Source organism: Crinia signifera, chromosome 4 (genome assembly GCF_055691185.1).
Source record: "Crinia signifera chromosome 4, ASM5569118v1, whole genome shotgun sequence".
Lineage (NCBI taxonomy): Eukaryota > Metazoa > Chordata > Amphibia > Anura > Myobatrachidae > Crinia > Crinia signifera.
Window position 1 is genome coordinate 232,849,575 of NC_139220.1, and position 287,703 is coordinate 233,137,277.

Below are 287,703 nucleotides of genomic sequence, written 5' to 3' on the forward strand. Positions count from 1 at the left end.
GCGAGCCCCGCGAGGGGACGCGGATACCTTCACAGCTATACGCGTCCCCTCGCGGGCTTCACAGGTGTCCGTGGCGACGCGGACACCTGTGAAGCCCGCGAGGGGACGCGTTTACCTGTGAAGGTATCCGCGTCCCCTCGCGGGGCTCGCTGCGCTCGCCACGCTTCGGGCTCGGTGGCTCGCTGCGCTCGCCACACTATTCTATTCTCAACTCCACGCTGACGTGGATAGTGGGGGTATGAAAAGGTCGGAGGACGCGTACCGCCGCCCCTCGCGGGCTCGCTGCGCTCGCCACGCTTCGGGTTCACGTTGATCGTGGGGTGGCGTAAACAATTAGGGGGGCCATTTCAGAGTTCAGGGTAAGTATTTGGGCTCTAAGGCCCATTTAACATTGTTTGCTATGGTAAAATCGGGTCCATTGAGCCATTTACCATGAAAATCGTGTCCATCGGGCCTTTTAACATATATTCCTATGGCAAATCGTGGGCATCGCTTCGTGGCCATCGTGTGCACATTTATGGCCGGCCGCGACCGACGCGATTTCCATGTTTAACATGGGTTTCAATGGGAAATCGCGGTCATCGCGTCGGTCGCGTCGCGGGCAGACATAAATGTACCCGCGATGGGCGCCGTGCTAGGTAAAGAGTACCAACATATTAAATGATGAACTATAGGGAATTGAGGGGAGGGGGGGGGGGTGTGAGGGGGGAGGAAGATTCACGGACAGGCCTTTTCTACTAGACATTCTTTCCTATGAAGTTCTAGTCTCTTGGGATACTTAGTTTTCATAAATAGCACATCCTATATAATTTTATTGTCTCATGACCTTCTACATTGCTTTATAGCTTCCAGTATTTTACCCTATTACAGTATATTCATCAGCAATTCTCGTTTTAATTGTTTCCAGCTGCTTGTCTCAACAAAGACCACGTTGTGTTTTCAAACAGTTTATAAATGTGTTCTTTGGTAGAGGTGTCTACCGACTCAAGATACATTCCCCACTTTTTATGAAATTTTTCTATACCATTTTCTATATCGGGCAAGGTGGCCTGTCGCTCAAAGTACACAGTTTTCATTAGCATATTCGACACTTCCTGCAGTCTTGGGGCTGACCTCTTTATCCAATGTCTCATAATACATTTCTGTGCAACAGTTATGATGACTGTCAGTGTGGGTATTATTTCTTTTGCCCTAGTTCCCAGCTCCCAGACCGACAGGTTTGCGAACAGGCATGCCATGGGATGTTTCCTCACAGAGATGTGAAAAGTATTATTTATAAAATTAACAACCTTATTTTAAAATACTGCTATCTTTCTGCATTGCCATATATTGTGATAGAAGGTGGCCTCTCTAGCTAAGCACTTGGGGCATGCCCCAGATTCTTCAGGTACCATGTGTTTCCTTTGTGCTTGTGATATGTAAGCTCTGTTAATTATCTTGAAGTGTGTTTCCTGCAGGGAAGCCAAGTGCAGGTATTTGCATATTTTGTGGTTGTGTTTTAATAATATCTGTTCGTCTTTCACCTCAGGGATGTCTTTCTGCCACGCCCTAGTTGTATTACTCCATACTTTTGCTGTGTTAGATTGGGTCACCATTAAGTAATAATGTCTTAAGGGCCCCATACATCAGCAATTAATTGTGACAATTTTCAGATATGGAGATGATTGCCACAATTAATTTTAGATGTGTGGGCTCCCCCTTTTGGCAATCCCAATCACAATCGCCAATCGATTGCTTAATCAGGTTTTTAAACATGTTTAATAATCTGGTATTATCTGCAGATCTTTTTTAGATGTGTGGGCATTCCCAATTCGTTTTCTTCATCTATTTACATTATGAACAGCTGAAATGACAATCGATTGGGGCAATTTCCAGATATGAAGATGCAATCTTTAGATGGAAAAATCTGCCGATCACTGAAAAAAACTGTAATGTGTGGGCAAAGTCGGATAGATCTGAAAATCCATTTATCTGGCCAAAATATCCCAATATCTGAAAATCCATAAATTGTGATTGCTGATGTATGGGGCCCATTAGTCTGTAAACACAGGTCCCCGTCATAATCAGCAGGGAGTGAATTGGGTCATTTGTAGCTGTTGCTGGCATCGCCTTAGGCATTGTTTGGATAAAATGTCTTGTCTGTAAGAACATGTAAAACTGATCATTAGTAATTGGGTATTTTTCTTTCAGGGCCGAGAAGGACAGCACCCCCCCTCCCGGGTCAAAGACATCTCTGATGGAGCAGATGCCCGCCTCCCTCCACCCGTTAAATCTGGGGTTTTGCAATCCCGGGATGAACAGCGGATTGCCCCACAAAGTGGTGAAGTGGGATGATGAAGGGTCCCTTCCCAATTTTTTGTTTGTATGTTTCCATGCTATGTATGTGCTTGTCAATAAAATATTATTTAAGGCCTGAGAAGGTATTTTTTTCTTTGGGGAGTGCAGTGAAGCGATTGGTGAATAAGGGGAGAATAGTTCCATTTCTAAATCATAATTTATGAATACCGAACGTTTCCATGTCCAATCAGACACATACCTAAAATGCGTGGCTCTATTTGTTGTGGCTAGGTCAGGCACCGCCAGTCCCCCCTCCAGTTTGGGTAATTGCAGCTTTGCAAAGGCTATTCTCGGTTTTTTACCTGCCCATAGAAATCTTTTAAATTCTTTTTCTACCTTTGAAATGTCAGCTCTTGATATAATTATAGGCAACATATGCATCACATAAGCTAGTTTCAGGAAAATAATTGATTTCAGCACCGCTACTCTTCTCATTAGCGATAGGTAATCCCTCCAATTTGTCATGGTTTGTACCACCCTAGATATTACTGGTTTTACATTTAGTTCATAGAGTGACATTAGATTCCTCGGTATGTGTATCCCCAAGTACTTTATTGACTCTTTTGCTATAGGAAATTGGGCCAAGGTTGGATGAGATTTGAATTCTTCTGTTTTCCCACTCAGTGAGAGAATTTCTGATTTTGTGTAGTTAACCTTGTACCCGGCAAAGGATCCAAAGTTCTCTATGACCTTTACTATTGCTGGGACTGATGTCAACGAGTTGGATACGAACAATAGCATATCGTCCGCGAATAATGCTATCTTGCATTGGTTTTTGCCCACTGTGATACCCTTAAATGAAGTGAGGTTTCTCAAAGCCACCGCCAGGGGCTCCAGTGCCAATGCGAACAATAGCTGGGACAATGGGCATCCCTGGCGGGTGCCCCTCTATATATTGAATGAGGATAACAGGTGGGAGTTTCCTATGACCTGTGTTCTGGGGGTGGTGTACAGATTGTGTAGTAGGTGTGTAAACTCTTGGGATGTCCCAAATTTTTCTAGTGTCGTGAACAGATGGTCCCAGGTCACCAAGTCAAAAGCTTTTTCAGCGTCTAGTGATAAAATAATATTAGTCTCTTCTGTTTTCTTCAATTCTACCCATTGTTGTATGGCCAGTACTTTGCGTATATTTGTGATTGATTGTCTCCCCCAGATGAATCCGGTTTGATCCGGGTGTATTAGGCTGGGCATGATAATTTTTAGTCTATTGGAAATTATTTTGGTGAGTACTTTGTAGTCCGCATTTAATAGCGAGATTGGGCGGTAGGATTCTGGCATTTCTAGGTTCCTGCCCGGTTTTGGGAGTACTTTGATTAATGCTGCATTAAAGTGATGTGGTATTGGCTTTCCTGACATTATTTCATTAAACATGTTTTTCATTGGGTCTGCTATTCTGGAGGATAATATTTTGTAGAATTCGTTAGAAAAGCCATCTGGGCCTGGTGCTTTTCCACCTTTTAGACTAGTTATAGCTGATTGCAGTTCCTCGGTTGTTATGGGGAATGTTAACGAGGTGACCTGGGATTGCGTCATCTGGGGTAATGATATGTCTGACCAGAACTGGTGTTTTTTTTCTATGTCTACTCTCTGACTGGAATATAGCTCAGTATAAAACTTTTTAAGCAGGTCTGTGATTTGTGCGTTTGTCTTTACCATCTCCCCCTGGCGATTCCTCAGAGAGGATATCACTGTGGCTGGGTGTCTGCCTTTTATTAAATGTGATAATAATCTGCTGGATTTGTTGCCAAATCTATAGAATGCGGTTTCTCTATGAAAGGTGTACCTATTTTCCATTTTGGACAGTATGTTGTCAAATTGCGTTTTCAGATAATAATAGTTTTGTTTAGTTGTTGGGTTGGGATTTAGCGTAAATGCCTGGTATGCTGCTGTGAGTTTGGATTGGGTGTCTAGGTATTCTGCATTGTTTTGTTTATTTAGGGACTTCATGTATGATTGAATGACTCCCGCTATTACAGGTTTTGCTGCCTGCCAGAACAAAATGGGGTCCCTACTTTCACACTCTGCATTGTTAATCTTGTAGTCCATCCACGCAGCATCAAGCATATTTCTAAATTTAATAGAGTTGGCCATTTGTGAGGGGCCTTTATCTGCGCTGATGGACATTTTAAACCAACACAGAGCGTGGTCTGAGATATGTATAGCTTCCATTTTAGCATCGACAATTCTGGGGAACATCCGAGCAGACATCAGTATATAATCCAGTCTGGAGAGCGTGCCTTGGGCCGCCGAGAGGCACAAGTAATCCCTCTCCAACGGGTGGCACGCCCTCCAGACATCCACCACCTGTAATTCCTTCATCAACTCAGGGATCCCCAGGTTAATTTTCCTAGCTCTTGAGGCACGGGGTGTGTTCTGGTCCATTGTTTCGGACGCTACTAAATTAAAATCCCTACCCACTATCAGGGGTGTGCCTACATAATTGGATAATTTTGTCAGGATCTTTTGGAAGAATTCCTGTGAGTATGCGTTGAGAGCATATATGTTACCAAGCACCACTCTCATGGAGCGTATTGTGGTGTCGGTTATAGCAAATCTCCCTTCTGGATCTACTTCAGATGAGTGTATGGTTATCGGTATATTTTGTTTAACTAATATAGCTACTCCCCGTGCCTTGGAGATATAGGAGGCATGTGATGCCACCATCCAGCCCATCATGTTCAATTTGTTAACCTCGGGGGTAAGTAGGTGTGTTTCCTGAAGGAGGACCACATCCAATGCCATTTTATTTAGGTATGTTTGAACTTTCTTCCGATTTATTGGAGAGTTGAACCCTCCCACATTCCATGTGCCAACCTTTAAATCATTCATAAGTAACCCTATGTATTGGGTATGAATCTAGCAGTGAGATTACCCATAACTTTAACATGTAGGAGTCCTGCCCTGTGAAACCTGGGGGGGGCATGATGGGACAAGGCGGGGGAGGGGGGTACATGAGGGAAAAACTGATCTCTATAACAGACTTACATTTACATATGTATAACCACATGAACAACATTTGCATGACCTGGGGGAGAACGTTTCCCCAATGGTCTACCTTTCTAAATTGAACTTCCATATTATTTCTATCTTATATATAATTAACTGTATACCACCTGAGTGCGCTCCTTGCTCACCCTGGCTTCTATGTTTAGTCAGAACTTTAACTGTGCCAATAGGTGGTATCTCAGGCCCATTCTCCTGTTTAAGAGCCCTTTATTGTCACTGTCCGACCTCCAGCAGCGGCCGTTTACTGCAAAGGCTTAGTATGTCATGGTGAGAAATATGTATTTCGGCCACCCCCAGGGGTTACAATTAGCAATTGTTCATGGCTGTGAGCGGCTTATATAAACCTTTCCGTTCAGTGTCAGTTCCCATGCCACTTCAGGACTAGTGAACACATGTCCAGGGACAGGTACAAGGTTTTTAACTAATGCTCAGTCATTATGTGCTGGGAATATTTGCTATTCAGCATTGGGGCTGTGTGTTGTGTCTCCACTAGTTGCTCCTTTCAAGTACTGTTCTGCGTCAGCTGCGGTGGAGAATTCTTTAAACGTGTCCCCCTCAAATATACGTAACCTGGCGGGGTATAGGAGGGCAAATTTCTTTGACTCCTTGAATAAGCTTGTGCAGATCGGTGAAAACGCCTTTCTTGCCCTGGTCACCTCTGCTGAATAATCTTGGAATAGTCTGATCCTGACACCATCCTGACACCATCTGTGAGTTAGCCGGGTGAGGCAGCGGAGCTCTCCTAGTCTGCTGCCAGCAGCATAGGAGCCGGAACCGGAAGTCCGGTGTATTCTTTTTAATGGGGTGATAGCTGGCTGGAGATGTATGTTTCCTGGGGGGGGGACGACACTGGGGATGCTGAATGGGTGGCTGGCTGTGGGGATATATGTGTACTCGGTGGTGTGGTGGGGATGGCTGGCTGGGCTTGAGTGAGGATATACAGTATGTTTTCTGGGGGAGTGGCTGGTGGGAGGGTGGCTGGTGCAAACTGCCGGGGGCCGCCCGGTGCAGTTTATGCGTGTACTGCCTGATGCAAACTGCCGCAGGCCACCCGGTGCAGTTTATGCGTGCAGTGTCTGGTGCAAACTGCCGCGGCCCGCCCGGTGCAGTTAATGCATGCAGTGCCTGGTGCAAACTGCCACGGGCTGCCCGGCACAGTTTATGCGTGCAGTGCCTGGCGCAAACTGCTGAGGGCCGCACGGTGCAGTTTATGCGTACAAAAGAGTATTCAAAACTGGCTATTTATTGTTTAACCAGTTTGTGTTAGCTGTGTGGATTTTAAAAGGTCTGTGTGTCTATTTTTTCTTTTGTATTATTTCACAGACATGTCTTCGGAAATAGCCGTACAGGACCACACGACTGGATTCCTTTAGCTGTACCAGTCCCATGAGTGCCTCTGGAAAATAACCTCAAAAGACTATGCCAATAAGGAGAAAAAAGCAAAGACATACCAGCAGCTCATTGACTACTGCCAGGTCAGAAAAAGTCAAGCTGACTTGCGCTGGATCAAAAAGAAGATCCAAAATTCCTGAAGGAACACAAGAGAGTGAAGGAGTCACAGCATTCGGGAGCAGTGGCTGATGAAGTCCAAAGGCCCACGCTGTGGTACTACAGCCTGTTCCTGTTCACCCTTGAAGAAGAGCCCATGACGTAGTCTATGTGCTCGATGATGGGGGAGTTGCCTGAGGAAGTTGTGGAGGAGCCAGTGGGCAGTGAAGAGCTGGTAAGTACATATACATACAACAAACACACCCTACACCAGTGATGGCTAACCTTAACACTCCAGCTGTTGTTTAACTGCACATGCCAGCATGCTCTGTTACAGTTTTGCTATTTGGCCATGCTAAAACTTCTGTAAGGCATGCTGGGATGTGTAGTTCAACAACTGCTGGAGTGTCAAGGTTACCATAACTGTCCTACACCATATATGTGGTCTGTATAATCGGTTCTTTCAGAAGCCCCCGGATGAACACAAAAATTTTGGAATGAACATTGCCGCTGAACTGCAGGCGATGGATCCGTTTCAACATTTGCGGTTAAAAAGCATAGTCTACGATGCGCTAATATGTGCTTATAATGGCAAATTGCCTGAGAGCCCCATATTGCCATTGCAGACTTTGCATTGGCCACCAACAAATTACCCGCATTATCTGTCGTTTCCACCATCACCAAATACTCCTCCCCTAAATAAATAAACTACTACTACTACTCCCCAACACCCAATCCTTCAGTCTGTTTCGCGGGCCCCCTCCCCACCTTCCACTGTTCCCTATACTGTTCCTTTGTACAACGCTGTGAAACGCTTGTGACGCCTTATAAATAACATTATAATAATAATAATAATAATAATAATAATAATCCTCAAGTGGTAGCTGCTCAGCTTGGCTGAGTGCTCAGGCCACTCTACAAGGTGATGAACAAGAATTTGTGAATTTTTATTTGCGTTTTTTAGGTTGTTTTTACAAATTGTTTTGCACATGCTGTTGCACTTTCTTCCTAGATGTACAGGAGTGGTGCATATTACCACAGTAATGGCTTTGGACTTCATGTCAGTAGCGCATGCAGGGGGGGTTTCTGAGTACCCAGAAACCCCCCCCAGGAGTCTAAGGACCCTAGTCTGAAAGCTGAGGGTCCCCTCTTTCCATGGGTATAAGAAGTTTAAAAATCGGCCCATGGGAACCAGAGATATCTGACTTTTAAAGCAGTGGTCCCCATCCAAGCCTGTTAATTGCTCTTCCCATTCAGATATTTCAGGTTCTGTCTGACTTAGTGGTTTTCTGAGGATATATTCCAAAAGCTGAGACTCTCCCCCTTTGATGGATACTAGAAGCTTGTCTCTACTGTTCCCAGAACCAGAGATATCAGCCTTCCAGCAGCTGGTTACTGCTCCAGCTCCACACACCTGGTATGTAGTTTTATATCCTCGTTGGCAGATTTTACTGCCTCATTGGCAGATTTCACTGCCTCCCGAACTCTGATCCCCTAGTCCCCAGTATCATTTGATAGGTGGGATTCTCTAGTTTTTAAAATCTAAGAAATCTAGTTCCGGGAACTGGAGATATCTGCAGTCAAGCAAGCTGTCCTATCACCAGAAAATTATGAATAATAAGCCCACTCCACTATACACCCCTCCTCTGCATTTAAACATCCTCTACCACCCTGGCAGTTATGTATCAGGGCCCCTTCATTCAGCTCAATGCCCCCTTCTCCCACCATCTGTGCGGTTGATATAATACCCCCTATTACCCGCGGGACATCAAAGCCTCTGCTCATAGCACCCCCCACCCCTACCGCTGGAGGATCGGTAGGGGCCCCAATACATTGCTATGCCCAGGGGTCTACACTGCTGTATATGTGTATGTGTGTGTGTATATATATATATATATATATATATATATATATATATATATATATATATAGATTTTTTTTTTAATTGTTATTATTATTTATATACATTTGGTCTATCTATAATACTTTAACTGACCCGACATATACTGGGTCACCTAAGTGTCCATCTCTGTGCTTTGCTCCGCCCCTCTGGAAACCCCCTTCTGAAAATTCTGCGTTTGCCCCTGCATGTGGTCCTTGTTACTGAACATTGCAAGTTTTTATCTATTGGGTTCTTTCTTGTCTACTATTTGGAAATGTTGCTTTCCTCTTCTTGAAATAGGTTGTCTTCTTATTGCCATAGTCTTTGTTCTAAGGGCACTGAGAGGACTGGTATACACAAGGAATCCAGTTCAAAAATGTTTGTTAAAAAATTTCTAAAATTTATATAAAATGTACAAAAAAAGGTTTATTTCGGGTTCACGTTTATAGTGGAGGGGTGGCGTGGGGGTGCATTTAACATTGTAAGCACCCATTACGGTGCTTAAAAGCACCCTTTAGGGTGCTTATACAATCTTTCATCGTATAGGGGGCAAAAATCGCGTTGCATCGCATGCCATCGGGTGCATGGCATGCGATGTGATTAAAACATTGCGCGATGGGAATCGGGGGCGCCGCTATAATACACAAGTACCTGGGTTAGATTAGTATTAGTGTAGTATAGTATATTATAGTATTCAATGTAGTTGGGTGGGAGGGTAGGATGGAGGGGGGGGGGGTTAGGTTTTTGGTACAGATTAGCTACCATATAGCTAAAGACCACTAACTTACTTCTTCTATAGTCCATAGTAGGTAGGAATGGGTAGAGGGGTAGTATGCATGCAGGGCTCCATATACACCTAAGTTGGGGGTTGGTAGTACAGGGTGGGGGGTTATGTGGGAGGTTTGCTTTGGGTCCTTTGGGAGGTTTTAGTTTTTTTCTATTAATGTTAGTTGGATTATTTAAGTTTAGACAGTGGGGTTTTTCGATAGTTGATTATTTTGCAGATCAATGGTGCCTACTGATTTGTTATGCACTGAGGTTCGTACGAGTGTGCCTCCTTCTACCTCTCCGTTCCCGGGAACCTGGATGGCGCCTCCAGGTACTTGACTTAATGTAAATTTTTATCCTGTGGGGAATGTACTCATCTTATGTATAGATCGTATATGTTCAGTGCGCAAACGCATATAGATACCTTTATATACTCTTGTGTATATATACTATGTGCGCTGCTACATACCTCCTGCATGCACCTACTGATCTTTTTGATACACTGCTATCTGTAATGTAATTTTTTAGTTGTTTGTTTCATTTTGCAAAAATCAATAAAAATACTCAATAAAATGTATACGGGAGTACGCTACTGGGAGAGCAACAGCAGTTGCAGCATCAACGCTGTTGCTGTTTACCCGGCAACGTCAATTCGCTGCTGCTGCTCACCAGTACCCGGTGTGGGACAAGGTCAGCAGCAGCAATGGCAGTCAAAATCTACAGATGGATTATATTTTTATATATCATTATACAGTATATGGCACTTTTTACTTTTATTCCAATGTATATGAACACAAAAAAAAATAATTTCAAAATGATTTCAACAAAAGGACAAAAACAAACAATAATATTTGAAAAATGGTTGCATGGTTAAACTGCTAAAGGTGTAGTTTTTTTCATCTTTTGACATAGCATCACACTAGATCATCCTGCCAATGCACTGCCCCCTCCCCATTATAGTATGCAGTATACTGCTCACAAACTCTTTTGGCCTTAGCAGTGGATACTTCTGTAGCCCCTGTACGACGTAGTGTTGTAAAGCCCTCTGTAAGTCTTTGGCTTGGTGGTTGAAGGTGTTCGGGAGGTTCTGTCTGAAATGGGGGGTGGTGGGCAATTGTCTTTGTCCGCAGGAGGTTGTGCAGGGCACAGCACACCAACACCACCCAGTTTATCTTGTCAGTCGTGTGGAAGACCCTGAAACAATTACTGAGAATCCCAAATGCGTTTTCCACTGTCCTGCATGCTTGCGATAGTTGGTAATTAGTAATCCTTCTTTCATGCGTAAGCCCCCTTTTTGCATATGGCTTCATGACGTGCGCTTGTAAGGCAAAGGCCTCGTCAGCCACAAACACAAAGTTCATGCCATTTGTACACTGTGAGGGTGTTGGCAGATGGAGGCTATTAGAGATGAGCCTCTCATAAAATAAGGTGTCCTTAAAGTACCCTCCATCAGAGGCACGGCCATTCTTTACCACGTCCACATAGTGCTAACCTGTAGTTGGCATCCATGATGGCCTTTATCACAATACTGAAGTATCCCTTATAGTTGTAGAATAAGGACCCAGAATTGAGCGGTGGAATAACCTCTACCTGCTTCCTGTCAATCGCACTGCCAGTTAGGGAAATTCCACCTGTCCCAAAACTCGGCAGCAACCTTGAGCCACTCTGCCTCTGAGGAGAGTAACTGCAATAGAAGATGAATTTATTAGAAGGGGAAAAAAATTTGCATGAGGTAAAGGTCTCAAAAACTGCACCGCGGCGTACTAAAAAGTTTGCACCAGGTAAATGCACTAGAAACTGCACCAGGTAGCCTAAATACAATTACACCAGGTTAATGCAGTAGAAACTGCACCAGGTAGCCTAAATACATTCCCAGCAGGTTAACACACTAGAAACAGCACCAGGTAGCCTAAATACAATTACACCAGGTAAATGCACTAGAAACAGCACCAGGTAGCCTAAATACAATTACACCAGGTAAATGCACTAGAAACTGCACCAGGTAGCCTAACTACAATTACACAGGTAAATGCACTAGAAACTGCACCAGGTAGCCTAACTACAATTGCACCAGGTAAACACACCAGGAGTTGCACCAGGTAGCCTAAATACAATTACACCAGGTAAATGCACTAGAAACTGCACCAGGTATCCTAAATACAATTGCACCAGATTAAATTAGTTAGGCAAAAACCATCTACAGAAATAAAAACATAACAAGGGGTGAAGCAAATCATCTTTGTTGGTGGTGTCAAAAACCAAATACATAGGGGCACAGTGAGGCGCAATTGGGGGATATACTAATAAATCACTGTGGCTTTAACCAGATGCAGGGAAAACACTGTTCACATTTGGAGGGAAAACAGACACAGTGCTGCAGCAGTGATCCATAAGGGATGCAGTCATTTAAAAACAGGGAGTTAACAATGGTGTACATCAGCTAAAATATAAAAGGGGTGCAGCATATCACATTTAGGAATAAAACATACAATAAGTAATTTGTTCTTACCTGGAAGTTCTGCTGCCGGAGGACAGTGTAAATAGCATTGAAGATCTCTGGGATAATGAGCCCCAAAGCCTGCAGTGAAATGACCGCCCCAAACTTCATATCCAGGAATCGCAGGGTGGCGATCAGCCTCTCCTCAGCAGGAATTGCCTTGGGCATCCTGCTTCTGGATGTGAGGCCTCACCAGTCCCAACAACGTGAACGTGACATCATCCATGCGGAGAAATTTACGGAAGTCATCAGGATAGTCCTTGTGGATCTTAGAAAGCAGCACCATGTGAGAGAGCGAATCCCTTTTCTGGAGCCACTTATTCGACCAGCACGAACAAAGTCTTCTCCATCTCTGTGACCTCTCCTTGTCTGCTAACAAGGCGACTCCAACGTACGCTGTCATCACTTTGAAACGATAGGGAACCATTGCAGAAAAAAAGGTTGAAGTAGTAGTCACACTTTGTTAAAGGGAAGCCAGAATCAAAGCACAACAAGATAGCACTGCGGGCGTTCGACAGGAATAAATCCTCACAGAACTAGCACAGAGCATCAAATGCAGAGATGTCAAAATGGTTGAGCCTATTTATCCCCTCTATAGATCCAGCCCACTTTCCATTGTTAAGCCAGCCCATTGTTTTTTGCCTTTCCTGTGATTGACAGCTCACTGTTCCCTTGACAATAGGTCTTCAACGACAACAGATCATTCATCGCCGCTCATCGTCCATCGTCCAGCATAGTTCGTCATTGTTATTTGTAATTAGAGTGGTCGCTCACTTTCCCCTTGAAGGGAGAAAGTAAATGACGGTCGTTAACGATGTGTCGTTAGTGACACATTGTTGTGTGTGTATAGGCCTTAACTGTTAATGCCAGTAATATGAAGAAAAATAACACAACAAATATATCACAAATTACTGGCATAGTCTGATAAACAACATCTACATTGGATGATGATATGACACACCACAATCCATCATAAAAAAACAATTATATGTAACAATGTTGGAGTGGGGTGCTGGAGGTTGAAACACAGTACCAGCACCAGAATCCTACCGTCATTGGAGATGCCAAGGCCAAAAGCCAGCACCAGATCATAATCGTGCCATGGTCTCTTCCCCTTAGACACCTTGAAAAAGACAGAGTAGCCGAAATGCATTAGAAAAAGGAGGCAGTGGACCCTTTTTGGACTTCAGAGGTGGATTTCCATTCCTGCAAGGTACCTATTTTATGTCCTTAAGCTGCAATTGGTGTGCAGGATCCTATGGACGTTCAGTGAAGTAAATGGCTGAGGAGTCCCTGGCAAGTATCAGAGCAAGATTTTCACACAATACAGATAGAGCGGGTCCTGGTGATTCTATCGCCAATCGACAGGACCACCATGAGACGCATGTCCCCATCAGATAGAGTGCCTCTCTGCCAGTTCTTGCCAGCGGAGGGGATTTGGCAAGAGCTGGCGCTGAACAAGAGGCGCTCCATCTGTATATGAGTCCAGGGGTACATGTTGGCATAATACACATTTAATAATAATAATAATAATAATAATAATATTTATTGTCATCAAATGTCCACATAGAATATGAACAATTAACAAAATTCCAATGTCAACAGAGCAAAATAAATAAAACGACATCAGGATATAGAACTATAATTCATTACCACCAGTAATACCACTAATTATTTAGTAGCAAACTGCTACTGGGAAGAAACGAAACCGTCTGGTTTTACACAAAATTGAACGGTATCTCCTGCTCGATGGCAGTAGGGAGAACAGCCCTCCACTAGGGTGAGTGGGGTCCCCCAAAATATTTTTACAGCAGTATATACTGCTGGAGAATCCAGTATGAAATAATACATTTACAGCAGTATATACTGCTGGAGAATCACTAAGAGGATGTGCAGGAAAAGGTAGCCAGGTGAGGCACTTAATCACCTGCCATAGACTTTTTACTCCAGAGTTTTGACTATAAAAAATAATTAGAATAATAAAAATAAGATTTTTTTTATATACAGTATTCTTTGTATTTTTGACATACTTTATAAACTCAAAACTTCGCTGTATAAGTAAGTAAGTAAGGTTTATTTATATAGCGCACTTTCTCCAACAGGACTCAAGGCGCTTTACAGACATTAAAAATAACAGTGCACATACTGCAGTAGAAAGGGTTATCAGTACAAGGAACAGGCAACAATGGCAGTAGGGATGTACATCACACATACAGATATGCACAAGATGCATTCTAATAAGGGACACGAACATGGGGAACATATTTACCGAGCTGTGCCATACCCAGGCAGCCATTCAGCGGCGCCACATGGTGATTGCACAGCCTGCTAGGTAGCCAGTAACAGCACTGATATCTATACTAGATGTACTCTAATGAGGGACACAGACATGGGGAACATATCATTACTGAGCTGTGCAGCACCCAGGCAGCCAATCAGTGGCGCCACATGGTGATTGCACAGCCAGCTAGGTAGCCAGTAACAGTACAGATATATACATACTAGATGTACTCTAATGAGGGGCACAGACATGGGAAACATATAATTAGTGAGCTATGCAGCACCCAGGCAGCCAATCAGCGGCGCCACATGGTGATTGCACCAGCCAGCTAGGTAGCCAGTAACAGTACTGATATATATATATATAGATATATATCTATATATAGATATATATATATATATATATATATATATATATATATATATATATATACTAGATGTACTCTAATGAGGGACACAGACATGGGGAACATATCATTACTGAGCTGTGCAGCACCCAGGCAGCCAATCAGCGGTGCCACATGGTGATTGCACCAGCTAGTACTGTACATATAGAACACAAAATAACTGTACAGGGTACACAGAACTAGACATAACACAATTAAAGAACAATTCTTAGTACACAATACAGCCGAGATATAAGGAAGTGAATGAGAATAGATGCAGGTATAGATTGTAGAAGAGTAAGAGCTGTAGTTGAAATACAAGAAGGGCGCTGTGAGAACAAGAGGGAGAAGGGCCCTGCTCTAAGGAGCTTACAATCTAGAGGTAGGGGGAGACAGACAGGTGACATGAGGTGCAGGAGGTAAGGAGACCTGAGGCAAGAAGCAGGGCCGTTTCTACAGGCGGACAAGCCGTGCAGCAGCCCGGGGCGCCGCACGGCTTGTCCACCTGTTACACAGCCGGGGCGCCCGTCTGTATCAGTGACGCTGTCCCGTGCGGCGCGCACCCACCCCTCATCAGCGGCAAGGTTCACCAATCAGGAAGCCAGTTCCTGATGATCATCACTACACTACCTCTCATCTAACTGATGCTGCCAGGGCTAGACGTCACATTCCAGCTAGTGACTAGCCCCGGCGCGAAAGTCGCTATCCCTGTGCTGCTGGTGTTTGGGAGTCTGAGCTGCATGCAAAAGACCATCTCCGGGAGCCAGGCTGCCGCTGCTGTGACTCACTCAGAGGAACAGTCGGAGAGGAGCCTGTCAACCAGAGATGGTCTTTTGCACACAGCTCGGTCTCCCACATAGTGACAGCATTAATGGCCAGCGGCACAACATGAGAGGAGCAGTTGGAGACCCGGCACTGATGAGGTGGACCTCCCCATATGCTGGAGGTACTGTACATAATTATATCTGCCCTGCTCTCTGTCTCCTTTCCTCCCTCCCCAGACCCTTTCTCACTCCTCCCTCCACCTTCTCTCTTTTTCTCCCCCACCTCACCATGTATCTTCTCTCTGACTGTCTCTCTCCTGCTCCCTTCCCACCTGCCTCTCACCTCACCTTTTTCTATCTCCATCCCTCTTTCTCTCCTGCTCTTCCCCTCCACACACACTTCCATCCCCTTCCCCTGCGTCTAATCACTCTCTTTCTCCTGTCTGAGGGGTATTGTAGTGACGATTGGGAAGGGGGGGGGGGCAGTTAAGATTTTGCTATGGGGCCCAGAAGTTGCTAGTTACGCCCCTGGATAGTGAGTTGTGCTGCTGGCACTTTGGGGGAATGTGTGGCACTGTGGGGGCATATTTGGCACTGTGGGGGCATATCTGTGGCACTGGGGGCATATTTGGCACTGTGGGGGCATATATATGTGGCATTGTGGGGGCATATCTGGCACTGTATGGGCATATGTGTGTCACTATGGGGGCATATGTGTGTCACTGGGGGCATATGTGTGTCACTGTGGGGGCATATCTGGCACTGGGGACATATCTGTGGCACTGTGGGGGCATAGCTGTCACTGTGGGGGCATATGTGTGGCACTGTGGTGGCACTATGGGGGCATATATATATGTGGCACTGTGGGGGCATATATATGTGGCACTGTGGGGGCATATATATGTGGCACTGTGGGGGCATAGCTGTCACTGTGGGGGCATATATGTGTGGCACTGTGGGGGCATATGTGTGGCACTGTGGGGGCATATTAGTAAACGGCATGAGTTGTGCGGCAGCGGCGTGTGGGGCATAATGTGTAATAGGCATTACGGTGTGTAGAGTATTGTGTAATTGTCATCACGGTGTGCGACATAATGTGTAATTGTCATAACGGTGTGCGACATAATGTGTAATTATAATCACGGTGTGCGACAATGTGTAATTGTCATCACTGTGTGCGGCATCATGTGTAATTGGCATCACGGATAAATAGTGTATAATGATTTAAGTAGCCTGTCATTGTTTGGCCTTGATCTGTGAGGCGTACTAGGTCACTGTGTGGCCTTTATATTTTTATGTCACTGTGTGGCCTTCAGCCGGCCAACTAAAGTGCGGGAGGACAATGACAATTCCTGCGGTAACCAATGTCTGGACATGCAGGTTGCAAAGGTGAGATGTAAGGTAATTGTTTTCCTGCTAGACCACGCCCTTGTATTAAGCCACACCCCTTCTAAAAATAAACCACGCCCCTATTTCGGCGCACGCGCCTCCGGCGCGTGCAATTTATTCTATGTCATGTTAACTTTTTTTTTGGGGGGGGGGGGGGGGCGCAATTTTATTCCTTTGCCCTGGGAGCTAAATTGTCTAGAAACGGCCCTGGCAAGAAGTGAGCATTGCAGGGATGGTCAGGACACGAGGCAGCAGGTAAAGAGAATGGACAAAGTAGTCCTCTCCTCCTATCCTCCTCTTCCCCCTCCACCTGCACCCTTGACCCCTAACAGCTTTGCACCATGGACCATGCCACAACACACCCTGCTAGGGGCAGAAAGCATGTAGAGTGAATAGGGAATGCACAGGATTGAAGAACCATGGCTCTGGTACAGAGATTGGTACAGTATGGAGTTCATTGTCCTGGCTGTGCAGACTGTAGGTGATGCTGGGTCAGGTAACTCACTGCAGAATTGTGGATTTTCAGTGGATGAGGTTTACTTTTATGTCCTGTGTTCCTCCGGTATTTCTTTATGTAGTTGTTCAATATTTGTTCAACTGTTTCTTTAACTGTTCAGATGGCACCCTGTTAGATGACAAGAATAAGTCAGTATGACAAGAAAGGCTCGGCCTCACCCCACCGCACGCCACAGCATGATACACCTTTTATGTGGTACACTGCTTCATATGATTTTATCAAATTTTCTTGAATAAATAAAGTGTTTCACTATTGAGAAATATTTATTTTCTCCTTCAATAATGCATATTTTGGTGGATGACTGATCACAGTGGAGGGGTAGACATTGTTGGATCTATAAAGAATCTGGGTGAAAAATATATCTGGATTATCGAATTGGAACTACTGTAGTTGGGCGATTGTGACTGTATGGACTGGAACCATGTTGGCATTATAGGAACACTATAGAGAACTTTGTATAAGGCTAATGATTTTGCCCCGATCGGATAGTCTTACTGTTTACCATATCTTGTATTGTCTGTAAGCTATCACAGGTGTCTTCAGGTTAACACCAGGTATTTAAACTGCACCTTGTTTTTGGTTCATAGAAACCACCAGTTTTAAGGCTGCCTGGGGAGGGGGGGGGGGGGGATTAGGTACTTAAAAGGGGGTGACAGGGAGGGCACGTACTGTATACTTCTGCTCATCGGGATTCCACTGTTGGTCTTTTGATCACCGACATCCCAACCACTGGTCTTGTGTATGTAAACATCTACTGTGGGGGGAAAAATGCTGCAACATAGACATATAGGAGGTTATTCTGGTTTTTCATCTGCGCATGCGTATTTCTGTGCATGCGCCGGGTCAAGCGGCCACGGCGCCATTAGCAAACAATCATATTCATTTTTCTTTTGCATCCTAGAAAATGATAGACAAACTTGTTATTTGAGACATGGGGCCAAGGAGGTAATTCAGGTTCATATGCAAAGCTGCGCTTTAAACGCTGCCTGAACGAATGCCGCCCCCTCCCACACAGAGTTTCCCTGCATGCATGTGAATGGATGTTTATCATAAACATCCATTAGCAGCTTGCTTGTGGAGAGGAATTCATTCGATGGTCACCGACTAATCTCTAAGGTGCATGCAAATCTTAGACACTCTCTGGTGTCTTAGATTTGTGGCTACCTTGTATGGGAAGAGGGCGGCACCCGCGTCACTGTCAAATCACCATGGGAACACCCAGCGTTTACACGGGGATGCCCCCGCCCACACTGCTAGGTGTGAACGAGTTGGCGAATAAGCAATTTGCCATTCCCTCTCGCACCAAGTGGCTGCACATGCGCATAAATGCTTATGCACAGAAGCTAAACAACGCTCCCCGTGCAAGCGCGTGGGGGAGCGATCAAATTAGAGTGACCTTCCAAATTTAGTACGGTGTGAGAATCAGAAAATTAAAGATTTTGGTAGAGTTTTCCCAATTTTTTAAAGCGCCAATCAATTACATGGCAAAATCAACCTAGCTTTGCACTTTAAATGATTGCCGCTTTAAAAAAAAGGGGAAAACGCTCTCACGTTCTGATTCTCACACCTGATTACATTTGGCCCTAAGAGTTAGATATGCCATTTTCTACACTGTACAATAAGATTTGAAGGCAGGGAGGGACCTGGGGCTGTTGAAAGACTGTTCTAAAAATACTAATCTATTTTATTCAAATGCTGCCTGATCTCTAGCATTTAAAAAAGTTACATGAGTGTTCCAAAATATCTATACAGATCAATGACCACTGATCTCCCTGAGTAAATATCACACAATACCCTTCATAGAGGACTGCATTTATCTTACATAAAAGATATTTGTCAACGGCATACAATGGATTAGATAATCACATATTCCATAATGTCAGTGTCCCTTCCCTATAATTAAACAAGCATAATGGCCTTACTAAATATACAACCCTATAAACATGGGCAAGAGGAAGGAATTATTTTTTTCTGGGACAATAATTTCCTTATTAAAGGTATTTTGCATAAATGTGCCCTAGAAAAAGAAGTTTCTTTCCTCCTGCCCTTGTTTATATGCTTTACAAACTCTAAGGGAGCACCGCCAGAGCGTATATATTAGGGCGGAGTGAAAAAACTGAAATTGAGAAATTTAAAATCGGCTAGTGTGGGAAAGTTGTAACTTGACCTGAATAAGAAACGTGCAAAAGCATTTTGATCTGAGTCAACATCTTCTGTTCTGGCAAGAGGCCTAAAGTTTCACTTTTTAGGTGAAAATAACGAAACCTATGAAGATGCTCCAATCTAGTTCTAATTATGTCAGGATGTCTTAGAGTGGTTCATAAATATACTTTAGCATTGTAAAAAACAGTATGAGCTTGTCCTAGTGCAAAGTGACTGACTGGCTGGAGAAAAAATCCCTAATAATTGACCCATTTTCATGGTCACAATTGTGAATATTGTGTGTTTTCTCCTGAACGTGTTTATAATAGAAGAAGCACAAATACTCTAAATGGAATTTCAGTGACACTGTGTGAAATATAACACTGCATAATGGCCCTTAATCAGACCTGATCGCAGTACAAATTTGTTTTCAAAATGGGCAAAACAAATGCTGCATTGCAGGTGGGGCAAATGTAACGTGCGGAGAGAGTTAAATTTGGGTGGGGTGTGTTGAAACTGAAATCTAAATTGCAGTGTAAAAATAATGCAGCAGGTATTTACCCTGCACAGAAACAAAATAACTCAACACAAATCTAAAGGTGGCCATACATCTACAGATCGATTGTCAGATCTGGCTGGTTGGAACAAATACCTGGTAATATCTGAATGACAGTTTTTGGCAGTTTTCCAGCATTTCAAAGCAAAGTATCAGCATTTCAAAGCATCCATTACCAGTATTTTGTTCCAAACAGACAGATCGGACAATAAATCTGTAGATGTATGGCCACATTAACTCCCTCTGCACATGTTACATCTGCCCCACCTGCAGCTGCATTACAGCATATAATTATGCCAAAGATAAGAAAATATATTAACAGTTAAATACATTAAAGTGCATTATGCTGTAATAAGTATTGCTGATCAATCCTGCCTAGCAGGGCCGTCTTTTTGTATGGGCTTAATGGGCACTTGCCCAGGGGCCCCAGGCGTATAAGGGCTCTATGTTGATAGCTGAGGATCCCCTTTTTCCAGGGATACCAGAATTTTGAAAATCGGCCCTGGGGAACTGCAGATATCCAACTTCAAAGCAGCAGTCCACATCCGACCTGTTAATTACAATTTCCAGTCATATTTCTCAGGTTCTCTCTGACACTAGCAGCTTGTTTCTATCATGCCCAGAACCAGAGATATCAGCCTTCAAGCAGCCGGTCCCTGCTCCAGCTCCAAACGTCTGGTGTAGTTTTATATTTTTGTCAATGGATTGCTCTGGCTCCTGATCTCTGATACCCAAGTTCCCAGCACCTCCTGAAAGTTGGGACTCTAGGTTTTTATACTAGGCTAAGAAATCTATTTCCAGATAATGGCGATATCTGCAGTCAAACAAGCTGCCCTTCCACCGGAAAATGACGAATATTAAGCCCACTCCATTATCCAACCGTCCCCTGTGTATAAAACACCCCCTACCTCCCTGGAAGTCATTTACAAGGGACCCTTCATACAGCTCAGTGCCCCCTTCCACACGTTAGTGTTCACCCTCCCACCACCTGTGCAGTAAAGGAGTAATTAGCAGAAGTTACTGCTCCAGGTCCTACATGTTGAATGGAAGATAGAGCACCCCCTGCCACCCGTGGGACATCAAAGCTGCTGCTGATACCACCCCCCACCCCTAGGAGGGGAGAATGGGTAAGGGCCCCAGTGCATTGCTTTGCCCAGGGGTCCACACTGCTGTTAAGACGGCCCTGCTGCCTAGAAATGAACACAGTGATTGGCATATATGTACTGCTGGACACCACTCATAGAATGATTAACCTGTTATTTTTTGAATCAATGTATTTGTTTATTTATTTACAGTTTCTTATATAGCTCAGCAGATTCTGTTGCGCTTTACAATAGTAGACAGTGATAAAACAAACTGGGTAATGACAGACAGACTTGGGGGTTAGAGGGCCCTGCTGCAAGCTTACAATTTATTACATCATAATACACTTCAACGTATTTAACAGTTAATATATTGGCTTATCTTTGGCATAATTATATGCTGTAATGCAGCCCAATCATGTTACCAGTTTAGGGGATGCAACACTGTTTTTCTGTCAATAAACAGAAGTGATATGTAAAATGATACATTAGACAGTTTACACTGTTACTTGTAAAACTTATTGTAACAGTTACTGTTTTTCAATAAGACTGCAACAGTTATTTCTTATTTATATACACAGGATTGTCTATCTTTGTATATGCACTGCAAAGAGAGCAGCATAAATCCAATTTCATGTAGTTCAGTGACACTGTGTGAAATATAACACCGCATAATGGCCCTTAATCAGACCTGATCGCAGTACAAATTTGTTCTCAAAATGGGCAAAAAAATGCTGGACTGCAGGTGGGGCAGATGTAACATGTACAGAGAGATTTAAGGTGGCCTTACATCTACAGATTTATTGTCCGATCTGTCTGGTTGGAACAAAATCCTGGTAAAAGATGAGAGCAAATGACAGTTGACCATTTGCTTTGAAATGCTGAAAAACTGTCATTCAGATATTACCAGCTGTTTGTTCCAACCGGCCCAATCTGACAATCGATCTGTAGATGTATGGCCACCTTTAGATTTGTGTGAGTTATTTTGTTTCTGTGCAAGGTAAATACCGGCTGCATTATTTTTACACTGTAATTTAGATTTCAGTTTCAACACACCCCACCCAAATTTAACTCTCTCAGCACGTTACATCTGCCCCACCTGCAATGCAGCATTTGTTTTGCCCATTTTGAGAACAAATTTGTACTGGGATCAGCTCTGATTAAGGGCTATTATGAAGTGTTATATTTCACACAGTGTCACCGAAATTCCATTTAGAGTATTTGTGCTTCTTCTATTATAAACACGTTCAGGAGAAAACACACAATATTCACAATTGTGACCATGAAAATGGGTCAATTATTAGGGATTTTTTCTCCCACCAAAGTCATTCACTTTGCACTAGGACAATCTCGTACTCTCTTTTACTATGCTAAAGTATATTAATGAACCACTAAAGTATATTAATGAACCACTCTAAGACATCCTGACATAATTTTAACTAGATCGGAGCATCTTCATAGTTCATAGTCATACTTCATAGTCAACTTCAGGCCTCTTGCCAGAACAGAAAAAAACACATATAACGCGCTGGAAACAATGTATATATGAAATAATGCAAATATTTAATAAGCTAAGAAAAAATTATTTAAATACACGTATAATATGTAACACTGGCCAGTGATAAAAAACAATTTCATAAAAGCACAATCATTTGCAGACAAATGTGGTTAGTTCAACACTAATGGGATATGGATTTTCTATTTATCCCATATATAGGTGGGGAGTGTTGGTAGCTCCCTTATATATTTGATTTTGCCTGGCCAGACACACTAAAAAGTATGAAGAGAAAAAAATATAAAAATAAAAATAGAAAATGAAAAATAAAAATAAGTAAAATTTATATTTATATGATATAAAAGTCCAAAGGGAGAGATCTCCCTGTACCTGCTATTTATGCACCGGTGCAGTTTTGTTTGGTGGGGCTGTGTTGCAGCAAAAAAATCACTGGAAGTCCAGATTCCGGGTTCAGGTGGCAGGTGGTGTGGTTACCACAACCCAGGGGATTTAATGCAGGTAGCAGGGCTCTTATCTCTCTGGCACTCCGGAGATGAGAAAGCTCAGTCGAAATTAGCGGTATGACGCGTTTCCCCACCTCCTTAGGGGTTCGGCGGCTTCTTCAGATAGTGAGCTAGTGAGAAAGTTGTATGGATACTCCATACTTGCCAGAACAGAAGATGTTGACTCAGACCAAAATGCTTTTGCACGTTTCTTATTCAAGTCAAGTCACAACTTTTCCACACTAGCCGATTTTGCATTTCTCAATTTCAGTTTTTTCACTCCGCCCTAGTATATATGTTTCTTATAGAATTTCATTGTGGGTGTATAAACAGATGTGATTACCCTGATATACTTTAATTTGGTCTTTTTTTATTGGTACTTATGTATTAGATGGGCGCCCCGGCTACGCTACGCTGACAGCGTAGGCATTACGTTGGCAGTGTAGCCATTGCCGAGCGCCTGGCTAATATGTGACGAGTGGGGGGAGATTGTGCTCCGGCCGGGCGGAGGTGGACGGGGTTAACTTACTAGCGGGCGGGATGAAGGACAGTTGGCGGGGCGGGTGGGGTGGATTCCACGGCACTCACCGTCGGGTGGCCAGAGGTGCTACATTCAGGCGGCGGGGCAGCAATAGCCGCCATTTAGCTTAGTCACCGCTGGGGGAGCATCACGTGGTTTCCCTGCTCCCCCAGTGGCTGTACGCTAATAGCGTACATTGCTAACGCCGGGGAGGAGTGTAATGGCGGCCGTGATGCGGGGATCTGAGGGCCGGAGGCGATGGGGACCTCATGGATAGTAAGTATAGTGCACACTACACACACTACAAACACACACTGCACACACACACACACACACAACACACCCAGTAACACAATCATATCCCCACTATCCACGTCATACCCCCATTGTCCACGTGGGCGTGGAGTTAATTTTAGAAAGATGAATATATAGAAAAGTAATAATAATAAGCATAAATATAATGATAATCAACAATATTGTTTATCTTGTAACATCCGCATAGCGCTGTATTAACAGCGCTATGCGTTCCATATGCGTTCCAGCCACAAACAGGAAGTGCTCAGCCGGAAGTACCAGAACTCCGGAGCACTATAAACTTAAAAGTGTTTATTCTGAACAAAATAACGCTCGTTTTTGCTTTGTATAATGTATTCTTGTTTGGGTTTGTCTCCTGCTCATTATGAGGAATGTTATTAACTGTTTTTATATTGTGCTAAATTGATTGTTTTGCACACAGGTGCACATGATTCACCTGAGTACTTCAGGTATAAATACCCCTACCCTTGCCTGTTTCAAACCACCTTGAAAAAGCTGCTCTGTGCAGTGAAACGCGTTGGCCCAGGCTCCTAACTGCCCACCACAAAACGCTGCCCTCCACTGCCACCCATTTCCACTGAGAACCGTTTGGAGATTTCTACTTGTTCACCACCACCGGCCATACCAACCTGGAGTGAGGCACTCACCTCTTGAAGGCAAGCCGCCTATCTAATACCCACCCAGGGTCTTACAGCGGACACTCAACCACTATTTCCTATCCAAGTTGGGAGGATCGCTACCCCCTACTACAATTGGAAGAAAAACCACATTTGAGTACCGCCGCGGCCAGTTTTGGATAAATCCATCTGCTCCTTAATTTAAACGGTATCCATTGGACTGTGGACTCAAACCAGGTGATATCACTTTAACAAGTGGACGCAGCTATTTTCATACATCCTTGCCATTCCCCCTTCCCCTTCTTTTATATTGTGTACCTTATTATTGTGTACCTTGCATTTTATATGTTTATTATAGCATGCTATTTGTATAATTAAAATATTATTTTTTAATTCCTCACTCTGTCATCAATGAGCGCAGTCTACCATCCTTTTCTAGCATTTTCTATAGGGATTGACACCCCCCTTTTTTGACAGCTGCTAGCGAAAGCCACTCATACAGGCGCCCCTACAGTTACCTTGGTAACTGACCCCCAATTCTTTTCTCTGGTTTAAATGTATAAATTAATTGTAATTTTCTTTTTAATTCAAAAACGGTCTACCTTGAATGATGTTAATGTTCTTATTTTAAAGTGGCTCATCACTGGCTCTGCTACTAGCGCTAGGGCTGTTGAGTCTGACTAGACGTTAGACCTGTAAGTTATGCTTCATTCATGACATACTGTAATTAATTTTTAGAAATTCGACTGAGAAAAAGAAAAACGGGTGAAATATGTTATCATGGATTCCTCGGTATCTCTTAAGCCCAATGCAATTTGACTTGGTTTAGCTTACACAGGTGAACTAAGTAAAACTAAACATATAATTCACATTAAGATGGGATGAAGGAAATGGAAATAGTAAATGCCTGTGTGAAACCAGAAATATCAGCTAGTAGTATGAATATACAGGTCGAGTATCCCGTATCCGAATATCCGTTATCCGAATTATTCCGAAATACGGACATTCCAGAAAGTGAAAATTTTTTTTTTTTTTGCTAAAAACTCACTGGGGACATATGTAACAGCACTACTGAGGACATGATATGTAACTGGCACTATATATGTGCAAGAAAATGATTGCTTGGCATTCAAATTCAGTGCTGAGATAGTACACAAATTTTGTTTCACGTTTTGAAACCTTGTTTTTTGAACAATTAAAATATATTTGTGTGTATTTTATGTGGTAATAAAATATATTTGTGTGTATATTATGTGTTTATACAGCATAAATGCAAGATACTTCAAAATACATCATTGAAATATTAAAATATTCCGAAATACGGAATAATCCGTTATCCAAAATTCTCCTGGTCCCGAGCATTTTGGATAAGGGATACTCAACCTGTATATACCTCCACAGATTTTGAATATCTGCAATATTTAATACATTTCTTAGTTTAATGTAATTTACCTAAATCAAAGGTAAAGGGGAGAAGTGAGCAACTACAATACTGAAGACTGTATTTTATGCCAAAAGACTATTTCTTTGGTACATACTGAATTCCGCATACCTCATGCTGTATGCTGCATTTTACTTTGAGTATACTACAGTAGTGTTTTGAGCTATAGGCCCTTATTCAGATCTGAGCTCAGTACAAATTTGTTCTCAAAATGGGCAAAACCACGTGCACTGCAGGTGGGGCAGATGTAACATGTATAGAGAGAGTTAGATTTGTGTGAGTTATTTTGTTTCTGTGCAGGGTAAATACTGGCTGCATTATTTTTACTCTGCAATTTAGATTTCAGTTTCAACACACCCCACCCAAATTTAACTCTCTCTGCACATGTTACATCTGCCCCATCTGCAGTGTACATGGTTTTGCCCATTTTGAGAACACATTTGTACTGCAATCAGCTCTGAATAAGGGCCATAGTATAGTTAGAAGAGCTATTTAGAAGAGTAGAAACAACATTGGTGATATGTACAGTGTTCAAAAATGAATGAAGGCTCAATGAAGGTTCATTTGGGTAATAACAGCGAAGAAAAGTAGTGATCTAGATATGGATTAAGATTCATTGAGTTTTTAATTGGTAAAATGGCTCATGAAATATATTAAAGGGGCTTGGAGAGAGATACAGTACTAACCAACCAGCTCTTAAATGTCATTTTTCAAACATCCCTTACCATGACAGTTAGCTGATTTGCTGGTACTTTATCTCTTCCCAATGGTTAGTACATCTCAGGGGCGTAACTCCCAGAGGCAATGGAGGCTCCAGGCTCCGTGCCCTGAATGGGCACATGCATATATAACAGCACCAGTGTTGCTCAGAGCGGGGTCTAACTTTGACCACTCTTCCAATAGAGCTCTGTGATGCACCTGTAATTAATTGACTCTATACAAGGAGCCCTGCTAAAGGTGTGTACACACGGCAGTGATATTGGCTGAAATCGCTGGATATATATTCGCTAAGCGACCATATTGCCAGTGATTTGGAGTGCTGCTGGTGATAAATCGCCAGCTGCACGCTCCCGTGTGAACCTTCTAATGGTCGCTGGTCACAGGAGCATGCTCCTGCGACTAGCATCTTCTCCTGGCGCTGTGCAGGAGGTCAGTGCCGGGGAGATCAGCTGCAGAAGGGCTCCCTCCCTCCTCCCTTTGTGTCCCTTTGCCCTTCCAAGTGACAGCAGTTGCTCCCTCACTCCTCCCTTTGGGTCTCTCCCCCCCCCCCTCCCCCGCCCCGTGACTGTAGCAGTGTCTCCTTTTCATCGCTGATATATATCACCAGCAATCATATCGCTCCTTGTGTACACACCTTTACACCTGCAATAGGGAACAGGAAGGCTCCCCTGCCTGGTACCACTCTGCCTACGCTGCAGCAAGCAATGCTGCTGGACTCGGAGATGGTACCCACACGGGAATGTTGACACACACTGTATTTGGGGTGGGGCACCAACCACCAACTTGCCTCTGGGCGACTTAGCTGTAAACGTAAGCTGTATACACACGGCAGCAATAGGGGCTGATATCGCTGGGAATATGGTCACTGGTGACCATATTGCCAGTGATGAGGGCATTGAGCGATATATCGCTCGCTGATATATCGCTCGCTGATATATCGCCCGGCAATATATCGCCGGGCGATATATTGCCCGTGTGTACGCACCCTTAAAATAGCTCAGCAAGATATTGCTCAGTGTACTTGCAATATCTCTCAGCAATATATTGCTCAGTGTACTGTTTTCATCAGCGATCAGCAGGGGCAGATTGCCCATTATATTTACAGGGAAGATTCCCGGGAGGCTGCCGCCAGTGAGGCCGAAAAATGCGCATGTGCTCACAATTGCACCAACACAGTTACATACATACCTTATATAGGTCGCCTCAGCGGAAGGCGTCACTGTCAGCCCATGTCCCCGGGCCCGAATGGCCCCGCCTCCTCCAACTGCACTGGCTGCACGGAGATTAATTCCTGGAGTGGCCCCGCCTCCTCCCACCCGCTGTCCTCCTCTCTCGGCGCGGCTCTGCTGGCTGCAGACATGCCTCCTCCCGCCCCGCCTCCTCCTTGAGTCCTGTACATAAAGTAAAATAAAAAAGTCTTTAGCCATCCCCGATCAGCAGCACGCAGCAGCGCAGCACATGAGCACAGAGTGCCACGCTGGCGCTGCTGGATGCGGCACTGCCTCCTCCACCCCGCTGTCTGCCTCTCTCCCTGTGGCACTGCTGGCTGCTGCCCTGCCTCCCCACTTCCTGGAGTCCTCTACATACATAGATAAAGTAAACTATATCAATTATCGCTGTCAATGATTAGTGGTAGCACCGCACAGTGCCCCACTCATGGATGCGGCACGTCTCATTATTTCTGCCCGCTGTCCTTCTCTCATATACTGTACATACAGTAAAAGATCACTCCTCGGCTGTCCCCAATCAGTGCTTATTCTAAAGTTCTGATAAATACACTTTAATATTAATGTTATTATAATAATAATAAAAATGGGGCAGTACGAATGGTGTAATGACCTCACAATACTGAGGTCATGGGTTTGATTCCCACAATGTTCCTAACTGTGCAGAGTTTGTATATTCTCCCCGTGCTTGTGTGGGTTTACTCCGGGTACTCCGGTTTCCTCCCACAATCCAAAAATATACTGGTAGGCTAATTGGCTCCCAACAAAATTAGCTCTAGAATGTGTGTGTGTGTGTGTACATGTGGTCAAGAATATAGATTTTAGGGGGGGCGTGGCTTGGACGGAAAGCCGACCAGAAGCCTTGGGAAGCTGCTCCTATCAAATTCTGTCCCAAGTTTGGGATTGTGCCCTTCACAGTGACCCCACAAAGAAGCCACGGTGCCCCAGAGAGCCTGCATCTCCCCCCGACTGCGGCGGTACTTGCCTCGGAGCCGGGCGTCCATTCTCCCGGACGCTGCGGGTTGAGGCCTGCTGCTGCTGAAAGCCGGGGACTGGAGTTGACTCGCGGGCTGCCTGCCGGGCTCCACACGTCCGGACGCCGCCGCATCCCCCCGGGACCTGTCTGTGTGCTGCCTGTTCGCGGGGACCTCCGCCCGCCGCCGCCGCATCAGACGCTGCCCCGGACTCCTGCTCAGTTACAGGGGATCGGCTCCCTGACGAGCGGGTGCCGGGAGAGGACCGGGTGTGCGCCTCTGCTGCTGCAGCCCTCTGCGAGGCGGGGAAGCTGTCGGCGCTGTGCGCCTTCTACATATCGGACCCTGCCCAGCACCTTAAAGCAGGTATTTAACACCTGGGGGCACACAACTGCGCACAAGTGAGGGGTGTCTTTAGGGTCACTCACTCAATTCTCTGGTGTCTGCTCCCTGTGCTGTGCCTCTCCCTGGGGAAGCTGCAGTCCCAGGCTGCTTTACACATCTCCCTCAGCACATATATGGTGGCCCTGCTCTCCCCCTCCTTGGGTGTGAGAGGGGCAGCCATTATAATACAGTTAGCAACACATGTGAAGAGTGCTGAGGTGAGGCTTCTATCTGCCCAGCCATAATGTGCAGCTGCTATATGCACTCCCCACCCTGCAGTCTGTGGGATGTCAATGTTCATTTGAGCCTGGTATCTATTGATGGGCAGTGAATGGTAGTGTCTACCTAATATCTAATATTGGCCCTTCACGCCCGCAGTATAACATACTCCAGTGTTAATTACAGTATTTCACCCACGCCTTTATGCCTTCACGGAGGAGCAAAGTTTCCAAAACAGTGTCACAGGTGACTTTCTTCAAACCGTCACCCCAATCCTCTGCCACTAGACATACCCAGTCGACCTCCTCAAGCACGGCCCTTCCCCCTCCGACTAGTGTGTCTCCCCCTGCTCCGTCCACCCAGCCGGGGTCCCCAATTCACACTGTTGCATACGATGAGGCCCTAACGGTAGGCACACTGAAAATGTTGCTGACACAGGTTAAGGAGGAAGTCACTGCAGAGATTCGCACTTCGCTTCAGTCATGCCAACGTTCAATAGATGAGCTGGGCGAACGCACAGATGCTCTGGAATCTAAAATGGGGGAAGTGGTTGGATCCCATAATGTTCTGGTGGAGTCGCATGCCACACTGGAGGGTGAGGTTGCAATCCTACGGGATAAACTGGCGGACCTGGAGGATCGGTCACGAAGAAACAACCTCAAAATGCGGGGCATTCCAGAGAACGTTTCTAATAGCAGCCTTCACGATTTCGTCATAGACATACTTAAAAATCTCCTGCCCTCAGCCTCTTCCTCAGATCTGCTCTTGGACCGGATACACAGGCTTCCGAAAGCTAGGAATGCTCCTGAAGGGGTACCCAGAGATGTCCTTATGAGGGTGCATTTCTTCCACATTAAGGAAGCGTTATTGAAGGCCGCCAGACCTTCATCTGAGACTGCTGCTGCACTGGAATCATACCAGCTGTTTGGAGACCTATCCCAGGCGACTCTTGCCAAACGGCGCTCCCTTCATCCGGTAACATCTGCTCTTAGAAAGGCGAATATCCTTTACCGCTGGGGCTTCCCGACCCGCCTGTTAATTACGCATCTCATCTGTAGACGAGGGAATGAAACTTTTGCAAAGATGGAATGTATCTGGGTCCCATTCGGATGCTTCTCCTTCCCGCCGACTTCAGCAGGACTGGTCGACGGTGGAGTAGTGACCCATTAGCAAGGGGATACCTTTACCTCAGGATGTTTCGGAATGTCATTTATGTTATACCTGTTTTATTTTACTTATACTATACATACTATTGTGCACCCGATTGTTAGCTCCTAGGGGATTTCTAGGGCACGCTTAACTAGTTATTTAGACATTTGATATGTAAGTTCGATACCGATAACATTTCTGCAATCGGATGCCTCTGGGCACATGCTAAGGCGCCAGTGATGTGCGGTGAGGTCATTGCCTGGGGAGGCACTGATCTCCCCGCACGGGACGCCCCCCCCCCTCGCCCGCCCGCATACCATGCTATATGGTATATGCAGCAGCCGAGCACAGGCAGCAGGGCGTACATGCGCCCCCCTCCCCCGGCAGACTCACCTCTCCTCGGCGATGACAGCGGCGCCGGACTCCTCCTGTCACAAGCTCCTGTCACGGCGCCCCCCCCCCTTCATATTTTCATGCGTGGTGCCAGTGTGTGTATATATAAATACATACTTAGGGGGAAGTTGAGTATACTTACCTGACCCCTGTCTGTATTCCCTCCTTTGGGAAGGATTATGAGCCACGTCTTCCCACCACAGATCATTGCTCTGTATTATATATATGTTATATATATATATATATATATATATATATATATATATATATAAAAAATACAGAGCAATGATCTGTGGTGGGAAGACGTGGCTCATAATCCTTCCCAAAGGAGGGAATACAGACAGGGGTCAGGTAAGTATACTCAACTTCCCCCTAAGCAGCCTAACCCTAACCCTCCCCCTGCAAGCTATCCCTCCCTAACTGCTAGTACTTAACCCTAATGCCCCACTGTCTAATCCCTAGCCCCCCTCTTTTAGGTTCCTAAACCTCCTCTCCCCACAGCCTAGATCCAAGATCATATTAGTTTCTAAACATTAAAGGGTCATTGTTTTTTGCATAAATCACTTTTTAATATTATCAGGTGCACAACATAATTTATTTATACATACCCAACACACAGCATACATAGATACATATATACACACATACACACATACACACACAAAACAAATACATACATACATACACACATGCATAAGACATATACACACATACACAACACACCAGACATACACACAAGACACACAGCATGATGCATACATAACACACATCATACATACACACAACATACATACATACACACACACACACACACACACACACACAGCACACATATATGATACACACAGCATATATACACACATAGCTTACAAATAAGTATACACAAACAACATAAACAAAGCACATACCACCAGCATATGAGGACAGGATGAGATCTGGAGTCTCTGTAGCTGCTGCTCAGTAGCTCTCTCCCTGCTGTGTCACCCGGAAATGAACTTTGCAGAGAGGAGCAGCAGTCAGCTGTTCTCTCAAAGTGAGTATGTGCCGTCCCCAGCCTGTCTCGGTCTCTGGGGGGGGGGGGGGGGGGTCTGGGGGGGGGGGGGGGGGTGTGAGTCAGGGGGGCTTGGGGTGAGTACCCCCTGGGCTCCCCCTTAATTCATGTCTGAGGGCAGCCAGTCAGTGTTATGCTAGGTACACACCAGGACGACTAGGGCACGATTCTGTCAATTTAGATCCGATTCCGACCGGTTGTATGCAGATTGTGTGTACTATCGTGTGTTTTTGCCATTTATTTGATCCGATTCCGATCCAATGCGCGTTCACGCCGCTCGTTTGGTCGCATCTTTGGTCCTACGTGCTGCAGGTAGGATCCGTCAATCCCAGGCCGACCGACCGTCAATCGTATGCAGATCGTGAGTGTTTTTTGCCGCCTCCGTCGTCCGTCCGTCGGTGCGTCCGTCGTTTGATCCAGCCTATTTGAGTGGCATTTCCTAAACACTCCCCCGGCGCCATGTTTTTCCACATAGCAAACAGCGCTGGCGCAGCAGTTGGACTCTCCTTCTTGTCTCATCTCCCAGAACAACAACCTGGTATGTTTGCACTCCCAATGCTCTTCTATGCATGCCCACTGTTGCCACCAATGTATATAGTGTGTATAAAGCACTGGTTTGGCAACCGTGCACCCGACCATGTCACTGTTTTTTTTGGGTGGGCCCCATGTGTGTGTGTATACATATAACCAGTGTCCACCATTGCAGTATTCCAAGCACTCCTCTCTGCTAGGCCCCATTCACCTGTGTGTGTGTGTGTGTTTGTGTATATATAGATATATATACATAAACCATTGTCCACCATTGCAGTATTCCATGCACTCCTCTCTGCTAGGCCCCATTCACCTGTGTGTGTGTGTTTGTGTATATATAGATATATATACATAAACCATTGTCCACCATTGCAGTATTCCATGCACTCCTCTCTGCTAGGCCCCATTCACCTGTGTGTGTGTGTGTGTTTGTGTATATATAGATATATATACATAAACCATTGTCCACCATTGCAGTATTCCATGCACTCCTCTCTGCTAGGCCCCATTCACCTGTGTGTGTGTGTTTGTGTATATATAGATATATATACATAAACCATTGTCCACCATTGCAGTATTCCATGCACTCCTCTCTGCTAGGCCCCATTCACCTGTGTGTGTGTGTGTTTGTGTATATATAGATATATATACATAAACCATTGTCCACCATTGCAGTATTCCATGCACTCCTCTCTGCTAGGCCCCATTCACCTGTGTGTGTGAATAGCAATCTGCACAATAAAATGTATAGTGGTTTTCATAAAAGTTTATTAACATTTTAAATACTTAAAACATAAGAACTAGGTAAACTGGTAACTATAACTATAAAAATTTAAATATGAAACAAAACATGGGTATAACTATAACAACTAAAATGGTTTTATCTTTTTACAGTCCCAATGTCCAACGCAAAGGAACAAGAGTTTTTGGAAGGGTTTATTGAAAAATATCGTACACACGAATGCCTGTGGAGAACAAAATCCAAGGAGTATTCAAACAAAATGAAAAGAAACCAAGCCTTGGAGGAGTTGGCACGCTACAGTCTTCCATTTCATCCAGAGGCCAATGTTGAATGGGTGAGGAAACGCATCCAGAATATGCGCACGGTGTTCTTAAAGGAACACAAGAAGATGGAGGCTGCAAAGAAGTCTGGTGCTGGAGTCGACGAGATGTATCAAACATCGCTCTGGTACTATGACCGGTTGACATTCACCCTCAGCCAGGAGTCGATGAGGACAGGAGTAGTCCTTATGGTAGAACATGAAAACCAAGAAGTCACGGCGCAGGAGGAGGAGGAGAATTCGCAGTCTGCATCGGTGAGTCTATTTTTTTGGCTATCTAATTGATTCCTCCTGCCAATCCACAGCGCCCTCCCCATTAAAGTAGGCCATGTACTCTTCCCTCACCTGTTTGGCTCGTGCACTCCCTGTGTAGCGTTGTGTTGGGGTTTGCAAGGAGGATATCTGCACTACCTCCTCTGGCAGTTCTTGGTCTTCTTGGAGTGCTGTGCCTGTAGCCCTTTGCTGTGTGGCTTTTCTGCGGAGCAAATTGTGCAGGACACAGCACGCCGTGACAACCCAGTCAATTTTGTCCACCCTCAGGTTAATGGCAGTGTGGAAAATGCGAAACCGGCTTGCCAGGATGCCAAAAGCATTTTCCACAACACGCCGTGCCCTGGATAGCCTGTAGTTAAAGATCCTTTTGTCATGGTTCAACCCCCTTTGCGCATATGGCTTCATGACATGCTCGTGCAGGCCAAAAGCCTCGTCAGCCACAAAAACAAAGTTAAGCCCCTGTTTAGTTTCCTGGACAGACGGCAAGTGAAGGGTGTTCGCTATGAGCCTTTCGTAGAACTTTGTGTCCTTGAAAGTGCCACCATCCGATGCACGGCCATTCCTTCCTACATCCAGGAAGATAAACTCATAGTTCGCATTAACAACAGCCATTAGTACAATGCTAAAATAGCCCTTGTAATTAAAATAGTAGGAACCACTATTGATAGGCTGGGCTATGCGGACATGTTTGCCATCAATGGCTCCACCGCAATTTGGGAAGTTCCATCGCTGTTCAAACTCCTCTGCGATGACTTTCCATTCATTCACGCTGGTAGGGAACTGAAATTAGAAGTAAATAGAATTGATTAGTAAACATGTTCAATTTTTTTACAGCTTGGTGACTACCCACCTGCAACCCCAGACCTATCTGTCCTATCTGAGAATGCATGCACATCGAACGAAGTTCCTACTCCGGCACGCACTCCGCCACCCACCCTGGAACCCACTCCACCACTCCCCCGTGCCAAAAAAATGCGTGGCAAAGGAAAAAAAGGAGAAGCAGCGGCACATGAAGAATTTATGATGCGGGCACATCAAGTCCTGCAAAGAAACCCGGACAAACATGACAACTACTTCACTTATGTGGCAGAGTGTGTTCGCAACATGGCTCCTGACCAGCAACTTACTTTTGAAAAGTTATGCATGGAGTTGGTGTATAATGGCAGTTTAGGGTATCTCAACAGTGGCACTAAAATAGTTGGCATTGGTAGTGCACCAGACACACCACTGTCATTAGAATCACCAGTGCCTACTCCGCCTGCCACCGTAGCAGGCCAGTCGAGCACAATTCCAACACATACCCAGTCAACACCTACACAGCCTTCTCAACCCCCCAAGTACCGTCAATTCTACAGTTCTTTACTGATAGAAGATCCAGAGTGTCCTGTTTTTGAGGATCTGTCTTAAAAAATAGGCTACTTTATCATTTACCATCGACATGGTCTCAGCTGCAGGTATGTGATGGCCACTGCTCACATGGCGTATGGCGCACATCAATGGGGCCGGGACCATTGCATCTGCGCCATGCGCCATGTGGGCCGCAGCCTTTACATATCTGCAGCAGACATCCTCTGCCACACAAGGGCCACAGTGTGTATTTTTGTTTATTTATATGCTGCTACCTGTACCTGCATTACCAGAGGGAGAACAGGATTCTCCTCAATCTGGATAGCAAACTCCATTTATTGCCCTTTTGTCTTTGCCAATAGTATGGGGTACTGTGCGGCAGACATGGTCTCAGCTGCAGGTATGTGATGGCCACTGCTCACATGGCGTATGGCGCACATCAATGGGGCCGGGACCATTGCATCTGCGCCATGCGCCATGTGGGCCGCAGCCTTTACATATCTGCAGCAGACATCCTCTGCCGCACAGTACCTATCCCTACTGTTGTAAGGGCATGTTCCAGAAGTTACCAGAGTGTGTTTTTTTTGTTTATTTATATGCTGCTACCTGTACCTGCATTACCAGAGGGAGAACAGAATTCTCCTCAATCTGGATAGCAAACTCCATTTATTGCCCTTTTGTCTTTGCCAATAGTATGGGGTACTGTGCGGCAGACATGGTCTCAGCTGCAGGTATGTGATGGCCACTGCTCACATGGCGTATGGCGCACATCAATGGGGCCGGGACCATTGCATCTGCGCCATGCGCCATGTGGGCCGCAGCCTTTACATATCTGCAGCAGACATCCTCTGCCACACAGTACCTTATCCCTACTGTTGTAAGGGCCTGTTTCAGAAGTTACCAGAGTGTCTTTTTTTTCTTTTTATATGCTGCTACCTGTACCTGCATTACCAGAGGGAGAACAGGATTCTCCTCAATCTGGAGAGCAAACTCCATTTATTACCCTTTTGTCTTTGCAAATAGTATGGGGTACTGTGCGGCAGACATGGTCTCAGCTGCAGGTATGTGATGGCCACTGCTCACATGGCGTATGGCGCACATCAATGGGGCCGGGACCATTGCATCTGCGCCATGCGCTATGTGGGCCGCAGCCTTACTTATCTGCGGCAGACATCCTCTGCCACACAGTAGCCCGTACTTATTGGGAAAGTTTAAACTGGGTCATACATACTTAAATCTTTATATATAGTGTGTGTTTTTGTACAATATCTTTTATATATGGTATTATAATATATTTGTGTTGACACAATCTATTTACTATTTTACATGTTTTAACCATGAAAGGCCTAAAAAACCTGTTTCTGTCCTAGGCCTAAATTATAAATAAAAATATTTTGTTTGCACAATAAAGTGTACAGTGTATATTTCATCCTTACCTTGCAATACTGGTACTGCAGCACCTTCACAATGGCTTTGCAGGTCTCCGGGATGATGAGGCCCAAAGCTTGCGGGGAGATGAGGGATCCAAACTTTAGGTCAGCAAGAGACCGTCCTGTCGCCAGAAACCTCAGGGTCACCACCAGCCGTTCCTCAGCAGGGATAGCCATGCGATACTTGGTATCCTGCTTCTCGATGTGGGGAGTCACCAGACGCAGCAATTCCTGGAATGTGGCATCATCCATCCTCAAGAAGTTACGAAAATCGTCTGGGTTATTCTCCCTGATGTCCCTGAGCAGTGGCATGTGCGAACGAGTCTGACGCTGAAGTAGCCACTGCTTTGTCCAGCATGATCTTTCTCTCCTGCGCTGGGCTCTCTGACGCCTGAGCTTCAAAACTGCATAATAGAGCAGGTACTGTTGCTGGTGACTACCCATCACTGCATTCTCCATAGTGCAGGGTTAAAAGACACTTTGTAATGGCAGGCAAAACAAAGTAATGTGTAAATAGCTATGTCCAGCAGGTATAAACCAAGCCTCACTAGTAACAAAGCAGAAATACACTGGTTTAAAATGGCTGCTGCTATTCCTATCCCCCTCTGCTAGTCCTCCCCCCTCTGCTAGTCCAGCCCCGTCATTCAAATTTCAAAGGCCCATCTGACGACGGTCGCATGTGTTCTTGCAAAAAAAACAAAAACCAGCGATCCGACCGTCTTAACGACCATCGCGGGCGCATCGGGATCGGATCTAGATCGTTCCGCAAAAAAACACAATTTTTGCTAATCGTTTGCTGGGGACTGCCTGGGAGCTCCCGGGAAGTCCAAGGGAAATCGTTCCATGGTCGTCTATCGGTCGTGAACGACGGTGGTCGTCCTGGTGTGTACCCTACATTATAGACACTGAGATAGCGCTGGTTTTTATCTCAGCTCACCAACAGGGGAAGTCAACTAAGCTCAGCCCGGCTACTGACTGTCACTGCTCCGCATCAGGTGGTTTGCTAAACGAAGCTACCTGACGCGGAAGCGCTGAGTGACAGCCGTACAGTCAGGCAGTAGCCGGGCTGAGCTTTTATGACTTCCACTGTGGGTAAGGTAAGATGCAGCTGCGATGAAAGCCAGCGCTAGCTCAGTGTCTAGTATAACACTGAGTGGCTGCACTGGGTTTAAGGGACAGAATGGGGCTGTCAGGGGGCTGCAGGCATCCCCAACATCAATTGAAATCAGCTGTGTGCACCAATGCGAGGTGCTGCCGCCCGGAGCACAAGCTCTGCCGGCTCCACCGTAGCTACGCCTCTGGTGATTGGACAGCAGATCCATCACTGGATCCGCTGACCCAATCACATCTGGGGGCGTGCATTCATACTGGTGCCCCTGTCATTGCGGCACCAGTATGAGTGCCGCTTCCCCATTCATTTTCAATGGGCTTTTACAGCCCATTGCTGCACCCTGCCCCCTGCCCTCCCCTACCCGCCCCCCGCTGCCCGGTGTTTTAATGTTAACAGCGGGAGGCACCTCTCCCGCTGCCTCCCACCCTCACATGCAGCAGTGTAAGATGGTAGGAGGCAGGGGGAGAGGTAGAAAGGATGAAAATAATAAAAGAAGATATATAAATATCTTCTTTTTATTATTCACATCATTATGACAGGGGAGGCACTGCCTCCCCTGACTGCACGTCCCTGTAAGGCGCCCCTTTTAGTTGGCCTTTAGTACTTATTATTCTATGCTTCTTTAATTAATGTACACAATGACAAATGCTCACTATTGGCGTCATGGGGTGTGCCCAGTTGGTTCTGCATAATTGGCGATTTTCAAATTAAGATATTTCTGCTATTTTTTTTTCTTTCCCGTCTCCCTTTCTCCTCTGAATAAGCCTTATGGGGAGCAACTCTGAGTATACTTCGGATTTGTCCGGATTTAGCCATTGTTAGTAGCCTTATGCTTTAAAGACTACCTTTTTTAGCATGACCTGTGCTCTATTCTATTTTATTTCTGTTACCTAGAGGACTGCAGGGTGGTTTGCCACTACCCCCCACTTGGTTATGGGTGAGACGCCTCTAGGGCGCCTCACTACGACTCTTCCTAGAGTCGCTGTCTTTCTATTCCCCCCCCTTTCTTTTCCCTCTCTGTGTCTCATTTGTCTTTCCCGCTCCATTCCCTTTGCCTCAGTGTGTATGTCCTATGTGATTGGTATAATGTTTCAAGATGTTAAGCATCACTTTTCCATTCTGAATAATGGTTAACATTCTCTCATTAAATGTGAAAGGATTGAATTCCCCACAGAAACGTAAAGTGGCCCTGGCCTCCTTTCACAAACTAAAAGCCCAGATAGTAGCCGTCCAAGAAACACACTTCAAGAAATCGCCCCCCCCCCCCAAATTTTCTGATAATAGATATCCACAGTGTTACACTGCCAATGGCCCTCTCAAAAAGGCAGGAGTGGCCATATTGGTTTCTGCTAACTGCCCCTTTACAGTTACTTCTCAACACTGTGACCCAGAGGGGAGATACATTATATTAGTGGGTTTGCTTGACCACACGGAAATTACCCTGATCTCCTGTTATGCCCCTAACACAAGACAGATGTCCTTTTGCAGAAAGCTCTGCGCTCTGGTGCAGAAACACGCTAAGGGGGCTCTCTTAATCCTTGGGGACTTCAATATGGTTCTAGATCCCACTGTTGATAGATCTCGTCCTAGTAGGCCAGGAGTCCCCCAAGTGGCGGTAGAACACTCCACTGGCTTCCGTCAGCTCATAGGTGAATTCGATCTGTATGATGCCTGGCGAGCCAAACACCCTGCGGTTCGGGACTATACCTTCTTCTCCCACCCTCATCAGTCGTATTCGAGGATAGACTTAGCATTAACTGACAAATGGACGTTGCCTTCCCTTAACAGGGTCGATATATTACCTATGAACTGGTCTGACCACTCCCCCTTATTGATTTCATGGGATCAGAACTCCTATAGAATCCCCCCGGGCCCATGGAGATTGGGGAAATATGCGTTATCCCACTTGGAATCTCGTCAAGCTATCCATGATTCTCTCTCCATGTACATCTCCAGTAATCAACCAGAGGACACTAGCGTGTTTAATCATTGGTGTTCCCTTAAGGCAGTTATCCGTGGCTCTGCTATACAAGCAGCAGCTAGATTGAAGAGGGCCCACGCTAGGGATCTCCTACTAGCCGAGACGGAACTGTCCAGATTGGAGTCTGAACATAAGGCGGATCCCCTTAACAGATCCCTGTATAGGCTTCTTCTGTTGGCAAGAGATAGGGTGAACACATTCTACCTTCAGGAAGTTCAGAGGAATATAGATAAACTAAATCAGCGTTTCTACTCCTTTGGGAATAAAGCAGGCCGTCTCTTAGCTAGAAAATTAAGAGTCCACAGAGCTAGAGCAAGAATAAATCTCCTGTATGATTCACGGGGAGCTAGAGTGGTTGACCCTTTCCACATAGCAAACACCTTTGCGGATTACTATTCCCAGCTCTATAACCTCAATGCAGATGCCCATACCCCTCAACCTATCCCAGCCGACATTGAAGCGTTTTTGAATCACATCAATCTCCCGAAACTTGACTCTGGGACCTGTCTGTCCCTGTGCTCCCTCTGGTCCAAAGCTGAAGTAGAAGCGGCCATTGATGCCTTGCCACGTGATAAAGCCCCTGGCCCTGATGGATACCCTTCTAATTTCTATAAATGCTTCAAGACAGACCTAGCTCCTATACTGCTTAGAGTTTTTAATGAAGCCTCCGAATCCAAAAGCTTCCCAAAAGAAATGCTTGAAGCCCGGATCGTCGCAATCCCTAAAATGGGTAAACCCCCCACAGCAGTACAGAACTTTCGCCCCATAGCATTACTGAACACCGACCTCAAACTGTACGCAAAATTCATAGCAAACCGTTTATCCCCTTTGCTTCCCTCGCTCGTGGCGGCCGACCAGGTGGGATTTGTTCCAGGCAGACAGGCCCCGGACAATACACGTAGGGTGTTTAATATTTTAGAGCGCTGCGATTTGAACCAGGAACCCCTATTGCTGCTTTCTCTAGACGCAGAGAAAGCGTTCGATAGACTGCACTGGGGTTACCTCAAGTCGGTACTACTACGTTTTGGTTTTGGGGGCAGGTTCCTGGACTCAATTTTCGCTTTATATTCATGCCCATCCGCAAGGGTGTTTGTAAATGGCTGCCTCTCCTCTACCTTTAACATATCTAACGGTACTAGGCAAGGGTGCCCCTTGTCCCCACTCATATTCGCATTAGCCATAGAACCTTTAGCGGAAAAGATCAGAACAACTAGTGGGATTAGCGGACCAGTCATTGGAGGGATACCCCATAAAATATGCCTGTTTGCGGATGACATTCTCCTGTGTCTATTGAACCCCGAGAACTCCCTTACCGCGCTACATAGGGTATTAGAGGAGTATACTAACATCTCCTTCTATAAACTGAACACATCCAAGACAGAGGCCCTCCCTTTAAACATCCCCCCGGAGGTTGTGGCCCTACTAAAAGACAAATACTGGTACGCCTGGCAACCAAGGTCTATTAAATATTTGGGGGTGCATGTGACTAGGGACAGCAACATATATGACTGTAACCTCAAGCCATTACTTAACTCCTTTGAAAAACTTATTTCTGAGTGGTCTCTCCATGAGATCTCCTAGATGGGTCGGATTACGGCCTCTAAGATGGTCCTTTTGCCCAAGCTCATGTACATCTTCCGGGCCATCCCAAGGAACCCTCCCAAAAGCCTGATCTCTAAATTCAACACCCTGTTTTCTAAATATATTTGGAAGGGTTCTAGGCCTCGAATAGCTAGGAAGACCCTTACACTTCCCAAGCGTTCTGGAGGCGTTGCCTACCCAGATATCGATACCTACCAAATGGCATGTTTACTTAGCCAGGCCAGAGACTGGTTCGATTCTCATTCTCCTAAGCCTTGGGTGATTATAGAATGCTCTTTCTTACCTAAGGTCCATCTTACCGATCTTTTTTCGATCCCATCACATGCATCCCCAACTTGGTCTGGCCCAGGAGCAGCTATTAGAGCTACAATCTCTGTCTGGCATAAAACTATCTTAGATGTTGAGGCTGTCTCCCTACCAGGTCCTGATTTACCACTAAAATCCATCGCCAAGCTAATTCCTAACCTACAGTTGGACTCCTGGGCTGCCGTGGGCCTTACATCCCTGAAACAGCTATTTCCCAAGGGCATTCTCTTACAATTCTCCACTCTTCAGACACAGTATGGGGTCCCTAAGCAAGATTTCTACAAATTTCTTCAGATCCGTCACTGGTTATCCGGAGCTTTTAAATCTCCACACGGGGTCCCGTCCCTCCCTAGAATTTTGTTTACTAAGACTGTCTTCACCATTGCATAAAGGAGGGATCTACAGATGGTACGAGTATCAATTGACAAAATTAAAAAAAGGGAAACTACCAGCCCATATCAAATGGGAATTAGACTTATCTACCACTTTCACTGAGGAGGAATGGGATGCCATCTCCTTTTCCGGTTTTAAAATGTCAAAATGTCTCCAACATACGGAAATGTTCTATAAGTTATGCCAGAGGGCATACTTCACCCCTAAGCGGCTACATGGCATTTGGCCCTCCGTCCCCGAATTGTGCTGGAGGAACTGTGGAGGTGTTGGCACCATTTACCATATTTTCTGGGAGTGCCCGGTATTGCGCCCGCTGTGGGATGAAGTGTTCTCCCTCCTAGGTGCCATCTTGAGAACTTCCATTTCACCAGACCCAGTAGTGGCGTTGTTTCACCATGCTACACAGCTCTCTGTGGGAGATCTTTATCTCCTCGGACAGGTCTTAATTTCGACCAAGGCGGCCATAGGTCAACACTGGAAATCATCTTTAATCCCATCTATCCAGCACATAGTAAACAAGATTAATAAACACTTTTTGCTCGAGACAGCCAACATCAAATATTCACCCTCTGCATCTTCGATCCATATTAAATGGTTTAAGTGGAGCGAATACAGAGAAAAACAGGGACTCTCTGTACTCCACAGTGATCCCTCAGACCTGGCAGTACTCTCCTCCCCGCCGCACGCCACTGAACATTAACGTCCTCCTAACACTCTGTTCCCCCCTGTGTACCCATGATTGTACAGTATACACGTTGAGGCTCCCCCGTAAGGATCCCCATCCCATCTCTTCCCTCTCATGCCCCCTATCTCTTCATCTTCTGTTTCTAACCCCCACACTTCTTATGTTAAAAATAAGCCTTGCCTACTCGGTTGGGATGAAGCTGATTCTATTACAGAATAAGTGTTGATTTAAATGTTGTTACTCTCTTAATGCTCTTTATTGTTCATTAAGTTTCATTACAATACGGTTTCTCATCTGTATTTTGTATCTCTGCAAGACTTAATAAAAATCTATTTAAAAAAAAAAAGAATATAGATTTTAAGCTCCACTGGGGCAGGGACTGATGTGAATGTTCAAATATTCTCTGTAACGCGCTGCAGAATATGTGTTCTCTATATAAGAAACTGTGGTACTTGTGTATTATCACGGTGCCCGCGAAATCGGCCACAAATCACATGCAAAAATCGGATGCGATTATGCGGACGATTTTATGTCGATTTGCATGCCGTGAGGGGACGAGGTACGCGTCCTCCCGACCTTTTCATACCCCCACTATCCACGTCGTCGTGGAGTTGATTTTATAAAGCATGGCGAGCGCAATGAGCCACCGAGCCCGAAGCGTGGCGAGCGAATGCGGAAAACGACCCCGAAGCGTGGTGAGCGCAGTGAGCCCCACAAGGGGACATGGATTACTTGACGTGTTTTCCGCATCCCCTCGCGGGGCTCGGTGGCTCGCTGCACTCGCAACGCATTATAAAATCAACTCCATGCCGACGTGGATAGTGGGGGTATGAACAGGTCAGGAGGATGCGTACCGCGTCCGCTCGCCACGCTTCGGGCTGACTTGGATAATGGGGGTGTGCAAGGATGGAATAGCATGCAAATCAGCAGGAAATCGTGGAAAATCAGCCGCTAAATCGCATCGCGGATCAAATCGGGCGCTAAATCGTATGCGATATCGTATGTGATTTAGATGAAATCGGGCGCCGTGAAAATACACAAGTACCGAAACTGTTAATAAATAAATAATAATGATGTTACGTGAATGTAATATTCTTTTTCCAAAATAAAAGAAATGCATGTTTGTCATCTGAAATTTTTGAAAGAATTTCCGAATAACTTGCATTGCCAATTAATTACCAGTATGGATTCGGCATGAAAAGCCGGCGGTCGGGATCCCGGCGTTCAGTTCAAAATCCCGACGCCGGAATCCCGAATGCCGAAATCCCGACAAGGAGGGGACGTGGATCGCTGCGCTCGCCACGCAGCGGGCCCAGTGCCTCGCAACGCTCGGCACACTAATTTATTCTCCCTCCGAGGGTGTCATGGACACCCACGGGGGGAGAAAGTGTCGGGATTCCGGCGTCGGGATTTTGAACGCCGGGATTTAAACTGCATCCCACCAGTATAGCTAAATGTTCATGCAATATGAAATGATTTTGTATGTTCATACTATATATTATTTAGTTCACCACAAGCTGTTATTTTGTACTGAAGACATGTTTACCCCAACAGGCAATTATCTGCCAATATAATAACATATAGTTTCAAAAAGTTGTGTATTAATTTTAGGTTGTGTGCTATGTATTCCTGATTTGTTATTAGACAGTGCTGTAGTGTGAGTCACTCATTCATAATAGGAATTCACTCAATACCATATGCTGTAAGTAATTGCTTTACAATATGTTGCCAATGTTCGCTTTCATCTCAGACCTGTTTGGTTGGTTCCTGATAATTTGGTGCTAACAGATTACAGGTCAGCTTGTCCTGCAGCACTGTTCCTACATGGTAGAATGGAACATTCTTGAAATTCTATTAATGAACTATAAGCGGAATTAAGGTAAAGTTCAAACAGCTATATCCCCTTTTGGGCTTGTCTGTCTGGAGTCTCACATTGTTGGAGTAAGATAAAGATTGGAAACCTGCAAGACACACTTTACAAAAGTGTCATCCTGGAGCAATGCAAAAGGTATGTTGGGACTATATAGCTGTATTGTTATGGATTTAAAGCAAGTTGTGTTTATATACTTTGATAGACTTTATAACATTTGGCATTTTGTGTGTCCTTAATTATTAGCCTGCTATTGTCACAAGCACTACTCTTGGTAAATATCAACTGTGGATGAAGAATGTTTGCTAATAAAATCGCCTCCCTGTAGTTATTGGGGAACTATGAGACTGCTTTTCCCTTGGAGTTTGGTACCTACTTTTTAACAATAGTTATAATAGAATAACCCTCACCCACCTTGGAATTGTATCTGTTCTTCCCCCCAAAAATTATATAATTTGTATCTTAAAATGATTCAGAGTTAAGTGATTATTCAAACCAACTGGTACATACTTTTTGACCTTGCTCAGGTCCAGAAGAATTTTGGATAACGGATTATTCAGTATCTCAGAATATTTTTATATTTCAATGATGTATCTTGAGGTACCTTGCATTTATGTACAAACACATCAAACACATGATATACACACAGATATATTTTATTTGTGCAAAAAAAAAGGTTTCAAAACATGAAACAAAGTTTGTGTACTATCTCAGGCTCTGAATTTAAATGCCAAGCAATCATTTTCTTGCACATATTTAGTGCCAGTTACAGATCATGTCCTCAGTAGTGCTGTTACAGATGTCCCCAGTAGTGCCAGTTACGTATAATGTCCTCAGTAGTGCTGTAACAGATGTCCCCAGTAGTGCCAGTTACATATCATATCGCCAGTAGTGATGTTACAGATGTTCCCAGTAGTGACCGTTACATATCATGTCACCAGTAGTGCTGGTACAGATGTTCCCAGTAGTGACAGTTACATATCATATCCTCAGTAGTGCTGGTACAGATGTCCCCAGTAGTGCCAGTTACATATAATGTCACCAGTAGTGCTGGTACAGATGTTCCCAGTAGTGACAGTTACATATCATATCCTCAGTAGTCAGGGGCGAATTTAGGGGTCAGGCCGCCCCTAGGCACAACATTTTGGGCCGCCCCCCCCCTCCATATATATGTATGTATATGTGCACCTGTGTGTGTGTGTGTGTGTGTGTGTGTGTGTATGTGTATATATATACACTGTATATGCCATAATAAAAAAAAAAAAACACCAGCACTTAGTCACCAATAACATACTTTATTAGCACTTACTGTTAGACACAGGATGCAAACAGTTAAGTGCTCCAGACACTTTCTGCTCCGTGCAGCATGAAGAGAGGAGAGGAGGGAGGGGGGCTCGTAACCTGAGTGCAGGCAGTAGCAGACGGACGGACTCCGGAGGTTCACATTGTCAGCGTGTGAGCAGGGCACATGCCCTGCTCGGAAGAAGGGAGGGACGGGTATCTGTAGCTTCAGGCTGCAGTGCGGGCAGAGTTGGACAGGTACATCGGCAGCCAAAGAACGGCAGCAGCAGCGCTGCTGACCACACTGGCATAGCTGTGAGGACGGAGGCAGAAAGGATAGAGACCTCCTCCTTGCACTGAGGAGCGGTGGCAGGCTGCCGCTCTGTAAAGGAGTGTCGGACTGACAAACTGCGCGACAGCAGGTGCCTGCCAGCTGCCGCCCATAACAGGTGCCGCCCCTAGGCCCGTGCCTCACGGGCCTAGTGACAAATCCGGCCCTGTCAGTAGTGCTGGTACAGATGTCCCAAGTAATGCTTTTAGCATGAATAATTTTTTTTTCACTTTCTGAAATGTATGGTTTTCAGAATAATTTGGATAACGGATATTTTATATTGTATAGAAAATAACCGTTTGGTAACTTGGAGTCATCTGCCGCCGGGCTCCTGCTCCCAAGGGGGCACCTCTCCACCACTGCCAGTTTAAAACCATTAATTGAAAGCCATTAAAATCGCTTCTGTGGCTGAGTCCTGAAATATATAAGTGTTCTTTCTCTCTCTCTCTCTCTCTCTCTCTCTGTATATACTGTACATACAGTATATAATATATATTTTCTAACAGACTATATATATTTTAATAATGTGTATGTGTGTGGGGGGGGGGGGGACCAATATTAATTTAGCCTGGTAAAGTAAGATAGAAACCATGGATTGTATTTTGGGATGCACTTTACCTGTATTGTTTGATTGGGTAGAATTAAAAATGAGTTTGAGGTAAATTAAGTATAAACTAATGAACTATGTTTAATTTTACCAAAGTGCAACTGTTATAAACAATAGTCCTGTAATCACTACAACAACACAGAGGATTATTGTGTACCGTGATTAGTGAACCAAAAGAACAGAATATTATCTGTAAAGTGCTTTGTAATATGCATAAATAATATACAAGTTAATAACTAAAGTTCCTCATCTCATCATTGCTTACATCTCTTAAGAGGTGTACTCTTGTGTATGCTGGCATACTAGAGGATGACTACCACTAATACCTACAGTAGCTAGCTACTTCTGAGTCACAGCTTTGCATATTAAGTTCTTAACGTGCGTACACACTGGCTGATATATCGGCCATTTAATTGAGAGTGTACCATCAATATATCTGTGAACAGTGTTGTTCACAGATATATCGCGTTGGCTGTGCAATACAGCCGATGCCCGATATATCTAAAGATATATTGGCACATCGTGCTGTGTGTATGGGTGATCCACCTACCGCCCGTACAGCACACACACACACACTGCCCAATTCATCAGGTCTGACATCCCAAACTGAGCTGTCAATCACTGGCAGCTCCCGGGACGGCTGTACGGGCGGTCGGCGAATCACCCGTACACCATACATCCCAACATGACCCATGCCAGGAGGGACACAATGCTCTGCTTCTGGACTTTCCTCTTAATGTATGATTACCATCACCTGTTTAACAGGTTAACTAATATGAAAGGGGCTTCACCACAGGTGATGGCAATCCTAAATAATAGGAAAGTCCAGAAGCAGAGCATTGTGTCCCTCCTGGAGAGGGTCATGTTGGTAGGTATGCGTACACACAGCATGATGCGCTGATATATCTTTATATATATCAGGTATTGGCTGTGTTGCACAGCTGGGGCGATATATCTGTGAACAACGCCGTTCACAGATATAGCATGGTACACACTGGCCGATGGTGCATCGATAGATCAGCCATTCAATCGAAGGGCCAATATATTGGCCATTGTGTAGGCATTCTGGGCCAGATGCACTAAGCTTCAAAAGTGATAAAATGGAGAGTGATAACCAACCAATCAGCTCCTGTCTGACATTTTTCAAACATAGTCTGAGACATGGCAGGTAGGAGCTGATTGGCTGGCTGTTTATCACTCTCCATTTTATCACTTTTGAAGCTTAGTGCATCTGGACACTTAAGTCTCCACCTGACACTACATACTTTATTTGACATGCGGCTAAATTACCAATCTGTTAACATAATTTGTCATTCCCATTTGGGTGACTACAGGAAGATTTCCTTTATAAAGGGTTAACAACAGATGTGAGTATGTGTGAGCACACGTTATGTAGAAATAGTTACAGTAAAGACAGCATTTTCTCTCATGTATGACCCTTTATTGCAATAATATGTTTTGTATAAATTGGGTAATGTTACTTTGGCATTTACTTGTATATAGTGATGAGCCATGGAATCCGAACAGCTCAGAACATCCACGCTTGTGAGTTTCTGGCTTTGCTCGGAAACCAAGCGTGGCCGAATGCCGTAATCTTGCGTTGGTGTCTCAAGAATTTGCTGCCATTTCTCCCCACTTTCCCCAAGCAGTGCACAGCTCTGCAGTTTGTGTGTGTGTGTGTGGGGGGGGGGGCTGTTGTTTTGTAAAGACCTACTACGTACTACTACTTGTGCAAGGTTGTGCAGGGGGTGACTTGTGCATGGGGTTTGTTGCATGCAGGCGGTTTGTGAAGGAGAGTTGGTTTGTGCACGGGGGTTACTTTGTGCAGGGGGTTTGCTGCATGCAGGGGGTTTGTGAAGGAGAGTTGGTTTGTGAAGGAGAGTTGGTTTGTGCACGGGGTTTGTGCAGGGGGTTACTTTGTGCAGGGGGTTTGGTTTGTGCAGGGGGTTTGTGCAGGCTATGTCAGGGTACTGGTCGTGTTAAGCAGGCTGTGTCAGTCAGTGTGTCAGTGCGCAGAGGGCAGTGACTGTCAGTCAGTGTAGTGGGGTACAGTACACAAGCAGGCTGTCAGCTTTTTTTTTTTTTTACATTGTGGTGTGCTGCACTGCACCCCAATACACCATACTGATACTGTCAGAAGTTTTGTGTGTGATTGTTCTGCCTCCATGCAGTCTTGGAGAAGCTGCACATAAACAATAAATAAATAAAGGCAAAAATTATTTTGCTCTTCTTTATTGTTTGTGCGTACTGCACCCCAATACACCATACTGATACGGTCAGAAGTTCTGTGTGTTAATAACCAGCCAGCTTGCTGCAGACCTTGGCCTAAATTGAATGAAAACAACATTGTAAGGTGTAAAGTGGTAACAATTGTCTGGAAAGGGCTGGAAATTATTGTTATTGAGGTTAGTATTACTCTAGGAACCATTTTCGAAAAAAATCCAAATCCTTTCACCGCTGCTTGACAAATCCAAATCCCGGCGACGAATCCAAATCTTCGGCCCCAGTGCCCATCTCTACTTCTATAGCTGTTAAACCCCATCTGTAATGCTGGGTACACACCACAATGACATGTCACCTAGCTGCCCAAGCATGCCCCCCCCCCCCCCCTCACACCACCACCACCACCTAGCTTGCCTGCAGCAAGTGTACAGCCTCTAGTGTTACGGTCCCCAAACACATATGCAAGGTATCTCATCTTGCCTCACATGGGAGGTAAAGGTCGACATGAGTTTTTCACGTGTCTTGGTGTCTATGTCGACTTGCACACCGTATAAGTGTACCATGTCCCCCTGCGTGAATGGTAAAGTATGAATAAACTCAGTTAAAAAACCATCATGAAAAACTCATGTCAACCAATAGTAGTCGACCTTTTTACTGTGGACCTAGTGACGTCATACCTAAATCAGTATAAATAATACAAATACAAAGCAAAAAGGCACCTACTGCAGCTACAGCTGTGAATCTGCAATCAGCCATTTAGAAGCTGTTAGCTAGTGCTGATGGCCATCATCATCATCACCTGTGTGAATTTGGCACCTGTAAATGATATATGTATCTGTCACTGACCTGGCGGACAGAGCTTCAGAAAGCATAACCCGAGGGCTCTGTGTGGAGATGTGAGATATCTGTTACTGCTGAGGCTTGCTCTGGCTGTGAATACACAGGGGGGGGGGGGGGGGAGTACAGGGGCAGATTTATGGGGGTGATGGGGAGAAAAATACATTGATTATTATCTATTGAGGAGGTGAGGGGATGCCCAGCAATACTTGCAGCCTGGATGTAGAAGTATCTGATTTGCAGAAGAATACCAGACTGCAGCCCTGGCCCCATGGCAAGATCCAGATATGGGTAGAAAAACGGAACTGGACAGGACCCTGGATTGCCAGACCAGACAGGCTCCATTCATCAATCTCTGTCATTCTGGAGGTTATAGTGTCCAGTGGGTGTCTCATCCAGAGAGGTGCCTGTCCCAGTGCCTCCTACCATTGTCACTGTAATGCCCCTTTGGGGGGGAAGAAGAAAGAGTAAGGCGAGTATGTGACAAAGGAGAGAGAGAGACAGAGAGATGGTGAAGGAGAGAGTTTCATGGAAAAATAGGGAATGAGAGAATAAAAAAGAGGAGTGAGAGAGAGGGGTCCTAACAGGAGGGAGATAGAGAATGTCAGGGAGAGAAAAAGAGGGGAGCAAGAGAGAATCAGCCAGATGTACCAAGCTTCAAAAAGTAATAAAATGGAGAGTGATAAACAGCCAGCCAATCAGCTCCTCACTGCCATGCTAAAAGCTGGGTTTGAAAAATGAAAGGTAGGAGATGATTGGCTGGTTGTTTATCCCTCTCCACTTTATCACTTTTTTAAGCTTGATACATCTGGCCAAGAAAGTTGTAGAGACAGGGAGAAAAAGAGGTTGTCTGGGAGAGAGAGAGAGAGACAGTGGCAGGTAAAGAGAGAGAGAGGGGGTGGTGAAGAGGAGACAGCATGGGAGAGAGAAAAAGACAGGGAGGGTTGAGATGCTTACTGCGGAGGGTGAGAGGGAGGGCGGGGGAGCTTGAGAAACAGGGAAGGGGAGACAAGAAGGTAAGATGGGGCCCTGGGCAGACAGGGAGTGTATTGAGGGTCGGGAGAGGCTGTGGAGACAGGGTGGGAAAGATGGGGCTGGCCTTGTAAAGCACCTCCTAATTGACCCCCCCCCCTTCCTGGGTACCTGGCTCAGTACCCAGCCCCCCTTCAATAATAGCGGTGCAGATGTGAACCTCCCCCTGTCCCACGCTGGTACCTCCAGCTGCAGCGATCACTGTCACCGTGTCCCCTGCAGACAGGAGCTGGCAGCTGCACTTTTTCCATTTCCCAGCACCGGAAACTCCAGCTATATTGATCCCCGATGTTAGGTCTCCCACTGACAGGCACCATCAGGTGAGTAGGACAGGGGAGGTGCCCACAGCAGCCACAGATGGGGCTCAAGGGATGGCAGCATCACTGTCACTGTTTAACCCGCACACCAGTTTTAAAAATACATTTAAAAAACTTCAAGACGGTGCAGGGGAGGTCTGCTCTGGTTTGGTGTGCCCCCGGGCCCCATAGCAGTAGCATCCCCTAAACCCTCTGTAGTTACGCGACTGACTGTGATATTGGGTCAGTTGTCTGGATATTAGGGGTGACATTTAAAAGGATGCGATTTTTGATTTTTTTGGTGATAATTAGGCAACAAAATGGAGTTATCGCATTTTTTGCAGAAATCGCCAATTTTACTAGGGTGCGCTAAGTCCCGTAAATCGCACATTTTGTGCGATAACTCGCACTTTCTCACTTGCCGGTAAAAATTTGCAGTTTTAACGCATCCAGATGTTTTCGCATAGAAAAGTATACAAATCGCTGATTTAATGGAATGCGCAAACGAAAATCGCATTTTTGAGGTGTCTAAAAATCACACATTATTCAGACCAGGTTCTGATGGGCGAATTTGTCAGAGACATGCACAGATCATTGCGATCTGTGCATGGTTCTGGTGTAAAAAAAGAGTTAAAACAAAAAAAAAACGGCGTGGGGTCCCCCCTCCATAACCAGCCCTGGGCTCAAAGAGACGATCCTGGTTTCATAAAATCACAGGGCAAAACAAATAGGGTCCCCAGGATTTTATAAAACCAGCACCAGGCTCAAGGGCCAGTCCTGGTTCCTAAAATACAGGGAACAAAATGAGTAGGGGTCCCCCGTATTTCAAGAACCAGCACCGGGCCCAACCAGCCAGCAGGGTAATGCCACAGCCGGGGGGAAACTTTTTATACAAGTCCCCCCAGCCAAAGCATTCATCCCCCTGACCGGTCAGCATAGGCAGGTGTCCTGGGGAAGTGGGGACCCGGGGCTGTCCTCAATAGCCTTGGGCGGTGGTAATCAAGTTGTTTATTGTGTAAAAAAAAATTGAAAAACTATTGTGTATTGCTGTGGAACTATGAGTTCCAGCGAGCCTGCACCGCATTGGAGAACCACAAGTCCCAGCATGCGGGGCAATAAACTTGTAGTCCCACAGTAGAACAAATAGTTACACTTACACACTGACATTAAAACTTTATTACACACGGAGCCCATTCATCCAATACTCACCTATGTGCCACCAGGGTCGCTGGAACGTTTTTAGGTTGGGGGGGGCAAGATATAATCTCATTTTGGCGCCCCCTAAATTGCTATATGTTACCCCCGGGCACTATACACACTGGCAGCGGCATATACACATGGGCATTATACACAGGGCAGCGGCATATATGCATGGGCATAATACACAGGGCAGCGGCATATATGCGTGGGCATTATACACAAGGCAGCGGCATATATGCGTGGGCATTATACACAAGGCAGCGGCATTTACGCATGGGCATTATACACAGGGCAGCGGCATATACACGTGGGCATTATACACCGGGCAGCGGCATATACATGTTCTACCCTCTTGGTACCAGGGAACTTTTAGCATTAATTGCCCCATGGGCAGACTCACGATTAGGTAGGTCACACTGGATCGCGGCAGATGGTCGGCTGCTTCTGCTGCAGGGCAGTGGCTGGTTACACTGGAGATGGGCTGTGGGTCTGGCACCCCTGCTGGGACAGCTGGCTTCTTTCCTTTACTCTCTCTCTTCCTTTAAACAAGGCCAGTCACGCCGAGGCCCTCAGCTCGGTCTCCCTCTGACACTGATGTGCAGTGCATTCTCCCCTCGCTTCAGTGGGTGGCTGTTAGGTAGCGGGGTCATCGCCCTCCCGCTCTTTGGATGCGGCTGGTGGAACTGGGCACTGAGGGTTCTCTCCTCCCTAGCCGCCTCTCAGTGCGTGGCCAGCGGTGCTAATACTCGGGGAGGTCAGCGGGGGTCACAGACCTCTCCGCGCTCCCTCTGAGGGTTCTCCCCTCCCTAGCCGCCTCTCAGTGCTTGGCCGGCGGTGCTAATACTCGGGGAGGTCAGCGGGGGTCACAGACCTCTCCGCGCTCCCTCTGAGGGTTCTCTCCTCCCTAGCCGCCTGTCAGTGCGTGGCCGGCGGTGCTAATACTCGGGGAGGTCAGCGGGGGTCACAGACCTCTCCGCGCTCCCTCTGTCGCCTGGCTGCGGCAGTCCCCGGCGCCGCGTCTCCTCACGCTGCTGGAGGTCGGCGGGGGTCACGCTGACGTCTCCGCTCTGCCGCTCAGCCTCCCTCTCTCCGTCCCCGCTCTGCCATTAACCCCTTCTCTCCTGGGGCTTACATAGGCGGACGGGCGGGAGGCTGGATCAAGCTTAATCAGCCCACCGCCCGCCCGCCTATATTACTGTTTAATCAGCCGCCCGCCCGCACAGCTGCTTTAGCGCCTCAGTAATTTTGGGGGGGGGGGGCAAGCTGCCCCCTCGCCCCCCCCCGTTCCGGCGCCACTGTGTGCCACGAAGCATCAGTCTCCTTGTCCAGTAGTGAAAATAGGAACAAATAGGAAGGCCCTTCACCAATCATATAGCGCTAAAGTGAGTATTACTTTCCTGATCAGGAAAGTAATACTCACTTTAGCGCTATATGATTGGTGAAGGGCCTTCCTATTTGTTCCTATTTTCACTACTAGAGGGGTGGTGTTTCCCTCTTCGCCTTCTTTACCATACATTTCAGCGGCTTGCGCTGTAGGAACCCCATCTATCTTTCAAAACCTTTTCCTTGTCCAGTAGTATCCACTTGGGTACCTGTGGAGAAAAAATATACTTACCGGACGTTTTCAGGGCTTCTCCGGGACCCCTGCACCACTGTAACCACGCTCCGGTCTTCTGTTTACTTCTGCCCCCCGCTCAGGCCCCACACCGTTTTTTTTCCCACTTTATTTTTTACACAAATCGCACATGTCTGAAAATGTGCCAATTTTCATGACTGAAAATCGCACATTTTCAGGACTAAAAATCGCACTATATCGCGATTTTTTGCAGCGAATTCGCATCTCATTAAATATGCGTTCTTGAAGCAAAAAATGCAAATTCAAAAAATGCGATGTGCGGCGATACGGCGAAAAAATCGCATCCTATTAAATGTCACCCTAGGGGTGACATTTAATAGGATGAGAGATTTAGAAAATGAGAGATTTTGTGAGAAATCTCCATTTTTTTTAAAGTGGCAATCATTTACACTGCAAAATCAAACTGATTTTGCAGTGTAAATGATTGCCGCTTTAAAAAAAACTGGAGATTTTTACAAAATCTCTCATTTTCTGAATCTCTTATCCTATTAAATCTCACCCCTGGGTGTCTAACTATCTAATTTGTTGTAATGTGTTGCAATGCTCTAATAATTCCAGTATTAACTCAAAGCCTTGGAGAGAGATACATTTGAGAGATTAAGTACCAGAATCATTCAGCTCATTACTGCCATGTTATAGGTTATGTTTGATAGTTGAGAACTAGTAGAGATTGTGGGTGGGTCAAATCGCACAGGACAGTAATCTCAGTATTTACACAAATAAGAGATAGAGAGAGACCCCTCGTTAGCTCTGTATACAAATTTAATGTGTAACGCTTGGGGGTGTGCTACCACTGGGACAAAAATTGAGGTAATTGGAAGAGGAAAGAGCAGTTTGTCACGATAGTGGTGCACCACAGTAAAAAAGAACGACTTAAAAAGTAACTTTTATTAATTCAACATATAAAAGAGAGGATGCTGCGAAATATGACAGACTACATATAACATATAACAAAGACAAGTGAACAAATAGTGCTAATTAAAAACTAGGGCTCATGCGGCGTCCCTTAGCACTTAATTCCTATTTATCATAAGTTCAAAGCGTTTCTTCCCTAAGTGTCGGCTGAATCGCCTGTTGACACCAGGGGGACGTGCTGACTGAGTATGTGTGATCCTGTCTGTCAATAAGTCTGTTATGTCACCATGTTGCCATGTGCAGATGTTATGTTTTTGTGCCACAATATTTAATAAATGAAAAAGCCGTTTGTTTGAGGTGCAGCGTGAATCACAAGTCTACTGAGCCAGTTATAGGTAGGAGTGGAGACTAGAAAATGATATAAGATAGATGATAATAGCTGAAAATCGAGTGACTGTGATTTAATGTAGAAACCCTGATATGACCAAGCGCCAAGGATTAACTGAGTTTTAAATCAAGCCGTATGGAACTCTAATTAATGCACTCCGCAGTGAAATTGCGGTTGGTTCTCTAGCCGGCTGATAACGGTGATGTGAGATAATAAATAATGGATATAAGCGTGCCACTAAACCCTTTAATGGCTGTAACCGACCTAACGGGTTGAACCCTGTGGTTTTAGGTGCGGTCCTCCTGAGGGTAGCTGGCTACGTTAAATTGTTAAAGCTGGAGATGGTAGGACCTGTATATAGGTTGGAGTTGGGCAGCGGGCAAAAATCGCCTGGTGTGTGCTACTTGTAATCAAGCAAGATCTGTCAGCTAGTTGGCTATTCAAACCGTAGCTACCACTATTAGAGTAAAGTTCTCAGTATTGGCGATGCTCAGGTATCGGGGAGTTTTCAATTATTGCCGTATGGAACTCCACAGCCTGCACTGAGCATCAGGGCTGTGGGGAGTTCTCTAGCCGGCTACTCAGATTGGCTCGTGTCACGCTGAGACACCTAACATATACATATATTCATATGCGAGATGCACGAAAATGAGCGTGCCGCTAAGCCCTCTTCTGTGCTATCACCGACCATACGGGTTAGACCCTGTGGTTTAGGTACGGTTCTCACGGGGCAGCTGGCTGCGCTCTAGGACATAGGCTGCGTTACGGCTGTGGACAAACAGACAGAAATATTTTTAAGCTAGACATTAGAGTCCTTAAAAGGACTAATAATACAGACAGGAACAAGGAGGCTAAGGGAGCGTCCGCACGGCTAAGGTGGCCGGCGTACGCTTCGCAGTTTCTTCTTTAATTAGCACTATTTGTTCACTTGTCTTTGTTATATGTTATATGTAGTCTGTCATATTTCGCAGCATCCTCTCTTTTATATGTTGAATTAATAAAAGTTACTTTTTAAGTCGTTCTTTTTTACTGTGGTGCACCACTATCGTGACAAACTGCTCTTTCCTCTTCCAATAGTTGAGAACTATTTGGCTTTTACTTTATCTCTCTCTGCTTTGTCATTTTCCAAAGCTTTTTACATCTGCCCCAACATAAGAGAAAGTGGTCAATACACAAAGCGGTAGACACAAATAATACAACAGTTAAGACACAGTAGAGTGTTACATGCTGTATACTATTGCTTTTTTGTATTTCTATTCTGCTAGTTTCTGTAGCTCACAAATATCCATACTAATAACAATCTATTGAAATAATTACAGTACATGCATATTTAAATAAGATAAATTACTTCTTAAAAAGGTGTTTCCTGCAATTTGCATATTCCTAGAAGATGCATGTTTCTTCTAGCATGAAGTAATAATGAACCAGTTTCTATCATCTGCTGAGCTCCATGGGTGTTGCACGCTCTCCCCATTCCCATACTTTTCTCCCTTTGGACCAGATGCACTAAGATTCAAAAATGATAAAATAGAGAGTGATAAACAACCAACCAATCAGCTCTATCCTGACATTTTTCAAACACAGTCTGTGACATGGCAGGTAAGAGCTGATTGGCTGGCTGGCATCTGGCCCTTTGTCTTACTTTATGAAGGAGCTGACACATGCTGCTTCCTATAGACATGAAATGTTGTACCAGTCATTAATCTCATAACTCCTTTTTACATTGTATCATGGATATGAATCTGCCAGCTATTGCAACTTTATGTGAGCGGCCAATGCTCAGTGTGGGCAAACTATGTGCAAACTGTTGGGAACATCTTCTAGTACTGTATATTCATATCACGATAGTGCCAAATAATTGTCCAACAGTCACAACCCCAGCAGGCCACCAGAAAATGATATGCGCACTGCTTTTTTATTGGACTCATTACAAATAATACTTAAACCATAACATATGCAAATGGAAACATGCATTATGTAATTATCCAACAGATATATAACAAGCAGCACTCATGTATTCCCATTGGTTGACTGCAGCTCTGGCTGGACTTGGGAAAGGGTAAATTGTGAATAGATGCAGGTTGCTTTAATTTCAGCTTTATTCTATTTTTTCCCAAAGGATTTTGCTCAGTTTCACCTTATTTATGTCATAAATAAATCACAATTAATAGATTAGTTGTGATGTTAATTAAGACAAATGTTACCATGCTTAATGATTTTATTATAGTTTTAGAATACATTTTTTCTGATAAATTGGCAGAACTAAGATGGGGGTACCCCAATCCTGAGATGCGATATGGAGATGGTAGCATACTCGTGCTTGTTAAAGTAGGCTTCACCATGCTTTGTTTATTGTTGCAGCAGCCTTCCAGTAGTTGAAAGTGGAGTGTGCTACTGCTTTGACTCCATATTGCTACTTCTCAAGGACAGCTTCATTCCCTGTACCAAGATGGCCACCAAGGCTACTACTGAGCATGTGCCGAGCCATCTTCAGTCTGTAAGTTTGTCCCAGTGGGAGTCAGTAGTCCTAAAGTGCCCTCAGTTAAGGTGCCCGAATTAGACACTCACCCGGCAGTTTGCTGCATGGAGGGGGGGTATGTAGGAGGTGGCATCAGGGAAACATCCGGCGTTTTATGGGCGTCCCCATAAAAACGCATGTGGTTCCCATGGGAATGCAGGCAGCTCTATGCCTCTTTTTAGCGGACTCCGACAGAAATAAAATTCCATTTTAAACTGACTTTTATTTCCGAAGGGGAGAAAAATCATTCAATCCATGGCGACTATCACTAATCTCATAATCCCTACCTATATTATCATATGCAACTCCATGTGAGCGGCCAATGCTCAGTATGGACATGCCTGAGAAAAATCCTTGGTACTTATATGTTAGTTGGGCGCCCACTAAGCTATTTGCTTAGTTTTCCTGAACCGCTACTCAATACCCACATACACTCACCGGCTGGAGACCTGTATGACCCTGTTCTATTATATCTCTTAGTGTGTATTGCTGTAACTATTTCAGCTTGATTAACCTCTTCATTGGTTAAGCAAATGGGCTGTTTGTAGTTTAATGCATTTGTTAGTGTTGATTTAAACTCTGCTACATCATCTAACCTGTACACACATTTCCAACACTAGTACCTGCTAGTGACATGCTTCTTAAAAAAGTAACTGCCAGTGCTGTATTTGCCACTAGGCCCATGAGGCACGGGCCTAGGGGCGGCACATATTAAGGGCGGCAGTCAGCAGCACCTTGGCATCTCAGCAATTGTCCCAATGTGTGCACCTGCAGCTGTACCCATGGGCTGCGGCGTTGCTTGCTCCTGGGGTGTCAGTACTGACGGGTACTATGTAAAAACTGCACTCTGGACCGCCGGACAGGACATCAAAATCTGCAGTCCGGAGCTTGTAGGGTCCGGGGGGTGTCCTGTCCGGGGGGGGGGGGGGTCTTGTCCGGGGGGGTGGGTAGGGGGGGGGGGGCCTGTGATAGCTATCACCAGGGACATGGGGGAGGGGAGATTACAGCCTTTCCGGACCGTCCGGTTTTTGCTACATGCCCGGACCATACAGGAAAGCTTTATTTTACCCCTCCTCCTCTAGCTGGTGACAGGTGTGGCAGGCAGTCCCTCGGACAGGACACCCCCCGGACCGGACGCTACAAGCTCCAAAATGCAGAGTTTGATGTCTGGTCCGGCGGTCCGGGGGTTTTGTCCTGGTCCGGTTTTCACCCATACCCGTACTGACGGGGTCTCTGGGCTATGCAGAGTTCCACGATTGTCCACCTGGGTGCACTATGGGCTGGAGCTTCCTCCCTCAGCTCTGTCTGTATGTGTGACTAGTCTCCAAGCTCCCGGCACCACCGCTAGTGCCGCTGCTGCCCGGGTGTCTCAGCCTTCTCCCTGCCTGCCGGTGACTGCTGCTGTGAAGAAGGAGGAGCGCAGTGTCCAGGTTGCCGGTGCAAAATAAGAAGAGGAGAGGTAACTCAGGGAAGCAGCCCTCTGGATCTCCCTCAATTTGCCTGGACCTATTTTAAAAATCCCAAAAGGGTCCTCCCACCCTCCAGGCCCAGGGAGGTAGCCAAAGATAATGTGTCTAGGGGCAGTGTCACCTAAATCTGGCCCTGATAACTGCACCCATTTGTGTGCATTTTTGGAGCACATATAAATATTTTATGCAAAAAATAAATGAAACAAGAAAAAAACCATTGGTGCACATCCTACTAATTACAGATTTAGGCCCCCATTTACCATTGATCGCATTTACAATGCGATCTGGGCGGAATATTACCGCCCAGGATCGCATTGTAAAATGCGATCATTTCACCCCAATGTATTATCTGCCGGGCGCAGGGACAGGGCTCCGAAGTGAGCCCGTCCCGGTGATGCCTGGTTCCGGAAGCCGGGTGGTCTGCGCATCCGCGGTTATGCGCGACCCCGCTGACCGCACTGCCGCTCGGGCAGTGCGACGTGTAGCCATAGGCTACAATGGGCTATCGCCATACCAGAATGGCGATAGCCCAGGGATGCGATGCCGGGCTGCCCGATGTTAATACATCGGCCAGCTTCGCATCCCCCATAGAAACCTATGGGGGATGCGGCCGGCGGCGCTGCAGGGGGGGATCGCAGCAAGGATCGGAGATTCCTGCTGTGGTCCCCTGTGATACATTTCAGTGATACTTAATATTTGCGGTTAACCCCCGAAAAGTTGTGTTTTCGAGGATTTAGCCGCAAAATTAGTTGATAAATGGGCCCCACAGTCTATTGTGTCATGCAATTGAATGTGCTTGTCTGATGATTATTATTATTAATAATAACGGGAGTACTGTAGACAGGTGCCAGACAGGTGCTAACAGTGTATATGCAAGCACAGTCCTCTTTCCTCTGTATAATGATATTCAGTCTTGTTTTGCTACTATATTACTGCAGACAATGCTGCTGCAATATAAATAAATGTTTATGCAAACATAAGAGACACGCCTAATTTCCTGACAGTTCCACCCAATGTGTCGTCATATTTGATTGATTGGGAAAAAATGTACTTTCTTATGAATCTTTTCATCTGGTGATATTGCAGAGGGTTGTTGCTTTCAGTTGGCAATGTAAGATAAAATAGGCAGACCTGTATTTACATATCATTAAATTCTACATATGACTGGTTACCAACTGCTCCCTAATTTACAGGATGTTGACAGTTTGCATACCTCCCAACTTCTGTGTTGGGGAAATAGGGACACCCGGAAAAAGGGGGCGGGCGTATGCAAATTAGGGTGCGGCTTATGCTAATTAGCCGCAAACTCATTTTCATACAAGAATAGACGCTGTGCGCATGCGCACAGCGTCTATTCTATTAGATTGGGGGGTCTCCCAACTGCCACCCCCCGCAGCGGGACAATGCCTGCCGCGGGTGGGACAGCGGGACAGGACCCGAAAATCGGGACTGTCCCGCTGTAATCGTGACAGTTGGGAGGTATGAGTTTGTACAGTTAAATCCATTGGAGGCTTCGTTTGTCCTGTCATTATGTAGAAACCAGTATTTTGGTGTCCTCGTTTGGCGGGTAATTACCAGGTGCTGCCCGTACCACCCTCAACCACTTGACTGCAGATGCCTATTGGGAAATTCACCACTGGTTTCAACTTCAGATCTTAGATGTTATCTACAATATTAAGAATCAGCATAAATCATACTTGCCTACTTTTGAAAACCAGTTTCAGGGAGACTATTGGTAGTAGAATTTTGCAAAGTGCCCCATTGAGGGGGCGTGCCATGCTCCACCCAATGGGCGTGTCTTGTTCCATATAGGGAGAGTTTGTGAAAAGAGATTGTGAACCTAGAAGTATGGGTGTGTGCTGCTCCATCTGAGAGGAATCTTTTAAAATTACTTATATACAAATGTTGATGAGTCCCAAAGCAGTTTGTAAGATCTACTATACTTGGTAAACTGCTGGAAAATGGTGATGCTGATTCAGTGTAAATGCATCTATCTCTCATTCCTTTTTCCCCCAAAAATGTAACAGTGTAATGTGGGCTAGGTGAAATGAGGAAGATTGCTAGACTAATGAGGGAGAGAGGGAGATTGCTGCTATTTCAGGGTGTCTCCTGCAGAATGCAGGAGGGTAGGCAACTACTGTATGCTATAAATTCATTTTGCAGATATTGGCTGTAACACAAGGTGATTTGAGTCACAGAAAATACAAGAAAGCCTCAAAAACAGTCCTAAACTTGGAAGCAATATACAAGAGCTTTCTACCCGCCATGCTCTGTTCTGTGTGTAAAACATTTTGCTTGTCACTGTGGAGTTTTCCTGGTAGTAGCGGCTAAATTAGCAGAAACATATATATAAATCCAGCAGCACAGCTGGCTACAGCAATAATAACCAATACAAAGTGCCGGTGTGACAAATCCCTTCAGACACTGCCTGATTTAGAATCCAAATTGAAAGAACTAGAATCCAAAAACATAACCAAACCCTCCAGATTTCTTAAGAAAGAACTATGGGTCACGAGAGTAATTCAACAATCCAAACCTTCGAAGGCCCCTGGTCCGGATGGCCTGTCTGCGGAATTTTACAAAATACTCTTACCCCGGCTTGGTGACGATTTAGTTAAATTCTATAATCATATCATTACTACCCAATCCATTCCGCTATATTTCAACTCTGCTGCTATTAGACTACTCCCCAAGCCGGGCAGAGATCCAGCTCTGCCGGGATCTTATAGACCCATTTCATTACTTAATTTTGACTATAACGTTTTTACGAAAATTTTGGCAGACCGATTAAAATTTCACTTAACGCGAATTATCCATCCGGATCAGACAGGGTTCATAGTGGGTAGACACTCTGTAATAAATGTCAGAAAGTTGCTAGGATCTATTCATCATATGTCAAACACGCCCCTTTCATCTCCTAAGCTAATTGTTTCTTTCGACGCCGAGAAGGCATTCGATTTAGTTAAATGGGAGTATCTTTTTACGACAATGCGCCTTTTTGGCTTCACACCTAGTTTCATCAATATCTTATGTACCCTATACAGTTCTCCAGTATCCCAAATATCCTGTAATGGCTCTATCTCTTCATCGTTTGCGATTTCAAGGGGCACTAGAAAGGGCTGCCCATTATCTCCCCTTTTATTTGCCATCGCTATAGAGCCATTGGCGATCGTGATACGCAACTCTTCCCTGATTTAGGGTATTTCTATTCAAAATCATGTGCTTAAGGTGTCCTTGTATGCGGATGACATGATATTATTCCTCTCTAATCCATCCACATCTCTCCCCGCAGTGCTCGATCTGATATCCGCTTTCGGCGGTATTTCTGGGTATAAGGTTAACTTGAGCAAATCAGAGGTCCTCCCGATCCAAGGTGCGCCACTATACTTTCAAACATTGCCTATACTTCAACCTTTTCACATCTCCTTCACTTCTATTAAATATTTAGGCATCGCTATCCCCTCGGACCTTGCCGACCTATATAAAATAAACTTCACCCCAATTATTGACAAAATTAAGAGTTACCTGGATAGTTGGATGTCCTTGCCCATTTCCCTTCTAGGACGAATGGCTGCAATCAGGGCCGGTGCAAGGCTTCTCAGCACCCTAGGCAAAACTTCAAGCTACTCCCCCCCCCCCATTTTTTTAAGATCATGTGGTCATTCAATCCCCATGACCCCGCCCCCCAGAAGGTAGACAAGTCCCCAGCTTTTCCTCTGCACCCTCCCCTTTACCACCCACATTAGAGTACAAGGAGGAGGGGGCAGAAATGTAGGAAGTATGACTCAAGGGAAAGTATGGAGGTGAGGTCTTAGAAGTTCCACAGCCCTTATCTGCATTAAGTACAACAAGGATCCTCATAGACATCCTTGATTTTTTGATTTGCAGACTTGGTGGCGCCCCCCAGATCCTGGCGCCCTAGGCAGCTGCCTAAAGCTGCCTAGTGGTAGAGCCGGCCCTGGCTGCAATCAAGAGTGTGCTGTTCCCCAAATTTTTTTATATAATGCAAATGTTACCTATAAAACTTCAACCCAAAGATTTAAAATCCCTAAATTCTCTTTTCTCTCGCTTCTTATGGCAAGGGAAATGACCTCGAATAGCCTTCGCCAAATTGCGACTACCCCGTAAAAAAGGACTGAGCTTTCCAGATCTGACACAATACTCCAATGCCATATTCTTCAGATATATCAGTGACTGGCTGCTTGACAATAGTTCATACACCGATACCCAACTAGACTCGGCACTGTTTGCCCCGTTCTCTCCAAATGGTTTGCTCCATACTAAATGGTCAGATCTCCCAGCCTTTATTAAAGAGCATCCTTTATTTACAGATACGTACAGAGCTTGGATATCCATCACTAAGAAATTTCATAGCAGCCCCTTATACTCCCCATACATTTCATTATGGGGCAATCAAGCTTTTCCTCCGTCGCTAACAAATTCCACCTTCTCCCAATGGAAAATGAAAGGCCTGGCCTCTATCACTACAGTGTTTGATCCCGGAGAAGAATTACTCTCTTTTGCAGTTCTCCAATCGTAATATCAGCTCCCCTCTCAAAATTTTTATATGTACCTCCAAATTAGACATTACATCCAATCACTACCTAAGCCTAATAACTCTGATAACACGAAATGTCTTTTCCAATCTCTCCTCAAGCTCATTTTCTCTGTCCCATATAGAATCAGCTCCCTATATATATATACCACTAACGTCTCTAACAGCTTCATCCAGCTGGACAGCAACTCTACATAAATGGTCTACGGATACCCCCAGTATCTCCCTGTTACCTGACCTCCTGTCTCAATACGACTCTACTCTTAAATACCTACACTCCTCTTATTTACAGGAAGTTCATATTAGAATGATTCCCAGAGCATATATCTCGCCTGCTCAGAGGAAACACATGACAGATTCAGAAACAGGTGCCTGTGTCAAATGCACGTTATCACATGCAGATTTCTTCCACTGTATATGGGGGTGTGGGAAGATACGGAAGTTCTGGCACAAAATAACTCAATTCATTAACTCCATGCTCTCCCTACATCTGACTCCTGACCCATTGGCATGTATCTGTGAAGATTTAAAAAACTGGAACCTAGGCCCTGACAAACTGAATAAACAATATAAAATTTGCTTATTGGCCACGATAGTCACGGTTGCCAAGAAAACCATCCTTATACATTGGACTAGTCGGTCTGCTCCCTCACTTATGGAGGTAAAACAGAAATTGATCCAAATTTTGTATTGTGGCAGGCGCTCTACGATCCCTGATGTTGAGACTGGTGTGGAGAAATTTTATAAAAAATTGGAGTATTTCATTAATACCCTTGATGCCCAGTCTCAAGATCACATTTTAAGATGATTTGAAAACACCTCCTGGAGCTTGCTGCGTCGGATAGCGGCTGGTAATTGAGATTCTTGACCAATCAATCAGTTTACGCAATATTCTTACTTTACTCCAGTGACACCACATCTACTGTCCTTGATATTTCACTTTATCCCCCTATATTGTCTCCCTTATGTTTGCCCCCCCCCCCCCCCCCCTGTCTGTCTTGTCTTTTCCTTGTACAGCTTCTTTATTATGAAGTTTATTTTTTGTATTTGATACTATCGTGCCTTCCAGGTTTTTTACTGATGTCTGGTAATGTTATTTGTGTATGGCGCTGTCGAATATGACTGTTGCATTCACCGTATCTGTACCATGATGCTGTCATGTTCTGCTCACGTTTTCATCGGTCATCTGTTTTAATTTTTCTTATTCTGTATTGAAAACTCAATAAAATATCTTTAAAAAAAAAGAGTAAGGAAGGATAAATAAAGTCTGAGATGTCATATCTGTATGATAACTGGAGAAGAAACATATGATAGAATGTACAATTATTGCTGCTATTCCATTAAAGACACAGAAGCTAAAAAAAAAAGAAAGAACTATGGAGTGTTTGTAGTTAGATACAGTAGGTCCTTTAGAATGGAACAATTTTTTTTTTGTTGGTAGGTAATAGATTAGGTAGAATGCTAGCTTCCAAACTATGTGCCCAGCAGGCCAGAAATAGGATTAAGCATGTCCATTCCCTTACTTTATAGAAGATCCTAAACCCCAAAGACATCACAAATTATTTTGCACTTTATATTTTATCCTCTGACTACCACTATTTTGTCCTTTCTAGATGGTCTTTCACTACCCAATCTCACCCCTGACCAGTTGACAACCCTTAATGCCCCTTGGTGTCCTGTGGAGATCCTTGCTGCCATTAAGTCACTGCCCCACGATAAAGTGCCGGGCCCTGATGGGTTTATTACCGACTTCTACATTTAATTTTGCTATCTCTTGGCATCCATCTAATTTCTTTAATGAAGTCTCTTCTCTTGTCACTCTCCCTGCTGAGTTGATAGAAGCATGTTTTGTGACCATCCCTAAGCCCGGGAAAGACCCTGCCTATTGTCAAAACTATCACCCTATAGCGTTATTGAATTGCGATATTAAGTTATATGCTAAACTGATTGCTATGTGTATCAATCAGTATCCTCCCTTGCTGGTACACCAGGATTAGTTAGGATTAGTCCCAGAGAGACAGCCCTCTGATAACAGGCAACGAGTCTTTAATGTGATTGATTCTCTTTCTAAAGATCAAGGCCTTCACCTGCTATCTCTTGATGTTGAGACGGCATTTGATAGATTGAATTACTTAGATAGAGAGTGCTCAGATTAAAAGGCAAATATTCTAAATGTATTAATAGAATAGAAATAACACAACATCAGGGGTTAAATTGAGGGGGAACGGGGTGGAACTGAGGGCCTTATTCTGGTTGAGTTGGTCCGTTTCGAATTCTTTCGGATGGCGACTTTTAGCTAACTGCGCATGCAGTTACCACACCTGGATCATATTTTAAAGTTTTGTGCCCCATTATTTGTTTATTTGATAGATAGAATTGGTCCTATATGCATGCAGTCCTCACCCAATTCAGCTTTACCGACCGTATTCTAACATCTATTTTTGCACTATATAGCTATGGAGTTCAGCAACAGATTTCTGTCTGACCCGTTCTCTGTTACGAATGGCACGCGACAGGGATGCCCTTTATCCCCTTACATTTTTGTCTTCTCTATTAAACCTCTTGCGGTTTCCATGCGTAATGCTATAGGCTTCCCTGGCCTCCAAATTGGTTTGACCTCTTATAAACTTAGTCTCTTCGCAGACGATGTTCTCCTTTTGTATCTGATCCCCCTACTTCCCTTACCTTTCTCCACTCTATATTGGATGAGTATAGAGCCGCCTCATTAAACTTCTTGATGCCCTCCCCATTAAACTTCTCTAACTCTCTAACCCACCTTCATTCGCCCTACAGTACCAGTATAATTGCCAAAAGGACACAATGAAATATTTAGGTGTATATGTCCCTACACACCCCTCCACTGTTTTCTCTGCTAATCCCTGTCTAGGTTCTCGTTGAAGGATCAGGGCGTATACGCCCACAGCTACCTGGAGACTGGGCGCAAGGGGGACGTCATCCTGCATTGCTGAATGTGACCATGGACGCGGCCTGGGATGCCAGTTGGGATCCCGCTGATCTTGCTACCGACACAAGCAATCAGTGGCTGACGGCGGGGTCCCCGCAGTGTCCTGGGTCACACTGGGGTGCAGTCATCTTTGTTTCACTTAGGAAACAGGCAGAATATCTGCCATGCCCTTTACACAGGCTGTTCACTTCCGGGTCACATGACCCCGCAATCTAAATGGAATGTTTGTCACTTTATTTTATATTGCAAATCCCCTCTTTTGCCTTGTTCAAAACAAATGTACTATTTAATATACTGCCTCCTATATTAATAAGGTTCATAACCTCTATATTTTCCAGACGGTTCTCATATTTTTAATGTTTTAAACATGTAATTGTTACTCAGGTGAATCATTTAGACAATTAGTCCTCTGGTATAAATATGAGCACTGAGCTCACAGTTGGATACTTGCTCCTGAGGAAGCCAGAGGTACATTATTCGAGGTAACGCGTTGAGCTGTTCAAAAACCCGTTTGCTGACACCATCCCTGGAATTGCTGTGACCTGTCCAATCCACCCACAGACGTCCCTCACAAATATCTGGACCTAATCTTTTGGGATAACTGCATGATCCCTAATTCATCCAGTATTCAAGAGGAAGATCGCATAAAGTGGGAAGCATGAGCCCTTGAAATCATAGGGCATTTTCTAGGACTGCTGTGTCACCCAGGTCTTGATACAAACATCAACCAGACCAACCAGGATGGTAATATGAATCCACATTGTCAGTTTTTCCATGGGAAATTTCCATCATAAATAACAAGCAAAAATATCTGGGTGACCACACTGTCTTAGCCTGCTCCCATCTACTAAAGCATCGCTGCTTCTCTGGGACAAATTATTTTGCCACCATGCCTTCTCCAGCTTGCACCATATCATACGTCTCTATACTATCCCTGGCAAGACTGATCCCTAACTTAAACCTTCATAAATGGAGCTCATTGGGTATTACTCTTCTGACAGACATTCTAGATGGCCAATGTTTACTGCTTTTTTCCGCCCTCCAACAGCAATTTTCCCTCCCCCTGGGAACACCTCCACTATTTTCAAATAGTGCATCGGTGAAAGTCTCTCCCCACCTCCATCCAATGCAAAAAAGAACTGGGAACTGGACCTAGGTATAGCACTCACACCTGTTGATGTAACATTTTCTTATCCTCTTACTCCATGTCTAGATGTCTCAATCACACCAAAATGCACATTAATTAGTAGATTCATGGACTGTACTTGACCCTTGACCATCTCCATACCTTTTGGCCTTCTTGCTCTAACATGTGCTGGAGGCTATGTGGTAATGTTGGCCACATATTTCATATATTTTGGTCCTACCCGGTAATTTTGCAATATTGGAATAAAGTATTCTCCTTATATAACAAGGTACTCAGCATGAATATCCCTCCAGATCCTACCCTGACATTACTGCCAATGTCTTCATTGCTAATTGATATGTTTTAGGTCATATTTTGATTGCTGCTCGAGCTAATGTGGCCAGGATGTGGAAACAATCTCCTCCCCTGATGATGCTGAAAGGTATCCACAAAGGAACTTCCATCTTCTTATAGAAACTGAATTCCTACCATTCTCCTATTCGGCATCCTCGCCTTTAGTACATCGGTCTACCTGGCACACTTACAGTATGTGACTGATGGCAAAGGAGCTCAATATTTCCCTAATGCTTCCAGTAGTGATCCCCCTCCAATTTAGCTTAAATGAGTTGCCCGCTATTTAGATTTTACATCTAAACCCCTGTGGGTTTCTTTTATTCTTATATTATGAGCTCCTGTGTCTTTATATTGTTTTGTTATGTATGCTTTTAAGTATGACTTTAACTACCTTTAGTTGTATGTCTCCATTTCATCTCTAATTGATGCGATTTACAGTACTTCTAATCTGCTGTGTATTATTGTGACCTACACTGATTGGGATACGGTCGTATTGTCGATACCACTTAGGTCGACAGTCATTAGGTCAACACCATTGGATCGACAGGTGGCAAGGTCGATAGGTGCCTAGGTTGATATGGGTGAAGGTCGACAGGTGTCAATGTCGACATGGGACCATGTCGACATGGGTTTTAGTCGACACAACGTTAGGTCGCCATGGGTTAGGTCGACAGGTCCGAAGGTCGACATGTTTTTTTTTTAATGTTGTTTGAGCTGACATGTGCAGACAGGCAGTATTTCATGCCCTACCATCCAAAAGGGCGTGGCGGGAGACTAAAATAGTGTGCCGAGCGCAGCGAGGCACTGTGCCCGCAGCATCGCGAGCGTAGCGAGTGATGCGAGGGGCTGCGGTTGACTTCCAACTGTGTCCATGTCGACATTCAGGTAAAAAAACATTAAAAAAAAAAATGTCTAGCTTCCGACCAGTTGACCTAACCCATGTCCACCTAACGCTGTGTTGACCAAAACCCATGTCGACCTTGTCCCATGTTGACCTAGACACCTGTCGACCTTGCCACCTGTCGACCCAACGGTGTCAACCTAATGATTGTCGACCTAAGTGGTGTCGACAATACGATACACACCCCACTGATTTTTGGATGTACCTTTGTTCCCCATTCTTCCCTTTCCCACTTCCATGCCCCATTGTTTCCCTTTTTCATAAAATTTTTACATTCAATTCAAATTATTGATTTAAAAAAACTAAACTAAATGGTACTAGTAAAATAAAAAAATATAACTGCAAAATGCAAGTAGCATTGCGCTAAAAACCCTGGGCGACACTACAAAAGGATTGCTACACATTTATATTCCAAAGTTCCTATCAAATCAGTATTGCACAATTTATGCACAATTCATGAAATGAAAAATGTCACATTATTTCGGGCCTTCAGAAAAACAATCTGAAGATGCAATTTAAGCACAATCATGGCTTCAGACAGACTGATGGTGAACATATTTGCATCATCATAGCATTGAAGGCAATTACTGATTGCTAAAGGTTATATTGATTTATCTTTGTCCCCATATGGCATACGGCATAGAATGATTATGTCATAAAAAGCAATCCAAGAAATAAGTTATTCTATAGTGTGGGAACATAATTGCTACTGTGCTTGATGAATGGACCTCAAATGTTACTGTAGAAAAACAAACATGAAGATCACCTTACATTGCCACAACAAATTCTGGTTGTGTCTGGTTAGAGTTCATAGATAGGTGCCTTTGAAAAATTGTGTTGAAATTTTAAAAACCGGTTAAATGAGTTTAATGTGTCACTTAAAAATGAAATAGTAGCAATTATCATAATTGGTCCAAAAGCATAAGCTGGAAAACTTGTAGCCACTGAACAGTTTGTAGTGTTCTCTATGAAAAGGGTGCAACTGTATAGTCCCAAACTGCACAGCTTACTTCATCCATGCCAATGGCTGACCAGTCCTCTTTTTGAGTTGATAACATGGCACATTATCATGTATTTCTGCCTAATACAGATGAAAGAAACATAGAATGTCATGGCAGATAAGAAGGATTTGGTCCATCTTGTTTGCCCCTTTTAACCATATTGTTACCTCATACAGTATTTGATTCTTATTTCTTTGAGCTCATGCACACTGGTCAATTTTGAGCTGTAAGCCGCTCACACTTAGTGTTTTGAGCGACTTTTAGCTCAAAGCCACCCAATGTGTATGGCCCAGCGATGAGCAGTGAGCGGTGACGCGCGCTCCCGCATCATCGCCAGGAAAGCCGCTCATCTGCTTGTATTACCAATAGATGAGTGTCTTTCTGGACGCTTTGCATAGCGCTGCACTATGCAAAGCCGTCTGCCCCCTGCTGACAGCACCGGGCAGGCGGAAAACGGCTCAGTGTGTATGCACTGAGCGGCTTTCCCCCCATCGGTTACAGTGGTCCCCACTGTATCGCTGGCAATATGGGTGCTCAGTGGCCATATTGCCAGTGACATATGCTGAAATTGCCCCCGTGTGTACACAGCTTAAATGTTTTTGTTTGTGATAATTGCCATATCCGAGACACATCAGAAAATAAAACAAAGAAAATGTTTGTGTAATCAATACAATGTAATGCTAACAAAGTACTATAAAGAAAAATTGCATTGACCTGTGATTTTGCTTTTCAGAACGACTTACCTTGGATGGAAAATACATTTTATAAACGGGATTGTGTTTCTATAATACCAAGTTCAAGAGAACCTCACAAGTAAGTGGCTCACATTAATATTAATGCTCATAAAAATACAATATATACTTATGGTCGCCAAATATTTTCACGATCACACAGAGCAACCGCAAATCACCTGTAACCTGACACAAAATATCTACTACATACTACAATGTGTACTGTATGTAGTCAGGATGTCTACAGTTACTGTTGGGTGTGACTATTACATACATACAGCTGGAGCAGATACACATTTTAGAAAAAGGGGGGTCCACTGTTTCAAATGATAGTACTAAGTACTTATTGTCTGTGATCACGGGTAGGGTATGGGGCTCCGACAGTGGGGATCCAGACAGTCAGTATCCAGACAGTCAGTATCCCAACTGCCAGTGCTCCGACAGGGGGGCGAGCGCAAAGAAGCTCCTTGTGGCCTCACTGCGCTCGCCACGCTGCGGGCCCGGTGCCTCACTATGCTCGCCACAGGTTCTATTGGGGATGGTGGGACCCCACAAGGGAGAATAGCCACTGGGAGTCGGGATCATCCCTGTTGGAGCACCAGCAGTCGGGATCCCTACATCGGGATACTGACTGTTGGGATCCCCATTGTTGGAGCTTCATCTGGCACCCGGTGATGAGTATGGTATGGGGGCGTGATCACATATGGTCACCAGACAATGTTACCCTGTAAGTGGGAGTGGAAACTATATAACACACCCAAAATGACCCTGGGAGTGGACACTATATAACACACCCAAAATGACACCGGTAACCTTATGGGCACCCATATTAGAAAGAAAATCTAAGTACTGAGACATGTGGCAGTATGTAATACAGTCCAAGTTCCTCTGGAACTTGGACTGTGATACTGAGTACATCTTCCTGAACCTAATCCCCCCCCTTCTCCGGCCTAATGCTGCAAGACGCGGCATACTACGGTCTTGATGCTGTTTATCTGGATTCCATCATCGTCCTTCTAATCCAAGTCAGAGTTCCGGTGCCGGTATTCTGGCAGCATTTGGGATTCCAGCGCTAGGATTCCATCAGCCTGCATCCCGAGTGCCCGGATTTTAACTGCATCTTGCATATTCTGTTGCCTTCAGCTACCATCAAAGTGGATTGGGCTAATGGTCTTCTACAGTACCTCAAGTTGTTTAGGCCACGTCTGCATGAAATCATTTACAGATTTTTTTTCTGAGACTCTTGATATTCCCCAAACCACTACTCACCCCTGCTCTTGTTTCATTAGATGTATCCCAGGATGTCAGATTTGTCAGCAGCTTATCCGGTAAGTTATGAAGCCTCATGATTCTATTATCTGTGAAGATCAGGATGGCTATGAGCATGATCGTTAACACTATCAATATCTGATTATCATGCCATTTGTAGAGCGTGGGCTGGTACTGTATGTAACTATATACACTGTGCAAATTGTATTTATGTACAGTATAAATTATACCTAAAATGACTTCTTTGATATACTGTCATACACAACATCAGTGGTGTAACAATAGCCCGGCAGACCCTGCCAGGGAGGCACTGAGTAAGTGTGGGCACCAAGGGCTATCGCTGTGCTGACCTGCTTTACCCCTCTGCTTGCTGGCTTTGCCACTGGGTCTGTGGCCGCAACCCGCAGATCTACTTGTCTGCGGTCCCGGCGCCCCGGCCGGCTCCTGCTGCTATTGATAAATGTCCATCACAAAATGTCCACCCCCTTACAGCAGACCGTTTTTGAAGATGCTAGAGGAGGCTGCGGCCTTCTCTAGCATCCTTAAAAACGGTCTGCTGTCAGGGGCAGCCATTTTGTGAGGGTAATTTTCATTAGCAGCAGGAGCCAGGAGGAGTGCCTGGACCGCAGACCCGGTAGCGGCGGCAGCAAGCGGAGGGGCAAGGCAGGGTTTGGGGGGTTTAATTTTACTAGGGGGAATGGTGGGAGGGGTGCAAATTTTTTAGTTACGCCACTGCACAACATCATGTAAATGTTAATGCATTTTAGGTGCTACTGTGGTCGGCTAATCAAAGATCACAGTCCTCATGCTGGAAGTGCTGACGTAAGTCTCTCAGATTTTCAGCCAACATCAGATGTTTGGACAGTGGAGAAGTGCACAGTGAAGAGTTCTACAGATGCCTATGGCATTATAGACTTTCAAGGAGGATCAAATGTATGCAAAGCTAAGGCAAGTAATTTATTTACATTATGTCATTCCTCTATCAGCTGTTTATTGTCACAACCCTGCCTATGAAGAACATGTTGTAAATAGCCAAGTGCAGCAATTACCCTATACAATGTGATCTGATAGACTAGTTTGTATAGTATATAGTAAAGAATCACCTAATGTCTGTTTCACGTAGCTCCACCCACAAACATGGAGTCACACAGGCTCAGTCTGTTCTTCCTCCACCTATGTGATTGAGTACATGTGTGTAATCATGGAAATGTCCAATGTCCCTGTTGTCTCACATTCATTTAATGTATTGGGAATTGCTATGGTTGCCGAGAATTTGTATGGGCCTGATAAAAATGTGATAAAAATTAATATTTTCGCAGCATTGTGCACATTGGGTGTCATGGGCTGCGACCACAGCAGTCACTGTTATTCATGTTCTGTGTGGGTTTCTATGTACTCATCGCATCAGCACTCCAGGTTTTGGCTGATCCACTTTGCCTTGTTTCCATGCATACCTTAGTCTTTGGGTGTGGCTGCCTCCCAAGCCACTTGGACTACTTCGGCCTTTTTGGGTAGTGGACTTTAAAAAGAAGGCTGTTGATGTTCCTCCACTAACAACTGCTGACAGTGTGGTGTCTTTCGTGGACTCCTTCAAGTTCCTAGGAACCACAATCTCCCGAGACCTTAAATGGGGGCCCAACACTGATACTATTGTTGGAAAAGCTCAGCAGAGGCTATTATACCGTAGGCAACTGAGGAAGTTCAACATCCCACAGAAGCTTCTGCTCCTCTCCTACTCTGCAATTGTGGAGTCTTTATTGTGCTCGTCAAAACTGGTCTGGTGCGGCTCCGCCAGCGAGAGAGACAAATGCAGACTTCAAAAGGTAGTCAGAACTGCGGAGAAGATAATCGGGACGGACCTTCCCCTGAAGATAGTCAAGGACAAACTACATCCTGGCCATGGCTTGTTTAACCTGCTGCTATCAGGCAGACGCTACAGGGCTATTCCCACCAGGTCCACCAGAAGTCTAAAAAGTTTTTTCCCCCAAGCGGTTCACCTGTTGACACATGAACTCATGTTCTCCTCACTGTCTAGTCGCGCCATAACCTTTTGCACATAATCTAACACAGTGTCCCCTCGGAATAACTTTATATATATGACTGTACATGTTCCCCCACCTGTTTATATTGTTTATGGTTTATACTGGATGCTGTTTACTTGTTACCCACCTGGCTGCTGCACAGCAAACCGAAAACAAATTCCTAGTATACGCAAGTATACCTGGCCAATAAAGCTGATTCTGATTCTGACTTGGTATATAGGTATGCGTTCAGCATTCAGAACCTGCCGGTTATATTCCTGTGATGCTTTTAGTATATTCCTTGTTATTGGTGATTTCTATATTCCCAGAGATTCTCAGTGTCCTAGCAAACTCCTGTCTGAGACTACTTCTGAGTTCAGGGTATACCAGTCAGTGTTTCTCAGTCATCAGTGCAGCAGCTGTGTCCTAGATTGCTTCCAGTCTGAGAGATCCTGCCTATGTCAGAGAACCATTGCCTCCAGTCTGTCAGATCCTGCCTGTGTCAGAGAACCATTGTGTCTGGTCTGTGTCCAGCTTCTCTGAGTACCTGCAGCTTCTCCACACAGTCGCACCCTTCATTACAATCTGCCGTTGGTCAGTGCCGAATTTCCCATTAGGCACGTGAGGCACGTGCCTAGGGGCGGCACATGTTTGGGGGCGGCACTTGGATGCATGTGATAGTACTGTCAGCCTGAAATGTACCAGTAACTGCAAAATGTTTCCACTGTACTGCACCAGGTTCCATCTTGATTAGTGTAGTGTAGAGTGTAAATGGATAGGACATGCATATACTGCCCCTGTAAGTTGTCCTACTTAGTAAATATGGAGACATAATAAAAAAAATGTTAGTTGTTGGCTTTTTTATTATTATATTAAATTGGCAATCATCAAATGAGGACTTATAACTAATCAATAAATATAATACAATTAGGCAGGGGGGCGGCCATTATTGTTGTGCCTACGGGCGCCCTCACCCCTAAATCCGCCCCTGCCGTTGGTATTCTCACAGCGCCAGCTGGAGCCATAGCTCTTGTTCTGAGACAGAGTCATGGAGACGGTTGGGGTGCAGGCCTAATCGCATGCCGACCTGTCTAGTGTATGGTTCTTGTTTGTTTATCTCACGGCAGATGCCAGAGGCATTGGTCTAGACTGGTGATGGTGTTGCTTAGGTGGTGGTTAGGTTGTAAACATATCCGCAATACCTTGGTTATACTGTAGTTTTGTTAATTGCGACGGATTTGCATTATTGGGCTAAAGTCCACAAAATCTGCGTTCAGGCGGCTATTAGTGGCGAAGTCTAAGGCCAGCGCAAGTGCCAGCTGACTCAGGGTATAGTGAGAGAGTCAGAGTCAGGCTCAGGTGCTGCTGCGGCTTCACCAACTTGGTCACAGGAGCACAGTTCAGGCTGTACTCACCTTCTTGAAGACCTGCCAGTCACAGCAAGGGTTAACCCCGAGTACACCCCAGGTTATCATAACATGGGAAGCCTTGATCACAGTATCACAGGTTATGCCCCATGCACTCCTGAGCCTCTACATACCCCCTGGAAATGGGTGCATCTATAATGGGTGTAGAGTATGCTGTGCATATGGGCCCCTGCACCCATTCCAATACTTTCCTTTCCGTTGATGCCACACGTATAACTTGGAACTTGGTACAGTAGACTCTTCCACAGAGACGAAGGGCCCGACATGGAGGCTGCCCTTGTTGAATGCAAGGCGATTAGTAGATGCATGAGCAGTAATAAGCGTGGAGTAGTAAGTCAGTGTAGAAGTTGCCCATGGCAACCAACCAGCTGCTTAATGTGATTTTATATTATGCAAATTATAGGTGTTATTTTAGTGCTGATTGGTTGCCATGGGCAACTTCTCCACTGACTCACTTCTCCTCCCTTATCACTGCTTCATACATCTGTGCTTTAAACTGGTTGGGATCAGTGGGTCTACAGCAAGTTGGTTGACAATCGTTAGGTCGCCATGGGTCTAGGTCGACATGGGGTTAGGTCGATAGGTCAATAGGTCGACAACAGTGTCCAGGTCAACAGTCAAAAGGTCGACATTGGGTTTTTCACTGTTTTTTCACCCAAATGTCGACACAGTTTCCAGTGCACCGCATCCCCTCGCATCGCTCACTTCACTCATAATGCGTCGGGCACGGTGCCTCGCTGTGTTCGGTACACTATTTTATTCTCCCACCATGCCCTAGTGGATGGTAGGGCATGAAATACCGCCTGTCGGCACATGTCGGCTCAAAAAAAGGAGAAAAACCCCATGTCGACCTTTTGACTGTCGACCTAATGCTTGTGTAGATGTAACATATAAGCCTGTATATATGTTAGATTATGAGGAGGTACATTATAAACTGCTTTGCTGTAAAAAACTTATGCTGTGTGATGGACTCTTGTAAGAATATGGTAACATTTGCTGAGCAACCAAAGTGCACAAGTTGCCAGAAAATGTTCAAAACAATGTGGTATGGACTCTTATATGTACCAATAACATTGCTGATAGAAAACTTTATCATATATATGCATTGTTACTGATTTATTAAGCAAACATTGGTGGCAGTGAAAGTGCTGTTTTCACATAGACTTTAGGTAATGCAGCATTTATACGTATGCTGCTGCCCTCTGAGTGAACCCACAGTTAGCTGTCACTCAGGCAAGCCTCCAGAGAGGCCTCGAGGACACTATTTGTGCGGGAAAACAGCTGTTCTCGTGGACTGAGCGGGAAAACAGCTGTCCCCGTGCCGCATCAGCTGACCCCCCAGCAGGGAATATAAAAGAGCTGTCAGTACAGCTAGGGAGACAGACAGCTGATTGCTCCCTTCCAGAGCCCTCCAACGGAGTCAGTCAGCGCGGCTGTAAACATTGAGCTGTAACTAGCGCTGGCTGAGCTCCTTGGAGAGGAGTCGGGGAAGAAGTCCCAGGCAAGCGGCACCTAACATTTAGGAGTGCCAGCGCTGCTAAGCCGGAGCTCAAGTATCTCACCGCCGGCAGGTAGAACTTTGTGCGACCTGAAGGGACACCGACAGCACATCGCCCGCTGAAGAAATCACGCTGCTACAGTGACAGCGCACCACACACACACTAGCTGCCCAGCCGGTTTTACCACTGCTCAAGCCGGAAGAAAAGTGCCGCGCCTCCCCGCTGCCCGTCAGCTGTTATCACCACCCATCGCTACACTTCAACTGCAGCAGAGAGAAGAACCAGCACCCCTCCACACCCTGGGATCGCTTCAGCAATTGGCGATACCCAGCGGGAGACGGGAGGGGAGCAGAGGGGCCACCAGCGGTACTCACTGTGAAGTAAGAAGCGCAGACAGCACCTCACCGCCGGAGAAGTCAGGAAGCGTCTGACGGAGGAAGGTATCCTGTTGCGCCATGCTGACACCGCCCACATCCGAAGAGGAGAAGACGCCGCCGGGTTAGAGCCAGAGGTCGCCGCCCAGCACAACCAGTAAGCTGCCGCTGTCACGTCCCTCTACACCCTGGTGCCGCCCTCACTATAGGCGGCCACCAGCGGGAGACGGGAGGAGGCGTGAACAGCGAGGAAGGGAGCCGCCTACCACCACCAGCCCCCACACAAGCCGGGGAAAGGTAGAAGTAAGAGACGCCCATCTCAGCATAAAGCCGCCGCCCAGCCCTGCCGAAAGCCACCGCCCAGCCCTGCCGAAAGCCACCGCCCAGCCCAGCTGAAAGCCACCATCCAGTCCAGCATAGAGCCGCCCCTGTCGCGCCCCTCTACACCCTGGTGCCGTTCATATCACTGACGGCCACCAGCGGGAGACGGGAGGAGGCGCCGACAAAAGAAAGGGGGGGCCCCGCTGTCACCCACATTGGACACTGTCAATAACTACCAAGCCAGAGATAGCGCTCCTGACCCACCTGCAGGAGCACTCTGTCATTCCCCTCCGCACCCAGGGTCTGCCTGTGTTTACAGCAGTGCCTTGCGGGAGATGGGAGGTGGGGGACAAGGTGACAGGTGCCACGTTAGGCTGGGTATGCAAGAATAAAGGCAGGTAGATCAAAGACATTAAAGCAGGAAGAGAAGGAGGAAGATAGGAAGAGAGACAGTTGCCCAGAGAGACAATCACAGCTGCCAGAAGGGTGAGCTAACCTCCTTTATGCACTATAACACCACAGGAATCTCAGACATTTATGTTAGCTCTATTTAAAGACAGCAGCTGTATAGGAATGGCTTAAGCTCCCTACTGCACTGAATAAGAGATTTTGTAGCAATTGCCCCTAGGCTCACAGCCAAGCAATTATAGGAGAAAGATAGAGAGTTTCAATTCTCTAAGGGAAAGCCAGACTATTGTATTTAAACTCAGTTATACAGACACTTTGTGTGATTAATATCACACATGAAAGGGACAGAGACATAGACTTCTACAGTGCTAGGAACACCTAGTGAAGACCAGCGGAGAGACTTATATTTAGACAGGTTGCTTATTAACCCATTCACACCTTCAGTATACCAAGGGCCCCAACGCGCGCCAACAAATGTGTTTATATGCAGTGATTTTTATGCTGGCCAGCATATGGTAACTTTTTGTGTAAATGCATGCATTAATATATGTATAGGGAATGTAGAGAGTATAGTTGTTTATTGAGGTCATATATGTTATGCAAAGTTGCCTACTGATCCGTCATACTGTGTAAAGTTATATTCTGCTTGTTCTATGAAGTTATTGATGCGTTATGTTAAAGTCATTAATTGAAGCCGTATGTTATGAAAAAGTTATTTATTGATTCAAATGTTTGCATTGTAATGTTATATTCATCACATTTAAGAAAGTAAACTTACCCCTTTTATATAAACACGCTGTACCTCTGTTCATTTGAGAGCCCTAAAAGGAAATAGTATAATATCAGAATAGTTTATGTGGTAGCCACATACCTGCAATTAAAAGGTGGTTACATTTGGAGGCACTGCTGAGATTTGGTAGGATTTCCTGTTTACCAAGCATATATAAAATGGAGACTTTAACAGGAATGGATATACACGAGTGGTGTATACAAAAAGATAGGGACCCTAGGAAATGCCTAGGAATAGCAGGAAACTTTTCGGAGTTCTCAGATGAAGAGGTACTAGAACAAGCAGACAAACTGTATGGTATGCTTAAACCAAAAATAGTGGACAAATGGAAGGGAGCCTTGGGGAAGGTAACAGCATTTCTCATAGAGAATCTGAGAGAATTAGACCCCAGCTTACTCCCGGCAATGGTTTTAGCTAGCGAAGAAACAGGGAGGAAATGGCATATAATAGGGCCAGTAAAACCAGAAGGGCCTGCCAGTACAAAAAACCCCACCACTAATGCAAATGCCAAAGGGAAAGAGGAAAGGGATGTAGAGGATAATGATACCCAAAGCCAAACCACCAATGTAAGTGGCGGACAATTTGAGGTTATAGTAGACAGGGTGGTAACACAACTTGAAAGATGGCATTATGAGGGAAGTTATCGTAGGCTGCGTATATTTTCTGGGATTATCCCAATACCCACGGGAGAGGAAGCCTATGAGGCATGGAAGGAGGCAGCCATACAGCAAGCTGAAGAGTGGCAGTGCCCAGATAAAATTAAAAGGCAAAGGGTGGTAGAAAGTTTGAGGGGCCCCGCCATGGGAATTATCCAGGCAGCCAGGCGCAGTAGCCCCAATGCCACCCTGGAAACGTATTTTGAGGCCCTGGATTATGCTTTTGGGACCCTGGAGGACGTAGGGGACCTTACGTCCCGACTATACCATACATTCCAAGACCCTGGGGAGAAGCTAAGAACCTTCCTGATCCGCCTAGACAAGTTATTGTATAAAATAGTGGATAAGGGAGGAATAGAGAAAACGGTGGTAGACAAACAGAGGATGAAGCAGCTTCTCAGAGGAGCATTAACTAGTGACCCTGTTGCGCAGAAGTTAAGATGCTCAGGGATACGAGAGCCTCCCCCTACTTTTAATGACTTACTTAAGGAAGTGAAGCAGGACGAAGTCCTAATTGAAATGAGGGAAAAAACTGTGAAAAAAGTAAAGGTGGTACAATCCGCCACTGAAAGTAGCGAGTTTGAGGCCAAAATCCTTAAAATGTTAGAAGAACAAAATAAAAAATTAGAGGATTTTATTGTAAAGCAGAATGCAAAGGCCCCCACTCCAAACGTCAACACCCCGATAAGAGGATTAGGAAGGGGAAGTGGCAGGGGGTGTTTTAACTGTGGAAGGTTTGGGCATAGAGCTTTCGAATGTAACCGGGGCACATACAGAAACCCTGGCAGGAGAACAGACAATAGCAACCTGAACCAAGAGAGTCAAGAACAGGGAAACGGGAGAGGGAGGTCTGTGAACCCCGCATAGGCCCCCTAGAGATTACTTGCTGCGCCATGGGAAACTCCTGGTGGAATGGGGAATTACCTGAGGGATTAGTAGGGCCCACTTGCCACATGGACGCGTCCATTAACGACAAGCCATGTAGAATCTTAGTGGATAGCGGGTCTCAAGTGTCCATAATATTTGAGGAGTGGTATGAGAAGAACTTATCAGAAGTACCTATTCAGCCACTCAGCGGACTTGTAATATGGGGCCTTAGTGCTGAAAAGTACCCCTATCTGGGTTATGTACAAGTGAACCTCAGTTTGCACAAGACATCATCACACGGGACTGACACTTTAGAAACACCTTTAATCGCTTTGGTGTGCCCAGACCTGTCGAAAGAAAGGGGAGAAACACCTGTCATAATAGGGACAAACACCCACATATACCAGGTGTTACAGAAGTGGCAAGAGGGAGAAGAAGAGCAGGCAAATGCAAGTTCTTTCTATGTGGGGACAAAGGAAGATAAGTTTCAGGACTGTTTTGAGGGGAGCGACATTACACCTAATGATAGAGCCATGTTAATCGAAGAACTTGAAAAGCATAAGCAAGCCTTCTCTGAAGGAGAGTGGGATCTCGGCATGGCTAAGGGAGTGGAACACAATATAAGGCTCACGGATGAGACCCCCTTCCGGGAGCGTTCTAGGAGGATTGCGCCAGCTGACTTCGAGGATGTGAGGCAGCACTTAAAAGGACTATTAGAAAACCAAGTTATCATAGAGTCCCGGAGCCCTTATGCCTCCCCTATTGTGGTAGCTCGCAAGAAAAGCGGGAAGATCAGGATGTGCGTCGATTACCGCACTTTAAACCAGAGAACAGTAACTGACCAATATACAGTGCCAAAAATAGACGAAGCCTTAGACTGCTTACAAGGGAGCGCTTGGTTCTCGGTGCTTGACCTAAGGAACGGCTTCTATCAGATTCCCATGAAACCTGAAGATAGAGAAAAGACAGCCTTTATCTGCCCATTGGGATTCTTCGAGTTTCTGAACATGCCCCAAGGAGTCAAGGGAGCCCCAGCCACCTTCCAACGGACAATGGAAAGGATCGTGGGTGACATGGTGTATCGAGAAGTCATCGTGTACCTGGACGATATCATCGTGTTTGGGTCAACCCTTCAAGAGCATAACCAACGCCTGCTGAAAGTGCTGGAGAGGCTGATCGAAGGAGGGCTGAAACTATCGCTTGACAAGTGCCGGTTGTGCCAATCACGAGTGAAGTACTTGGGGCATATTGTCAGCAGAGATGGTGTGGCGACCGATCCTGAAAAGGTAGAGGCAGTGAAGAAGTGGCCCCGTCCGAACAAGCTTAAGGAGCTGCGATCGTTCCTGGGTTTCTGCGGGTACTACCGCAGGTTTGTCCCAAACTATTCCAGTATTGCAAAGCCCTTGACCGATCTGACCAAGGGATACCCATCGACTAACAAGAGGGTAAAGTCAAAGAAAGACTGTTATAAGACAAGTGAACCCTTTGGAGATCGGTGGACGGCTGCATGCGAGGCTGCTTTCAACTCCTTGAAACAATGCTTAACAGAGGCACCCGTCCTCAGCTATGTGGACCCAGAATTGACATATGTCCTACACATTGATGCATCGCTGGATGGACTGGGAGGAGTGCTGTACCAAGAACACGGGAAGGAGTTAAAACCGGTGTCATTCGCCAGCCGTGGATTGAGCGAAAGCGAGAAAAAATACCCAACGCACAAATTGGAATTTCTAGCCCTGAAATGGTGTATTGTGGATAAATTCCATGACTACCTGTATGGAGCATCATTTACCGTCCACACTGACAACAACCCGCTTACTTATGTACAAAGCACAGCCAAGCTCGATGCTACCGGACACAGATGGCTAGCTGCATTAGCTCTCTACAACTTCTCGCTGAAATACCGCCCAGGTGTCAACAACACAGATGCTGACTCTCTTTCCCGCATGCCAGGCCAACCTGAAGAAAAAGGGGGCGATGAATGGATCGAAGTACCCGCAAGTAACATCAAGGGGATGTGCCACTGCATCGGAGTGAACCAACCACCCGAAAAGAGGTATGCAGATTGCTTAGGACTGCCACCACAAGTCTTACCACTATCCTACTGTTGGATTAGCCAAATCGAAATGGAAGGGCTACCGAAGGTGAGACAGAGTCAACTAAGGCAAGACCAGCAAGCTGATCCAGGCATGAGAGGCGCCTTCTCTCACAAGCACAACCCCAACACTTCCCCAGAGGTCAGGAGAGAAGCTGAACTATTAAAGAGACAGAGGAAGAACCTGATTACCAAGAAAGGGGTAATGTACCGAAGACATGAAACTGGGAGAAACCAATGGCAGATCGTGCTGCCAAGGAAACACAGTAATGAGGGCTCTCCATGACAAACATGGCCACATCGGGGTAGAAAAGACTCTGAAATTGATAACCGATCGGTTCTACTGGCCAGATATGAGGAAGGATGTGGAGGCCTATTGCAAAAACTGTGGTAACTGCGTCGCCAGGAAAACTCTCCCGGGAAAAACAGCCCCACTGGTAAACCTAAAGAGCCAAGGGCCCATGGATCTAGTCTGCATTGACTTTTTAACGCTGGAAGTGGAGTCAGGAAACAAATGCAACATTCTAGTAATTACTGACCACTTTACCAGATACGCCCAGGCATATGTCACCCCGAACCAAAAGGCTGTTACAGTTGCTAATGTGCTGTGGGAGAAATTCTTCATTCACTATGGACTTCCTAACAGACTGCACTCAGATCAGGGGCGTGACTTTGAAAGTAGACTTATCAAAGAACTGTGTCAAAGCTGTGGAATTAAAAAGTCACGAACCACCCCATATCATCCACAGGGTGACCCCCAGCCTGAAAGATTCAACAGAACCCTATTAGATATGTTGGGGACCCTGAGTCCACTAGACAAGCGTCGATGGAAGCAACATGTATCTAGACTGGTGCACGCATATAACTGCTCCCGTTGTGATGCCACTGGGTATTCGCCATACTACCTAATGTTTGGACGTGAAGCGAAGCTCCCCATTGACATCAGCTTTGGAACTTTGAACTCTGATCAGTCAAATACCTCACACTTAAAGTATGTGCAAACCCTTCGGAAAGAACTCCAGGAAGCCTATGAACTGGCTGAAAGGACAGCAGACAAACTAGGAAAAAAGAACAAGACTAACTACGACCGTAAAGTACGTGATCATGTCCTGCACCCAGGAGACAGTGCTACTTCGACGACTGGGACACCCTAGAAAATTCAAAATCTCTTACCGCTGGAGAGAAGAACCATTTGTAGTGTTAGAAAAGTTTGAAAACTTACCTGTGTACAAAATCCAGAGAGAGGATGGAGAAGGGGCTGTGTTGACCCATCATCGACAAAATCTTCTTCCCATTGGACGGGATACTCGAATGGAGGACCTGAAAGACAGAGACACAGAACCTGTAAGGAAGGAAACGCATACAAATGACGCTGCACAAATACATAATTCTACAGAACCAGAAGAGAATGGAGACGAAATTGGCCAAGGCTGTTACTTCAAAGACTGTGAAAGAGACATTGCCAAAAGCCTTGAGGAGAGTGAAATTATTAATGAACCCCCTTTGCAAAGTTCTGCCGTAGCAGATTGGGATTTTACAATTGATGACTCTGACTGTCCTGTCCCTGAAGAATGGGTTGTGGGAGAGGAGGATGTAACAGAGTATTATCCCAGTGACTATACCTTGGAGGATGGGGAAGCATTTGGGGAAGTAACTACAACTAGGCCCAAGAGAGCATGTAGGCCCCCAAACATTGTCACTTATGATCAATTAGGGGTACCCACATATATCCCAAGAGTAACCTACCCTGCCAACTTAGCAGTATGGCCTTATTTTGCAAATACTGAAATTGTATATTAATGAATGTAAATATTTCTATGATGATCCAAGTTCATTTATTGCCTTGTATCATCAGGGGAAGAATGTAACATATAAGCCTGTATATATGTTAGATTATGAGGAGGTACATTATAAACTGCTTTGCTGTAAAAAACTTATGCTGTGTGATGGACTCTTGTAAGAATATGGTAACATTTGCTGAGCAACCAAAGTGCACAAGTTGCCAGAAAATGTTCAAAACAATGTGGTATGGACTCTTATATGTACCAATAACATTGCTGATAGAAAACTTTATCATATATATGCATTGTTACTGATTTATTAAGCAAAGAAACATTGGTGGCAGTGAAAGTGCTGTTTTCACATAGACTTTAGGTAATGCAGCATTTATACGTATGCTGCTGCCCTCTGAGTGAACCCACAGTTAGCTGTCACTCAGGCAAGCCTCCAGAGAGGCCTCGAGGACACTATTTGTGCGGGAAAACAGCTGTTCTCGTGGACTGAGCGGGAGAACAGCTGTCCCCATGCCGCATCAGCTGACCCCCCAGCAGGGAATATAAAAGAGCTGTCAGTACAGCTAGGGAGACAGACAGATGATTGCTCCCTTCCAGAGCCCTCTAACGGAGTCAGTCAGCGCGGCTGTAAACATTGAGCTGTAACTAGCGCTGGCTGAGCTCCTTGGAGAGGAGTCGGGGAAGAAGTCCCAGGCAAGCGGCACCTAACATTTAGGAGTGCCAGCGCTGCTAAGCCGGAGCTCAAGTATCTCACCGCCGGCAGGTAGAACTTTGTGCGACCTGAAGGGACACCGACAGCACATCGCCCGCTGAAGAAATCACGCTGCTACAGTGACAGCGCACCACACACACACTAGCTGCCCAGCCGGTTCTTACCACTGCTCAAGCTGGAAGAAAAGTGCCGCGCCTCCCCGCTGCCCGTCAGCTGTTATCACCACCCATCGCTACACTTCAACTGCAGCAGAGAGAAGAACCAGCACCCCTCCACACCCTGGGATCGCTTCAGCAATTGGCGATACCCAGCGGGAGACGGGAGGGGAGCAGAGGGGCCACCAGCGGTACTCACTGTGAAGTAAGAAGCGCAGACAGCACCTCACCGCCGGAGAAGTCAGGAAGCGTCTGACGGAGGAAGGTATCCTGTTGCGCCGTGCTGACACCGCCCACATCCGAAGAGGAGAAGACGCCGCCGGGTTAGAGCCAGAGGTCGCCGCCCAGCACAACCAGTAAGCTGCCGCTGTCACGCCCCTCTACACCCTGGTGCCGCCCTCACTATAGGCGGCCACCAGCGGGAGACGGGAGGAGGCGTGAACAGCGAGGAAGGGAGCCGCCTACCACCACCAGCCCCCACACAAGCCGGGGAAAGGTAGAAGTAAGAGACGCCCATCTCAGCATAAAGCCGCCGCCCAGCCCTGCCGAAAGCCACCGCCCAGCCCAGCTGAAAGCCACCATCCAGTCCAGCATAGAGCCGCCCCTGTCGCGCCCCTCTACATCCTGGTGCCGTTCATATCACTGACGGCCACCAGCGGGAGACGGGAGGAGGCGCCGACAAAAGAAAGGGGGGGCCCCCCTGTCACCCACATTGGACACTGTCAATAACTACCAAGCCAGAGATAGCGCTCCTGACCCACCTGCAGGAGCACTCTGTCATTCCCCTCCGCACCCAGGGTCTGCCTGTGTTTACAGCAGTGCCTTGCGGGAGATGGGAGGTGGGGGACAAGGTGACAGGTGCCACGTTAGGCTGGGTCTGCAAGAATAAAGGCAGGTAGATCAAAGACATTAAAGCAGGAAGAGAAGGAGGAAGATAGGAAGAGAGACAGTTGCCCAGAGAGACAATCACAGCTGCCAGAAGGGTGAGCTAACCTCCTTTATGCACTATAACACCACAGGAATCTCAGACATTTATGTTAGCTCTATTTAAAGACAGCAGCTGTATAGGAATGGCTTAAGCTCCCTACTGCACTGAATAAGAGATTTTGTAGCAATTGCCCCTAGGCTCACAGCCAAGCAATTATAGGAGAAAGATAGAGAGTTTCAATTCTCTAAGGGAAAGCCAGACTATTGTATTTAAACTCAGTTATACAGACACTTTGTGTGATTAATATCACACATCAAAGGGACAGAGACATAGACTTCTACAGTGCTAGGAACACCTAGTGAAGACCAGCGGAGAGACTTATATTTAGACAGGTTGCTTATTAACCCATTCACACCTTCAGTATACCAAGGGCCCCAACGCGTGCCAACAAATGTGTTTATATGCAGTGATTTTTATGCTGGCCAGCATATGGTAACTTTTTGTGTAAATGCATGCATTAATATACAGTATGTATAGGGAATGTAGAGAGTATAGTTGTTTATTGAGGTCATATATGTTATGCAAAGTTGCCTACTGATCCGTCATACTGTGTAAAGTTATATTCTGCTTGTTCTATGAAGTTATTGATGCGTTATGTTAAAGTCATTAATTGAAGCCGTATGTTATGAAAAAGTTATTTATTGATTCAAATGTTTGCATTGTAATGTTATATTCATCACATTTAAGAAAGTAAACTTACCCCTTTTATATAAACACGCTGTACCTCTGTTCCTTGCAGAGCCCTAAAAGGAAATAGTATAATATCAGAATAGTTTATGTGGTAGCCACATACCTGCAATTAAAAGGTGGTTACATAGACCTAAACCCATGTCGACCTATCCCCATGTTGACCTAACGGCGTCGATCTAACAATTGTCGACTAACTTGCTGTAGACCCAATGACCGTATCCCCTTTAAACTGCTGCTGCCCATGACCCAGGTAATCTGCACCTGCTCATCCCCACCTCTGTGCCTCCGGTGATAACCTGCACAGTGTTCCATGCATTTAAATATGTTTTTTGCATTGCCATGTTTTTTTCCTGGTTTACTTTTACGCACATTTTATTTTCTATTGTCTATTGGTTCCTATGCATGCTACATGGCAGAGTTTTAGATTCAAATGAATGTAAAACACGGTTTACTTTGCTGAAATATCTCAACATTATAAAGTAGATACTGTAATTTGTACTGTATACAATAACTAAACGACTTGAATGTTTTCTTAATGTGATTATCTAGTGTAATGTTTACCTCTACTTTTAGTATGCCAGATTATCGAGTGACAGTAAGATTGAAGACATTCTCAACCTCATGGTCAAGGAATGGCGGATGCAGCTCCCAAAGCTCGTTATCTCTGTACACGGTGGGACACAGAAATTTGACCTAAACCCACGTATTAAAGAGGCGCTATCTAGGGGATTTGTTAAAGCTGCAGTAACAACAGGAGCCTGGATATTGACAGGAGGCGTCAATACTGGTAACTGAGTCTGACAAATGTCTAATATACATAGGCGTGCGCACAGGCACCAGCTAATGCTGTGCCCATTCTTATGAACACCTCCCTTGATTTTTAGAACTGTATTCCAGTAAAAGTAGCACTCATCAATCATGTGTGTTTTGCATTGATACTTGTACTAGAGACCATTGTCATTTCACTACATACCTGCGTCATCCATATATGTTTTTGACTTTATTTTCATGTTCTGTTACACAGAGTAATTAGAAGATTAAATCTGAAATAGGCAGGAGATAATGGTGTGGCTGAGAGACGTTTTATATTGTAGCGAATACCAATAGATGATGGTAGACAAGCCTGATTGGCGATGTTAGACATGCCCAATAGATGGTGCTAGACACACCCCTTTGACGGTGCGGTGCACCCCCTAATAAAATGTGGTACAGTACATATACCCATGCTAATACACATACCTTTTTAGCAGCAGCATATTCTGCAACACTTCATAAATGGGTTGGGAACAAATACAGTAATAAGAGTGTGGGTGATATGTAATAGGGTGCGATATTTTCGTACATCTTGAAATCGCACTATATAAAAAGACGACAAAGAAGAAAGAATTTGTATTGGATGCACTCCTCAAGACCAATCAAGAAATTTATGGACTCATTCCTTTTCTATATTTTAAAATGAGTGGGGGCTCCTTTTATCTTTATTGCAACAAATAGGATAAGGAGACAGCCACTAATAGCGAAATAAAGAGGTTAAAATTTTTTTACAATGACATACATACATTTAGTGACAATAAAGGTAAGAATTTGTGATTTTGAGAGTTTAAAATGTAGGTAGGGATGACTGTTGGTTTGTGGTGTATATCAGGGTATATTCCCCACCAGGGTGTTTCTATGCACTCCTTTTGTGCTTCACAAAATTGTATATTGTTTTTTGTTGACACTTTTAGAGAAAGAATTATACAAATATATGCCTCAATGGGTTTTCTCAAGTGTAATGGTTGCTTCACCACAGGGGATTGTTACAGGTTTACAAGTGAAGAACAGTGTTGCTATTTCACACTTAATATATTATTTGTATCAATTCACTGAAGTCTGACGTTATGCCCAGAATCTTGGGATGCCAGATTCCTAACATGAGTGTTTAAAGCCTGAGAAAATGGAACAGTAGTGCCATCTGCTGGACAGTCTTATTAGTGGTACACTTAAATATAGATTCTAATGCACCACACTGGTATCAATCTACTTGGTAGTCTAGAGCAGGCTTAGATGATCCCTGCTTCCTTTGCAACCCTCTCTGTGGTGAGCTATGGAGCAACCTTTAAGGAGACATCAAAACCTGGTGTAACATTATTACATTAGAACAATAAATTTTCTGCACTAACACCAAACAGTCATTTTCCCTAACGCTACAGATGACAGGACACGTGTTTCGCTAAGAAATAGCTTCTTCAAGCTGACCACCAGAGTGTTATGAGGCTGGGATATTTATTAGGAGCGCCCAGCCAATGGCTGGATCCGCTCCTCTCATGTGGTGTGATTGCGCCAATCAGGGCGCCTCTACTTCCGCCCTGAGCTGTCAGCCCGGCCGGGTTCTCTGTCTGTGACGTCACCGCGTCGGTCACATGACGCGGACGTCGCGTCACGTGATTTGTCACATGGTTCTTAGTGACCAATTGTGCGGCTGTGATTGCCGGACCCGGAAGTAAGGGAGGGTGGAACGCCGCCCCGGAATCTGTGTATTACATAATTTACAATCAAAATTCTGCATTTCCTTGTTTATATTTATATTGCAGATTGTGCCGTTTGCTGTGCCTTGGCTCCGTTAGTTGAGGTTTTAGTGTTTCCATTTGCTAAGTGCCACTGTGTTCATAAATCGGTCATAATGGCATAGTATTGACATTATACATATTCCCCGTTGGGGCCCCGCCTTCTGTATATGGAATAAGCTTTACTATCAGAATTCAGTGGGGTATTATTCCCAATGCTGTGTTCATTTATTTATATTGTATATCAAGATTCAAAAAGTTTAATGGTCTTATTTTTAACTGTGGGGTTCTGCTGTTGTTATGTATATACATAATAATGTATTATAGATATTTTTTATATATTTTTATTGCAGATGTTGAATGTTCTGCAAGGAACAAGAAAATAGAAGACACAAGGGGATTTTTTGGCTCCATTGATTTTATTCATGATTTATGAAATAAAAATATATTTATCTCTTTTTAAAAAATAAAAAAGCTTTTTATTATATTGAAATGTTTCTGTTTCCTTTTCATTGTTGGTACAAGAATATGAGGTGATGTTTATCTATATTGATTGGATGAGTGGGTTGGGGTATAGTGAATAGTGTTCAAATTATTAAAAAGAGAAAATGTGCGAAAAAATATGTGCTTATAACAATAAACTGGTGAAAGGGATCATTGGTTGTATTTGTGGTCGGTGGCTGTGAAATTGAGAAAGTGTAAGATCTATTTGATGATCTTGTTGCTTAAGGGCACTATATGCCTGTGGTGAGAGATTCTAGATGATAGAACTGTGTATAGTTGGGGGTGTTCTAAGATAGTGAGAGTGGTATATATACGGGAGAAAATGAATATATAGAAAAAAATGTGTTATCTCGTATCATATAATGGTTGGATGTGAAATGATTGACAATGGGACAGTTGGACATTGGTTCCTGATTTTAATGGAGTTGTCGTCCCTTGGTCTATGGATATATATATGTATTGACCTGTTGGACCAGGATAGATTGTTCCATTATAGAGTGGAGTCAGTTAATTGGAATGGATGGTAGGTATTTGTTTTGGTTCGGGGGGGGGGGGGGGTAGATTCCTGTGCTTATTATTTTTATTTTTGGGCACATAGAGGTGAGTAATTGACCACATATAATGGTTGTTCCTAACAGGGTAAGTATATGTTGTATGTATATAATACACTGGATTTTCTTTTACAGGAAAGGTAAGTAACTATTATATTCATTAAGACCTTTGGGTTGTAGGGAGTCCATTAGAAATATCATTTTAGTTTCCACTTCCAACAGTTCTCTGTCCAGGTCTCCTCCTCTGATTCCCAGTTGGACATGTCTCATTCCAAACACCTTCAGGCCAGTGGGGTCATTGTTGTGAGTTCTCATGAAGTGTCTGGCCACTGAGGTTAGTTTTTTGTAATTGGCTGAATCTTTCCTCGCATTTCTTATAGACCCTATATGTTCCAGCACCCGTACTTTGAGGGGCCTCTTGGTTTTACCCACATAGATCTTACCACAGGGGCACTGTAATTGGTAAATTACCCCTATGGTTGTACATGTTATGAGAGTTTGGATTTTCCAAGTTTTTTAAAATTTGTCCACAAAGGTTTTTGTGGGGGTCATGTAAATACAGGCTTTGCAGTGTCCACATTTTTCGGATCCTAGTTTTTTGGTTGTACTTCTCACTGGTTCAGCCAGGTGACTGTGCACTAATTGATCTTTAATATTCCTGGCTCTCCGCCAGCTGGTCTGCACTTTTGCTGGGAGGATCTTTTTTAAATCTTCATCGGTTTGCAAGACATGCCAGTGTCGTTGTAAAATATTATTGACATTTCTCCAGTTCTTGTTGAAGGTACCAATAAAACCTACTGGTTCTTCTTTCTTGGTGGTCCGTATCTTGGGGGATAGCAATGTATCTCTCGGAATTTGTTTGACCTCATTACGAGATCTTTTGATGAGGGTCTGACTGTATCCTCTTTCATGTAATCTTTCTGACAACTTTTGCTCTCTTTTTTCGTATGTTTTTGAGTTGGAGCAATTCCGTTTAATCCTGATCATTTTGCCCTTGGGGATAGCTCTGATAGTGCTTGGCAAGTGTGCACTGGTGGCATGAAGGACACTGTTGGTGGCTGTTTCTTTTCTGAATAAATCGGTGCAGATATTGCCATTTCCATCTATACTGATGGTCAGATCCAAAAAATGTATCTTCTGTTGGCTGGCTTGATATGATAGTTTAAGATTTAAGTTGTTATCATTTAGCACATTGATCATCTCCTCCAATTCACTTTTTTCTCCGTCCCAAAGCATCAGGATATCATCAATGTAGCGTAGATACAATGGTATTTTATCTGTGTATCTCGCATTGGCATCCTGAAAGACTACCTCTCTCTCCCACCACCCCAGGTACAGATTAGCATACGTCGGGGCACAGGCTGTCCCCATAGCTGTGCCCCGCACCTGGAGGTAGTGGGAGCCCTGGCAGACAAAGTAGTTTTTAGTCAAAATGAATCTAATTGCTTCAGTGAGGAAGTTATTAAATTCGTAATTGGCGTCCATCTGAAGAAAGTATTGGACCGCTTCAATTCCTCTCTCATGGTTTATACTTGTATAAAGACTTTCAACGTCTAATGATACAAGCCATGTATTATTGTTAACTGATAGATTCTCTAATTTGTTTAACACGTCCATCGTGTCACGGAGGTATGATGGTAATGCAGTAACGTGTTTCTGTAGGAATTGGTCCACGTATATGCTTAGCTTTTCTGTTAAGCTGCCTTTCCCGGACACGATGGGCCTGCCAGGGGGTGTCTTGGAGTTTTTATGTATTTTTGGGAGGAGATATAATGTCGGTGTTTTTGGATTATCTATCTGTAGGAATTTGAAGTCGCTGTTGGAAATGATTTTGTTGTCATATGCTGATTTGATGAAGTTCTGATATTGTCTGGAAAAATCTGCACTGGGACTGAAGATTAGTTTTGAGTAAAATTTTCTGTCACAGAGTTGTTTCTGTAGCTCTTGAACATAGAGGTCCCGTGGCCAAAGGACCACGTTCCCCCCCTTGTCCGAAGGTTTAACTATTGTGTCTTGCCATTCAGATATTTCTTTTAGTGCATTCTTTTCCCCTTTGTTGATGTTATGTGGGTTGGAGGGTTGGTTGATAAGCAGTTGATCCAAATCTCTTGACACCAATGTTTGATAAACCTGGACTTGTGGACAGATTTTATTATCCGGAAAAAATGTTGATTTTTTCTTTATTTTGGATTGATCCAGCGGTTCTGGTGCCAGAGTTGATGTTATGGTCAGATTGGTTTGTAAGTTGTCATTGATATTTGATGACAATTCATACAACATCTGTATCGCTAAGCGATCTTCATAATCAAAATCATTGCTGGGGTCTTGGGGATCTCTTACAGGATCAGGGGGGTTTGGGGTATGGTCTGTACCTTCTCTCTCTGATCTTTGATGGTTTATAAAGAATTTTTTGAGAAGAATTTTGCGTGTAAAGAGGTTAAGATCTTTCTCTATGTCAAATCTGTCGGCTGGTGCAGAGGGTGAGAATGAAAGCCCTCGTTTTAGGATAGATTCCTGATCATTGGTCAATTCTCGATTGGTAAGGTTGACAATTTTGAGGTGAGTTGTGGGGGGAGGTCTTGTGATAGGATTTAGTTGGTCTATTCCCTGAATCTCCTCCTCTCCCTGGTGTCCCCTCTCCAATCTACAGCCTGATCTTTCTCCAGGGTCTCTGCCTGGGTTTCGGCCTGCCCCTAAAAAATTCAGATGGGAGAGTCTAGTATCCACCGAGTCTGCATCGGAGGAGTCTGGTTAAGATGAGGTGTAATTGAAAAAATTTCCCCCCTTATTTGGTGCATATTGTGGTCTGGTGGGTCTTGAATTCCACTTAAAAAAATTATTTTTTTGAAAATCCATTCTGTCTCTTTGAAATTTTCTTTTTTTGCAATCTATTATTTCTGATTCATAAGTTTCTATTTCTTTTTTGTATTTGTCATAGCGGGTCTGAAAAAGTTCTAATGTTTCATGGTTTTTCAACCTCTCCCCTAGTGTCGTTATCTCCAGTGACAATTGAGTTAGTAGTATTTCATCATGTTTGATGAGGATTTTCATCAACTACTTAGAGCACTGTAGTAGGGTTTTTTCCCATTCCAGTTTTAGTTCATTGTTGGCCAGATCAAATGCTGGGAAAATTTTAGGTCTTAACCCCCTCGGAACTAAGTTGCTTTTAATATAATTGTCAAAGGTAGTGCGGTTCCACACTGTTTTGCTTTGCTTCATGAGAGCTAGTTTTAAAGCATATAAATCTTCGGACCAGCTGGGGGTGGGACCACTTGATCTATCAGGATTATCCAAAAATATGGAATCCATGTCACTCCTGAGCTTGTCCCTTCTAGTTTCTAGGTCTTTTGCTAGGCTGAATGATGCCATAATAAAACGCCTGTGGGGTTTTTGTATTATATTTGTGCTATATTGGGGATATTCCTATTTCTCAGATGGGTGGTGCTAGAACTCAGAAGTCCGCAGTTAAGCAGATAGAGCAATAGTACTAGGTATAGGGGTTTTGGGAGTTCTGCACACACAATTGTATTAATACCCTAAAATCAAGGGGTGGTATTCCACTAGATGTTTGTGGACATCAGTGGGGGTGCTATCCCAAATAGATCAGGATCAAAAGACGACAAAGAAGAGAGAATTTGTATTGGATGCACTACTCAAGACCAATCAAGAAATTTATGGACTCATTCCTTTTCTATATTTAAAATGAGTTATTAGTGGCTGTCTCCTTATCCTATTTGTTGCAATAAAGATAAAAGGAGCCCCCACTCATTTTAAAATATAGAAAAGGAATGAGTCCATAAATTTCTTGATTGGTCTTGAGGAGTGCATCCAATACAAATTCTTTCTTCTTTGTCGTCTTTTGATATAGTGCGATTTCAAGATGTACGAAAATATCGCACCCTATTACATATCACCCACACTCTTATTACTGTATTTGTTCCCAACCCATTTATGAAGTGTTGCAGAATATGCTGCTGCTAAAAAGGTATGTGTATAAGCATAGGTATATGTACTGTACCACATTTTATTAGGGGGTGCACCGCACCGTCTTCTTTGTCGTCTTTTGATCCTGATCTATTTGGGATAGCACCCCCACTGATGTCCACAAACATCTAGTGGAATACCACCCCTTGATTTTAGGGTATTAATACAATTGTGTGTGCAGAACTCCCAAAACCCCTATACCTAGTACTATTGCTCTATCTGCTTAACTGCGGACTTCTGAGTTCTAGCACCACCCATCTGAGAAATAGGAATATCCCCAATATAGCACAAATATAATACATAAACCCCAGAGGCGTTTTATTATGGCATCATTCAGCCTAGCAAAAGACCTAGAAACTAGAAGGGACAAGCTCAGGAGTGACATGGATTCCATATTTTTGGATAATCCTGATAGATCAAGTGGTCCCGCCCCCAGCTGGTCCGAAGATTTATATGCTTTAAAACTAGCTCTCATGAAGCAAAGCAAAACAGTGTGGAACCGCACTACCTTTGACAATTATATTAAAAGCAACTTAGTTCCGAGGGGGTTAAGACCTAAAATTTTCCCAGCATTTGATCTGGTCAACAATGAACTAAAACTGGAATGGGAAAAAACCCTACTACAGTGCTCTAAGGAGTTGATGAAAATCCTCATCAAACATGATGAAATACTACTAACTCAATTGTCACTGGAGATAACGACACTAGGGGAGAGGTTGAAAAACCATGAAACATTAGAACTTTTTCAGACCCGCTATGACAAATACAAAAAAGAAATAGAAACCTACGAATCAGAAATAATAGATCGCAAAAAAAAGAAAATTTCAAAGAGACAGAATGGATTTTCAAAATAATAAATTTTTTAAGTGGAATTCAAGACCCACCAGACCACAATATGCACCAAATAAGGGGGGAAATTTTTCCAATTACACCTCATCTGAACCAGACTCCTCCAATACAGACTCGGTGGATACTAGACTCTCCCATCTAAATTTTTTAGGGGCAGGCCGAAACCCAGACAGAGACCCTGGAGAAAGATCAGGCGGGGCCAGGGGGGGGGGAAGAAGAAGGAAGAGAGAGGCTGTAGATTGGAGAGGGGACACCAGGGAGAGGAGGAGATTCAGGGAATGGACCAACTAAATCCCATCACAAGACCTCCCCCCACAACTCACCTCAAAATTGTCAACCTTACCAATCAAGAATTGACCAATGATCAGGAATCTATCCTAAAACGAGGGCTTTCATTCTCACCCTCTGCACCAGCCGACAGATTTGACATAGAGAAAGATCTGAACCTCTTTACACGCAAAATTCTTCTAAAAAAATTCTTTATAAACCATCAAAGATCAGAGAGAGAAGGTACAGACCATACCCCAAACCCCCCTGATCCTGTAAGAGATCCCCAAGACCCCAGCAATGATTTTGATTATGAAGATCGCTTAGCGATACAGATGTTGTATGAATTGTCATCAAATGTCAATGACAACTTACAAACCAATCTGACCATAACATCAACTCTGGCACCAGAACCGCTGGATCAATCCAAAATAAAGAAAAAATCAACATTTTTTCCGGATAATAAAATCTGTCCACAAGTCCAGGTTTATCAAACATTGGTGTCAAGAGATTTGGATCAACTGCTTATCAACCAACCCTCCAACCCACATAACATCAACAAAGGGGAAAAGAATGCACTAAAATAAATATCTGAATGGCAAGACACAATAGTTAAACCTTCGGACAAGGGTAAGGAACGTGGTCCTTTGGCCACGGGACCTCTATGTTCAAGAGCTACAGAAACAACTCTGTGACAGAAAATGTTACTCAAAACTAATCTTCAGTCCCAGTGCAGATTTTTCCAGACAATATCAGAACTTCATCAAATCAACATATGACAACAAAATCATTTCCAACAGCGACTTCAAATTCCTACAGATAGATAATCCATAAACACCGACATTATATCTCCTCCCAAAAATACATAAAAACTCCAAGACACCCCCCGGCAGGCCCATCGTGTCCGGGAAAGGCAGCTTAACAGAAAAGCTAAGCATATACGTGGACCAATTCCTACGGAAACACGTTACTGCATTACCATTATACCTCCGTGACACGATGGACGTGTTAAACAAATTAGAGAATCTATCAGTTAACAATAATACATGGCTTGTATCATTAGACGTTGAAAGTCTTTATACAAGTATAAACCATGAGAGAGGAATTGAAGCGGTCCAATACTTTCTTCAGATGGACGCCAATTACGAATTTAATAACTCCCTCACTGAAGCAATTAGATTCATTTTGACTAAAAACTACTTTGTCTGCCAGGACTCCCGATACCTCCAGGTGCGGGCCACAACTATGGGGACAGCCTGTGCCCCGACGTATGCTAATCTGTACCTGGGGTGGTGGGAGAGAGAGGTAGTCTTTCAGGATGCCAACGCGAGATACACAGATAAAATACCATTGTATCTACGCTACATTGATGATATCCTGATGCTTTGGGACGGAGAAAAAAGTGAATTGGAGGAGATGATCAATGTGCTAAATGATAACAACTTAAATCTTAAACTATCATATGAAGCCAGCCAACAGAAGATACATTTTTTGGATCTGACCATCAGTATAGATGGAAATGGCAATATCTGCACCGATTTATTCAGAAAAGAAACAGCCACCAACAGTGTCCTTCATGCCACCAGTGCACACTTGCCAAGCACTATCAGAGCTATCCCCAAGGGCGAAATGATTAGGATTAAACGGAATTGCTCCAACTCAAAAACATACGAAAAAAGAGAGCAAGAGTTGTCAGAAAGATTACATGAAAGAGGATACAGTCAGACCCTCATCAAAAGATCTCGTAATGAGGTCAAACAAATTCCGAGAGATACATTGCTATCCCCCAAGATACGGACCACCAAGAAAGAAGAACCAGTAGGTTTTATTGGTACCTTCAACAAGAACTGGAGAAATGTCAATAATATTTTACAACGACACTGGCATGTCTTGCAAACCGATGAAGATTTAAAAAAGATCCTCCCAGCAAAAGTGCAGACCAGCTGGCGGAGAGCCAGGAATATTAAAGATCAATTAGTGCTGAACCAGTGAGAAGTACAACCAAAAAACTAGGATCCGAAAAATGTGGACGCTGCAAAGCCTGTATTTACATGACCCCCACAAAAACCTTTGTGAACAAATTTGAAAAAACTTGGAAAATCCAAACTCTCATAACATGTACAACCATAGGGGTAATTTACCAATTACAGTGCCCCTGTGGTAAGATCTATGTGGGTAAAACCAAGAGGCCCCTCAAAGTACGGGTGCTGGAACATATAGGGTCTATAAGAAATGCGATGAAAGATTTAGCCAATTACAAAAAACTCACCCCAGTGGCCAGACACTTCATGAGAACTCACAACAATGACCCCACTGGCCTGAAGGTGTTTGGAATGAGACATGTCCAACTGGGAATCAGAGGAGGAGACCTGGACAGAGAACTGTTGAAAGTGGAAACTAAAATGATATTTCTAATGGACTCCCTACAACCCAAAGGTCTTAATGAATATAATAGTTACTTACCTTTCCTGTAAAAGAAAATCCAGTGTATTATATACATACAACATATACTTACCCTGTTAGGAACAACCATTATATGTGGTCAATTACTCACCTCTATGTGCCCAAAAATAAAAATAATAAGCACAGGAATCTACCCCCCCGAACCAAAACAAATACCTACCATCCATTCCAATTAACTGACTCCACTCTATAATGGAACAATCTATCCTGGTCCAACAGGTCAATACATATATATATCCATAGACCAAGGGACGACAACTCCATTAAAATCAGGAACCAATGTCCAACTGTCCCATTGTCAATCATTTCACACCCAACCATTATATGATACGAGATAACACATTTTTTTCTATATATTCATTTTCTCCCGTATATATACCACTCTCACTATCTTAGAACACCCCCAACTATACACAGTTCTATCATCTAGAATCTCTCACCACAGGCATATAGTGCCCTTAAGCAACAAGATCATCAAATAGATCTTACACTTTCTCAATTTCACAGCCACCGACCACAAATACAACCAATGATCCCTTTCACAAGTTTATTGTTATTAGCACATATTTTTTCGCACATTTTCTCTTTTTAATAATTTGAACACTATTCACTATACCCCAACCCACTCATCCAATCAATATAGATAAACATCACCTCATATTCTTGTACCAACAATGAAAAGGAAACAGAAACATTCAATATAATAAAAAGCTCTTTTATTTTTTAAAAAGAGATAAATATATTTTTATTTCATAAATCATGAATAAAATCAATGGAGCCAAAAAATCCCCTTGTGTCTTCTATTTTCTTGTTCCTTGCAGAACATTTAACATCTGCAATAAAAATATATAAAAAATATCTATAATACATTATTATGTATATACATAACAACAGCTGAGCGCACTGGTGGAGGAATACACTCTTTGTCTACATTAGCAGATCGAAGAACCCCACAGTTAAAAATAAGACCATTAAACTTTTTGAATTTTGATATACAATATAAATAAATGAACACAGCATTGGGAATAATACCCCACTGAATTCTGATAGTAAACTTATTCCATATACAGAAGGCGGGGCCCCAACGGGAAATATGTATAATGTCAATACTATGCCATTATGACCGATTTATGAACACAGTGGCACTTAGCAAATGGAAACACTAAAACCTCAACTAACGGAGCCAAGGCACAGCAAACGGCACAATCTGCAATATAAATATAAACAAGGAAATGCAGAATTTTGATTGTAAATTATGTAATACACAGATTCCGAGGCGGCGTTCCACCCTCCCTTACTTCCGGGTCCGGCAATCACAGCCGCACAATTGGTCACTAAGAACCATGTGACAAATCACGTGACGCGACGTCCGCGTCATGTGACCGACGCGGTGACGTCACAGACAGAGAACCCGGCCGGGCTGACAGCTCAGGGCGGAAGTAGAGGCGCCCTATGATAGGCGCAATGACACCACATGACAGGAGCGGATCCAGCCATTGGCTGGGCGCTCCTAATAAATATCCCAGCCTCATAACACTCTGATGGTCAGCTTGTAGAAGCTAGTTCTTAGCGAAACACGTGTCTTGTCATCTGTAGCGTTAGGGAAAATGACTGTTTGGTGTTAGTGCAGAAAATTTATTGTTCTAATGTAATAATGTTACACCAGGTTTTGATGTCTCCTTGAAGGTTGCTCCATAGCTCACCACAGAGAGGGTTGCAAAGGAAGCAGGGATCATCTAAGCCTGCTCTAGACTACCAAGTAGATTGATACCAGTGTGGTGCATTAGAATCTATATTTAAATGTACCACTAACAAGACTGTCCAGCAGATGGCACTACTGTTCAATTTTCTCAGGCTTTAAACACTCATGTAAGGAAAGAAGAAGAAGGAACGACTCTCTTTGGTGTTGGGGCACTCTTAGTATAACGATTACGTCAAGAAATCTGTAAAAATATGACAAGTATGGGGTAGTCAGATAAGAAATGTGGGTGGGATTGAGGGTACTAGCTCAAAATTATGGAGTCAAGTAAGAGAATGCTAGTTGAACAGAGTAGTAGATGAGGAGTATTCCCCCTCCAAATGAGATGTTAGGCGTTTAAAAATTAACTTTTATTAAATATACAGTAAAAAAGTATCTAGACAGACATTAACAGACATTTAACACAAAACATTTAAACAAGTTAAGGTAACCCTTGAGTATCTGTGCCTAAACGGGGCACTGGGTCCTCCTGTTTAACCTCAGCCTGGGTCGGTAATATGCGTATTCCCAGGTGAGAGTAATGTCTCCTCAACAGTAGATAGTCTGTTAGAGTCCCCGGAAGAATAAGTGGGCCCTATCCCCTGTAAGGTGTAACCCTACTAAAGGGTACAGGGTTCCACTTATAAAATCTAAAGGTTCCTACAATGGGTGAGCCTGATTCTGGGGTTGCAGTTTGTGCAAGGAGAACTTTTACTGAGAGGGCTAGGTGGAGATCTGTGTAGTGTGTGCAATCTCCGAACAGATTACTCAGTACGAACAGAGAAATTTATATGACATTAGAAATCTTCACAGGATGTCCTCTTTATAGCGAGGAGACTGTCAACCCCTGTCTATTATAGCGAGGAGGATATCAACACCTATGAGCCCAAGATATCTATTAAGATCCTTATCACCTCCCTTAGAGGAATCACAATACAGACATCAACTTCTATCAAAAAGCCGCAATGTCTCTTTTCCTGGGTAGTGATGTTCTCAGCAAGTTTAACCTTTATGCAGAAGTTGACTACAATGTATGCAGTTAACATAGATGTGTTCATTTTATAATTGTAACATTCTGAAACATCAGAGACAATCATATTATCTAAACAAGGTTTGACTTATTGGAGAAAGGAAATTCACAATAACTCATGGATCAAGTCGATCCTACAGGAGGACACAATATCTGAGCCCTATAAGGCCTGGTTACCCATACTCCCTTAGAAGGGTGAATATTCTTTTGATCTGCCTAATGAGCAGATAACCGTTCTGTCTCATAGAATCTCATGAAAACTGCACAAAAGATAGATTGATTTATATGAAACTTCACTGGATTTATTTGACCAGTGTAACATTTATTTCAACAGACACATTTGTAGGACAGGAAAAAGGTAGCAGTATAAATTCACTGTTTCTCCCGCAAGGAGATAGGGATATGACTGGGAGGAGGGAGGGTTAGGAGAGGGTAAGACACAGGTTTGAGTAGGAGTGGAATAGAGATAGGGGTGGGGGTCCCGTTCTGCCCAATAGGTATGGGTAGTCCCACCGACTTTATATACCCGTAACAGAGGGGAGAGCCTGGTTCGAGTTTGGAAAGTCTCCTATCCCCTCTGGCAGGTTGTCTGCTCCAACTGTCAGCTGCCACTAGGTAAGAGTGGGCTTTTTAGGGTATTGTGGGGGATGTTCCCAACCTTATAGGGTATAAGGTCAGTGGTGAAAGATGAAAGAGTGCTCTGTGTGAACCTCAATAATAAGCGGCTGCTGCCCTGCTTTGTATACCTGTGGGCTCGGGGTGGAATACTGTACAGTTTAGAGACAGGTCACCCTTATCTCATAGTACCTTCATACGCCCCGGGCCGGTTACTGTCAGTTTGTCGACAGACCTTAGAGGTATAGCGGGTGAGCGGGCTTATGTGGGCGCAACAAGAGGGCTAAACGACGAGAGCAGTCAAGTAGGGAAACTGATGAGTATTCCCCGAGCAGGGAGTAGACCCTGAGAAAGGAAGAATGGGGGAGCACAAGTCAGGAAGGGTAACAGAGGAGTGCGGGAGAGAGTGGTACCTGTTTGTGTACAGCGTACACGTATCTGGTACTAGGATCGTCTGCTGCAGGTAATAAGAGCTGCCTGGGACGGCGTCCTGTGTCTGTAGGTGTATTTTCCTCAATTGTGCAGGCTGCTGTGTATAAGGCAGGAGGGTGCCTGGGGAGTCCCCTTGAGCGCGGCTTCTGGCTCAGTGTCTGTCCGGTGCTACCGAACTTTGGGAGCCAACTGGAGTTGCTGCTGCGGGGGACATGCAGTGTCGGGACTGTGTCTCCGGGTCACCAGGCGGTGATACGGCTGCTTGTGGGGAATGCTCTGGTCCGAGCTAATCCCCCAAACCACGAGCAGTAACGTCTCTGCTACGTGGGTGGCTGCTTGTGGGATACGCTAGATAGTCGCTCCCTAGATCACCTGTTCGTGGTATACGCTGAATAGTAGCGTCTCTCCCTCCTCGCCTAGATGCGGCTGCTGCGGGAGGCGCTTCAGTAGTAGCGTTACTCCCTAGATCACCAACGATCGTTTCACCTATGGGCTTCTTCTTCACACCCTGAAGAAGCCCATAGGTGAAACGATCGTTGGTGATCTAGGGAGTAACGCTACTACTGAAGCGCCTCCCGCAGCAGCCGCATCTAGGCGAGGAGGGAGAGACGCTACTATTCAGCGTATCCCACGAACAGGTGATCTAGGGAGCGACGCTACCATCAAGCGCCTCCCGCAGCAGCCGCATCCATGCGAGGAGGGAGAGACGCCACTATCTAGCGTATCCCACAAGCAGCCACCCACGTAGCAGAGACGTTACTGCTCGTGGTTTGGGGGATTAGCTCGGACCAGAGCATTCCCCACAAGCAGCCGTATCACCGCCTGGTGACCCGGAGACACAGTCCCGACACTGCATGTCCCCCGCAGCAGCAACTCCAGTTGGCTCCCAAAGTTCGGTAGCACCGGACAGACACTGAGCCAGAAGCCGCGCTCAAGGGGACTCCCCAGGCACCCTCCTGCCTTATACACAGCAGCCTGCACAATTGAGGAAAATACACCTACAGACACAGGACGCCGTCCCAGGCAGCTCTTATTACCTGCAGCAGACGATCCTAGTACCAGATACGTGTACGCTGTACACAAACAGGTACCACTCTCTCCCGCACTCCTCTGTTACCCTTCCTGACTTGTGCTCCCCCATTCTTCCTTTCTCAGGGTCTACTCCCTGCTCGGGGAATACTCATCAGTTTCCCTACTTGACTGCTCTCGTCGTTTAGCCCTCTTGTTGCGCCCACATAAGCCCGCTCACCCGCTATACCTCTAAGGTCTGTCGACAAACTGACAGTAACCGGCCCGGGGCGTATGAAGGTACTATGAGATAAGGGTGACCTGTCTCTAAACTGTACAGTATTCCACCCCGAGCCCACAGGTATACAAAGCAGGGCAGCAGCCGCTTATTATTGAGGTTCACACAGAGCACTTTTTCATCTTTCACCACTGACCTTATACCCTATAAGGTTGGGAACATCCCCCACAATACCCTAAAAAGCCCACTCTTACCTAGTGGCAGCTGACAGTTGGAGCAGACAACCTGCCAGAGGGGATAGGAGACTTTCCAAACTCGAACCAGGCTCTCCCCTCTGTTACGGATATATAAAGTCGGTGGGACTACCCATACCTATTGGGCAGAACGGGACCCCCACCCCTATCTCTATTCCACTCCTACTCAAACCTGTGTCTTACCCTCTCCTAACCCTCCCTCCTCCCAGTCATATCCCTATCTCCTTGCGGGAGAAACAGTGAATTTATACTGCTACCTTTTTCCTGTCCTACAAATGTGTCTGTTGAAATAAATGTTACACTGGTCAAATAAATCCAGTGAAGTTTCATATAAATCAATCTATCTTTTGTGCAGTTTTCATGAGATTCTATGAGACAGAACGGTTATCTGCTCATTAGGCAGATCAAAAGAATATTCACCCTTCTAAGGGAGTATGGGTAACCAGGCCTTATAGGGCTCAGATATTGTGTCCTCCTGTAGGATCGACTTGATCCATGAGTTATTGTGAATTTCCTTTCTCCAATAAGTCAAACCTTGTTTAGATAATATGATTGTCTCTGATGTTTCAGAATGTTACAATTATAAAATGAACACATCTATGTAAACTGCATACATTGTAGTCAACTTCTGCATAAAGGTTAAACTTGCTGAGAACATCACTACCCAGGAAAAGAGACATTGCGGCTTTTTGATAGAAGTTGATGTCTGTATTGTGATTCCTCTAAGGGAGGTGATAAGGATCTTAATAGATATCTTGGGCTCATAGGTGTTGATATCCTCCTCGCTATAATAGACAGGGGTTGACAGTCTCCTCGCTATAAAGAGGATATCCTGTGAAGATTTCTAATGTCATATAAATTTCTCTGTTCGTACTGAGTAATCTGTTCGGAGATTGCACACACTACACTCTCTGAGAAAGGGTGAACCCCACAGATCTCCACCTAGCCCTCTCAGTAAAAGTTCTCCTTGCACAAACTGCAACCCCAGAATCAGGCTCACCCATTGTAGGAACCTTTAGATTTTATAAGTGGAACCCTGCACCCTTTAGTAGGGTTACACCTTACAGGGTATAGGGCCCACTTATTCTTCCGGGGACTCTAACAGACTATCTACTGTTGAGGAGACATTACTCTCACCTGGGAATACGCATATTACCGACCCAGGCTGAGGTTAAACAGGAGGACCCAGTGCCCCGTTTAGGCACAGATACTCAAGGGTTACCTTAACTTGTTTAAATGTTTTGTGTTAAATGTCTGTTAATGTCTGTCTAGATACTTTTTTACTGTATATTTAATAAAAGTTAATTTTTAAACGCCTAACATCTCATTTGGAGGGGGAATACTCCTCATCTACTACTCTGTTCAACTAGCATTCTCTTACTTGACTCCATAATTTTGAGCTAGTACCCTCAATCCCACCCACATTTCTTATCTGACTACCCCATACTTGTCATATTTTTACAGATTACTTGACGTAATCGTTATACTAAGAGTGCCCCAACACCAAAGAGAGTCGTTCCTTCTTCTTCTTTCCAATTGTATTTACTCTCTAGGGTGCACCTCCACATCTGTGACCTTCTAGGGAACCGCCTGTTCTCATAATTATAATTCTATTGTGGACTGCTATCATTAATTTGTCATATCAAGACTACCATATCTACCTGTGCACTGGCCCGTCTCCCTCTCCCCCTTCCCCTAAACGTCACTCATGTAAGGAGTCTGGCATCCCAAGATTCTGGGCATAACGCCAGACTTCAGTGAATTGATACAAATAATATATCAAGTGTGAAATAGCAACACTGTTCTTCACTTGTAAACCTGTAACAATCCCCTGTGGTGAAGCAACCATTACACTTGAGAAAACCCATTGAGGCATATATTTGTATAATTCTTTCTCTAAAAGTGTAAACAAAAAACAATATACAATTTTGTGAAGCACAAAAGGAGTGCATAGAAACACCCTGGTGGGGAATATACCCTGATATACACCACAAACCAACAGTCATCCCTACCTACATTTTAAACTCTCAAAATCACAAATTCTTACCTTTATTGTCACTAAATGTATGTATGTCATTGTAAAAAATGTTTAACCTCTTTATTTCGCTATTAGTGGCTGTCTCCTTATCCTATTTGTTGCAATAAAAATAAAAGGAGCCCCCACTCATTTTAAAATATAGAAAAGGAATGAGTCCATAAATTTCTTGATTGGTCTTGAGGAGTGCATCCAATACAAATTCTTTCTTCTTTGTCGTCTTTTGATCCTGATCTATTTGGAATAGCACCCCCACTGATGTCCACAAACATCTAGTGGTATACCACCCCTTGATTTTAGGGTATTAATACAATTGTGTGTGCAGAACTCCCAAAACCCCTATACCTAGTACAATCGCACTATATCGCAAGTGGCTAGTGTGCTATTTTTTTACCTGCAAATCGCAAATGTAATAGGGTGCAACTTTTTAGACAAAGTCAGAATTGCGATTTCTGCCGATTTTTTTTTAGTAATGGGAGTGTTGTTTTTTTTTGTATGTTCGTAAGCACACCAACAAAGACTTTATTCACATACGTGCACGCACAAAAAATACACACTGATTGGTTTAGGGAAGACCCAGTGACAGAAGTTATTGGGATTCCTGGGACGCATGGCACTGGGATTCCCTTTGGGGTCGGGGATACGGACATGTGTTCTTTTTATTTTTTAATGCTCTACTGGAGAAGCGGTCCAATCCAGGCATGGTGAGTAGGTCTGATTGAGTGTGTGTTTGCGTGTGTGCATGTATGTGAATAAAGTTGTACTTTTCGTGGTGTACATGTGTGCATTTATTCTACATTGTTTATGCAGTGGAACTACAAGTCCAATCGGGCCCATTAATTCCCTGCATGCTGGGACTTGTGCTTCTCCAAGTCCACGCTGTTTTTTTTTTTTGTTTTTTTTACACACTTTTTTTTTTGACAGAACCATGCACAGATCTGTGGATCATAATCTACTTATGGTACTTATGTATTATCTGGACTCCCATGTTAAATGAACCCCATTTTTTCATACCCCTACTATCCAACTACGCATGGAATTAATTTTATATAGTGTGGCGAGCGCAGCAAGCCACCGTGCCCGAAGCGTGGCGAGCGCACACGGTCTCATAAGAAAACCGGGAGCCCAGATATTACATAAGTACCCTACTTATTTTTTAGCACCTTCTATAGAATCTGTTTGGTTGCCCATAGCAACATCCCACCTTCAATAAAACTCCTATTTTAGTAAATGGGATACTGGGGCAGATGTATTAAGCCTGGCGAAGAGATAAACTGGAAATAAAGTGGAAGGAGATAACGCACCAGCCAATCAAATTCCAACTGTCATATTTCAAACACTGCTGATTGGCTGGTGCATTATCTCCTTCCACTTTTTCTCCACTTTATCTCTTCGCCAGGCTTAATACATCTGCCCCAATGATACATGAGTTAAGTTCAACATATATAGGCTGTGAATGTATTACATACTGAGTCTGACTTACTGTAGTACTCCCATATATCATTAGTAATCTAGGCTCAGTAGGCTGGGAATTTGTTACATACTCAGTCTGATCTACCAAAGTGCTCCCATATATCATTAGTAATCTAGTCTCAATAGGCTGGGAATGTATTACATACTGAGTCTAGTTTACTGTAGTGCTCCCATATATCATTAGTAATCTAGGCTCAGTAGGCTGGGAATGTGTTACATACTAAGTCTGATTATTGTAGTGCTCCCATATATCATTAGTAATCTAGGCTCAGTAGGCTGGGAATTTGGTACATACTGAGTCTCAGTTACTGTAGTACTCCCATATAGGATTAGTAATATAGGCTCAGTAGGCTGGGAATGTGTCAGATACTGAGTCTGATCTACCAAAGTGCTCCCATATATCATAAGTAATCTAGGGGCAGATTTATTAAGCTTGGAGAAGAGATAAACTGGAGATAAAACGGAAAAAGGTAAAAGGGGATAAAGCACCAGCCAATCAGCTGTGTTTGAAAAAGACAGTTGGGAGCTGATTGGCTGGTGCTTTATCTCCTTTTACCTTTTCTCCGCTTTATCTCCAGTTTATCTCTTCTCCAAGCTTAATAAATCTGCCCCTCAGTCTCAATAGGCTGGGAATGTGTCACATACTGAGTCTAGTTAACTGTAGTGCTCCCATATATCATTAGTAATCTAGGCTCAATAGGCTGGGAATTTGGTACATACTGAGTCTCAGTTACTGTAGTACTCCCATATATCATTAGTAATCTAGGCTCAGTAGGCTGGGAATTTGTTACATACTCAGTCTGATCTACCAAAGTGCTCCCATATATCATTAGTAATCTAGTCTCAATAGGCTGGGAATGTGTCACATACTGAGTCTAGTTAACTGTAGTGCTCCCATATATCATTAGTAATCTAGGCTCAGTAGGCTGGGAATTTGGTACATACTGAGTCTCAGTTACTGTAGTACTCCCATATATCATTAGTAATCTAGGCTCAGTAGGCTGGGAATGTGTTACATACTGAGTCTGATTTACTGCAGTGTTCCCATATATCATTAGTAATATAGGCTCAGTAGGCTGTGAATGCATTACATACTGAGTCTGATTTGCTGTAGTGCTCCCATATTTCATTAGTAATATAGGCTTAGTAGCCTTAGAATGTTTTACATACTGAGTCTGATTTACTGTAGTACTCCCGTATATCATTAGTAATCTAGGCTCAGTAGGCTGGGAATTTGTTACATACTGAGTCTGAGTTACTGTAGTACTCCCATATATCTTCAGTAATCTAGGCTCAGTAGGCTGGGAATTTGGTACATACTGAGTCTGATTTACTATAGTACTCCCATATATCATTAGTAATAAAGGTTTAGTAGGCTTAGAATGTGTTACATACTTGGTGAGATTTAATAGGATGAGAGATTCAGAAAGTGAGAGATTTGGTAAGAAATCTCCAGTTTTTTTAAAGCGGCAATCATTTACACTACTAAACCAGTTTGATTTTGCAGTGTAAATGATTGCCGCTTTAAAAAGACTAGAGATTTCTTACCAAATCTCTTACTTTCTGAATCTCTCATCCTATTAAATCTCACTCATAGAGTCTGATTTACTGTAGTACTCCCTTAAATCATTAGTAATCTAGGCTCAGTTGGCTGTGAATTTGTTACATACTGAGTCTGATTTACTATAGTGCTCCCATATATCATTAGTAATATAGGTTTAGTAGGCTTAGAATGTGTTTCATATTGAGTCTGACTTACTGTACTACTCCCGTATATCATTAGTAATCTAGGATCAGTAGGCTGTAAATGTGTTACATGCTGAGTCTGATTTACAGTAGTGCTCCCATATATCATTATCACTAGGCATATAATATGTTACATACTGAGCCTGAATTACCAGAGTACTCCCTTATATCATTAGTAATCTAGGCTCAGCAGGCTGTGAATGTGTTACATACTGAGTCTGATTTACGGTAGTGCTCACATATATCATTAGTAATATAGGTTTTGTAGGCTTAAAATGTGTTACATACTGTACCAAGTCTGACTTACTGTAGTGCTCCCATATATCATTAGTGATATAGGTTTAGTAGGCTGTGAATGTGTTACATACCAAGTCTGACTTACTGTAGTGCTCCCATATATCATTAGTAATCTAGGCTCATTAGGCATATACTATGTTACATACTGAGTCTGACTTACCATAGTACTCCCTTATATCATTAGCAATCTAGGCTCAGTAGGCTGAGAATGTGTTACATACTGAGTCTGATTTACTGTAGTGCTCCCATATAGGATTAGTAATGTAGGCTCAGTAGGCTTAGAATGTGTTACATACTGAGTCTGATTTACTGTAGTGCTCCCATATAGGATTAGTAATATAGGCTCAGTAGGCTTAGAATGTGTTACATACTGAGTCTGACTTACTGTAGTACTCCCTTATATCTTATACAAATATATACCTTAAATTTGTTAGAACATAATAGTGCAATACACAATCATAATTCCATTCATAGCAGGTCATCTTTATTTTCTGCAAATATCATAATTGTTCTTATACAAAATCCTACTTCCAGTGTTAATTTCTTGTTATGTACACATTGGAATGATGGTATATGATAAGATATTGTATACCATTATGTTAACATTATAAGATGTGAAATAAGATCATAAGATCGTTATACAGATGGGTCCGTTTTCATCCGCTGGTATCTGGCAGCTGGCGCCCCGGCGAATGTGGATGCACTAAGGTCTCACACACTCACGCGTCCATTGGCAAAATTGGGGCGCACAAGCATCTCCTACACACGCACACCCCATTCGCCAGCAGAGAATGGCGATTGGTGCCCCAGGAACCACTCAGATGAGAGCGGCTCCATCTGTATTTGCATAGCATCAACCAAAATCTTACCATCAAGGCTGCATGCAAGACTATCATATGATGCGAGAAAGGTAAAAGGGTGCAATTTTTTTAGGACGTGTGATTATTGGTCAAAAACTGTCAAAATTGCACGTTTACCACAATTCATATATGTAATAGTGTGCGATTTATAGTAAAGATTTGCACGTTTTGGCGTGACTAAAAATCACACAGTAAAAATCGCATCCAGGTGTTTTCTAATAGAAAACATCAAAATCGCAAATGTAATAGGGTGCGATTTAATGTTACCAAAAATCCACAACAGACCTGGTTCTGGCAGGCAAGTTTGAAAGAACCATGCACATATCAGTGAGATCCAGGGGTGCCGGGAACACCTGGATTTCAGTGAGATCTGTGCATGGTTCTGTCTATAAAAGTGTTTAAAAGTAAAAAAAAAAAAATCAAAATGGCGTGGGGTCTCCCCCCCAGCATAACCAGTGTTGGTGTCCCTCTATATTTAAGAAACCAGCAAAGAGCTCTTGGACCAGTCCTGGTTCAAAAACATCAAGTGGACAAAAAGAGTAGGGGTCCCCGTATTTTGGAACCAGCACTGGTCTCCAACAGCTAGCAGGGTGATGCCACAGATGGTGGACACTTTTTATATAAACTCCCCGGCTAACATAAACCCTTGGCTGGTCAGCCATGGATGGAGTCCTTGGGAGAGTGGAGACCCCTCAATAAATTGATATTCCAGACTTACATCGTCCAGGGCTAAAGCCCAGTCTGTCTCTTGCATCCCTGGGCTATGGGTGCCGGGCTGATAATATGTGTAAAAAAAAAATAGATTTACATCACTAACATTGGGTTGTGCTGTGGAACTACAAGTATTAACAAGCCTCTGCTGTATGCAGGGAATTGGAGAACCACAAGTCCTAGCATGTGGGGCATTAAAGGTGTAGTCCCACAGCATGACCAATGTTAAAATAAACACACACACCCTGAAAAGTAAAAGATTATTATTATGTATGTATACACACATTTATGTGATGTGCAATTTGTGCAAATTTTGTCTAAAATCGCACCCTATTACATCTCGGGCCTGGTTCTGGTTGACTCGCTAAGCAGTGAATGCCCAGCCCCCCTACTTTGCGAATGTCCCCGCCGCACTGCGAAGGGATTATTTGCATAAACATGCCTTTGCACTGTAGTGTGCGGGCCCAAAATCATTTAATGGTCGCTGACCATCTAATCATTTCTACAGTGCTCGCAAATCTAAGTCAGTCTGTTCTGACTTTGACTGGCGGCATCCTGGTCAGAGAACTGTGCAGACGACTGACATCCTGTGATGTCATCTTCCCGCCCCCGGAAGCCAGGTGCCCATCTGTGTTCGCATTGGAACACTCATTGTCTTCCTGGGCGCACCCAGCATTTTTGGTGGTTACGTCCTGAAAATGCATGCGAACGCCCCCTAACCGCCTCCACCCCCTTCCCCCCCGTACAAGCGCCCCGGAGACTATGCAAAACTATGCAAGATTCCGGAGGCCTGCACATGCCATGAGCGATTATCTATGAACCAATAATGATCGCCCATCTTAAATTTACAGTGCACCAGGTCATTTGTTATCCTGCACTGCAGAATATTCCAATATATGGTACAAGGCATTTAACTTGTTGGCCTTAGTCTTCCCCTGGCACTGTTATGTCTCTAGAACATGATGTCTGCCATAGGTTTAGATTAGGGGGATAAGCTTACACGGCCAGACGCAGTGTATTCAGCAAACTATAATCAACAACATTGTGATGTTCGTTTAAATAAAAAAGTTCCAATTTGACAGAATGTACCAAATTGTTGTCATCGAGAAGTAATGTTATGTGTCCATGTTTTCTTGTTGATTGTAGGGGTCACAGAACACATTGGAGATGCTCTGAAGGAGCATGCCTCCCAGCTGTGCCATAAGCTCTGTGTTGTTGGAATAACACCATGGGGTATAATTGATGGTAGACAAGATCTTACCGGAAGAGATGTAATGCAACATTATTTTTTTTTTTTTTAATTGCTTTAAGAATTGTGCTTCTCAAACTTTTAGCTTTCACTTTGTTTTGTTTTCTACAAGGTTGTAGCTCCATACCAAACTCTGAAGAACCCTCTCAGCAAGCTCCATGTTCTCAATAGCTTCCATACCCACTTCCTCTTGGTGGACGATGGCACGGTTGGCCGCAACGGAGCAGAAGTTCAGATACGAAGAGAATTAGAAAGTAGAATCTGTCTAAAACAAATACATGCACGTGAGTAACTGAGATTTTAGTAGATTTGAAATTAGAATACATCTCTATGGTTACCAGTTATTTATATTGTGCATTCATATTCCACAACAATATATTAGTAAACCTGAAGCATGACATGGACAAGGGCACAATTTTCTTGTTAGGAAAACCAAGCATTGCATCCTGACCTGGTCTTGCCAGTTGCAGAAGCAGCAGCCTCTTCATAATTAACAATCACAGCACTCTTCAGCACCTCCTCCACGCACTCTTCTGGCACTGTATCAAACACAGGCTACTGCTGGGACCTGGCCTCCCCCTCCACCTCCACCAACCTCCTACTCTCTCTGCCCACTCTTCTAATGCCATGCCTGCTCTAACGCTCCAGAACACATCTCTAACCTAAACCCTAAGCTCTTTCTCTCTATCCACCGCCTCACAAAAAAAGTGTTATACCCTAAGAGGTCAAAATGGGGGACTGGGGTTTATATAGGGTGTGTCATTTTACAGCCAATGGGTGACTTTCTCTCACACTGTGCAGCCGTTACACTACATATACATTTTGGTTGGCAGGGCCGAAACTAGTTTTTTTGGTGCCTGGGCAAGGCAGTCATTTGTTGCCCCCCCCTAACACGACAATGCACTCACCGCCCAGTCTGCGGAGTGGGCTATCCTCCTACACCATGGACACTGTTTGGCCGCATTCACATGCAGGTTCTGCATCATATCCAGTTCAAAGAGTTTGGGCTGGTGCGCTTGTTCTTCATCCCAGTGTTGATGTCACTGCCTAGGGAGGGGGAACCTGACTGGTGCTGACAGTGTGCTCGCTCTGCCTCTCCCAGCCTCTCCGCTCTACTCCTCCTCCTCTCAGTGGCAGCGGGCGTCGGAGGGGTGAGGGAAAAATGTGGCAGCAGGGGATGTGGTGATGGGTTGTATGGCATACCGGCACTCTCATCTGGCGGCTTCCGGTTCCCAGAGAGAACGGCGAGACTTGGATGCAAGATTCCTCCAGTATGATGTCCCCCCCCATCCAGAGCCCAGGGCACCTGACCCCCTAGCTCCCCCCTAGTTATGGTCCTGTGGTTGGTCTGAAAAATTCTGATGCTTACTGGTCTAAATACCATGAGAAGTCAGATTCAGTTTGCATTTGGATCGTAAAAGACACACGCCATTACATTGACCAAGTTGCACATTATAACAGCCATCTTTGTGCAACTTTTCTTGGCCTTAGAGTCCAGTGTTAGTGTTTTATCATTGTCACCCCTTCCACTGGCATGCACACCTAAGGGCAACTGTGTGAAATGTAGACCACTGCCCCCTCCCCCTATAAAACAGACTACACATCCAAGGCTGCTCAATCCTATACCTGACCTTACCCCTCCCATATTATTGGACATTGGATTGCATCAGATGGTTGCCTTGCTTCTAACTTCAAATCCTGAGATGAGATAGCTACAAGCCATTGCATTATAAACTTACAATGGTATAACCATCGATAGTTGTACTGTGCACATGCGCAACAGCAGCCAGAGCTTTGTAAATACCACTTCTGGTGTCCACAGCTGAATTAAATCATTGGCATCAGATGCAGCATCTGATGGCTGGCAACCATTGCAATATTTGATAATGGATGGAAAAAGTGCTTCCATCAGATCAGGAACATATGAATTGCTAAGCATCAGTATGTAGTATACATCACCTGCTTTCCCCTGGGACATACATTACCCCCCAGCCCCACTCAACAGCCATACACAACATGAAAATAATCTCATCTATAAATAATATATACAGTGTTTTCTTATATTTCTTGCTCTTAATGTAGGCTACTTTTAGCTGTAATACTGTGATATATTGCACTTATCTGTCAGATCTTTTATTCACTACCACATTTTTGTAGGGACTGGCAAGCGAATACCTATTGTGGCTCTGGTAGTAGAAGGTGGACCCAGCACCATCCTTACAGTGTTTGATTATCTACATCAAAGCCCTCCAGTGCCAGTGGTGGTGTGTGAAGGAAGTGGCAGAGCAGCAGACATATTGGCCTATGTTTATAAGCAGACAGGGAGCCAAGGGTAAGGGAATCATTGGAATCAGCTGAGATACAATGAAGACTCAATGACCATTGTTGAATTAATCTGTTATTATTAAATTGCTTATTCTTAGGAATCTGCCAGAAGGGACTCAGTACAATGTTATTGCCACCATAAGAAAAACACTCGGCCTCAATCAGTCAGAAGCTGGACACATGTTCCAGACCTTAATGGCCTGCATGAGAGCCAAGCGCCTAGTGAGTTTCGCAGTCTGCCTACTTCAATTGCCTTTTCTATATACTGTATACCGTATCACTGGTTTAGTCATTTATAAAGAGCTTTTATGGCTGTTGTATATTCAAATGAAACTTACAAAGAAAATAGTAATGTTCAGATTGGATTTTACACTATATAGAATGAATACTTTTGTTATGATTTGAACGTGCAAAACACTTCAGCCCTCATTCACAGCTATCAACGTGTCTAATTAATTAGTTACATATAATTTTTAATGTTAGAATTTCTGCTATAAGGGCCTACCCAAAAATGATGCCGATGGTGCCGTACAACTACATGCAGTATATAATCAGCTCTTATACTGTTCTGTTAGGTTGTTGAATGGAGGACAAGCTATTAACCTCCCTATGTTCCATGCTAGTAACTATGGGCCTGATTCTGGTTGACTTGGTAGGCTGCCAGAGAACCCGCCCCGCCCAAAATCCCAACCCCGACGCCGTTTCCCCTCACAACCATGCGAGGGGATGTGAAGGCAGAATAAATCATTCCGTTGCAGGAGAAGTCATTCATTGGTCTCCTACCATCGAATGATTTCTTCTGTCTTCACAAATAAAAGTCAGTCTTAACTGACTTTATCTGTGGGAGCCCAGGGCGAAGACGGGGCGGGTGGCTGACATCATGTGACATCAGCTGCCTACCCCCCGGCAGGCATCAGCCCGCCCACATACCCATGGGAACGCCCAGAGTTCCCATGACCCAGAGCCGCCATCACCCTCGTCCCTCCCTCCCCGCTGCAAACGGCCCGGCGAGTGAGTAACTCGTAGCGGCCATTTGCAGTCGGGTTTGCACATGCGCAGAGGCCAAATTCAGATCTATATCAGGAAGTGATCAAACATAATACCTTTTTGCCGATATCCATTCTGGTTAGAAGAGTTCTATGTCCTGGGTCCCCACGCAGCTATGCAGTGGAGCTGGCAGGTGCTGGGACCTGGCGTATTCACACTAGCGGTGTGCTAGTGCTTGTCACACTGAAGCCACTGAGTTAGTGCAGTAACGCAACTGACTCAGCTGATACAACTGAATTGCCGGGGGGGGGGGGGAGGTCAGTACAGGTCAACCAATATTGGTTGACAGGCAATAGGTCAAAACATGACAAAGGTCAACATGGAAATGATCAATACGGGGGAAAAGATTGATACAAATTTTTGGTGTCTATGTCAACATTTGTCGACATGTACACCGTATAAGTGAACCGCTACCTCTCGCATGGCTTGCCACCCTCACCATGCTTCAGGCACAATTATTTTCTTCCTCTATGCCCACCTGGATCGTGAAGTAAGAACTAGTTTAAAAATAAAATCATGAATAACTTTTCTTGTGTCGAACCGTTGTCATATGTTGACTTGTTGACCGGATACTGCTCCTGGGATGACTGCATTGTATTGAAGTTTCAACCACAAGAGGAACACTTTTAAATGAATTCAGCACACATGTAATATTGGCTGTATATGTGTTCATCTTCTGCCTGTATTTGTGTTCTAGATAACTGTATTTTATGCTGGGCCCGAAGAACAGCAGGATATTGATGTTGCAATCCTCACCTCACTTTTAAAAGGTCAGTATTATATCACTCATTCTCTGGGTTCCTTTATGTCACCCTATTCTCTTAACAATGACATTTTGTGTTGAGTTGTATGTTTATAATTTGTCAAACACTTTTCGGAAACGACAGCATTGAAAAGGTGAGTACTGATATTTCCCCCGTGGAAAATATCGGATAAAATTGAATACCGCCCTTAAATGGAAAAGATAGCACTTGTCCTAAAATATTTCAATTTTGCATTCTGACTGTAAAGCTCTTTGTGTAATTATGTTTAGGTACTAATATGTCTCCATATGATCAGCTGGCTCTGGTCTTGGCGTGGGACAGACTGGACATAGCCAAAAACTATATTTTTGTACATGGACAACAGTGGTTGGTATGTAAACATGGTTTAAATGCTATTGGAAAAAAATGTGTGATATAGAAAAAAACTAACCTTAAATTCAACGACTAATTAATATATATATATATACTTTCCCTCAGACTAAACCTTTGGAACAAGCCATGTTGGATGCACTTGTCATGGACAGGGTTGCTTTTGTCAAACTTCTCATAGAAAATGGAGTAAGCATGAAGAAATTTCTGAGGATACCCAGGCTGGAGGAATTGTACAATGCAGTAAGCACTGGGCAAGGGTAATAATTCAATGCTGAGGCAAATAACATCTTTCAAGGACAGGTAGCCATTTGCATTTGCCTCACCTACTCATGAATTTGTGTTTGTATTACCACATGGGTGAGAACAAATTATCTTCCTATAAAATATGTAGCTGTATCATCTTCTGATTTTATTTATACAGCTTTTACACCAAAATCCTGGATCAAACCCGGAATCTGGAACACGATTCCAATCTGGGTTGGCTCCGGGATATCTCCATTTACACCGCGGCGCCGACCCGGAATATTCCTGGGTATCATCAGATCAGATGACATCATCTCCAAGTGCAGAGACTGCCGATTGCCACTCTGGCACTGACGCACTGGGGGCAAGCCCAGCACCAAGGTAAGCTGCTAGGCTGTCCCCAGCCTCCGTGCACCTCCTAGCCACTGAGGTGAATGGATGTGGCACGCAGGCATCCATTCACCTCCTCCCTGGCTCCACTGCTGTCTGCACAGTACAGCAGATAGCAGCCGAGACTGTAGAACGCTGTGGTCAGGAGGTTGGGCTCCCCTATTGGTGTAACCGGGAGCCAGGTCGAATGAACTGGCATATCCATTTACACTGCCCCACCAGCCAGGTCCTCCCCGTGTTCCACCCTGGTCAGGACCAGCGTATGATTCGCAGGGAAATGAAGTGAACCCGAACCCCATGAGGTGTAAAACGGGTATTAGTATATTATTTTATTGTATACTAATCAACAAGTCATTAATGCATGACTCTAGTTATCTATATATAAGTAGCATATTATATAATTTACTGTATGTCTCTGCAATCAAGCTTGAGGCAATATTGCAGAAAGCCCGAAAATAGTATGAGGATTTCTTTATTCAAAATGTATTGTGAAGAGATATGGTAATATTGTGGTTCCCTCCTTAACTATAATTGATTGGAGTAAAAAATGGCAGGATGAAAACCCATATATACACAGGTGAATAAGCCTATCTTATTACAAATGTACTTAGTTCTATGTGGAAGTGCATGGAGATCAGCATCTGAAAAATTGTGCATTTGCCCCTGAGCTCCCTCCTCCAGCTAATACAAGTGATAAGCAGTGGTCAGGTGGCACCTGGGGTGCATGTGTGGAGGAGCGTGTATATAAATTGTGTCTTCAAGCCAAGCATGTTGCTTAACATGCCATGGCATAGATAATGCCGGAAGCCTAATAACAGATTTTATGACACGTCACAATGTCTTTATTTTCAACACGATGCTTACTCCAAATGTTAATGCGGGGCTTGGCTATGGGGCCTTACAGCCAATGATATGATAATACGCTTACAATGTTGGGAAAATCAACACAATGGGCGGTATTCAATGAGCCTGATTCGCCATGTTTTTATGGCGAATTTGTGCTGTTTGGCGAATTTCTGACTAAAACGGTGAATCACCCTATTCAATGACCACATGGCGAATACATTTGAAGGTTTTTTTCACCATGATTCACCGAGTAGCAATCGCTATCTTTTTATGGTGAAGTGGAATGTGAACTTTTAAAATAAAGTGTTTTGTTTTTTACATTTGGTGTCAAAAAATCAGGAATTTTATTCTGAGGAGGGGCATGCTATTTTTATTCATGTGCTGTAAGCACATGAATATATATTTAATTTAAAAAAATATATATATATTTTTTTTTTACACAGCATCCAGCAGGGGGCGCCGGAGCCGAGCCGCTCATTACATATTCATATATTCACTGCACCCGATCGTTACGATCGGGTGTAGTGAATATACGCTCCCCTGCTGGCACCCCCGGGGGGCAGCCTGTGCTGCCTGGCACCCAGGGAGCCCACCTACCCCCCACAAAGTTCTGGGGCAGGCAGAGAGACTACCATCTCTCTGCCTGGCACCGTCCTCAGGCTCCCTGCGGCAATCGCCGCAGGAGCTCATATTCGCCAGTCAGGGGCAGCGAGCCCCTGACACGTTGAATACCGGAGCCCGCCGGCTCCGGAACGTGGCGAATGTGCAACGAATCCTAAAAAGGATTTGCTGCACCTCGCAGGTATTCTCATTGAATACCGCCCATTGACTGACGAATAATGATAGTCCCACACAATTTTACAAGAAATGGTAAAAACTATTGCGCTGTCCGCAATTAGCAGCAATTAGGAGTGAAGTTCTTCATTCCTCTTTTCATTCCACCAGTGATCTTCCAAATACTTAGGTTAAAACATACGGCAATGGGAGATTGGTCAGACGGACTTGGTTATGGAAATACCCATACACAGTACCCAATCTGTGTTACTGACCTGTCTCCCTTGCCCTATTTGCATATAAAGGTTTCTTTTGAATCCACAGCTGGGCACCATGTACCTTATATCTATGCCCTATATGCACATAGGGGTTTCTTTGGTCACCAGTCGTGGAAACTTGTAAACCACACACGAATGCTCCAAGGTCCACAGGTAAAAAAAGTATTTTATTTTGGCACAATATAGATCCAGATAAAATTTCTCCAACGAATATACAGATGAAAATAGATTAAAATAATGTCTCAAGGGATATACCTATCTCCACCACCTAACCTGACCCGGGTATCAAAGAATAAGGTGGGTCTGCTGTAAAGATGGAAAAATCGGCAAAGGGTCCCTGGACAAAAAAGTTGTTAGTTCCTCCTCAACAATGCGTTTCAGGCCATGAAAGGCCCTTTTTCAAGGTATCAGTCCCACACAATGAAAATAAAGAATAAGTAACATGCATCTTTTTACAATTGCTTTATATATTATCTGCATGAATTGCCAGCCTACATGAAAACAAATAAGTACATATGTTTTTTTGCCTCATTATAGACTTCAGATGCTGATAAAGAAACTCTTCTACACCTTATCCAGGATGTCAAGAAGGTAGCTATGATACATTCTACAAGAACTATGTCATTACTGACAAGGCTGATGATCAGATTGACAAGTGCAAGAATGTCTTCATTTTTGTGATTATCTCTAAAGTAATCTGTTTCCTTTTGACTTTGTATCTTAATGGATCTGGTTCCAGTTTTCTCTAGCCTTATGTATGTCAGTACAATTATTCCATTATCTGCTCTTCTGATGTCAAGATAATAATTGTGAGTGCACAAATGACTTGGGGCATAAAGCCCAAGGATTTTTTTAACTACAAAGTGTTGTGTTTAAACCGCGCTGCTTATGTGTTTATGGGCAATACTTTTACTAGCAGGACGGGACTAGCATTGCCCTTTTATACATATATGAGGAATAAACACGATCAGAAGCATCAAGCTTTACAACCCAATGCTTTGTAAATAATCTCCCAAATGTCCAAATATAGGGCCAGGTGCACTAAGCTTCAAAAAGTGGAGCGTGATAAACAGCCAGCCAATCAGCTCCTAGCTGCCATGTTACAGGTTGGGTTTGAAAATGACAGTTTGAAGCTTAGTACATCTGTCCCATTGTGTTCATTTTTTATATTCACCAAGATTGATAAATTTCTCTGGTACAGAACATGTGATATATATATCATCTATATATATGTTTAGTGTTCGTTTGGCTCCGAAACACTGCCATCTGTTGGCAGTGAGTGAAACTACATCTCCTAGCTTTGGAAGCATTAGCTTCGAGCGGCCTTACACTGCCTTCCTTGGTACAATAAATACTCGTAGATAGGGGTTTTGGTGGCACTCTCAGGTTTTTGTGGTCTTAACGTTTCAATTCTTGGTTAGTATTTTCATCATATATATATATATATATATATATACATATATATATATATATATATATATAGATAGATATATAGATATATGTGTATGTGTTTGTGTCTGTATGTGTGTTAAAAATGCATAATACAACATTTTACATTTCCAAGGGATTAGGATTGCTACTAGGGTTTCAGTTCAAGTTTAGTATTTTGCGGTTTACGGTTAGGGTTGCCTTTAGGTTTATGGTTGGCATGGAATCAGCAAAAAAAAAGTGTTCCTCATTCAGATTTGGGTGGAGGTGCTGTGGCTGTCGCAAAGTACCAGTTATCGAAACTTTGTGCATGTGCAGGACCCATTCTGTGCATACACTAATAGCTCCTGTGATGATGGAGGCAGATCGGCATCAGACTGTGAGTGATTAAAAGTCTGATGCCATTTGGGGGCTGAGAGGGGGCAGCAATGGCCTCTGTTTCTCCAAATGGAGGCCTGTCATTGCCACTGCAAAGGAGGGACTACAGGATCTCCATCAGAGGATGAAGATTTCCTGGCCTCTTGTTTGGTTCAGCAGTGGCAGGCTTGCATGTCACATAAGCTAATGGTGTCAGAGATGATCTGATACTGCATTCAAGAATGCAATTCGGATCAGTAATGCAAGCAGTAGGTATGACGCCTCCTGCTGCAATACCATATTAGCGCTATAGCTGCAACAAAAGTAACTCCTACCACATCTGTTGACATAACATTGGTCAACATACAAATACCAACATGACAGTAATGGCACATGCTCATAATATTGTCATTGATCATGTTGTCATTCAGCATGTTATCACTATACTGGTAACATGCATGTTATCAAAATACTGTTTTGTTTTGTGTTTTATGATTTTGTCCCTAGCGATACCCCTAATCACAACCATAACCTATTGGAAATATCAATATTTTGCAAGTGTCTATATTAATTATGTCAACATTTTAAACATTTTGACATCATCAATGTTGGCCTAACGATGACAACATTGTCATGTCAACAGGGAACATAGTAACTGAATACCTTTGGTACAGTCTAAATGATATTGTGAAAGGATGTCATTGATAACTTTACAGACAGTGACATCACTAATGCCATCATCTCTGGCAATGGCAACACTGGTATTACTGTTATCAAGGTACAGGGTGACACCTCTGATGACTTTGGAGGAAATGTATCAAGCCTCCTTTGTAAAGCCTCCTAATTCACTTTGTTTACATTCAGAATGTTGATCCGTCAACATCATAATGTTATTGCAATTGTAGAGAATCAGATATTCTGGTGGGGGGGGGTGGGATCACCCACCTTGGATAACACATACCTTCTAATTTGGGCAGCCATCATATCCCCCTCCTCCCCCCCATGGTCAAGCTCTCATTTATGCCTTGCAAACTAGCGTGTTCTTGCTGCATCTGTCCCTGATACCCCTTTCACACTGCAGCTCTTAAACGGTAATTTGCCGGGTTTTTCTTAGCCCTTTTAAACGGGTACAGCTGCAGTGGGAAAGCTCCAGGTTGCTTTACCCGTTTAACAAATACCGGTATTTGTTAAACGGGTAAAAAGCAGTTTTTTTGTAGGACTGGTACCAGGGTTTGGGTGGTATATTACTGGGTTCAATCAATGTGAATGGTACAAAAATGGTAATTAACCAGTAATATACCGTTTACAACATGCAGTGGGAAAGGGGTTTCAGACTCAGACCCGTTTTAAAGCCCCATTTAACAATACCGGGTCTTTACCCGTTTCTGCAGTGGGAAAGCAGCATTAGTAACACTTTTGTATAAACAACTGTAAAGGCAAACTAAGACTAATTATATTAGTATATACTTAATAAGTTAATGTATATTTGTTATATGTCTACTGATATTCTTTCCTGTTGGTCTTGACTCAGGGTAAACTCTCAGCACAGTACAAGATCACTCTTCTGGACGTTGGGCTTGTGATAGAATACCTCATGGGTGGAACGTATAGATGCAGCTACACCAAGAGATGCTTCAGGGTTTTGTACAAGCAGATAAGTCAGGTATTTATTGTGCTATCATGTTGTGAAGATGACAAACTGCAATAAATGATCACTCATGTTTTCCCCGCAAGGAACATCTGGTACAACCAGTGACACTCGGTAACTGTTCTCTACAACAGAGAAGCAGCTAAGCCCCATTTATTAAAAATAACTCAAGTTGAGGTAAACTCCGCATTACATGTAGACTGCGCTTATATACCAGGTGAACGTGTGGCTGAATCAACGATCACTACTAGATTATAGATAAATATATTTATTAGTATGAATATATCAAATTAGAATTAAAAAGAATTTTCTTTATACACAATAATAAATAAGAAACACATATAAACTCTACACAATTAAAATCGGTGGCCACCTAAAAAATAAATAAATTAATTAATGAATGTTGCTTCTCAAAAAGAAGCTTTCTTTGATGAATTTTTAAAAAATAGATATTGCTTTTCCAGTGGGAGGGGGAACAATATTAGCAGCCAATTTGAAAAAGCTCCAATACGAGCGAAACGCGTTAGAGGAGAATTTGCCTGGTGTCTTTGATCCAAGGAGGGACCTCTAACAGCCACCGATCACCGCTATCACTTAAACAGCTGCACAACCGGAGAACACAGACCCACATCTATCTCTGACAGAGAGCGGGTGAGAGACGCTACTCTGCAGCTACACGGGCCAGCCTGACGCCTGACTGAGACCCCAGCCGTGTGTGAGAGACACGGCGTCTGGACTGACTACAACTGCCGGCTCTGGGTCAGTGTCACGGCGGCGGATGTTTTGCGGGTGTAGAACGGAGAGTCACAGACTGAGAAATATTTACTAGCTCTCCTGCCTCCCTGCTAATTTGCATTACGGCCCAACGCCTATATACCTCTGTGGAGTCTGTGAGTATGAGACATACATAAAGTGCACTAGACAAGCATATACTAAAATTACAAGCGGTGACTGGAGATTATAAAATTGGCTGCTAATATTGTTCCCCCTCCCTCCCACTGGAAAAGCAATATCTATTTTTTAAAAATTCATCAAAGAAAGCTTCTTTTTGAGAAGCAACATTAATTAATTAATTCATTTATTTTTTAGGTGGCCACCGATTCTAATTGTGTAGAGTTTATATGTGTTTCTTATTTATTATTGTGTATAAAGAAAATTCATTTTAATTCTAATTTGATATATTCATACTAATAAATATATTTATCTATAATCTAGTAGTGATCGTTGATTCAGCCACACGTGCACCTGGTATATAAGCACAGTCTACATATAAAAGTATCTTGGTAGTACAGGTGGGGTAAACTTAGGTGCACCCAACACCTGATTAGGTGTGAGATCACAATCACACCATTTAGTCTGCTGCTCAATAGATTATATTTTTGTCACAATATTTAATAGAGACACTAGAAAGTCAAGTGAGAATATTACAGTTTAATTAGCGCCTATCACAGGGGGAAAAAAGTAAAAACTTTTTTCCCCAAAAGTTTTAAACTCCGCATTACAGCCTAGCGTTAGCAGAGTGATATAATCCAACATATAAATTCAGTTCGACGCTTTTTATACTATTGATGTTTGAGCACCCATCTGGAAACTGTAATGACAAAAAAAAGGTAATGTATGTACAAACGTGGGTGTGCGGTGTAAATGGCTCAGCTATATGATAAGCAAATTTCATATCAACCCACACACATATCGGTCAGCGGATCATTGATGTCCACCGCGACTAGTTAGATGCCTAAAAACGGTCGGCATATACTAGATCGACAATGACAGAAGGTCGACAAAAGCAAAAGGTTGACATGAGTATGGGCGACACTGACAAGGTCAATATGGGTTTTCATGATTTTTCTTTTAACCGACTTGTTCATACTTTACATCCTAGTGGACATAGAGGGAGAATAAGATAGTGTGCTAAGAGCATAAATGGTGCTCATGTTGACCTACATTGACATAGACACAAAAAATTAAAAAAATGTGTGTCAACCTTTCACTGTCGACCATGTTCCTGTCAATCTTTTGCTTGTGTTAAGTTACCATTGATCTAGACGCTGGCGACTATTTTTAGGCATCTAACTAATCATGTTTGACCATTCATAGTCTACCAAGTAATTGTTGATCTAGACATTGTCTATCTTCTATACCATAACAGAGTGGTTCCTAAACTGTGTGCAGTGGCACCCTGGGCTGCCTTGGGGAACTTGCAGGGGTGCCTTGGGTTGGTGGTGCAGGTCTAATTCAGGCTTGTGATTGCCAATCATAAACTATGTGGTCAGACAGAAGTGAATCCTGTCCCTCACCACATAATTCAACCTAAGTGAAAATGATTAACACACTTCACTTAATTTAATAATAATAAAAAAAATCTCAGTAGGAAACTTTTGGACTAGGCCTAGAAGATAAAAGATATAATCTGACTTGTTGTTCTAAATAACTCACATTCTAGTAAATAAACCCCAGGATGTTTTGATTGGCTAATTCTGGATACTGTATATGTTATGTGTAGTAATGTGGCTTTTATATTGCTCAAATGGAGAAATATCTTATTACATTACAAGAAGAGATACACGACACATCTATCAGGTGGAGGTGTTCTCGGGTATAAACATGATCAGAAACGTCAGACTTTAGGTGGAGGTGTTCTCAGATTAATTTACTATCATTAAGCTCTTTTTCCTCTGTAAAACAATTTGACATTTCCCAGTCAATTAGGTATTACTGAATTTACGATGGAGCCTAGTACATGTTCAGCTAGCAGTATTTTAGGCGAACATGGACAGGTTGTAATAATGAATGGTTACTGATCTTTAGGCAGGGCTTATCAGTAATGTAGTTATTATATCTCAGAGCACAATCCTGCTGAGTGATTAGCAGAGTTACTTCCCAAAAGCAGGACATAGGTGCAATTATGTTTGGGCAAGGTGTGCCACTGGAAACATTTGTGACAAACTTGCTACATGTTTACATGTTATACTTAGTAAATCAGCCTTATAGTTTAGTAAAAATGTATATATCAGATTTATACATTCTCTACTCAAAATAAATAATAATGTGAAATAAAAAAATTGGGTGGACTGCAAAAGTTTGGTGTCAGAAAATAATTACATCTAATCATTTAAATGAATTTAAAAGCACTATTAAAACGTTAGTTGAAGTGACATTTTGTTGTCACCACTAAGTCCCACATATTTTAGGCAGGAAAACTAAAACTAATAAATCTTTGGACTGAACTTAAAAAGGAAAAAAAAACTATTAAAACAGTAATTTCTTTCAAGCTGCTCAGACCTTCAAGACTAATGTGTTCATGTCTTATTCAGTGCCGGATTAACAATGGGCCTGATGGAGCTACAGCTTCAGGCCCACTCTTCAAATAGGCCAATTTTGTAGAAGAGGACTGGCGCTTTCCAACGAGCCCAGCCTATCGTCACTAGCCCCCCGGGAACCGGAGATACCGCCGGGCAAACCTGAAAAGCTTTCCCCATAGGATAAAATGGGACCCGCTATTTCCGCCACCCCCACCCAGTTCCAACGGCTGCCAGTTCCCCTCCTGGCATCACAGAAGCTTGAAGTTTTTTAAACCTTTGTTATTATTTCTGAAATTTAATTTCATGGCTGTTCATGTTCTTTGAGGGCAGATTTCTCTGGAACCAAATGGCCCAGTTTCATGGGACCAAAGTCATTCAAAGGCTACTTAAAAGTTCTTCTATATGATACTGGTCTCATGTAAATGGGTCTGCTGGCTCCAAAGATATAGCTGGTTAAACTATATAGCTGGTTAAAAGGGGGGGGGGGGGGGTTCTCTCCACTTCACATCAGAAAATGCAGGGACTAGGCTGGTATAAAAGGGGCCAGCCCGGGAATGTCACTGCATGATCCTGGGACCATGTTCCCTGGTAAGTCCTTGCATTTTCTGGTGTGATAGGGGTATTATTTCAATTAGCCGGGACCTGCAGTGCTCTGAATACAGCCGGGCAGCCCCCCTGCTCTCTGCCCGGCTGTCAATGGCTGTCACTTCTGCCTGGCTGCGGCTGTCCCCCAGTTAGCATGGGCATGTATTCCCCCTTGGCAATGAGCATGTAATACCATATGGCAACGAGCATGGAACCCCTGGCAATGAGCACGTAGGTAAGCAGCACCTATGTAGCTAAATTTGTAAGTGCCATTATGGTGTTTGGCAAAATACATAATGGAAATGATGGTGTGTGGCTTAACATGTAATGGGCATTATGGTGTAAATTTTTAATGTGCGCCTTTGGCGCGTAATGTCCCTATTTGAGAAGCATATTGTGAATTTTGGCTCAATCCGTTTGGTACAGTGTGTATTTGGCTCAATCCATGTGGCAAAATGTGAATTTTGCCTTAATCTTTGTGGCATAATGTGAATTTTGACTCAGTCAGTGTGAATTTTGGCTCATTCCATGTGGCATAATGTGTAAGAGGGGATTACTATTGTGTTGCATGATTTGTATAGGGTGTATATGGTGTGGTAAACTTAGGTGACCACATAAAAGGTGCTGAAATGTTGTCTACCAAGTTTTGGCTTTCAGCATTTTTTTTATGACTGGATTGCCGCCTCACCCCGCAAGTATTTTAGGACATCGGCATCCTGCTGGTGCACCTTTGGAGGGCACCCGGCAATATATCTCCCTGCATCCTGTGAGTGTCGGAATTTGTAATATATATATATATATATATATTTAGTCGATATGAAAGAAGACAGCAGCGGCACTCAAGCGGGAACTTTTAAACGTTGTATTTATCACAGCAAAAATGGACCTACGTTTCGGGGATTACACGCCCCTTTGTCAAGGTGTGAAAATTTACACCTTGACAAAGGGGCGTGTAATCCCCGAAACGTAGGTCCGTTTTTGCTGTGATAAATACAATGTTTAAAAGTTCCCGCTTGAGTGCCGCTGCTGCTGTCTTCTTTCATATCGACTATCCTTCAGTTCCAGAAGGCACCCGGGCAGTTGCCCATGAGGGAGAGTGCCGGGCCGACCCCACCGACTATATATATATATATATATATATATATATATATATATATATATATATATATATATATATATATAATTAGTTGAAAGTATTTACAAAAATAGAGCAGACCACCCAAACAGAACACTGTTCACGCCCCCCCCGCACCATATTTTGAGGTGCATGCCGCAACCCCTATTATTGCAAATAATAGGCCCTTGATAATTTTCAGCTCCAGGCCCATTTAGACCTTAATCTGCCACTGGTCTTATTTACAAGTCAAAGCAAGTTATTCGTTTTATTTTGTAGAATAGGAATCAGGAGCATATCTCCTAGAGACAATGGAGTTATCTGCCTCCGGGCTCCAAGCCCTGAAGGGGCACCTGCATCGACAGCAGCATTTGTGTGGTTCCCAGTGGGATTGAAAAGTGATCTCTGTTCTTACAAACGCAGTTCTGCGGAGCACATGCAGAGTTAATTATCCAAGGAGCAATGCTAGCACCTGCAACAGGGGACAGGACAGCACCCACCTTGTACCACTCGGCCTGTGCTGCAGCAAGCGACCATCAACAATGTTTCCTCTTTTTTTTTTTTTTAAGGAGGGTGTGTGTGTGTTGGGAAGGAGGGGGGGGGGGGGGGGGGTACCAAACTCCAACTTGCCTCAGGCAATTGGGATGAACTTACACCAGTGATGGCTAACCTTGACACCCCAGCTGTTGTTGAACTACACATCCCAGCATGTCCTGCATCACTATTAGCATGGCCAAATAGTAAAACTGTAGCAGGTCATGCTGGGATCTGTAGTTCAACATCAGCTGGAGTGTCAAGGGTAGCCATCACTGACATACCTCTGATTGGAATCCTTTGGATAGATTGGGACTTCTGCGACAAGAATAGGTAAATCTGACTACTCTTATTTGGTGGATTTCAAAATTATACAGAAACACTGCCTTTCTGAATGCTCGTAAATAAAACTGCACGGGCAATATCTGGGTTATGTTGATCATTAAATATTTTTAGTTTCTGAAAGAGGTGATGTGGAGATATGTAAATACATACTCAAAATGATCATAGAAGACTATTGCATTGATCTCAAACAAAAACAGCAACATTCAATAGAAACAATCTTAGGCGCTAATAATATACGTTCCGTGTGCGATAGGAGGTATGGATGTCCCAAAAGATGTCCCAATAGGGTTTCGCTTTTCAATTGGAAAAGTGAAAACCCATTTGGAAACACATCTATTTAATGTAGGATATTTGGGCAGATGAGGGAGGGCAAACAACCAAAGGGACCTATTAAGGCCGGTTGCAGGAAAGAATCAGAACCTATAAACAGCCTTGCAAAACCATCTTAAAAGCTATGCATGGGCAGTCTAGTGGCGATCAACATTGCAGTGACCAGGGGACAGATGTACTAAGCTTTGAAAAGTGATAAAATGGAGAGTGAATTGTCATTTTTTAAACCTACTCTGTAAAATAGCAGTTTGGAGCTGATTATCACTCTCCATTTTATTACTTTTCAAGGCCTAGCACATCTCGCCCCTAGAGTCTAAGGCCATGGTTATTTTTCCTACCAATAGTTAAGATATTCATGTCTTCCTGTTTGCAGAATGGCATGTGTGAGAAAGAAGTCACACACAAGTTACACAGAACTGGACTCTTTGCAAATGAAAATGATAATGGAAGACCTTTCCATTACGTGTTTAATGAGCTTCTAGTCTGGGCAGTGTTGATGAAGAGACAAAAGATGGCGCTCTTTTTCTGGCAGCATGGAGAAGAATCAATGGCGAAGGCGTTGGTGGCCACATGCCTTTATCGAGCCATGGCGCATGAGGCTCACCAATGGGATAACTTTGATGACACACCATATAAGCTGAAAGCTTATTCCAAGTAAGCACGTTTATTTGTAATTCATTAATGGACGTATATTGGATGCATATTGTCAGTTTGTCATTTCCATTCAGAAAGCCTAGACAGTTATCGTTAGGTCCTTATTAACGAGCCGGCAGATCATGTAACATTATAGAAGGAATTGTGGAATGACTTGAACAAATATTTGCTGTTAGGACAAATCAGAGTTTTTGACAAGACTATAATATGTTTCTGCACATGTATTGGTTTGCCAAATCATATAAATGGCATGTTATTTTAATTATTTTTCTTACTTCTCTCTCAGGGAATTTGCGAACCTAGCAGAAGAACTCCTCGAGAATACATACAAACAGAATGAAAGAATGACAATGAAGTTATTGACGTACGAACTAAGCAACTGGAGTAAATCTACTTGCCTTAAACTTGCAGTGTCTGGAAATGTTCAAAGATTTGTTTCCCATGCTTGTACCCAGAAGCTACTCACAGATATGTGGATGGGGAGACTTAACCTGAGGAAAAATGCATGGCTTAAGGTAATTACAGTCTGACATCTTTAAAATTGAATACATACAGTTTACCTGGAGGAATCAATGCACACGCTCCTTAATGGGAGTCCTCTCATATTGAAGTGTTTGGATTGTCAACATAGCCCACAATACTCACCCTTGTGGGTTCATGACCTTGCCATGTAGGCCATTTGATGGTACCATTGGCAAGGTTCTTCAGCACAGACAGGCCAGGTCATGGTAGGGTTACAGAGTGCAGTGCAGGTGGCCACAGCTTTGGGTGTAAAGTGACTTCTGGGAAGTATGAGAAAGAATGTGTGTATGTAGGGTATGTTACAAATGCTTAAAGTCTTTATGATAAATCAAAAATTTGACTTAACCTTATAAAAACATATATGTACATGACAAATCGCTAAATCTGATTGCAATCCAGTGAGCCCATATAACTATTATTATGTACTGTCCCTTTTTTATCTGTCGTCATGATGATTTATCATTCATCATTCATATAATTACATGTTTACATTTGCAGGTGATTTTAGGTATTTTGTTGCCGCCAATAATACCGCTGTTGGAATACAAAACCAAAGCACGAATGTCTCACATTCCGGTGTCTCAGGATGCTCATGAATGGCTATGGAATGAACCCTTGCAGGTGAAGTACTCAGAGGAAGGGGTAACTATGGTACGATAATGAAATTGGACTTTCCTAATAGATTTCTGTGGTCTATTAGGAAACAATGAACATCAGAGAGTAGACCCCATAGCAATAATCTGGGATAGATACAGTGGTTTTAATGAAAGCAGTAAAATTACCGACACCTTACCCCTGTCCATCTCTAACCCTAACTCACCCTCTCTTCTGCCTAACTCTACCCCCCCCCCCCCCCACGCAGCCTGCATCGTGGGGAGGGTTTAGGGATGCTTGGCGGTCTTGCCCTTTGCTGGGCGGCCTCCAGCAGGCAGGATACAGTAATTGCAGTTTTGCTTTTTTTTAGCTCTCTTAAATATATACTGTATGAAATTGCTCCTATAGAAAACATTAAGAAAATCAATACACTCAAATGAGCTCTGCATGAATCCTTCATACAAGGAGCAACTGCAAATACTGTTACACCTTATACATATACAACAAATAGACAACAGTTAATGATTAATTTTATTATATATATACTTTTTCTCTTTTTTACTATCCTTTATTTTATATGGTATTTCCCCTTTTTAAAGAATCAAATCATGAGATATCTTAATGCATAGCAATAAAGTGATAAACTTTTAATACAATGGTCTGAGTGACAGTGCACTATTGCCTTCCTCTTTTGTTATATTCTGATGTTCTTATTAAGTAGTAGGTAGCACCTCACTAAAAGCCTTGTATATACAGTATCAGCGGGCACTCTTCAGCACATATTGAGTGGATTTGAAAAGGGACAAAACAGTAATATTTGACATTTATTTAATGGTTTATTTTATTCCCAGAAAGGGACAGTTTACAGTACCCAAATTAAGCATATTTCAATTAAAAGTGGGAATTCCTGCATTAGGAAGTATCCCCTCTGGTAGGATCAGGTTGGTCAATGCCCCTTGAGGGATATAATGTGAACTGGAGGTACTGTGTGGCATAATGTCTGCTGGCAGTTCTATAATGTGGCATATTGTGAACTAGGGGGCAATAAAATTTGGAATATTATGCACTACCATCATAAAAATAACTAGTACATGGTTACTGTACGGTGCATGAAATGAACTAGGGCACTCTATGGGGCATAAAATGAACAACCACTGTGGAAAGAGGTGTCTTTTTAGACACAATGGAGCAAAATGTTGCTGTTGGGCGCACAAAGTTATGGCTACAACTTCTGGCCATGCTCCTAAACTCTTGTTTTGTGAGTGAATTATTTATGACAGCTATATAATTCTGAAAGAATTGGAAGGAGGTCAGCAGACATTTATGTGACTCTTATCTCTGGAGATTTAGGAGTTTTTTTCATCATCAATTTCAACAAAAGCAGGTGAAAAGTAACATTTTCATATACAGTACTATTGTATACATTTTCAGACCCATTAATCATTCTTATCATTTCAACAGTCTAAAAAGGATGTGATTCATCAGCTCCCAAAATGCTTTTTTTTCTGTACTTGAGGGTACATTGGTGCCCCCCCCCCCCCCCCCCACACACAACCCTATATAACCTTATATAAAACATATGTTTCTGTTCAGAAATATAGGTAGGTAGATAGATAGATAGATAGATAGATAGATAGTTAGATAGCTGGAGAACACATGCAGTATATATTTCAGAACTCAGCCACAGAAGCAATATCCTTGGCTTTTAAAAAACGGATTTAAGCTTCCAGGGGAGGAGAGGTGCCCCCTTGCGAGCAGGAGCCCGGCGGCAGATGACTCCATTGCCTCCCAGAGTTCTGCCTCTGTCCCTACCTACTCATTCACATGAATAAAAACAGAAACAGTCCATAAACTTCAAAGTCACACCATGTTCTTCCCAGCCGCCTCAAACTTAACCTCCCCCTGGGCTTAAGCTACAATTTCTAATGTCTTTTACAACTACATATTCCACTGATCAGCAGCCACAGCATGCTAACCCAGTCCTCAGTCACCTCATTCCCACCCCCAGGACCCTCATGCTCTCTCCAGCCACAGTTCCCCACTACTTCCACGGTGTCTTCTATACTCTTCACCTGGTGAGTGGTGGCCTAAAGATCCTTTGGTACTCTTTACTTAGAAGGGCGCCCATCATGGCCATCTCGGGCATTGAATGCACTAAAAAATCGGGTGCGATGCGACCGACGAGATGCCCGAGATTTCCCATAGGGAACAATGTTAAATGTCTCAATTGACCCGATTTTCCTGTTCAATGCCTCAATTGACCCAATTTTTCCATAGGAAACAATGTTAAATGGGCCACAGAGGCCAAATAGGCACCCTGAAGTGTATAAAAGCCACCCGAATTGTTAACGCCACCCCACGATCAACGTCAACCCGAAGCGTGGCGAGGGGCGGTGGTACGCGTCCTACGACCTTTTCATACCCCCACTATCCACGTCGACGTGGAGTTGAGAATAGAAAGTGTGGCGAGCGCAGCGAGCCACCGTGCCCGAAGCGTGGCGAGCGCAGCGAGCCCCGCGAGGGGACGCGGATACCTTCACAGGAATCCGCGTCCCCTCGCGGGCTTCACAGCTGTCCGCGTCCCCTCGCGGGGCTCGCTGCGCTCGCCACGCTTCGGGCTCGTTGGTTCGCTGCGCTCGCCACACTTTCTATTCTCAACTCCACGCCGACGTGGATAGTGGGGGTATGAAAAGGTCGTAGGACACGTACCGCCGCCCCTCGCGGGCCCGCTGCGCTCGCCACGCTTCGGGTTGACGTTGATCGTGGGGTGGCGTTAACAATTCGGGTGGCCATTATACACTTCAGGGTGCCTATTTGGCCTCTGTGGTCCATTTAACATTGTTTCCTATGGAAAAATCGGCTCAATTGAGGCATTGAACAGGAAAATTGGGTCAATTGAGACATTTAACATTGTTCTCTATGGGAAATCGCGGGCATCTCGTCGGTCGCATCACACCCGATTTTTTAGTGCATTCAATGCCCGAGATGCCCGAGATTTTTTACTAACGATGCCCACGATCAAAATCGTGGGCGCCGTTCTAAGTAAAGAGTACCGATCCTTTTTATGGTGGCCACCCATTCAGGGCTTCTACTACTAAGCTCTGGTGGACAGTGGCTTTATAGAAAAAGAGCTTAATGGCTAAGAAGACGCTGTGGAAGTCTTGGATTGGTGGGGGCTTTGCAAAAAAGCTTAAAGGCGCCACTGGGTGAAGAGCTAAATGGCGATGTGGAAGTCCTGAATGGACGGTGACCATAAAAAGAGCTTAAAGGTCACCATCCACCAGGTGAATAGCATAGCAGACACTATGGAGGTCCTTTGGTAGGCAGTGGTCATGCAAAAGCTGTGCCTGCAGCCGTTGGGAATTCTGCCACTTTAACCCCTTGAGTGGTGGGATTTGCTGGGGCAGGACAAACCTACCAGGGCAGGTTTGTCCTGCCCCAGCAATAGTCACCACTCAAGGGCAGCAGCCAGTCCCAACTCCAGTTCCCCCTCCTGTCGCTCCGCCCCTGTTCCTGACCTTTGCCCTCCTGCGAGATATGCCGAAGCTCACCGCTGCCAATCGCACTGCAGCAGTGACCAGGTGGAGCACGGAGGTAGGGGGGTAGCAACGGGAGGGTGCCGCTAAAGGGGGTGCACCAGTGATGCACAGCTGGAGGCACCACTGGCGCACACCTATCTAAAATTTTCTGAAAAGCAGACCCTGCAAAAACAACAGTTTTTCATAAGTGATACTTGTGTTGATATGGCATGGTGAACTCTCAGCGAGGTTAAAATACAACTATCACTATTGATATTGATAATTATGCAATGATGATGTTAGAACATTCCTGCAACGTAGTAAACATATATAGCTTAATACATTAGACAATAAATAAAAAGAAGGATAAATTAAGTAAAGGCTAGTCTGCATTATTTATTTATTTTATTTATAGTTTCTTATATAGCGCACCAGATTCCGTTGTGCTTTGCAATTGTAAACAGTGATAAAACAAACTGGGTAACAACAGACAGACTTGGAGGTAAAAGGGCCCTGCTGCAAGCTTACAATCTATAGGCAAGATGTATTAAGCTGAAAATGAGGTAAAACCCCTGTTTTACCGCATTTTCTTATGTATTAAAACCCGGCCGCACCGATACCACATAGTAGGGTATCGCCACCTTTGGGCTTCTTTTCGCCGCCCGCCGCTTCCGCCGCAACCCCGCTGCCTCGCCGACCCCCCTCTCCCCCTCCCTCCAGTTTACCTTCTTGCGGACCCCGGAAGGTAAACCCCTCCTCTCCCTAGCAAGGCAGCCGGACGTCCTTCCAGATGCAGGGTGGTGGAGGAGGCGCCAGGGAGATGACGGTCTCCGTCACCGCACCGCGATGCCAGCCGCATATGTTAGTACATATGCCCTGGCATCGCGGCGGGTGGGCGGTGAAGGGCGGCGATGTATTTGAATACATCCCGCCCTATATCCGTGAAACATTATTGTATTACATTATTATTGAGCTGTTGTAATTAGCCCTTTTCTTTCCTGTTACACAGTTATACTTCTTTCACATTGCAGAAATGGGTAATGACACGGTATTCTTAAATGGGACTTTAAAACGGGTCTGAGCCTTGAGACCTTTCACATTGCAGGTGAAAACCGTTTTAAAAATCATTTAATACCATTCAAACATACCCGTTTAACCCCCAAGGGACACGTTTCAAGCCATTGAAATAGAGCTGTTCAAACTGCCCAAAAAAATGGCTTTAAAACGTGTAGGACTCTGCTTTTTAACCGTGTTGAAATACCGGTTAACTTTAACCGGTAAATCAACTTTGGCACTTTCACATTGCAGCCTTAAACGTTTTAAAATGGAAAAAAAATGGCAATATACCGTTTTAAAAGTGCGATGTAAAAGGGATATCAGTATATAGACAAACACTCATTAAAAGCAAAGACCTTTGTACTTTATCATTGCTTGTAACAACAGAAAAAAATATAAACAGTTAATTATATTGCACCTACATATTACACAGTGCTTTAAATAGAATATTTAGGTCACTCCCTTCCCTAGATTGTATGTAATCAAAGAGTTTCCATTTATTATGTCAACATTGACAATTTCCACATGAATCCGTTGAGTGCCAAATTTGAATTTGTCAAAATAGGTGTGAAAATATTCATCATAATGTCCTGTAATGGTTACCTTATATAGGAAATATTAGGCCAAATGTAAAAGGGTGTGGGAATCAAAGCTGAGACATTTTGGGAGAGTTTTACCACTTTTTTTTGCCATGTAATTGATTTCCGCTTTAAAAAAATGGGAAAACTCTCCCAAAATCTCTTTTTCATACCTGGGTTTAATCCTTCTTATAACCCGGTCGAAATGACGGGTTTCTTGACCTCGGTTATAAGTTTTGGTGCTTTCACACTGCACCTTCACCAATAACCTGGGTAGAAAGGGTTATAAGCATGATCCTAACTTACAGTGCTAATGTTGATACATTCACTCTGTGTTAGCATGCCCTATGTCAACGCTCTATTCATGTTGCCATTTCCAAGATATTGACATATTAGATGTGGCATGAATCACATCATCAGAAGTGTTCAGGATGGGGGAGGGATGTCTACTCTCAACAATGTGTGAATCTCTTTGACATGCATGAAACATAATTAATATTTAATATCTTATTATTTAATATAAATGTTAATTTATTTTTTGCAGCTTGAACATTGTATTAATGACAGAAGATAGCACTGCTACCACAATGTGACAGACGTGTCACTCAATTTTGTTTTATTTTTGCGTATTGCTCTATACACTATTATTCTATACAATTATTTCTTCCTAGGATAAAGAAGCTACATTTAAAAATGATTCTGAAGCAAATGTTTCTGAGATGAGTTTTAAAGGAAAACCTCAGACTCTTTCGCTGGCACAGAAATACTTCGCATTTTACCACGCACCCATTACGAAATTCTGGTTTAACACGGTAAATGTATATATCAGTGCTTGCAAGCATACCTACAGATAATGCCAGGCTCATTGAGTGGCCGACAATGTCATATGTGCAACTTGTGTTATGAAAGGTGCGCATCTGTGTGTCAAAGTTGCTCCGTAAGCGCCATTGAAAAGCACTAGCCGGCACTCGTTGCAGCGCAGTGTATACGAGTCGCGGGTGCGACTTGCTGGGCCAAGCAGGCACTAGCGACCATATTGCAGCACTTATGAGCATTGCTATATCTGTATATAATAAAATAAAGGCTTTGGATGTTAATTTTTTCATTGATCAGGTATGAGTTTTAATGAATGTTGGTATGTCACATAGCTGCCACCAGTACTCTGGATGGGTTTGATTTTCAAAATTGAGCATATTAGATAGGAATCTCTATATCTATTTGATAACAGCCCCTCTTGGCATGCCAGGTCGAGTGAGAATCTTCGGGTGTTAGTCATATTTTTTACTTCTTTTCTAGCTGAATGTACATCTAATCACAGCACAATTGTGGGATGTGTGAAGGTTCATTATGGGGTAGAAGTGGAGACAGCGCTGCACACGGAGTAAAAGCGGTGCATGAGCCCTACGATCACAGGGACAAATAAAACACAGATGATTAGAGGACCCGCTTCACCGCAATAACAGGGTGAAGTGGGTATGACAATTAAAGAACATTATTTCATTTTTAATACATTGCCCCCAAAGTGAGTAAGACACACAAGGAGACTGTTCTGTTAAATGAGAACAGTGTCACCGATAGGATGGCTGGGTCCTGGTAAAGGGTGAGTGGTTACAGGAGAGCCATAGCCATGCCCCTGTGGGAAAAAATATTTGTTTTTGTGGGCGCCGGGAGAAAAGGTGGGTGGGAGGGAGGGATCCCACATGCACAAAGAGGTAGAGAAAGAGAGAGGACAGGCTGATGCTGCAGCAGCTGCCTCTCTCCCCAGCTCAACACACAGAACTGAGGGGTAGATATATGAAGCAGTGATAACGGAGAAGTGATAATGTTGTGCTGGTATATTATCACTGGCCAATCAGCTAATAACTGGTAAGTTACAGGCTTGGTTTGAAAAGGGACAGTTAGGAGCTGATTGGCCGATGATAAAGTACCAGCCACTTTATTACTTCTACTCTTTTATCGCTGCTTTATTCTTCTACCCCTGAGTAGTGTGTGCTGAGCTGGGGAGAGAGGCTGTGCTCTCTCACTGACTGCCTGGCTCCCTGCAATGTGGGAGCGGGGAGCGGGACTGAGGCCCCTCCATCAAATCCGGGTAAAACAAATACATGCTGGGCATAATCGCCCAGTGTGTATGGACCTTAAGTCGATATTAGCAGAGTTGCACAGGATCTAGCGGCCAGGTCACACCAGGCATCTCTTGATGCATGGCGTATTGAGGCTAGATGGATGAGGACACATCTGTATGGTCTGCTGCATGGTACTCTGTATGTTGGTTGCAATTAGAGTTTCTCAAATCATATACTTTCATTAACTGTATGTTCAGACTGCACAAACACTCAGCAGAGTTTCCAATATTGTACGAAAAATGTGGCTATATTCAAGAGCATTGGACTAATTCAGGCTGGATCTCTATATAGAGAAAAAGCAGTCGACTGCAAGCAAAAAGCAGTTGCCCAGAAGGAAAGAAATAAACTTCCATTGCAAAATTGCAAATGCGTCGCTAATCACCATGCATTTTGCTGAGAAAATGTGAGTAAGTGTGAGGCTTCCATTAATTTGTGACTCAGACATGCTGGAAATGGTCAGCACTGATGGCAGAGACCCCAAAAATGCCTGGGCACAACTGCCTTTTTTCAAACAAACCCAGAAAACATCATGTTTCTGAGTTTTCCCAAATTAGCAATCCAACCTGAATTAGCCCTCATGTTCAAGGCAGGTGACACTTTTTTTTACTGTCTATTGCAAATCAAACAGTAAACACCTACTGCGAAATTCAAACACTGTCCAAATTTATAACGGTAAAATACTTTTCAATTATTTTAAAATGTTATTTAAATAATGTTTAAATCAAAATATTGAAAATATTATTCACAACTTGAATGGCAATAGGTAGACATAGATAATTAGTTGTTGACTCTCAGGGCATGAATGAACTAATAATACACCACAGTAGAACAATTTAAACATGCTTGGGATAGGCATATTGATATCCTTACAAAAAAATAAGGATTAAATATGGTTTGAGGTAACATGTTTAAAAAAGGGGCAGACTAGATGGGCCAAGTGGTTCTTATCTGCAATCAAATTCTATGTTTCTATGTTACCACATGCACAAGAAATGGTGTTTAATGAACATGAACAGTAAAAACACTGCAAAATTTGAGCCAGCTTCTGTTTATGATTGTGCCAGAAACACGTGTAACCTGTAGGAAAGCAGTAGGATTAAGTTGTGCTTTTACATTGAAATTCCTCCACAACTCCAGAATCCTTATCACAGGGGTGGTATTTTAGGAGAAAGGAAGAAGTGTAGCAATGGACAATATTGTCCACATGGGATAACAGTCTGTGGGACTGATGCACTAAGCTTCAAAAGTGATAAAATGGAGAGTAATAAACAGCCAGCCAATCAGCTCCTATCTGCCATGTCACAGGCTGTGTTTGAAAAATGTCATGCAGGAGTAGTAGTAGTAGTTTGTTTATTTATAAGGCGCCACAAAGTGTCCGCAGCGCCGTACATAGCAAACAAAAAAAAATTACAAGGCAACGTACAGGGTGTGTTGATAAAATACAGCATAAATAGGGGTATAGCTGGTAGAACTAAAATCAGCATAAGTTCTGAAGTAGGTGTCGAAATTGTCGAGGAGACTGAAGATGAAGTAGAGGAAGGGAAGAACTGGGCAGGAGCGCTGGTGAGGTAAAGAGGTAGGATGAGTATGTGAGGAAGGAGGGCCCTACTCATAAGAGTTAACAGACTAAAAGGAGGTGGGTGGACACAATAGGATAAGTAGGAACGGATGGGAACGGATGGAGGGGTAGGGTAGGCAGGATAGGATGCTCAAAAGAGGTTAGGAGGAGGGATAGGCTAGTCGGAAGTAGTGGGTTTTGAGGGAGCGCTTGAAGGAGGTAAGGAAATCAGAAAGCCTGATTGGTTGGTTGTTTCTCACTCTCCATTTTATCACTTTTGAAGCTTAGTGCATCTGGCCCTATAAATGTTGGGAATGTGTTTCATATATGTCCAGTACATTTTTCATTTTAAATAGCTAATGTTTATGTGTTACATATTTCATTTTAGATGGCCTACCTGGCGTTTCTGATGCTCTACACGTATGTAGTCCTGGGTAAAATGAGAAAATTGCCTTCTGTCCAAGAGTGGATTGTGGTCTCATTCATATTCACCACAGCTGCAGATACAGTACGTGAGGTGTGTACCGAGGAACTATATTCTCATTTTATTTATTTTTTTAAAATGCAAATCATAAATAAAATAAAAACAATAAGGGCCTAACTTAGACCCAATCAGATTGGGCCGAATTCGACCCCATTTCCGATAGCGGGGGGTCTGCGCATGCACAAATATGCGCATGTAAAGAACCCCTAATACGCAGCAGGGGAACGCAGGTGGGTCGATACCTGCTTGGGGTGGGTGGTTGACCATGGAATCCTTTTTACTTGTGTGGCCCCATGCAAGGGGATGTGTAAGCGTACTCATCCCCTCGCATGCAAATGTGGGGACTTGCATGGCGGGGGACGGATGTTCGATTGGGCAGTGGGTGGTGAACAAACTCAGCCAACAGGTCTGAATCAGTCCCTAAATCCAGTACATAGGAAATAAGGATTCATATATGCATACATAGGGCGGTATTCAATGAGCCTGATTCGCAATGTTTTTATGGAGAATTTGGGCAGTTTGGCGAATTTTTGACTAAAACGGTGAATCACCCTATTCGATGACCACATGGCGAATACATTTGAAGGTTTTTTTCGCCATAATTCACCGAGTAGCAATCGCTATCTTTTTATGGTGAAGTGGAATGTGAACTTTTAAAATAAAGTGTTTTGTTTTTTACATTTGGTGTAAAAAAATCAGGAATTTTATTTTGAGGAGGGGCATGCTATTTTTATTCATGTGCTGTAAGCACATGAATATATATTTAATTAAAAAAAAAATATATATATATATTTTTTTTTACACAGCAGCCAGCAGGGGGCGCCGGAGCCGAGCCGCTCATTAGATATTCATATATTCACTGCACCCGATCGTTACGATCGGGTGTAGTGAATATACGCGGTCCCCTGCTGGCACCCCGGGGGGGCAGCCTGTGCTGCCTGGCACCCGGGGAGCCCACCTCCCCCCCACAAACGTTCTGGGGCAGGCAGAGAGACTTCCATCTCTCTGCCTGGCACCCTCCTCAGGCTCCCTGCTGCGTTCGCCGCAGGAGCTCATATTCGCCGGTCAGGGGCAGCGAGCCCCTGACTCGTTGAATACCGGAGCCAGCGAGGCTCCGGAACGTGGCGAATGTGCAGCGAATCCTAAAAAGGATTTGCTGCACCTCGCAGGTATTCTCATTGAATACCGCCCATACTGTAGGTGGCGCACTACACAATAAGTTTCAGTGTTAAATGCTGTAGTAATATACACATAGGAAAATGACAGTCTCTATGGGATACATACAGTGTCAGACTGGGACATGAAGGGTCCACCGGCTAATGCAGTGATAGGGGCCATTGTTTAGGGTTGTGGCTAATCTACAGATGGGGTGTGTCCAGCTGCCAAATAGGTTTGGCTTACCCTTAGAGAGTTCAATATCAATGCATCTCTATCTATCTCTCTCTCTATATATATACTATATGTATCTATATGTAAATACTGCTAGTGCATGAATTATAATGTATCAGATTAATAATGGCACTGTAGAAAATACACCATTGCCCCAAGAGGAGGTAGGGCCCTCAGGCAAGGAGGCCCACCAGAGGTTTCCCTGTACCCCTATATGCCAGTCAAATGGTTAAATATGATATCCTGGCATCCCAATCCAGAGAATCCAGACAGGGGTTCCATACCACCCTAACTCTGTCCCCTATCCAACTAATACCAACCCTCCCCTGCAACAGCCTAACCCTCTCCCTCAATGTAGGCTGGCACAAGGGGCAGGGGACCATGTATCCCCCGGGCCAGTGCAGTTATGTTGCACTGGGGTCACTGCTGTGCTGAGTGCCTATACCTGATAGCCGGGCAGTATCCTCTGCCTGTCTTCTGACTGTCAGTGTCAGGCTGTGGATACAGCACGGGGGCTAACTGCTGTGTCTTGCTGGATACTACAGAGAGAAAAAAAGGGAAAAAAGCTCTTTGAGAGTGTGTGGGGCTTAGTGGGATGCACAGCAGGATTGTTGACCACTAGCTGGCTGCCTGGCTATTGGGATCAGACAGCAGCTTTGCCGAAGTCCACTTCCCCCTCCTACCCTTCCCTTCCATCTGTCCACTCAAGTTATCAAGAGTGAGGTTAAGCTCCACCCCAAGAGACACAGAAGAGCTGATGATCTAATGCAGATTAGCAATGCTACTGCTGCCTTGGAAAGAGGGAAGCTTTCATTGATATGGAGTGCATGCAGCTCTCCCACTTGGCAAATGTGGTTTACCCCCTGTGCCTACTCTTTACCCTGTGTGTGTCTTCCCCTCGCTCTCAGACCAGATGGCTGTTGCATTTCCCCCTGTGTTTCCCCCACACACACACACACGCACACTCCCACGTGGTAGCTGTGGCTTATGCTCTGTGTCCATTACTTACCCTGTATGTGTATCCAACCCTGATATCGCACCCAATGGCTGAGGCTTACCCTCTGTGTTTCCACACTCCCCACGCCCACTCTCCTGCGTCTGTCTGTGTGCTGGCATTTGTGTCAGTGTCTGTGAGACATCATCTGTCTGTGGCTGCATCTGTTTGCATGTCAGTGTGTCAGCATCCATCTGTGTGTCAGTGTGTTAATGTCTGTGTGTTAGTGTATGTCAGTGTGGGTCTGTATGTCAGCGCCTGTGTAGTCTGTCTGCATATCCGTGTCATTATCAGTGTTTGAGCGTCAGCATGTGGAGGAGTCTGATACAGAGGATTGTGATGGCATAATAGTGGCATGCAGAGCAGACTATTGGCATAATAGTACCACTTGGAGAAGTATGATGGAATAACACTGACATGTGGATGAGTCTGATTGCATAATAGTAGCATGCAGGGGACTTTGATGGCATAATAGCAGCACTTAGAGGAGGTCAATGGCATAATTGTGGTGTGTGGATTAGTCTGATGCCATGATTGTGGTATGTGGAGGGGGTCGTAAATGTCACAAGTGCTATAAACTGCACTTATAACAATCCTTAGCATGTATGAAATCAGACAACATAGAAGAAAATCCCTTTACTGTATGGTATCTGCAAACATCTAACAATTTTGCCATCACCGTACTATTGCTTCTTATTGCTATTGAATGGGTATGAATATGCCGGCTGTTGTTTTGTTGGTAAAATGGATTTACTTTAATGTCCTCAGGAGCTCTTGAGGAAGGTGTGGGCTTGCCACACCGAAAACCATTGAGCCTATCCATCTGAGCCTATCCATTTACAGTTCCGGACCAGCTTCTTAAATGAGGACACTGTCACTCCGTCTCAGTTTAATCTATCTTGTGTGAGGACATTTTATAAAACAGATCCAATCAGACGGACTGATCCCCATCTAGGGTAACCAATACCTCTTGATGGGAAGTATACTGGGACATTATTATTCCTGTACTGGATTTCAATATTGTATCTAATGCAATATACACCACTTACAGAAATGTGGACATTTGGTGTTGGGTGGACATTACATCATGTGCTACGTGGGACGGAGTAGCAAGGACACGGAGAGGGAGCAGGAAGCTGTGTCCCATGGGAGCTCCCCTCATATACTGCTGGAGACCTGTGGTGGCCATGGACAGCCGACCGCTGCTGCTGATGTGACTCTGCCGCCGGAAACAGTAGCTAGTCTGTCTGACCCTGGCCCGCCTGTGCACTGAGGGGGCTGCCCTTATTAGGCACAGGGTTGTCTAAGCTACTTGGGATGGAGGTCAGGGCTTGCCCCCCCCCCCCCCACCCCCCACGTGTTGAAGCAGTGTCTGGGGTGACAGGAAAAACAGAGGAAGCCGGAGAGAGGTGTATCAGATACCTCATAGCATTTTGCAGCGCTGGCTCACTGCTCAGTGTATTGTCAAGAGGCTGGAAGCAAGGACAAGCATACCATGTGGCGACCGTTATAACTCCAGGCTCTACAAATCAGCAGCAACAGAGATGCCTCATCAGATTGACTAAAGCCCAGAAGGGATAAAGAAAAAGGCATTTGTGAAAAGACGCAACAATATTGAATTCTCCTAACCGACTCGGGTGAAAACTACTGGAACTTGAGAATAATAATTGACTGTGAAATGACCTGCTCTAGCCTTAATATAATCTGAAAATGCACACCACAAGCGAAAATTAGAAAAATAGGAAAACTTTAGTGACTGTCTTACCATCACCTACCAAGATGTTGTATACAGGAGAAAAAGACAAACAGAGGGAGAGATAATCGGTTTCCCCACAATAAATGAAAACCTCGATACAGATGTCTAACTCAGCAACACCAGTAACCTTGAGAAATGAAAATATGGACAAGCCTATAACATTATGTAAAATGCTACAGTAGAAATATACTAAGAATACAAATACGACTCAGTTGTATTTGTATTGTTAATATGACAGAATACGACTGCCATCGGTCGTATTTTGTCAGAAATATGATTCGTAAATAAGGCAGATTTACTAATCTGCCCTATTTATGGATTCGTGTTTGGCCGATGGTGTAGGCAGTCATATTCTGCCAGATTCGTATTCATATTTAGCGGCCGTATATATACATATAATCTCTAGTCTCCAAGGCCACAAGCCTCGAGGCATGAGAGTCTATCTTGGCCAATCCTGCCTCCATTCGCATTTGAAGGTCTTCAAACCTCTTGTCTAGTAGTGGCATCATGAAGTCTGAGATTTCTTTAGCGGTTAATGGAGTGGAATTAGCGGCCTGAGAGCGGGACATGTCTGCGTCCGAGTGAATCGGGGAGGAAGGGGCTGTTTTTTGAGAGGATTTATTAGACTTTCCTGCTTTAGGGGCTGCTGGGGTCTTAGATGGCATATTCTTGTCAATATATTTGTCCATCTCCTCCACTAAGAGGGAGTGGGGCTTTATCTGTTATTATCGCGAATGCAATGTTATTGTTTTGGTGTCGACCCACTTTGAAAAACACAATAGTCAAGTGGAGCCTCTCCTATGATCACCCAGGGAAAAGGTCAAGTATAGTAAGTTGGTAGGACCTTCAAATGCTGCTCTTCAAAGCATGTTAGATACCCCCAGGACCCAACAGCATGTTAGGAATGGTGGTTACATTCTGGTTGGGAATAGGGTTGTATCCAATATTGCAGTACAGTAGAGAAGTGTAATCTCACCCGCAGTCACTTATGAGAGGGCAAGTATAGTAAGTTATCTAGGCAGGATTCTCAAGAACAGATAGTTAAAAAATGTCAGGTACCCCCAAGGCCCAACCCTATACCAAAAGTGTTGGTTACAAACCAGCTAGGAGCGGGGTTGTATCTGTGTTAGGTAAAGTAAGTTATCTAGGCAGGACCTTCAGGGGGGGTTCCTTAAAGCCCGTTTTATCGTAAATGTTATATTATTTTAGTTTTGTTTCGTTTTGAAAAACACCACAGGAAAGCGTACCCTCTCCCTTCAACCACTCAAGAGGAGACAGGTATAGCGGGTTATTCAGACAGGTTTTTCAGGAACGATTCTTTAAAGCATGCTAGATACCCCCAGGACTCAACAGTACACTAAGGAGTTATAAATAACTTAAGGCTGTAAAACAAAAGAGCGTCACCAGAGGCCACTGAATTTGTATATCAGCTTGGTATGGGGCTGTGCTGCCTGTAAGATGAAAAAAAAAAAAAAAAACAGCTTGCAGGGAGATGTCCAACACAGAAGAGAGGTTAACTTTCAGATTTAACAGATGGTCAACACAGTCAATCAGATGTACGTGGAAAGCGTTGATGGGGCAGGTGTGTTACATGGACAGTTCCCAGGCAAAGTAAAGTCAATGTAGGAGAAATGGGCAGTATGTAGCCCTTGCAATAACAGGGGTTGAAAATATTGGTGGTGTCAGTGAGCCCAGGAATATGCCCAGGGGATATGTAGGGCAAGCAGTCGCTGTTTATCCAGGGTAAGAGGGCCTAAGTCCCAAATTGGTAGGCACCAGTTAACCCCCAAATGTATCTTCACTCAGGGGGAGAGGGACAGCAGCTGCTGGGGGGGCAATAACTAGTGACACTCCTGAAAAGGTGAGGGCAAGAGCAGGTTCCCTCCGCGGGCAGTCTAACTCCAAAAAGGGACAGCCTCACCTCAGGGCACCAACACTTCCAACAGGGCAGCTGCCCAGGGGGATCTATCTCACCACTGACTGGAACCAGGCTCCAGCAGGTCACTCTGCGGGATCTCTTCTGCAGTGGGCTCCGGCACACACTACTTCTCCTGTGTGCCGTCCTGTGTGTTCCCTTCTCTGTGCTGTCAGCAGCCGCGTGGATCAGTGCAGAGGAGCCTTCGATCTGTAGGCGTCCTCTGAGTCTCCCTCTGCACATGCTGCTCCTCCCGCCGGGTCTTCAGCGCGGTCGCGTGACCATCTCTCACCCTCCTCTCCAGGTGTCCCGATCCTTGTCTTGTGCAGTCTTCGCTCTACCGGCTGGTCAGTTCACTGGAGACCGCCGCCGGGAGTCCCGTCCTCTTCCTCACCCGAGAGCGGGGAGGTAAGGGGGAAGAGCGGGTGGGTTAGAGGCTCCGGCGCTCTCCCTAAGATTATGAGCTGATTATGGCGCCATTGCGGGCCGCCCGTGTCGACGGCCGGACTCCGGTGTAGTAAACGTTGCTCCGGCTCAGAGTGGTCTCAAAAGAGACCTCTCGGTGCCCTGCAGGTGTCAGATGCAGGGGTTTGATATTGGGGGGGCTGAAATAAGGTCGATGGGGTTAGATTCAGTACCCTCTGTCCGGAGCTCGGCTAAAAAGCATATATACATATAATCTAATAGATCGTATTCACAGACTTCAAAGGCGAAAAATGTCCCTCAAGATGCGCCTAGAGATGTATTAATGAAAATACACTAAGCACACGTTAAAGATCAAATTTTAAGGGCAACAAGAGATCTTGGGGTCATTGTAATTATTTAATGATCTATCAGCTGAAACTTTGACAAAAAGGAGGTCCTTCATTAAAATAACAAATGTTCTAAGACAAGCAAATGTTCCATATAATTGGGGGTTTTTAGTGAAATGAATTATTAATTACCAAGGTAATATCAAAATGGTAACAACAGAGGAAGATGGATGAAAATGACTCCAAGAATGGGAATTGTCACACCTGCAAAAAACACCGGAAGATCTCCAACAAATTTAAACAGAATGGTCTAACATGGGACAATAATAGGAGTGTATGCTAGCTCTATTAGGGAGATCACATTATCCTTTTTCCCTTTGCTCCCTTATCCTTCCCCCAAATCCCCACCCCCTTTTCTTTTTCTTTTTCTCTCTTTCTTTTCTTTTCCCCTAAAAATTTGTTATAAGGAAGCATTGATTTATTATAAAAAATGTATAATGGAATAATGATTATTATTAGATTTTTTAACATGCACTTGAATTAAGAATAGTATAAAATCTATATTATAAGACACGGTTAAATGAGGAAAAAAAGTACAACTATTAAAACTGTACTTAGTATATGCACAAGAAAGTATGAATCTAAGAACGACGTTACGCAATAGAAGTATTAATTGGTGAATTTTTTTTTTAGATCTCTTAACCCCTTCCCGACGAGGCCTTTTTTGTTAATTTTTTTTTTTTCCTCCTCGCGTTCAAATAAGCGTAACTTTTTTAATTTTCCGGCTATATAGACACATGAGGGCTTTTTTTTTGCGGGACAAGTTGTACTTTTTAATGGTACCATTTACTATACCGTATAATATTCTGAGGGAATCAGGAAATAATTCAATGTGGGGTAAAAAAGAAAAAAAACGCAATTCCACAATTTTGCGCTGGTTACGGTTTTTTTGGAGTTCATAGTTCATTTAAAATGATGGGTTATCTTTATTCTATGGGTCGTTACGATTCCGGTGATACCAAACTTATATAGTTTTCGTTATGTTTTACCACTAAAAAAAAAAATAGAAACTTTTACGGTTTTTCTAATTTGCGTCGCGTCGCCATGTTCTGCGGCTTATAACTTTTTTATTTTTCCACCTACGGACCTGGGTGAGGGCTCATTTTTTGCGGGCTGAAGTGTACTTTTTAATTAATACCATTATGGGATATGGGCGACTTTCTGATCTCTTTTAGTTATTTTTTTTTGGGTAGGCGATGCGACCAAAAAACGTAGTTTTGGCGTTGGGAATTATTTTCCGTTTACGCCTTTAACCGTGCGGGATAACTAATGTTATATTTTAATAGATCGGACTTTTAGGAACGCGGCGATACCAAATATGTTTATTTTTTTATTTTTTATTTATTTTTATTTGTGAAATGGGGAAAGGGGGGTGATTTGAACTTTTAATATTTTTTTATTTTTTTTTATTTTTAAACTTATTTTTTTTTTTTTTTTTTTACTTTTACTACAAGGCCCCCTAGTGTACTTGACCACTAGGGGGCGCGATCGCCTGTACTAGGTTCAGCCATAGAGCTCTATGGCTGAACATAGTGATTTTCAGCACTTCCTATTACATCCTGCCTCAGGCAGGATGTAATAGGAATGCTGACACGGCCAGCACAGGGGTCTACATTAGACCCCTGGCTGCCATGGCAACCGATCGGCACCCTCCGATCTCGCCGCGGGGGGCCCCGATCGGCGCCGGAGGGGGGCGCCCCCCCTCCGATCAGCTATTAAAGCACTGCGGGCGCTTTGCCCGCGGTGCTTAAAATGTTAAACGGCCACGATCGGCGAACTCGCCGCTCGTGGCCGTGAGAGCAGGTACAGCCATTACCTGCTCTCTTTCAAGCCAGCTCACTCCGTGAGCTGGCTTGATTCCCCCGCAACCGACATATGACGTAAATGTACGTCATATGTCGGGAAGGGGTTAATATGCACCTGAATTAAGAATAGTATATGGAAGAAAAATGTCAAATATTATCCAAACTGCACCTATCACATGCACAGAAAAGTACGAATTTAAGAATGTAGTTTAAGCTACATAAGTAATCCCCCCCCCTTCCTTCTTTCTTCCTTTCCTGATTTGTTATAGTTTATACGGTACTCTTTACTTAGTGCGGCGCCCGTCGCGGGCATCGCGGGTACATTAATGTATGGCCGCGACGCGACCGACGCGATGCCCGCGATTTGCCATTGAAATCAATGTAAAACATAAAAATCGTGTCGGTCGCGTCGCGGCCGCACATAAACGCACCCGCGATGCCCGCGACGCGATGCTCACGATTTCCCATAGGGAACAATGTTAAAAGTCGCGATGGACCCGATTTTAGTGTTAAATGGCTCAATCAACCCGATTTGGCCATAGGAATCAATGTTAAATGGGCCACAGAGCCCATTAACCCTTAACTGTCCCCCCAAATTTTTAACGCCACCCCACGATCCACGCCAACCCGAAGCGTGGCGAGCGCAGCGAGCCCGCGAGGGGCGGCGGTACGCGTCCTCCGACCTTTTCATGCCCTACTATCCACGTCGGCGTGGTGTGAGAATATAATAGTGTGGCGAGCGCAGCGAGCCACCGAGCCCGAAGCGTGGCGAGCGCAGCGAGCCCCGCGAGGGGACGCGGATACCTTCACAGGTAGACGCGTCCCCTCGCGGGCTTCACAGGTGTCCGTGGCGACCCGGACACCTGTGAAGCCCGCGATGGGACGCGTCTACCTGTGAAGGTATCCGCGTCCCCTCGCGGGGCTCGCTGCGCTCGCCACGCTTCGGGCTCGGTGGCTCGCTGCGCTCGCCACACTATTATATTCTCACACCACGCCGACGTGGATAGTAGGGCATGAAAAGGTCGGAGGACGCGTACCGCCGCCCCTCGCGGGCTCGCTGCGCTCGCCACGCTTCGGGTTGGCGTGGATCGTGGGGTGGCGTTAAAAATTTGGGGGGACATTTAACGGTTCATTGGCCCTATTTGGGCTGTGTGGCCCATTTTACATTGATTTATATGCCAAAATCGGGTCCATTGAGGCATTTAAGTGTCAAATCGCGGTCAATCAGGCTTTTGAACATTGTTTCGTATGGGAAAATCGCGGTGATCGCGGTAATCGCGGGCATCGCGACCATCCAATTTTACCCGCGATGCCCGCGATTACCGCGATCACCGCGATTTTTACCCGCGATGACCACGATTTTGATCGGCGGCGCCGTTCTAGGTAAAGAGTACCGTTTATACTGTAGTTAGAGTAAGGGAATGACCATAGGTGCTGATTCTGTGGCTGCTCAAGAGCCTGAGCACCCACAGGAGTAGCGGATATTGATTAAGCAAAATATTAATTTTGATATGCAATTAAAAATAGTAGATAAGGATGGTAGATCTAACATACTGATAGTTAAATCTGAAAGTTAACCTCTCTTCTGTGTTGGACATCTCCCTGCAAGCTGTGTTTTTTTTTCCCCCATCTTACAGGCAGCAGAGCCCCATACCAAGCTGATATACAAAGTTGGATGGTGTCTTTATCTGTTCTGAGATTATATAGATGTTTATAAAATTCAGCAAAAATATTTTAAACTTCCCAAGGATTCGTAACTTTGGCTCCTAATTAACAAAATGGCAAATAGAAGAAACCCTAGAGGAATTTAGTAGGAACAATTCCCCTGAAGAAACAAACCAAATACATTTCTGGTGCACTCTTAAAGCAGTTTTGGGAGGAAATATTAATCAAATTAATGCAAGAATAAAAAAATAAGAAGAGAAAAGGAAGAAAGAGCTACAAAATCAGATAAAAGAAATTATAAGAAAAACATTAAATAAATCCTAAAGTTGATAAAACAGTGACAAAATTAAGTAAAGTAAGGGAGGAGATAGAAAATAATAATATAAACAACTTAGAAGGAATATGGAGCGATATCAACAAATGCAATTTTCTGAAGAAAATAAGGCATTGAGGTTATTGGCTAGGAAAATGAAAGGAAATAGAGTTAGGAAGGAGATTAAAGATGTGTATATTATAAATGGAGCCAAAGTTACGAATCCTTGGGAAGTTTAAAATATTTTTGCTGACTTTTATAAACATCTATATAATCTCAGAACAGATAAAGACACCATCCAACCCACAAAGGATGAGATAGATACATTCTTATTCAAAATAGATCTCCCAAAATTAGAACCAGAATAAATAAGAAACTATAATAACCCATTAACAATCCAAAAAATAACTGAGGCAATTAAAACATTAAAACAACATAAAACGCCAGGACCAGATGGGTCTTCAGAAACAACTAGCCCAACTGCTGCTAGATACATTTGAAGCAGCTATAAAAGAAGAGAAATTTCCGGGAGAAATGCTTGAAGCACGCCTGGTGACAATACCTGAAAAAGGTTAAAGACCCAAACTGTGTATAAAATGATAGGCCAATTGCTCTACTGAATATGGACATCAAGATATATGCAAAGACTATTGTTAATCATCTTAAGCAACTCCTGCCTGACCTGGTAAATCCAGACAGGTCGGATTTGTTAGAAATAGACAGAGAATATCCATAGGGCTATTGCTTTATTGAAACAATTTTAGAAAAAGGAAGAACCCTTGATTATTATTTAACTTGATGTGTAAAAATCCTTTGATAGGCTACATTGGGGCTCAATGGAGGCAGTGTTAAAGAAATTTGGAATAGTGGGTAGATTTTTTTATATTATTTTGGCTCTATATTCTGTAGCCTATGCACACGTTTATTGTAATGGAAACTAAAGGAACTCGCCAAGGGTATCCACTTTCACCAATATTTTTGTCCTTTTCATAGAACCCTTTGCAGAATGTATAAGTAGATCACAACATATAGAATCCCTGTTAATTAATAAAGTACAAAATAAAACATTACTATTTGCGGATTATGTACTTTTATTCCTTACTAGACCTGAACACTCCTTACCAGTTTTGGTACAGATCATAAATGAATATGCGAAAGTCTCATATTACAAGTTAAACAAAAATAAAACAGATATATTACCGATGACTATTAAACTGGCAGAGCTATTATTATTAAAGGAGAAGTATAATTTTAATTGGAAAACCAAAACATTTACATATTTGGGAATGAACTTAGTTGATAAGGAAGAGAACCTGATTGAATATAAATATACCCCAATCTTAACCTTTTGAGTGGCAACATCTCTGTGAGAGATGTGCAAAATATGAATGTCAACATCTCTGTGAGAGGTATGCAAAATATAAGCTAGAAATGCCAGCGTCGCTCACAATTGTTATATAAATTCAAATAAAAAATGTGTAAAAAATTTTTGTGGACCCATCCAGAGACTTCCTTACCAGAATTACTCTAGAACTTGTCAGCAGCCTCACTTTATAAACTGAATACTGCTAAAACAGAACTGTTGCCATTGAATATTTCACTGGATGTGCTACTTTCCTTGAAGTCACAATATAAATATAATTGGCAAACAAGATCACTACGCTACTTAGGCATTTTTTTCTCAGCTACTGAGGAGACGCTCTTAGATGTTAACTTTGGCCCACTTTTAAAACAAGTAACGGCTTTTACTAAAGACTAGTTGAATCATGAGCTATCATGGATGGGTAGAATGGCAACTGTCAAAATGATGATTCTCCCTAAAATCTTGTATCTGTTCAGATCTATCCCCAGACTCCTCCCTCCATTCTGGCTCAATAAATTGCAAGAAGTTCTTAATAAATATATTTGGAATAACAAGAAACCCAGACTTGCTAAAAAGTATCTCTTGATGTCCAAAGCAGCAGGAGGTTTATCGTATCCTAACTTAGAATTGTACCAGGTAGCGTGTCTAATAAACCAATCAGCGATTGATCAGTATCCCCTGACCCTCAACTTTGGGTGTATTAGAATCTAGTATGTTGAGCACTTTTCACCAAATGGATCTGTTGTGTTTCCTAATTACCATTAGAAGTACTGTTGCACATGCTTCTAGAGCGTCATTAGAAATCTTAAAGGTGTGGGATAAATGTTCCATATTCCTACAGTTAACATCACCCTCGCCCAATCTATCATTATTGGGTCTTTCTTCTTTAATCCCAAACTTAAATCTGTCCTCATAGAATGACAGGGGTAATAAAACTATTTGCAACCTTTTTTGTGGCATTCTTATGTCCTTCTCTCAATTGCAAACCTCCTTCTCCTTACAGCTGCTGATTTCTATAAGTTTTTGCAAATCAGGCATTGAATACAATCCTACCCAACTCCTGAAAAAGTACCTCCTCATATTCTCTCCCGTGTTTCTTCTGCATATCATAGAGGAGAAATCTCGGTACTTGTTTCCTAGCACGGCCACAATCGTAAGTAATCGTGTCCCTTAATTAAGGGACACGATTACCCCGATGGACCCGATTTCTTTTGAAATCAGGTCCATTTTGCCGGCTAGGAAACAAAAATCGGGGGCATCGCGTCGGTCGGGACCATTAACATTGGTCCCGACGCGACCGACGCGATGCCCCCGATATTTGCATTGACTTCAATGTTAAAATTTTTTTTAACATTGAAATCTTGTCGGGAAGTTAAAATATCGGGGGCATCGCGTCGGTCGGGACCATTAACATTGGTCCCGACGCGATGCGACGCGATGCACCCGATTTTTACATAGGATTCAATGTTAAAAAAAATTTTAACATTGAAATGGTGTAAAAATGTCAAAAAATGTGAAATGGGTCAATATGACCCATTTCACATTATAAATGTCCCCGTCGTCGCCCCACGATACACGCCAACCCGAAGCGTGGCGAGCGCAGCGAGCCGGCGAGGGGCGGCGGTACGCGTCCTCCGACCTTTTCATGCCCTACTATCCACTAGGGCGTGGAGTGAGAATAGAATAGTGTGGCGAGCGCAGCGAGCCACCGAGCCCGAAGCGTGGCGAGCGCAGCGAGCCCCGCGAGGGGACGCGGATACCTTCACAGGTAAACGCGTCCCTTCGCGGGCTTCACAGGTGTCCGTGGCGACGCGGACACCTGTGAAGCCCGCGAAGGGACGCGATTACCTGTGAAGGTATCCGCGTCCCCTCGCGGGGCTCGCTGCGCTCGCCACGCTTCGGGCTCGGTGGCTCGCTGCGCTCGCCACACTATTCTATTCTCACTCCACGCCCTAGTGGATAGTAGGGTATGAAAAGGTCGGAGGACGCGTCCAGGCGCCCCTCGCGGGCTCGCTGCGCTCGCCACGCTTCGGGTTGCCATCTATCGTGGGGCGCTGTGTACGCGCTTCCATTTGGGGGGGTTTGGAATTTTTTTCATTCAATCCAATGTAAAATTGGGTCCCAGGGACCCAATTTACATTGGATTTAATGAAAAAATCGGGTCAAAAATCGGTCGGTCGCGTCGATCGCATCGCATGCGACCAAATCGCATGCGATGCGATCGACCCGATTTTTTTCAGCACGACCACCCCGATCTTAATCGGTGTGGCCGTGCTAGGAAACAAGTACCGAAATCTCCTTTTGGTATTCCGTATTGGCAACTTCTGCCCAACCAGATAAAACCCAGATAAAACCCAGGCACATTTGAATTGGGAATGTGATTTATATATTTGTTTAGATTCTGAAGCTTGTTCTTCTATATTATTTTCTGTATTCAAGATGTCTAAATGTATATTTAGTTGGAATGTATATAGAATTATTCTACCGCATTTATCTAACTGCACAAATGGTTAATTCTAGGTTATTTTGGAATGGTTGTGGTGTAGTGGGTGATATTATTCATATTTTCTGGTCCTGCCCTTCTATCCAACCACTGAGGACTTGGGTTGAGGATCTAATTTTGAAAGTAATAGGTCTTCGAATTTCCCTGAACCCATCTGTTGCACTTCTACATATGTTACCAGACAGTATTCATACCCATCATAGATATTTTATCACCCAAGTCTTTATTGCCTCTAAAACGTCTATACAGTAGATCAGTTTTGGAAACAATCTATCCCCCCTCCAATGGACCTCATTAAGGCTAAGCTCAATCATAGCTTCACTATGGAAACTTTGCATTATCCTTATTCCACTTCTGTCTTCCTACCTTTAACAAATGGTCTAGTTAGCAGGAGGGTCCCTAACTCTATCATACTATGTTAATTTATGCTAAATTGTTATGTTAATGTCCTTCTGTACACTTGCGTACGCCTGAAATTTACTATGCTGTTGAAAGTAAATTTTGAATTTGACTGATCTTTTGTTTACCCTGTATGCCCCTTCTCCCTTTTTTTCTGTACCCCTCTTTTTCTTTGAAAAATCTAATAAAAATTAATGTTTTAAAAAAAATGTTGTGTACATTTCCTATATAAAGTAAACATTACAGGTCATTATGATAAATAAAAATGTTTGCTTGGCAATTTTCACATCAATTTTGAGAAATTCACTTGGCACTCAAAGGGTTACAACAACTAGAAAAGAAAGCAAAGGATTGGATTAACCACAAAGTTATGTAGATGGGTAGAGTAGCAACATTCAAAATGTTTTTCTTTCCTAAGATATTATGGGCGAGCTTTAATGAGTTGCGATTTTTAGGCATTTTCCGAAACGCGCATTATTGCATTTTTTCATATCGCATTTTTTTCCTGAATTCGACTATTTAATGAGATGCAAATTCTCGACAAAAAATGCCATATGGTGCGATTTTTTAGTTTTTTGTGGACATGTGCGATTTGGGAGACATGGTAAGGTAGGGATACGGTCATTTGGTCTATAACATGATGGTCGACAAGCATTGGGTCAACCCCATTAGGTCGACATGGGTCTAGGTCGACATGGGTCAAGGTCAACATGGCTTTAGGTCGACAGGTCATTAGGTCAACATGGCCTAGGTCGACAGTTAAAAGGTCGACATGGGCTTTTATGGGGTTTTTGACTTTTTTTTCAGTATTTCATGCCTTACCATCCACTAGGGGGTGGGAGAATAAAATAGTGCCTGAAGCATGGCATGCATAGCGAGCCATACGAGGGGACGCAGTGCTACGTTTCGGTGTCCATGTCGACATGGTGGGAAAATAAAATAGTGCCCGAAGCATGGTGAGCGCAGCGAGCCATGGGAGGCCACAGGGTGCACTTTAACCTGTGTCCATGTCAACTGTGTCGACATTCGGGTAAAAAAAAAACAGTGAAAAACCCCATGTTGACCTTTTGACTGTCGAACCTAGACCATGTCGACCTAATTATTGTCGACCTAATGACCTGTCGACCTAAACCAATGTTGACCTAAACCCATGTGGACCCTGACCCACATTGACCTTGACCCATGTTGACCTAGACCCATGTCGACATAATGGTGTCGACCCAATGCTTGTCGACCAACTTCTTGTAGACCAAATGATGCCAACCCGTAAGGTACTTGTGTAAAAAAAAGGGAAAAAAGGGCGTGGAGTCCTCCCCCCTGTCCCCCCCCCCCCCACACACACACACACCTGAGCATAACCAGTCCTGGGCGCAAAGAGCTGGCCCTGGTTTCATAAAATCATGGGGCAAAACAAATAGGGTCCCACTTGATTTTTTAAAACCAGCACCAGGCTCGAGGGAAGGTCCTGGTTCTCAAAATATGGTGACAAAAAAGAAGTAGTTGTGAGATAGTTGCCCACCGGCCATTTCTCCAATCATGATTGGCTGGTGGGTGGGCCTAACTCCTGGTCTGTAGATGGAGCCCCAGATGTAAACAGTAGTCATGGTGTGTCTACAGTGATTAAGGAGATCCAGAGAAGTAGAGAAGTAGAGAAGACGGCTGGTGAGTATGTTTTATTTCAACAGGTACCCCTAAGGGATTCTACAAGAGAAGAGGACTGATGCTTCGTATGCCACGACTTGTGTCGCATGCCACGACTTGTGGTTCTCCATGTCCCTTCATGCGGTGCATGCTTGCTGGGACTTGCAGTTCCACAACAATACACAACAGTTACATCTAATTTTGCCCGGTGGCCACAATCAAGGGCCATCGAGGACAGCTCCGAACTTAAGCATGGGCTGGTAAATTCTGGAAGGGGGGAACCCTTCATTGGGGGTCCCCACTTCCCCAGGATCCCTGACCATGCTGGCCGGCCAGGGGGTGAATGCTTTGGCCAGGGGGACTTGTATAAATTGTCTCCCCCCCGGCTGTGGCATTACCCTGCTGGCTGGTTGCGCCCGATGCTGTTTCTTGAAATACAGGGGACCCCTACTCGTTTGCCCCATGTATTTTGGGAACCAGGACTAGCCTTGAGCTTGGGGCTGGTTTTATAAAATCAAGGGGGACCCAATGTGTTTTGCCTCTTGATTTTATGAAACCAGGACTGGCTCTTTGAGACTGGGGCTGGTTATGCTCAAGAGGGGGAACACTACGCTATTTTTTTTTTTCAATTTTAACTTAAACAAATTTTTTAGACAGAACCATGCAATGATTTGTGCATGGTTCTGTGAAATTCACCTGTCAGAACCTGGTCTATTGCTTTGTGATGTTTAGGAACGTTTTCTCTAATTTGCATCCCGTTAAATTGGCGATTTGTATACTTTATAATGGGAAAACATCTGGATGCGAATTTTAAAATTGGCACTTCAGAATGTGCGAATTTGCTGCAAAAAATTTTTGCCGCAATTTGTATCCCATTAAGTTGCCAATTTCGGGAAACTGTGTGATTTCGGATTTTTTTTGCGATAAAATCACGTAAAAAAAATTGCATCCTATTAAATGTCCCCCAATATCTCTTTAGAGCTATCCCGAGACTTCTCCCAAAGAATTGGATAGGAAGATTTAATTTAATAATAAATAGGTATAACTGGAAAAATAAAGAAAAACTAAAATTGCAAAGAAATATTTAGTTAGGCCCAGGTCAAGAGGAGGGGTAGCCTTGCCAGACTTAGAAGTTTATCAACATGCATGTATACTTAATCCGGTCCCTGAATGGATCTGTAATGATGGAAATACTGTAAGCCATGGGTAATATTAGAAAATGCCTTAATGGAGAAATTCGGAATGAAAGAATTAGTGTGGATTCCTCAGAAGAATACCTTCTAAAGATATTCCTAAATCGATAAAAGCTACATTTAAGGTATGGGATCTTTTCCTAAATACCCAAGCTCGATTTGTGACATCTTTAAAATATCAGAAAATCCAGACAATAACCAGGTATATTCCAGATTTGAATCTTGATATAAGGATATATACAGGCATAAAGACATTAGAAAACTTCTATGTAGGCAAAATGTATTATTATATTTTACACAGATACAATTGAAACATGGAATACCATCAACATCATTTTATAAATATCTACAGATCAGAAACTGGTTGAGTACGTTCCCTTCATCCGAAGATATATTGAGAAAACTTCCTGGCCATATAATGTACAAATAGTAACCGAAGAGGAGGAATTACCTTTTAGTATTCCTATTTGATAAAAATAGAGGAAAAAAATCAAACCCCAAATTAGATAAGAACAGGACCTAAATATATCCATGGATGAAGGCTATTGGGTACATCTATTTATCATGGTACATAATCCAAATCCATTTCACACATCAAAAAATGTATGAAGCTTTTCTATAGAATGTACCTGACGCCAGAGAAGGTTAATAAGTTTTGGCCGGCACAGATAAATTCATGCTGGAGATGTATGGAGGAAAGAGGAGATCTGATACATATATTTTGGACATGTGATAAATGAAACGGCCTCTGGATTGAAATGGAGAAATTAATTTTCCAAGTAACAGGGTTGATATTAAACTGTTACCCCAGATGGTACGTCTCCATATTAAAGCCAAATTTAATATATTTCTTAAATCATATTTTTATAGCAATATAAACGGCCATAGCTCAGTATTGGAAAGAACATCAAGTAGCATCTATAGAATTAATAATAAATACGATAAATTATGCCTATAATATGGGGACTATAGACTTGGCTGATAATAACAAGCTAGTTAAAGAATGGCATATCTGAAAAAGGTATAAGGAGGCAGGAGTATACATATAAAGGCAAAAACTGAAACTGTCCCGGGAAATAATAATAAGCAGGTATACTCCTGTGAGAAATATAGAATGTTGACTCTGAAGTGTCAGAATCAGCTTTATTGGCCAGGTACGTATACTTGCGTATACTAGGAATTGGATTTGGATTGCTGTACAACAGCCAGGGTGGGAACAAGTAAAACAGTGACAGTACATATAAATATCACACGTACAGATATACATTAGACATATCCTAATGAGGGGCAAGGACATGGGCGACATATTTACTTAGCTGTACAGCTCCCAGGCAGCCATTCATTGGTGCCACTTGGTGATTGCAACAGCCAGATAGGTAGACAGTAAAACAGTACAGATATAGGAACGTGCAGATATATACTAGATCAGGGGTCCTCAAACTATTTTGCTCTGGGACCCCATCAGACAATAAAAATAATTACTAGACCCCAGCAAGTTACTGCAGAAGGTCATCACATCACATGTGTAGTCAGCAAACAGCACATGCATAGCTTCATTGTGGAGGCACAAAATGATGTGAGGAGTCTAAAATAACAGACAGTTCAACAGAATTTTCAGACTCCTTGAATCACTGTTTGAGATAAGAAAAGTAATCAGCCTGATGGTCAGCAACATGGAGACCCCATGCTGAGAAGGTCAGGACCTACTTTGGGGTCAAGACCCACAGTTTGAGAACCGCTGCACTAGATGTATCCTGATGAGGGACACGGAAATGGGGAACATATATTTACTGAGCTGCGCAACAGCTAGGCAGCCATTCAGTGGTACCACTAGGTGATCGCAACATCCAGATAGTACATAGTATAGATATAGAACACGACAGGGGTGACACGGGGTACATATTTGGCTAGCGGCACAGATCCTAGGCAGCCAGGAATGTTTGTTTTATGTTTTTCTATTTGTATGTAAATTGTTAAGTCTTTACATGTATGTAATGTATCATTGTAGTAGATATTCAAAATATGAAACATATCTATTGTATGTTTTAAAATCAATAAAAAAACTAAGAACTGTGGACATTTAACTAAATCCATTGTACCAACAAAACAACCGCCGGCATATTCATACCCATTCTATAGCGCTAAGGAGCTGAACTCTCCATATTAAGGTATCTGTGTCTTGCTTTTCTTATGTAGGGCTCATCAGCCTTATTCATGTTTTGAACAATTTAATGTAATATATTGTATTTACATATTTAATGTGTTTATTTATTATTCAGTGAAACCAGCGCTGTTCCATCCTATTTGTTTCTTTTTCATTGTTAGGGGAAGTGACACCCCACTGGAATAACAGCTATTGGCAGTGCCTTGTGGTCCTTCTTTTTATTAATGATATTTTTTGTGTACGCCACCATTGACAGGGGCATAAAAACAGAGGAGGAGCCGCCACCATCTCAACCCAGTCCTCTCTAGCCAGTAGCACAGTAAAGTCTATGCACTAGAGGGCACAAACTCTTTTATCCGTGTGGAGAACCCTAGAAAATGGTGTGGCAGCCATTTTCCAAAGGACTTCTTTACTGCCCATGCTCAAAATGCCAGGAAATTGACCGCTGCACCATTTTTCCAGTGATTTGTGGAGAGGTTCTACCGCCAACATGGGACTCCACAGAGGTAAATATTAAAAAAAGGGTGCAGGGTGTGCTAGGTGACATGGACTGAGTGGCCTATGTGTACTGCACACACTGAAATCATTATAGATACACCAGTATGCTATGGACACTTGGTGATGCCATATAACAGTATAACCTATATAGTGGATATATACAGTAGTGGTTATACAGAAAGTCCTTACACACTGGGTGGCTTTTGAGCTGAAAGCAGCTCAAAAAACAAAACTGAGCTGCTTTCAGCTCATAATCCCCCAGTGTGTATGGACAGCGATGATCACTATAAACGCTAGGGGGAAAGACACTCAGTGCATACACACTGAGCGGCTTTCCACCTGCCCAGCACCAATGGTGTGGGGGGGGGGGGGGGATGCAGAGCTATGCAAAGCTGTCTTCAAAGCTGCTCATTTGCTGGTAATACCAGCAGATGAACGGCTTTCCTGGTGATGATGGGGGAGCGCAACAGCGCTCATCGCTGGGGGGCTTTGAGCTGAAAGCCGCTCAAACTTGCTGTTTTAAGTGGCTGTCAGCTCAAAGTCGCCCAGTGTGTATGGGCCTTTAATTGTCAAGGCTAGTGCAGTAGCATATTGTATTAAGCCTGTTGATACATGTCAGGTGAATGATGATGTAAGCACAGAAAGTTGTTTCTTGTGCTAGTATTTCAGCTAAATATTTCCTGGTAATATATGTCTGTTGTATAGTGCTGAAAGCACACACACATACAGTATACTTTGTATGAGCTTGCTGTAATTTAATGCAATTAATAATCCTTGCAGACATGCTAAACATTATTATTTATTGTCTTGCAGATCTTCACTTCAGAGGCTGGTAAAAATTCCATGAAGCTTAAAGTCTGGTTCAGCAGTTACCTGAATATTAATGAATTCCTGGGAATAATCACTTTCCTTGTTGGCTTTGGTCTAAGATTTGGTTCCAGAAATTTGACAAGCAACTCCACAGAAGATTTAGTGTTTACAGCGGGAAGAATAATATACTGTCTGAATACTACATTTTGGTTTGTGAAGTTGTTTGAAATATTAATTGTCCATCCAGTTGCTGGCCCATATGTTTTCATGATTGGGAAAATGGTAAGCTCTTGGAGTATATACATTTGTTGCCTCCTTTACTGAAACTGTAATTACAGTAATACTAAATGAGAGAAAACATTTACACGTTACTATTTCTGAAGTGTTAGCGGGGTTAGAGTGATTAGGGGGAGTTATTTTGTTTCTGTGCAGGGTATATACTGGCTGCATTATTTTTACACTGCAATTTAGATTTCAGTTAAAACACATCCCACCCGAATCTAACTCTCTCTGCACATGTTACATTTGCTTCACCTGAAGTACAGGTGGGACAGTGCATGGTTGTCCATTAGCAAACAAAATGTGCCCTGATAACAGGTCTGAATTAGGCCCAATATTTGCAGAGTTGACCCTTATTTTTAAAAGACCTCTGCAATTCGCAATGGCCTTCTGTCAACCTACTGTAATTCTGGGCCACATAGTGACTGATTGCCAGCCATTCTTGCCTAATCAAGGATCGGAAGTTTGACAGAATTTGTGGGGGGGGGGGGGGGGGTGTTCGTCCACCGACCTCTTGAGGATTGAACACAAATTTGCAATAGGTTTATGGTCTTGGGACTTTCCTGGCTATGGACCAAAATTGTTTCCCAAGTCACTTAGTTATCACTTTTGCTTTATATTTGTAAAATGTAGCAGACTAGCTTTTAAAGCATTAGCTTCGAGCAGGCCTTACTAGTGACCATTACAATTATGATTGTGACTGTTTTATATATATATATATATATATATATATATATATATACACACACACACACACACACACACTCACACATTTATACATACATATGTCATGCACTCCTTTGGCAGTTTGATATACCATTCTGTATTGCCCTCCTTAGAACAAAAATTCCCATATTCCCATATAGCAAAGAAAGAAACTAGGTGGCACTCTCCAGACTTGTGAAAACATAAAACGGTTGTTCATTCCTATGTACATGACTGGAAACCCATCGTCAGGGACAATGTTGTACCACATTGACCCTGATGATGGGTTTCCCAGAACGTTCTTAGGATAAAGGACCGTTTTATGTTATATAGATATACAGTATATAGCCTTCAATCAATGATTAATATGCATCCAGATGTTCTGTTTAGTCAGCACCATCCAATTTGGTTAGTGTGTGGTTCAGTAGGCCACATCATTGTTATTGATGTTGGCTCTTCTTCTCCTGTCCTGTATAGGACAGCACATAGTAGTGCCAAAATTTGCTTGTAAAATAGTATGTTTTCTTTTAACTTAGATGACAAGAATGATTTTCATTGTGGTTATAATGGGCATTGTAGTATTCGCATTTGGTGTTCCAAGATCGTCTATCCTTTATCCTAATGAAGAACCTTCCTGGTCTCTTGCTAAAAATATTGTATTTCGCCCATACTGGATGACCTACGGTGAAATGTTTGCTTACGAAATAGATGGTAAGTTCTGCACCAGTTATACACTAAAAAGATATTTAATATATTGGCCCTTATTCCTGTTCATTCCTTCGGATGCGCGTTACCACGGAGCCGAACTAATGCAATGCACACCCACGTGGTGAGTGAAGGCACGCCTATAAGGCCACCAAATCCGTTCAGTCGGACCAACACACAAAGGGAAGTGACGGGCTAATGCACGTACGCTACCGTGTGCGTACGGATCTTACCCTGTCCGCATGGACTACCAGCGTGCAGACAGGCGGACAGCGGATGGGACAGCCTCCACTGCACCAATATGCACGGAAGTAATGCTCAAACCCTTACCCAATTATCCAAAGTGTACGTTTTTAATTGATTTCAATTAACTAATTGCCTTCCCCAATTGCAATTAAAATGAACCCTTACTACATGTGTATCACCCATTTTGTAAATGTTCCCTTTATTCTCAAAACACACACACCAACCAGGGGGTTGTGGGCAAAGGGGATTGTGTGGAGGGAGGGTAGGTGGTTGTGGGGAGAGGGGATTGGGTGATGGGAGGGTAGGTGTTGTGGGAAGAGGGGATTGTGTGGGGGGAGGGTAGGTGGTTGGGGAGGGGGGGTTGTAGTTGGGTAGCAGGAGAGGGGATTGGTTGGGAGGAGGGAAGTTGGGTGATGGTGGTGGGAATTGGGTAGGGGACTGGGAGCGGGTAGTGGTTTGGGAGTGGGTTGGAGAATGGGTTATGGGCTGGTCCCCTGTGACCTCTTCATTCTCCTCTTGCTCCTCCTCCTCCTGCCCCGGGCCCTGCGTGCCAATGCACGTGCTGTGATGTGTTTTTTGATTGTAGTTTATGTGAAGGAGGTGGGAGAGAATAAAAAAAAAATTAGAAACATAATGTTAAACTTTTATTACACACCCTGAAAACAGCAAAAACAAGTTACATTTAATAAAACACACAAACACTATGCTAACACACACACTATACTAACATACACACACACATACAATATGCTAACGCACACACACTATACCAACACACACACACACACACTATGCAAATATGTGCTCCTAACATGTGCAAACAATACCAAATGCATGCTAATCTTTGCACTAAACATTGATAGGGTGTTGGATGCTAAAATATTCACAGCGTCTTACTCAGTGCCTCAGCCAAGCAAGGAGGTCCAGCTACCGCCTCCTTAAACCTGACCATAGCTGTTCCAGTTGGGTGATGGTCCGCCGTACGCCCATGCAGGACTATATCATACCCCAGCCGCATTGTATGTCCAGCACTTGGTGAAATTGGAGATGTAGGGGTCCACATGCCCCAGCCTCCGATCCATTACACCCATGAGGGCCTCTTGTTACCTCTGGGAAAATGGTGCTGCTCTTCCCATAGTCATATTGGCAATGGCGCAGCAAACAAATGCAGGTCCTTATATTAATTATGGTGTAGTTTGGTTGCTAACATTCGTATTTGGTATTAACTTTATTAAAAATCTGAAAATGAACAGTATGTATGCGTTTATGTATATGCCAGTATCTATCATATATTCAGGCCTACACATACCTGAACATATATAGATATTGGGAATAGACCCCACACATCACATTATCTTTGTTTACATGTATACAGAACCACCACTTGCATGCAGGGTAGCAGGTTGTAGTCCATTAAGAATGGAGCTCATCCAAGCTACTCCCCCCAATGACATGAATTTTAACAAATGTCCTAAAGATAGCTCCAACTCAGAAAATGCAAAACAATAATATTAAATAAAATACTCAAATATGGTGGCTATTTTGCCCTCTATTTACATTATAGTAGTAGTAGTAGACTGATATTGCTGTATTTTGAAAAGCCTATAGAGTACAGTATATTGTCTACCAGCTCTCTGTTCTCAAGCAGAATGGTCAATCCATGTACAGTACCATTACTCATTTCTATGAGGCAGGTGCTGGAGAAATTATCAAAATATCAGCATGATCACCGCTAATTGAATTGCATATTGCATATTGCATATTTATACATAAATATGTCTCAAAACTTAATTTTGTTTTAATATTTTTCTTTTTCTTTCACAAGTGTGTGCTAATGATTCAGTCGTACCACATCTCTGCGTGACTGGATCCTGGCTGAATGGATTTCTACAGGCTGTTTATGTGTTTGTTCAGTACATTATTATTGTTAATTTTCTCATCGCTATATTCAAGTAAGTTAAATAGAAAATAAAATTGTAATTGTAATTCCCCTGCAGAACTATCACATGGTGGTTTCCACTTCACACACACCTCCAGGCCTTGTAACAGTAAAGGAGATGGGGTAGGTATATTACTGTCCCAGTTGTGCACAAATACAGTCCTACCACAGGTTCCTTCACTCACATTCACATAATTTGAAGTTCACTCAATCAGGGTTTTCACCCCTTTCTCTCTGCGTGTCGCAGCTATCTATCGCCCACCTGGGTTTGCCAAACTACAATTTCTGGAAGATTTCTCCACTTGGCTCCCACACTTCTTAGCTTCTGACATCTCCACCATCATTATTGGTCATTTCAATATCGCTATTGACAGCCCACTTTCTCCTCATGCCTCTAAAGTCCTCTCTCTAACCGCCTCTCTCAGCCTCTCCCAAGACTCCTCTACTCACAAGGAGGGACACTGCCTTGATCTTGTATTAACTAGGTTATGGTCTGTGGCTGAATTCACTAACGCCCCTTTCCCTCTCTCAGATCTCAACCTTATCACCTTCTCAACCTCCTCCATTTCTCCAAACTCTATAATACCTAAATCATGGAAGCCTCCTCTATCCCGCAGAAATACTAATGCTACCTACTTTCTACCTACTTGCAACAACTGCTCTCATCCATTTCTACACTTGCCTGTCCTGAGACAGCTGTAACCCACCTGAACCAGACTCTACAATCTGCCCTTGATGAAGCTGCTCCAGATACTCCTCACAATCCATGTAGGTTTAGATGCCAACCGTGGCACTCTAAATTAACAAGACACCTGCAAAAACTATCACGTAGATTTGAACGTCAGTGGCGTAAATCTCAAAATCCAAGTGACTTTGTCACATTAAGACTACCTACCATTCCTATCGTAATGCTCTGGACACTGCTAAGAAAACCTATTTTCACTCTCTCATCTCTTCTCATGCCACTAACCAGAGGCGTAACTACTACCTTCTGGGCCCCATAGCAAAATTTTGAAAAGGCCCCCCACCACAGGAGGAGAGGGTGACAGGTGTGTGTGTGTGTGTGTGTGTGTTTGTGTGGGGGGGAGATAGAGAGAGATTATATGGAAGGGGCCGAGGTGTAAAGGGGGGGGGGGGTTGTAGCAGAAAAGAGGGAGAAAAAGAGGAGAGACATGGTGGGGAGGGAGTAAATGAGAGGAGGTGGAGAGAGAGACAGAGAGAGACAGAGAGAGAGAGACATACAGAGAGAGAAACATACAGAGAGAGAGAGACATACAGAGAGTGAGAGAGATACATACATACAGAGAGAGAGACATACAGAGAGAGAGACATACAGAGAGAGAGAGATACATACAGAGAGAGAGAGACAGACAGAGAACGAGAGAGAGACATACAGAGAGAGAGACATACTGAGAGAGAGACAGACATACAGAGAGAGAGAGACAGGCAGACAGACAGAGAGAGAGACAGACAGACATACAGAGAGAGAGAGACAGGCAGACAGAGAGAGAGACAGACATACAGAGAGAAAGACATACAGAGAGAGAGATATAGAGAGAGAGAGAGATATAGAGAGAGAGAGACATACAGAGAGAGAGACAGACAGAGAACGAGAGAGAGACATACAGAGAGAGAGAGACATACAGAGAGAGAGAGACAGACAGACATACAGAGAGAGAGACAGACAGAGAGAGAGACAGACAGACATACAGAGAGAGACATACAGAGAGAGAGACATACAAAAAGAGACACAGAGACATACAGAGAGAGAGAGACATACAGAGAGAGAGAGATACACAGAGAGAGAGAGACATACAGAGAGAGAGAGAGAGACACGCACACACAGACAGAGAGAGACATACAGAGAGAGAGAGAGACAGAGAGAGACATACAGACAGAGAGACAGAGAGACAGACAGACAGAGACAGACAGACAGAGAGAGAGACATACAGACAGACAGAGAGAGACAGACCTACAGAGAGAGACATACAGAGAGAGAGAGAGATAGACATACAGAGAGAGAGAGCAGGGAAGAAAATGAGGAGGGGCACCTGCATCGCTTTTTTTTCTCCTATTCACATCCTCTCCCCTCCGACCCACAGTTAAGCCTGTCCCCCCCTCACTGACAGCTCCGTGTCTCCTGTTTCCCAGGGCCAGGCAAGCAGCACAGCGTGTTTCACGCCAGGGCTGGTCACTAGATAGTGACGTCAGTCCCCGGCAGCATCAAAGAAGGGAGAGGGGGGAAGTCTGCAACAGCCGGACCACCACATTCCCCTTCATTATGTAGCACATCGTCGCTAGCGGGGGAGGGGGCAGAGGCACCACCAACACTGCCAAGCGAGCGGCACTAATAAGGAAAAAGGGTGCAGGGGATGCCTGCTGTGCTATGGGGCCCCCCAAGGGCCCGGGCCCCATAGCAGCTGCATCCCCTGTACCCTCCATAGTTACACCACTGCCACTAACCCCAAGCAACTTTTGAATCCATTTAAATCACTTACCCTCCTTCACCCTCCCCACCTGCCAATATCAGTGCGCAAGAGCTTGCTTCCTTCTTCAAGGAAAATATTGCTAAATTCCAAGATGAAATGGCATGCTCTTCTTCACCAAGTGACTTGCTTACTTCCTTTACTGAGCCCTTTTCCACTTTCTCCTCATTTGACCCCACAAGTGAGGATGAAATATCCACAATCTTCTCATCTTCCTACTCCACTAACTCTCCTATACCCTTACAAGTCAGTAAAGCTCTGTCTTCTGTGCTTATCCCAAGCTTAGCTAAAATCTGTAACCTCTCTATCTCTACTGGTATCTTTCCTTCTCTGTTCAAGCATGCATTCTAGAAAACACAATTCTGATCCAAACTGTCTCTCTAACTACTGTCCTATCTCAGCTCCCATGCCTCTTCAAGCTACTTGAGAGATTTGCCTACACTCGCCTCACACACTTTCTTAACTCCTACAACTTATTGGACCCACTTCAGTCAGGCTTTCGCTCTCAACACTCTACAGAGACAGCACTGACTAAAGTAGTCAATGATCTAGCTAATGCTAAATCTAAAGGCCATTTCTCACCTATTATTCTTCTAGATCTCTCAGCTGCCTTTGACACTGTTGACCACTCACTTCTCATACAAACACTACAATCCCTAGGTCTTCACAACACAGCCCTTTCTTGGTTCTCTTCCTACCTATCTAATCGCTCTTTCAGTGTTCACTTCTCTGATTCTACCCCCTCCTCACTACCTCTGTCCATTGGAGTATCACAAGGCTCAGTCTTAGGTCCTGTGCTTTCCTCAATCTATACCTTCTCACTTGGGAAACTAATCAACTTTTGGATTTCAGTATCATCTGTGCAAATCTGTCATCATCAGTATTGCTCTGTGTCTCTGAATGTCTTTCTGCCATTTCATCTTGGATTTCATCTCACCACCTCAAACTCAACATTTCCAAAACAGAATTAATTATATTCCCACCAGCCAAGAGTAGTTACCAACCTGATATCTCTATCACTATTGAGAACACAACAATTAATCCTACTCCACAAGCTCGCTGCCTAGGGGTCATCCTCGACCCTGAACTGTCCTTCATTCCTCACATTCAATCTGTCTCTAAATCAATATTGGGAGTGATAGAATACTATCACAAGGTGGCACTGTTCTACCACAAAGTACAATTTACACAGTACTGTGATATTCACTTGATTTAATAATAAAAAAAAACACATTAAAATACAATTCATATACACTCAAATATACATACAAAATAAAAACAAACAACATATAACATATAAGGCATATATTGATTATGCAGAGCGAGGCATTATTTTTGTTTGAGGCTTTTGATAATGTTCAGATGTATTTTGTGAGGCAATATGACCATAGTTACCAGTCCCTTGGAGCCCGTTACAGCCCGGTACCAGCACCCTGACACGCTGCAACTACCAGCCTTATACATTGCTAAAATCGGGTGAGCTGAAATTGGCTAAGAGAGCCTAAAGGAGATACAAATTGGACACTTAAACCTGGAGCCGGTCCAACCACTACAGGACCCATTTGAATTTCTCAGATAAAGGATAAAAGTGGACAATACCTCCATATTATACAAAACCCAAAGAAACAGCATCTAAGGGACTGGTAACTATGGTCATATTGCCTCACAAAATAGATCTGAACATTATCAAAAGCCTCAAACAAAAATAATGCCTCGCTCTGCATAATCAATATATGCCTTATATGTTATATGTTTGTTTTTATTTTGTATGTATATTTGAGTGTATATGAATTGTATTTTAATGTGTTTTTTTTATTATTAAATCAAGTGAATATCACAGTACTGTGTAAATTGTACTTTGTGGTAGAACAGCGCCACCTTGTGATAGTATTCTATCACTCCCAATATTGTTCTACTAGCAGAGGAACACAATACCTCTGACAGGAGGCGGCAGTTATACCCAAAGGGAATAATAGATTTTAATATAGCAGTTTTAAACACTATTAAGAGTTTTTTAATTGTGTAGACACACTAGCGCTCCTGTGCGACCCTAGGGTCACCCTTTCCTGTCTCTAAATCATGTTACATGCATCTAAAAAACATATCCAAAATGTGTCTATACCTTACACAAGACTCTAATGCATGCAATCATGATATCACGTATTGACTATTGCAATAGCCTCCTTACCGGTCTTCCTAAGAAAAGACTCTCACCACTACAATCCATTTTGAATGTAGCTGCGAGGCTGATCTTCCTGGCTAGACGATCATTGTCTGCTGATCTGCTCTGTCAGTCCCTCCATTGGTTGCCTGTATATTACCGCATTCAATATAAAATACTTCTACATTTATTGAATCTCATGCTATATACAACAAACCGTATGCTCAAATAATGTGTATATGCAGTGTCTCATTACAAAAAAAATCATACCCTCACTATCCACGTCGGCGTGGAGTTGTTTTTAAAAAGTGTGGCGAGTGCAGTGAGCCACCGAGCCCGAAGCGTGGAGAGCGGACGCAGGTATCTTCACATGTATTCTGAGTCCCCTCACGGGGCTCACTACTCTTCGGGCTCGGTGGCTCGCTGCGCTTGCCACACTATATAAAATCAACTCCACGCCAACATGGATAGTGGGGGTATGAAAAGCTTGGTAGGATGCGTGACGCGTCCCCTCGCCACGTGAGGGCTGCAGTGGATAGTGGAGGTGTTTCAGGAACACATTCACACCTGCCATATCATACACCTGAGACAGTAATGACGACGTGTTAACTAGTAACTTGATTTTAGTTAAAATTAAGAAGAACAATCAAGGAAAAATGATTAAATGACAATACAATGAATAACAAGATGAAAAAAGACACAAAAAAATGAGAAAAAGTCATTAATCGGAAACTGCACTGGCAGAAAAAGCAGCCGGGGTAGATGCAGCAGCCGAAGTCGACGCAGTTGCCTCTGCAGTGTCGCCTTTCTCTGCCTGAATTGCCCAGAAACCCCCCTCCTCTTGGCAAGTGCCTTAAATTGTGACAACAATAGCTGGTATATGCCTAGTGCACCAACTTCTTCTACCACATTTACTGTATGTGCGGATCTGAACCCTCAAATATTGCAATGGACCAGAGAGTGTCTACCAGGAGCAAGAGACAGGAGCCTTGCCATGAAGTGGGAGATTGTGAGCTTAGAAAGTGCAGTACTGGTTCTGTTATGTTTGTATATTTATTTATTATATGTTTAACCTTTTCCTGACCACTTATCTTATTTAAATGTTTGAAAGAGCCTATACTATAGACCATCTGTACTAATAAATATCAATACTGTATTCCATACAGTATCCAGTGTATAAAATTACCAATTTTCAGGGATGTTACTGCTCCCCCAAACTCGCAAACTTACTCCAATGCCCTGCAGAGTGGGAGATTGTGAATTTCATTTGGAAACTGCCCTCTAAAAATCCTGCGTTTGCCACTGAGTAGGTGCTGCAAAGACATTTTATCTCCTCATAGCCTCCTCAGTAAATTAGATATTATTTTCCCTCTGTGGCTTGCAAATGCTCTTTATCTTCCCAGGGGCAACCATGATGAAACCTGTGCATTACAGGTGCCTGTGGAGCGGCAATCAAACTTTTACAGTAGCTACCCTCATTCATAGACATGATATGTGGCAGTAGTAATTCATATATTTGGAGTGATCTAGCACCCACAGAGCTTTCTCTTATTGCTCTATTAATTAGTGTGGGGAATGTTGGTCAGCATGGCAAGACCCTGAAACCGGTGGCTGCACAGAGGAGCAGCCACCCACCAAGCTCTGCTCTGCATCCCCCGAGGGTATAACTGGCAGCTGCTCAGAACAGCCACTGGGAAAATCAAAAGCCACAATTAAGTCATGTTGGATAAATTTAAATACATGTTCTTCACCTAATTCACTCTTAAAAATTAAAATACAATTTCTGAGTGGTATTAAGAAAAATTAAATTCATCAGTTCAAAGTATATATTTAATAAGAAACTTGTACTAAAGGCCCATACACACTGGGCGACTTTGAGCTGAAAGTCGCTCAAAACAGCAGGTTTGAGGGGCTTTCAGCTCAAGGCCGCCCAGTGTGTATGACCTGGCGATGAGTGGTGATGCACGCTCCCGCAACATTGCCGGGAAAGCCGTTCATCTGCTGGTTATACCAGCAGATGAGCGGCTTACAGGGCCGATGCTAGGGTGTCTGGCGCCCTTCTGCAAACCATAAATTTTGCGCCCTTTCACATTGCCATTGCAACAAGCTGCAGCCCGATTGTGGGAGCGTATGCAACATGCGATCCTATGGAGGATCTCGGGTGAATGTACATGTATGCATACACCATCGCAGTGCTGTGTTGCAGGCACTAAAGGTGCTCATACACATTGCGAGAATCGGATACGTTATGTGCTAGATCGCATCGCACGGCATGCATGCAATGTGTGTGCGATGCGATTCGAAAGCAGTACAAAATGTATGTGCAGCACATACTTTTTGGGTACTTGTTTCCTAGCACGGCCACAATCTTATGGATCGTGTACCTTTAAGTTAAGGTACACGATCCACACGATGGACCCGATTTCCTTTGAAATCAGGTCCATTTTGCCGGCTAGGACACAATATCGGGGGCATCGCGTCGGTTGGGACCATTAACATTGGTCCCGACGCGACCGACGCGATGCCCCCGATTTTTCCATAGGCTTTAATGTTAAAAAATATTTTAACATTGAAATCGTGTCGGGAAAGGTAAAATATCGGGGGCATCGCGTCGGTCGGGACCATTAACATTGGTCCCGACGCGATGCCCCCGATTTTTCCATAGACTTCAATGTTAAAATATTTTTTAACATTGAAATCTTGAGAAAATGTGAAAAATGTGAAATGGGCCAATATGACCCATTTCACATTATAGATGTCCCCGTCGTCACCCCACGATAGACGCCAACCCGAAGCGTGGCGAGCGCAGCGAGCCCGCGAGGGGCGGCGGTGCGCGTCCTCCGACCTTTTCATTCCCCTACTATCCACGTCGGCGTGGAGTTGAGAATAGAATAGTGTGGCGAGCGAGCCCGAAGCGTGGCGAGCGGACGCGTATAACTTCACAGGTATACGCGTCCCCTCGCGGGGCTCGCTGCGCTCGCCACGCTTCGGGCTCGGTGGCTCGCTGCGCTCGCCACACTATTCTATTCTCAACTCCACGCCGACGTGGATAGTAGGGGAATGAAAAGGTCGGAGGACGCACACCGCCGCCCCTCGCGGGCTCGCTGTGCTCGCCACGCTTCGGGTTGGCGTCTATCGTGGGGTGGGGTTTACGCCGTTAAATTTGGGGGGGTTGGGAATATTTTACATTGAATCCAATGTAAAATCGGGTCCCAGGGACCCGATTTACATTTCATTCAATCAAAAAATCGGGTCGAAAATCGGTCGGTCGCGTCGATCGCATCGTATGCGACCAAATCGCATGCGATGCGATCGACCCGATTTTTCCGACACGACCACCCCGATGTAAATCGGTGTGGCCGTGCTAGGAAACAAGTACCACTTTTTATACTATGCGATGTGATGCCCGCAGGAGCGCACATCTCATCGCGCGCTGCTATTGCAGCGTGTACGGCCACCTTTAGGCACATAACCCAGCCCATTATTTAAAAACTCTCTAAATTAATATAAAAAAATCTACAATTATTAAAAATTTGTTATAAACATGTATAAGAAAAGACTCACTGTTCTTTTGCTGTTTAACTCTTGTGCAGTCCCTCCTCTTCTATCTGCGTAGGCAGGACGCTGAGGATGCCATTACACCCCTCTCGTGACTGAGGGGGAAAGGAGGGGAGAGAAGGAGGAGATGGAAGAAGAGGAGAGGAGATAGAGGGGGCGTAGTGTTGAGGACTGGCAGTGGCACTGGCACAGCACACTGAGAAGAGGGAAGGAAGGGCGGCACTGCTGCCTGTTCGTCATTTGTTTGACAGCTGACAGGCGCAGGGAGCAATGGGTAGGGGGCAGATCCGGACATGACGGGGGAAATTTACTAAGAATACGAATACAAAAAATTGTATTTGTATTCTTGATACGAATGAATACGACTGCATACGTCGCATGCAAAGTCGTGTTCCGGAGTGGGATTTACAAAGCAGTCATATACAACTGCTTTGTAACCCTCCGATGTCGTACCGATGTCGTATTAATTCGTATTAGCTGGCCATATATACGGCCGCTAATACGAATTAGTGTAGGCAGTCTGCACGGATCAGTCAGATCCGTGCAGGCTGCAAGGTGTAAAAAAAATAAAGAAATAAATAAATAGATAAAACAGCGTGGGGTCCCCCCACAGCTGTAACCAGCACCAGGCTGACAGAGCCGGAGCCGGTAATTAAAAATCAAGGAACCTGACAAATAGGGGTTCACCGATTTTTTTTTTTTTATATTTGTTTATTGATTCAATAAGAGTTACAGTACAAAAAAAAAAACATAGAAAAAAGCATTTTTGCCTTACATGTACAGACAAGAGTAAATAACAGAGGAGTGACACAGTTATCATACACACATTTTATATTCCAACCAGGTATTTATCCTTAGGTGTTACCGTGAGGGGTGCCTCATACGCCACGAAGGGTTAGGGTCATGTGTACACATTGGTGTTAAAAGGGTGGGTGGCCCAATTGGAGGTTAGTCATATTATACCAGGTTGTTAAGTGAACCATTTGTCTGATTCTGTCTCGCTCTATTGGTGTTAGGGTAGGGAGGTATGGCAGCCATGTTTCGAAGAATTTAGGTGCTCTTGACTCAACATCTAGAAGACATTCGATCCAGTCCATCTGAAATAAGAATTTTAGCTTTGATAGCATGAGTTGGTAGGGAATTCTCTCCGTTTGAATCCATTGTGATAGGATAGTTTTTTTGCTAGCTGCTGCTATTTTGGCTAGTAGTCGTTTTGGTGGGTGGGCCCTTCTGGGGGTGTGGTTAGGCGGAAGTATGTTCCATAGTGCCCATGAGGCTGAGACCTTAAATGGTATGGAAAGTGTGTGAGTGATATATCTTTCGGTCTCCAGCCAAAAGTCTTGAACCATGGTGCATGTCCACAAACAGTGGTATATATCTGCCTCCGGTTCTGAGCATTTGAAGCAGTGTGTGTTGTCTGAGACCCCTGTTAGGTATCTGAGTTTGGGTGTATAGTATGCCCTGTGCAAGATCTTCAGTTGCATTTCCATAAATGTGGTCGAGAGGAGTTGTTTGTTCAGGGATACGGATGACTTGATTATGGTTTCTAATGGAATATCAGGAAAAACCTCTCTCCACCTACCCATCCCCGCAGTGACTTTGGAAAGGTCCAGATTTGTGCGGGTATGGCGATATAGCAATGAGGTGGGGGCTCGACTACCTTTTCGATGTATGATCATGACGTCCAAGGACCTATCTGAGTTGTTTGAGGTTAGCTTGGGGAGTGTTTTTAATATGTAACTTCTTGCTTGGAAGTATGCAAACATAGGTATGTGGAGTTGCGAGAATCCTTCTCTCAGTCGGGTTAAAGTGAGAGGTGTCTTGTGGTCTTCGTCTAAGAATTGATGAATGGACCTGAGGCCTTTAGAGTGCCATAGGAGAAAGATGGGATCTGGTCTCCCCCCCTGAAATTCTGGGTTGTGTATCAGCGGTTGGTGCGGTGAGGTGTTTGACGGTAGGTGTAGTTTTTTCCTTATGGCTCGTCAGGCTAGATAAGGTGATTGTATGAGAGGGTTGGTCTTGAGAGATCCTGGGAGTTGGGAGTAGGGTGTGTGTAGTAGGGCATCTAGGGTGAGGTCTTGGAGGAATGACTGGTCTATAGAGTTATAGGTGTAGTTGTCCACCCCTCCCAACCAATCCAAGGCATAGCGTAGGTTAGAAGCTAGAGCATATTCCTGTACACTGGGGAGGTTGATACCCCCATTTAATGTTGGTTGTTGTAGTTTCATTAGAGATATGCGGGGTCGTTTTCCTGCCCAGATGAATTTCGTTATTGCTCTGTTAATGTTTAGGATGTCTTGTTTTCGGGGGAGGAAAGGGAGCATTTGTATTACATACTGTTAGGAGCTGCACGGGCAGCGCCTCCGCTCGCCCGGCAGTCTCCTTTGTAGTTCTTCCGGCGGTTGCCGGGTTACCGCGACGCCGTCGCGTCATCAGCCGGGAGCTTCCGGCAGGCAGTCAGGCTGCCGGCGTACAACCCCTTCCTCCCCTGCCGCAGCGGTTGCCAAGGCGACGGGGGACGCCTGGCGGCCGCAGGGAGGAAGGGGTGTGCATGACGCCGCACGCAGCGTCAGGGTAGCGCTTGGCGCGCTATTTAAACTTGGTTGCTGGGGCACTCAGGCGCCGGCTATAGCTCTTGATTTGGCGTCCTGAGTGTTTCCGGTTCCAGGCTCCTGCTCACTCGTGGTTCCTGTTTCCAGTCCCTGTTCCTGGCTGCCTCCAGAATCCTTGCTTGTGTCTGCCTGCCGATCTCTTGGTTTTTCAGATAAGTTGGGAGATTCTCACTCTTTGCCTCCCTTATTGTCATTTATCTTTTGTATCATCATATTGGGGGTTATTCTAGTCCATTCTTTCTGACAAAATCCTTCTTAGTTGGACAAAACCATGTGCACTGCGGGTGGGGCAGATGTAACATGTGCAGAGAGAATTAGATTTGGGTGGTGTTTTTCTTCAAAGTGAGATCTATATTGCAGTGTAAAATAAAGCAGTCAGTATTTTCCCTGCACAGAAACAAAATAACTCTCCCAAATCTAATTCTCTCTGCACATGTTACATCTGCCCCCCTGCAGTACATATGGTTTTGTCCATCTAAGAAGGATTTTGTCAGAAAGAATGAACTAGAATAAACCCCATTGTGTATTGTTACACCCGTCAGCAGTTCTTATTGTGTCAGCATATTGTGTATTGTTACACCCGTCAGTAGTTCTTATTGTGTCAGCATATTGTGTATTGTTACACCCGTCAGCAGTTCTTATTGTGTCAGCATATTGTGTATTGTTACACCCGTCAGCAGTTCTTATTGTGTCAGCATATTGTGTATTGTTACACCCGTCAGCAGTTCTTATTGTGTCAGCATATTGTGTATTGTTACACCCGTCAGCAGGTCTGATTGTGTCAGCATACCGTGTATTGTTACTCTTGCTCAGCATCTGGGTACACCTCGTGTATTGTGATACCGGTCAGTTTGGCCACGGTACATTGTCTTGCCTGTTGCCCACAGCATTAGCACCGCGGGTCCCAGCCCAGTCCGCTATCCACTGACACCCCCCTCCGTGGGGCAGGGTGGTTCTCGCCTCTTTGGTTTGTTAGGTAGATTTCCCCTTGTTTACCTCCGGCCTTGGCGGCTGCGTTGTCACTAGTAAGACCAGGTGGCATCGGGGTGGGAGCCTGACTAACGGGCTCCCACGAACGCGGCTATTATTGGTGAAGGTTAGCTTAGCACGCATCCGCCAACTCCAAGGGGTGACAACGGAGTTAGGGTAGGCGAGATCTCCCTGTTCCTAACATTATAGCCGGCCAATACTTCACCCAACTTCCAGTCAGCCATTATGGATCCGGCCCAGCAGGCTGCTAATCACGCTCTGGCGGGGCAGATGCATACTCTTACTCAAGAGCTTCAGAAGTTGACCCTCCGGGTAAACTCACAAGAGGAACGGGTACAAGGGGTCTTATCCTCATCTAGAAACCCCGAACCCAAGTTGAGTCTCCCGGACCGGTTTTCCGGGGAACGTTCCCAGTTTTTTAACTTTAGAGAGTCGTGTAAACTTTATTTCAAACTCCGCCCGGCCTCCTCCGGTGTGGAATCCCAGCGTGTGGGAATGGTCATCTCCCTGTTACAAGGAGACCCTCAGACCTGGGCGTTTGGCCTTCCCGCAGGGTCCGAGGCCCTTACCTCTGTGAATGCTTTTTTTTCTGCCATGGGGTTGCTTTACGACGACCCAGACCGTGCTGCCTCAGCCGAAGCCAACCTGAGGGCACTACGGCAGGGTCAGAGTAACGCAGAGGCTTATTGTACCCAATTCAGGAGGTGGGCCATTGACTCTGGTTGGAATGACCCAGCACTCCGTAGCCAGTTTCGCATTGGTTTATCTGAGACGTTAAAAGATGCATTGGTTCACCTACCCCGACCTCCCTGGATGAAATTATGGAGTTAGCCATCAAGGTAGATCGGAGGTTCCGGGAACGCCAGAGGGAGAGGGTCTCCGGGGTATATCCCTCCACATCACTGGGGGAGACCTCGGAGGTTGTCTGTGACGAACCCATGCAAATTGGGGCTACACGTTTATCTGCCGCAGAAAAGAATCGTAGGAGGCTGAAGGGTCTCTGTCTGTATTGTGGAGGTCAGGGTCACCGTGCAGTGGTCTGTCCGTTGAAGGCGGGAAAAGACAGGGCCTAGGTGGGTTTGGGGAAACTCACTTGGGCCTATCTTGTTTTTCTCCCCTAGACTCGATCATTATTCAGGTTTCTGTCACCTATAATAACTGCACTGTCGCTACCACTGCCTTTGTTGATTGCGGTGCAGCCGGCAATTTTATTGACAGGGGGCTGGTTTGTTCGTTGGGGCTCAAACCCATTTCCCTGGTCAATTCCTTGTCGGTTTGTGGCCTGGATGGTCAGCCACTCGCCAACGGCAGTGTTACCGCGTGCACCCCTTCTCTCCAGCTTTCAGTGGGGGCTCTTCATTCAGAAGAGATTTCTTTTCTGTTGTTTCACTGTCCGCTCACGCCACTCGTCCTGGGGTTACCATGGCTTAGGAAGCACAATCCCAGTATCGACTGGACCACAGGAGAAATCATACGTTGGGGCTCTTCCTGTTCTGATCATTGTCTCTCTCTTCCTCTTCGTCTTGTCCTTCCCGTTTTTTCTTCTTTACCCAAACCCTACAGAGACTTTGCCGATGTGTTTTCCAAGAAGGAAGCTGATACGTTGCCCCCTCACCGTCCCTTTGATTGTGCTATAGACTTAGTTCCCAATGCCAGATTGCCCAAGGGACGTCTATATGCCCTCTCAGAACCTGAATCCCAGGCCATGGATTCATACATAAAAGAGAGTCTCGAAAAGGGATTCATTCGTCCTTCTAAATCTCCTGTAGGTGCAGGGGTTTTTTTTGTTGAAAAAAAAGATGGATCTTTGCGTCCCTGCATAGACTATAGGGCCTTGAACAAAATTACTGTAAAAAATTCCTATCCGTTACCACTCATCTCTGTTTTGTTCGATCAAATCCGGGAAGCGGTGGTGTTTTCCAAGATTGATCTTAGAGGAGCATATAACCTCATCAGGATTAGAAAGGGAGATGAGTGGAAGACAGCCTTTAACACACATTCAGGTCACTACGAATATCTTGTGATGCCGTTCGGCTTGGCCAACGCTCCTGCAGTTTTTCAGGATTTCATCAATGAAGTACTCCGGCCGTACCTGGGGGTATTTGCTGTGGTTTACTTAGACGACATTTTGATTTTTTCCAAGTCACTTTCTGAACATCGGCAACACGTCCGCCTGGTCCTTCAGAAGTTGCGTGAAAATCAATTATACGCCAAACTCGAAAAGTGTGAATTCGAAATTGCTCAAGTCTCTTTTCTGGGTTATGTCATCTCTCCAAAGGGTTTTTCCATGGACCCCAGCAAGGTTCAAGCCATCATGTCCTGGGCTCGTCCTAACAATCTCAAGGCCATCCAAAGATTCTTAGGATTCTCCAATTATTATCGGAGATTCATCCGGTCCTTTTCTGACATTGTTGCCCCCATTGTGGAACTGACTCGCAAGGGAGCCAATCCTAAAATTTGGTCCCCACAGGCCGTTGAGTCATCAGTTAAAAAAGGCCTTCTGCTCAGCTCCTGTCTTACATCACCCAGATCCCAGAATTCCTTTCATTGTGGAGGTTGACGCCTCGGATGTAGGGGCTGGAGCTGTCCTTTCTCAGAAGGACATTCGTGATCAGAAAATTCATCCTTGCGCCTTCTTCTCCCGTAAGTTCTCCTCAGCCGAAAAGAACTATGATGTCGGGAATCGTGAGTTGTTGGCCATTAAGTGGGCCTTTGAGGAGTGGCGTCATTGGTTAGAAGGGGCCAAACACATCATCACTGTGATTACCGACCATAAAAACTTAGCCTACATCGAGTCTGCTAAACGATTAAACCCACGACAAGCCCGGTGGGCGTTGTTCTTTACCAGGTTTCAATTCATCATTACTTTCAGACCCGGCCCCAAAAATGTCAAAGCTGATGCATTATCTCGTAGTTTCCAGACTTGTCAGAGCGCTGGACTCAAAGATACACCCATTGTCCCCTCTTCTGTCATTTTTGCGGGTCTGACTCAGGACTTGGCCTCCCGTGTCCTGGCTTCCCAGCCTTCTGCTCCTCAGGGGACTCCACATAATAGACTGTTTATTCCTAAACACCTCAGAAAATTGGTCCTCAAAGACTTTCATTCCAGTAGGGTCACTGGACACCCTGGCGTTACCAAGACCCTTGAGCACTTGTCTAGGGCGGTTTGGTGGCCCACCATAAAACAGGATGTTGCTCTGTTTATCTCTTCTTGTCCGGTATGTGCTCAACATAAATCTCCCAGATCATCACCAGTGGGTACTCTCCTACCGTTGTTCATTCCAGAAAGGCCATGGTCCCATATTTCTATGGACTTCATTGTCGATCTTCCTTCTTCTTCTCGTTTTACCACCATTTGGGTCACGGTCGACCGCTTTAGCAAGATGGCACATTTTATTCCCTTGCGTAAACTCCCCACTGCTAAAGAGTTGGCACAGCTCTTTATCTCGCATATTTTCAGACTCCATGGCCTTCCCTTGGATATAGTTTCTGACAGGGGATCTCAGTTTGTGGCCAGGTTCTGGAGAAGTTTTTGTTCCGGTTTAGGAATACAGGTCAGTCTTTCCTCCGGGCATCACCCACAGTCCAACGGGCAGACCGAAAGGGTCAATCAGGCATTGGAGCAATATTTACGCTGCTTCGTCTCCAAATGTCAGAGCAATTGGGCCGAACTGGTACCTTTAGCAGAATTTGCTTATAACAACTCTTATCATGCGGCCTCCAAGAGCTTGCCTTTTTTGTGTAATTTCGGGTTCCATCCCAAGTGAAACTCCTTCTTTGTTCCAAGGGATTCCTCTCGGCCGCCCTTCTCCACAGTGTCCTTCCTTAGGAAGTCGTGGCAAAAGGTTCATTTGGCTCTGAGGCAATCTTCAGCACGTTCAAAAAATTTTTTTGACAAACATAGGAGACCATGTTTTTGCCGAGTGGGGCAAAAGGTGTGGTTGTCCACTCGCCACATTAAGCTTCGCCAGAGATGTCCAAAATTAGGGCCCAGGTTCATCGGTCCATTTTTGATCACTGCTCAAGTCAATCCGGTGGCATTTAGGTTGCAGCTTCCCAGAGCACTGCGGATCAATAATGTCTTTCATTGTTCTCTTCTTAAACCAGCCTCGATGGCTTCCCAATCAGGGCCTGCTCCTAACCGCAAACCAGTCCTCATTCAAGGGCACAAAGAATTCATAGTAGAACAGATATTGGATTCCAAGGTTGTTCGGGGTCAACTGAAATTTTTGGTCCATTGGAAGGGGTTCGGAGAAGAGGAGAGGTCTTGGGTGCCTGAGCGATTGTTACATGCGCCCAGGCTCAAAGCAGAGTTCTTTAAGACCTTCCCGTTCAAACCTGGTTCTAAGGGTTCGGTGACCCCTCCTCAAGGGGGGGGTACTGTTAGGAGCTGCACGGGCAGCGCCTCCGCTCGCCCGGCAGTCTCCTCTGTAGTTCTTCCGGCGGTTGCCGGGTTACCGCGACGCCGTCGCGTCATCAGCCGGGAGCTTCCGGCAGGCAGTCAGACTGCCGGCGTACAACCCCTTCCTCCCCTGCCGCAGCGGTTGCCAAGGCGACGGGGGACGCCTGGCGGCCGCAGGGAGGAAGGGGTGTGCATGACGCCGCACGCAGCGTCAGGGTAGCGCTTGGCGCGATATTTAAACTTGGTTGCTGGGGCACTCAGGCGCCGGCTATAGCTCTTGATTTGGCGTCCTGAGTGTTTCCGGTTCCAGGCTCCTGCTCACTCGTGGTTCCTGTTTCCAGTCCCTGTTCCTGGCTGCCTCCAGAATCCTTGCTTGTGTCTGCCTGCCGATCTCTTGGTTTTTCAGATAAGTTGGGAGATTCTCACTCTTTGCCTCCCTTATTGTCATTTATCTTTTGTATCATCATATTGTGTATTGTTACACCCGTCAGCAGTTCTTATTGTGTCAGCATATTGTGTATTGTTACACCCGTCAGTAGTTCTTATTGTGTCAGCATATTGTGTATTGTTACACCCGTCAGCAGTTCTTATTGTGTCAGCATATTGTGTATTGTTACACCCGTCAGCAGTTCTTATTGTGTCAGCATATTGTGTATTGTTACACCCGTCAGCAGTTCTTATTGTGTCAGCATATTGTGTATTGTTACACCCGTCAGCAGGTCTGATTGTGTCAGCATACCGTGTATTGTTACTCTTGCTCAGCATCTGGGTACACCTCGTGTATTGTGATACCGGTCAGTTTGGCCACGGTACATTGTCTTGCCTGTTGCCCACAGCATTAGCACCGGGGGTCCCAGCCCAGTCCGCTATCCACTGACACCCCCCTCCGTGGGGCAGGGTGGTTCTCGCCTCTTTGGTTTGTTAGGTAGATTTCCCCTTGTTTACCTCCGGCCTTGGCGGCTGCGTTGTCACTAGTAAGACCAGGTGGCATCGGGGTGGGAGCCTGACTAACGGGCTCCCACGAACGCGGCTATTATTGGTGAAGGTTAGCTTAGCACGCATCCGCCAACTCCAAGGGGTGACAACGGAGTTAGGGTAGGCGAGATCTCCCTGTTCCTAACATTATAGCCGGCCAATACTTCACCCAACTTCCAGTCAGCCATTATGGATCCGGCCCAGCAGGCTGCTAATCACGCTCTGGCGGGGCAGATGCATACTCTTACTCAAGAGCTTCAGAAGTTGACCCTCCGGGTAAACTCACAAGAGGAACGGGTACAAGGGGTCTTATCCTCATCTAGAAACCCCGAACCCAAGTTGAGTCTCCCGGACCGGTTTTCCGGGGAACGTTCCCAGTTTTTTAACTTTAGAGAGTCGTGTAAACTTTATTTCAAACTCCGCCCGGCCTCCTCCGGTGTGGAATCCCAGCGTGTGGGAATGGTCATCTCCCTGTTACAAGGAGACCCTCAGACCTGGGCGTTTGGCCTTCCCGCAGGGTCCGAGGCCCTTACCTCTGTGAATGCTTTTTTTTCTGCCATGGGGTTGCTTTACGACGACCCAGACCGTGCTGCCTCAGCCGAAGCCAACCTGAGGGCACTACGGCAGGGTCAGAGTAACGCAGAGGCTTATTGTACCCAATTCAGGAGGTGGGCCATTGACTCTGGTTGGAATGACCCAGCACTCCGTAGCCAGTTTCGCATTGGTTTATCTGAGACGTTAAAAGATGCATTGGTTCACTACCCTACCCCGACCTCCCTGGATGAAATTATGGAGTTAGCCATCAAGGTAGATCGGAGGTTCCGGGAACGCCAGAGGGAGAGGGTCTCCGGAGTATATCCCTCCACATCACTGGGGGAGACCTCGGAGGTTGTCTGTGACGAACCCATGCAAATTGGGGCTACACGTTTATCTGCCGCAGAAAAGAATCGTAGGAGGCTGAAGGGTCTCTGTCTGTATTGTGGAGGTCAGGGTCACCGTGCAGTGGTCTGTCCGTTGAAGGCGGGAAAAGACAGGGCCTAGGTGGGTTTGGGGAAACTCACTTGGGCCTATCTTGTTTTTCTCCCCTAGACTCGATCATTATTCAGGTTTCTGTCACCTATAATAACTGCACTGTCGCTACCACTGCCTTTGTTGATTGCGGTGCAGCCGGCAATTTTATTGACAGGGGGCTGGTTTGTTCGTTGGGGCTCAAACCCATTTCCCTGGTCAATTCCTTGTCGGTTTGTGGCCTGGATGGTCAGCCACTCGCCAACGGCAGTGTTACCGCGTGCACCCCTTCTCTCCAGCTTTCGGTGGGGGCTCTTCATTCAGAAGAGATTTCTTTTCTGTTGTTTCACTGTCCGCTCACGCCACTCGTCCTGGGGTTACCATGGCTTAGGAAGCACAATCCCAGTATCGACTGGACCACAGGAGAAATCATACGTTGGGGCTCTTCCTGTTCTGATCATTGTCTCTCTCTTCCTCTTCGTCTTGTCCTTCCCGTTTTTTCTTCTTTACCCGTACCCTACAGAGACTTTGCCGATGTGTTTTCCAAGAAGGAAGCTGATACGTTGCCCCCTCACCGTCCCTTTGATTTTGCTATAGACTTAGTTCCCAATGCCAGATTGCCCAAGGGACGTCTATATGCCCTCTCAGAACCTGAATCCCAGGCCATGGATTCATACATAAAAGAGAGTCTCGAAAAGGGATTCATTCGTCCTTCTAAATCTCCTGTAGGTGCAGGGTTTTTTTTTGTTGAAAAAAAAGATGGATCTTTGCGTCCCTACATAGACTATAGGGCCTTGAACAAAATTACTGTAAAAAATTCCTATCCGTTACCACTCATCTCTGTTTTGTTCGATCAAATCCGGGAAGCGGTGGTGTTTTCCAAGATTGATCTTAGAGGAGCATATAACCTCATCAGGATTAGAAAGGGAGATGAGTGGAAGACAGCCTTTAACACACATTCAGGTCACTACGAATATCTTGTGATGCCGTTCGGCTTGGCCAACGCTCCTGCAGTTTTTCAGGATTTCATCAATGAAGTACTCCGGCCGTACCTGGGGGTATTTGCTGTGGTTTACTTAGACGACATTTTGATTTTTTCCAAGTCACTTTCTGAACATCGGCAACACGTCCGCCTGATCCTTCAGAAGTTGCGTGAAAATCAATTATACGCCAAACTCGAAAAGTGTGAATTCGAAATTGCTCAAGTCTCTTTTCTGGGTTATGTCATCTCTCCAAAGGGTTTTTCCATGGACCCCAGCAAGGTTCAAGCCATCATGTCCTGGGCTTGTCCTAACAATCTCAAGGCCATCCAAAGATTCTTAGGATTCTCCAATTATTATCGGAGATTCATCCGGTCCTTTTCTGACATTGTTGCCCCCATTGTGGAACTGACTCGCAAGGGAGCCAATCCTGAAATTTGGTCCCCACAGGCCGTTGAGTCATCAGTTAAAAAAGGCCTTCTGCTCAGCTCCTGTCTTACATCACCCAGATCCCAGAATTCCTTTCATTGTGGAGGTTGACGCCTCGGATGTAGGGGCTGGAGCTGTCCTTTCTCAGAAGGACATTCGTGATCAGAAAATTCATCCTTGCGCCTTCTTCTCCCGTAAGTTCTCCTCAGCCGAAAGGAACTATGATGTCGGGAATCGTGAGTTGTTGGCCATTAAGTGGGCCTTTGAGGAGTGGCGTCATTGGTTAGAAGGGGCCAAACACATCATCACTGTGATTACCGACCATAAAAACGTTGCCTACATCGAGTCTGCTAAACGATTAAACCCACGACAAGCCCGGTGGGCGTTGTTCTTTACCAGGTTTCAATTCATCATTACTTTCAGACCCGGCCCCAAAAATGTCAAAGCTGATGCATTATCTCGTAGTTTCCAGACTTGTCAGAGCGCTGGACTCAAAGATACACCCATTGTCCCGTCTTCTGTCATTTTTGCGGGTCTGACTCAGGACTTGGCCTCCCGTGTCCTGGCTTCCCAGCCTTCTGCTCCTCAGGGGACTCCACATAATAGACTGTTTATTCCTAAACACCTCAGAAAATTGGTCCTCAAAGACTTTCATTCCAGTAGGGTCACTGGACACCCTGGCGTTACCAAGACCCTTGAGCACTTGTCTAGGGCGGTTTGGTGGCCCACCATAAAACAGGATTTTGCTCTGTTTATCTCTTCTTGTCCGGTATGTGCTCAACATAAATCTCCCAGATCATCACCAGTGGGTACTCTCCTACCGTTGTTCATTCCAGAAAGGCCATGGTCCCATATTTCTATGGACTTCATTGTCGATCTTCCTTCTTCTTCTCGTTTTACCACCATTTGGGTCACGGTCGACCGCTTTAGCAAGATGGCACATTTTATTCCCTTGCGTAAACTCCCCACTGCTAAAGAGTTGGCACAGCTCTTTATCTCGCATATTTTCAGACTCCATGGCCTTCCCTTGGATATAGTTTCTGACAGGGGATCTCAGTTTGTGGCCAGGTTCTGGAGAAGTTTTTGTTCCGGTTTAGGAATACAGGTCAGTCTTTCCTCCGGGCATCACCCACAGTCCAACGGGCAGACCGAAAGGGTCAATCAGGCATTGGAGCAATATTTACGCTGCTTCGTCTCCAAATGTCAGAGCAATTGGGCCGAACTGGTACCTTTAGCAGAATTTGCTTATAACAACTCTTATCATGCGGCCTCCAAGAGCTCGCCTTTTTTGTGTAATTTCGGGTTCCATCCCAAGTGCAACTCCTTCTTTGTTCCAAGGGATTCCTCTCGGCCGCCCTTCTCCACAGTGTCCTTCCTTAGGAAGTCGTGGCAAAAGGTTCATTTGGCTCTGAGGCAATCTTCAGCACGTTCAAAAAAATTTTTTGACAAACATAGGAGACCATGTTTTTTCCGAGTGGGGCAAAAGGTGTGGTTGTCCACTCGCCACATTAAGCTTCGCCAGAGATGTCCAAAATTAGGGCCCAGGTTCATCGGTCCATTTTTGATCACTGCTCAAGTCAATCCGGTGGCATTTAGGTTGCAGCTTCCCAGAGCACTGCGGATCAATAATGTCTTTCATTGTTCTCTTCTTAAACCAGCCTCGATGGCTTCCCAATCAGGGCCTGCTCCTAACCGCAAACCAGTCCTCATTCAAGGGCACAAAGAATTCATAGTAGAACAGATATTGGATTCCAAGGTTGTTCGGGGTCAACTGAAATTTTTGGTCCATTGGAAGGGGTTCGGAGAAGAGGAGAGGTCTTGGGTGCCTGAGCGATTGTTACATGCGCCCAGGCTCAAAGCAGAGTTCTTTAAGACCTTCCCGTTCAAACCTGGTTCTAAGGGTTCGGTGACCCCTCCTCAAGGGGGGGGTACTGTTAGGAGCTGCACGGGCAGCGCCTCCGCTCGCCCGGCAGTCTCCTCTGTAGTTCTTCCGGCGGTTGCCGGGTTACCGCGACGCCGTCGCGTCATCAGCCGGGAGCTTCCGGCAGGCAGTCAGGCTGCCGGCGTACAACCCCTTCCTCCCCTGCCGCAGCGGTTGCCAAGGCGACGGGGGACGCCTGGCGGCCGCAGGGAGGAAGGGGTGTGCATGACGCCGCACGCAGCGTCAGGGTAGCGCTTGGCGCGCTATTTAAACTTGGTTGCTGGGGCACTCAGGCGCCGGCTATAGCTCTTGATTTGGCGTCCTGAGTGTTTCCGGTTCCAGGCTCCTGCTCACTCGTGGTTCCTGTTTCCAGTCCCTGTTCCTGGCTGCCTCCAGAATCCTTGCTTGTGTCTGCCTGCCGATCTCTTGGTTTTTCAGATAAGTTGGGAGATTCTCACTCTTTGCCTCCCTTATTGTCATTTATCTTTTGTATCATCATATTGTGTATTGTTACACCCGTCAGCAGTTCTTATTGTGTCAGCATATTGTGTATTGTTACACCCGTCAGTAGTTCTTATTGTGTCAGCATATTGTGTATTGTTACACCCGTCAGCAGTTCTTATTGTGTCAGCATATTGTGTATTGTTACACCCGTCAGCAGTTCTTATTGTGTCAGCATATTGTGTATTGTTACACCCGTCAGCAGTTCTTATTGTGTCAGCATATTGTGTATTGTTACACCCGTCAGCAGGTCTGATTGTGTCAGCATACCGTGTATTGTTACTCTTGCTCAGCATCTGGGTACACCTCGTGTATTGTGATACCGGTCAGTTTGGCCACGGTACATTGTCTTGCCTGTTGCCCACAGCATTAGCACCGCGGGTCCCAGCCCAGTCCGCTATCCACTGACACCCCCCTCCGTGGGGCAGGGTGGTTCTCGCCTCTTTGGTTTGTTAGGTAGATTTCCCCTTGTTTACCTCCGGCCTTGGCGGCTGCGTTGTCACTAGTAAGACCAGGTGGCATCGGGGTGGGAGCCTGAGTAACGGGCTCCCACGAACGCGGCTATTATTGGTGAAGGTTAGCTTAGCACGCATCCGCCAACTCCAAGGGGTGACAACGGAGTTAGGGTAGGCGAGATCTCCCTGTTCCTAACACATACAACAGTCTGGGGAAGGAGACCATTCTAAAGAGGTTTGAGCCACCGGGCTGATTTGAGTGTAAAAAATAGAATAAAAAACTATTGTTTTTTATTGTGGAACTATGAGTCCCAGTAAGCCTCCCCCCACAAGCTGGGACTTGGAGAACCACAAGTCCCAGCATGAGGGGCATTAAAGGGCCCGCTGGCACTTGTAGTTCTACAGTAAAAGAAATAGTTAAACAAACACACACTGACAACACAGACAAATAAAAGTTTATTACATACATTACACACACATACTGATACTTACCTATCTTGAGCCCATAGGTAGGTCCCGGGGTCTGGGGCTCCAGGGCTGCTGAGTAGGGGGTCCGGGGCTCCAGGGCTTCAGAGTCCTGGGCTCCAGGGCTTCAGAGTCCGGGGCTCCAGGGCTTCAGGATCCGATGAAATCCATAGGGGGAACCTGTGGAAGGAAATCCTACTCACCAGGTCCTGTGGCGAAGATCCCGTCATCTCCGCCGTCTCCGCCGTAGTCAGTTGCCGGCACCCGTTCACGGACTGAGAGTCGCAGATATCTTTCATCTTCTGCGCCTCTCATCAGAATTATTCTATTGGCCGCCTAGCCAAGAAAGTCGGCTCCTGATTGGCTGCTAGGCGGACCATAGAATCATTCAGAGGAGAGGCGCGGAAGATGAAACATCTCTGTGCCTCTCAGTCCGTGAGCGGGTACCAGCGGCTGATGCGGTGGACTACGGCAGAGACAGAGAAGATGACGGGATCTTCGCCACAGGACCTGGTGAGTAGGATTTCCTTCCACAGGTTCCCCCTATGGATTTCATCGGATCCTGGAGCCCCGGACTCTGAAGCCCTGGAGCCCCGGACTCTGAAGCCCTGGAGCCCCGGACCCCCGACTCAGCAGCCCTGGAGCCCCGGACCCCGGACCCCGGAACCTACCTACGGGCTCAAGATAGGTAAGTATCAGTATGTGTGTGTGTAATGTATGTTTTAAACTTTTATTTTTCTGTGTTGTCAGTGTGTGTTTATTTAACTATTTCTTTTACTGTAGAACAACAAGTGCCAGCGGGCCCTTAAATGCTTGTGGTTCTCCAAGTCCCAGCTTGCGGGGGAGGCTTGCTGGGACTCATAGTTCCACAATAAAAAAGAATAGTTTTTAAAATATTTTTTACACTCAAATCAGCCCGGTGGCCACCGTTCCAGGGCCACCGGGGACAGCACCAGGCTTCAGCCTGGTCAGGTAAGTCCTGGAGGGTGGGACCCCTTTACTGGGGGGGGGGGGTCCCACTCCCCCAGGGCCCCTGGCCATGCTGACCGGTCAGGGGGTTAATGCTTTGGCCGGGGGGACTTGTATAAAAAGTCGAGAAATTAGGAGAGGTCAAGTCAGTCGCACAGAGGTTAGTTGGATTTCAATGCAAGGGTGGACCCTCCTTGTATAAATTAAACACTTAATCAATGATAAGTATGAGGGTGTGCTACCACAGACACAGAAAGGACATGCTTAGAGAAAAGAAAAGAGTTTCTTTTGTTGGTGCACCTAGAGAAAAAGTTCATATAATAAAACGTCACTTTTATTTAATTCATTAAAATAGTTTGTGAATATAAAAAGAATTGACAAGACATGAGACAACAAATAGTGAAAATAAAAAAGGATAAAAATCCTTACACCTAGTGGAAACCCCACTGTCTATTATCCCAATAGTTTTTAATATCCTGTGTGGCTCAAAATAATGGGTGAATTCCCGTTTGAGTATAGCGTAAATAAGGGATGTTGCTAATATGTATCAAGTGTAGCAATAGACCCTAGGCTCTCTCTAGTAGTAAAGTCAACTACACACCTAGTGTGTCTAATACCCCACTCTCCCTTCCCCATTTATAAATTGTATTTAACCTGTTGGCTGCGCTAGGCTTACCGTTGGACACGGAGCCTAGAAAACAGACACAGAGACGGTATCTGGCGCCAGAACCGTCAGTGTCCCTGTCTGCTCTCAAACCACTTGAGCGAGGAAGTGCATACAGGCACTCCTCTCACACTGCTCAGTGGGAGAACTACAGGACGTGACACCCCTGGCTCCAGCAAGCCTGCAGGAGCGCTGAGACGGAATTTTACCCGTGCTCAGGCGCTTTCCAGCGGCTACTAGACCCCACGCCGGTTTTTTATTTATTTATTTTTCTATTTTTTTACACATTGCAGCCTGCACGGATCTGACTGATCTGTGCAGGTTAAAGCCAAATACGACAGGAAAATAAAGTGTATTTTCCTGCCGTATATTCGTGGCAGTTTCACACCAATTAGCAGCCGTATTTTCAATACCGCCGCTTAGTAAATCAGGAACCACCATTCTTTTGAATGGTGATTCCTGTCGTATCCTATCGATGGTGTAGACATTCGTATTTGTAAATACAAATACGAATGTCCCATCCATAGGTGTACGAATTGCCGTATTTTCGGGATAGTAAATCCAGAGAATACAAATGTGTAAAAAATAGGTGTATTTCTGCATACGAATACACCTATTTTTAAAAAATTTATCTTAGTAAATTTCCCCCGACATGTCATCCAGGCATTCACAGACAGCGCTTCATGCCTCAGCGCAAGTGTCCATGAGGAAAAGGGGGCAGGTCGCAGGAGGAGGACAGTGTGTGCGCGGTGCATGGAGCTGCTCTTTATACTGCCGCCCGCCTGCTGTCAGGCAGGCGCTGCGGGCGGCGTGCGGGAGGCAGTGACAGTGAGGGCTGAGGCAGCTTTAGCAGAGCAGGGAGGGAGACAGCGCCTTTTCCGCATGGCGCCTCCCTGCTTTGCAGGAGCTGCTGAATGGGTAGCACCGGCCCTGGCTTTGCATAGCGCTCCGCTTTGCAACGCCATCCTCCCCCCCCCTCCATCGGCGCCGGGCAGGGGGAAAGCCACTCAGTGTGTATGCACTGAGCGGCTTTCCCCGCAGCGATGACAGCATAGGTGCCGATTCTGTGGGTGCTCAAGGGCCCGAGCACCCACGGGAATTGATGAGCACCCACGGGCCCGAGTCCCGCTGCTGGGCCGCCATATTAACTTGCTAATTTGCGGCTGCAGCATCCACATCGCCGGACCCGCCACCTGGGAAACAGTATGCTGAGAAGAGTGTATTCTGTCCGCGGAGTACCTGCACTGTGGGGGAATTTATGTACCTGCACCGTGGGGGCATTTATGTATGTGGAACTCTGTTGCCGTAATTTGAATATTGGAGACAACTGTGCTCCATAATATAAATTGGTATTATTTTGTGGCCACACCCCTTCCCCATGAAGCCACTCCTCTATATTTTTGGCTTGAGCACCTTCTCAACTTAGGACAATAAGCAATGTTTTTTTTTTTTCTCTATAACTTATTCTTATTTATTAGTTGAATCCATTATTATTGCGATTATAAAGAAACACAAAGACCAACAGATGACAGTAAACACTTAACCATAAACAAGAGGGATATTGAGAAAGTTATGGGTTACCTGTAACCTCCCATCCCCAGGAAAACTGTTCTTCTGACTGCAAGTAGAAATGTACAATATTAGCAGTAATTAGATTTCCATCTGTGATATGTTATGTGCTTCTTTATGTCTTGCAGTAATGTGTACAAGGAATTTAAGCGTTGTTCCAACCAGCTGTGCAAGTTTCAGCGCTACCATTTTATCATGCAGTACTATAACAAGCCTGTACTTCCTCCACCGCTCATTCTCTTCAACCATATAGCTGCTGTTATAAGCACCCTGTGTGTACAGAGAAAGGGAAAAACTTCATCAGGGCCGAGTAAGTTGAATTCAAATGTCTTTCACTAACAGAATTAATAAAGAGAACCCAAACCTAGGAAAACTCTTGCTGGATCAAAGCCAGGACGATAATGAAGGAACTCAGCCATCCCAACAATGGACTATTCTCTCTGTTGCGGTCTGGGAAATGCTGCCGCTCATTGAAGGCAGGCTATTAGAGCCCTCAACCGGACCTCTTAGTACCGGGACTTACTTTCTTTTTTTTCTAGACCTACCCGACACATTCTCTCTACACTCTTCCTCAGCCGATCTATTTATCAACATGTAGGACAGTTGTATAATAAGCATTTCACTACATATTGTACTATGTATGATTTTTGTATGTGACAAATAAAATTTGATTTGATTTGATTTGAAAAGTTCCCATCTTAGCAAATATTGTATGTTTTCTATAGCTTCTGTTTGGCAATGAAAAAGCTGCAACGGCTACAAGAAAGCTATAGCCTGAAATTGCTGATTAAAATGTAATTAAGTAACCTGCCCAGATGCCCCAAGGCATTTTCCCTTATGCTTCGGGACAGCTCTGCAGCCAATAGACTAATGAAACCTAATTATAGCCATACTTTGCCCATAGAACTCTTCCTGACTGAAGAAGACAGAAAGAGGCTACATGAATTTGAAGAAGAATGTGTTCAGATTTATTTCAATGACAAGAAAGACCAAGACAAATCAAAGTGTGATGAAAGAATTCGAGTAACAACTGAAAGGTACATTTATATTATAAATACTAAGCTGAGAAAGCTTAAGGTTTACCTGGTTTAGGGGGTCTATAAATAAGTTAACTCTCTCCGGATACCGCTCTAACCCTCCATGAGTGCCGCCTATACCTAGCCCCTACCCCTTCAGCCTGACCCTTACCATCCCTGCTAGTGCCTAACCCCAAATTCTGTACACTGCCACTTAAATCAAACCCTACCATCCCACAGCCTAGCACCCCCCCCCCCCTTGTGAGTACCTAAACCCCTCCACCCCACAGCTTACCACAGTACTTTTTACTTCTATTTTCTAGGGTTGAAGATATCTTCAGTGACATGAGGGATGTCAGAGTTCATGTTGGATTCATTAAAAATATACTCCACCACTTAGACGATCACATTGGTCACCTTCAGGATCTGTCATGTCTTACTCTGGATTCCATGAAAACTCTGACTGTTCAAAAAGCCATGGAAACAAAACGAAGCCTCAGCTTCAGATCCAGCAATTTAAGTCTTTCTAAGCAGACCACTGATGATGGACCTGGGCAATCAACCATTTTAAAAAAAAGCAGAAGTGACCAAATCTGGGGTCATTCTTTTTTGCAAACTGGTTTAGAACAGAGTTTCAATCACAGTGCTTCAAATTCAGAAAAAAAGACTCATCTGTCAGTTCCCAGTGCTTTGTATCGATCAGCGGAATGTCTCCTAGAATCACAGCACAGAGCTATCTCTGAAGAACTTAAGAACCTAGGTTTTAAGAAACACAACATTATGACTATCAGGTCTCCTCCAAGCTTGGCAGCAATGCAGACTACTCCCCAATCTATAAAAATACAGGACCCACCACAAATACATGTTGGGCCATTACTAACAATTGTGCCATGTCCAAAATCTGCTAGCTCGCCTGATCTCAGCAAGGAAGGTTTTGTTAACCATGGATTTATTGATGACAGTGGCAGAGCTATCTATGAAAATAGTCCTGAAGATTTCAGATTGCTTGATCTTGAATCAACTGAAGCATTGCCAAAGAGGACGAGTGAGTGCCAGGGTGATGCTATTGAAAACCTTGATGACGAAACAAATCCTGCCAGCAAAGTAGATCCAAAATCCAACAACAATACTGAAGTGTTTAGTCCTCAGAAAAATTATTCAGGTAATTGTCATAAGACTTCTAGTATTTTGTATGGCATACTCCAATGGATCACATGCTCTTTAAACCCTAAACCAGTAGCAGGTCGAGGGGTATGTATGCCTGATGTGTCTGTGAATTACGTGGTTCACAGGAAAATGATGCCAGCCAGCAGCTCAGCCGATGCAAATATAATGGAATCTCTGGTTGTGTGAGTATACTAACCAATTCGATTGATGTTGGCAGATCTGTCAGCATAGTGTGAACCCAGCCTTAAGCAGTATGTGTATGTATGCACATGTATGTGCCCAATCTGCCTGGTGGGAACAAAAATGTGGTACATTCAACTATTTTCTCCAAAACACTAAAAAATGGAAAAAAAATAATATTCATATAAATTGGTAAAATCAAAAAGATTTAACCAATTTGTCTCATAGGGCCTAATTCAGACCTGATTGCTGGGCTGCTAATTCTAGGTGCCCAGCAGTCAGTTAGCCACTGCCTTGCAAGAGTTCAAACCAGCCCATGTGCACAGCTGCAAACGCCATCAGGGCAAATCCATTTGCATTTGTAAGCACTGCATTGAACCATAGCAGATTGGGGCCGGAGCTGACAGTTAAAGATCCTCACTTCAAACACCTGGATCCATCTGCGTTTTCCCGGATTTTGCAAATCCGCTGTATCTGTTTCTGCTCTTGATCTTTACAATAAATGTATTAATTTATAAAAACAGATATAGCATATAAAAACAATAATTTGATAATAACAAGTGATTCCAGTTCCACACTAGCAGCAATTTGAAGGAGAGTCCGTTCCTATTTTGATATTTCAGGAACAAATTTATACCTGCTGTTCAGGAACACATTCATACCTGCAAAATCATACACCTGAGACAGTAATGACGACATTTTTTAACTATTAACTGTTTAGTGAAATACAAAGAAGAATACGGAAGAAACAATGATTCAAGAAGATTCAACTAGACGCTGTTAGCGACTACAGACGCTGCTTGTGACTGGGACGCTACTCCAGCGCCAAAAAAAAGACGCTATGAGCGCGCACTACCTTAGTACAGTATAGAACTCTGGAAACCTGCCAAGTTTTAAAGTCAAACTAAACACAGACTCAGCCCGCACGCTAGCTTACTACAGTGTAGGAAAGCTGCCAAGTTTTTCAAAGTAAAAGTAAACAGACTGCTCTGGCAAGCTGCCAATTTTCAAAGAAAGAGTAAACAGAGACTGGTGCCGTGAAACTACACAAGTACCGAAAAAAGTGTCAAAAAAGTAATAAAATAATAATAAAAGTGTTTCTAAAATATACATGTTGCTGGGTGTATTGTGATTCCTTAGGTCAGGGGTGGGGAAGCTGAGGCCAAGGGGCCGTATGCTGCCCCCGGAACTGGTTTGAGTGGTCCTCCCACCTGCCCAGCGGCTTTGCCGGGAGTCAAGTATAGGGCAATTCTCGGGATAGATACGTAGTTCTCACGAGATTCCTCTTAATCAACAGCAGCCGGAGACTGTCAGTCCTATTCAGTGGCAGCCGCCGGAGCATGGGACGGCTGGAGCAGGACAATATGTAAGAGAAATGTTTACATATGGCCCCCGAATAATTTTTTCCCCATACAAACGGCCCTTGGCACAAAAAAAGTTCCCCACCCCTGCCTTAGGTGGTACTATTGATATGATGATGTGGATGTAATCACATGTCATACTGTAGTACCAAAGCATCTGCTTTTATTTATAAATAAACACTTATTCTTTGATTAAACTGTTGTCCCTACATGCTATAAATTCAGCCCTGGTGCCATTAGAATAAGTAGTGCAGTGTTTCCAATATTCTAATTTACCATAGAAAATTACAGATAATTTCATGGTGTAGAGATAATACAAAGGTTACTGTATATTCAATCTTCATTGTAAACAATGAATTGAATAATACTGTTTCTTGTGGTAAATTTTAATATGTGACAGAGATATGCATCCAGACTGGAAATCTGGCATTTCTAGCAAATGCCAAAATTATCAATGATTCACAGATTCACATACATTTTTGCATACACATGCACTATTTATTTATTTATTTATTTATTAACAGTTTCTTATATAGCGCAGCATATTCTGTTGCGCTTTACAATAGCAGACAGTGATACAACAAAACAGGGTATTTACAGACAGTCAAAATGTAGGAGGGCCCTGCTCGCAAGCTTACAATCTATAGGGAAATAGGCATTGATACATAAGGATAGATACTGTATTCTTTATTGCATCGATTCCACCAGAACGCAAGGTTCTATGACTGGTTCTGGAATTTGATAAGCTTGCCTGAAGAGATGAGTCTTCAGGGAACGCTTATAGGTTTGGAGACTGGAGGAGAGTCTTATTGTGCTTGGGAGGGTATTCCACAGAGTGGGTGCAGCCCGAAGAAAGTCCTGCAGTCGGGAATGGGAGCGGGTAATGAGTGTGGATGAGAGACGCAGATCTTGGGAGGAGCGTAGAGGTCGTGTTGGATGATATTTTGAGATAAGAGAAGATATGTATGTTGGTGTAGTTTGGTTTATGGCTTTGTGTGTAAGTAAAAGAATTTTGTATTGAATACGGTAGAATACAGGTACACATGACAGTGCCTATAAATGCCCCTTATCCAGACATAAGAGTTTAAAATCATTACCCTGCTTTTGGCGTAGAGACAGAATATGGGGATGGTATTTGTACATTCTCTTAGTTTTTTTTTTTCCTAATATTTTTTCTTATTTATATCTGGTCTATTTTTTGTCCTAGTTTTTTTGGACAACTCCTCAATGTCCAATGAAGATATGTGTCTGACAGACTCAAAGGCAGCCTTACTTAAGGTTTGTTTTGTTCTTGAGTATTGGTTTATTCATTAAAAAAGAGGAATCTTTAGAAAAATAATTAGAAGGGGATACAGTCGGTTGGTCAACCTAAAGATGGTCGACAGTCATTAGGTCGACACCACTAGGTCGACATACTGCAAGGTCAATATGGGTCTAGGTCGACAGGTCATTAGGTCAACATAAGCATTAGGTCGACATGTGCCCTACCATCCACTAGGGAGAATAAAATAGTGCCCGAAGCATGGCGAGCGCAGCGATGCACTTAATCCTGTGTCAATGTCGACTGGGTCGACATTCAGGTCAAAAAAAATGAAAAACACCATGTCTACCTTTTGACTGTCGACCTACACCATGTCGACCTAATGACCTGTCGACCTTGTCCCATGTCCCATTGCAGTATGTCGACCTAATGGTGTCCACCTAATGACTGTCGACCAGTAGGTCGATTTATATGATCCATACTCATTAGAACTAACTTTTCAATGTTTTTAAATAACATTACTAACATGTTTTTTATGCTTAATTTTTAAAAATAGGAACAGTATTACTGCCCATACCCTTCAGGACTCAATAAGTAAGTGCAACTCTATTTTTATTATGATTGTTGTTATGATTATATTTCTTAAGTCTAATTTATAGTTTCATTGTATCATTTGTTCTCTCATTATTTGTTGTAGGCCTCTCCATAAAGAAGGCTTCACCAGTAAGACATTTTACAAGTATTTACACAATATATATATATATATATATATATATATGTATATATATATATATATTTAAAATCTTATTTGTGTATTACAATGATTTGAGGTACTGGCTACCTCCCGGGTTTAGCATCTAGTCTGTATGTCCCCAAGTTAATGCTTCTGGAAGACACAACATTCATAACTCACAGTACAGGAAATAAGACGACAAGTCACAGACGTAGTAAAATAGGATGTAGGGGATAGACTGCGGGGAGGGTTACTTACCGGACCCTTGTCTGGATTCCCTATTATGGGAATACCGGCATCCATATGCATTCTTTAAACATATTTCAGCCTGCAGGAAACATAGTAGGAAGCTGCCACTGCACTAGCTAAGCAGGGACATGTGATAGAAGCCAGGGTGCCAAACAAGTTTCTATGTGGTCAATATGATGCTTTGTGTTTGCTGTTTACACCAACATACAGTAGGATCTTTTAGATCCTATGTTGGTGTAAATTGTAGATGATATTAATGTGTGGGTTCAATCTGGCCAAACATTTAAGATATTTCTTTTTTATTAAGCTTCATTGTGAAGAGCTATGAGTCACTGATCAACACAAACTGTATATATCTGTACATTCTGTCTGATGACCATACACATGATGATCACTGTCACCATCCAACTGCATTTTCAGTAGGGAGCACTGGAAATGTGTATGTTCGTAAGTGGGGACCCAAACACACGTTTTGGCAAGTTTAGCTTATTAAGACTTAATTGACTAATAAATGTGTGTGCTGTATTACAAGCAATCTCAGTTGCTAATTGGTGGATGTTGTAAAATGACCCGTATACTTGATCTACCTTTTGGGGTGTACACACGCTTTGATTTGACATGTTTTCGGTTAAATTTTACTTCTAGAAGAAAAATCTAATCAAACCCAAATTGAAAATAACTGAATCACACAGTGATAACTGCCTTCAATGCGGATTCAATCCCAATGCGTGGCCCCACGCGGCACTAGGATCGAAAGCAGAAATAGACTTGGCAGGCAAGTCTATTTCTGCTTCAATCCGCCAGATCAAAGGCAGTGTAATGCTGCTCTATGCAGCATCCCCCCTCCCTCCCCCCACTCGCCAACCCCCTGCCAAACCCTCCCTCCCATCTGTTCAAATCCAGCAAACCACTGTGTCCCGGCAGTCGTTGATATCGAATCGGTATTGGCGGTCGCCAGATTGAAGAATGTGTACACCCATTATCAACCTCCAGTATGTTTGCTTATATCCAGACATCAATCAGATTTGGCACCTTCCAAGGATCAAATGTGTTGAATTGCTGTCACTTATTTGGTAATGGGTTACTTATATCCTACAGCCCTTGAAAGAAACAACTTGTGTCGTCTGTCCCAGAATATTCCCTTCACGCCCATGCCTCCAGTAGGTAAGTAAGTAAAATACTGTTAATGTTATCCCAAAAACAGCATTATGGGTTTCTAGTGGATTCTTACATTATATCACTAAAACAAATACCAGTGTACATGACTACATTTTAATAATTACATACAAATGTACTTCCATCTGTTATTTCAAGCTAAAAGCATATATATGTTCATTAAGCAAGGACAAATGTCTTATTACAGAGGAGCTGGTGACTTTGTATCTTCTGGAAGAGAGCTCCCCAAATATCCTAAATAACAGCATGTCCTCCTGGTCCCATAAGGGTTATTATGCTACGATTGAGTTTCTGGGTAACGAAGAGATGGCCGGTGGGTTGAGACACGCTGTGAAAGCTGTATGTTCCTGGTCTGAAAATGACATCCTGAAAGCTGGGAACCACTATATTATCAAGTCCTTCCTTCCAGAGGTGGTGAATACCTGGTCTGCAATTTACAAAGATGATACAGTAATGCAACTTTGTGTCAGAGTAAGTATTATAGATATTAAATATTGCATATTCTTTATATTTACTATTAACCATGTTAACTTATAATGCTCTTGTATTTACATTTCATAATGCTGTAGTAAAAGAGCCAGCTCAATAACCCCCCACAGCACCCTGTACATGTGACATAATGATGTCATAAAACAAAATAAAAAGAAGGGAGCAGGCTGCATTATAAGAATGTGCCCTGAACCTTTTTGAGTAGTGAAGTGCTCCCCAGGGTGTCAGCAATCATGATGCACCTTGGCTTTGTGTCTTTCATGGATGCACTATTCGCACAGTGTACAATAGTAGAGCTCATCTTTCTTGTGGATGACCTTGTGTGGCACACACACTCTTGTACCACACTGTACCATATTGATATGCTTTTGAGCTGGTGACAGGTTCCCCTGTAACACTACATTGCTGTGATGGGTTTGGATAAGTAACCTGCACCGTATTTTTTGCCTTATGATTCCAATGCAATGCCATGTGCTTTACCTTTTTTATGTGACATAAAAATGTTTTGTCTTAAAACTGGTGTGCAGACCACTCTCTGTCAAGGAGATACCCCATGTATATATATATATATATATACACATACACATACATACATACATACACACAATTGTGGAGTGGCGCCTTAGATCAAAAGTCCTCTATACACCTCTACTGGTGTACCAAATGTTGTGTTCCTCTAAAGTCCAGTAGTTTTAATTTTTTGTTAAAAGTGTTTTTCAATAAAAAGTGTTCAGTGAAGATGTTTGTTGTACATTTACAATAAAATGTTCTGCATTAACCAATGCGTTTTATCCACTAGGGAACTTCTTCAGGGGTATAAATTTGTTTATTGCTGTGAATAATAATACAACACCAGACCATGGTCGTCGTTTAACTCCCAGAACCCCAGGAAGGAAAACCAGATGCGGCACGCTTCTGATTTTCCTTCCTGGGGTTCCGGGAGTTAAACAACATTTAATATGATGAAATAAGAAGGCACCCGGCAGATGTACTTCATCCTTAGTATCAAGCAAACCAAACTATATACGCACCCCATTCTGACAGAGCCCTACAACACCCTCTGCAGCTCCCCTGATGCCCCCAGCTGCCCCCATCTCCCTGAAGCGGAGATGGGCAGAGTAAGCGCTCCACGCCACCATGTTGATAAGGTACATTTACTAAGATGGGAGTTCTTTTGAAGATGGGATGTTGTCGATAGATAGAATCTGATTGGCTACTATCGGCAACATCCCATCTTCAATCAAACTCCCATCTTAGTAAATTTACCCCATGTTTGTTTGTAATTGATATTCCTTATTATCATTTATGTACTGCATCCTCATGATTGTACAGTATTATGATCACTGAATCTCTTGCTCTAATATTTTGCAGGGGGTACATTATTTTCAATATCTATCACAAGAAATGATGTTATAGCAAGATTAGCGTTACAAAAAGAGTAAGGTGACAGTAAGAAAGAAATACATTAAAATATACACTGCACAGGTGATAACGTTATTGCAGGGAGCGTAAAAAGAAGAGGAGTTTTTGTATACAAAACACAACCACTCTTATTATCTTATACCATGTTGGTTGCCATTTTATGATGGTTTATAACTAGCATGGCCCCTTGTCCTCCCACTTTAATTAAAGATCTCCTATGATTTTTATTTCTAGGAGATCCAGCAACAGAGAGCCGCTCAGAAATTGCTATTTGCCTTCAACCAAATGAAACCAAAAACAATCCCATACTCTCCAAAGTAAGTGGTATTGTTGTAAGGTGAGCTGATGGTTACCCAGGAGCGCAATAAGTCTTATGTTACTAAAATGTTTAGGTTTCTATTGAAGTAGTTACTGGCTGAATATTACCGGTTTCTGTCTGTGACAGTATATACAGTGCTAACGTAAAGTTATTTTGTTGTCAGATTTCTAGAAGTGTTCCTCCTGTACTGTCACTCAGCCGGGCAGTGGTTCACAATTGAAGAGAATCTGTCTGGAACATTTAGAAAATACAATAACAACACTGGTAATGAAAGCATCCCAACAAATAGACTGGAGAAGACTATGTTGGCCTTCAGCCACTGGACTTTTGAGTACACCAGGGGAGAATTTCTGGTTCTGGACTTGCAAGGTGCCTTCCTTCTGTTGGCCATTTGAGCCACTAGATAACTGGATTATAAATGGAGTGCTGATGTTGGGGGGAATGCAGATGGCATTGGCAATTTCACTGCAAAGTCGCACTGGCCACCTCACTACAATTACGCCTTAACATTTGAAATTGGCCCTTAGGAATGCTTTGTATCCAGTTTTTATGATGATTGCTGTCACATTCTATATAAAAATTGCAATCAGTGGGCTTAATAAAATGGTGAGGTCCAAAAAATGTATTTCTGAAGAACTGAACTGAACTAAATGAAAGTTCAATGCCTAGTGTATTGTCATTTAAGTAATCACAAAAATATTTCAATAAACAAAATGTCGTCTATGTAGCAGGTCCACAGTGCCAAACTGGTACTCCAGGGATGCTCAGTCCACACTCGTAGATCTTCCCAGTGGGCCATGAACAAATTTGCATACCCTGGAGCCAGCTTGGCACCCATTGCGGAACCTGCTACTTGGAGGAAAAACTCCCCCTCGTACCAAAATAAATATTTAGTACTAACTCTATACCCTCAGTGTTAAAGTTTTTGGTAAATTAATCCATGTCGGAAAGATGGTATAACACCGCTTCTACACCCCTTTTATGCTGAATGATGGAAAATTACCGGATTCCCATTTGGTGGCATTTCATTTGTTTATTACAGAAATGGTGTATTTCTGAAGAACTGATAGTATATGAATAGGATTTAGTCATTTTTACTAACGGCTGCAGTTTATTATCTAAAAAGCAGGAAAGATTGGATGTAATAGAACCTACACTCGCAACAATAGGTCTGCCGGGGGGGATTAATAATGGACTTATGGACTTTAGGCAGAATATAGATGACTGGTATTGATGGGTTCTCAACTTTAAGATATTCTGCCTCCGTCTCAGTAATTACTTTTTGAGAAAGATACAAATGAATAAAAACGTCCATCTTCTTTTGAATTTTAATAGAGGGATCACTATTAATTTTTTTTATAAGTGCCAGTGTCTTTTAATTGTCTCATGATTTCGGCGTGGTAGTCATCCCGGTTAAGGATGACGATACAGCCGACCTTGTCCACCGGCTTAATGACAATTTGATTGTAATTTTTCAGAGACTCTATAGCTAATTTTTGTGATTTATTTAAATTGCGGTCTGGTATCTTTTTGAAAGATGTTTTTTCAAGATCATCTTTAACAAATTTTTCAAAGACTTCAATAAAACAGCCTTTTTAAAACCTCGGGTAAAAGGTCGATTTTTTCTTAAATACCTCTACAGTTTCTGTAGTAGTGACATCAGTTGAGGAATCCTCTACTGATTCTGCTAAAAAAAACTTTTTTAAAGTAAGTTTTCTTATGAATCTCTGAAGATCAGTGAAGACTTCCTATTCATTTGCCCCATTGGATGGAGAAAATGTCAGACCTTTTTCTAAGGGGCCGTACACACCAGGACGATTTGGCATAAAAACCTCCGATTTCGATGGGTCGTACGAGCGTTTGCTATAGATTGGTGCAAAATCTTTTGTTTTAAGCCCACAATTCCGATCCGATGCGCGTACCCGCCGGTCGTAGGTCGGATTGAAGATCCTACCTACTGCAGTAAAGATCTGTCAATCCGACCTCAGATTGGGGGCTGATTGTATGCAGATTGCGAGATGATCGTGTGCACTTGCCTCGTCAGACCGTCGTCAGATCCTGCTTGTTTATACTCATTTCCTGGTCACTCCCTCCGCAGCCATTTTGTGAGACTCGTGGATGGTACAGGATAGCAGACGGAGGATCCTGGATCACAGCCAAATTGAAGACAGGTATTTGGACCTTCCCTACCCACCAATGCATTAGCTGCCCACCAATGCATTAGCTGCCCACCGCTGGCCACCAATGCATTAGCTGCCCACCAATGCCCATCAATGCATTAGCTGCCCACCGCTGGCCACCAATGTATTAGCTGCCCACCAATGCCCACCAATGCATTAGCTGCGCACCAATTACCCCCCAGTGCATTTGATGCCCACCAATGCAGTGCAGTGATATATCTGTGTGTGTCACTCCCTCCGCAGCCATTTTGTGAGACTCGTCGATGGTACAGGATAGCAGTGACGGAGGATCCTGGAGCACAGCCAAATTGAAGACAGGTATTTGGACCTTCCCTACCCACCAATGCATTAGCTGCCCACCAATGCATTAGCTGCCCACCACTGCATTAGCTGCCCACCACTGCCCACCAATGCATTAGCTGCCCACCAATGCATTAGCTGGCCACCAATGCATTAGCTGCCCACCACTGCCCACCAGTGCATTAGCTGCCCACCAATGCAGTGCAGTGATATATCTCTGTGTGTAAATGGTAAATAGCAAAACCACAGCAGGTCATGCTGGAATGTGTAGTTCAACTAAAGCAGGAGTGTCAAGGTTGGCCAACACTGGAATAGATGAAGCTGTGTACACTATCACCTTGTTTACAATAAAAAGGAAACTGGTTGGTGAAACTTAAAACTTTATTGTGATATTAACAAAAGTGAACCTGAAATAAAAGAAGTGTCTTAACAATATATAAACTATAATCATTTAATAATTTTTTTTATCTATTTTCTTATAGACATGTCTCAGGCTCTGGCAAAGGAGCGTGACTTCGTCGAAGCATTTATCGACAAATACAGGGAGTACGAATGTCTTTGGAAGACGAAGTCCAAAGACTACAGTAACAAAATTAAAAGAGCAAATGCCCTGGATGAGTTGGCCAATTTCAGCCGTTCATATCACCCTGAAGCCAATGCGGAGTGGGTGCGGAAAAAAATCCAAAATCTCCGCACTGTGTTCCTAAAAGAGCATAAGAAAATGCAGACCACCAAGAGATCTGGTGCCGGAGCCGGCGACGTGTATGAGACCTCCTTGTGGTACTACAATCTCTTAACCTTCACCCTGAGTCAGGAGGCACAGAGGACCGGACTGTACCTCATGGTGGAGAGTGAGGGGGATGAGGTGTTGCAGACTGTGGATGAAAGTTCCCAACCATTGTCGGTAAGTACAGACCCGGTATTGACACATGTCCTTCCTCATTATTTTTTTGGGCCCGGAGAATAGGTTCAGTCCACACATGTCTTAAATGTGGTTCTCCTGCCAATGGACAGCACCCACTCCATTAAAATAGTCCTTGTACTGGTCTCTAACCTGCATGGCGCGTGTAGTCCCCCTATACTGTTGCGCCGGCGTTTCCACAGAGGATATCTGCACTACCTCCTTTGGCTCCTCTGGGACCTCTGGTGGTGCTGGTCCTGTAGGCCTTTGTGGTCTTTCCTTACGGCGCAGTAAATTGTGCAGGACACAGCACGCCATGACGACCCAGTCTATTTTGTCCACCCTCAGGTTGATGGCAGTATGGAAAATGCGGAAACGGCTTGCCAGGATACCAAACGCACTCTCCACAAGCCGCCGTGCCCTGGAAAGCCTGTAGTTGAAAATTCTTTTGTCGTGGTCCAGGCCCCTTTTGGCATATGGCTTCATGATGTGCTCATGAAGGGCAAATGCCTCGTCTGCCACGAACACAAAATTGAGCCCATGTTTGGTTTCCTGGACCGACGGCAAGTGAAGAGTGTTGGAGGTGAGCCTCTGGTAGAACTTGGTATCCTTCAAAGTTCCACCATCCGAAGCACGCCCATTCCTGTTAACATCCAGGAAGATGAACTCGTAGTTCGCATTAACCACAGCCATTAGAACGATACTAAAGTATCCCTTGTAATTGAAGTAGTAGGAACCACTCTGTGCAGGCTGGTTGATGCGGACGTGTTTGCCATCAATGGCTCCTCCACAATTTGGGAAATTCCATGTCTCTTCAAACTCTGCAGCGATGTTTTGCCAATCCTTCACGCTGGTAGGGAACTGTAGAAATAATAAATAAACTTGATTAATAAATTGAACTTTGTATTTGTTTCCACAGCAACACAGTGCAGAGACAGAACATTCACCGACCCTGGACCTGTCTGGATTGTCGGAGTCTCCAGGTACATCGCAAGGAATATCCACTACACCCACACCGCCACAACAGGCCTGTAAAAAATCGCGCCGCAAGGAAAAGAAAATAGACAACCCAGAGGAGGAATTACTGATACGGGCCGAACAGGTTCTACGTAGACCTCCCGACCGATTTGATGCTTTCGGGAAATATTTGTCTGACGGCTTACGCCAGCTGAGTCCAACCCAGCAAATGGCCTTTGAACGCATAAGCAGCGAGCTATTGTTTTTTGGCCGTTTAGACCGCCTTACATTTGAATGCAACATAGCTGGCCTTCTTCCTTGCCAACAACCACCAGGGCCTACTCCCCCAGCACCCTTACCAGTCCCTTCCACTTTGCCAAATCAATCTCCACCTGTCCAAGCATCCTCCGCACAACCTTCAACTCCAGCCCGCTATACCCACCTGTACACCTCATTATTGCCTGATTTCACAGGAGAGCAGGACCCTCCGGTTTTACGTGAATTGTAAAACCAATTCTTGCCCTGTTGGTATGGAGCAGTATGACACATGATGCTTGTGGCGCAGATAAAGCCCATGCACACGTGGCGCATGGTGCGGAGCAATGGGGCCGGGACCACTGCTTCTGCACTATGCACCGCGTGTGCATGAAGGTACTTTGATTATCTGCGCCACAAGCACTGTGTGTTCTACTGCTCCGTACCTCTAGTGAGTGCGGCAGTAGGTTTTAAAGCTCAGTTTGTTACAAAATTTTTGACTTGTTATAGCACTTTGGTCTATTTTTATATTATGCGTACCTAATGTTTCTAAAATGACACTTTTGCCATTTGCACATGCATGGAGCAGTATAACACATGATGCTTGTGGCGCAGATAAAGCCCATGCTCACGTGGCGCATGGTGCGGAGCAATGGGGCCGGGACCACTGCTTCTGCACTATGCACCGCGTGTGCATGAAGGTACTTTGATTATCTGCGCCACAAGCACTGTGTGTTCTACTGTTCCGTACCTCAAGGCAGAAAAGTGAAATGTTTTAGATATTTTTGGACATGTTATTGCACTTTGGAACAGTTTGCAGTTATGCGTATCAATGGGTTCTATTTTTGTACCATTTGTATTTAATCCAAAAATAAGGAAAACTAAAAATGTGTGGATGTCAAAGTTTGATTTATTTTAATAAAACATTATATGTTTTCACTACAAGTGTGTGGTGTATATTTCCTTACCTTGCAATACTCGTGCTGCAGTACCTTCACGATTGCTTTGCAGGTCTCGGGGATGATGAGGCCCAAAGCTTGCGGGGAGATGAGGGATCCAAACTTCAGGTCAGCCAGAGACCGTCCTGTAGCCAGAAACCTCAGGGTCACCACCAGCCGCTCCTCAGCAGGTATAGCCATGCGATACTTGGTATCTTGCTTCTGGATGTGGGGGGTGACGAGACGCAGCAACTCATGGAAGGTGGCATCATCCAAACGTAAGAAATTCCTATAATCATTGGGATTATTCTCACGAATTTCCAGGAGCAGTGGCATGTGAGAACGGCTCAGCAGCCACTGCTTGGTCCAGCATGACCTAGCTCTTCTACGCTGGGCCCTCAGCTGCCTCACCCTGAGCACAGCATAGGAAAGCAGAAAATCTTGCTGGTAAGAATCCATCACTGCAGACTGCATAATGGACACAGGAAAAGCACACTTTGTAATGCCAGGCAAAAACAAAGCAGAGCAAACAGCTATGTACAGCGTTCAGCAGGTATACACCAAGCCTCACTAGTCACAAAGCACAGATCTAAAATGGCTGCAGTTATTTGTACCCCACAACTAGTCCTGCCCATTATTTAAATTTCAAAAACGACAGTCACTGTGCACACACGATGCACCAAAACGACAGTCGGACGACCATCGCAAACGACTCGCGATCGTTTGAAGATCGTAAGTAAAAAATACACCATCTTATGCAAATCGTGAGTCTGGGCCCGGGGGAGCGCTCCCGAGAAGTTCACAGCAAATCGGTTCACGATCGACGCACGATCGTGATCGTTCTGGTGTGTACGAGGCCTAAGATATTTTTCTCCTCAGGTGTAACCGTATAATCACTGAGGTTAAAAATTAATAGTTTTGTCATCTTTTCTTTGCTCCTCCGAATCGGTGTCTATAATTTGAGCCTCAACACTCACATTACTTTCTTGTTTTATGGGTTTTTAAATCTTATTTATTTTCTTTTTACCCATTTTTAAACAAATACCAGCTCTTTCCCCTCTTTTATTATATTGTTTTTTCTGTTTGGCCGGGGGTTCTAATTGTACTCATCTCTACTCTGTTTTTCTTTCTAAAAAATGATCCTGTTCGGTATGTTTTGAAGTTCTCAAATTGTCATTTTTGTAGGGCTTTCTCTGAAATTTTTCTTGATAAGGAAGTGATGATTGTTCATGAAGATCATAATACTGAATGAAACGATTATTTAGACGATGGTCATAATTACTCGGTACTTGTTTCCTAGCACGGCCACAATCACGGGCATCGTGTACCTTAAAGTTAAGGTACATGATGCCCGCGATGAACCCGATTTCCTTTGAAATCAGGTCCATTTTGCCGGCAGAGGCAAAATCGCGGGCATCGCGTCAGTCGCGGCCATTAATATTGCCCCTGACGCGACCGACGCGATGCCAGCAATTTTGCCATAGGCTTCAATGTTAAAATAGTTTTTAACATTGAAATCGGGAGCATCGCGTCGGTCTTGTGCCATTATAATGGCACAAGATGAGATGGACTTGATTAAGTCCATCTCACATAGGAAACAATGTGAAATGGGCCAATATGACCCATTTCACATTGTATATGGCCCCGTCGTCACCCCACGATTGACGCGAACCCGAAGCGTGGCAAGCGCAGCGAGCCCGCGAGGGGCGGCGTGTGCGTCCTCCGACCTTTTCATACCCCTACTATCCACGTCGGCGTGGAGTTGAGAATATAAAGTGATATATACTTCACAGGTATACGCGTCCCCTCGCGGGGCTCACAGCGAGCCACCGAGCCTGAAGCGTGGCGAGCCCCGCGAGGGGACGCGTATACCTGTGAAGTTATACGCGTGTGCTCGCCACGCTTCGGGCTCGGTGGCTCGCTGCGCTCACCACACTTTGTACTCTCAACTCCACGCCGACATGGATAGTAGAGGTATGAAAAGGTCGGAGGACGCTCTATGCTCGCCACGCTTCGGGTTGGAGTCAATCGTGGGGTGGCGTTGAGGGTGTAAAATTGGGGGTCTAGGGAATTTTTTACATTGAATCCAATGTAAAATCGGGTCCCAGGGACCCTATTCACATTTGATTCAATTAAAAAATTGCGTCGGTCGCATCGCATGCGATTCGGTCGCTTGCGATGCGATCGACGCGATTTTTCCCACACGACCACCCCGATGCAAATCAGTGTGGCCATGCTAGGAAACAAGTACCAATTACTCGAACCATCATAATATCGATTATAATGATTATTTTGACGATTCTAATGATTTGTTTGGTGATAATTATAATTATCGGAGTAATTCTCCTTCCTCTAAATGTATCTATACATATGGATTCTTTGTATTCTGTTATTCTGACCCTCATTAACCTCGTTTGATCCATTATAATAACGATGAAATTCTGTTTACATTTTTTATTTTTTATTTTATATGGAGTCCTTTTTGTGTATTATTAACCTGATTTTTAGCATTTTGATTAGTTTGAGTTAGGTGAGCTTTATTCTCAGGGATTATTTTATCATTCCATTTAAATTGGTTCCCTTCTTTATAATCATTGTAATCCCTTTGATACTTTTAACATTTCTTATTTTTAAGCTCCCTTTCATTTTTTTCTATTTTTATCATCATGTTCTTTTCCATGTCCATGAACTCTTCTGATTTTGTATATGGATTAACAAGTGTATTTAACTCCTCTATTTCTTTTTCTACATCCTTTAAAAGTTTAGTTTTTTCTTTTATAATTAATCCCATATTCGCACAATCTTCCAAAATACACAACCAATCTTTCTTGAAACTTTCTGTTTCAGTTATAAATGATTGGAGTTTTTTCACCCTTACAATTTTCAGATAATGTTCTAGGGTTGAAATCTCCCACCATAATTTCCCTTCTTTTATTAATAATCTTTCTATTTTATACATTAAACTTTCCAATTTTTCATCTACACAGGTGATACTATTCTCATTATTAGAGAATACATTTTGCATACTCTCTACCCGTGTTTTTCTATGTTTAAACATGTTGCCAGCAGCTCATTAACAATCCAGATGGAAAGCAATACGTGTACAAAAAAGGTTTGATAAATAACAAGCGCTAGTTGCAGCTAGTATATTCCCCCAGAGACCATCCAACCTCTGGAAAGAAGACCACCAACAAAACTAAATATTGGGAAAAACAAGCGCAGATCTGAAACTTGCATGTGGTCCCGGAGAACAGGCGGTGTAATTAGCAGGCAATTTAAGCCACACTTACTTTATAATTCTCTCTCAAGTACACATAGCAGTTTCTTTAGAATCTTGAATGAGATATCAATTAAAAACCAACAATTACTTCAACTTTCTAACTCGAGTGCATCAAAAGGTATCTTTAAATTTTTCAACAGGAATGGTAATCAGCAAACAATTCCAGAAGTATAGTAACTTACTTTATTGTTCATTCACAACCTCATAACGGTTTCTTTAAATACACGCCAATGATGAAGTAAGAAGTTTATTAAAATCCATGAATACACATAAAGGAAAAAGTCCTCTGACAAAGAAAAGAAGTGCAGCCTGTCCTCCCCTGTCACACACGCTGCAGACACACGGAGGGGAAAGCTGGGCGGATTAAAGTTTCTTGTAGACAGACACAAACAAGCGGTGCTAGCTTCGGTCTGTCAATGTCGGCAGCGATGACATCATCGCGTGTCGTATATGATCCTTTGTCAAGATGTGCTGCAGCATCTCCTCAGAACTTATTTTATGGTCTGGCCTCCCGATCACATGGTAAAGTTCAACCAATCCACGGAACACCTAAACCCGGCTCTTTAATCATACACATGTAATATTAACTCCTTACTATGCAGTATCGTAGTATTCTGATAGACGAATATACATATATACAGCATACTCGAATTAAAATCAAACAACATCAAATATAGAGTGTGTTACACATAGGTTATGTATAAAATACACATAAAATTAACTAATAAATACAACCAAGTATACATATATAAATATACCATCATTAAATATTAAAAAATATATAATTTCATATGTAACATTTAATCATATAGAGCTGGGTGAAAAACAAAAATAAACACAATATTAGTACAATAGTAATACACAACCTAGTGTTGAATAAAAAAAAAACATTTAAAAAGTTAAAAGGATTTAAATAAACCATTTACATTCGAAACATTCAATCCCTGCGGTACCAAAGTTTTTCATTCAAAGATGGTTTTCATCTCTAGTCTGGCTAGATCCTGTTCAGTGTTCTTAGTCCTCCAGTTTTTATTGCATAGCTTAATACTGCAAAAGTTTTTCATATTTTTAATATCACATGAATGTTTCTCTTTAAAATGAAGGGACACATTATGCAAATTGTATCCCTTTTTTATATTGCGTGCATGCTCTGTAAGTCGTTCTTTTAACACAAACTGCAGCCGTTAGTAAAAGTGACTAAATCCTATGCCAAAGCCACCATTTCTGTAATTAACAAATTAAATGCCACCAAATGGGAATCCAGTAATTTTTAGTCACTGCTACAGTATGTAAAATCTTTGTACACCATCATTCAGCATACAAGGGGTGTAGAAGCGTTGTTATACCATCTTTCCGACATGGATGAACTTACCAAAAACTTTATCACTGAGGGTATAGAGTTAGTACTAAATAATAATTTTATAACAATTTAGTTCTAGTACTAAATAATAACTTTATAATAATTTCGAAGATGGCTACTACTCCCATGGTTTAAAGGGGTTCCAAAGTTACACAGCAAGCATGACTCCCATTGTCCTCATGAGCAGAGAATGTAATGTGTAACTAAATGTAACATTTAGCTTTATAAATGTGTTCTATAAGTTACACATTACATTCTCTGCTCATGAGGACAATGGGAGTCATGCTTGCTGTGTAACTTTGGAACCCCTTTAAACCATGGGATAACTAGTTGCACAAAATAATCTTTCCGCACTGACCTTTGTGTCCTTATGTTACCAACCACTCTGGGATTTCCCATCCTGTATGTATACTTAGACTGTAATATAATCTATATATCTGTAGGCCTTTAGGATAGTAAAGCAATAGAAGAGTGAGGTAAAGTACTCAAAATATCTTTATAAAATGTATTTAATTTCAAAACCTTTACATATGTTTTTCCTGAAGGAGTTGGTGAAATTCTGACTGATCCGTCTGTTATTAAAGCTGGGGAATGCAAGTAAGTTATGGCTTCCAAAAGAAATGTCTTTACGGTACACGAAAAAGGACAAAACTGCGCAGGGTTGGAGTACTATTAAAGCAATATGGATTTATAACCAATAATAATATAAAAACAAATTACATGATAATCTATACAGCTAATAGGTGACCACACTATTATAAAAGCATAAACCAAGACAATATATATTAAAAAGACAATTACAACATATATAGCATAATTAGTTGGGTAAGGATCCCGTAAAGCAGGTAATTAGTAGTGTTCTTATATGGCAGTTGGTACCAAAAGGATATCCAGTGATTTAGGGGTAGACTTATTAAGCTCGGTGAAATGATAAATTGCCTGGTTTTTATCACCGGCCAATCAGCTTCTACCTGTCATATTTCAAATCAAGCCTGTAACTTCACAGTTAATTGCTGATTGGCCATTGATAAAAAAACAGGCACATTATCACTTCACCGATTTTAATAAATCTACCCCTCAGTAACTTAAATTAGCTGGTTAGTTACTTGAGATCTTTCTAGGCAGTTCTGTAAATCACAGGGATAACCCGCTTATCCTTAGATAGCTTGTTAGGACTAGTGGGTTATGACAGATTTATAAATCCGGATCCTAGTAATAAGCCACCAAAGAAGTTTCCAGGCAGACATTGCTTGTTGGCATTAGCTGTTTGTGGCAGATTTGTGCGCACAGGGGTTAATTAAATGTCACCAAAGATGTTTCTGGGCAGTTTTGTATCAGCACAAAAATAACACAATAGTCCTTGGGTGGCCTGTTAGGATTAGTTAGTTTAGAGCAGGTTAGTGTACATAGCTATTAGTACTAAGCCATATGATTACCTTGCTGTGAGTTCATTTTGGAGTCATGTCTGGCCAGATAATGCATTTAGGAGATGGATGAGTATGTCACTTACGCGTTTCCCCGCCTGCTGTTAGCCTCAGCGGCATCCTTGCACTATACAAAATTCGCTGAAGCTGGCAGGGAAACGGGTAGGAAACATAATCATCCGCCTCCTATATGCATTATAGGAATTACATGTGCTAAGCGTTAATAGAATGTAGAGGTGTGCCGCACTAAGCCACCCAGCTCAACCAGTCCAGGGGCACTGCACCGCACCCCACACCACTGTTACCCTACATTGGGTCTACGATTAACCAGCAAGGAGCCACATGATAATGGCTCCTTACTTGATATTGATATAAATTACATTCATAACTATGGAAAAGGTAGGGAATTACAATGGAAGCACAGCTCTAAGCAACATCACATGTGAAGTAGAATACACATCTCAGTAAATATCCCCTAAAATCTATTTTTGCATTGCTCCACAAACAACAGTACATTGCACATAACCTAACCACTTTGCCCAGCTACTGCTAGCATCAGCATGTTCGGTACTTATATGTTAGTTGGGCGCCCACTATAGTAAGTACGCTCATACTCCCACTATCCATGTCGGCATGGAGTTGTTTTTATATGGTGTGGTGAGCGTAGCGAGCCACCGAGCCCGAAGCGTGGCGAGCCCCGTGAGGGGACGCGTAAAACTAAGCAAATAGCTTAGTGGGTGCCCAACTAACATATAAGTACCGCATTTTCAGACTTCTCTTCCTTCACAAACATGCTATGTTATTCTTCCTCCATGCCCTAGTGGATGGTAGGGCATAAACTACCGCCTGTCAGCTTGAAAAAATGTGAAAAACCCCATGTCAACATTTTGACTGTCGACCTATAGCATGTGTCCCTGTCAACCTAACCCATGTCGACCTTTTGACCTTGAGGCATGTGGTTGACCTATTGACTGTCAACCTTCCTCTTGTCGACCTAGTGACCGTATACCGAAAAGGGACTTATCTGTATTTTATGCTGTTTGTTTTGCCTATGGTTATGCATTTTGATATCTCCTACTGAGGTTGCACCTGACTGCACAGTGGTTTTTATCTTGCTTTTTGCATGAGTTAATTAAAACTCTATGAAGAAAATAAAGGCGTAATCTTTTAATATCCTCCATCATTTAAATAATACATCTCTATATTTTTTTCTTGTTCTTGACCAGATTAAATGATATGGTATTTGGGCCAGCAAATCTTGGGGATGATGCCATTAAAAACTTCTGTGCTAAACATCAGTGTAACATGTACTGCCGATATCTAAAACTCCCAGGTAAGCAGGAAGGGGATCAGTATGTTCACATGATATGCAATATGTTTTAAAAAGCTAAATGCAAATACTCTTATCTTTTTAATGTCATGTTATTATTATTATTATTATTATAATTTTATTTATAAGGCGCCACAAGTGTTTCGCAGCGCCGTACAAAGGAACAATACAGGGAGACAAAACTTGGCATAACATTGAATAAATAACAAAAATACAGTACAAATAAAAGAGCACCACGTTATAAAGTATTTGTATTTTGTGGGTGATTCAGGTTAAACGCTGATGTCCGAATTCGGTCCGTGGACCGATGGTGTAGGTGTGCGCGTGCCTATCTGCGAATATAAGCATGTGCAGACCCAGTGTGCGAATGCCTTTAGCGACTATCACAGTCCCGTATAAAATTCAGATCAGATTGATCAGGCAAAAAATCATTTGATGGTCAACGACCGTCAAATGATTTTTCATCCCTAGTACATCCGCATGCGAATGGGTAGATCAGCGTACACATCCATTCGCATGCCGGCGCAGGCATTTGGTTGGTGAAGGGGGGGCGGGCATTTGCACCCAGCGGGTGGCGATTTCCAGCTCGCTAAGCTGCGAAAGAAAGCTGCTTAGTGAGTGGGTCTGACTCAGATATATCAGGCTCAATATGTCTGAAAAAATTGTGTATATTTAATGACGTGCTTTTAATAAGTGGGAGAGGTTGTATACCGCATTGCCTACACTCCCAGAATGCAGAGACTAATGCAGTGTGATGGCCGCAGGAGCAGCAGTGCCGCCGCTGCTGGGACTGTAAAGCTGGCCATACATCAGAAAGATCGATCTTAAGATCAATTGCGCTCATGATTGTGTACAATTTCCCTTGAAATCCCCGGCAGTCCTTGGTGGTTTTTGGACACACAATCTACACACAATCCATCATACAATCAGTCATACAATCCATCTGCTGCATGGTTGTGTACACAAGATGTGCACACAATCTGCATACAATCCATCATACAATCAGTTATACAATCCATCTTATGATTGATTGTATGATTGTGTACACAAGATGTGCGCACAATCTGCATACAATCCATCATACAATCAGTTATACAATCCATCTTATGATTGATTGTATGATTATGTACATAAGATGTGCACACAATCTGCATACAATCCATCTTACAATCAATTGAGATTGTATGATTGGGTACAATATCTTTCTGATGTATGGCCAGCTTTACACCTGCTCCGTGTCAGTCTCTCTCCGGCTTCTGGTTGTAGCGGCGTGTGCACCCGCCGCTCTCCTTATCATGGGGTTTTCACAGGTACTGGTTCTCTGGTTTATTGGAAGTGTTGCTGATAATGGTCTGGACCATCCAACGCGTTTCGGCTCTTATGCCTTCTTCTAGGGAGATGCAGAAGTAATTCTGCAGGTGGTGACCACAGACCATTTCTCAGCTCCTACGCTTTCTGACTGATGTTTTGGTCACTTTTGAAAGCTGACTGTACTTTCACTCTAGTGGTAGCACAAGATGGAGTCTATAACCTACACAAGTGGCTCAGGTAGTGCAGCTCATCCAGAGTGGCACATCAATGCGAGCTGTGGCAAGATGGTTTGCTGTGTCTGTCAGCATAGTGTCCAGAGTTCGCTGTGTTCGCTGTAGGTACTCCCCAAGTAGGAAATGCACCAGTAGTGCAATGAATTCCACCAGCTCACAGGAAATAAATTTCATTTGTACTATTACATTTTGTCAGAGTCATAGTGTGAGTGTGCACTATAGATTTGTGCAGAAGGGTTATACCATAATACCTCTTTCACATCACACCTATTTACCGGGTTCAAGCCGGTTTGTTGCCGGTTCGACTTGGTAATTGGACTTACCAGGTCCAGCAAACCGTCAGCAACCCGACATTATGCACCAGTAAAAAAGAAAGGTTCTTAGCGTTTCATTACCGGGTTGCTGTGCAGAGTGAACCAGTTAACTGGGTTGCCCAATCGGTTAACCCGTTCACACTGCACAGCAACCCAGAAAGAGAAGGCAGTGCTTGGAGCAACGCCAGCTCCAAGCACTGCCTCCCCCCCGACCCCGATGAAGCTTCACCGCTCCACCCCATTGCCGCATGATGTCAGTGAACTAGCAATATAACTAGGTAGCTGTAGGGATCTGAAAAAAGCAAAATGCAGGGTCACACCAGGACTGAACCGTTTCAAAGTCCCGGTGTGACCCTGCATTTTGCGATGTGAATGCAGTATGAGAATGCTCTTGTCATGTTTTACTTCTTTCTTTGTCTCAGTGTTATTACACATTTGTGACTGTTTTTATGTGTTGTAACAGAAATGAAAATGAATGAGAATATAACAGAGGAAGCTTTACTCCTAAGAAACGCTAATGTTTTCAATGATGGCTATGGAGCAGAAGAGTCAAGTGAGCAACCTGTCAATGTCATGATGTGACTGAATGCAACTCTGTTGTTCATGTAATGGGATGCAATCAGCATCATAATGGTCAGGACCCCGGCATTCACTATACTGACGTATGTATCCTGACTGACTTCAGAAGACTGGCGCCAGCATCCCGACTGCCTTAAGAAGACCGGCACTGAAACCCCTAAAGGATCAGAATATATATTGCACTTTTCAGCAGCCAATACCTATAGCATGTGATGCCTAATGGAGGGTCATGTTACATTTGCCAAGAATAATGACATTGCAAGAGACCTGTAGCTTATACACACACATAATCCTTACATGGTGGCACTAACCAAGGGTTCACTCACAATACCTTGGTAAAAGCCAGAAAATCCATTTGAGGATAACTTGATATACATGGTATAAGAAGGCATGGTTTAAAAGCGTTGCCATCAGATTCATAATGTAATACAGCAGGGAAAATGTTGTAGTTGTAGTCATCTCAAGTGCTGTGTTTTCTCCAGAACTGCTGTAAATGGAAAAAAAAAAAATGGAAAAAAAAATCTTTGAGACAAAAAGGGAAATAAAGCGTAATAATCGTATTGTCTTTGTGTCGTACATTCTGTTTATACTGTATCCCATGGAAACAAGTCAGAAGTTAATAGTTGTCCAGGTAAAATAATAGCGTTGACTATTTTGGATTTTTTATGGTATACAGTATAATTTAAAGGGTCAATGTGGTTACACCAGTAGTTCTCAAACTGTGTGCCGTGGCACCCTGGGGTACCTCAGGACACTTGCAGGGGTGCCTTAGATTGGTGGTCCAGCGATTATAGGGGTAATAATGTGTGTGTGAGGCAGTGTCTGGCACTAAGCTTCAAAAGTGATAAATTGGAGAGTGATAAACAGCCAGCCAATCAGCTCCTACCTGTCATGACACAGACTGTGTTTAAAAAATGGGTACTTTTTTCCTAGCACGGCGCCCATCGCATGGCATAGTGTACCATATTTAGTGGTGTGCGATGCGTGCGATGCTTGTACAATTGAATATCGCATAGCATCACATGGTAGCAAAAGGGATGGGATGCGATGTGATTTTTAATTGTACAAGCACCCATGCCATGAGATGTGATGGGTGCTTACAATGAGATGTGACCCCCAGTATCCACGCCATCCTGAAGGATGGCGAACCGCTGCGGTACGCGTCCTCCGACCTTTCTTTTCATACCCCCACTATCCACGTCGGCGTGGAGTTGACTTTAGAAAGTGTGGCGAGCACAACGAGCCCGTGGCGAGCGCAGCGGAATACATGTAAAGTAATCCGTGTGTGCTCGCCACGCTTCGGGCTCGTATTCCGCGTCACCTCGCCACGCTTCGGGCTCCGTGGCTTGCTGTGCTTGCCACACTATCTAGAATCAACTCCACGCCAACGTGGATAGTGGGGGTATGAAAAAGTCAGAGGATGCGTACCGCCGCTCACCAGGCTTCGGGATGGCGTGGATACTGGGGGTTACAACTCATTGTAAGCACCCATCACATCTCATGGCATGGATGCTTGTACAATTAAAAATCGAATTGCATCGCATCGCATGCATCGCATGCCGCAATATTCCAGGGGGATACGATGCTATGAGATTTTTAGGAGCCCATACGATGGAAATCGTGGGCGCCGTTCTAAGAATCAAGTACCAAAAAATGTCAGGCAGGAGCTGATTGGCTGGTAGTTTATCACTTTCCATTTTATCACTTTTGAAGCTTAGTGCATCTGGCCCTTTGTCATTCCAAGGCCCCAATTATTTCTGATGGCAGCCCTGGCAGTGGTGGGAGAGGGGAATTCGTACTCCTATCTGCAGCTATAGGTGGTGGTGAAAGCACTATGAAACCCATAATCTGTAAGGGGCATTACTATGTGGGGCATAATATGATGCATGGGGCTTTACTATGTGGGGCATAATATAGTGTAGTGTAAGAGGCATTACTGTGTGCGCATAATATGGTGTAAGAAGCACTATTGTGTCTGTGTAAAGCTGGCCATACACTTATGCAATTTTCTTCAGATGCATTGGGCCTAGAAATCAGGTGAAACCAGTCAAATTGCATGTGCTTTAGATCTGATCCGATGTGTGGTCCCATGCATATTGGTTTGGAGCCACTAGATCACAAGTGCTACACATAGGATCTGTCGTATTGGACAGCCTCCAGCGGCAATTGTTAGGATCACATGTGAAGTATTGCATGGAAAAGGACCGCATGCGATCCTGCCACCGAGAATCTCCTGGGCTGTTTAAGGGGGATCAGCTGCGACTTCTCCCCTCAGAGAGGTCGCAGTAATGTATGGGGGCCTTAAGGTAGTATTTTCCTGAAAGGCCATGCTCACTGCAGATATGCCATGGCCCTACAGCAAGACCAAGACCCTTTTTGGGCTGCATGTTTTCATCATGCTTCACATTTTTTAGTGTTTGGACTGAGAGCCAAATTGTCTAGAAATGGTCTTATATGTAAGCCTACTGATGGAAACAGGTCACTTGTCAAAACCACATGGAATCAGTGGTAAGGGGCCCCCTACCTATAAATTGTCAAAATTATACAATAAAAGTAAAATGTTAAACTTGCAAGTTAAATAAATTAGCAATATGCATACCCTCCAATGTGACCCATTCCATTAGGTTCCAAATTCTCTACTCCTGGACTTTCCTGGTAATGTATGATTGCCATCACCTGTGTTGAAATGCCTTTATTATCAATTACCTAGCTCCCCACAGGGTATGGCAATCATACATTAAGAGGGAAGTTCAGGAACAGAGCATTTTGTACCTAATGGAATGGGTTATGTTCAGGGCCAGACTGGCCATCTGGAAGGGCCAATGGCCAGGTGGGCCGAATTTGTCCTGTTCGAGCGGCCATAATACCCGCGGCTGCTATACTGTAAGGACACTTCCGCCCTGCCTGCAGTCCACACCCCACGCAGGGTACACTCTTGCGTGTCCTCACGCTCACCTGCTGGGCGCCGGCGCCAACCTCCCCTTCCAACACGCGCAATCACACAGTGTGTCTGGGGCAGCTGCTGCAGCAGAGCAGAGAGTGTGAAGTGGAGGCAGCTTATTCATCCCCAACAAGCGGAGTAGCCTGGCAGGAGCGGGACCGCCCAGCGTATGATGTGAGTCCTGTCAGCCTTTTGCCACTTTTTATTATCTGCTCAGTCAGGTCCAAAAATATCTTTAGGAAGAGTTATCTGTGCCTAATTTATCATCCTGAACCTCCGCATGTGAAATGATGCACAGATAACTGTTGCTAAAGATATTTTTGTTCCATGGAATCTGGCTTTATTAGTCCGGGGGAGCAGCCTGTGGGGTCCTATTATTATTATTATTATTTTTATTATTATTATTATTATACAGGGGGAGCAGCCTGTGGGGTCTTATTATTATTATTATTATTATTATTATAATAATAAAGGGGGAGCAACCTTTTGTGTGTGGTTATTATACAGGGGATCAGCCTGTGGGGTCCAGTTATTATTATAATACAGGGGGAGCAGCCTGTGGGGTCCTATTATTATTTTTATTATTATTATTTATTATACAGGGGGAGAAACCTGTTGTGTGCTGTTATTATACAGGGGGGATCAGCCTGTGGGGTCCAGTTATTATTATAATACAGGGGGAGCAGCCTGTGGGGTCATATTATTATTATTATTATTATTATTATTATTATTATACAGGGGATCAGCCTGTGGGGTCCAGTTATTATTATAATACAGGGAGAGCAGCCTGTTGTGTCCTGTTATTTTACAGGGGGAGCAGCCTGTGGGGTCCAGATTGTGTCATATTCTGTAATAGGCATTACGGTGTTTTCCATAATGTGTAATGGCTCCTTTTTCTGATGCCATGCATCCTTTCCATGATAGCACGCCCACTTTTTACAGCACAAATGGTCCTGCCTGCTGCAGGTATGCCTGTGTGCTCAAAATGCCAGGGCCGATTTCTGCTCCCAGTCCGGCCCAGTTATGTTGGAGGGTATGCATATTGTACATGTGCATCACATAGCATCTAATGCATATGCACTGATCCCAGCGCCTACCAGATCCACTGCTCTTGTGGAGCCCTCGTCCTAGGAGCCGCTGCTGCTTGCTATGTTTTAAAAAATAAAATAAAAAAACTCTGGGACACATTTGCTCGGATCCCACTGACAACACACTCCACCCTGTATCACATAATCCCTATAAAATGGGATTTTTATTGCAGTGAAGGCCAAATACAGGCTGAACAGATGGAGCCGGGCTCCCTCTTGCTGGAGAATCGCCAGACTGTCTCCGCTGGCGATCCGCCAGCAGCCCGGGGCTCCATCTGACTGAGATGCGGGTGCGTCTCACGCGCACGCGCGTCTCAGTTTCCGGGCGGCGGGGCGACGGGAACCCTCTCCGTCTCCACTTCAGGGAGACGGACAGGGTTAGGGGGAGCGGGGCGGGGACCCGGGGGAAGCGCCATCGGAAGGGGACGCATGCGCATCTCGTGCATCTCCCCCTTCGCAGAGCAGATGGCAGCTGGCAGGGGATGGCGGCTGGTGAATTCTGCTGCCATCCCCTGCAAAGACAACGCCCGCTCCATCTGTACCTAGAATTTAGTTTGGATGTTTAAAGATCATTTATTACATGGCATTGAAGTATCCCATGCAGGGACAGAGCTTGCTAGAAAGCTCTGTCCCTGTGAACATAGGCGTGTCTACCATCATCTATTGGCACTCACTACAATATAAAAGTCTCACAGCCACAACATAATCTCCTGCCTATTTCAGTCAGTTTTTAATCTTCTTATTACTCTCTGTAACATGCAAATCTTCTTATTACTCTCTGTAACATGCAAATCAAGCAAATAACGTGGCGGGCACAGCATTGGGGGTGCCTGTGCACCCCTAACACTCTACGTGCGCATGCCTATGCCTGTGAATCCTCTCCGCAGCTATATCAGGGTGAGCACCAATCTTCTGACCCTGGGTAGGTGACTATGATTTTTTGTTTTTCACACTATGATCAGCTTAAATATCTATCAGACACACATACAGTAGCTGATCACACAGACCAGATCCCAGCACAGAGAAAGCTGTGCAGGACAATCTGTGATTACACCAGTTGCAGCTGGCGTTATTATCACAGGGCTCACTAAGGGTTTTCATTGATTTTTTTTTTTTTATCAATTTGTCCAGATCATATTTGCCATTATAAGTATGGGAAATGCAATCTGGTTGTGAATAAAGCGGTTTAGAGCATTTTTTCACAAAAGCTGCTCTAGGTGATACTAAAATAATGTGAAACAGGTGATCTGTCCTTTGCGATACTAATGGCATATGTTAGTGCGATGCGATGTGCAGCGGGATGTACACCGCAAGGTTAGTAAAATTCAAACACTGGCACAGCCTGATTCACAAGTCAGCAGTGCAGTCTCTCCCAGGGCAGGATGTACTACAGCAGAAACGTGGTAAAAAACAAACAAATCAAAAGTACTAAAGCCCAGACGCTGGCTCTCCAATACATAGGGTAACGCCAGCATATGTAATTAGTGACATCTACACAGTAAGGTTAGTACATCCCATCTACAGTATCTCTCTGCTATCTCTGATGGCCTGGGTCTGGGAAGGAATGATACAGATTGCCTACACGCAGTAGATGGCTGCAAGGAATAGATGGCCTTGTCGTTGCTGACGTCATGACATCAGACCAGACAGAAGGATCCTGTGTGACAGGGGTTAAAGTGAGGGGGAACGCAGTGGAACTGAGTTCTTCCACCTCTAGTGGTGATGGGAAACATTTTAACCTCCACATTGGCCCTGCACAGTAATTCTCACAGAAAAGCATTCTAGTTTGCAGGGGGGTGCCAAAAACCCTACCACTGGCCCTGTCTCTGCCTATTGGTGGTAGGGGAGGGAGTGTAATTAGGTGGCATAGACAAATGAGTTCCCCCACCTCTGCATGACCACTTTATGCCCTGCTGTGTGATTTCTCTGCTGCACTCTAATGCCTGCAAATCATCTTCTGGTGCATAAAACAGGACATTTCTGCATCCTGAAAAGAGTTCTAGTACTGCTGAGAAAGAAGACCCAATTATGGTATCATCCCAGAAAGTCCGGAATGTATAGCATCTCTACACTCAGGGCCAGATTAAGGGGGGGCTCAGTGGGTCAGCATGTATTATTTATATATATAGGCACACTGACTGCACAAGTGTGCAGTGCATTACTGGGAGTTGACCCATGAGATTTTGCACAAGAGGTCAGATGCTGAGAAGCTTGTGCTGAGCTCTGATTGATGGCACTCATCACATGCTTCTCAGGCCCAAGGAAGACGAAGCAGCAGGGGCCTCGTCATGGGAGCGTCTTTAATCGGAGGCACCAATGATCCAGTGAGGTCTCCTACAGAGTAATTTACAAAGGGACAAACACAGGCTTTTCATGTGATATACACTGCTCAAAAAAAAAAAAAAAAAAGGAAACACTAACAACACATTCTAGATCTGAATGAATGAAATATTCTTATTAAATACTTTGTTCTTTACATAGTTGAATGTGCTTACAACAAAATCACACAAAAATTATCAATGGAAATCAAATTTATTAACTCATGGAGGTCTGGAATTGGAGTCACCCTCAAAATTAAAGTGGAAAAATACACTACAGGCTGATCCAACTTTGATGTAATGTCCTTAAAACAAGTCAAATGAGGCTCAGTAGTGTGTGTGGCCTCCACGTGCCTGTATGACCTCCCTACAATGCCTGGGCATGCTCCTGATGAGGTGGCGGATGGTCTCCTGAAGGGATCTCCTCCCAGACCTGGACTAAAGCATCAGCCAACTCCTAGACAGTCTGTGGTGCAACGTAGCGTTGGTGGATGGAGCGAGACATTACAGGTATGTCCCAGATGTGCTCAATTGGATTCAGGTCTGGGGAACGTTGAACGTTGAAGTCCATAGCATCAATGCCTTCGTCTTGCAGGAGCAGCTGACACACTCCAGCAAATTGAGGTCTAGCATTGTCTTGCATTAGGAGGAACCCAGGGCCAACTGCACCAGCATATGGTCTCACAAGGGGTCTGAGGATCTCATCTCGGTACCTAAAGGCAGTCAGGCTACCCCAAAAAAATGCCACCCCACGCCATTACTGACCCACTGTCAAACTGGTCATGCTGGAGGATGTTGCAGGCAGCAGAACATTCTCCTTGGCGTCTCCAGACTTTGTCACGTCTGTCAAATGTGCTCAGTATGAACCTGCTTTCATCTGTGAAGAGCACAGGGAGCCAGTGGTGAATTTGCCAATCTTGGTGTTCTCTGGCAAATGCCAAACGTCCTGCACGGTGTTGAGCTGTAAGCACAACCCCAGTCTGTGGACGCCGGGCCCTCATACTACCCTCATGGAGTCTGTTTCTGACCGTTTGAGTAGACACATGCACATTTGTGGATTGCTAGGGTTATTTTACAGGGCTCTGGCAGTGCTCCTTCTGTTCCTCCTTGCACAAAGGCAGAGGAAGCAGTCCTGCTGCTGGGTTGTTGTCCTCCTATGGCTTCCTCCATGTCTCCTGATGTACTGCCCTGTATCCTGGTAGTGCCTCCATGCTCTGGACACTACGCTGGCAGACACAGCAAACCTTCTTGCCACAGCTTGCATTGATGTGCCATCCTGGATGAGCTGCACTACCTGAGCCACTTGTGTGGGTTGTAGACTCCATCTCATGCTACCACTAGAGTGAAAGCACCTCCAGATTTCAAAAGTGACCAAAACACCAGCCAGAAAGCATAGGAGCTGAGAAGTGGTCTGCGGTCACCGCCTGCTGAACTACTCCTTTATTGGGGTGGGGTGGGGGGAGTTGGGTCTTGGTAATTGCCTATAATTTCCACCAGTTGTCTATTCCATTTGCACAACAGCATGCAAAATTAATTATCCTTTCAAGAAAAAGAAGGGAAAGACTCTCTTTAAATAACAAATATCAAAAATAATAGATATTTAATTGTATTGTGGGTTAGAATCGGACTGGCAAGGATATCAATTCACAACCCCCCCCCCCCCCTCCCCCCCGTATGCTGATGGTAACTAACAAAACCTGGGTCATATAAGTAAACAGAGAGGGAGACCTCTCTGAGGAAAACTAGTGTACCCAAAAATCGTTATAGGTATATAAAGCTGGGCAGCAGCTGCTCCAAAAGGCAATTATTAGGGAGACTAGGCTGGTTCGCCACAAATACCTTTAATCCCTAACTTTGAGTGGCAGCTGGTATACTGAAGTCTGACAAGTAGCAGTGAGGGAGACCTTCCTGTGATAAACCAATTACCTCAGATATACTATAGGTATATAAAGTCGGGGAACCACCACCGATTGGGGAACTCCCGGGAGACCTGACATCCCCAATCCTTATCTATACGCTATCTCCCACAACTTTCTTCTATTGCCATTTTTCACAGGGGGAGGAGACACCTACAGTACCATCTACATTGTTACTTAGGGCCTTATTCTAGTTCTAGTTCTTAGGATGGACAAAACCATGTGCACTGCAGGGGGGCAGATGTAACAGGTGCAAATATAATTAGATTTGGGTGAGTTATTTTGTTTCTGTGCAGGGTAAATACTTGCTGCTTTAGTTTTACACTGCGATACAGATCTCAGCCAAATCTAATTCTCTCTGCACAAGTTACATCTGCCCCACCTGCAGTGCACATGGTTTTGTCCATCTAAGTAGGATTTTGTCAGAAAGAGTGAACTAGAATATGGCCCTTATTCCCAGAATTTACACTGCTTAGAAATTATCTGTGTACATTTTTCAGGAATTGTTTGCTGCGAATTACCTAGTGGTGCTTCTGTTTGACGCCCCATATATACTTTTATTTTACCTACCTATAATTTCACTGGCTTATTGTACATTATAAAAAAAATTGTTACAGTACACCTGAGCATTTGCTGTGATTATCTTAGGACACTATGCCCAATTGCTAATGTGCTAGCATATTATACTTTACTGTGGCTATTATGCCCAAAATGTTATACTAATAGCACACTGTACTTTATTGTGTTCTGCTACGATGATTTCTTTAGAAGAGATATATAGACTATTTAAAAAGAGCAGACAATCAGGATAGCATTGTACTGGTGTATATTTACCTCATATGGAAAAAAAACAAATGCACTAGTCTCTCTAACAATAGCCAACGCAGTGGTGTCGTGGGTTGTATCCTTCAAATTCCTAGGGACAACCATGTCCAGTGACCTAAGATGGGGACTAAACATAACCACAAACATCAAAAAGGCCCAACAGTGCATGTTCTTCCTAAGGCAACTGAGGAAATTCAACATCCCACAGGAGCTTTTGTGCGTATTCTACACCACCATCGTGGATTCTCTCCTATGTTCCTCGATCACAATCTGGTACGGTGGCGCAAGCGAGAACAACAAACAAAAACTACAGAGGGTAGTGAAGACTGCGGAAAGGATCATAGGGACCGACCTCCCCCCAATAAGGGATCTGTTTTCATCCAGGATAAGGAAACGCGCTGAGAAGATCGCAAAGGACAAGCTGCATCTTGGTCACAACCTACCATCCGGAAGACGGTTCAGGTCCATCCACGTCAAAAAGTCCAGATCCGCAAGAAGCTTCTTTCCGTTAGCCGTCCATCACCTGAACAATCCAATCAAAGGGAATGCAATCCCAATATCAACAGCCAAACAACGTGTCCCTACTTGGCGACCTATCCACCATAGTCATAGCTAGAAATGGAATGCATGTAATGTCTTTATGTAATATATGTAATGTCGTCCCCCCCCCCCCCCCCCCCCTCTTTTCATCCTGCTTGATGCTGCACTGTAATCCACAAAAAATTCCTAGTGTGCGCGAACATACATGGCCAATAAAGTTGATTCTATTCTATTCTATTCTATATGCTGAAAGTATATCCCAGCAATTTCAACTACTGTCCTCCATGGTGTTTACACATCAGACACTGTTTCAATTTATAAATTCTGTGGTGGCTGGTTTTGAAACATTTTTATTACATCTCTTTGCCAAATATCATGTCTGCTTATTTTGTCTCTAAATTACACACTTAATCAACAAAAGCCAGCAGTACCCAGGGCACATATAGAGTGTCTCAAATACATACATCAAACTGTGAGAGTTTTTCTCTCCATTGAATAACATATACAATATAAATAAAACAAATTTCTGTGTGTATTTGTTTGTGTGTCTATGTTTAGTGCCTTTTTTAAATAATTACCAGTAAAGATTATATTTTAGTACACTCCATTGATACAAGGGAACATCCCAATCACTGCCATTATGTGTTACTAGATAAGTTACACACCATACGGGGGGCGGGGTTTGTGAATTGATAACCTTGCCAGTCCGATTCTAACCCACAATACAAATAAATATCTATTATTTTTGAAATACTGTATTTACTCTCAAGGGTGCACCTCCACACCTTAAATTAAGTGAGGGACTAAATCCATGCTCTCTCTTTACTAAACCATATTGTTGATCGAACATACTATTTTTTCATCTATTTCAAAAACCAACCTGTGCACTGGTCCATCTCCCAATCCCCTTTTCCCTCCAAGTAAATTTAATTGTCAATCAGTGTTGCTTCCTAAGTGGACAATTTGATTTCACAGAAGTGTGATTATCTTGGAGTTAAATTGTGTTGTTTAAGTGTTCCCTTTATTTTTGAGCAGTATATATTATAATATCCCCCACCCTGCAGTTACCCATGACCAAGTTTATACTACCTTTACTCTGTGTGTGTGCCAAAAGTTTCTGGTGCGCCCGCCACATATATACTTACATGTGAATATCCTTACAAAGAAATAAAGATTAAAAAGGGTTGAGATTACCTGAAGGGTAAAAAAGGGGCAGACTAGATGGGCCAAATGGTTCTTATCTGCCGTCAAATTCTATGTTGCTACATATTCAGGAGCTGCGGGTGGGATGTCAGTGCTGTGGGCGGGTTTGCTGCGGTGGTCCTGGCTTCATTCTGATGCTATGAAGAACAGACCATCACAAAATGTCCGCCTCCATACAGCAGACCATTTCAGAGAACGGTCAGGGCCGGCGCCACCACTAGGCAAATCTAGGCATTTGCCTAGGGCGCCGGCCACTGGAGGGCGGCATTTTGTGCTGCCCGGGTACCTGTCCTACGGGGCTGTCTATTTAAATCTGGCGGCGGATGCAGCGGGGGTCCCTGCAGTCCATTAAAAATCACGAGCGCTATCCGCCGGGCTATGCGGAAGCGCTTCTAGTGTGAAAACTCTGGCAGCACGGCGCACGCTGATCTCAGCCAATCAGCGTGCTGCCAGTGTTTTCACACTAGAAGCGCTTCCGCATAGCCCGGCGGATAGCGCTCGTGATTTTTAATGGACTGCAGGGACCCCCGCTGCCTCCGCCGCCAGATTTAAATAGACAGCGCCGAACGACAGGTACCCCCCCCCCCGGCACCGGGGCGCCCCCAGCCCGACTTGCCTGGGGCGCTCCGGTGCCTTGCACCGGCCCTGAGAACGGTCTGCTATATGGGGGCGGACATTTTATGATGGGCCGTCTCCATAGCAGCAGAATGAAGGCAGGATGGGAGCTGGGATCACCGCAGCGAATACAGGTAAAGCTGCGGGGGATGAGGGAGGGGGGCATTACAATAGCACCACAGCCCCCCGGCACCCACACTCACACAGCGCCTCCCCGGCTGTGGTGCTATTGTTATGCAACTGACTGCTGATGATATAGGTACAGGTGCGGTTTTCCTGTGCATTGAGGTTTCTGGGGAACCATCCTAGCTGCCCTATTATCAATCTGGCTCTGTCATGGACTGTCAAATCTAAAGACCTTGGCAGTCATTCTAGTCTGTTTGGTCCCCGGCATTTTCGCACTGGGGACCGTTGTTTGCGCTCTGCGCATGCGTATATTTGCATATGTGCATGTGCAGGGCTGCTGTGTAGATGCCTTCGGTGACTTGAATTGTCACCAATGCGTTCGCACGGGGGGATGGGGGTGGATACATGGACACGCCTAGCGTTTCCTGGCCGAAACCATGAAAGTGCATGCTGTGCCCAGGATAATTCTGGGCGTCCCCGATGCGAACGCAGGTGAACAGCTGATGTCATAGGATGTCAGCCGCCGACCCCGTTCTTGGACTGGACGGCCCAAATATAGGTCAGTGAAGACTCACTTATATTTGCGTACAGAGGAAAAAATCATTCGATGGTCTGCAACCATCTAATTATTTTGTCCCCGTATGCTACCCTACGAATGGATGTTTATGTAAAACATCCATCGCAAAGCGGTGGGAACGTGCGGCAGGTGGCGTTAGATATCTCACTAAACAGCAAATTTTTGCCGCTTAACGAGTTAAATAGAATCATCCCCTTTTTTGTTGAATTATCCTCTCCCTTCAGCCCAAAATTCATGACAGGTTTGTCAAACAAGGGATTATAGGGAGGAAAGATAATAGGCTGTGCTGGGAAAGAAAGGCCTGTTGCTACTAATATGTTTAAAATAGTGAAGTCACCAAGCTGTATGCAATCAGACAGAGGAAATGGTTGGTTTACACAACACCTTGCTTTATACTGTTGCAGTATCTGCCTTTTACACAATAGATACCTGAGTAACTATATACAGTACAGTCGTAACATTGGTTTCTAATTACTTTCCTACTGTGACTCTGTGGTTCATTCTCTTGTAGCAATTGATAATACACACTGATTCAACAATAGGACATTTATATATCACACATCCAGACAAAACCAGTTTGATTTTGCAGTGTAAATGATTGCCGCTTTACAAAAACCTGGAGATTTCTTACCAATTCTCTCACTTTAATATACACTCCAAACAAACACCTCCAGGGCAATTTTATGCATATGTCACAGTAGTGAAATCAGCATACAGTATACCTGGTATTGTTGGGCACGGGTGTGGTATAGGGTCCAGACAGTCAGGATCCCGACAGTCATTAGCCCGACATCGAGATCCCGGCTGCCCGGACTCAGACAGCATGGCGAGCGCAACTAAGCCCCTTTCAGGCATACTGCGCTCGCCACGCTGCAGGCTACGCGAGCCACCTATTCTATTCTCCCTCTATGGGGGTCGTGGACCCCCACGAGGGAAAATAGCCGACGGCCGTTGGGAACCCGGCTGTCTGTGTTTTGACAGTCGGGATCCCGACGTCGGATAAATGCCTGTCGGGATCCCGACTGTCGGGACCCCGTCCAGGACCCATTGGGCACAGTAGTTGTACAGCATGTCAGTCCAGCAAATACTTCATACAGCAAACAAGGGATTACAGATTCAAAGTTATACCCCACACTAGCTTCAACCCTCATGGGAGACTTCTAACATGCGGCACATACCAATACACAGGGACCCTCTCTTCTTCCATCACCCTGCATACACCATTTTCAGGCATACCCCCATCCTCATTGGCCAAGAACCCTGAAACTCTCACATATTCCACTAAGGCCCGGCGGCAGGGGGTTGGGGGGGGGGGTGTCAAACGGGACAGCTGACCTGGGCCCCGACGATTTGAGGGCCCCCAGGACCTTCTGCTCCCCCCCTGTTCAGTTGTCCGGCAGCTTTGATCCCCGCAGTGTTGGGCTTGCAGCCTGCTGCTGTCTGGCAGTAGCTCAATCAGCTGCTCATATAGCCGCACTACCGTGTGTGGCTCGCCTCCCCTACAACTCAGAGGGATGTGGGCGGAGCTACATGGGTCTCAATGGGGGCGGGGTTACAGGGCACTCACACAGATGCTGGTGCTGGTGCTGCTGCTGCCTGAGCAGGAAGAAAGGCTGCTGCAGTTCCAGGAACTACCAAGCAGGGATGCCCCACCTGTAAGACTGCACCCTGCTGGTGTTTTTGAGGTAGGAGTAAGTGGATTATGTGCATATATGTGGGGTGGGTTATGGCTAGTTTGGTGGGGGGGGGGGGAGGTAAGGGTTAGGTTACAGCATACCAGGGTGATAGAGCGCAGGCTGCAGGGTAAGGGAGTGCGTCAGTGTGATATAGTGCAGGCTGTAGGGTAAGGGAGCATGTCAGAGTGATAGAACGCAGGATGAGGGAGTGAGACAGTTTGCTAAAGCGCAGAGCACGGGGTGAGGGAGTGTGTCAGTGTGATAGAACACAGGCCATAGGCGAGAGAGTGTGTCAGTATGCTAAAGCGCAGACCGCGTTGTTAGGGAGCATGTCAATTGATAGAGCGCATGGTGAGGGAGGGACTATTAATTGCGCCTGGAGAGGAGACCAAATGCTGCAGGCTGGGACACGACTGATGTCATCAAACCACGCCCCTGTCCCGTACAAACTCCACAATTCGTGGGTCAGAGCTAAAATGTCTCTAAATGTTAGTGCCTCCCCAAAGAGCTGCAAATTACAGAACTTTTTTCAGCAGCTCCAGGGGGCCGGGAGGGGGATTCAAAATTCGGGAGCCTCCCAGCCATTCCGGGAGGGTATGCAACCATGGATTTCTACACTTCTGTTACTGGGTCTGAGCGCCTGAATCAGGCCCAAAAGTACAGTACATAAATTCATTAAAACAAAAAAGTACTAATAAGACCTAATATAATAATAGGAATCACTGAAGCGTGAGTGGATTTGCCAGTCATAAAGCTGTTTACTAAAGAGTTAATAGTTATATAAATAGCATAACAGGAAGACATTTGTGTAGATACTGATAGGCAAACAGCTTTGTAAATCTGCCGTCTGTGTTATGTCACAGAAACATTACACAACACAAAATAACTAAACAGGTTTTTCTATCTACTGAGCAGACATATAAATACTGATGTCCTAGTATTGGGCTGCTTCACCCCAGAGAGGAATGTACGATGCTACCCTCGTAGTGTAACAGCTGAGTAACCAGAAAGTGAAACACATGCTGTAACCATCCCCATTGCTAACACTGGTAGGCAGTATTATTCAGGCTGTATAAACACATCACTAGAATATAATTTCTGTTTCTGGGCGCAGGTGCTGCACGATAGTGCGTGATGCTGTTGTTGTTATACTGTACTGTGTGTACATCCAGGTAACTAATCACAAGGGGCTGGATGCACTCACTGACTAATGGGGATGACTAGGCACATTTCCTGGGCAGCCTCTTCCTGCACCGACCACTCCCTGCTGCTGCCTTAAATAGCAGCAACACAGATTCTAGCATCATTACAATACAGGAGCACAATGCAGAATAAGGGGCAAACAATGAAGATCTACATAGAATACTGGTAGGTACAGAATAATATGCACCTGATTGTTAGTAGTTATGGCTAATAGATCATATTCTAGCAGTGATCGCTGCAGTTGTGTTCTTACAAGAGGGAAGTGGGAGTGGAGCGTATGGCTGTTAGTGTGCTGGATCTCTAGGAAAGCTCCTAGATAGCAGAAACACACTGCTTTGTGGCAGTTTATGCAGGGTTGCCTACCTGACCCTCTCCTTCAGGGAGAAAATGCTCTGTTCCTGGACTTCCCTGGTAATGTATGATTGCCAGCACCTGTGGTGAAACACCTTTCTTATCAATTACCCAGCTCCCCACAGGTAATGGCAATCATACATTACCAGGGAAGTCCAGGGACAGAGCATATAATTCCCAACATCGGTGTCCTGCGGATGCACCCGCCAATATATCTCCCTGCATTTTTCCTATGCCAGCCCTCTGCCTTCTCCAGGCATATATAATCAGATGAAAGTATTTACACAAATAGAGACACACCCATGAGCAGACCACCCAAACAGAACACTGGTCACGCCCTGCACATTATTAGGTGCTGGCCACAACCCCTATTATTGTGCATAATAGGCCCTTGATCATTTTCAGCTCCAGGCCCATTTTGACCATAATCTGGCACTGCACACAACCCCCCCCCCCCCCCCCCATATTACAGCAAGTACACACACTGCTATAACATTACACACCATTATTTTAAGTTATACACCGACCCCCCATCAGGGGCGAATTTAGGGGTCAGGCTGCCCCTAGGCACAACATTTTTGTGTCCGCCCTCCCCCCCCCCCCTATTTTAATGTAATCATATATGTATATACATTGTTATTTATATATTTCATTAAAATTTAACTGAGTGTAGCCCACCTCGGTACTTGTTTTCTATCTGGGCGCCCGCTAAGTTAATTGCGCACCATGCTATTCTCCGTATCAAAATCGGATCGCATCGCATCGGATACCACAATGCACATACACGATATACCACAAATGCACATACACGATATTGAACGATGCGATGCGATCCGATTTCGTTCCCGCTTTTATGGTTGGCCCATAGGATGGGCCATCTGAACACTACTGTATTTATTAACCCTTCAAAGCCCTCCCCTTGTCACATCTGCACAGAAACACAGTATTGACGTCAACCCGAAGCGTGGCGAGCGCAGCGGTACGCGTCCTCCGACTTTTTCATACCCCCACTATCCACGTCGGCGTGGAGTTGAGAATAGAATAGTGTGGCGAGCGCAGCCGGATACTTCACAGGTATCCGTGTCCCCTCGCGGGCTTCACAGGTATCCGCGTCCCCTCGCGGGGCTCGCTGCGTTTGCCACGCTTCGGGCTCGGTGGCTCGCTGCGCTCGCAACACTATTCTATTCTCAACTCCACGCCGACGTGTATAGCGGGGGTATGAAAAAGTCGGAGGACGCGTACCGCCGCCCCTCGCAGGGCTCGCTGCGCTCGCCACGCTTCGGGTTGACGTCAATACTGGGGTGGCGTTAACAATGGAGGCGCATTTTAAACCATCAGGGGGGTTTCCTATACAAATCGTGGGTTTGCGGGGTTATTACATTGAAATCAATGTAAAATCGGGTCTCAGGGACCATTTAACATTGATTCCAATGTAAAAATCAGGTTCATCGCGTCACCGCATGCGATGCGATCCGATTTAAAATGAAATCGGATCGGATAGCATCGTATGCCATCGTACATCATTGAGTACCGAATCCGATGCAATGCGATCCGATTTAATTACGGTGCCGTACGTAGAAAACCTGTGCACCCATATAGGAAACAAGTACTCCCACCTCAATATTTTTTTAAGCACTCTGGACTGCTTACTGTATGGAGGACCAACAGCCAACTATACACACACACACACACCTCACCTGGCTGTGTTCGCCTTCCTGGGAGGTTCACTGCAGGGACCCGGCGCTCTGTGTGGTGGGCGGGGCCAGCCTCAGCAGAGCAGAGCCCTGGCTGCCAGCTGCAGTCTCTCCTCCTCCCGATCGGCCACTGCCACACTAGAGCAGGGCTGGGCAATTGCGGCCCTCCAGATGTTGATGAACTACACATCCCAGGATGCTTTGCATTAGTTTTGCTATATGGCCATGCTGAAACTGATGCAAGGCATGCTGGGATGTGTAGTTCATTAACATCTGGAGGGCCGCAATTGCCCAGCCCTGGCATAGAGGGACAAAAAAATGAAAAACCCATGACAACCTTCTGACTGTCGACCTTTATTGGTCAACCTAATGTAGGTTGACACAATGACCTATACCCATCCCCGCTTTCTCTCTATTAGATGTACATATACCCTATATCCATCCAAATTGACTGTATATAGTTATTAGGTCCGTACTCAAAAGGCCAACCACTATTGGTTGACCGTTCAAAGTGCGACAAGTCATTAGATCTATATGGGGAAAAGGTCTCAAATGTGTGTTTTTTTATTTTTATTTTTTTAAATGACCTACTTGTTCATACTCTACCATCCCGGTGGACATAGAGTATAATAGTGCGCTGAGCCCTGGAGGTGATTGATTGCACTGAACTTTCCTGATCCCTGAGGTATCGATCCAGCACCTATATTACGTGCATGATAATGTGTAATCCCAACCAGTGCTGGCATCAGGGCTAATAGGATAGCCCCCAGCAAAGATATTAGAAGCTGTGAATTATTTCTGCTAATGATATCCCCCTTAATATGACCTGACCACTTGATGGGTTAATTGGCTTCCAACAAAATGAACCTGTGCGTGTACATGTGGTAGGGAAAATAGAATGTACGCTCAACTGGGTCGGGGACTGATGTGACTGTTCAAATATTCTCTGTAAAGCGCTGCGGAATATGTGTGCGCTATATAAGTTACTGGCGATGATGATAATGGAAATATTACCTTTTTTTTTTTTTTATAACCTTCTGGGGCAGGTGTACTAAAAATCTTTTTAAAACTATAAAGTAAAGAGAAACTAATCCGCTAATGGGTACTTGTGTATTATCACGGCGCCCATCTCATCGCATACCACTAATTAAGGTATGCGATGGGACCCGATTTGAGCCTTTCCCTGGGCTTGAGTATACAATTTTATTATCGCGTTGCATGCCATTATAATGGCATGCGATGCGATCATGCCTGATTTGGGCTTATTCCCATGTTAAATGCCCCCCCCCCCCCGACCCGATTTTTAATTGTATACCCACCCTGATGGGTAATGACTATGTTAAATGCCCCTCACCCATTGTTAACGCCACCCCACTCTCAACGACAACCCGAAGCGTGGCGAGCACAGTGAGGGGCGGCGGTACGCATCCTCCGACCTTTTCATACCCCCACTATCCACGTCGGCGTGGAGTTGAGTTAATAGTGTAAAGTCATCCGCGTCCGCTCGCCACACTATATAAAATCAACTCCACGCAGACCTGGATAGTGGGGGTATGAAAAGGTCAGAGGACGCGTACTGCCGCCCCTCGCGGGCTTGCTGCGCTCGCCACGCTTCGGGTTCGTGTTGATAGTGGGGTGGCGTTAAAAATGGGGGGTCATTTAAAATAGTCATTACCCATCAGGGTGGGTGTACAATCAAAAATCGTGTCTGGGGGGGGCATTTAACATAGGAATCAGGCATCTGGGTGCCTGTACAATTTAAAAATCGGGTCCAATTTTTTTGGGTTGTACAATCCCCTACGATGGAAAATGTGGGCGTTGTGATAATACACAAGTACCCGCTAATGTAATTTTTTTTTTTTTTTTTAACTCCTGTAACATGGCAGTTAGAGACTGATTTGACTGGTATCTCTATTTCATAAATGTCTAAATTCATATACACACTGTATTGTAAATCGAACCCATAGAACAGGCATGTCCAAACTATGGCCCTCCAGCTGTTATGAAACTACACATCCCAGCATAAAAGGCATGATGGGACTTGTGGTTTCATAACAGCTGCAGGGCCATAGTTTGGACATGCATGCTATAGAATATCTCCATATTCAAATGATCAGAAATGGTAAAGGGCTTATTTAAAAAAAAAAAATAAACTATATATAGTTATATTAGTTTGTTCATAATTTGCATGATTTAAATTGTAGATGTGCAGATTCAGTTATATCCGGATTTACTCGGATCTCAAATCGAGGTCATATTGGCTATACAAAACATGCGATAGGCGATCGGAGTAAATTCAGATAAAAGCAAACCCGCACCTCTCTAATCTAAACAGGATACTAATATTTTTTTTTTTTTTTTTTCCCTTAGTGGAAAATGAGGCTATGAGCCCCGTTATCGGGAGCTTGCATCTTCTATTAAGGAGCATGTACCTGGTGCGGAGGTCAGTGGTGGTGTTGGCAGGGTTGGTAAGTACAAAGTCCTCTTCATTCCATTTAAGGGGCCACGTTTACTAAGTGGCAGCTGTTAAAGGGCTTTGGGGTTTATTTTGGTTCACTCTCTCTGACAACTTCCTTCTTAGATGGACAAAACCATGTGCACTGCAGGGGGGAGATGTAACTTGTGCATAGAGAATTAAATTTGGGTGGGGGTTTTACTTCAAAGTAAGATCTATATTTCAGTGTAAAAATAAAGCAGTCAGTATTTACCCTTCACAGAAACAAAATAACTCGCCCAAATCGAATTCTCTCTGCGCATTTTACATCTGCCCCCTGCAGTGCACATGGTTTTGTCCATCTAAAGGTGCGTACACACGGGGCAATATATCGCCCGGCGATATATTGCTGGGCGATATATCAGCGAGCGATTAATCTCTCAATGCCCCCTTTTCCTCGGCGACCAGAGATGGTCGCTGATGAAAAGAGACCTCTGTCAGCGGTGCCGCAGAGGTAATCAGATGGTCGCAGGAGCAAGCTCCTGCAACCAGCGATTAGAACAGGGCTGGGAGCGGGCACTCAGCGATTTATCGCCGGGGCACACTCCCATACTGGCAATATGGTCGCCAACGACCATATTCCCAGCGATATCAGCCCCTATCGCCCCCGTGTGTACACAGCTTTAGAAGGAATTTGTCAGAGTGAACCAAAATAACCCCCTTTGTCCACAGGATTTTCTACACTAATAATACTGAATGCGAAATCAATGCCTTTAATATTATTGCTGCTTCCTCTGTAGGGAGGAGATGCAGAATAGGCATTTGGTAAACACTGTATAACTCTAGAGTTCTAACATCTCCTACGCGCAGTTAAATAATATTCCAGAAACATAACACTTTCTTGTGGTTCTTCTTTATGTGTGTGGGTTTTGTTTTGGGTAAGAGTTCATGAGAAAATCTAATGGTGTCCCTCTATGAAACCTGCTAATTGTGAATGTAAAACTGGGTTGTCCTCAATTACCAATCACATGTTAACATTCGTTTTGAAACGACTGAAAGCTAAAGAATGATTATATTATGTTTTACTGCTAGAGATCATGTTGCTTTTCTGTACATCAATTATCTATGTCACATGTTAGAATGCAAGTGTCTAATCGATCCTTTCTGTATGGACAGTATATAACAGAGAGACTCGATCATTAGGACTCCTGACTAAAAAATGTTTCACTTGTGTAATCTTATTACATTCGATAATTTACTCTTCTTAAATTAAATCCATGGTTTTCCAAATCACTGATTAGATTAATAAAGTGTGTGTGTGTGTGTGTGTGTGTGTCTCCTCAGGGCAGATCCTATTACTTAATTACTCTCTTACATATCACATGGTATGAGATAATGTAATATACATTGCTAATCACAATGCATGAAAAATGACTATATATGTAGGCTCATACTACAGGGCCCCTAAGGAAGGCATCTAAGCAAGCTTATGTCCCGTGCATAAAATCAAAGTTAAGTTTAAATCCATCATTCTAAAGTTATGTATTAATGTTTAATTCGGGCACACAATGTAATTACCTGGTCTTCTGTTTACTTGTAGTATTTGCTATTCCCACATGGTATATATATATTGTATGGAAAGGACAGACCTTTATGTGCAGATATTACTGGACACCTTGCTGGGTTGGGTGGTTGATTTGGGGGAATAACTTGCTGGATTGGTGTGGTCATTTTGAAACAAAATGGAAGTATGTGAAGTATTTTTTTTGTCTTAATAGGAAGCTTTGAAGTCAAAGTTAATGATGAATTAATCTTCTCTAAACTGGAATGTGGTGGATTTCCATTCCCTGAAGACGTAAGTGTTGTGATTTGTATAGTCAGCAAAACCAGTTAATGGGTCCAGTAACTTTGCATGATGGCAGGTGTCCATTTTATCCCCTTCTAAATTAAACTTATTTGCAGAATACAATGATAATGTATTGGGTAACTTGTGTTTTCATAAGGCATTAAACTGCCACTTTTAGAAAAGTATTTAAATGATTTCACTATGTATTTTTGTCTTGACATATATCTCACCATAATACTTTAAAATAAGATGGGACAAAAATGTATTTATCATGGAAAAAGCGCTCTGGGTAAATGTGACCTTTTAAATCTTACGTCTAATTTCTTTGTGTGCTTAGATCATTAAAACACTGGAGGCGATGCAAGAAGGACAACGTGGTGAGAAGATCACCAGACACAAAAAGTCTTGCACCATCCAGTAGCACAGACCTGGGAAAGAGGAATGAAGACAGCCTGGTATACAGACTAGAGCAGGTTCTGCTAATGACTGGTTTCGTCAAAAACCCGAGGAAATCATGAGCAATCTTAGAATCTGCCCTTAAAAGCTGTAATCCAGCTGATTTTTTGTTCCACGTCGAATAAATGTCTCAACACTGCACAGAGTTGTCTGTCTCTTATTTTAATTGGTTTAGCACTTCCCGTCATATATGGTAAACAATTGAAGAGAACCTTTTTTTTTTTTTTTTTCTAATTCCATGAGCAACCAACATTACAAAATTGCTCATACTATAGGGGGTGAACTTACAAACTAAAGCTACAAATGAAAAGAGGTGATGTTATAGCAACTGTCTACCATTTTATATAATTTTCTCTTACACAAAACAGAAATAATGGATCGATGCTTTAGTACTGGGATAGCTAACTCCAGTACTTCGAGAGATACCAACAGTTATGTAGGGTACACACCACGACGACCTGCTCACGATGCACATCGTGAGCGGGTCATCAGTGTCTCGTCCGACCTGCTCACAGTGACGCGGGGGGGCATGACCCGCTCACGATGTGCACCGTGAGCGGGTCCGATCCGATGGCGACCCGCACCCAGCTGTATGGTCGTTCTTCAGATCCTACCTGCAGCAGGTAGGATCTGAATAACGACCGACCCGCGGGGCCGCGCATCGGATCGGGATCGGACCAGAACAGGGAAAAAAGGGACCAATCTACCTACAATCTACATCCAATTGGTCGGAATTGGATCTAGATTGAGGGGATCGGGCCCTAGTCGTCCTGGTGTGTACCAGGCATTAGTGTTTCCCAGATCTCCTCACAGAATCACAAGTGAAGTAATTGGCTCCACCTGTGGATCTTTTAAAATGTGTCGGTGAGTAACAAGTGCACCTTTTGCTAGGTTGTCTGGAAAATGTAACCTGTTGGTAGCTCTCGAGGACTGGAGTTGGCTACCACTGCTTTAGTACATTTTACTTAACTGAACAAGTGTAGAGCTCCTTAAATAAATCTTTGATAACAGGTTTTAATAACACAGTAGATGGCTCTAACCATCTCAGTTGTGGGTTGGTACTACAATAGGTTGAAATATACAAAACCATACCGGACAATTTGTAATACAGAAGTGTGAGTGCTTGTGTAATAGGTTTATCTTTAGACAACAAATTACCTCACTAATAACTACATAACACTAAGTTTCCCTATAAAAGTTGTTGGAACATTCCTCATCATGCCAGAATGTGTCAGATATATTACACTTTATATTTATTCATACTAGGGAAGCCAATCCCGGGGCATTTTTTCAATCCCGGGATTCGGGATTGAAAAATGCGCAATCCCGGGATTGGCTTTCCTAATAGAAAAATGCCCTGGCTGCCCCGCAATTACTTACATCCATGCAGGGGCAGCTGGGTTGCCGGGTGGGTGGATGGGCGGTCATCTTAAGGAGCCAGGCTGGGGGACGGGTAGTTAATGCTTCTGCTGGCTGACTAGTTGGGCGGGTGGGTGAGCGGCGCAGTGCGGCTTCTTCATGCTGCCGCCCGTGACGTGAGTGACCTGCTTGCGCAGCGTGACCTCGTCACGCTGAGGGGTCACGCTGCGCGGTATGCTCCTGCTGGCTGGCTAGTTGGGTGGGCGAGCGGCGTGGTGCTGCCGGGCGTGACGTGAATGACCTGCCTGCACAGCGTGACCTCGTCACGCTGAGAGGTCACACTGCGCAGTATGCTCTGCCGGGTGCCGGGAGAAGCCAGGCAGCATCTGAGCGGCTGCTCAGACGCTGCCTGGCATTAGACTGCGCATGCGCAGTCTAATCCCGGGATTGGAAACTCCAATCCCGGGATTGAAATCCCGGCCTTTTGGGGGCAAAATCCCGGGATCCCGCCGATCCCGGGATTGGCCACCCTAATTCATACCCCTCTTAAAATCTTCTTCTCTTATAGGGGCAGATGTACTAAAGGTGTGTGCACACGTACAGATTTTCTGTCGGATCTATCTGGAGGGAACAAAAACCTGGAAATGTATGGGAGCAAATGACAATCAAAAAATTGTTCCCAAACACTTGAAAACAGACAGGGATCAGTCAGACAAATTGTTTAAATCATTCGGATATAACATTTATCAAAGCATATATATATATATTTTTTTTTTTTTTTTTGCATTTGGGTGGAAATTTTTGATTGTCATTTGCTCCCATACATTTCCAGTGCTTCCATGTATGTCTTTATCAGGCAAACATATTCTAAGGTTAAATCCATCAAAGGTCTATTTATTTACCAATATGTTTATCCTCTTGGAGGAAACCTGGAAGATCCAGGGTAGACCCTTACAAGGAAAGAGCATACAACTCTGCATGCATTGTACAATACAGTAGTGCGCCAGAAATGTCAACCACCATTCCATTACTGTATGTTTCCCAGTCTAGTGATAATTCACTTTGATTCCCTGTATAGTTATTGTACCTCACTTCAGGTTTCAGCAAACAAATATTGTTCTGTGCGTGCAGTCTTCTTATACAATGTTTGGACTTTGGTGTCTTATGCTGTACATACACAATTAACGAAGAAAGCTCCGGCAATCAATCAATAGCAATTATGACAACCAGCCACTGAACCTGGAAAAGGTACATGAATATGTGATATGGAAGACTGTGATATGGATTGTAACCTCCTTTGTATAAAACACTTATTCTAAGTTTATCTGATCCCTTTTTCTACTTTGGAATAACATATGCATTATGCTGCAAATATCACATCCTTGTACTTGAGAACTGGTCAGAGTGCACATCAGTCTCTCCGCTCTAATCTCTGATCAGCCCCTGACAACAAAAGTGCATAGAACCCTGGAGCGGAGACACTGCAGGGCACTTCAGGAGTCAGGGCCAAATGGCCCCCACGCCAACATGGGGAAATACCAACGGTCTGCAGGGAGGGGGCAGAATTAAATGACATGAACCAGTAATTTAACCCCACCCCCTTCAAGTGGCTCCCACGATTGCCGACAAGTAGCATACAATCCGGCAGGATGAGCCATTTACTGTTATATGGTCATTAGGTCAACACTATTAAGGTCGACATGCATTGGGTCCACCACTGAAGGTCCACAGGGCTTAGGTCGACACATGAAAAAGGTTGACATGGCTAAGGGCAACACAAGCATTAGTTAACAGTCAAAGGGTTGACATGAGTTTTTTTTCACTTCTTTTTTAGCCGACATGTGCCAACAGGTGGTATTTCATACCCTACCATCCACTAGGGCAGGGCTGGGCAACACCGGCCCTCCACATGTTAGTGAACTACACATCCCAGGATGCTTTGCTATGTGGCCATGCTGAAACTGATGCAAGGCATGCTGGGATGTGTAGTTAATCAACATCTGGAGGGCCGGTGTTGCCCAGCCCTGCACTAGGGCGTGGATGAAGAACAGAATAGTGTGGCAATTATAGCGAGGCACCGTGCCTGCAGTATGGCGAGGGTCTGCAGTGCACCGATATGCTGTCCATGTCACCATTCAGGACAAAAACAAGTAAAAAACTCATGTTGACATTTAGATTGTCGACCTTTTAGCCCTGTTGACCTTAGCCTTATAGACCTTTTCCATGAGTCGACCTTCTGTGGTCCACCCTATGTATATCAACCTTCATTTTTTTTCGACCCAATGATCCATACCCCACTTACTCTTCCAGACTGCAGGGGACTTCTGGGAAGGTAGGCAAGTACAGTATCTGCAAGAGGGTGGGGTGGGGAGACCAGAAGAAAACTTGGTAAATTCTCTTTTTTTTTTTTTCAGAAAGCTACACCTAGTGGCTAGTTCTAGAATCATGGAAGTCCTAAAACCTGCCCCCGCCCGCTGCACTTTGCAGCCCGTGAGTGGGACAGCTCGACTGTCTGAAATGTAGGATTGTTCCACAGAAATAGGGGCAATTGGGAGGTATTGTAGAAATAGTCCAATAATGCAGAAACTAAATTTGCACGTCCAGATCCATTTAATGGAATTTTCTTAGATGGAATTTGCACAACTGAGTACAAAACAAGGTGACCAACGCATTTCATCTTCCAAGACTTCATCAGGGGCTAACAATCTTTTGGGAATAGAATGGAGAATCTGAGTTGATTAGGTATGATAATCAGGATTTGCATTAGATATAGATACCTAGTTCTAACAATAAAAGGTGGTGAATAAGAAAAATTCCTTTGTAACAAGGTCAGTGTGGACCATAGTTCACACTGACCTTATACAAAGGAATTTTTCTTATTCACCACCTTTTATTGTCAGTGTAGTTGAACATGGTCTATTCTGACCTTGTTACAAAGGAATTTTTCTTATTCATCACCTTGTAGACTACACAGCGTTGCTTGATGTTGGATCTCTTAATGGAATGGTTCTAATTCTGGAGTCCTTTTTGAATATTTATCCATTCTTTCCGTGAATCTGGTGTGGAAAATACATACACCTTACGGCAGATTCTATTGATTCAATTAGCAGCACAGAAGTTGTTTTGTTTGGGCCCTATTTTACGTACAGTTGGAACCCTTTAATATGGGATTACCAAGCAAGTTTTTAGAAGTATATTTCACTATATACTGACTTGACCCCTGATGAAGTCTCAACGAATGAAACACGTATGGTTATTTAGTATTTTTTTCTCCTACACTGTGCACATTATGAACATAAAAGTTACAACTGGTGAAGACGACCACCATTTTTACATCAGTGTTTAAATAAAATGACTGCTTTTATGGTCTGAATCCTATGTGTCATATAGATTATTGGTGAAGTTATGAGTGCTTCTCTATTCCATATACTGTGTATATATATATAATGTCCAGGACTGCCGTCACTCACAAAATAACAGCAGCAACTGGATCCTTTCCCCGAAAATACAAATGCCGCATAGAAAAAGTGGCAATACATTTTAAAAAGTATGTATTTTAGGTCAATGTTGGGGGATTTTAACCCCTTCATCAGGATCACCTACAGCAAATGAAACAGAAATGCTTACCTATGTTTATACCTGGCATCAGATGTTATACCTGGCATCAGTTTGTTGTGATGTGGTGTCGTCATGATTACGGCCACATTCCTGTGGTCGAAATGTCAACTTAAGGTCCCATACACTGAGCTGACTTGTGCCGGCAAATCAAACTGAATTGGGTCAGTTTGATGTCCCCTTATGCCCTGTCCCTTGCGCATCGGACCTGAGTCGGTGGTCAGATCTGCTGGCCGTCTGACCAGCCAGCCTGGGACCTCCCTCCCGGCAATGGGCTGGGCGGGGAGCAGCGTTGCATGCGATCTTGCTGCCCGGGAAGGCTGTCCGTACACTGCAGCGAGACATTGTAGCAGTGTATGGTCGACTTTAGTCTGTCACTGTCTATGGAGGTGCAATAAAGTAAGAGGTATTTATTTAAACCATGATGATAAGCCCTGGTGAGTGCAATTTTCTTTTCAATATTATATATGTAAATAAATACATCACTAAAATGTATTATGTATGTAATGAGAAAGTTTCTAGGTGCAGGTGCTACATGATAGTGTGTGGTGATGATGCTGCTGTTATCATTCATCCAGGTACAGTACAGTAACCTATCACAAGGGATTGGGATCATTTGGTCTACATCATTAAGGTTGACATGGTACTAGGTCGAAAGGTCATTTGTTTGACATTGTGTAGGTCGACATGGTGTTTTTCACCATTTTTTTTACCTGAAAGTGCACCGCTGCATTCGCAATGCTTCGGGCACGGTGCCTCGCTACGCTTAGCACACTATTTTAATCTCCTGCTACGCCCTAGTGGATGGTAGGGCATGAAATACCGTCTGTTGGCACATGTTGGCTCAAAAAACAGTGAAAAACCCTATGTCGACCTTTTGACTGTTGACCTAGACAATGTCGAACTAATGACCTTTTGACCTTTCCCCATGTCGACCTTTCCCCATGTCGACCTAATGACTGTCGACCATAATGCTGTAGAGCAAATGACCGCATCCCATCACAAGGGGCTGGATGCACTCACTGACTAATGGGGATGACTAGGCACATTTCCAGGGCAGCCTCTTTCTGCACCGACCACTCCCTGCTGCTGCCTCCTTAAATATCAGCAACACAGCTTCTAGCATCATTACATTACAGGCATCAGAATGCAGAGAAAGGGTAAAGCAATGAAGATCTACATAGAATTCTGGTAAGTACAGAATATGCATCTGATTCTTAGTAGTTATGGCTAATAGATTATATTCTAGCAGTGATTGCTGCAGTTGTGTTCTTACAGAAGAGTCATACTTGCCTACTTTTGAAAACTAGTTTCAGGGAGATTATAATTGATAATAAAATTTTGCGAAATGCCCCATTGAGGGGGCTTGTCATGCTCCTCGCAAAAGGTGTGTCTAGTTCCATATATGGAGAGATTGTGAAAAAACGATTGTGAATGTGGCACCTAGAAGCGTGGGTGTGCACTGCTACATCTGAGAGGAGTCTTTTATGATGACTTATATCCAAATGTAGATGAGCCCCAAAGCAGTTAGTAAGAGATACTAGAGTCTATAGAATTACTATAGTATTTTAGAACACGAGGCTTTATTCTGAGGTGCATGCACGCAGTTGGACAATGTTTTAAGTTTACATAGGTGTATGAGTCACACTGCGCTTGCTTCCTGATTGTTAGCACCCTGCAAAATAGAATCATATGTATGGTCTACAGAATTCAGTGGGTATTCCAGAGGTTATATAGGGGTGGGTGTACAGTTGCGGTCATGTCCCCTTACACAGAAGGAGGAACTTCTCCTTTTCATGGTGTATCTAATAACTGGGGGGAAACCAGAGTACCTAGGAGCATTCTTGCCAAAACACTCTCATTCTGGACGAGATGTACTAATTGGTTATTGGATTATCACTCTCCATTTATCAATCAGTGCCTACCTGTCATTTTTCAAACCCATCCTGTGACATGGCAGTTAGAAGCTGATTGGCTGGTGGTTTATCACTCTCCATTTTATCACTTTTCAAGCTTAGTACATCTGCCCCCCCTGTGAGAGGCTCCATCTAACGTTCTCCCATTGCTGCTCAAAGCTTTCCAAATCCCCAAGCATTGGCCACCCCGTCTACCAGAGCCTGAAAGTGGGCAGTCACTGTGGAGACTTTAGAGCACAGTGCCCCTCTGAAGTGGTGGCTTCATCCCCATCTCACTTTGGTATGCCTGGAGCTGCAGTGAGACATCCAGGAGGGGAAATGAAGGGGAGATTGACATTCCGGAGGTGACCAAGAAGGGAAGTTCGGAGGAGAAACAGACTGGTCGTTTCAACTGCAGCTTCACAGTGCTGGTCAGCCCTGCCAGAGCCTGTGTGGGGGATTAGGTGGGGAATCTACACATTGCATTTTAATGGGATGCATTTGAACACGATCCTGATTGGCAGGATGCAGTTTTTTGTGTCTACACATTGCATTTTAGCAGGATGCAGCAGACTTGTGTATATATCCTATTGCATCCTGATGTAAAGCAATGTGTAGATGTAGTCATAAATTTAATGTGCATGCTCCTTCCTGCCAAACAGGTCCCTTTAAAAGGGACATGTTAAAATGCAATGTGTAGACGCAGCCTTGGTTTAGTCGTTAGCAGCACAATATCCACCAATAACAATAGGATTTCTAATTATTACTGGTTACTAGATGCAGTGCACATTTACCCTGGTAGCTATCAGATGCCTGTACTGCCAATCACAGTCTACTCAGTGCCGGTGCAAGGCGCCGGAGTGCCCCAGGCAGGGGGGGGGAGGGATACGGCCGCCGTGCTGTTCCCTCCAGTGCATATATAATTACTCACCCGGGTCTAGCTCATCGGGCGGGAGGGAGAGCTGGAGGTCTGGCTTAGCGGGCAGGAGGGAGGCCTCGCAGTTCAGTCCCGGTGCAGTGTGACTGACATCTTCCTCCACCCGCACCGTGTACAGCCGCTCAGCCGAGCAGCGCTGAGCACTTGGCTCACCCTCAGACGTTGCCCGGCTGAGTGGCTGTACGCGGTGCGGGTGGAGGAAGATGTCAGTTAACATGCACCGGGACTGAACTACAGCGCAGCGAGCCCTCCCTCCTGCCCGCTAAGCCAGACCTCCAGCTCTCCCTCCTGCCCTGCTCCCAACTACCGCCCCCCAGTGGCCCTGAGTCTACTACTGCAAAATATGGTATGGTATGGTATATGTTACTGACATACTCTACACTACCAGAGGCTAATCTGCAACTGGATAATGGAACCTTGCACCTAGCCCTACTCTACTGTGTAAACATTTAAGCAGCCTATACAGTAAAAAGATCATTATTATGTACAGTACAAAGTATTTTGTTACTGGCTCCTTGGATACTTAAAATTGGGACATAAAATAAGAAGTATACAGTCATCGTACACCTTTTATTCTAGAGTACATCATATTATCCCCTTCCTGACACAGCCAGTTTTTGCCTTCCTGACAGAGCCCTTTTTTTCAAATCTGACATGTATCACTTAAGTGGGGATAACTTTTTTTGCTTTTACTTATCCCAGTGATTTTGAGATTGTTTTCTCGTGACACATTGTACTTCAAATTAGTGGTAAATTTGGGTCGATACAGTCTGTGTTTTTTTGTGAAAAATACCAAAATGTCGTAAAAAAATGGAAAATTTAGCAATTTGCAAAATGTTACATTTTCTGCTTGTGAGACAAATAATCATACCACTCAAAATAGTTAATAACTAACATAGACCATATGTCTACTTTATGTTTCCATCATTATTTCAACTTCCTTTTAATTTTTTTGGACACTAGGAGGCTTACAATATGAATAGCAAATTCTCAAATTTTCAAGAAAATTTCAAACACTGATTTTTTTAGGGACCAGTTCAGTTCTGATGTGACTTTGAGGGACTTGTATGTGAGACACCCCCATAAATGATGCCATTTCAAAAACTGCACCCCTCACAGTATTCAAAACAGCATTTTGGAAGTTTGTTAACCCTTTAGGTGTTTCACAGGAATTAAAACAAAGTGTAGGTGAAATTTCAAAATTTCATTTTTTTTGCAGATTTGCAATTTTAATACATTTTTCTAAGGAACACAGTAGATTTTACTAGAGAAATGTGACTAAAAATTGATTCCCCCAATTCTTTTGTTTTCATAAATATCCTATATGTGGCCCTAGTGTGCACGTTGACCAAACCACAGGCTTCATAATAGAAGGAGCACCTACTTGATTTTGGAGCCTCCTTTTTATGAGATTATTTTTTAGGCACCATGTAGGTTTCTAGGCACCATAAGATGCTAAAATTTAGGAACCCCCCCACAAGTGACCCCATTTTGCAAACTACACCCCTCAGGGAATTCATCTAGGGGTATAGTGTACATTTCAAACCCCCAGGGGTTTCACCAATTGTGGTACAACTTGGCAGTGAAAATGAAAAATTAAATTTTTTACACAAAAATGCAGTTCTGACTCAAAATTTTTCATTTTCACAAGGAATGAAGGAGACAAAGCACCACAAAATCTGTGCCCCAATTTCTCCCGAGTACGGCAATGCCTCACATGTGACCAAAAAATACCATTTGGGTGCATGGCAGGACTCAGAAGGGAAGAAGTGATTTTTGGATTTTGCAGCTCAGATTCTGGTGGAATGTTGGTGGGTGCTATGTCGCATTAGCAAGACCCCCCAAGCACCAATACAGTGGAACCCCCCCACAAGTGACCCCATTTTGCAAACTACACCCCTCAGGGAATTCATCTAGGGGTATAGTGTACATTTCAAACCCCCAGGGGTTTTACCAATTTTGATACAACTGGGCAGTGAAAATGAAAAATTACATTTTTTTACACAAAAATGCAGTTCTGGCTCAAAATTTTTCATTTTCACAAGGAATGAAGGAGACAAAGCACCCCAAAATCTGTGCCCCAATTTCTCCCGAGTACGGCAATGCCTCACATGTGACCAAAAAATACCATTTGGGTGCATGGCAGGACTCAGAAGGGAAGGAGTGATTTTTGGATTTTGCAGCACAGATTCTGGTGGAATGTTGGTGGGTGCTATGTCGCATTAGCAAGACCCCCCAAGCACCAATACAGTGGAACCCCCCCACAAGTGACCCCATTTTGCAAACTACACCCCTCAGGGAATTCATCTAGGGGTATAGTGTACATTTCAAACCCCCAGGGGTTTCACCAATTTTGATACAACTGGGCAGTGAAAATGAAAAATTACATTTTTTTACACAAAAATGCAGTTCTGGCTCAATTTTTCATTTTCAGAAGGTATGAAGGAGAAAAAGCACCCCAAAATCTGTGCCCCAATTTCTCCCGAGTACGGCAATGCCTCATGTGTGACCAAAAAGTGGCAGGACTCAGAAGGGAAGGAGTGATATTTGGATTTTGCAGCACAGATTCTGGTGGAATGTTGGTGGGTGCTATGTCGCATTAGCAAGACCCCCAAAGCCCCAATACAGTGGAACCCCCCCACAAGTGACCCCATTTTGCAAACTACACCCCTCAGGGAATTCATCTAGGGGTATAGTGTACATTTCAAACCCCCAGGGGTTTTACCAATTTTGATACAACTGGGCAGTGAAAATGAAAAATTACATTTTTTTTACACAAAAATGCAGTTCTGGTTTAAATTTTTTCATTTTCAGAAGGTATAAAGGAGAAAAAGCACCCCAAAATCTGTGCCCCAATTTCTCCCGAGTATGGCAATGCCTCATATGTGACCAAAAAATACCAGTTGGGTGCATGGCAGGACTCAGAAGGGAAGGAGTGATTTTTGGATTTTGCAGCTCAGATTCTGGTGGAATGAATGGTGGGTGCTATGTGGCATTAGCAAGACCCCCGAAGCACGGTGAAATGATGAACCTAATAATCCATAGATGTGTGGTATATTTTAAAACACTCCTTTATACATAGGCCGGGTTTGTCGGGGCAAATTTCACAGTGGAAAATAGTTTCCGTTCTTATTCCATTTTTATAGCAAACTTTGCATCTTTTTTGTGTCCTGCCCTTTCTTGCAGTGGAGGGGATTTCGTTAGGAAAATGCTGCCCTGGTACAATACGGGGGCCAGTACTAGAAGTACTGGGGCCCTCTGCCTGCTGGTTCCCAAATATTAGGCCCTTTATGACTTCCTCTTGAAAGTGCATAAATGTCCCCCTCTGGCTGGTAGAACGGAATAGCACGTAAGCGTTATACAGTGCCATCTGGATGATATACACGGCCAGCTTCTTGTACCAGATTTTTGTTTTCCGCAGGGCACTGTACGGCTTCAGTACCTGATCTGAAAGATCCACTCCGCCCATGTACCTATTGTGATCTAGGATACAATTAGGTTTTGAGGTGTGGGTACTGGTACCTCGTACAGGGATGGAGGTGGTACTATCTCCATGAATTGTTGTCAGTATAAGGACATCCCTCTTGTCCTTATATTTGACCAACAACATATTTTCGGTGCATATTCCCCTGCTTTCACCCCTTCTCATTACTTGGGCAATGTGCGTTTTTGGGAGGCCTCTTTGGTTCTTACGCACAGTACCGCAAGCTGCTGTACCTCTTGAACCCAGGGCCTTAAACAGGGGGATGCTAGTGTAAAAGTTATCCACATAGAGGTGATAACCTTTATCCAGGAAGGGGTGCACTAAATCCCAGACAATTTTTCCACTAACACCTACGAGGGAGGGGGGGCATTCTGGCGGTTCAATTCTTGAATCCTTCCCTTCATATACCCTAAACCTGTGGGTGTACCCTGAGGTGCTTTCACACAGCTTATACATTTTTATGCCATACCTTGCCCTCTTACTGGGAAGGTACTGGCGGAATTTAACCCTTCCTTTAAAATGTATAAGGGACTCGTCAATACAAATAAATTTTTCAGGGATGTACATCTCTGCAAATTTGGCACTGAAATGATCAATGACCGGCCTGACTTTGAATAGCCGGTCAAAGGTGGGATCATCTCTGGGTGGGCACAGTGTATTATCGGTGTAATGTAAAAATTTAAGGATTATCTCAAAACGAGCCCGAGTCATGGCCATACGGTAAAATGGGGTGCTGTACAGAACATCTGTACTCCAATATTACCTAATTTCTGGCTTTTTTACTATGCCCATATGTAACACCAGACCCCAAAACGTCATCATCTCTACTGCATCTACAGGGGTCCACCTAGCAAATGATGACGTGGGGTTTTGAGCAATAAACTGCTGGGCATATAAATTACTTTGGTCCACCATTAAATTTATAAAATCATCAGAGAAAAATAATTTGAAAAAGTCAATTTCTCTGAGACCTGCTGAATCAAATTGGATTCCTGGGATGGCCAAAAACTCAGGAACCTGGGGCTCAAAATTGTCTGGTGGTGGGGTCCATACGGGATCAATCATTTGGGGGGGGGTCTCAGCTGCTCTACGGGGGCGTCTTTGAGGGGGTCTCTCATCAGCAGAGGTGGAAGAGGAGCTTAAGGCGAATCCTTCAAATTCCCCGCTTGCATCACTGGCTGTGTCAGAGTCAGAGTCAGAGGCAAGCATGGCATATGCCTCCTCCGCTGAATACATTCTTCTGGATGACTGGGATGACATTTGGGATGCCATTTTTATTTTTGTGTTTCTGTAAGTGTAATGTTTCAACACGTGTATAGTGTAGGGGGGGTACAAACTTTATTTCAACACGGGGGGTATGTAGTGTGTAGTGTGTATGTAGTGCAGAAAAAAAAATACTTTATACAGGAATTTGATCCCAATAAAAAAAAAAAAAAAATTGAAGGGGTTAAAAAAAAAAAAAAAAGGTCCTGCGCCAAAAATTGAGCACAGATGTTGGTCAGTAACGTCCGTCACTGAACAGCGCTCAAAGGCAACAGGACACCCACAAAAACAACGTGGGTGTAAAAACAAAAAAAAACAATTTAAAAAAAAACTGCAGAAAAAAAATGATATCAACCTGTGCCAAAAATGCTGTTCAGTGATTGTACGTCACTGATCAGCGGCCACAGGACACCCACAAAAGCAACGTGGGTGTAAAAACAATTAAAAAAAATTTTCCATAGCACTCTCCAAAAAAAAAAACAATTTAAAAAAACTGCAGAAAAAAAAATGATATCAACCCTGTGCCAAAAATGCTGTTTAGTGATTGTACGTCACTGATCAGCGGCCACAGGACACCCACACAAGCAACGTGGGTGTAAAAACAAAACCCCACTGCACTCTCCAAAAAAAAAAAACTGCAGATCAGTGATGCAACACTGATTAGCAGTGAGGGGCAGCAGACACACAACCTGACAGGGTATATATATATAAAAAAAAAACCTGGACCCCCAAAAAGTTGATTAATTAATTTAAACTGACCAGCACAAAAGGGGGGGCAGCAGGGGGGGCAGCAGTCAGTTGCACACGCAGCACAACCTTTGGTGCAACTGACAGGTATATATATATATATATATATATATATATATAAAAAAAAAAACCCTGGACCCCCAAAAAGTTGCTGATCAGTTAATTAATCAGCACAATCAGCACAAAAGGGGGGCAGCAGGGGGGGGCAGCAGTCAGTTGCACAGGCAGCACAACCTTTGCTGCAACTGACAGGTATATATATAAAAAAAAAACCTCTGCACCCCCAAAAAGTTGCTGATCACCTCAGATATAGTGATCAGCACAAAAGGGGGTGCAGCAGACACAAAATATAGCACTCTCTATCACTCTCTATCACTCTCTTTTACTATCTGTACCTATCTCTCACGATCTGTGACTCTATGACACTGCAGCAGCAGCACACACAGAAGTCACAAGATCCAGGAAGTATCCAGCTGCTGGCAGCACGCTACCAGCGGTGATCAGCGGTGATCAGGTAAGTTTCAGGCAAGGATCAGGTATGTATCACGACAGATTGGCACGGTGACCGCTCTGCACGCAATTCCAGACCGGAATGGCGTCTGCAGTGCAGTCACCGTTAGTTTAAATCACGCGCCTTGGCTGTGATTGGTCCGTGGGTCCCACGGACCAATCACAGCCTTGGGGGCAGGTGGGGTGAGGTGTCGTCGTCACCGATGACCCCCTCATGCCCCCTGACGCCCGGCGGTGATTGACACCTGTGTTACCGAGCGTCTGATTCGCCGGTAACACAGGAAAACGCTGTGAATGGCTGTTCACACTGAACAGCCAATCACAGCGATCGCCGACGGGGGGGGCGGCATCGCAGCCCCCCTGGGCATGCAGGGACATGTCTGCTGTCAGGGACAGCAGACATCGTCCCTCTGTCCCCGCGTCTATAGACGCGGGGACAGTTTAAAGTCATGACGTATATATACGTCATGTGTCGGGAAGTACATCCCGGCCATGACGTATATATACGTCAAATGTCGGGAAGGGGTTATACGAGGTGTTGAAGGAAATTATGGTTTGATTAATATAAACTTTTTGCTACAGAGTGAAGTATATTTGAGGCTTTACAACATAACAATACGTTACTTCTGTAACAATGTTCATATAATTTACTATCATTGTATCATTATGTAGCATTCGCACGGGGGACCGACTGTTCTCGACTGCACATTTGCAGCCGATGTGTGTGAGCGCCCACAGCACTGGTACTCAGACATCCGGGCGTGGGGCAGCGGGCCTGGAAGCGTTCATGGGCGGTCCCATGAGAATGCTGGGTGTTCTCATGGTAATTCCCCGATGACGTGGATGCGCCAGGTGGGCAGCTGATGTCAGCAGATTCCTGCACAGGGTTCTCGAAGGTCTGAGACGCCATAGAGGTGTCTCAAATCTGCGAGCTCTGAGAAATCATTCGTTTTCTTCAGATGACCTGTTTTCATTATTTGCACAAGGGTGCTTTCAGTAATGATGATATCTGGCATAATCCAAATATATGTACTGGTAGGTTAACTTGCTTCCCTTCAAACCACCACCCCCTAAACCCCCCCCCCCCCCCCCCCCCAAAAAAGTGAAAAATAAAACACTCTAGTTTGTAAGTACATGGGCAGGTGGGCCAAGTGGTTCTCATCTGTCATCACATTGTATGTTTCTATGAAGAGTGCCAGATCCCAAGATGAGTGTATGTGGTTCTACCTCGGTGGCTGAGTAGGCTGGCAGTGTATGTATGGGCCCTGATTCACTACCGCTCACTAAGCAGCAGTCATTCCCTGCTTAGCAAGCAGCTTAATGCCGCTCCACCGAATGCCCGCCCCCTACCGCATCCCCTCGGTATCTTGCGAGGGGGTGTGTCTGAGAACATGCGGCCGAAGGGGAGAGAAATCATTCGATGGTCGTAGACCATCGAATGATTTCTCTCCCCTTCGGAAATAAAAGTCAGTCTTAACTGACATTTATTTCGGTTGGAGTCTGACAAAGAGGGGGTGGGCACTGAGGTCATGTGACAGCATGTTCATGGTCCGCCCCCATCCACCCCCTGCCCTCCCTCCCTGCAGTGAATGATCTGGTGAGAAATGCACAAATCCCAACCATACACATGGTATTAGTCCCATTGAGCGTTATCTTAATCAGAATTTTGCATACAAATGTTTATTTAATTTTTTTTTTAATTCATATACACATTGCATTGTAAATCAGACCTAGGAAATATCCAGAATATCTCCACCTGCAAATCTTCAGTCAATTCTAAAAATAAAAAATGTATATTAATAACTCTGATTTGCTCAAAATTTATATTACACTTTGGGCCTGGTTCAGACCCATTCACTGGGCAGCAAATGTATGATTATATAACAGCCAATACAGTTTAACAACTGAATTAACTGTAATATATACAATGTATTTTCTGGTAAATATAATACAATTTTTTTTCTTAGTGAAAAGTGAGGCTATGAGCCCCGTTATCAGGAGCTTGCGGCTATCATTAAGGAGCATGTACCTGAAGCGGAGGTCAGCGGTGGTGTTGGAAGGCTTGGTAAGTAAAGTCATCTTCATCATTTTCTTCATTCCATCAAGGGGCCACATTTATTAAACAGCAGTTTTGTCAGCAGGATTTAAAATGTTTCTAATACCGGATGAAAAAGCAATACCCTTATTATTATTGGTGCTTTAAAACCTGTGGAGAAGAACTGCAGAATAGCCACTTGGTAAATATCCCCAGCATGACAACACCCAGCATAACTGTATCTGTTAAGACCACAGCTCTATCAGGGGTAAGGCCCTGTTATAAGGTTCACAGATTATTTTACAGTGCTAAAGCCAAACAACTTTTCATTTCAACCCCATAAGATTCCATGGATTTCCCTTTTTACTAAACCAGAGTAGTTTGTGTTAAAAAAAAAAAAGATATCCCAAAATGCTTCATTTTCATACACCTAAACAACAGTGCATTACAATTTTATTGAAAATGCTTTTATTACAGTGTTCATATTATTATATATATATGTTAGAACAATAGTAGCCACCTCCTCTCTACAGCTGCATGGAGTCCACACACACGTGTTATAATTCTACTATGAACAGTTTGACAGCTATAGTCTACATAAACAGAATAGAGAAAATCATTTACTGTTCCGTTGTTTGGCAGCATTGGTCATTTAGTTGGCGACCATAGAAAGGAACATAATCCTAACAACAATAAACCTGCCTGGAATTATTATATAACTTGCAGATCCCCTTTCCATTCTTTGACTACTACTTTAATGTCCTTATTATTTCTAAGACACTGGCTTCACTCTAGCTTTAGCATTTGCAATAAGAGATGAGTTTATCCAAGATTTGTCAAACCCAAAGTTGTATCAAATAATTTTTACTTCCCTGCCTTCCAGTGGAAAATCAGAGTGCTTGCTACCAACCCCACCAGCTGTTGCTAGATGGCAATCCTATACCCTAGAACAAAAAAGGGGGGCATACACACGGAGCTTTGTGTATGCCTTTGAGCAATGCAATAAGCAGTCTTGCGCATCCAGTGGTGTAACTACTGTAAGGCAGCCCCAGCTGCCGCTTGGGGGAGCAAACCACAGTGGGCTCTGTGTGGGCGCCGGCACCCGCTCGACGCACTGATATGCTGCTGCCTGTCGCTGCCCACTGGCTGAGCACCGGAGGCTAGTCAGTCGCAGCATGGGTTCGGCCATGGCAGAGATGACAAATCCCTCCACTGATTCAATTGACTGTACACAGAGCCGGCTATTGGCTACTGTGTACAGGATGGGCAGGTGGATGGGCGTGCTAGGGTGGCCTGGGATGCATTGGAGCCAAGGGAAGCAGCAGTGTCTGCTGGTCTCTCTTCCTCTCTCCTGCTTCTCTGTTATGCTTCCGCTTAGCACACATCACTATGCACAGTACAGTATGCCTGTATTTATCGCATCAGTCTCTGGCTATGTGGCCCTTGCGATGAGTGGTGACCAGTGTAAAAATCATTCAGTGGTGAATGGCTTGCGATGGGATTTGGACATTTCTGAATTCTTCGCTGGCCATGAACATCCATTCGCACAGCATGCCCATTAATTTGCAAGGCGGGCTGCATTTACGGGGGAGCTGACCAGCACATATAAACATATATTTATAGCTGTATGTAAGATATGTGCTGACTGCCACCGCAGCACAGAGCACAGGCTCACTTAACCTGTCTATCATTATAAAGCCCACCCCCAGACTCCCATTGGCTGGTTTCACAGGAGTCTTGGGGCAGGCTTATTGATGATAGCCAGGCAGAGCACTGTGTGTCTGTGTCCTGTACCGCAGAGGTGGCTGCTGATCCCTGTGTAAGGCAGAAAGCACATATCTTACCTATAACTGTACATGTATGTTTATTATATGTGCTGGCCGGCTTCTCCTGCAGTTTTTGGAAAGCTCAGCAGCCCATGGGCAGCAGCCGCCACTTTTAGGAGGCATAACATGCATTTGTTATGCCTACTAACATGCATATATATAAGAGCAGAGGTGTTGGTCCGCATTACCGGACTTACGTAACTGTTCCTGTATAAAGTAAAGGCCCCATACATCTGCAATGGATTCTACACTTTCCCTATCCTGGGTAAACAATTGGGGATTTTCAACAGGTTTAAAAATCTCAATTCCCTGATTTGAAAATGGAAGGAATCATCAAATCAAGGATCTTTTGCATGAAGAATTTCCCAGATTCACAAATGGATGGCCATGATTCTGGTTGGGGTATGGGTGAAACGGCTGCCATGTGCTTTAGACTGCTCCTTCCCTTCCCTTCCAATTCTACTTACCCTGTCTTGACCATTTACATAAATAATTTGGAATTCTCCAGCACAGTTCCATTGAGTTCTTTTTTTGATAGTTTAGTTGCATTTACAGGTACATGCCTATAGACCATGTATTTCAGAAGGCAATCAAACTAATATACAGTTATGGCCTGGTACATCGTGGTTTACAACGCGCTTTTGAGGGCTCTGACTCGCGAGTTGCAGATCGCGTTATGTCCTGCGTTATGTACCACGCCATGCAATACATAGTTTAACCACTGGGTGACTAATGCTCCACGTTAAGACTTTACGCTACGGATTTTTGCTAACCAGCCACTATTCACTACGGATTTTGTCCTTACTTTACGGACAGAGTGTTTTTGTATTTATTCGCAGAAGCAGCTACGTACGGTCATTTATGTAATTGGTACAGAAGCCATGCTAACCTTTGCTATTGCTAGATGACTACTTAAAACATTATTGGAGGACCTACAGTATCATACTTTACACTACGGATTTTGTCCTTACTTTACGGACAGAGTTATTTTATTTTATTCGCAGCCGCAGTGACGTACGGTAATTTATGTAATTGGTGCAGAAGCCATGGTAACCTTTGCTATTGCTGGATGACTACAGTACTTCAAACATTATTTGAATACCTAGTATCATACGGAGCATGTCATACAGTACGTTCAGTACTATACTTTATGGGGCATGTCTTGTATTGGACGTTGCTGTACAGTATATCATACACCAAGGGAGCACAGTTAATCACAGGCAACAGTGGCCTAGAGGGTAGAGGCACAACTTCACCATGTCAGTATCAGTAGTTCGATCCTCAGTTGGTTACAATATATATTTTTTTTTTAAACGTTTTTTTTTTTTTACCAATACAGGTACTGTAGTTACAGTAGTTGGTGCTTATCAAATTCTTTCGGACTTTTCCACAAACAAAAATTCACAATGGCAGGCCTCCATGTACACGATAGTTAATACCCATACTGTACATACTGCGCTACAGAGAACGGTTTTTTTCGCAAAATAGATTTAGCTTTTCAGGTAAAATTCCTTGCCTTGAGGACCGTGTTTCGGGATTAAATTCGCTAACCATTGCTAACCAGCCACTTTTCACTACGGATCTTGTCCTTACTTTACGGACAGAGTGTTAGTACAGTATTTATTCGCAGAAGCAGCTACGTACGGTCATTTATGTAATTGGTACAGAAGCCATGCTAACCTTTGCTATTGCTAGATGACTACTTAAAACATTATTGGAGGACCTACAGTATCATACTTTACACTACGGATTTTGTCCTTACTTTACGGACAGAGTTATTTTATTTTATTCGCAGCCGCAGTGACGTATCGGATGGTCATGAACTGTATGTGATTGGTGCAGAAGCCATGCTAACCATCTGCCAGCAGTAAAATCACAGGCAATAGTGGCCTAGCATTTTATGCGCAACGCAGCCACGATGTACTTGGGCATAACTGTACATACCTATTGCAAAATGTAATAGGGTCCAAGTTGGCCGGAGGTGCGTGATTCTGGCCAAGGAATGCACCGAAGCAAGCTAAAGTTCTGTGCATGGAATCCAAAGTAATTAAAAATGCTATTTAGGGCACAAAATGTAATTACATAGTTGGTTTACTTGTAGTATTCCTACATGGTAAATATATTGTATGGAAAAGACAGATATTATTACTGGACACTCCTAATTTCCAGAAATCAATGGCCTATTGCTGGGTTGGATGGTTGGTTTGGGGGCATGCTTGGCTAGCCTGTAGTGTGGCCATTTTGTTCTAAAATTTAAGTATGGTAAAGTTTTTTTTTTTTTTTTTTTTATATAGGCAGCTTTGAAGTCACAGTTAATGATGAAGTGATCTTCTCTAAACTGGAACGTGATGTATTGCCATTCCCTGAGGACGTAAGTGTCAAGGCTTGTATTGTCAGTGATACAGTCAGTAGGTCCAGTAATTTTGCATGATGGCAGGTGTCTATTTCACCCTTTTCCAAAGAAACTAATCTATTTGTAGTGAATAATTATAATGTAATGGGTAACATTGGGTTTCATAAGGCTTTGATTTGCCACATTTAGAAAAAATGTATTTAAATTATTTTACTAGTATAAAAGTATTTTGCCTTGAATTCTATCTCGCCATAACACATTAACACAATGTATGGTACTTGTGTAGTTTGACGGCAGCAGTTACGTAGTCAGCGTAGCGTCCCTGTCAGAATGAGCGTAGTGTTCCCGTGGCCAGCGTAGCTAAAAGTAGCGTAGGGTTTCTGCGTAGCTTAGTGTTCCCGCGGCCACTTAACGCAGTTTCTGTCAATGCAGAATCAGAAGATTAACTTTCATTTTTTTTTCTTCTTGATAATTTCTATATTATTTTACTTTGTGAAGTTGCTTTATTATTATTATTAATTAAAATGCAGATAACACATCGTCATCACTGTCTCAGATGTATGATATGGCAGGTGTGAATGTGTTCCTGAAACACCCCCACGATCCACGCCAGCCCGAAGCGTGGCGAACAGATGTGTTAAGCGTCCTCCCGACCTTTTCATACCCCCACTATCCAGGTCGGAGTGAAGTTAATTATATAAAGTGTGGCGAGCGCAGCGAACCACCGAGCCCATAGCGCAGCAAGCACCGTATGGGGACGCGGATTACTTTACATGTATTCCGTGTCCCCTTGGGGGGCCTGCTGCGCTCGCCACGCTTCGGGCTTGCCACACTTTATAAAATCAACTCCACGCCGACGTGTATAGTGGGGGTATGAAAAGGTCGGGAGAATGCGGCCGCTCGTCACGCTTCGGGCTGGCGTGGATAGTGTGGGTTTCAAATGGAGGCATTTGCCAGTATGTAACATGGAGCACTGGCATATGGCTCCTTTATTGTTCATGAGACGCACTTGCGTCTGCACCCACTCTTTGTGCAGGAGTCGCATGCGCTACCGAACCCCTAACCCTGTCGGCAGAGTTGCTGTACCCTGCCGCAATAGTTACTCAGACGCAGAAGCGTATCAGATACTTCTGCGTCACAGACAGATGGAGCACCTCTCCGCCAGCACCCGCATGATCCCCTCTCTGATGGAGAGGGGATCATGTGGGTGCCGGCACTGTGTGAGAGGCGCTCACTAGGCCTGCCAGGGATGCCGGGAACAGAGATGCAGTTCCCGGCAACAATACGGTGAATAGCTGCCTCACGGGGACACTACCCTGACTACGCAGGGTTGCCGTGGAGTCACTACGCTGACTACACTAGGCAGCCGTTGGGCTACGCTGATAATGTAGCTTAGACTGCCGTCGTGAAACTACACAAGTAAGGCAACCGTTGGGCTACGATAATAACGTAGCTTCAAACGTAGCATAAGCTGCCGCCGTGAAACTACACAAGTAAGGCAACCGTTGGGCTACGATAATAACGTAGCTTGAAACGTGGCATAAGCTGCCGCCGTGAAACTACACAAGTACCCAATGTATTTATCATGAAAAAGCGCTTGGGGTAAATGTGACCTTTAAAAAAAGAATACTAATACTTGTGATTTCTCTGTGTGCTTAGATCATTGAAACACTGGAGAAGATGCAAGAAGGATAACATGGTCTGAAGATCAGCAGACACAAAAAGTATTGCACCATCCAGTAGCACAGACCTGGGATAGAGGAATGAAGACTTCCTGGTATACAGACTGGAGCAGGTTCTGCTAATGACTGGTTTCGTCAAAACCCCGAGGAAATCATGAGCAATCTTAGAATCTGCCCTTAGGAGCTGTAATCCAGCTGATTTATGTTCATTGTCAAATAAACATCTCTTAACACTGCTTAGTGAGTTGACTTATTTTAATTAATACAGTTTAGCACATCTATCCTGTGTGTGTGTGTGTGTATGTATGTATATATATATATATATATATATATATATATATATAGCAGACAATAAGAGAACAACACAATTTTTCCACTGACCAACCAACATTACAAAACTGCCCATACTCTAGAACCGAATGAGAAGATGTAGACATCTAGTATATCCAGTACAGTGCTCGCCAGAATGCCCCTGCTGGCGAGCACCGGCGGAGCGGTGCTCCATCCGACAGGGACGCGTGAGCATCTTATACGCATGCGCGTCCCAGTTTTCGGGCGGTGGGGATACGAACCCTGCCCATCTCCGATTCAGGGAGACAGGCAGGTTGCAGGGTTAATGGGGAGTGCGGTGACCGGCGGACAGCGACGGGGACTGATGGGGAGCTCCATCGAAAGGGGACATGCAAGTGTGTCCCCTTCTGGCGGGGGCTGGTGGTTGGCGATCTGACATCCAAACCCCACTGAATGAGAACAACCCTATCTGAATCTTCCTAAATAACCTATCCGAGTGTGTATGTATGTATGTGTGTGTGTGTGTGTATATATATATATATATATATATATATATATATATGTGTGTGTACACCCAATAATCCTCCACTAAGGAATTAAATATACAATAAGGGACTCAAGAAACAATAGAGTACACAATTGTAGTATGGCGCCTAGAAAGAATAAATAAAGTCCATATATATGGTGATCCAAATATTCAGTGAGGCAGAGAGAATTTTATCCAAAGACTTGTTTATTTAGTCCTTCATACTTGTCATAGGCAAAACGGTAAGAGAGATACCAACGCATTTCGTCTATAGTGACTTCATCAACCATTGTCCTTATTAGTCATGATATGTTACTATACATTTCCCTATAAAGGTTGTATTAGAACATTCCTCATCGTGCCAGAGATTGCCAGCTATATTACAATCTATATTTCATACACATCTTAAAACAATATTGTCATCCTCTAATACTCTAGCAGATGTTCTAAGCCAGTGCTTCCCAACCCTGGTCCTCAGGTACCCCCAACAGTGCACGTTTTGCAGGTTTCCACACAGAATCAGTGAAATAAAGAGATCCACCTGTGGATCTTTTAAAATGTGCATGAATAATCTGTGCACCTGCCTGGTGACCTTGAAAATGTGTATTGTTGGGGGTACTTGAGGTACTAGTACCCAGTACTTTGTACTGTTGGGGGTACTTAAGGAACAGGGTTGGGAACCACTGTTCTAAGCCTTTGGGAGTGATAAAGTGGAGGGGGATAAACTACTAACCTTACTTTGGGGAAAGATAAAGTACTAAGTTAGTATTTTATCTCTCTCACTTTTATCACTCTCCAAGGCTTAAGATGTGTATTCTACTGCACATATGATGTTGCTATGGGCAACCAATCAGAATCTACTTCGTATTTATCACCCTCTAGAAGATAGTAGACAGGATCTGATTGGTTGCCCATAGCAACATCAAATGTGAAGTAGAATACACATCTTAGTAAATTTCCCCCATTATGTCTTGCCTTTAATCCTTTATTTACATACCATACATTACCGACCACAAGTGATATGGGTGTATGGTGTTTGGGCCCGCCTTGGCTCAGTTGTCTATGCACCATGTACATGAATATGGATATGGATATGCCACAGCTGGTCTGTGGACTCACCTCTGCCTGATAATAACTAGGACTGGGCCTTCCCCTCTAGCTGAGAACATCGTAACTCCTCAAGGTGAGCAGGTGACTGAGGCCTGCCTTCTGAGCAAGGGTGAAATTCACCAGGACTAGCCTCACCAGGGACTTTACTACTGCACATTAGTGGGCTCCCCACATTCATCTGAGATCAGAACATTTGCACACCCTTTTTTAACACAGTGCATGTTTCCTTAGTTTGCCTCCTTCATTCTGTTATGTGGAAATGTCTTTTTAAAATTGTACGGTCTCCCCCACTTAAACTATCATTTGTCTATAAGTTCCCACTGCAATCTTCGCTTCTGTGAGTAGTTGGTCTTTCCTACTGTAATCCTCTGTAGGGCGCACAAGATGGCTGCCTTATTGGGTACGTTCAAGTGGTAGGATGATGCAGGGGTACCCTGTTACTGTTTGCCTCAGTTCATTCTATCCATGTACAGTAAGTCTTATTTTTAGCCATTCTTATTTACGCATTGTAACCAATGTAATGCTCCCAGCATGGCTGCCTGGTCTGGTACTCTATGTAGAATAAAGAGCACATGGGCCCTTATTCTGATCGGTGCGGCCGGAGCCGCATATGCGGCTCTGACCGCACCAGGCGAATCCCCGCCTTCCATACGGATCGCCACGGCCGTCCGTACGCGGACATGTGGCGATCCGCATGAATGTGTACGGGGATACGCCTCCTCCATGGTGGGAGCAGCCCCTGCATTCGATGGTCGCCGAACATCGAATGCAGGGCCGCACGCTCCACCAGGTCCCGCAACACAAGACCACACGGACACTTGTCCGTGTGAAATCTTGTATGGGGGCGGGCAGCTGACATCCGGCGATGTCAGATGCCCGCCCTGTACCCACGCGTCACAGCCTCATTACCATGCATACGCCCCGCGTTTGCATGGGAACGCCCATGAAACGCGGGGCATATGCATATGTAAATGAGGCTTAGTAGCCCCTCACGCCCCTATCCACCCCCTTTGCGGCGGTCAAAAAACTTGTGCGGCGATTTCGCCTGCACATGCGCAGAGTGCCCTCTGCACATGCGCAGACCGAAAACATCGGCGGAACGGCCGCAAGCGGCCGTTACCGCTTCAATCAGAATAACCTCCATGGTTATGAAGATCTTGCAAGGATCACATCTATGGTTTTGATTTCTCATGTACGTGCTATCATTGCTGGGCAAATCTTTTTATTATTTGCACAACCTGAATCAATCTCATTAAGTGCAACTACCACTTGTATATATTTCTGCATAACTCAAGGGGGTGAAATCCCTTTTCTTTGTTGCTGCTTGGCAAGGCAGGTGAAATACAGCGCCCTACTCAGATAACTTGTTATCTGTCCTTTCGCAAAATGTAAAATATAACCTGTTTAATAGTCAATCTTCCCACCAAAACCTATTTGGCTAAGTTTGCAGACAGATGGCACTACAATATAGATACCTTAACCTCCGTTGTGGATCTAATGTCTCACTGGGGCAGATGTATCAACCAGCGTTAAGTGCAAAAATGCACTTAACGCTGGTTAACTGGGGGGGGGGGGATTACGTCTATCCTAATGTATTACTAGCGCACCTAACGTGCGCTAGTGACAGCCCGCTGAGTTAAGCTCGGCGGGGCTGTCCCTGCAATCCCCCCCAGGGATTAACGGCCGGGGCGATGTATTAACAGCCTTCAAGGCATTAATTCGCCCCGGCCGCTTCGCCAGCTCAAGGCTAGCGTTGTCCTATACCCCACTATGGGGACAACGCTAGCCCTGCGTCTGGCTTGGGCTGCGCTGGAGATCTCGCGGTTTTAGCGAGATCTCGCGCATGCCCAGAAAGCCAGCCGGGGGGGACGGCGAGTGCGCATGTGCGGGGCGGCGAGGGAGACGATAAGGAGAGCTGTTCACGCTGGGGATAACGGCTCTCCTTATCGGCTTTGGGGGGGTTAATACATCTGCCTATAACGTTTGCCCGCTTCTCCACGTTATGCTGGCGAAGCGGGACTCGTTATTCTCAAAACGTTATAGGCAGATTAATACATCTGCCCCACTATGGGGCAGATGTATTATCCGTCGTTATGGGGGAGAAGGGTGTCAGCGCACGTTATGTGCACTGATACCGCTTCTCCCCCATGTATGATAGAGCCGGGATGCGGTAATGGACAGGGGCGCTATGCTCCCCTGTCCATATCGGCGCTGCTATCAAAATGATAGCAGGCCATATGTATGAACGGTCAGCATCGCTTTGGCTTCGCCAGCATCAGGCTGGCGAAGCCCTATCTAAACAGCAGGGACAGCGCTGTCCCTGCTGTTAGGTCTGGGCTGCGCTGGGGATCTCGCGTGAACAGCGAGATCCCGCGCATGCCCAGTGCGGCCGGCTGGGGGACAGGAGATAGCGCATCAGTATTAACTGATGCGCTATCTCCAGGAGGGGACATCGCCAGAGGGGGGAGTTAGCGCTCCCCTGCTTCGGCAGACAAGATGTTAATACATCTTGTCGATGTCCCTTCCTGCTTCGCCTCGCTATTGAGGCGAAGCAGGAAGTATCATAGCGGCGCTTATCGCGCCGCTATGATACATCTGCCCCAATGTTTCTTTGCCGCCCAACATTGGGGCAGATGTATCATAGCGGCGCGATAAGCGCAGCAGGAAGGGACATCGACAAGATGTATTAACATCTTGTCTGCCGAAGCGGGGGAGCGCTAACTCCCCCCTCCGGCGATGTTCCTTTCTGGAGATAGCGCATCAGTTAATACTGATGCGCTATCTCCTGTCCCCCGGACGGCCGCACTGGGCATGCGCGGGATCTCGCTGTTCACGCGAGATCCCCAGCGCAGCCCAGACCTAACAGCAGGGACAGCGCTGTCCCTGCTGTTTAGATAGGGCTTCGCCAGCCTGATGCTGGCGAAGCCAAAGCAGGCTTCGTGCAGAACGGTCAGCGATGCTGACCGTTCATACATTCGGCCTGCTATCATTTTGATAGCAGCGCCGATATGGACAGGGGAGCATAGCGCCCCTGTCCATTACCGCATCCCGGCTCTATCATACATGGGGGAGAAGCGGTATCAGTGCACATAACGTGCGCTGATACCCTTCTCCCCCATAACGACGGATAATACATCTGCCCCTATAACTCTACCATGAGACTCCTACGCTCTGTATATCTACATCCTAACGTCAGGACTCATTTTATACCTGATGATGAGGGACGGTGCCCAAAATGTGGAGGAGCGGAGACACTTTCTACCACTCCTTTTGATACTGTTACAAAATTAGATCGTACTGGAACAAGCTGTATCAACTCTCACTTTCAGGTTTCCCTTTCCCCCCCAACCTAAAGCTTGTTTGTGTATAAATTTCTCAGACTGGTCCAACATTGCCCACTTTAATAAGCTATTTCCTTTATTCAGTATTATGTTCACAATATCTAAAAGGTTGATCTTAAAACACTGGATCTCTAGGTCTGGCCCTTCTATTGGAGAGATGCACATGATGATACTACAGCAACCTTACTATGTCCGCAAATACTTATCTGCAAACTCTCACTCCAGTGATATACGGTTCTGTAAATAATGGGACCTGTATATCTTTCCCTTGGATCTGGAAGCCCATTCAAAAATCTATCCATTTTCAGAATTTAGAATTGGTCTCTGCTACGTTCATCTACCCAGCTGATTGCCTAATGGCAATTGCATATTGTGTTGGTCAAATACAGACACACAATTAAGGAAATAAAATATGGTTTGAAATATCCAGGTTCCAAACTTGCAGGATTAATGGGGCTCTCAGCAATGGGGCATATGTTGGTGTTAGGTTCATACGGGTAAGTGCACTTTACCACATGATGTTAACGCTGGAGGAGAAGGCCTGGAGCTGCATCCAATCGATCCAATATGTCCTCTTTAGTGAGCACGGCAGATGGAATAAGCCGCTGGAGGAAGGTATCTGCAGCAGTACCCAGTGGGTCCAGAAAGCAGGGTCCTCTCTTGTTTTGCAGTATGGAGATGATGGCACCGGTAATAAGTAACCTAAAGTGTCTGGAGTCGTTTGGAGCAATAAATGTTCAGCTGGACAAGCTGAAAGAGTCCTGAAAGCCTGCAGTCATTGATGCGTTTTGCTGCCAACCTGTAGCTTTATCAGAGGTAACTCATGAAGTGTCTGAGGCATATATACCCCTCTTGATGGGTATCAGTTAGCAAACAATTCACTTGATTGTGTAAAAGAAACCAAAAAATAATAAAGAAGTACCATTAAAATACTCTAATACTCTCTTAATGTTATCATTGTATTTTGATTGCATGGTTTGATTGCCATACATCATGGCTTGACAATTCCTGATTGTAATCTTTCACTGACACAGAAATAAAGTATACGATGGGATTTAACATATTGAATGAATTAATTCAAATCAAATTATCACGAGAAATACATTAAAATGTAAAAACATACCAGATTCACTATTTTATACAATACATTACATAAAAAACAATAAAATAAAAAAAATGTTCTGTAAGTAAAATAATTTTTCCATAGAGAAAAAATAATAATAAAGGATAAAATAAACATAAAAAGCTCCCCTTATTCTGCTATGCATTTCATGTCTGAATGGGAATGGTTTGAAATGCCAGCGGTCGGAATCCCAGCAATCGAAATCCCGACAAGGGGGGGGACGTGGATCGCCCCCCCTTGCGGGCTCGCTGCGCTCGCCATGCAGTGGACCCAGTGCCACGCTAAGCTCGGCACACTCATTTATTCTCCCTCAGAGGGACAAAGTGCCGGGATTTCGGCGGTCAGGATTTAGACCGCCAGGATTTTAACTGCATTCCGTCTGAATACTCAGGCAGTGAATCCAAGTAGAACAAAGTGTAAACAATCTACTGTACTGTGTATAGGGCCCCTCAATCATGCTGTGGCTTGGGGAATTTGCGACTCGCAGATGGAGGGCTGTGCATTTCAGTAAATATCCTCCCAACATCAAAGATATGTGCCACCCATCGGGTTAGCATGCATCTCTGAATCAGGTCTATAATCCTCAATCCTAGAATTAATCAATCTGCTTTTGTAGCATGAATGGAAAAAAACCACTGATTTACGATTCCAAAAATGTACAGAAAGTACAGAGTGTTTAGCTGGCTTTAATATTTTTATATATATATATTTTTTAAATAACACAAACGTATGCCCCTTAGATGGTCCTCTTGCATTGACAATGCACAGATATGCTTCTAAGCGCAGTTGTAGTAAACATGTGTGTAATTGCAGCCTATCAAGCAAGCAAAAACCCCGCCAGGACGAATGCCCGCAGCTAACATATCCCCCCACATGCGGCCGCACGGCCCGAAAAATCATTTGATGGTCATTCACCATTAAATGATTTTTCTGTCGTTCAGCCTGGACAGACTTTTCATTTACACGTTGTCCTTCGAGGCGGGCGCTGACGTTTGACATGGAGGACATTTCACTGTGGTGGCCTCACAACTTTTGTCAACGAGACCTGTCATGCATGGAGGGGGCGAGGCAAATGCCCCCCGGCTTCCCTCACTGCACTGATAGATTCTATGCACATTTTCACGGCATCTAATCAGTGAGCATCGGCTGATCTGCAGAGCTGCAGAGGAGAACATCAATGCTACACAGTCAGGGGCAGATTGGCCCGGCAGGAAACCAGGCCATTTCGCGGTGGGCCGGCCGCGCTCCCCCTGGGCTGACTGGGCCGCGGACCACAGTGTCAGTGAAACTTGCAGGGGCAGCAGGCAGCAGCTGTACGGAAGATGGTGGCCACCGCAGCGCCGCTCTACGGAAGCCTTCTCTTCACGCCATTGGTGCAGCGTGGTCATGAGTCTCGGGGAGGGGGACAGCAGGAGGAGTCACATTACACGGAAAACAAAATGTAATAGATGGCAGTTATATCTGTATACTAATATAAATAAATGTATATTTTGTTTTTTGATGTGCAAATGTTGTTTGACTCCATTGTAGAACACATTTCCTGTGTTACAGTTATACACAGGTGTCAGATTTCTCCTCATGTATACATTGCTGTGACTCATACTGAGGAGAGCACACAAATTGCTAATGGTAAAGGCTTTAACTCCTCTGGAAACCACTTACCACTCCCACAAACAAAAAGTCTCTTTTTTAAGTGAGGTTTTATCATTCTCGTGTAGTTGGCATGGCTGTTACTGTTGCCACACTCACATCAGCACAATGGGCATCTGAGGATTACTCTTCAGTAAGGGTTGTTTCTTCTTCCTGCAGGCTCTGTGGAAGGTGTATTACCTTGAAACGTAAAGTGAAACCAAGTAGGAGAAACAAGAATGGACTTGTAAGACCTGTTTATCAAGTACAATTATCAAAAAAATCTATATTTAATAATCTGTTAGATGTTGACCTGTTAGAGAAGGTGATAAAGAAGATCAACAAAAATTGTGGACGATTCCATAGGAATGGAAGAGAAGCTTGGAGCCCAGTGAAGGTGGAGCAGACCAAGTTACTGGATTGGGTGGGAGACTTGTTGTGGAGCAGCTTATTCGGATTTGGTAAAAATCAGACAAAAGAATCAATGGGTCTTTCAGTGAAAAGATATCTCAATCTCTTCCCAAATGACCAACTACAGGACCTGTCCAGTTTATTTTGCACGCACAGAAACAAAAATCTAACTACCTTGTTCCAAGAAATCAATCAACTGCAAGAAGGACTTGTGTTGAACTTTTGGACAATGTATGAGCCTACGAAAATACTCTGCATTAAAAAGTACAAAGTAGACATCAGTGATGCACAGCATCCCAGGGACTTGCGAGCTGTGTTATTGGTAGACAAGGATACTGGTTACATTTGTAATTTTTTTATATACTCCGTTTCTGAAGTTCTTAGTCAAGCGGAGAGTATTCCACTCCTATATGTTATACGTAAGCTGCTTCTACCATTCTGTAACAAAACCTATACAGTGCAGATAGACAGTTCTGCTCATATAAATGAAAGAATCAAAGAAGAGTTGAGTAAAATCGGTATAAAATTAGAGCTTGTTTCTCAGTTTGGTGGAAACTCTGGATCATCGCTGGGCAGGCAGCACCCATGCCACACAAAACCATTGTTAGATTCTTTCTACACGCCCTGGGATATTTCTAGCTTGGATGGATATGCCATTTTCCCACTGAATCCAAAAAAGTACCATTCAGTCTTGTATTTGGTAGTCTTTTGGCTTCTGGTTCACTTTTCCTGCATTAATGCTTCTATTCTTTATTTCCTGGATAATGCAGACTCAGAAGAATTATTTCCAGAGGAATTTACAAAACTTCTCTCTGAAGAGATACGTGGGAAATGCCCAGATTTGGGTGTTGCTAAAGTGAATAGGGCTGCATACTCTGATGAGGATCAGGACACAGCATCATACATTGAGACAGAATGGTGAGTGTACAATGATGCTTTATATTGTAATTTTGTGTGTATGTGTGTTTTGATCATGTACTGTAGTAAATTAATCATTCTAGACTTAACATATCACAGCAAGATTCTATAGCTGCAGTCATGAAATGTCCTTCTCTGTCTGATTGATATATATACACACACACACACACACACACACACACACACACACACACATACACTACTCAAGTGCAGCAGCAAAAGCAAACCGGATACTGGCATGCATTAAAAGGGGAATGGATATCAGGGATGATAATGTGATAGTGCCTCTTTACAAGGCATTGGTGAGCCCGCACTTGGAATATTGTGTTCAGTTCTGGGCAATGCACCTTATAAAAAAGATAAATAAATTGGAACAGGTACAGAGAAGGGCGACTAAGCTAGTAAAAGGTCTTGAATCACTAGAATACAAAGATAGGGTAACCAGGCTGAATATGTTTCCACTGGAGAAACAGAGGTTGAGAGGAGATATGATTAGCAACAGGATTGGGAAAGAATCATATGGAACTGGGAGATGATTTATTCACTAACAGGCCTATACTTAGGACACGCAGGCATGTACTGAGGCTCGAGGAAAATAAATTCCGTACTGAATTAAGAAGAGGATTCTTCATCATTAGAGCAGTCAAATTCTGGAACTCATTGCCGGTGGGGGGATTACAGCAACTACTGTTAATGAATTTAAAACAACACAGGGTGCATGTTTGGCCACTAAGGGAATCCTATAGCTATGACTTAAGGCCCCCATACACTAGGGCGACTTGTCCTTAGGACAAGTCGCCCCCGACTTCCCCCCGAGCTTCCCCCGGCTGCTCCCCGGGGGAGCTTGATTAGATTGGCACTTCATGTGCCATTTTTTACATGTGATAAATCGTCTCGATTTATCACATGTAAAAAACCCGGGGAGCAGGGGGGGGGGGGCTACAGAGCAGGGCTGCTGGTGGGAGCAGGAGGGGCTGGGGACGCTGCGGGGGACACAGGCGGCATAGAGCCAGGCAGAGGGAGCCAGGAGCTGTCAGTGCTAGAAAAAAAAGCCTATACAATGAATGGGCAGCCTGTGATTGGCTGAGCGCTCTCTCAGCCAATTGCTGACTGGCTGAGAGAGCGCTCAGCCAATCACAGGCCGCCCATTCATTGTATGGGCTTTTTTTTTTTATTCAGTACTGACAGCTCCCGGCTCCCCCTGCCCGGCTCTATGTCGCCTGTGTCCCCCGCAGCGTCCCCAGCCCCCCCTGCTCCCTCCACCGCCGCGCCGCCCCACTAGGTCCCAAGTCGGGTGGTCGGACGTGCAGCAGGTCCGACCACCCGACACAGATCCGATGCGCACGGACCGCGCATCGGATCTGAGGGGACATCAAAACTAGCCGATTTCGGCCAGATCCGACTGATCTGGCCGAAATCTGACCAAAATCGGCTAGTGTATGGGGGCCTTTACTCAAGTCAATAGTTACAAGTTAGATAGGTTGAACTCGATAGACTAACGTCTTTTTTCAGCCTTATTTACTATGTTACTATGTATGTTAGATAGATACACACACACACACACACTTTTAGGTCTGGCACTTCAATCAAATTGATTCCTTGGCCAAGTGTCCCACAAAAGAAGATACCTACATGACCAAAGGTGTAGCGCTCATAAAACAATGAATAACAAGAAGCAGCAGCTCTACCAACATTTCAGTGTGTTCACTTTCTTCTTGATTTTTCTTCCCGTCACCATCATCATATGAGAAGATATTAACACACTGAAATGTTTATAGAGCTGCTGTTTCTTATCATTTGTTATACCCTTAGTACCACACCTTTGCTGATATATATAGCAGTTTTTTTAATAAATTGAATTAGTGGCAAAATATATACTTCCTAATAATGGGATATGGTCGTTTTGTCGACCCGACTTAGGACGAAAGTCATTAGGTCGACACCGTTGGGTTAACTAGCAACAAGGTCAACAGGGTTCTAGGTCGACATGGATGAAGGTTGAAAGGTGTCTAGGTCGACATGGGACAAGGTTGACATGGGTTAGGTCGACAGGTCGCAAGGTCGACACTGTTTTTTGAGCTGACATGTGCCGACAGGAAGTAATTCATGCCATACCATCCACTAGGGCGTGGTGGGAGAATAAAATAGTGTGCTGAGCGTAGAGAGGCACCATGCCAGAAGCATGGCGAGCAAAGCGAGTGATGCGAGGGGCTGCGTTTGACTTCCAACTGTGTCGACATTCGGGTCAAAAAACAGTGAAAAACCTCACGTCGACCTCGCGACCTGACGGCCTAATGACTGACGACCCAAGTCGGGTCGACAATAGGATCCACATCCCTAATAATGGTTGCCTGGATGGTTTTATTTTCACTGTAGTTGTCACATTTAGTTTCAGTTATATTTAATTCCCTGATCTAAAAAGATCAGTTGTTGTATCAAGGTCATTACATGAAAAGATACATTTGCATGTAGTTGGAAGTCTCCTTTATCCTAATAGCCTATTATGCCTTAACATTAGTCCACATCCCAAGCCTATATTTATCGCAAGCTTTGAATCTAGACTTGTCATTAGCCCAGCCCAGTTGTAATAGATAATATTTAGCCTAAAGATTTGTTATTGTAAAAGAGAAGTTAGTGAAACCACTCTGTTTCCCAGTCAGATACCAAAAGCAATGTCCATTTATGCTACCAGCATTGGAAGCATGTAGGTACCATGGCATGCCTCCAGCAGACCAGTGCTGGGACAAGGCTATTATTTTCCTTTGATTTGATGCATATAGAGAGCAAAAATGGTAGACATTTATTAAACCCAGTGTACAAGTAAAAATTGGCTTACAGCAACTTGTTTGAGACAGTCACATATACAGCGGTTTTTATAAATGTCCCCAATGAGTACAAACTTAGCCTAGTAACTGTATACTACTGTTGTCATGGTGATGTCATTGTGATGTAACGTTGTTACCAGAACCAAGCTCTCTATCTGCTGTATACCATGGGGAATCCAGAGACTATAATGTGAAACGTAACAGGAGACCAGATAAATTTCAAGGACACTAATAATAGCATGGGAAAATGCAAATGAAGTGTCCTACATACTGTATAGTAGTATGCTAATAGATATATAGTATTTATGAGGGATATACAAGGATAAATCACCAAATGGTCCAAATGTAATAGCCTGCAATCTACAGGCAGTGGATCTGTTGTAGCAACATGGTGTCTACATTTAAACATGGTTTTGCCTTAAAACCAATAACCACTTTAAACTAAGCGTCTATCTCACCAGTGCTTGCAAATAGACTTTTACTTTTGGACCCTACTGTATGTATAAAATATCACAGGCCTATTAATGTAATATACTTACATCTTGTAAGGCTATTTGCATTTTACTTTGCTATTTTTGCTATAGCAATAGATAAATGTTATATACAGAATATCTATCTATCTATCTGTCTATCTATCTATCTATCTATCTATCTATAGTTTATTTATTTACAGTTTCTTATATAGCGCAGCAGATTCTGTTGCGCTTTACAATTGTAGACAGTGATAGAACAAACTGGGTAACGACAGACAGACGTGGAGGTAGGAGGGCCCTGCTGCACGCTTACAATCTATAGTTAAGTACTATGTATATTGTGGCAGGGACAGCATATTTTCACATGAGGGTAATGTGGAAGAAGCAGCAGCAACAGGATAATTTGATCCAGTCCAGGTTTCCTAAACTTATCTGATCACGGTTTGGCTGATTAGCAGCACCTTTTGCTTCCTGTTATGTCTGTGTCCAGGGCAGGAGATCATTGCTCCCAGTGCTGAAATCCAGTAATGTAATATTACGTTAGATGATTTGGAGTGTACCCTGACTGTGAAATCTGTGGAAAACCCTGCAATGCTGCAACCTTGCTTGCCAAGCTGTTAACCTGGTATGCTGTTTGCCTGCTACAAAATAAAGTCCCAGACTTCATCTATATCCAGTGTATGTGATTCCTTGTCACACACACACTCACATACATGTAAATGTATTTAATCATGTGACATGCTAACTATGTACTGGCTAGGCACCAGTATTCTAGTGCACAGCTGTACAGTATTCAAACATTAGTGAGTGCTTTATAAGAGGGAACTGGAGACAGTGTCAGTGTATCCTGATTCTGGAGCTGTGAGGACTTCTATTGATGCCTTGTCTTAGACAAAGGCCACCTAGTGGCCAAAACGTAGACTTCCTGACGTAAGAAACATTTGGTTACGCACCTTTATTAAAAGTTCATGAAGATACTCAGGTGTGTGCCCTTATTGTATTATTGATATCCTACACACATGCACACACACACACACAGACAGACAGATAGATAGATAAATAGTTTCGTAAAACATCAGAAGCCATGTTCTATGACTTTTTCATAGTCATTGTATATTCTTTTGCAGTGAAGTTGGACCATCTACCACCTCCTGCAGCAGTCTGCGAAATGAACAAGTTAAAAGAATGAAAGGAGTGACAGGCCTGTGTAATCTGGGCAACACTTGCTATATGAATGCAGTCATACAATCTCTGAGCTGCACCACACCACTTGCTGAATACTTACTCTCATGGCAGTTTGAAACTGATGTTGCTAGGTAACATTAATTTATTTAAGTTTTGAGAAAAAAAACTGTGCACACTGAAGACGAGATGAGAGAAGGCTGGAGGGACACAGAGAATCAAAAATCTGCTGAAGAGAAAGGGCATGGAGCTTCTGGAGCCGCATAGGCTGTGAGCTATAGGCGTGATAGAGACAGAGATGTATATAATAGGCACTACTATGGCCATTATGTGTAAGGGACACTAATATTGTGGGTAATTTGTGTAAGGGGTACTACTGTTGTGGTAGTGTATGTGTATAGGCACTACTATGGCCATTATGTGTATAAGCTGCACTACTACAGTGGCCATAATGTGTAAGGGTCACTACTACTGTGGGACTTGTAAATAAGGGGCATTAATGAATAAAATAATGTGAATAAGGGGCACTACTGTGTGTTGTAATGTGAATAATGGCCACTACTATGTGTTCTAATATGAATCAGGGGCAATACATATGGTGTAATGTGAATAAGATTGTGTTTCTGTTGTGGCAATTTGAATTGGGGAACTATTTTGAAACTTTATGAGACCACTCTCCCTTTATAAAGTCTGGAAGGTTAAGATGGAATTAAGATGATCCTGCAATAGATACTACAATATAGTACAAGCTACTTCCATATGTCAGACCAGTTTGTATTAAAACAGCTATACAACTTTTCTCTCTGGATATCTTTCTGTAGTCAGTCCACAAACAAAATACACCCCCTTGTGTGACATGATTCATTGTAACACTGTTCCATTGTGTAACGTGCTGCAGCAGAATTCATTATGACAGAACACAGGAAGATACGTAACTAGTTATTGAATTATCCCAGAATATATCACATGGTGCTGATATCAGCCAACATAACTATGAAATTACTGTGTTTATTTTACTTTACTGATTAAATAGGCATATGCATCTATTTCTCCTTTGGTTCTTATTACCTCAGTATTGGTAGCATCAGGGCATATGTAAGGCAGATTCTGAGGTTGGAATATGTCTGTATAGCTCTATGGCTACACTAATAAGAGAAGTGACTGTACTGTATATTCTGTGTCTGTCTTCACATACTGTATAGCAATATCTATATTTATGACCCTTACAGGGATAATAAAGAAGTTGTGAATGCCTTTGCTGGCCTTATGACAGACATGTGGTTTGGGGAAGCCCAGCACGTGTCACCAGAAGCCTTTTGGTTTGCTATCTGTAACATTCATCCATCTTTTGGGAAGAAGAGTCAACAGGATGCTCAGGAGTTACTGATTTACACCCTGAATGCATTACACGAGGAGCTGACAAACGTAAGTACATTAGTGATGTATTATGCAAAAGAATATCAAAATTAAGTGGTCATTTATACCAGGATGCAGTCAAAATCCCGATGGTCAAAATACCGACGGTCAAAATCCCGACAAGGTCAAAATACCGACATTTAAAATCCAGACAAGTTCAAAATACCGACATATAGAATGTAGACAGGTGGAAAAGTCAACATGACTTTTGGTCGACAGGACGCGAGGTCGACATGGTTTTTTCACTGTTTTTTGACCCGATATGTGCCGACAGGCAGTATTTCATACCCTACCATCCACTAGGGCATGGGTCCTCAAACTGCGGCCCTCCAGATGTTGTAAAACTACAAATCCCAGCATGCCTTGCCACAGTTTTGCTACAAGGGAGTGTTAAAACTGTGGCAAGGCATGCTGGGATTTGTAGTTTCACAACATCTGGAGGGCCGCAGTTTGAAGACCCATGCACTAGGGCATGATGGGAGAATAAAATAGTGTGCCGAGTGCAGTGATGCACCGTGCCCAAAGCATAGCGAGAGAAGCGAAGTGCTGTGGTTGACTTTCAACTGTGTCCATGTCAACTGTGTTGACATTTGGGTAAGAAAACAGTGAAAAAAAACATGTCGACCTCGCGACCTGTCGACCAAAAGTCATGTTGACTTTTTCACCTGTCTACATTGTATATGTCGGTATTTTGAACTTGTCGGTATTTTAAATGTTGGTATTTTGACCTTGTCGGGATTTTGACCTTGTCAGAATTTTGACCTTGTCGGAATTTTGACCTTGTCGGGATTTGAAATGTCGGTATTTTGACCATGTCGGGATTTTGACCTTGTCGGGATTTGTATTTCATACCGAATCCTTTATACCAGATAGTATAGAACACTGCATAATGTATGATAGACATGTAGTACAGACATAAGGTCCTACTACATGTCACAGTTCTTCTCCTAATCAGGCCCTGTTCCCTTTGTAAGTACGAGATAACCTTCAAAACAAATGTAAGAAAAACATTTTTGGTCCTTATTTCCAGTGCCAGATTAAGGTCTAAATGGGCCTGGAGCTGAAAATTATCAAGGGCCTATTATGAGCAATAATAGGGGTTTGCTCATGGGTGTGTCTCTATTTGTGTAAATACTTTCAACTAATTATATATGCCTGGACAAGGCAGGGGACTGGCATAGGAAAAATGCAGGGAGATATATTGGCGGGTGCCCTCCAAAAGGTGCACCCGCAGGACACTGATGTCCTAAGAGACTTGCGGGGTGAGGCAGCACTCCAGTCATAAAAAAAAATAGTGAAAGCAAAAACTTGGTAGACAACATTTCAGCACCTTTTATGTGGTCACCTAAATTTACCACACCACATACCCTTATACAAATCATGCAACACAGTAGTAACCCCCTTATACTGTACTTGCCTCTTACACATTATGCCACATGGAATGAGCCAAAATTCACACCAACTGATACAAAATTCACACTATGGCACATGGATAGAGTCAAAATTCACACCAACTGATCCAAAATTCACACTGTGGCACATGGAGTGAGTCAAAATTCACTTTATGCCACACAGATTAAGGCAAAATTCACATTTTGCCACATGGATTGAGCCAAAATACACACTATACCTATCGGATTGAGCAATAATGCACAATATGATTCATAAACAGGGGCATTGTGCGCAAAAGCGCGCCTTAAAAATTTACACCATAATGCCCATTACATGTTAAGCCACACACCATAATGTCCATTACGTATTATGCCAAACACCATAATGCCTATTAAAAATGATGTTACATAAGTGCTGCTTACCTACATGCTCATTGCCAGGGGTTCCATGCTTTGCCAGGGGTTCCATGCTCATTGCCATGCAGGATTACATGCTTGCAGTAACTGGGGGACAGCCGCTGCCGGGCAGAAATGACAGCCATTGACAGCCAGGCAGAGAGCAGGGGGCTGCCCGGCTGTACTCAAAGCACTGCAGGTCCCGGCTATTTGAAATAATACCCTTTCACACCAGAAAATGCAGGGACTTACCCGGGAATATGGTCCCAGGATCATGCAGGGACATTCCCGGGCTGGCCCCTTTTACAACAGCCTAGTCCCTGCAATTTCAGGTGTGAGGGGGAGATAAAACCAACCCCCCCCCCCCTTTATCCAACCAGCTATATCTTCGGAACCAACTGATCCATTTACATGAGACCAGTATCATATTGAATTACTTTTGAGTGGGCTTCGATTGATTTTGGTCCTGTGAAACTGGTTCATTTGGTTCCAGAGAAATCTGCCCTCAAACAACATGAACAGCCATGGAATTACATTTCGGAAATGAAAAAAAAAAATCGTTTTACCCACAAGTCTCTGGAACCAATGAACCAGCCTGGTATAAGATTGAAGGCCCAGTGATGTGGGTTCGACTGAGATCAACCTCGAGCTTCTTTGATGCCATGGGGGAACTGACATCCGTTGAAAGTGAACCAGGTGGGGGTTGGAATTAGCGGGTCTGGGCTCGTTGGAAAGCCTCTGTCCTCAGCTACAAAATGGGCCTATTTGGAGAATGGGCCTGGAACTGTAGCTCCATCAGGCCCATTGTTAATCCGGCCCTGCTTATTTCATAGTTACAATTATTTAGGTTCAGTCATTTCCAGATAACACTTGAATATAAGGAGAATTTGTGTTGGAACAGTTCATATTAGTAAACACTCATCTGCAATATTTAATATATAAATAGGAGTAAGGGAAGAGGGGTAAGGAATTAATTCCGCACTGAAAAGCGTCCTTTGGTTCGCCTTTTAGGCTCTATCTGCTATCTCTATATGTCGAATAAAAGTTCATTTTTAAGTTTGTTGTTATCAGTTGGACGCCGTATATAGCTATCTGCAGTGTGCACCCACCAATTCTCTACTTTCCCCCTTTTTTTCTCATTGAATATTTAATGTAGTCTAATTAACATTCATCAAGGTGGAATATAGGAATGTATTGATCCAGATCAATTGTATTTATTTATAATAATGTTTACATATTTTATTTTTATGAAATTATATATATATTTTTTATTTATCACATATTTTTACCCATTTATGTGCTACAGCACTGTTAATCCTGTTTTGTTTTCCCTTATTATGACATGAATCTAAAGCATTGATTATATCATAGAATTTGAGCAGAAGACCTTGTACACCCATTGGAAGTGACAGCTATCTAGGAAAATCGGATTCAGTGATTACTCGCTTGTTACAGGGAGTTCTCAGGCAGAAAACTATTTGTTTGGGATGCGGACACACTAGTCACAAGGATGATGTTTTTACTGTACTGTCTCTCCCTATACCACCAGGAAATGAGACCTCTTTACAGGTACAATATAATAATATAAATGTATATTTATCAAATGTTTAATTATATAACTCAGTCCCTGACATAGTGGAGTCTAAAGTCTTTACCAGACAAGCTTCTGCTTGACATCCAAATGCTGCCTTCACTGCAGCCTGCATGCCCAGCCAGTCACTGAGCCACAGACTGCTTCTTCAGAGGCTATTGGACAGCTGAGGTGTCGTTCAGCTGTCCTGTTCTGGAGCAGGAAACGCAGCACTGCAGATCGGATCAGTAGGAGAGATCCATACCTCCCAACAGTCCTTATTTTAGCGGGACAGTCCCGATTATTAGGGCATGTCCCACTGTCCCACCCACGGGCGGCAGTGTCCCGCGGTGAGGGGGGGGCTGTTGGGAGTCCCCCCTGTCGGCTGCTAAGCATCGGGGAATAAACGCTGTGTGCACAGCGTCTATTCCCGCAGCCAGGGGGCTGGGGGCATGGCTAGAGGCTCACAGAGCCTCTGGGTCATACCCCCATAGCGGCAAAATTGGGGCGTGACCTCGTGGGAGAGCCGCGAGTATAGGCCATGCCCCTGAAATTAGGCCACTCCCCCTGGAAATTACTAAGGCTGTCACACCACCTACCCCCATGATTCCTTGGGTAACTACTTACACCAAGGCTAGCCCGGTTATTAACAAAATCTCTAAGAAACTGTGGCCTATAGTCAAAACTGATAAACAAATTAACATCCCTAACACTAGGCTTATGGCGTGTTACCAGAGGGGCCCCAATATGCGTGACATATTAGTAAAAACTGATATTAGGGGCTTTAATGCCCCTAAACCCCCCCCCTAGAGGCTGTATCCGTTGCACATGCACAGTGTGCACTTGTATGATACCAGGGAACACATTCTATCACCCACTTCAGGGTACTAAATATACTATCAGACGCACTTTGTCATGCCAAAACAGGTTCGTTGTATACCAGTTAATTTGCCCGTGTGGCCTTTCATATATTGGAAAAACAGAACGAAGTTTTAAAGAACGAATAACCACCCACCGTTCAACTATCAGAGCTGCACTGGCGGGTGGGAAATGTGACTTGCCTCTGCCCAAACATTTCGTATCCAGACAACATACCTTACCTTCTTTAAGGTATCGCATGATCGATCACATCCCCCTCAATCTGAGGGGTGGTAACCGCAGCTTGCAGTTACTGAAATGCGAGTCGCGGTGGATACACCGCTTGGACACATTAGCCCCCCGTGGCTTAAATGAGTTAGCGGGCATCAGCTGTTTGACTCGGAAGTAACAACCTGTGTCTAACCTGTTCTGGAAATCTAGTCGTTGACTATAAATGGATATTAATTCAATCTTTTATAATTAATTCATTATCCAATTTAAACCGCTACCTTTAACATTTTCTATAATATTTCCTAAGAATTCCTTAAAATATTCCTCTAACAATGTTGCCTTTTTGTATTTCTTACGTGATTATATCTTTTTTACACCTGTATTTGTCATCTCCTTGTATCTAAGTGCCTTTCTGACTCTTTTTACATGCCAATATTCATAGGATCTCACTTTGTGAGTGCTATAAGTGCATTCATGTTTAACGTAAATATTTACTGTCACTACATTTTGGTATTTTTGCGGCTTTAAATACATATACCGCATTGTATTTTTATTGCCCTATATCAGTATGTTTGCCTTTACTGTTATTCATGTTTTTTGTCCCATTTGCAATGTATTTCAGTGAATGAAGGGGTATGTTGATGTATGTAACCATGGTGATGGTAGCACTTTTTTATGATGTCATGCGCATCGCGCCGTCCTGCGTGGCGGCAGGTGACGCAATTTAGCACGGAGGGGTATAAAGCCATGTTTCTTTCAAATGATTATCAGCCTGAAGAAAATGTCCAAATAAAGGACGTTGAAACGTCGCTCTTATAACAACGTGTACCTGTTTCTTCTTTCTGCTGAGAGTGCCGCTCCAACCCCAGCAAGTATATATATATATATATATATATATATATATATATATATACCCTGCAGTTAACCATTGACCAAGTTTATTCTGCCTTTACTCTGTGTTTTGACAGTATAATATTCTTCCATGCAGTGTGTGGCCAGTAATGACAAGTGCAAGGGGGCCCCCCGGTCTAAAGTACCCTGGGCCCCCCGAAGGCTTAATCTGGCACTGCCTGCACAGAGCCTTGCCCTCAACATATTTGGGGTGAACTGGAAAGGAGATTGCAATCCAGGCCTTCTTGTCCAACATCAGTGCCTGACCTCATAAATGCTATACAGAATGAATGGCACACATTCCAACATAAACACTCCCAAATCTTGTGAAAAGCCTTCTAAGGAGAGTGGAAAATAGGTGTGAAAATTGCCATTTTTATTCATTATCATGAACTGTAATGTTTACCTTTATATAGGAAATCTAATACTTTTTTAAATTTCAATCTAAATAAATAAATAACTAATTTATAATTTAAATTTAAATAATTAATAATTTAAATTTAAATAACAAATGTGAGCGACGCTGGCATTTTTATTATATTATATTTTGAACATCTTTCACAAAGATATTGTAACTCAAAGGGTTAAAGTATATGTATTTGCATACAATGTCAATACAGTCCCCGTTGGTGCAATGGTTATGCGTTTGAATACTTTTATCCACTGGGTATGGTAAAAGTAATAAAATGATTGCAAATATGCAAATATAAGTAGTAGTGAGAATATATACGCACCCCGTGTTAAAGCATGCTGCATGATGTATTCTTTTGTGTTTCTACTTTACAGGAATGCCTGGGGTGCTTCTTTCAGCAAGTCATGCTAACCTGGACAGATCAAATGTTTTGCCCTAATTGTAAAATCAAACAAGATACTTCAGTCAAAGTACAGATATGCAAACTTCCGAAGATCCTGATATTACACTTAAAAAGGTATGACACCAGAAAGGGAAATGTAATAACATTTCTACATTCATTCATTTCACAGTTTTTCTCAACTATTAAGGTGCGTACACACGGGGGCGATTTTGTCCAAAATCGCGGGAAATATGGTCGCTCAGGGACCATATTGCCCGCAATGGGAGTGTGCACCTGCGATATATCGCCGGATGCGCGCTCCCGTTTTTGCCCCTGTGGTGATCGCTGGTCGCAGGAACATGCTCCTGCGACCAGCTGATTACCACAGCCGGGCTCCCCCCGGCAGTTTCTTTTTCATCAGCGACCATCTCTGGTCGCTGATGAACAGGAGAAACTGAGCAATATATTGCTCAGCCATATATTGCTCAGCCATATATGGCTGAGCAATATATCTCCCCCGTGTGTACACAGCATAAGTTATAGTTGCCTACCCTGCTGCATTCTGCAGGATACTCCCTTAAATAACAGCAATCTCCCTCTCTCCCTCATTAGTCTAGCAATCTCCCTCATTTCACCTAGCCCACATTACACTGTTACATTTTTTGGGGGAAAAAAGGAATGAGAGATCGTTACCGTTGAATCATCAGCACCATTTCCCAGCACTTTACCAAGTATAGTAGCTCTTACTAACTGCTTTGGGGCTCATCTACATTTGGATATCAGTCATTTTAAAAGATTCCTTTCAGATGTAGCAGTACACACCCACTCTTCTAGGTGCCACGTTCACACTCTCTTTTCACAATCTCTCCATATATGGAACTAGACACGCCCTTTGGGTGGAACATGACACGCCCCCTCAATGGGGCGCTTTGCAAAATTCTACTACCAACTATAATCTCCCTGAAACTAGTTTTTAAAAGTAGGCAAGTATGCAATAAATGCCATGTACAGATGATATATTGGGATGCGATCATTTGGTCTACAGCATTATGGTCGACAGTCATTAGGTCGACATGGGAAAAGGTCGACATGGTTCTAGGTCGAAATGTCATTAGTTCAACAGGTCATTAGTTTGACATTGTCTAGGTAGACAGTCAAAAGGTCGACATGGATTTTTCCCTGTTTTTTTGAGCCGACATGTGCCGACATGCGGTATTTCATGCCCTACCATCCACTAGGGCGTGGTGGGAGAATAAAATAGTGTGCCAAGCGTAGCGAGGAACTGTGCCCGACGCATTGCGAGCGAGGGGATGTGGTGCACTTTGAACTGTGTCCATGTCGACTGTGTTGACATTCAGGTAAAAAAAACAGTGAAAAACCCCATGTCGACCTTTTGATTGTCGACCTAGACAATGTCGAACTAATGACCTGTCGAACCAACGACCTGTTGAAGTAATATACACATATATATTTAGGGTAATAAAGTACTGTATATACTGCTGAACCTTTATTTAATGCACACGTGAACCACTGAGTTCATATATGAGTGTGTAAAACTGGCTTTGATACTAGCCAGTGCCTCACCAGAAATTGACCTCACTGGGTCATTGGTGCACAGTACCCAGGGGTCAGTAATGTTTTGATTCAACAGTCGCCTAATAAATGAGTATAATAACTGACATTTTGGATTTAAATGCTATTTGTATAATACCTAGAGAACAATTTTACTTGAGGAAAATTACAGAATCTAATTCCGTGGGTTACATACTTTGTTTACCTTATGAAGCAATATGGATCAGAGAGAATTGGCAGTTGTTATTATTAATATATTTTAAGTGATCTCAGTGCCGTACATAGGGCATACAGAACAATACAGGGTACACAGAACTAAACATAACAGTAACTGAACAACTAAATCAGAGCGCATGTAACCATTAGTAGTAGTAGTAGTAGTACGTTTATTTATAAGGCGCCGCAAAGTGTCCGCAGCGCCGTACATAGCAAACAAAAAAACAAATTACAAGGTAACGTACAGGGTGTGTTGAAAGATACAGTATAAATAGGGGTATAGCTGGTAGAACTAAAATCAGCATCAGTTCAGAAGTAGGTGTCAAAATTGTCAAGGAGACTGAAGATGAAGTAGAGGAAGGGAAGAACAGGACAGGAGCACAGGTGAGGTAATGAGGTAGGGTGAGTACGTGAGGAAGGAGGGCCCTGCTCATAAGAGTTAACATACTAAAAATAGGTGGGTGGACGAACGAAATACAATAGGATAAGTAGGAACGGAGGGGAACGAAGGCAGGATAGGAGGATCAAAAGAGGTTAGGAGGAGGGATAGGCTAGTCGAAAAAAGTGGGTTTTGAGGGAGCGCTTGAAGGAGGTAAGGGAATCAGATAGCCTGATGGGTGGCGGGAGGTTGTTCCAGTGCAGGGGGGCAGCGCAAGAGAAATCTTGGACACGGGAGTGGGAGGAGGTGATTAGGTGAGAGGTCAGTCGGCGGTCAGCGATGGAGCGAAGAGGACGGGAGGGAGTGTGGATAGAGATCAGTGAAGAGAGGTAGGGAGCTGTGGAGGAGGAGAGAGCCTTGTAGGTGGTGGTGAGGAGTTTAAAGAGAATTCGGAAAGGAATGGGGAGCCAGTGAAGAGATAAACAGAGGGGGGAGGCGGAGGTAGAGCGGCGGGAGAGGAAGATGAGCCTAGCAGCAGCGTTAAGAATGGATTGGAGAGGTGCGAGGCGGGTGAGAGGTAGCCCAGAGAGAAGGATGTTGCAGTAGTCAAGGCGGGAGATGACAAGAGAGTGAATGAGAATTTTGGTCGCGTCAGTGGAGAGGAATGGTCTGATGCGTGAGATGTTGCGTAGGTGAAAGCGGCAAGACTGTGAGAGAGCACGAATGTGGGGGGTGAAAGAGAGGGAGGAGTCAATGATGACACCGAGGCAGCGCGTTTGGTCGGTGGACGTGATCTCGGTTTCACCAATGCTGATGGAGATAGTGGGAGAAGAGGGGATGTTCGGGGGATGGAAGATTAGAAGTTCAGTTTTAGCCATGTTTAGTTTCAGGAAGCATTGGGTCATCCAGGCTGAGATGGCCGTGAGGCATTCGGAGACCTTGGACAGGAGTGATGGGGATAAGTCGGGGGAGGAGAGATAGATTAGGGTATCATCAGCATAAAGGTGGTAATGAAAACCATAGGAGCTGATGAGGGTGCCCAGAGAGGTGGTGTAGAGGGAGAAGAGGAGAGGGCCAAGGACTGACCCTTGGGGAACACCAACTGGCTGGGGGGTAGTAGGAGAGGAGGAGCTCGGAGTGGAGACGGAGAAGGAGCGATCGGAGAGGTATGAGGTGAACCAGGAGAAGACCGTGCCAGTGATGCCAAAGAAGCGGAGGGTGTTGAGCAGGAGAGGGTGGTCAACAGTGTCAAAGGCAGCCGACAGATCAAGCTGGATGAGGATAGAGAAGAGGCCTTTGGATTTAGCCGATAGTAGATCGTTAGTGACTTTGGTCAGGGCAGTTTCAGTGGTATGTAAAGGGCGGAACCCGGATTGGAGGGGGTCTAGAATGGAGTTAGGAGTAAGGTGGCTTAGGAGACGATTATAGGTCAGACGTTCTAGGAGTTTGGAGGCAAAAGGGAGGAGGGAGATGGGCCTGTAGTTGGATGGAGAGTTGGGGTCCAGATTTGTTTTTTTGAGAATTGGGGAGACAAGAGCGTGTTTGAAGGAGGAAGGGAAGATCCCAGAGGATAGGGAAAGATTAAAGAGGTGAGCCAGGTGAGAGCAGACTGATGGACTGAGACGACGGATAATATTGGAGGGGATAGGATCGAGCGGGCAGGTGGAGGGAGAAGCGGATTGGAGGATAGAGTGGACTTCAGCAGCAGTGGTGGGGTAAAATGAGGACAGGGGTTGGAAGGAGGGGAGTGGAGATGTAGGAGGGGAGGAGGGAGAGGGTGAGGTCATGGCAGCAGTGATGGCAGTCCTAAAGAGAGGAGATTTTGGTTGAAAAGTAGGTAGCAAAATCAGCGGCTACGATGGAGGACGGAAGAGCTGGAGGAGGGGGGGAGAGCAAGGACTTGAAGGTGGCGAAGAGCCTGCGGGGATTGGATGATTGGGAAAGGATGAGGGACTTAAAGTAGGATTCCTTGGCCAGAGCAAGGGCAGAGCTGAAGGAGGAAAGAATGAATTTGAAATGGAGATAATCCGCAAGGGAGTGTGATTTCTTCCAGAAGCGCTCAGCAGTGCGAGAGCACTTTTTAAGGAATCGGGTGATAGGTGAGTGCCACGGTTGGGGGTTGGAGCATCGAAGAGGGATAGAGGAGGGAGGGCAGGCAGAGTCTAATGCCGAAGATAGGGTGTCATTATAGAGGGAGGCAGCGAGGTTCGGGCAGGACATGAGGGCGATTGGGGCGAGAAGAGGACACAGCGTGTTTGAGAAGGCAGCAAGATCAAGTGTGTTGACGTTATGCCGTGAGACAATGCGCTTGGGAGGGGGGGTGGGAGAGGGGGAAGCAGTGAGGGAGAAGGAGATGAGGTGATGGTCAGAAAGAGGAAAAACTGAGATAGTGTAGTCAGTAAGGGAACAAGAGCGAGAGAAGACGAGATCGAGGGAGTGTCCTTGGATGTGGGTGGGAGAGGTAGTCCACTGAGATAGGCCAAGAGAGGAGCAGAGAGAGAGGAGTTTGGAGGTGCCAGGATCAGCGGGGTTATCCAAGGGGATGTTAAAGTCACCAAGAATGACAGATGGCAGGTCGGAGGAGAGGAAGTGTGGAAGCCAGGCGGCGAAGTTGTCAAGAAATTGGGGGATAGGGCCAGGGGGGCGGTAGATTGCAGCGACACGGAGGTGGTAGGGGTAGTATAGACGGATAGAGTGAGACTCAAAGGAGGAGAAAAGGAGAGAGGGTTCAGGGTGAATGACACTGTGGGTGCATGAGGCTGAGAGGAGAAAACCCACACCGCCACCTTGGCGACCATCAGGCCTGGGAGTGTGAGAGAAAGAGAGGCCACCGTGGGAGAGAGCAGCTGGAGAGACAGAATCAGAGGTGGAGAGCCAGGTCTCGGTGATAGCAAGGAGGTGGAATGCTCTAGAGATGAATAGGTCATGGATGGCAGGGAGTTTGTTGCAGATGGATCTGGCGTTCCATAGTGCACAGGAAAGAGGGGGGGGTGGGTTGTGTATTTATGTGGATAAGGTTTTTGGGATTTCAGAGGCGAGGGGGGGGTCATTGGGAGGGTGGGGGTGCGGGGGCGAGTGGTCAGGATAGGTATGGGATGGGAGGGGGGAGGAGCAGTTGGAGAAAGTGAAGTTGAGAGATTAACAGCCATGAGGAACCGAAGGGGAGAGGGTAGGTTAGTGAAAGCAGACAGAGGGATTTGGGAGGACAGACAGCGTCTGTAGTAGATTTGGTAGAAAACAGAGTGAGAGAGAAGGTAACAGGCAAGGAACTACTGTCAGAGAGGAGACCAGTGGGTAAAATCAGGTTGATTGAGTAATCCAATTAAGTATGAAACAACAACAAGTGAGAGGATGAAGGGAACAGAGAAGGTCAGAAGTGAGGCAAATGTGAGCAGGCGTGATGAGGGAAACAGAGTGCAATAAATGTGTGGCAAAGATAAGAGAAAATAATAGTGAATGAGTAAAATGAAATACAATGTTGGAAAAATATAGATACAATGAATTAAATGTCAAAATTGAGCAACAAGTTACAATAGGATATAAAGAAGATGAATATATTACAATAAAACTGAATATGAAAATTTAGACTGTGTTCAAACTCACCTTTTTCAGTATTCTAACTCACCTGCTTCAGTTTCCAAGTAATCAAGCTTCACTTTAGTATGCAAGCTTCCCTCTCGAAGAGCACGCTCCCAAATGAGCTCTGCCCCTCCTTATATAGTATGTCAGGCCCCTGTTACACTCAGCTCCTCCCCCTAATCTTCCTTGACACCTAGATTTAGCTCCTCCTCCTAGTATCTGTTCACACCTAGTAACAATACACTATACAGATACAGGCACAACCAAAATCACACTCAGATTTCTCCCTCAAAATTACAGTCTCTATATAGAAAGACAGATAAAGAATACAAGACAGACAGAATGCAAGATAACTCACCTGCTTCAGTTTCCAACTCACTTAAGTAATCAAGCTTCACTTTAGTATGCAAGCTTCCCTCTCAATGAGCACGCTTCCAAATGAGCTCTGCCCCTCCTTATATAGTATGTCAGGCCCCTGTTACACTCAGCTCCTCCCCCTAATCTTCCTTGACACCTAGATTTAGCTCCTCCTCCTAGTATCTGTTCACACCTAGTAACAATACACTATACAGATACAGGCACAACCAAAATCACACTCAGATTTCTCCCTCAAAATTACAGTCTCTATATAGAAAGACAGATAAAGAATACAAGACAGACAGAATGCAAGATAACTCACCTGCTTCAGTTTCCAACTCACTTAAGTAATCAAGCTTCACTTTAGTATGCAAGCTTCCCTCTCAATGAGCACGCTCCCAAATGAGCTCTGCCCCTCCTTATATAGTATGTCAGGCCCCTGTTACACTCAGCTCCTCCCCCCTAATCTTCCTTGACACCTAGATTTAGCTCCTCCTCCTAGTATCTGTTCACACCTAGTAACAATACACTATACAGATACAGGCACAACCAAAATCACACTCAGATTTCTCCCTCAAAATTACAGTCTCTATATAGAAAGACAGATAAAGAATACAAGACAGACAGAATGCAAGATAACTCACCTGCTTCAGTTTCCAACTCACTTAAGTAATCAAGCTTCACTTTAGTATGCAAGCTTCCCTCTCAATGAGCACGCTCCCAAATGAGCTCTGCCCCTCCTTATATAGTATGTCAGGCCCCTGTTACACTCAGCTCCTCCCCCTAATCTTCCTTGACACCTAGATTTAGCTCCTCCTCCTAGTATCTGTTCACACCTAGTAACAATACACTATACAGATACAGGCACAACCAAAATCACACTCAGATTTCTCCCTCAAAATTACAGTCTCTATATAGAAAGACAGATAAAGAATACAAGACAGACAGAATGCAAGATAACTCACCTGCTTCAGTTTCCAACTCACTTAAGTAATCAAGCTTCACTTTAGTATGCAAGCTTCCCTCTCAATGAGCACGCTCCCAAATGAGCTCT

The 287,703-nt window shown here is 44.1% G+C and overlaps 3 protein-coding genes, 1 long non-coding RNA gene and 1 pseudogene across 5 annotated transcripts; all 5 read left to right on the forward strand.

Annotated features, from left to right (window-relative positions):
- Positions 1-33,372: 33,372 nt before the first annotated feature.
- On the forward strand, positions 33,373-36,345 carry LOC146075093 (uncharacterized). The gene is made up of 2 exons (XM_083183978.1): positions 33,373-33,948; positions 34,801-36,345. The coding sequence occupies exons 1-2, from the start codon at positions 33,532-33,534 to the stop codon at positions 35,371-35,373; spliced, it is 990 nt and encodes a 329-aa protein (XP_083040104.1). The 5' UTR covers positions 33,373-33,531; the 3' UTR covers positions 35,374-36,345.
- Positions 36,346-42,351: 6,006 nt separating this feature from the next.
- Positions 42,352-215,658, forward strand: LOC146073035 (transient receptor potential cation channel subfamily M member 7-like). The gene is made up of 36 exons (XM_083180212.1): positions 42,352-42,437; positions 57,739-57,874; positions 71,000-71,079; positions 72,287-72,325; positions 73,034-73,214; positions 87,636-87,849; positions 111,810-111,934; positions 112,025-112,196; positions 114,070-114,244; positions 114,336-114,459; positions 115,982-116,054; positions 116,318-116,418; positions 116,526-116,660; positions 119,489-119,542; positions 122,268-122,399; positions 128,968-129,248; positions 129,535-129,763; positions 130,269-130,421; positions 136,188-136,328; positions 139,586-139,714; positions 160,905-161,183; positions 162,422-162,596; positions 164,662-164,788; positions 191,049-191,230; positions 191,825-191,957; positions 192,260-193,098; positions 195,852-195,922; positions 196,462-196,499; positions 196,603-196,628; positions 197,986-198,051; positions 198,251-198,534; positions 200,209-200,291; positions 200,457-200,662; positions 211,010-211,061; positions 213,115-213,221; positions 215,540-215,658. The coding sequence occupies exons 1-36, from the start codon at positions 42,352-42,354 to the stop codon at positions 215,656-215,658; spliced, it is 5,547 nt and encodes a 1,848-aa protein (XP_083036338.1).
- Positions 202,097-205,139, forward strand: LOC146072172 (uncharacterized). The gene is made up of 4 exons (XM_083179504.1): positions 202,097-202,464; positions 202,717-202,791; positions 203,256-203,677; positions 204,594-205,139. The coding sequence occupies exons 2-4, from the start codon at positions 202,737-202,739 to the stop codon at positions 205,137-205,139; spliced, it is 1,023 nt and encodes a 340-aa protein (XP_083035630.1). The 5' UTR covers positions 202,097-202,464; positions 202,717-202,736.
- A 15,032-nt stretch (positions 215,659-230,690) lies between the features above and the next one.
- LOC146072545 (migration and invasion enhancer 1-like) lies at positions 230,691-237,603 on the forward strand (annotated as a pseudogene). The gene is made up of 4 exons (XR_014473177.1): positions 230,691-230,848; positions 235,099-235,196; positions 236,941-237,017; positions 237,346-237,603. The product of XR_014473177.1 is annotated as a migration and invasion enhancer 1-like (transcript).
- A 5,938-nt stretch (positions 237,604-243,541) lies between these two features.
- LOC146072546 (uncharacterized) lies at positions 243,542-259,396 on the forward strand. The gene is made up of 4 exons (XR_014473178.1): positions 243,542-243,629; positions 253,242-253,339; positions 257,430-257,506; positions 259,148-259,396. It is a non-coding gene; the product is annotated as an uncharacterized LOC146072546 (long non-coding RNA).
- Positions 259,397-287,703: the final 28,307 nt, after the last annotated feature.

Bases quoted from the DNA above. Each gene is read 5' to 3' on its own strand.
- LOC146075093 (XM_083183978.1), top strand. From the start codon at position 33,532: ATGTCCAACGCAAAGGAACAAGAGTTTTTGGAAGGGTTTATTGAAAAA. The intron at 33,949-34,800 runs GTGAGTCTATTT...ATTTTTTTACAG, and splicing joins AGAATTCGCAGTCTGCATCG to CTTGGTGACTACCCACCTGC.
- LOC146072172 (XM_083179504.1), top strand. From the start codon at position 202,737: ATGGTACAGGATAGCAGTGACGGAGGATCCTGGAGCACAGCCAAATTG. The intron at 202,792-203,255 runs GTATTTGGACCT...ATTTTCTTATAG, and splicing joins CACAGCCAAATTGAAGACAG to ACATGTCTCAGGCTCTGGCA. The intron at 203,678-204,593 runs GTAAGTACAGAC...TTGTTTCCACAG, and splicing joins AAAGTTCCCAACCATTGTCG to CAACACAGTGCAGAGACAGA.
- LOC146073035 (XM_083180212.1), top strand. From the start codon at position 42,352: ATGGCATTTGGCCCTCCGTCCCCGAATTGTGCTGGAGGAACTGTGGAG. The intron at 129,764-130,268 runs GTAATTACAGTC...TTACATTTGCAG, and splicing joins GGAAAAATGCATGGCTTAAG to GTGATTTTAGGTATTTTGTT. The intron at 200,663-211,009 runs GTGCCTTCCTTC...TTTTTCCTGAAG, and splicing joins TCTGGTTCTGGACTTGCAAG to GAGTTGGTGAAATTCTGACT.